The sequence below is a fragment of the Cuculus canorus genome, chromosome Z (genome assembly GCF_017976375.1).
Source record: "Cuculus canorus isolate bCucCan1 chromosome Z, bCucCan1.pri, whole genome shotgun sequence".
Lineage (NCBI taxonomy): Eukaryota > Metazoa > Chordata > Aves > Cuculiformes > Cuculidae > Cuculus > Cuculus canorus.
In genome coordinates this window covers 74,948,602-75,234,067 of record NC_071441.1, presented here as the reverse complement: position 1 = coordinate 75,234,067, position 285,466 = coordinate 74,948,602, and the positions used below count along the sequence as shown (strand labels likewise).

Here is a 285,466-nt window from a genome sequence, read left to right as displayed (position 1 = left end):
TAAGCTTGTCAAGTAACATATGAATAATATATGGACCTTTGGGTGGATATAATTGAGATTAATGCATATATATCAATCAATACATGACACTGTAATATAATACTTTAAAATAATATATTGCATTGATTTATATTCATGGCTTTCTGCACAAAATCTATTGTAGGTCCATGCAACACTTTTTTTTTTTTTTAATAAATGCTAAAATATTTTGTCTTACAGTAATGAATTGCTCTGCAGCTGTTCTTTCAAGAATTATTTCTACAGATTAGCAAAACCACTTTTCTTTTCTCTTTGTTAGAGGAACTCCAAAAGGTTTTGTTTGAACAGATCGACTTACGGAGGAGACTAGAACAGGAGTTCCAGGTGTTGAAAGGAAATGCGTCTTTCCCAGTTTTCAGTAAGACATGTACCTGTGGTTTTGGTCTTATTTGTGGGTGGGTGGTTGTCATTAAGTTGTTAAAATCGGAGACATGTGCTCTCAGTTGTGCTGCCAGGGTTGATGGCACTTTTGCTGTGGCTTCTCAGGCTGCTCAAGCAGGTCTTTGGTAGGGAAAATGAGAAGCTGGATGTCTAATTTGGGGTACAGCTTATTGGTTTTGAGAACATTGAATACAGTGAGTACACAGAAATACGTTTGGGGCTTCTCAGGGTGCAGCGATGTTCGTGATCTTAACGAGCTTCTTGGAGGCTTTTGAGGACAGAGTGCTTCATAGTCACCTTTAAGTGGTTCTGGCTGACGCAGGGGAGCTGATTTTAAGGAGCAGAAAGAGTTGTTTGACTTTTTGCTCTTGAGATGGGCTGTTTGAGACAGCCCTTTCACTGCAGCTCAGCAAGGTGCTGCTATCTAGGGGTGGTGCAATGTGCTAGGCACATGTTAAATGAAAGAAAACAAAGTCCACACTTAGGTTTTGTTGTGAAGCTGCCAGGAAGCTGAACTGCACGCAGAGGGATATGGAGAAGACCTATTGGTTGAGGCCTTTTGCATTCACTGGCAGCAACAGGGGAAAGCAGGCTTCCAGGATAAATCCCACGTTGACCAGGACAAGGTAGAAGACACACTAAGGGCTCTCTTACACGCAGTGAATGTAGTGTTACAGAGCTGGAGTGAGCAGGGCATCTCCATTGCTCTTTGCCTGTCTCTTACACAGCACAGAGATCCATGCCATTGTGCAGGTTTCCCTGTGCTTAGCTGGCACGGCTTGGCAGCTGCCTGCCCAGATAGTCCCCTAGTCCCATATTAAATACAACCTAAAGGAAAAAGCTTGTTTGCACCCATCTTTTACTTCCTCATGAACTCCAGAGGAGGTCTGACAGCATCTCCATTCAGTATTTTCCTAATGTTGATGATGTGAGGTTTTATTTTAACTCTGCTTTTTAAAACTCTCAATTTTTGTCTTTGTTTTCCTGTGAGGCTGTGAGTGGATGGGGCACTACAGAGTCACTTGGCTCGTAGTAAGCCGAGACAGACTCGTTAAAACCTTCCCAGACTGATTTTCAGGCTCTTCTGCCAGTTGCTGATTTCTCTTAACTCCTGCGTGACAGAAATGTTTGACCAGCACTTAATGCAAAATGCCATTGTGCTGTTTTACCATAGTTTCTTAAAGAGTTAGAAACTCTTTAGAAAACTCTAGTTTCGTTAGTCCTCTGCGTTCGTTTGTAAAAGCTCCAGGGACAAAAACCAGTGTTGCCAGTATCCATGAGCTAAACAAGCCAACCCACTGCCATAAGCTGCTGAGCGTGGCACCTCCCTGAGCTGCAGGAAAAGGTGGGAAAGCAGTCAGCATTTTCCTGTTATTTAAAGAAAATATGTTTGTTCCCTTTCTGTAGCATCAACTGTGGTGAGTTCAGGGAAACAAGGAAGTGTGAGGGCTCTGGGAATGACTCCATCTTTAGCCCAAATATCGAAAGATGCGGGCAGCTTCATAAATAAAGGAGAAGAGCTGCCTGAGGTGATACAGATATTAATGAAAGGAGGATAACCTCATCCTTCAGTTTAAATTCAGTCATTACTTGGCTTTGGGAGTGAGGTAATTTTCAAATAATTTGTGTAGATCCAAACTCCAATGTGTGGTATTGACGAAATGGCATCTTGGAGTCCTGCCATTCAGGTCACTCATTTATCCTTTTGTTCCTCTACAGTAAAATTAATGCTCTGTCATTGTCTTGTAAATAAACACTGCAATTAAACTGCATGAAATACAATTCAAATAAAAGAAAAGGACGTGTACGGCTGACCAAGGAAGTGGTGACTGTGTATGCCAGCTTGAAAAATATGTGGTTTCAACATACCACAAAGTAGTGGTCAATTTTCTTGAGGATTAAAATAGAAAACAGATAATGTGCTATAAACAATATATACGAGTGACCGTAAAACCTATTTACAGATTTAGATTTACCAAAAAATCCCCCCCTGCTCTGCATATAATAAAACAAGAAAAAAAAGGTCTTTGTAAACTAAGTAAGTGTAAAATTCTAAATAACTGTGGTTTGTCCTCTGGAGCAGTATGTGTTCCGGCAATAGAGATGGAGTCTGTGCCAGGCTCTCGCTGTCAGACGGGGCTGCTGCTTTAGGCTAGGAGTTAGAAATTATTTGCTTTGCCCTGCTTCCCATGTCACTACCTGCCTGTGGTGGAATTGGATAAGGAAAAGCTAGGGAGAGATCAAACTAAAGAAAAGGGGAGACAAAGTTAGAATTGTATTGATGGATTTGTTGTGGCTTGGAGACACCTGAGGCTGTAGGAGTGAGTGAAGAGCAGGCAAGTAACAGGCTTTATATCCCAGTTTGGGTCGTCGCAGCATCGGGCTGAGTGGCGGTAGGGACTGAATCTCTGTCCCATCCCCAAAGCTGCTGAGGGCAGGAACACGCAGCCAGGGTGATGCTCAGTCACACGAGAGGTGGTGGTTCTGCCTGTGCTCTGCACCGTCTGCAGATAAATAAGAAGCCTTTGAATTTTAAGTCCTCTCTGCCCTTTTTAAAAAGGAGAAAATTCATCCTCGTTTCAGCATGGAGCCAGTTATGTGAGATGTGAAGGTAATGCTGTGTCTCACTAGAAAATGCTCCTGTCAGATTAGCTGGAGTTAACTCCAAAGTTACCTTTTTTTTGGGTCTTGCATTTGGAACCGAGCACGTTTGGAGTGTTTGGAGATGCTGATAGCATCAAACCACCACTCACAGCAGTGCTACGCGGTCTCGTGTGTAAATGGCATTTGGTTTCCATGTTCTCCTCAAGGAGATCGCTGTTAAATGAGAGCTGATCTTATTTGCAAGCTCGTTGAGCACTACTACGCTGCACGCTTCTCTGTGGCTTTGGTACCTGCCTGAAATGCTACTGTGGTGTTTTTTAAATGGGCAGACCTTGTCCTCTGCTGTTTGCACCTTTATTTTTTATGTTGCTGTTGTACTTGAAAGCTGCAAAGGAGCTTTTCCTTTGCCTGTAAGATCTCTCAACTCGAAGATCTCTTGAAGAAAATAAAGTAAAGTCAGATCACTTAAAGAAAACAAAAGAATTTGCTGTCCTGATAGAAACACGAACACCTGTGTATGGTGACAGCGTGTGCTCCCAGAACCCTTTGCTGGTTTGTAGCTTTGGAGTCGGCTGGCACGCATTTTGTCCGGCTGCATTTAACAACGTGGTAATAAAATGGTGGAGATGTAGTCTGGGTAGTTAAAAGTATTTAATTTTGTGTTAAGAAAACTATTTAAATATTCATATCTTTTCTCTTGGGTCTTGCTCATGGCTTTGTCTGTAAGCATTCAGACTCGGATAAATGCTGCCGGAAAAAACACTATCCCTGCCATTAATATCCCATTTCCACTGTGAGCTTGGACATTTGCAGTGCAGGACTGAGGAAGATTTCTGAGCTATTTGTTCTGAGAGGTGATGAGCCTGTGAGGAGGCTGTCGACAGGAAAACATGGAGGAAAGAAGGAAAATTTCTCCATATAGCCTTCTGGGAGTGGAGCTGGAGGACCTCAGTAGTAGCTAGCACAGATCCTCAGTGACCGGGACAGGAGGTGGTCACATTTTTACACTGCATGGCTTTTTGGAGGTTAGGAAGAGCGTGATTGCAAACCTGCTTTATATCTCTTGGCTTCTTTTTCTGGTCAGGTTGGAGTAAATTGAAAAATTCTATAGGCATTTACTTGAAATCTGATGAAATTTGTTAAGATGGTGTCATCGTGTCCTTTTCTGCATGGCAGTGATGGACTCCGATGGTTTTAGCCTGACAGATTTTCTCACTCTTTCTTTGTTTCATTGGTGTTTTCTTGTTGTCCTAAAGTACTTCCCTGCCTTTTAAACAACAACTTGCTCTTTGTTCAGAGAGGGCAAAATTCTTGTGTGAAAGTGGGCAGAGGTTGTAAATAAACCATTTTAGCTGTCTTTGCCTTGCCCTTCTCCAGGCCCCATGTGTTGAAGCACTCCATGCTGTTTTCTGTTGGCATTCACCTTGCTTCTTCCATGGTCTGGGACAGGCTTGTTTATCAGGTCGAAATGGTATTGTTGGAATGGATTTTCTTTCCTCTTCCATTTAGTAGTCCATCATTGCACCCAGGTGTCTGTCATGCAACTCTCCAAGTTATTTGCTTCTTGTCAATAGTTTTGTTTATATTTTTCTTTCCCTCCCCTGCAACAGCAAAGTTCTTGGACAGAGACCAGCAGTTACTCTTTGACCAGGTGAAGTTTTGCCTGAAATGATTAGTGAGGAGGAAAATAAGGGAAGGAGGAGCTGACGGAGCAGGAAGCTACTGTGCTGTACTCCAGCTCTCTAGGATCTGTCTTTCAAAGGCTTTTTCCCTTCCGAGTTCCATGCCCAGTTCATGGAGCTTTAGTCTGCGTTTTGTTCAAAGCCGTCAACTCTGTGTTACAAACTACAAATCACACCCTACATCCTTGAACGCTTACTGTTCTTATATATTGGACATCCCTGTTGATGTCAACGGTTGTATTCCAAAGTGAAGAAGAACAGTTTTCGCTCTTCTCTTCAGTGTTGGTAGAAGTTTGACGAATGACTGCAGTATCTGGCCCATTGAGAAAATCACTATGAGAATGAATGCTGATGACAGAAACCTAGCAGCCTATGTTTGCTAATTGGGAAAGCAGATGAATCTGATTTTGAGGGACCTTTTACAAGGGCATGGAGTGATAGGATGAGGAGGAATGGCTTTGAATTGGAAGGGGAAGATTTAGATTAGACATTAGGGAGAAATTCTTCATGTTCTAACAGATCCACGTTCTTAGGGGCAATGGGTATAAACTGGAGAGGGGCAGATTTAGACTAGACATAAGGAAGAATTTCTTATTTCACTGTGAGAACGGTGAGACCCTGGCCCAGGTTGTCCAGGGAAGATGTGTCTGCCCCGTCCCTGGAGGTGTTCAAGGCCAGGTTGGGTGGGGCTTGGGCAGCCTGATCCAGTGGGAGGTGTCCCTGCCCATGACAGGTGTTCGAACTGGATGGGCTTGGAGGTCCCTTCCAACCCAAACCATTCTATGATTCTAGGATTCTATAATTTTTTCAAAGTTCTTCTGTGGTCTACAGTGTCTGCTATTAGAGAAGAAGTTTTCGTTAGGCATGCATTGTAATCGGGTGAGGGGGTTTGTGGTGCTTCACAATGCCTCAGTAGTTTGAGGGATTTGGTTTGATTTCAATTGATTTGTATGAATTCTGCTGTGTGATCTCTGTATTAAACTACTATTTCGCCCCCCCCCCCCCCTTACAGATAATTTTCAAGACCAGATGAAGCGGGAACTGGCATACAGAGAAGAAATGGTGCAGCAGCTACAAATTGTAAGTTTGCCTTCTCTGCTAAAAATGTTCCCAACTCTCACTTTTTTTTTTGTTTTTTAAACACACTCAAACTTCTTGGTGAGCAGTGCAGATGTACTGTTACTGAGCTTGTATTACCTTATACTTTGCAAGATGTAAGCATGCATTTCTCAGCTAGTTTAGAGTCTTAATTACCTGGAGATTTACTTTCATACAATAACCAGATGGGTCTTCATGTTTCAACTAAACAAAATGCATTGACTCAATACCAAGAGGTGCTTCTTCACAGAGACACATGAGGACTGAATCAGTAAACCTTAAGCAATTCAAGGTTTTTACCTAGTACGAGCTGTCATGGCGTGCGTTTCAGCCTTCCACAAATTTTAGCCACTAGAAGAAGTGCTTAACCCAACAGTAATGGATCCAGTTGCCAAAGTACAGTTCAGTGCAGGCGCACGTTGCTGTTTGGTCTTTTGTACTTTCTTCTAGCCTTTTCCTATGCCTACACTTATTGGGGACGCATCCCCTTTTCCTGCAAGGAAAGTACATCCTTCCTCTGCACTGCATCATGCCACAGCTCCTCACTACTTTCTTGCTCCTGCTTCTTGTTTTAAAATCAAGAGGGACTTGGTGTCTGTTAGTGCAGCTCTAGATCATTACATACAACTGAGCCATTTTGAACAACTGACATACTCCAACCGTCGCTTGTTCTGAATTAAATACATGAGGCTGTTGCTTACTCAGATCCTGCTTAGCATAGTTTTAAGAGCTGGGCATCGTAATGAACGGGAGGCTGTCAGCTAATGCTTGTTTTGTGTTAGTCTGACATAATTCAACAGGGATTTTTGGAAGCAGGCTTGGCAAATATTCCCACTTACCTGAATCAGCCCTGTGCTCAAGCATGTACATTTTCCTTGTGCTTGCCACAGACCCTGGTGCGGAGAAGGCATTGTCCAGCCTTCTGGTACTGTCATTTTCTGATGGATGGGTTAGGACATAAAAATAAAGCTGAAGGCCAGGATTGTCAGACTTGTGCACCGATGTTTAGAGGAATTCAGGAGTGGCCTTATTTTTAGAGCTGCCAAACATTCCTTCTCCCTGTTACTGCTGACTTTAGAAATTTCAATGAGAGATGGAGGGTGCTTGAAGGAGGTTGTTTACGGAGGAAGTTCAAGTCCAGAACGTCTTTGGAGATTTTTTGCTGCTGGTCTCCATTCTTTTCCTTTACTGCATCTGAACTCCTCTGTCTCTCAATGTCAGGGAGGGAGTTTGGCTTGATCAGTGCATCGTTTTGTCACAAAAAATAGTAATTAGGATGTCATCCTGAAAAGTACTTCCCCTGCTGCTTTGAGGCAGGTGACCTGTCTGATTCCTGCTGCAAAGCGTATTTGAGCACAAAGTTTGTGAGCCCACTTCAGCCTTGTGTCACCTGAACTTGAAGCTAATTTTCTCTCACAGGGATGAAGTGGATGAACTCTGCCATTTGCTTTCTGGCCCATTTGTGAGGTTCCTTCTGAAACTCACTATCCCAGGCCTCCAGCAGGCCAGCTGTGGTGTTTTTTCTTACTTAGAAGTGGAGAAATCACAGGGTTCAGCATAGTGCTTTTTCTTGGGCAGGAAAAGAACTATGATTGTGTAATTCACACCCTTTTCGCTTCCTGATGCATGCTGCAGGAAGACTAATAGTAATTTAATCACTGAACAGAGCTGCCTGAATGTACTTACAGAGAATACCCTCAACATTTAATGCACTGCACCAACAGTTCAGGAGGTCTTCAGCCCACTGTGGCTGCCTGAGTTCAAGTGTCATTAACAGAAATGTTGTCAAATCACCAGTGAGTCTTTCTGCTCACATCTGGGTGTCCATACTGACGTTGATGAGGCAGGTCTTTGAGACCCATAAAAGGATGTTTGCATCTGAAGAACAGAGAAACTGCTGCAGTGTGTACCTTTGAGCTGGGTGCAGAGATCTTCAGTGATGTTTGTGTTGGTGACTGAAATGGAGTCAGCGCTTCTGGTGTGTGATAATCCCTGCTGTAACTTTAATGCATCCATGTGGATATATCTTGTATGGTTATTTCTAGAATTAAGATTAATGTCCTAACGATAGAATTCCTTTGGCCTTCTTGAGTTACGACGCGGGTGAATTAAAGCTTTTGGTGCAGGATACACAAAAAACATAGTTACGTTTGATTTTTGTTTGTTCTTGTTTTAACAGGGATAAGTTGATTTGTTTTGTTTTGCATGTACCTGGGATGCTTTAACAGAGCTGCCAACACCTGATTTTCTTGTTAACACAGAAGTGCAAAGAGAAAAGCATGAGTGTTTAATGTACATGCATAGCTTAATTTTATTTACAGCTTTATAGGTATGTAACTTTGTAGTATTAAGCTCAAAATTTACTGCTGTAATAGCCACAGAACTTGGCTTAATTGCTTTTTTAGTTTTACAAACAATGTAAGTTCACAGAGTCAGTTTCTTCTGGCTTTTCTCACCACTGGAGGATTAAAGCAGTTTAAGTTTGTACATCCTGAAGTCTTGTGCATGACAATGCAGGCATCTCTTGTGAGTAACAGGGGCAGGTTTTGCCCTCACAATAGTTCTGCTTGCCCTGATCTGGAATGCTTCAGGCTGCATAACTACAATGAACTGCCTTGTAGGGTTCAATGTGTTGAACATGTCTGGAATAGGACAAGGTGAAGCTAAGCCTGAAATAATTCACCAAATATAATTCACCAATATAATATATATTCACCAAATATAATTCACCAATATTCAAACACTTTCTAGTGCAAACACCCACTGCAAGGGCTGCTGGGAGGTAGCACTTCTTGCCCAGCCAGTTCCGAATGCTGAGCCTTACGCTTTTCCCTGAATTCCAGGGTGACACTGTGAAACTGCTGTGATGAAGAATTGCCATGCGTGGAGCGGAGCTGCTGTGCGGGGGCTGATGCAGGCTCCGGCTGCCCTCTGCTGCTCCCACCGGCTGCTGCACCGCAGAGGCTGGGGCAGATGGGGTCTGATGCTGGCTGACAGCTGCAGTTAAAGCAGGCTTTCACCAGTGAGAATTTATTTTGATGCTCTGTCCTCTTTGGCATCTAAAAAATTATTTTATGGCCTCCTAAAAGTCAGTTACTGGGAAAGTGGGAGGTGAGTCCTCTTCTGTTACATCCCCTGCAATGGGTGTTGATTTCTGTGGACATAACCTGACTTGGCTGCTACCTGGAGCAGTAGGACACTGAGCAGCCACCAGCACTTTCTCTTAAGAAAGGAGCTGGTCAGTGTAGGAAGTATTGCAATCTGTTTGTGCCAAGATCTCAGGCAAGTTCCAGGAGCCAACCAATCCTCATATTTAAAAGGAAAATGGATCTTAAATCACTGAATATGTTTTTCTCTTCTTATTCTTTCAACGTGCTGTCTCCCAGACTGCCAAAGTACAATATGTGCACTTGGAGGTCATATGTAAAATGCGGATATTACATATGGATTCAGACATGTATCATCTGGCTGCTACTGTTAAGTTGTACAGAAAGGACGACTGAGAGGAAATTGCTGCCAAGCAGGTTGGGGTAGATTCTAGGTTACCCAGAGAGGTGGTGGGTGTCCCATCCCTGGAAACATCCCAGATCAGGTTAGATGGGGCTCTGAGCAACCTGATCCAGCAGAAGATGTCCCTGCTTATTGCAAGGGGTTTGGAACTGGATGGCCTTTAAGGGTCCCTTCCAACCCAAACCACTCTATGTTTCTAACATGCCATGTGTGGTACAGCCTCAGAGGAGCTCGCCTGCCTGTAGAGTTGTTAGTTTCTGTCTAGCGTGACCAGAATTCCTCCTTCAGGACAGTCCAGCCTAACAAAGCCCTGAGTCAGCCCCCTTCTTGAGACTCTGCATCTGCCTGATGTTGTCTTCTGAGCAACTGTTAGTGGATCAGGTTTGAAAAGTGTGAACTTTCTTCCTAGCTGCCTGGTCGGAGAAAATACCAGAAGCAGCATTCCCAGCCTTGACAATTCTTATCTTTAAATGTTTTTTGTGAACCCCTCTAGAGCATTGCCACAGAGAAGTAGAGCAGCGGGCAGTGAATTTAAGCCTCCTGCAAACAGGCTACCTGTTCTTAATTTCCTTCCAGGGGTCCCGTACAAGTAGTTCACAGGTTCCCAGGAGGCGCTGACCACAGTTGTATCCAATCAAGAAAAGCTAAGGTGGTGTTCATCACCCTGCCATTGTGGTTTAAATAATTAAGATGAGGAGGTGATCAATGCTACTGATTTATATAGGGGTAAAATGCAGCAGGTCTTTGAGACATGTTAGAAATGTGAATTACTCAGGCAGTTCCTTGTCTTTCCAGCTCACGTGGAAAGTGTTGATTTGGTTTCATTTAGGGCTTTTCAAGTTATTTATACTCCCTTGAACTGACATCCTCCTCACCAGACTCACTTGGGCTGATAATGATGTTCAGAGCTCAGAATTAGATCCAGTGGAAGTTCCTCTGGTGTTTGGTGGCCTTCTGCTCTCAGTGCTGCTTTGAACCTACTCTGTTCTTCAGAGGCAGAAAAAGATATCAATCAGGAGCTATCCACTTGCAAAGTTCATTTCTGTCTCTGCATCATCTTTCATCCTGATCTTTAAAGATTCACAAAAAGTGTTTAAAAGAAGAAAAAATCTACCATGGGGTAACGATGAATCTTCAGAGGTATGAGATCATGTTCCTCTGGGTCCTGCTGTAATTAAGAAAAGCACCAGTAGATGTAATTCCTATTTTAGGTTGTATGTGGAAAGTAGGTGCTTTTTACAACTAACTTATTCCTTCTGTAAACAAGGAATATCCACATTTTTGCGGAGACCTCGATTGCTGTCATTGCATGTCATTCCATATTCAAAAAGTGGAAATCGGATGTAGCACTGCTTTGTTGGGATTTCTGTTTTGGTCCTCTGCTTAAACTGGTCCATCCAGATTGATTGACCTTGACAAGAATGTTAGAGGCAAATATGAGTTCAGTAGAATGGGTCTTGGATTTCTTGAACTGCATCTCGTCTTGAAGTGACAATCAAATAAGAACAGGTGAAAGCATTCCCGGAAGCCTGTTTACTGTGTCTTGCAGAATTCAAGGCAGATTTCGTTACCTTGCCCCACACATCCCAAACAGAGAGATATTTATATTTTTTTTCTCATTAATTCCATCTTCTGGAAGGTGAGGGCTGAGCTCTTCTCCCAAGTAGCAAGCAATAGGACAAGAGGAAAAGGCCTGAAGTTGTGCAAAGGGAGGTTCAGCTTGGACATCAGGAAAGACTTCTTCACAAAAGTGGTTCTCAGGCCCTGGCAGAGGCTGCCCAGGGAGGTGGTGGAATCCCCATCCCTGGAGGGATTTAAAAGATGGGCAGGCGAGGTGCTCACGGATGGTTTAGTAGTGGACAGGGATGGTGGGACTAAATGATCTCAAAGGTCTTTTCCAACCAAACAATTCTTGATTCTGTGCTTTGGCAGTTGGGATCACGCTGCAGGTCTGTTTCCATGTGTTCTGTTACCTTCATGGGATTGTTGGTGGAGATCCCCTCCGGGTGTAATGGTACAAAGATGGGAAGATGTCCTTTTGTCCTTTATGTCCTTTTGGTGATGAATGTAGCACACGCATCGCTGACTGTGTGCAGAAAAGTGAGCTGACAAGTACTGTTTTCAGCAGAATTTTATTTGCCTCTGTCTCCTTTTTTAAGGCAGGTGAGCAAAACTTTTATCATGACAATGCGTCAGGTTATGCCTTGGGTTGACAGGGTGGAGCTGTGCCTCTTTCTCCAATAAATTCAAGTGTTAAGAAAAGGAATGCTTGCAGAATTAATGGTTATGAAACACAGAATTAAAAGCTATCTTTCCTTTACAAACTGCAGATGTTCTGATCCAAAATGAGTATGTATGTACCAGACAGCCACAAGCCAGCCTCTGATATTGCCTGGGAGCCAAATCCTTTTTCACAGAATCATAGAAGGCTTTGGATCAGAAGGGACATTAAAGCCCATCCAGTTCCAACCTCCTGCCATAGGCAGGGACACCTCCCACTGGATCAGACTGCTCCAAGCCCCGTCCAACCTGGCCTGGAACACCTCAGCCATGACTTCTCTGGACAACCTGTGCCAGGGCCTGACCACCCTCAGAGTGAAGCATTTCTTCCCAATATCTTACCTAAATCTCCTCTCTTTCAGCTTAAAACTGTTGCCCCTCATCCTCTCCCTGCGCTCCCTGATCAAGAGCCCCTTCCTAGCTTTCCTGGAGCCCCTCTCAGCACTGGAAGCTACTCTAAAGTCTCCCCGGAGCCTTCTCTTATCCAGGCTGAACAACCCCAACTCTTTCAGCCTGTCCTGTGAACAAGCCTAACTCTCTCAGCCTTTTCCTACGGAAAGTTCTTCAGCAATTGGATCATCTCCATGGCTTCCTCTGGACTCACTCCAACAGATCCATGTCATTCCTGTGCTGAGAACTCCAGAACTGTCCCAGTGTAGCAGAGATCAGACATGCAGTTTAGAAACAGATCCTCAGTCCTTTATGCTTATGTGCACTTTCATTCATGTTGTGGAGCAGATCCAGAGCTTTCTAGATTCCTTCTGGATGAAGCAAAAAAGGGATGTGTTTCAGGAATGGATACGGGACTGTGCTCTGGCTCCTAACTGGTGGTCAATACACAGGACCAGACCAGAACTAGCCTGAAGAAAGCAGCGAAAACAAATATAGCATGGAGGCTGGGATGCTAGCTTCTCCTGCATCTTGCAGATCTGCTCTCATTGGGATTGTATTTCCTATTAATGTGGTCTTGGTTATAGGAAACAGATTGCTTGCTACTTAAAACCCAATGATCTGTGTTTTTGTTATTGCTGGCAGGGATGATAAGGGCCATCTTCACGCCCATTTGAGTGTCCGCATCACAATATGGATGTGGAAAAGGGGCTGTAGTGTCATGAAGAGCCCTAAATTCTGTTCTGCTGCAGCACCGGAGTTACTAAATGCTCTTCCAATGACAAAAGTAGAAGATAATATTGTAGGTGATTTAACTCCTGAAGAAAGTAGTCTTTTCCCTATTGGACACCCACCTCTCCCAGTTTCATTTATTACCAGGAGGGTGGATAAACCAATGCACATTCAAAAGACGCTGATGTGCCAAATATAGCAGAGAGGTGGATTAAGAACAGTTAATTTCTGACAGAATGTACCCCGTTGTATTATCTAGGTCAGTACGGCTTGGGAGATGTCCTATATAACTGGCGGCCATGCAATCCGATGTTGCCTGTTGGCTGTTGTGATTGGGAGAGAGGAGGAAAGCGGTTGGTGAAGCATCATGAGTCTCGGCTGAAGCGTGCTTATCCAGGCAGTTTGTTTGTGGTTCCCTTTTTAATCTAAATCATGCAAACAGGTTATCAAGTAAACAGTTTCTTTGCATACTCTTCTCTGCGACACTTTGGAAAGGAGTTCTAAAGGCTTTGCAAACACCATGGCCCTGGAAGGCAGCTCTGGTGGAGCAGAGAGCTCTCTGCTTTTCAGGGGAGCTAGAAGTAAGCTTCCTGGTGGCTTTCAGCTTCTCTGAGGGGCAGGGGTTATAAGAGCAGTCAGAGAAAACACCTGGATCCTGGGTCTTTTCAGTCTGTCAGCAGTTCGATCCCCTCAGTTCATGCACACACATTTCCCCTTTGCCAGGGAAGCGGCGTGCCCCTGAGAAAGGCTTCTGCTTTCATCAATCCAAGGCTCGTCTTCACAGACACTGCTGCTTCCTTGTGCTGCTGCTTCCCATCAGAGTGACCTCTTTTTCTGAAAGATGAAAGTATGAGTTCCTGAGCTGCAGATGCCCCTTTCTTTCCTCTCATCCTGAGCCTTCTGTATTCTTTTCCATATTATGGAAGGCAGGGATGGACAGAGATGACAGAGTGGATACTGCACTTCACACCAGCCCAGAGACACTCTGAGCACAACTCACACAGATGTCCTTATAGCCTTCATAGTATATACTATATATATATGCGCACTACATATACTCATATACTTTATAGCACTGTGGCTATGAAGTATTTAAAGCCAAAACAGGAATGCACAGAAGTGATGTTAGGTATCTGGTCAGTGGATATGGGCTTCACTGCTTCCAGTAGATTATTGGGGGGGGGAGCAGGTCACCTGAACTCTGGATTTTGCTGTCTGTTCTTTTGCTGTTTGTGCAGCTTACACTTTGCTTCTGACTTCAGCCCTACCCATCTGTCAGCTTCCAGTAACATATTTGGTGTTATTTGGGGATATAACCCAGAGTGCCTGACAGCAGAAGCAGGTCACCTCAGTGCGCAGCAGTACCTGGGACCGTAGGGAGATAGATTTTCTGATCTCACCCTTAATTCCTCCAGCAATCCTTCCGAAAGGCGACAACATTGAATTTGCAGTCACTTGGATTCCCAGCTAAGGAGAAATCTCGGAGCAATTTAGTTTTGTTGCATTCTAAAGGCCCAGTGCTGGAAAAGAGCAGTCCTGTGCTGTATTCCCAGTAGCCGCGAGCACATCATCCCACTTCGCTTCTAAATATAACTGTGTTCCCTCATATCCCTATATTCTCTGTTTTTCTTTAATTATTTGTTCCACTTCATTGGCTTCCGTCAGATTGCAAGTCAGAGATAAGTATTATGAACTTCCTAATTATAGTGTTATAAATATAAGAAGTCCCGTACTCCCAACTCTGTATTTTGACTGTGCAGAGATGAGTGTTTGTAGCCTGCTCTGTCACAGGCAGCTGATGTTTGTCATCTCACAGGTAGCAGAATGGGTGGTGACTATATTTTTGACTGCAACTTATGTAAAAAGCATCAGGAAACATCTTTTACATTGGATTTTAGGATCTGTTCTTATTTTATTTTACTTCTGCTTTAACACTTCGCAGTTTTGTAAAGAGTTTAGTCCTTCAGTTTAAGACGCTGTTTCGTAAAATGACGCAGGAGAGCAAACAAAACCTTTCATTTGCAAGAATTCGAGCATGGATGTCTCATTAGCCAAACCTTGGCTTAAAGCAATGTCTTCGTTTCTGTGTCATTGCAGATTCCCTATGCAGCAAGCTTGATCAGGAAGGAAAAGCTCGGTGCGCACCTCAGCAAAAGCTAAAGGTGAGGTTGTAAAAGAAGAGATCTTATTCTACCTGCCCCAGCTGTCGTGTTTTTCTTTGTAGGTATTGAGAGAATTAAAATGGTCCTTTTGTTGCATGATGTTACTGATTCTAGCCTAAAAACCTCTGTTGTGGGGGTGTCGCACTCCCGTCTAAAGCTGGTAACTGACACAAATGCAGAGGCTTCACTGAGGTGGAGTAAAACATTGAGGGTTTCCAGTGGGTGAATCCAGACCTGATCGCCTGAGCATGTGCTTCTGCTCTCCAGCACTGAAAAGTGGCATCAGGGTCATAGAATCCTGGAATGGTTTAGGTAGGAAGGGACCTCAAAGCCCATCCAGTACCACCCCCTGCCATGGGCAGGGACACCTCCCACTGGATCAGGAGCTCCAAGCCCCATCCAACCTGGCCTGGAACACCTCCAGGGATGGGCCAGCCACCTGGTTGCTCTGGGCAACCTGCGCCAGGGCCTCCCTACCCTCACAGGAAAACATTTCTTTCTAAGATCTCATCTAAATCTCCCTCTTTCATCTTAAAGCCATTGCCCCTCATCCTACCCCTCCACTCCCTGATAAAGAGCCCCTTCCCAGCTTTCCTCTAGACCTCCTTGGGTCAGATCCCTTCAGTGAAAGGAGGAAATACGTTGACATTTGCAATGCAGTAGAATTTCACACACAGGCAGGTGGGGATGGGGTTTTCTGCCCTTTATGCAGCTCCTTCAGCTCCAGGAAGGAGCAGAATATTTTGAGAGCTTTACAGAACTGCACCAACACTGTCTTCTGTAGTTTAGTCTCTGGCAGATGGCAGCTACCCTGCTGCTCATGTGCAGGATCTCCCTAAACCAAACACTGCATTTCTCTGGGGTGTTTTATAGAATCATTCAGTTAGTAGAAATGCTGTCTCTGTCATCAGTGGGCTGAGAGATTCCAGTTTCTGGTGCTAAACCTTAACATTTAGAATCATAGAAGGGTTTGGGCTGGGAGGAACCCTATAGCCCATCCAGTTCCACCCCCTGCCATGGGCAGGGACACCTCCCACTGGATCAGGTTACCCAAGATCCATCCATCCTGGCCTTGAACACCTCCAGGGATGGGGCAGCCACCACTTCTCTGGGCAGCCTGGGCCACAGCCTTACCACCCTCACAGGAAAACACTTCTTCCTAATAGCTCACCTAAACCTCCTCTCTTTCAGCTTAAAACTGTTCCCCCTCATCCTGTCCCTGCACTCCCTGATCAAGAGCCCCTCTCCAGCTTTCCTGGAGCCCCTTTCAGCACTGGAAGCTGCTCTAAGGTCTCCCCGCAGCCTTCTCTTCTCCAGGCTGAACAACCCTGACTCTCTCAGCCTGTCAGGGCATTTAAAGGACATTCTCTTTTTATCTGGTGAAACAAGAAGATCAGGGCTTTGAGGCAGAGGCAAAAGGCTGGTTGCCCTGCTACCATGTTATGCCACAAAATCTGGCTTCTGGATTCACTGAAAAAAAATCCCTGAGGTGGAATACGTGTTTTATTAAAAAAACAAGCTGTTCATGCGTAGAGACTTTGGTAATGCACAAGGCAGAGGTATCCAAGAGAAGATTGAGGTATCCAAGTTTGATTGTATCAGTGGTGGAGGCTTGCCTAAGCTGTGGAAGAAGCAGATACTTAAAGACAAAAGCATGAGGAGTAAGTGTAGATTAACCAGATAAACAGTATCTGTGGCCTTGAGCTCTGCCCACTGAGATAAGGAGATTAATCTGAGCATTGAGTTGGTCTGTTTTGCCCTCTTGTGCATACTTTCTTACTGACTGCCAGCATTTTGCAGTTGAGCCTACATTAATCTGAGCACTGATTTAAAATCACTCCAGTGATATTAATACTCTGAATAAAACAAAACACCTACCCCGATGAGAAGCAGCGGGTCCTGCCCCGAGCGCCTTGTCCAAACACTGGTTTGCAGGAAAAATCTGCCTGAGGATGGCAGCACCGGGTGAACAGCATCGTTTGTTCCCAGCATCAGGTTTTCATCGGCTGACATCGGCATCCCAGCTACGAGCATTTTCTGTTTCTGTGCTGAGAGAGTGAAGGATGGATGCGTTTCTCATGCTGTTTTTGTTTCCAGTGGCACTCCATCCCTGCAGACAACAGAGATTTCTCTAAGTAGACCCTAGCGCTTTTGAAAGATTAGTTGTTACTTAACTGCTAAGCTAAATCAGTCAAGCGGAGAATCACAACTGCATTGTTGAGAAGCTGTTTCAGATTCTCAGTGTGCCAGGCAGAAGAGAAGAAGTGTGTGTGCACACACATACCCACACAGTGTGCCAGGGGTTGAGGGCCCTGCGTGTGACAGAGCAGCCGCTCAATTCATGCCTGGTCATTCTTGGCTGCTCCTGTTGGGCTTGGTGTTCCTTCTCACAGCAGGTCGTCTTGCGTTCAGACACACTTCAGTCAGGGACAATTTGCACCTCATCTTAGGATGGAAAAGAATCATAGAATCGCAGAATCATCGAGGTTGTAAAAGACCTCTAAGGTCATCCAGTCCAACTGTCAGCCCAACACCACTGTGGCTACTAAACCATGTCCTAAAGTGTCATGGCTACATATATTTTGAACCCCTCCTGGGATGGAGACTCCACCGCTTCCTTGGGCAGCCTCTGCCAGGGCTTCACCACTCCTCCAGTAAAGAAATTGTTCTTAATATCCCATCTGGACCTCCCCTGCCACAACTTGAGGCCATTTCTTCTCATCCTATCACTTGTTGCTTAGGAGAAGAGACCAACACCCACCTCACCACAACCTCCTTTCAGGGAGCTGCAGAGAGCGATGAGGTCTCCCGTCAGCCTCCTCTTCTCTAGTCTAAACTATTTCAGTTCCCTCAGCTGCTCCTTTTTACTGTATTTCCACATGACTCTACAGATAGGAACTAGCGAAGTCTCAGGATGCTTCTGGAGAAGACAACTCATCTGTATCCCCCTTTTCAAGCATTGCATATAAATGTTGTAATTCTTTGGGTAAACAAACCTCAAACTTGGTGTTGGTAACATTTTTCCTCTTCTCTTTTTGTTTCCTTTCCCTATTCCCAGCAGCCCAGGATCTTTTGCAGCTGTGACCTTGTGAGTTATAACCCACCACTCGCAAACCTAACTTGTATATAGACTGAAAAAACAGGAGAGCTTGGGGATTTAAAGAACAAAACAAATCAGGTTCCTCCGAACCCGAGGACAAGTGACCTCAAAGCATCATGGACAACCATGTAAAATAGAATGTAGCAGCCATTTATTAGTAAAAACAAAACCACACGAAAAAAAAACCACATGCCTGTCCTGGATCTTTTTTTGGTGGTACCAAAGTTGAAGTCTTTGTGTTTTTAGAAGGACAACTGAATTGGATAGAGAAAAAGCTGTTGATGAGTCCTACAGACAAGCCGTGAAAGAACTGCCAATCCTTTTAATGCCACAGACACTGACAACACCTGCCGGTTCATCTGTTGCTTTTGAATTGTGATTGTTTTATGGGAAGAAATGCGTGTCTTCACCGGATGGGCCAGAACCATATTTGGATGGATGGTTGGATGGATGGATGGATGGGTGGATGCATGGATGGGTGGGTGGGTGGGTGGAAGGATGGATGGATGGGTGGATGGATGGATAGAGCAGCGTTAGCCATACTACAGTGCTTTTTAAAAGCAGACTGGAAATTCTCACACCCCTTTCCCTCACCCCTTCTCTGGTATTTTGCCTGCTGTATGAATTAAGATTGTACTCCTCTGGAAATATTTTACAGTTTAATATTGAGTGTAATTAAGAATATAATCACTGTTATCAAAAAAAAGGTATTTAACTCTGTTGTAGTTTCTTTATCATCAATGTGGATAAAAAGTCTATAATAAAAAAAAAAAAAAGAAAACTATGAGATCATAGTTGAGCTTCCCTGTGATTTAATGCTATGCTTACTCCGCTAAGGAAAAGAACTGGGAAATTTACCATAGAATCATAGAAACAGAGTGGTTTGGGTTGGAAGAGACCTTAAAGATCATCCTGGAAGGGACCTTAAAGCCCATACAGTTCCAGCCCCCCGAGCCATGGGCAGGGTCACCTCCCACTGGATCAGGTTGCTCAAAGCCCCATCCAACCTGGCCTTGAATATTGATACTTATCTCCAAGAATATCCAGTGAAAATTGTTTTAATTCAAGAATGATGTGTCAAAGTATTTCATGGCAGCAATCCTCTGGTTACTTAGAAAACTTTGGGAGTAAATTTGGTGGAATTTCGGGAAGTCCCTTGTGGATTTAGTTTAACTCTGCTTCCAAAGAAATAAAGGGAGACTTACGCCAAAATCAGTCGACTTTTGAGGACCTGAAATAGTCTTAGCTCTTTTTCTGATGATGCGCAACACCTGGTTGCCAGGGCTTTCCCGAGTGGAATTCATCTCCGTGCAAAAGGTCTCAGTCCTAAGCAGTGTCATCCCTGAGCATCCAACCGTGTAGAACATCATCCACACCAGCACAGCACCACCAGCATATGAAAGCAGTTTCAGCCACCCCCAGCATTCGGATATGTTCCAGAGTTGCACTCTCAGTATTCCCTTCATTCCCAGCAACCCCCCCTGGAGATTAAATCAGCCGGCTTTACAGTTCCTTGGTGCAGCCTGACTATTCTGGAAGGCAGGGGAGGAAGCGCACAACCTGTTTAGGTGCCTTTTGTTGCACAGTTTCCTCCTGCAGGTGAGCTGGTGAGACTCATTGAATGGTTTGGTCCAGAAGGGACTTCAAATTCCACCCAGTTCTACCCCCCCCATCCATGGACAGGGACACCTCCGCTGGATCAGGTTGCTCAAAAGCGTTATGGATTTCGTAGCATGAAAAAAGAGCAACAGAAGCGCCAGGAAAGCTGGACCAGGTCAGACCAAAAGTCCATCTGTGCCAGCACCTGGCTCCCAACAACAGAAATCAGATACTTCAGAAAAGCATGCACACAGTTAGAGGTCTGTTCCCAGAATGGTGTTTTACCACCTAATGATTTACGGCTCATGGGTTTTCTGATCCAGACATGATGTCTTGTTTTTAATAACCCTCAATGGATTCCTTTCTTCCATGAACTCGTCCAGTGACCTTTTAAAAGGCAGGCATGCTGTTAGTAGCTTGCAGCATCCTATGGCAATAAGCTCTGCAGCTTAGAGATAGCTTGTGACGGATAAAACCCAGCTTCTCCTGTTTGGAGCTGCCACCTGCTCGCCTCATCTTATGCCCTGAGCTTCTTGTTCTGGTTGAGACCAGTTGCCAGTTGACAACTGGCAATCCCTGTCCACCTTCTCCATGCCAGCTGTGATTTCATAGGCATCTATGAGGACATCTATGAGGCTGAGAGAGTCAGGGTTGTTCAGCCTGGAGAAGAGAAGGCTCCAGGGAGACCTCAGAGCAGCTTCCAGTGCTGAAAGGGGCTCCAGGAAAGCTGGGGAGGGAGTTTTTACAAAGTCATGGAGTGATGGGATGAGAGGCAGTGGCTTTAAATTGGAAGGGGGAAGATTTAGATTAGACATTAGAGAGAAATTCTTCACACTGAGGGTGTGGAGGCCCTGGTCCAAGTTGCTCAGGGACGTGGTGGCTACCCCATCCCTGGAGGTGTTCAAGGCCAGGTTGGATGGGGCTTGGAGCCCCTGATCCAGTGGGAGGTGTCCCTGCCCATGGCAAGTGGGGGGACTGGATGGGCTTTGAGGTGCTTTTCAACCCAAAGCAGTTTATGATTCCATGATTCTATGACTCTTCAACTTGGAAAAAAAGCCACCCAAAAAGGTGTAATAGATCATTGTAAAAGAAAGTCATAGTCACCCCTCCAAGAGAAGCAGCCCTGTAGCCTTCACCTGCCTGTTCCTGATCAGCTGCACCCTTTTCAAGGCGGACAATGAACTGTGTGGCATATTTGAGATGCGGGACGCTGTATGGATTGTAGTGCAGGGTGACACGACGATATTTCCCGTGATGAATTAACTTGACTGTGTTGTGGTGGTAAAATGTCTTACCACTACAGATCAAAAATCTTGCCCAGACATAAAGTAATCCCGTTGCTCAATAAGAAATTATGGCTTTAATGGCTCTTGAGTGCCAGAGCTCCTGGATGTGGTCAGGCGTGCAGAGCAACCCATGGTCCCTTGCCATCGGAGAACCAGCCTCCTCAGGCCCGGAGCAGACACGAAGAATCTACAGCGGATTTATTTGTTTTCTGCTCCCTGCTCAGCAGCGTTGTATTCAGCAGTGGTTCCCCACAGCAAGTCAGTAGCACGTCCATGTGTAGTTGAAGTTCTGAAATGGTGTATTAACTGCAGAGTTCACACAAGCGACAGCACGGATACACAACAAGCATGTTCCGAATCGAACATCCGAACTTGGAATGTCTGATTTGACACAATACCCCACAACAGCCTTCTCTCTAAAATGGAGACATATGGATCTGATGGGTGGATAAAGAACAGGTCGGATGGTCGCATTCAGAGAGTAGTGGTCATTGGCTTGATGGAGATCCATGACAAGTGGTGTCCCCCAGGGGTCCATACTGGGACCAGCGCTGTTTAATTATCTTCATCAATGACATAGCAAGATCGAGTGCACCCTCAGCAAGTCCGCAGATGACACCAAGCTGAGTGGTGGGTTTGTCACACCAGAAGGACAGGATGTCATCCAGAGGGATCTGGACAAACTGGAGAAGTGGGGTCGTGCGAACCTCATGAGGTTCAACAATGGGCAAGAGCAAAGTCCTACACCTGGGTCGAGGCAATCCCCAGTTTCAATACAGGATGGGGGACAAAGGGATTGAGAGCAGCCCTGAGAGGAGGGACTTGGAGTGCTGGAGAACAAGAAGCTTGACAAGAGTTGGCAATGCACACTCGCAGCCCAGAAACCAATCTGGGCTGCATGAAAAGCAGCGTGGCCAGCAGGGCGAGGGAGGGGATTCTGCTCCTCTGCTCTTGTGAGACCCCACCTGAGGTCCTGTCTGGAATCTTCAACCTAAGAAGGCAATGGACCTGTTGGAATGGGTCCAGAGGAGGCCACAAAGATGATCCGAGGGCTGGAGAACCTCTGCTATGAGGACAGGCTGAGAGAGCTGGGGTGGTTCAGCCTGGAGAAGAGAAGGCTATGGGGAGACCATAGAGCAGCTTCCAGCACTGGAAGGGGCTCCAGGAAAGCTGGGGAGGGACTTTCAGCAGGGTCTGTTGTGACAGGACAAGGAGTAATGGTTTTAAACAAAGGGACGGCAGATTTAGACTGGATATAAGGAAGTATCTTTTTTACGCTGAGGGTGGTGAAACACTGCCCAGGTTGCCCAGAGAGCCGGTGGATGTCCCATCCCTGAGCAACCTGATCCAGCTGAAGATGTCCGTGCTTCTGCAGGGGGCTGGGCTGAATGGGATTTCAAAAGTCCCTTCCAACCCATAGTGTTCTGTGATTCTATGAACTGGTTTGACCTTTGTCCTTCAGATATGGTGGTGCTTCTCCAGGACTTACGACTAGTCTCATTTCCTTTTAAGATACCTTAACACAACTATTTATGTTGGGGAATACATGCACCGAGTAAAGTATGAAGGTATATCCTTTCCCTTACTTCGGAGCATACGAACAGGCCTTTTCTCAGGACAGGACTTTTAGGTGCCTTCAAACCATCTCTCTCAAAGACCTTTATTTACCTTGGCAGGTGAAATCCAGTAAATCATGAACGAGTTATCTGAAGCTGACGGCATATCTGAGCATTAACTGCTTTGGAGATCAATCATACTGACAAATAAATACCTTGATTGCTATAAAAAAAAATTATCTCTGCCTGAACAGGGCCAATTAAAGGCATTACAGTGAAGATTTGGAAGTTTCATCTGACCTGGGTATGGCAAGGAGGATAAGGCCCTGCTAATGAACCGTAAGTAAAATCTCTGTGCGGTTTTTGTACTACCAATCAAATCCTGACCGTTCCTGTGTGTTTTGCCTTCCGTGAGGGGTCAAAGTTCTGATTTCCTTAAAATTTATTCTTGCTTTTTCATAATCTTAATGTAAAACTTAAAGGCAATTGTGCCAAAAAGTTGGTATAAATTCCGTGGTGTACAAAAACCAGCACCTTCTCAGCAAACCTCTACTTTTCAGAGTAGAGCAACAAGGAACTAACAACAACAAAAAAACAAACCAGCATTTGCTCTGGATCCTCTTGGATCACCACTTCTACCATGTGGGCTTTTAAAGCAGAATCATTCTGCTCAGCAAAACTGTTGGGAGGGCCCTTGTAGGATGTCTCACTGCTTTCCTGTCATCTTCTGTAGCTTTTTATCCCTTCCTTCCTTGGTTTGCCCATGGAGTTTATGCCCTGATGAGAATGGCAGGGGGTTGGAACTGGATGCTCTTTAATGTCGCTTCCAACCCAAAACATTCTATGACTCTGTGATATGCATTTTGATACAGTTTTACTCAGCTGGCTTGGATTATTCAGTACATTTTTGAGAGGACTTTTATTCATTTTAGTAAGATTATCACAGAATCAAAGAATCATAGAATGGTTTGGGTTGGAAGGGACCTCAAAGCCCATCCAGTCTCACCTCCTGCCATAGGCAGGAACAAGTCCCACTGGATCAGGGGCTCCAAGCCCCATCCAACCTGGCCCTGAACACCTCCAGGGATGGGGCAACCACAGCTTCTCTGGACAACCTGGGCCAGGGCCTCCCTACCCTCACAGGAAAACATTTCTTCCTAAGATTATCTCAATCTGCCCTCTTTCAGCTTAAAACTGTTCCCCCGGTCCTATCCCTGCGCTCCCTGATCAAGGGCGCCTCCCCAGCTTTCCTGGAGCCCCTTTCAGCACTGGAAGCTGCTCTAAGATCTCTGCGGAAGCTGCTCTTCTCCCCAACTCTCTCAGGCTGTCCTTGTAGAGGAGGTTCTCCAGCCCTTGGATCTTGTCCGTGGCTTCCTCTGGACCTGCTCCAACAGATCCATGTCCTTCCTGTGTTGAGGATTCCAGAACTGGACACAGGACTCCAGGTGGGGTCTCCCCAGAGCGGAGCAGAGGGGCAGAATCCCCTCCCTTTCCCTGCTGGCCACACTGCTTTGGATGCAGCCCAGGACATTGGTGACCTTCTGGGCTGCAAGCACACGTTGCCGGCTCATGTCGAGCTTCTCATCAATCAGCACCCCAAGTCCTTCACTGCAGGGCTGCTCTCAAATCACATCATCCCCCATCGTGTACTGCAATCAGAGATTGCCCTGACCCAGGTGTAGCAAAGGTGTACCTTCCCTGTAGGAACACCTTATCTCACGCAGACTGGGTGCAGTCCACCACCGCAAACTGCCAGCACAGGTAAAACAAACCCCGTGAGACCAGGGCAACCAGCCAGATGCGGATGTGGCTGCGGACACACACGCCAAATGGTGCAAGGATCTGAGCCACATGCAGAGACTGAGCTGCTTAGTATGGCCGCAGGGAAAGGGAAAGGGGATTCTGCCCCTCTGCTCCGCTCTGGGGAGACCCCACCTGGAGTCCTGTGTCCAGTTCTGGAATCCTCAACACAGGAAGGACATGGATCTGTTGGAGCAGGTCCAGAGGAAGCCACGGACAAGATCCAAGGGCTGGAGAACCTCCCCTAAGAGGACAGCCTGAGAGAGTTGAGGTTGTTCAGCCTGGAGAAGAGAAGGCTCAGAGAGCTTCTAGCAACCTTCCAGTACCTGAAGGGGCTACAAAAAAGCTGAGGAGGGGGTGTTTACAAAGACTTGTGGTGATAGGACTGGGACAATGGGTGTAAGCTGGAGAGGGGCAGATTTAGGTTTGATATAGAGAAGAATTTCTTCACTCTGAGGATGGTGAGGCCCTGGCCCAGGTTGCCCAGAGCAGTGCTGGCTGCCCCATCCCTGGAGGTGTTCAAGGCCAGGTTGGATGGGTCTTGGGCAGCCTGATCCAGTAGGAGGTGTCCCTGCCCATGGCAGGGGGGTTTGAATTGATGATCTTTAACTTCCAACCCTAATGATTCTATGATTCTATGATTCCGTGATTCTATGAAAGAGCTGCCTCCTCCACCATAGTTCCCCATTCTGTGGTCTCGAGCTTCTCCACAAAACTGAGTTTGGAGTGAGGTAGATAATGGGATAAAAAAGAAAAACAAAGGATGTGACAGATGCCCTTCAGGAATATTCATAGCATCCCACTGCTTTTTCCTTAATGTCTCTGAAGGCTGAATGAAAGTGAATTTCCATTCACAAGAGAAGTTTGTGGAGAAGAACTTCCATCATGTCTTCACACTAAGCACGTACAAGGGATGGAGATCTACCATGTAGATGCATGGTGGTCTACAGGAGTGAGGTCTGCCATCTATTTAGCATCTTCTCCCCTCAGGGCATGGTCTGAATGCCTAAGAAGTCAGGAAAGAGAGTCCCGCTGACTTGAGTGAGTTTGGACCACACTCAAAATCACAAATGGACTTCACAAAGCAATTTAGGTTTTGATTTGAACTTTCTGGGTTTTTTTGGCAAGGAAGGAAAGCACTGGCATCTGCCTGAGTACAACGTCCTTCCTTCTCAGGAGGACTTTTGTGGTGTACATAACATGGAACAGCTTTTTAACATCACGCTTGCTCTGGTTCAAAGCCAAATAAAAGGCTTAGTGAGGCCCCGTAAGAGGGAGAGAAAGTACTTACATAGCAAGTGTCCTCCTCTATGGGTTGTACAGATAACAGATGTGTGGCTCAGCCAAGAGCACGCCTGTGTGTATCTGCTGTCCTGCTCTCCACTGCTTACCTCTCCATAAAATCTGTTTGATGCAGTTCAGACACTGTTTTCTTACACCATAGAGGAATATTCACAGCTATTATCTAAACATTGGTGATTTGGACTGTGGACATCTGAAACCCTACCAAGCAATCTCCAGGGAATTCGGAGGGGTGCTTTGGTCTTGTTTTGATGGTAGCAGCGAGGAAAGAGGAGCTGAAATTGCTCTGCAGCTCTTTATTGAGGCACAGCAGAAAAAAAATCTGTCAGTCTCTATTGTTAGTTTTTAAATACCTGCCAGCCTGGAGTGTATTAATGTGTTCTGTGTGAATGCAGGAGTGGAAAAGAAGTCTCCACCCTGGTGCACCACTCCTTCTCTGATCACAAAGCACAGAGAACTGCATTTTTTTCACAAGATAACTCAGTGCCGATGCCAACTCAGCTCCAGTCCAGCAGTAAGGACCGGGGGCTTCTGCAGGGTGAAACAAGGTCCAGATCTGTGGAGATGTGGCTGCTCTAGCAGAGGTGTGGCAAGAGGTGGGTGCTGCAGAGCAAGATTAATGAGATTCTTCTGTCCAAGGTGCAGTGAAGAAGAGCTAAGCCAGGCTGCAGGAGACGTAAAAATGAAGCATGTTTGAAATCCAGCCCTAAACTGGTCATCACCAATTAAACAGCTCCACAACAGCTCCTTAAATTCCGACCTCGTTCCTTTCAGTGAGAAGAAGCAGGCTGGTCTGTTCAACACCCAAAAAGCAAGGAGTGGGCTCAGACTTGCCTGTAGTCACTCCTCGCCCAGAAGCTCTCTCAGATGGAGAGTTCCCTTTGCCTGGAGAGCACACAAACCACGGGGCTGCCTGCCCTCCCCACCCAGGCTGATGGAGAAGACCCAAAGGCACCTCTCCCAGGACACGGCACATTTCTGCAGTCGCTCTGCGTGGAAGCTGCAGAGGGAGTTTTGCAATCCTGGCGTGCCAGAAGGGGTCCATGCCCAACAGAAGCCCTGGCAGGCTCCTAGGTGGAGTCCGGCTACGTCTCATGCTCCACCAACAAGATAGCGCAAGGAATTGCTTGGCAAAAGGATGGTGAGTAAAGCCTCTCCTTGATCCACCTCCACATTTTATTGATTGGCTATAAATGTAAGAGATTATTCTGCCCTAATAAAAACCACAGAGAGAAGAAAGCAAGCAACAGATGCAAATACAGTGAGCAATTAGTCTGAAACCCTTCAGAGCAGCTTTACTTTCACGCCAAGTCTTAGCAGCACGACGGTGATGGAAGGATCTCCAGCAGTCACAAGGTAATCCAGAAATCTATCATCTTATTCTGCTCTAGATTTAAGTTACCATGGCTTATTTTCTTTTTCAAGCTGAAAAGTGAGACTGAGGCGCCCCTTAGGACATCTTCCTGGTGTGAGAAAGATGTATCCCAAGGATTGGAGGACTCTGGAGCAAGTGGTCTTCCATTTTCAGCTCAGCTCACCTTGCACCAGGCAAAATTTCACACGAGACCCTGAAACAGCTTCTGGGCCAATATTCCAGTTCTTCACTGACATGTGCAAAGACAGAGGCAAAGGATAAGAAGCAAAGCCTGCACAGTCTACTCAGCTACAAAACTATGCTGCCTGGTTTTGGTGCCCAAGCTTTTTAAAAGCAGGAGTTGTTGCAGGTCCCTCTGATTTACGTTGACAGGGGGAGTAATGGTTTTAAACTAAAAGAGGGGAATTTCAGCCCAGATAAAAAGAAGAAATGTTTTTGCTGATGGCAGTGAAACGCTGGCCCAGGTTACCCAGAGAGGTGGTGGGTGCCCCATCCCTGGAAACATTCCAGGTCAGGTTGGATGGGCTCTGAGCAACCTGATGGAGTTGGAGATGTTTCTGCTCACTGCAGGGGGCTGGAGTTGAACTGGATGGCCTTTAAGGGTTCTTTCCAACCCAAACCATTCTGTGATTCTATGTGATATAAAGTATTTCAGTCTCAGCAGTATTTCAGAGCTGATATTGTTCTTTGTATAAAAGCGAGTATGGGTTTGGCTTGGATTTTTCCTATAGGGTTGTATTTTCCTCGGTCGCTCACTTTTTCTTCTACAACCTGTGGCTACACAGATTCTTCGCAATAATTCCATTTTAAGTTAAGCTTATTGATGCAAAGAGAGTAGAATTTAAAGTGCAACATCTAAGACATTAGATACAAGCTCTTTCATATGAGAACATACTGGCAGACAATTTGTTCTTGTGTTTGCCACCTGCATGTCATCAGAATCATGGAGTCATTGAACTGTTTAGGTTGGAAGGGACATTAAAGCTCATCCAGTGCCAAACTCCTGCCCTGGCCAGGGACATCCCCCACTGGATCAGGTTGCTCCAAGCCCCATCCAACCTGGCCTTGAACCCCTCCAGGGATGGGGCAGCCACAGTTTCCCTGGCCTCGCTGCCCTCAGCGTGAACAATTTCTTTCTTCGTAATATCGAGGTATGTACACGCATATGTTCATACATACATTGTGTGTTTCAAAATACCTAATGTGATTCCGCCTTTCATATATATCCCAGAAAAGGAGATAGAATAGAATAAAATAACAACCAGAGATCTGCACGGAACATGTGCAAGCTGGAAATATGTGCATATATGTGTGTTTTGTGGCAGTTTTAGTATAAGCTGACACCTGAGTCTGAATTGAGCACCTGCTTTTTATCCATTACACTTCCCAGTGACAAGACATGCCATAGTTTTAAGCTACTAAAAGAGGAGTATTCTCATGGTGAAGGCATAACCACCAGAGGCAGAAGATGTGCTTGAGACTCCCAGCCATGCCTGGGACTGTTGGACCAATGTAAGACAAAGGTTTAGCCTTGGTTTCCCTGTCCTAGCAGGAGGCTGAGGATCCATCCCTTGCTCCACGTGCCTGCTGTGAAGAAAGCTTCAGCCAGCACTCCGAAAAATTCCGTGCTTGAATGAGGGGTTTGGTAAAAGGCAATATTGCTGCGGTGAAGTAGTGTTGTTATTTACTACAAAGCAAGAAAAGATATTTTGGGACCGTATCATTTTCCATCTCATTGTTGGTCACTCCTAGTTACTTTCGCATGTGATGGCTGAGATCTTTTTACAGGAGTTCAGCACTCGCCTTCTGGAGGTGACGAAAGAAAAAGTATAACCGAGGCTCGAGAAACCTGGCTCAGTTACCTTTTCTGCTAATGTCTCCCTCTGTGTTTTGGGGCAAATTGTCTGGGATTAGAGAAAAGTGTGTCCTAGGCGTGCTGGAGTGCGATGACAATGTGCTTGTCCATGCCAAGATCTGATGCCACAGACAAACACGAAGTCCAACTCAAGGCACCAAGGAAAGTTCATTGCCTTAAGAGAAACATTCGGGTTTTTGACGTCAGATTAGGTTCTGCCTTTAGGATCTGCCTCTTCATGCATTTTTCTTTGATTCCCCGCCTGTAAAATGGCGATCACAGAATCTATCTCACAAGGAAGTTGTAAAGATAATTCACAGAATAGGTGATGAAATGCATCATAAATAGATCTAAAATAAATGTCGTGGGTTTGAACATTAAACTACAACCTGAACGTCTGCTGGCTTTCTTTTTCAGGATGGTCCATGCTGGTGAGGATGGTTTCCACAACACGGTGCTTTCCAAGGATGAAGGTGTTTCGCTTTCCTGTTCGTTGTTAGCATTTTAGCTCTGTTTTGCAGTGTTTACTTGCACGGTGACACTACTGAGAGGCGTCAGGCAATAGCGGTGTTATCAAGTGCGTAAGATTAACAGATACAGAGCGCTGTATGGGCTCAAAACCTATGAGCGCATTAGCCATGTGAGACCCATTTGTCTTCAGGTTTTAGAGAGGGTGGAAACAAAAGGAGATGCTAAAGCAGAAGAGAGGATTGGGAAACTTGGAGGCAGGGACAGATGGGGGGACATAAACCGAATCTGACTCCATTATGTCTGGAGTTAAACCCAAGAGGAAAAAAGGGTGGAAAGTGAAATTGATAAGGGTGGAAGTGGATGGAAAGAACTGGCTACAGAGGCAGTAAGATTCAGGATCCTGCTATGGCTTTGCTGCAAATAGGTGGATAATTTGTGAAATAACTTCACGGTCTGACAGTGCAGGGCAGGCTTTTTCACCTTGGAATCCATTTAGACAACCCAGTCCCACAAAGCAGTCTTGCTTTGCACTTTTGTAGGTAAAGATCTATGAGTTGATTAAATGAGCTATGAGATTTTGGAAGAAAAAGCAGCTTCCCAGGAACTCCCTCCAAACACAAAGCTGCTCATCCCCCTCCACCGTGGTTTGCAGCAGGACACTCACTATTTGCAGCCTGTAACAACCTGGGGTGATTTCACAAGCAGCTGTGTTTCTTACAGCTGTTCGTTGGCAAAGCTCATCTGTGATTTCCATACTCTCTTCAAGGTTCATCACAGTCTACTTACGAGATCATTATGGTGTCTCTCAGTGGAAGCCTCCTACTGTTGGTTGCCATCGGTGCAGCAATAAGCATTCTCCGGAGGTGAGTGTTAGGGCAATAGGAAGGGACCCAGGGTTGCCAAGGAAATGTGTGAGCAACGAATTACCCCAGGCGGCCCATGGGAAGAGCCTGCCAAACCCTAGTGCTTCCTGGAGTCCTCCTTTATGCAGGCTGTTTCTTCATCAGCCCGCAGCAGGGTTCATTAATGGTGGCAGGAGAATTGCTAGAGGGCAGTTCCAATTCGAACTCACAAAATCATTCAGGTTGGGAAAGAACTCTAAAATCACACAGTCCAGCTGTAAATCCACCACTAAACCATCTCCCAAAGCACTGTGCCTACATGTCTTTTAAACCCCTCCAGGGATGGGGACTCCATCACCTCCCTGGGCAGCCTCTACCAGGGCCTGAGAACCCTTTCGGTGAAGACCTTCTTCCTAATATCCAACCTAAACCTCCCTGGTGCACCTTGAGGACATTTCCTCTTGTCCTATCACCTATCATTTGGGAGAAGAAATCAACACCCACCTCATTGCAACCTCCTTTTAGGGAGGTGTAGACAGCGATGAGGTCTCCCCTCAGCCTCTTGTTCTCCAGACTAAACAATCCCAGGTCTCTCAACCCCTCCTTATAATCCCTATGCTCCAGACTCTTCCTCATCTCCATTTCTCTTTAGGACAATGATATTTGGGTTTTTGGTTTTTGGGTTTTTTTTAATTTGGACCATTCCCCAGATTTTATTGATTTATTTATATATACTTACACACATCGAACGTTTACTGAGGAAGATTAAAGAGACCCGAGATCCTCATTTCTCATCGCTGTCAGCATTTTCATTTCTTTCAAGAATAACCTGAAGTCACTAGAAGAGAGATTGGGATGTTCCTTGAGATGTTTATTTCTTTAAAAAGGAAGTGAACAACAAGTTTTGAGAAATCCTTTCAAACAAACATATCTCATGTGAATGCATGAAGCCAAAAAGAGGAGTCATAAGATATGTTTTATGCTAAAAAGGCAGAAGAGAGGAAAAGGTCACCTCCATAATTAATTAAAACAACTCTATCACAGAATCATAGAATGGTTTGAGTTGGAAGGGACCTTAAAGCCCATCCAGTCCCACCCCCTGCCATGGGCCGGGACACCTCCCACTGGATCAGGCTGCTCCAAGCCCCATCCAATCTGGTCTGGAACACCTCCAGGGATGGGGCAGCCACCACTTCTCCGAGCAACCTGTGCTGGTGTCTCACCTCACTCATTGTGAAGAATCTCTTCCTCATGTCTAATCTAAATATTCCCTCTTCCAATTTACAGCCCTTCCCCCTCGTCCTATCCCAGCTTTCAGTTCCATACTGCCATTAGTCATATCCTGTTATTAATTGTTTTGGGTTCAAAATATGAAGAGCTCTTCATGCTTATCCATCACCTAATGGCTTGTTTTGCTCCATTTCTGTTGCGCCAGGCACTGCACATTGAATTATTTCTCCAGAGATCTCAGTATACCTGTGGTGGTGGAAAATATTCCAGTGACAAACAACTGCTCTGATAAGATTTCTACTGCTTTGACCGGCCCCGTGTGTCTAAGCTACATTTCTGACAAGCAGGTTTGTTCCTCAGAGTCTGCCATCCCTAAAGAGACAACTTCCGTTTCTAAATCATCGTTCTCCTTTGCTGCCTCGATAACACCCCCGGCTTCAGCGCCAGAGCAGTGATGGCTTTCTTCAGGAAAGACAAGTGGATGGAGGACTTGAGGTGCGTACTGGCCAGCCAAGGGACTCACTTGCCCCACATCATTTTCTCCACTGTGGCTTTGGACAGTGAACTCGTACCACACCAGTATTAGAAAATGCAGGAAAATGGACTTCTTTTTTTTTATGGAAGTGGAGAGAAAGTGGATATAAATGTACCTTATTTCTGTGATGTGCTGTGTTAAAGTTTTACTGTAGAGATATCTTTACATATTATCTTGTTCTGAGGGGATGAGTCATGGGAAGAAAATACAAGGGGGGGTTTTCTGGTAATTGTTCCAAAGATTTCCCAATGACTCTGACTCACACATGAATCCCACGTGTTAGGCTAAGACCTCACCTTTTGGACATGGATTCCTAGTGGCTGTGTGACTCTGTGGCTGTGCTAACGTTCTTGGACAGGTTGCAGTTTCTTAAGTCGCCAGGTCTGTGATGTTTTGTTATCTGCCAGCTTTTACAGCCCAAAGGACGATAGCATCTATTAATCTTTAAACAGCGCTGCAGCTTTCCCAGCACCGCTGACCTCTGCCGCTGGCGGGACACCAGATGGCTAAGGAAGAAGCCTGGCTGTTCTCTCCACCCAGGTGACAGGGGACAGGTCAGTCTGAGATCTGGCATGGAGAGGGACGGCTGTTCTCCCTGAGCCTGGCCATCCCGGTCCAACTTTCTGCTGTTGGCATTCGGTTCTGGATTCCTCAGCAGAGGGAGGATGTTGATATGCTACAGCGAGTCCAGAGGAGGCCACGGAGATGATCCGAGGGCTGGAGCACCTCTGCTCTGAGGACAGGCTGAGAGAATTGGAGTTGTTCAGCCTGGAGACGAGAAGGCTCTGGGGAGACCTTAGAGCAGCTTCCAGTGCTGAAAGGGGCTCCAAGAAAGCTAAGGAGGGACTCTTGATCAGGGAGTGCAGGGACAGGATTAGGGGGAATGGTTTGAAGCTGAAAGAGGGGAGATTGAGATGAGATCTTGGGGAGAAATGTTTTGCTGTGAGGGTGGTGAGGCCCTGGCCCAGGTTGCCCAGAGCAGTGGTGGCTGCCCCATCCCTGGAGGGGTTCAAGGCCAGGTCGGATGGGGCTTGGAGCCCCTGATCCAATGGGAGGTGTCCCTGCCCATGGCAGGGGGTGGAACTGGATGGGCTTTGAGGCCCCTTCCAACCAAAACTATTCTATGATAACTTTTAGTGGTCTGGAACATATAAGCACAAAGTAGGAACGGACCATGCCAGATGCCTTTTTGAAGGAATACCCATTGGTCAACAGATTTTTCTCCTGCTTCCTTCTACCTTCCATCTAGTTGTATGGAAAACATGCATAAGGTAGGCCAAGAGAGTTGATAAGATACATGAAAAATTTTATATACTCTGGCAGGGTTCCTAGCAGCAGTTCATAGGATCATAGTTACTCGAAGCCCCATCCAACCTGGCCTTCAACACCTCCAGGGACGGGGCAGCCACCATTTCTTTTGGCAACGTGTGCCAGGGCCTCACCACCCTCACAGGAAAGAATTTCTTCCTGAAATGTCATCTCAATTTCCCCTCTTTCAGCTTAAAACCTCGTCCTATCCCTGCCCTCTCTGATCAAGATCCCACCCCCCAGCTTTCCTGGAGCCCCTTTCAGTACTGTTCTAAAGTCTCCCCGGAGCTTTCTGTTCTCCAGGCTGAACAACCCCAGCTCTCAGACTCTCCTTCTATGGGAGGTGCTCCAGCCCTCTGATCATCTTTGTGACCTGAAGTATCTGCAGCATCATCAACGCACTGAACAGTCCCCAACAGGCTGGAAGGGGTGTTGGTGTCAGTGACTGTGCTTTAGCTGGCTGTGCCTAACCTTGGTGGAATTCACGCCCTTGGGACTCATGTTTTCAAAACAGAGACCTAAGCTCCACCAAGTGTGTGAACAGGAATGCTACAGCCACAGCCTTAGAATTCTCTCCTCTTCCAGGCTTGGATGGCACCACTCGTTCACTGGAGAAGCTGTTGGTGGAAAGTCTGGCCTCAACAGTTTGTGTTGTGACACCAGCACACTCCTGTAAGCTCCTGTATGGGACGCTGATCAAAACAAAGGCTTGGGGCATTCACAGAAAGATGAGGCTGTCCCGCACAAATCCATGCAGGGATTAGGCATTTCATAGACCTGAGCGAAAATGCGTATGCTGTGCTGCAAAGGCGGTCAGACTTCAGTCACCATTACACCACCTCTGGTTTTGTCCCATAAAGGCAGTGTGAGTAATTTTTCTGTCAGCAGAGATGGAAACCAGACCTGATTCTGAAGCTGAGGGGACACCAGCCATCCACAGGGCAGGCTTAGCCATGGTGGGATCCTCTGACATTAGCCTTATTCCCATTCAAAATATTGCTACTGGCACCATTTTCCATGGTCAAATAGAGACACATGTTTGCATGTCCACAGTGGCAAATGCCATCTCCTTGCCGGTAAGAGTCTATGCCAAGTTGTCTCCTTCTTTCCATGCCTGTACTTAGTGAGCCGCTCCTGCCTGTCCACTGCCGGTGACACCAGACTCAGCCAACCCTTTGTTGTCCTTAATACCCCTGCTCTTTCTTCACAACACTCACCGCACAGAGACAAAATCCCTGCCTTGTCAAAATTCATGGAGCTGTTTCCTTATCCTCCTCTAAAACCCTCCTTAAGACCCACTGCTGCCTCAACGCCGGCAAATCCTGACCGTCCGCCAGCATCAAGGCAGGGCTAAGCAGAGACTTCCCATTCTCTGACAAAGTCTCTTTGTCTTCTTGCTGCCCCATTCCTCCTTGTTTGCCCGCTTTTGATATGTGCTGTCTTCCAGCTGGGATACGGGATGGAAAATCCCCATGCCTGTCATCTCTGAAAAATATTTATATGGCACTAAGCAGAACAGGCTGTGGTTCTGGAATGGTGCATTCCAGCAGGAACGCAACACAAACAGTAGCTGGTGTGAAGATGCCAGTGATCCCAGTACAATATAATGTGATGGAATGTGATACCGTATGATAGATCCTACCAAGGTGAATAGAAGCGGGTGTTGCACTAGGCAACAAATGACATTTCAAGGCTGTTGTGGTTATGGAGGCAAGTACAATAAACTTAGGAAATGTCATCGATACTTCAGGTATAATTTCAGAATTCTGCATTTGTTTTTCTTTAGCCTCCAGGCAGTCTTTTTGTGTAAGAACCTATACTAATGTCTTCTCAAGGTAAAAATCCTAGGAAAGCTGGCAGGCTGTGGTTTTGAAGAGGACGGCTGTTCACTTTCCAAATGGACATGGGCAGAGTCAATACCACACGGCACGGTCAGAGTCATAGAATCACAGAATCATGGAATGGTTTGGGTTTGAAGGGACCTTAAAGATCATCCAGTTCCAACCCCCGGCCATGGGCAGGGACACCTCCCACTGGATCAGGGGCTCCAAATCCCATCCGATCTGGCCTTGAACACCTCCAGGGATGGGGCAGCCACGACTTCTCTCGACAACCGTGGCCAGGGCCTCACCACCCTCACAGGGAAACATTTCTTCCTAAGATCTCATCTAAATTTTCCCTCTTTCAGCTTAAAACTGCTACCCCACATCCTATCCCCGCACTTCCTGATAAAGAGCCCCTCCCCAGATTTCCTATAGGCTCCCTTTAAGTACTGGAAAGGTGAGTCATGGATAAGACAATAATCCTTTCTGTACGCAGCTGCTGAAGGGTAAGAACCAGATACATGTTCTCTCAAATAGAAAAAGCTATTGCATCCCCAAATTTGGCAATTAAAACAAAAAAAATGGACATGAAATCAATTAAATACTTCATTTTTGCTTACAAGAGAAGCCTTACATTCTGTAGGATGCATCATTGCCCTTCGCAGCAACTTGACAGCACCATAGGTGTGATGGGTGAAGGGCAACAAAGGCTTTAGTTTAACTATGAGTTGTAGATAGGGATTTACTCCTGGCACCTTGCTGAGCCACAGAACCTACATTTTTCACAAACACATAATTTTTCAGTTATGGAGTTCCTCACAGTGGAGGTTGGAACACGGCAGGTTCCTTGATTCAGCACCCTATTCACACAATAATTTAGGTTGGGAAAGACCTGGAAGGTCATTGAATTCAATAGTAAATCCAACACTGCCCTGCTTCCACTGCTTGTGCGTTTCCTTCTCGCCTTTTAGTTTGTCCAGGAGGTCTTGACTCAGCCATGCCAGCCTCTTGCCTCCCTTTCCTGATGTCTTACACTTGGGGATCAAGAGCTCTTGTGCTCTGTAGAAGCCATCCTTAAAGATCTGCCAGCTCTGTTCTGCTTCTTTGTCTTTGAGGGCAGCTTCCCAGGGGTCCTGTTGACTCACTCCTTGAAGAGCAGGAAGCTTGCTTTCCTGAAATTCAAGGTCTTGACTTTACTCTTTGGCCATATCCCTCAGGACTGTGAACTCTACCTGTGTATATAAAAACTAAATAAATTAGGCATTCTTGATTTTGCATATTAGGTATTTAGAGGCATAGTGGACAAAAATGTCCACTTGGCACAACGGTTTGTGTCTGTTTGGAGCCCCATTAGGGTAAAACCAAAATGTGGCGAGTTTCCTTCTGGCCACTGAAGGTAAACATTTAATGTTCACTCACCTTCAGCTTGTGAGATGTGGCTGGGCAGCTGGCAAAGCCCGTCTGGACACATTCATTAGCGACCACCTGGCCTGGAGCACCAAAACCAGAGAAGGTGATGCCATTTTCCCTCTAAGGGTCTTCCGCTGGCAATTATGGAACTCACATCAGTGTAAAAGGGCTGCTACCACCAAAATACATCTCTTTGCTATCAACTTGGGATTCTGTGGGCCAGTTTTCAGCCCTTCCTGTGTCTCAAAGACATTCCTACTGCTTAAGGGTGTGCCTGGGTATGTGAAACACCTGAAGGAGGGAATTCTCAAAGCTAGATCAGAAAATAAACTCAGAAGATGGTGGCAGGTGAAGCAAAGGGTGCTGGGACTGAAGCCATGAGAAGCCTTCCTTTGAACCTCCTCTACTCCACTCTTGTGAGATGTCACCTGCATCCAGTTCAAGAGTCCTCAGCACAGGGAGGACACCGAGCTGTTAGGGTGAGTCCAGAAGAGGACAGAGAAGTGATCCAAGGGCTGGAGTACCTCCCATATGAAGACAGGCTGAGAGAGTTGAGGTTGTTCAACCTGGAGAAAAGAAAGCTCCAGGGAGACTTAAAGGGGGTGTACAAGAAAGCTGGGGACAGGGTCTTTATCAAGGAGAGCAGGGATAGAATGAGGGAGAACAATTCTAAGCTGAAAGAAGGGAGATTTAGAGGAGTTATTAGGAAGAAATGTTCTCCTGTGAGGGTGGGGAGTCACTGGCCCAGGTTGCCCAGAGAAGCTGCGGATGCCCCATCTCTGGAGGTGTTCAAGGCCAGGTTGGATGGGGCTTGGAGCAACCTGATCCAGTGGCAGGTGTCCATGGCAGAATGGTTGGAACGGGAAGATCTTTAAGGTTCCTTCCAACCCAAACCATTCTGTGTTTCTATGACCTGGTATTTGCCCTCCAGGAATAAACTAACATCACCCAAAAACTCGCAGGCAGCAAACTTGAGCCTTGTTAACTGTAAGGGATGGTCAGATCCAAGGCTCTATGCTCTGTCTGATGATACTGAACAATAAATGGAGAATAAAAAATACCCAGGTCCTCACAATACTTCACCAGCCTGAAGTTTAATCCTTTGACATCGTTAAGGTGGTTTAAAACTCTCCCTTATGGTGATGGACTGCACTCTGCAGGCGTTGTCATGGGAATTTACTGCCCTGAAATGTAACACCTTAATGAAAGAACAAAATACCTTCCTCCTAATGCAGGCAACTGTGTCTCATTTTCCCTCCAACCACGCAACACGATGATTCAGTGCTAAGACTCGTGTGGTTCTGAAGTTGCCATGATGGATTTGACAAAGGGGAAAAGCACGTCAAGTTTATGTAAACTCAATAGCAGCTGCTCCTTGGAAATACATCTTAATTATGGGTAAAAATACTAAGCCATAACTTGTATACTTATTTTAAAAACCTCATTTTTATCTCAGTGCCATAATTCTAAACATTAGCTCTTCTCTGAGGTTAGTGTTTATTTATAGGTTGGATACCGTAAGGAGGTAGCCCAGGAAATGCTACTTGATGATGGTGGTTATGAGACAAGCCCGTTAGTGACCCCTCGTATTTATCTGCATGTAATTATAGAATTACTGCCAAAATGCCCTAAGTTATGTCTGAGAACAAAAGGCAGCTCCATTTGTGAGACCATTATCTGCCAGCACTCACAACTCTGTCAAAAATAGTAATGACCTTTGGAATGTAATCTTCTCAGCCCGGTATTGACTTTCTCTGCGGGTGAGGGGCAAAAATCAAGATTGGACATTTTTATTATTTATAGACACACGGGAAAAGATTATTTGAATTATTAGAAAAAAAAACCTTTTGCAAACTTTGGGGGGGGGCCTGTGGGCAACTAGAGATGGCTCGGCTTTAAAATGTTAAGATGCTCCATGCTAGGAGGTTCGTAGTTATCCTTGATTTAAAGTCTGGATGAATATAAAAAAGAAAATAATGAAGCGATGTTGGCGTTTCTGGGCTTGCAAATATATGTTCACACATGTCAGCAGATTCAAGTAGCTGGTGACAGACACTAAACCAAGAACACACGTTTTTGTGGAATCTGAACCCAGGTTCAGAAACATTCTGAGCTTCCGCACAACAAAACACTTCAGTATGTGCTTGAATAACACCGATTTCACTGGAAGTGAAATGGCTGCTTTACTCGCTTCCCCAAAATTAGCCTGTACCCCTTTTTGAGACTGAAATGACAAATACTTATAGAATCACACTCATGGAATAGTTGGCTTTGGAGGGATGTTAAAGCCCATTCAGTTTCAGCTCCCTGGCCATAGGGAGGGACACCTCCCACTTGATCAGGCTGTTCCAAGTCTCATCCAACCTGGCCTTAAACACTTCCAGGGATGAAGCATCCACAACTTCCCTGGCCGACGTGGGCCAGGGCCTCACCACCCTGACAAGCAAACACTTCTTAACATCTCATCTCAATCTCCCCTCTTTCAGAGTAAACCGTTCCCCCTGACCCTACCCCCACACTCCCTGATCCAGAGTCCCTCCCCAGCTTTCCTTGAGCTCCATTCTGTACTGGAAGCTGCTCTAAGGTCTCCCCGCAGCCTTCTCTTCTCCAGGCTGAACAACCCCAACACCTGAACGACCCTGTCAAGGCATTTAAAGGACATTCTCTGTTTTTCTGGAAAAACAAGAAGATTAAGTCTTGGGGGCAGAGGCAAAACGCCAGCAGCCCCACTACTGTGTTATGCCATAAAATCTGGCTTCTGGATTCAGTGAAAAAAATCCCTGAGGTGGAGTAAGTGCATTAAAAAAAGGTGACGAAACTCTGATGAACGTGTTGATTTTTGTCTCTATTCTATCTCCCTTATTTAACAGTCATCATTTTGGGGGTAACAACAGCAAAACACACTGAGGTTCTGATGATGGAGTCCTTTCTCTTGATTCCAGTTGCAGCTTTTAAAACAAAATATAATTTAATAGTAATATTTATTTACAGGCAGAATACTACATCATCGACTACACTGAAGCAAGCATTTTAGAAAGAGAAGGTGAAGACAAGAAGACCCTGAGATATGGGTTTCTTAGAGGCTAATCGTCCCAAGAAGCAAGCGATAGGATGAGAAGAAATGACCTCTAGTTGCACCAGGGGAGGTTTATATTGGATATTAGGAAAAATGTCTTTATTGAATGAGTGGTGAAGCACTGGCAGAGGCCGCCCAGGGCAGTGGTGGAGTTTCCATCCCTGGAGGTGTTCCAAAAACATGTAGACGTGGCACTTTGGGACATGGTTTAGTAGGCACAGTGGTGTTGGGCTGAGTGGATGAGCTCAGAGATCTTTTCCAACCTTAACAATTCTATGATTCTAATTCACATGGTGTCTATTGACCATACAGTCCTGAAGCTTAATTAATTACTGAGGCATCAGATCGTCTTGCACTTGCTGGTGAGCAGATCCTAACCTGGAGAGCTGAAGCTCTACACTGATGAACGCAGTTTTGATGGACACAACATTGATGAAATGCATATGATTCTCACAGCCCATGTGAGGGCAGGGAGCTGGGATGGGGTCTTTCCAGGCCACTATGTCAAGCACAAAGTCACCATTCTATCATGGCGAATGTCTAATAGCCATCAAACCGTGGTGATAATTCAAGTTGTTGTACCCTAACTGAGTAATAAAAGCTATCAACCATCCGGAGTCGAAGGGCTTGCGTATCGTATGATTACTGAGAAATAAAACCAGAGTGATTATGCAAATCACCCCCTTCAGCCAATCAGACTGGGAGGTGCGAGGGAAAAAAAAATTTATATTTATGCATCGATGACAATACAGTATCCCTGAGCTCCACTTGTTATTATTTTTCTGATTTGACTGCCAAAGCACCTGGAGGCCCCGATCAATCCCGTAAGAAACGTAATTGTTTTCTTCTGGATTCTGCTACAAATCCTGACTTCTGCAGTCATTATGTTTTGAGTAAACAACAACCAGGATCTGGGCTGATTTCCTGCTAGTAGAAAAATGTAAATATTGGAAAAATAAAGGGGAAAAAACAAGTATTGTTCATAACATTAAACGCCTGTATTTTTGCAGATAGAGCGGTTTACGTCCCTGGCTGATCCTGCCAGTGTTAGATCATAGAATCATAAAATGGTTTGGTTGGAAAAGACCTTTGTGATCATTGAGTCCACTCATACCTGTCCACTACTAAACCATCCCTGAGCACCTCATCTGCCCACCTTCTAAACCACGGCAGGGATGGGGACCCCACCTCCTCCGCGGGCAGCCTCTGCCGCTGCCCAAGAACCATTTCTGTGTGAAGGAATTTTTCCTGATGTCCATTCCGAACCTGCCCTGGTGCAGCTTGAGGCCTTTCCCTCTTGTCCTATCGCCCGTCACTTAGAATCATAGAATCATAAAATCATAGAATCACAGAATAGCTTGGGTTGGAAGGGACCTCAAAGATCATCGAGTTCCATGTCCTTGGGCAGGGACATCCCGCTGGATCAGGCTGCCCAAGGCCCATCCAACCTGGCCTGGAACACCTCCAGGGATGGGGCAGCCACAGCCTCCCTGGGAAACCTCTGCCAGGGCCTCACCACCCTCATGGTGAAGAAAGTCCTCCTAATGTCCAGTCTCAATCTGGCCCTCTCCGGTTTATACCCGTTCCCCCTGGTCCCATCCCCACAAGCCTTTATGAATAGCCCCTCTCCAGCTTTCCTGTAGCCCCTTCAGGTACTGGAAGCTGCTCTAAGGTCTCCCCGGAGCCTTCTCCAGGCTGAACAACCCCAACTCTCTCAGCCTGTCCTGGTGGGGAAGGTGCTCCCCAAGCCACGCCCCTCTGCAACCCACACTCAGGCCACGCCCCTCCACAAACCACGCCCAACCCCCAAACCACGCCCCCTCCAGACTAAGCCACGCCCCCTTACCAAAGCCACGCCGCCCCCTCCACGATCCTCAGGTCCAAGCGACGTTCCTCCACAACCCCACATCCAAGCCACGCCCCCTCAGCAAACCTCACACCGAAGCCACGCCCCTTCACCAACCCGCGCATCCAAACAACGCCCCCCGCAACACCACCTCTCCTCAGCCTCTAACGGCAAGCCACGCCCCTCAGCAGATCAAACCGCGCCCCCTCAGCAGCTCCCACTGTCAATCAAACCTTGCCTCTCTCAAGCCGTGCCCTATGCGAAAGCCACGCCCACAGGAAACGATGCTCAGCCAATCAGACCACTTCTCTGTTAGCCACTCCCCCTCGCGGCACGACCAAGCCCCAGACAATCAAACCCCGCCCCAGCCAATATAACCCCGGCCCAGCCAATTAAACCCCGCCCCCAGCCAATCAACCCCCGCCCCCAGCCAATTAAACCCCGCCCCCAGCCTATCAAACCCGGCCCCCAGCCAATTAAAACCTGCCCCAGCCAATCAAACTCCGCCCTCAGCCAATCAAACCCCGCCCCCAGCTAATTAAACCGCGCCCCAGCCAATCAAACCCCGCCCCAGCCAATCAAAGCCCGTTCTCAGCCAATCAAACCCCGCCCCAGCCCATCAAACCCCGCCCTCAGCCAATCAAACCGCGCCCCAGCCAATCAAACTCAGCCCTCAGCCAATCAAACCCCGCCCCAGCCAATCAAACCCCGCCCCCAGCCAATTAAACACCGCCCCAGCCTATCAAACCCCGCCCGCAGCCAATCAAACCCGGCCCCAGCCAAGCAAGCCCCGCCCCTTCCCGGAAGCGGCGCCACATCCCGCGCGGTGGCTCTGTGGGGGGGCGCGCAATGGCGTTCACGCTGTACTCGCTGCTGCAGGCCGCGCTCCTCGTTGTTAACGCCGTCGCCGTCCTGCACGAGGAGCGCTTCCTCCGCCACGGTGAGGCCGCGGGGGCGGAGCGGGGAAGGCGGGGGGCCTGGGCGTTTGGGTCTGGGATTGGGTTTCCTCCCGCCCTGGTGACGTTGCTCGTGTCCTGGCTTCGGTCCTCCGTGGTTTTCCATCATTTCCTTTCTTCCCTCTGCGTTGCCACGACGTCGCCGCACGACCCAAGGCCGGGCGTCCTTGTCCTGTAGAGGAAAACAAAGCATAGGAGAGCCACAAGGAGCTGCAGAGCCCTCGTGGAAATTCACCTGTAATCCCGGACTCCCTTATTTTCCGATACTGAGGGCCCTGGCTTCTTCCAGTTGGGATTTTTGGCATGAGTGCAGTTATCCATTTCTCCCAGTTCCGTTTTTCCTGATCCATGAAGTCCTGATTTCCCTAAGCTGGGATACCTGGCAGGAGTAGAGTTATCCATTTCTCCCAGACCCCTTTTTCACGATCCAGAGAGTCCTGGCTTCTCCAAGCTGGGACAGTCGGCAAGAGTGCAGTAATCTATTTCTCCTGGTCCCTGGTTTCCTTATCCATAAAGTCCTAGCTTCTTCAGGCTGGTATAATTGGCAAGAATGCAGCTTTCCATTTCTCCCAATGCCCAGTTTCCTGATCCAGAGAACCCTGGCTTCTCCAGGCTTGGATAGTGGACAGGAGTGCAGTTATCCCATTTTCCTCATTCCCCGTTTCCTGATCCAGAGAGTTCTGGCTTTTCCAAGCTATGGTTTTTGCAGGAGTGCAAAGTTATCCTTTTCACCTGCTTACCGGTTTCCTTAAGTCACACTGAGCTGGGACTTTTGGCAGGAATGCAAATAGTTATTGCTTTCTCCCAGTCCCCTTTTTCCTGACCCAGAGAGTCCTCGCTTCTCCAAGCTGGGATAATTGGCAAGAGTGCAGTTATTTGTTTCTCCCAGTCTCTCTTTTCCTGATCCAGAGAGTTCTGGCTTTTCCAAGCTGTGGTTTTTGCAGGAGTGCAAAGTTATCCTTTTTACCTGGTTACTGGTTTCCTGATGCAGAGAGACCAGGCTTCTTCAAGTCAGGCCAGGAAGATGATTTTTGGCACAGGAGTGCAAACAGTTATCCCTTTCTGCCAGTCCCCAGTGGGATTGACTGCCAGGGATCTGCTGGGTTTTACTTTCTTGATGGACAGCTGCTCAAGGAAAAGGAAGATAGGACTAACAGGGTGGATCAAGCCATTTATTGGCCTCGGGAGACTTGGGGATAACCCCAAGATCATCGAAGTGGAAAGGCTGTGATGGAGAGAACTCACCTACTGCCCCCATCTTGCTGCCAGCAGAATCGGGGAGACCCAAAAGGGAAATATCCCTCAAAAATTGTCTCTGGAGAAGAGAAGCTGGCAGGCTGCAGAGTGTCACTGTGGATACTGATGCCTGCTTCCTTCTCCACTGCTCTCATCCCCAAACAGGCCAGGGTTGTGACCAACTGGATTGAAAAATCCCTGTCCCAATCCCTGCTGGGAGGAAGGGGCCAGACGCTCATTGTCCTCGCAGTGGGAGGGAAAGGTTTCTCTCTGAAGGGACCTGTAAACATTCCCTTCTGCTGCCCTCTGAACAGAGTTCCTAAGTCCTTATTTTTTATATCAGATGCAAAATGAACCCGTGCAGATCATTCGGTCGTGTAGCTTCTTTCTCCATGCTTAACTATCACATCGTAGCCGACAGTTATTTCCGACTTTTATCTGCTGCTAAAGGACCAGGAATGCTTGTGGTTTATCCGTTTTCATTAGGGTGGGAATAGTTTTTGAAGTCCAAATAAACTCATTTGTTTCAGTACTGTATGGAAAAGGCAGGAATTCCTTTACAGGAAGGCTGCCCTGTCATCACTGTTGCACTTGCTTAGAGGTCTAACAGTTCTCACTTGTTTTGAATCTGAGTCTGAAGGAAACAGAGTTGGCTGGTAGTTGATTTCCCTAACATTAGGGATGGCTGTCCTCGAGATGGATCACGCATTGATATTGCTGAGAGAGTTTGTTGGGTGGGGGGGTGTTTTTGGTAACGTGTCTGGCTGTTTCTGTGTGACACAGTTGGCTGGGGAAGTGATCAAGGGATTGGAGGATTTGGCGAGGAACCAGGAATTAAAGCACAGCTAACCAACCTTATTCGATCCATACGAACGGTTATGAGAGGTAAGGTGATGATCTTTTATTTGAACAACATTGTGCACTAAGTTGGGCTTCCCTCCTTTAATGAAGTAATCTTACTTAGCACTTTGGCTCTTTGTGTTTCCACTCATCATTCCCAACTTGCCCTTTCTTTGGGTCCTTTCCCTTCACTTGGTGTGTGAGGGTGAAGGTCTTGGCTAAGGTGCCCTAGGTTTGATAAAGTGTAACGCATTCCCTGGCTCTGGCTTGTGGTGCTGCGGATGCATCCTGTATTCCCTCAGAGTTTGGGAACGGGGGGGGGGGGGGGGGGAAGGAAAGTGTGGTGATGAGGCAGAGCATGTGTGTTTAGCTTCGCCTTGGCTACATCCAGCTTTGTGTGAGGCACCTGGCAAGAGAAACGAAATTCCTGGGATTCTTAAGGGTAAGCCAGGCTTATGTGCCTGGGGAAGGGCTCTTTATCAGGGACTGCAGGAATAGGATGAGGGAAAAGGGGTTGAAGATCAAAGAGGAGAGATTTAGTTTAGAGATTAGAAGTCCTTACTATCGAGATGGTGAGGCCCTGGCCCAGGTTCCCCAGGGAAGTTGTGGCTGCCCCATCCCTGGAGGGGTTCAAGGCCAGGTTGGATGGGGCTTGGAGCCCCTGATCCAGTGGGAGGTGTCCCTGCCCATGGCAGGGTGTTGGAACTGGATGGCCTTTAAGGTCCCTTCCAATCCAAACCATTCTGTGATTCTATGAAAAACAAGTTCATGTGAAAGTTACTGATTTTTCACTATAAAGCACTAAAAAATTCCTTCTGTAGATGATGATAAGCAGGAATTATCAAATCTTGCTCATGACAGAGTTAAAATGGATCCATTTTTTTCTGAATGACAGTAAAGCCAAGGGCAGAAACTGACTTTGAGACAGCTTAGTTTCATTTGGAGAAAGGGTTGTTTGGGTCAAAGTTCTAACATGATGGGTGCAGAGAAATGCTTATGCTGCTGATTCCTACTCAGTATCCTCAGCTTTGATCCTGGCTCCTTCCACCAGGAAGGAATAAGAAAATCAAGTGTATTTTTAAAATTCTGAGTGATTTTGCCCTTCAAAAGACAGTTTTCCAAGGTAATCATAGAATCACTGAATGGTTTGGGTTGGAAGGGACCTTAAAGCCCATTTAGTTCCAGACCCCTGCCATGGGCAGGGACACCTTCCACTGGATCAGGTTGCTCCAAGCCCCATCCAACCTGGCCTTGAACACCTCCAGGGATGGGGCAGCCACCACTGCTCTGGGCAACCTGGGCCAGGGCCTCACCACCCTCATTGAGAAGAATTTCTTCTTAATGTCTAATCTGAAGCTCCCGTCTTCCAATTTAAAGCTGTTCCCCCTCACTCCAGGCCCCTGTAAAAACTTCCTCCGCAGCTTTCCTGGAGCCCCTCCAGGTACTGGAAGCTGCTCTAAGGTCTCCCCAGAGCTTCTCTTCTCCAGGTTGAATAACCTCAACTCTCAGCCTGTCCTCAGAGCAGAGGTGCTCCAGCCCTTGAATCATCTCTGTGGCCTCCTCTGGAACCATTCCAACAGTTCCATATCCTCCTAACATTCGGGATTCCGGAACTGGATACAGGACTGCAATTGGGGTCTCAGGAGAGCAGAGTAGAGGGGTAACGGGAGGGTCTATGGCTTTGTGATGTGCAGAAGGACGTTCTCACGCTCCTCCTCTTCTTCCTCGCAGTGCCGTTGATAGCAGTGAACTCCCTTACAATCATTCTCCTCCTGTTGTTTGGCTGAAGAAACCTGGTGAAAACCTCTCGGACACCCAAAGAACCAAGTTGATGACCATCTCTGCTCTGAGTTTTCGGGGATCCAGCACTGTTTAGCTGCTGATTTGACATTCGACTTAAAATAATAAAAGACACTCTTTTTATTTATCCTATTTCCTAATGTTCATTAACCAAGATATGGGGATCAATGCAACAACGCTGCAGATATATTGGACTGTGACAAGTTCCGTTGCTGCCTGTCAATTGCTTTGACTGTTAGAGTGTGCATCATAACTGCAGTCATTTTCGATGGGATGCAGTTCTTAAATGTCTCCTTGCTCAGGGATGGATTTCCTTCAGTACACTTCCCAATTTATTTTTAAATTGAGAAAAACAACATTGGTTTTTATTTCAGTTACCACCTATTGAATTAGGCTCTGAAAATGTGTTGCAAATTGTTGAAGTACAGTTGTAAAACTGACTGGGTGAAGTCCTGGCTCAGTTCACTCTGGAAGTTTAATTTTCCCAGTTTGATGGAGAAAAGGATTATTCTTTCAGTGTTTGATAAATTTCTCACATCAATAATGTTTCACCTTGAAGTAGTTTGGAAATAGGTGGGATTGGAATGCAACATCTAAAAAAGTTACAGCTAAAACCGGGCAACTGCATATTAATTTAGAGTAGCAGGTGATAGTAGTAATTAGCATTTATTACTGTTCTGTCAAGGGTTACTGTGCTTTTTAAAACACCTGTTAAGCTTCTATGTGGTGATTAATGTATTGAAAGTGGGAAGCTACTTGCATCCTGAGCTGCTTTGGAAATCTGTGACGGGAACGCCATGCCCTTCCTAAACGCAATTGTTAAAAATGACAAATTTGCTGCCCCCTGTGTTACTGCCACTTCTTTTCCCACTGTCCATCTCCCTTTTTTAAATTGACAACTTGCTGAAATCGAAACTGCGGGTATGATACAGATCTTATGGCAACCTAAGTGGCTGGGCTGGGTTTGACGTTTTCATAGAATCACAGAATCACTAGGTTGTAAAGGACCCACTGGATCATCGAGTCCAACCATTCCTAACACTCCCTAAACCATGCCCCTCAGCCTCATCCACCTGTTCTTTAAAGACCTCCAGGGTAAGGGACTCAACCACCTCCCTGGGCAGCCTGTTCCTGTTTTAGAGCCCATCGGAACAGGAAAAAGTCCCTCTTTACAAAAGCTGGATGTCTTATAAGTCTATTTCCTCTGCTTAAGTGTTTTTACTTTTTTTAAGGAGTGAAGGCCAAAGGAAACCTGGCAGTTCTGTTTAGTTTCTTATATTCTCCTGGCATCTCGATGGCTAAAGCGTATGCTGTTGTATATCCAGAGAAGTCTGTAAGATGTGCAAATGAATTTCATGACCTTTGCTTGCAGTGTTCCGCAGAGCAGAGTATATCCAGGAGGAGAGTTTTGTGGTGTTTCCCCTTTTTTAGTGAAAACTTGTAAATAAATTATGAATTTCTAAGTTAAGCACTCTCTTTCGTACCTCGCTCTGTATCTGCTTACTGTGGGATAGCTCAAACTCAACTTCTTCCTTCTCCAGATAGCAGAGATACTGCTCTTATGTGAAATAAATTCCAGCCCCCCTGCCATAGGCAGGGACACCTCCCACTGGATCAGAGGCTCCAAGCCCCATCCAACCTGGCCTCAAACACCTCCAGGCACAGGGCAGCTGCTGCTTGCTTCCCTGGGCAACCTGGGCCAGGGCCTCCCCACCCTCACAGGAAAACATTTCTTTCTAATATCTCCTCTAAATCTCCCCTCTTTCAGCTTAAAACTGTTCCCCCTTATCCTACCGCAGAGGGGTCACCACTGCTCTAGAACTCTCCATCGCTCCAAGGTGGTCACCACACCACCAGTGTGGTCAGCAGAGCTCGGGCAGTTTCCACAGCACGAGAAGGGTCACCACAGCTGTAGAAGGGTTACCACAGCCCCAGAGTGGTCGCAAAAGCCCCAAAGTGGTTACCACTGCTCCACAGCAGTTGACAGAGCTTGACAGAGATCTAGAGCAGTTGGCACAGCTGTAAAGCAGTTTCCAGAGATCCAGACTGCTGGCCACGGCACCAGAAGCCTCACCACAGCTCCACAGCGGTGGTCACCGCTGCCCCACACCTTGAGAGCACTCTAGAGCAGTCTTCACAGCTGCAGAGCAGTTGCCACAGATGTAGAATGGTTGCCACTGCTCCAGGCATCGCCACAGCCCCAGTGGTTACCACAGGTCCAGGGCAGCCACCATAGCTCTAGAGTGGTTGCCACAGTACCAGAAGGGTCACCACAGCTCCAGAGAGCTCTAAGATTGTTCCACACAACTCCAGAGCCATTGCCACAGTTCTAGGGCAGCTGCAAGAGCTCCAGAGAGGTCACCACAGCTTCATGTGGGGCCAGCACTGCTCCAGAGTGGTCATCACAACTTGAGGGAGCTTGTGGTTGCTACTGCCCCAGACTGATCCCCACAGCTTTGAAGCAATTGCCACTGCTCTAGAGAGGTCACCAAAGCTCCAGAGTGGCCACCACAGCTTTAGAACTGGATAAGCTTTAAGGTCCCTTCCAACCCAAACCATTCTGTGAACTTTCTACTTTAGCATTTAAAGTCTAGCATAATTCCACTCTGCCTCTGGCCAACGTTACCACTCCCACCTGGAGTCCTGTGTCCAGTTCTGTAATCCCCAAGATAAGAAGGATACAGAATTGTTGCAATGGTTGCCACTTCTGGAGTGGCCTCCACGGCTTTAGAGAGGTTGCCACGGCTCTAGGGAGAAGGTTGCCAGAGCTCCAGAGTGGCCGTCACTGCTTTAGAGTGGTCACCACTGCTCTAGAGAGTTCGCAGGAGCTCCAGAGTGGCAGCCACAGCTTTAGAGCAGTCGCCACTCCTTTAAAGAGGCCACTACTGCTCGGGAGATCGCTAAAGCTGCACAGCTCAAGAGCAGTGGCCACAGATCGACAGTGGCTGCCACAGCTTTAGAGTGGCCGCCACAGCTCCAAATCAGCCAAGGAGCTCTACAGCAGCCACCGCAGCTCCAGCCTGGGCGCCACAGCCTGGGCGCTGCCGCTGTCCCAGCCAAGCCTCCGGCTCCCACCAGCACCCTGCGGGGCGCTGATCCCCGCAGACCTCAGGAGCACGGCTTGAGGCTGCGGCAGGCGGTCCTCAGGCGCCGCAGGACCCGGCGTGGATCGCTCTGAGCCCCCTGTGGCCCCGTTTATCCCCCTCTCCCCGTCCGTCCCCTCAGCTCAGGCCGCCGCGGGGTCCTCAGCGGCGCCCCGAGACTGCCTTTCGCGATGCCTGTCCCGGCAGTCCCCGCGCCCTCCGCGATGCCTGTGCCGGGGTCCTTAGTGCCGGGCTGCCCCGAGCGATGCCTGCCTCGACAGCCTCCCCGAAAGCCGCAATGCCTACGATGGGGTCTTCAGAGCAACGGTGCCTCCCCGGGGACCTCGCGCCGCTGAGGGCTGCCCGAATTGATGCCTGCTCATCAGAGGGCACAGGTGGATGGGGGTTTGCGGCCGCGCGGGGCAGGAGCGGGGCAGGGCAGCCCCGAAGGCGCAGGACCCGGCGGGGCGGTGGGAGGCAGGTCAGTGCCGGGGCCGAGGTTGAGCGGCAGCAGCGTTGAGGGGTCTCAGCGGGTGGGCGGGACCGTGGGATCTGGAATTACAGAGTGGTTTGGGGTGAAAGGGGCTTTAAACGCGCGCTGACTGCAAAGAGCAGCCAAAGGGGTGAAAAAAATCGGTTCTGGTGCTCTTCTCTGAGAGCCCGTGTCGGTGTCCGCCCTAAAGAGACGCTGAAATGTTTCCCTGTGCGTGTGGGGAGGCCCTGGCACAGGCTGCCCAGAGAAGTGGTGGCTGCCCCGTCCCTGGAGGTGTTCAAGGCCAGGTTGGCTGGACTTTTAGCAACTTGATCCAGTGGGAGGTGTCCCTACCCATGGCAGGGGGTGGGACTGGATGGGCTTTGAGGTTCCTTCAACCCAAACCATTCTGTGATTCTGTGAACTTTCTACTTTACCATTTAAAGCTTAGTACGATCCCACTCTGTCTCCGGCCAATGTTACCAATCCCACCTGGAGTCCTGTGTCCAGTTCTGGAATCCCAAACGTAAGAAGTATATGGAACTGTTGGAACGGGTCCAGAGGAGGCTACAAAGATGATCCAAGGGCTGGAGCACCTCTGCTCTGAGGACAGGCTGAGAGAGTTGGGCTTGTTCAGCCTGGAGAAGCTAAGTGGTACTTAGCTGCTCTAAGTACCTTAGAGCAGCTTCCGGTACTGAAAGAGGCGCCAGGAAAGCTGAGGAGGGGCTTTTTGCGAGGGCACGTAGTGACGGGACGAGGGGGAATGGCTCTGACTTGGAAAGGGGAAGATTTAGATTAGACATTAGGGAGAAATTCTTCATGATGAAGGCAGTGAGGCTCTGGCACAGATTGTCCAGAGAAGTCATTGCAGCCCCATCCCTGGAAGTGTTCAGATCCAGGCTGGATGGTGCCTGGAGCAGCCGTGTCCAGTGGGAGATGTTCTTCCCAAAGAGACACTGGACTTCTTGATATGCAGTTTGTTTAGGGAGCAGGATGCAATTGTTCAGTATTCAATTTTTATCTTTACCTCTCAGTATTGAGTAGAATCATAGAATCACTTGGTTGGAAAAGACCTTTGAGATCACCGAGTCCAACTGTACTGCCCAGTAGTAAACTGGATCCCTGAGCACATCATCTGCCTGTCTTTTAAATTCCTCCAGGGGACTCCACCATCTCCCTGGGCAGCCTCTGCCACTGTTTCACTGCTTTTTCAGTGAAGACATTTTTCCAAATGTCCAATCTGAACTTCCCCTAGCAGGGGATATGTGTATTATGTATATATGTATATATAAAATCTACAATATATAATTATATATAATAATATATTAATATATTCAGATATATTAATACATCAATATAAAATATAGAATATCTAGGATGAAGATTATATATATAATGTATAATGTATGTATATCTATAATGCTATCATATATAATATAAAGATAGCAATATATAGTGAGGGGACTTTTTCAGTAGTTCGTATTTAGAATCATAGAATCACCGAATGGTTTGAGTTAGAAGGGACCATGAAGGTCATTCAGGGTCATCACCCTGCGGTGAGCAGGAACATCTTCAGCTGGATCAGGTTGCTCAGAGCCCCGTCCAACCTGACCTGGAGTGTTTCTAGAGATGAGGCATCCACCACCTCTCTGGGCAACCTGGGCCAGTGTTTCACTACCCTCAGCAAAACTAATTCTTCCTAATATCTAGTCTAAACCTCTCATCTTTCAGCTTAAAACCATCACCCCTTGTCCTATCACTACAGGCCTTGCTAAAACGTTTTCCCCCATGTTTCTTATTAGCCCCCTTTAAGTATTGAAAGGCTGCAACAAAGTCTCCTTGGAGTCTTCTGCATGCTGATGCAGCCCAGAACACGGTTGGTTTCTGGGCTGTGAGCACACGTTGCCAGCTCATGTCCAGCTTCTCATCCACCATCACACCCGTCCTTCTCCTCAGGGCTGCTCTCAATCTCTTCATCTTCCAGCCCATATCCGTACTGAGGGTTGCCATGGCCCAGGTGCAGGACCTTGCACTTAACCTTGTTGAACCATTACTGTCTCTTTGGTGGGGAGAGAGGACTGTAATATCCTCACGCCCTTTCCAGTATGGCGAGGAGAGAGCATCTGTTAAAGGCTAGTGGGGCAGGAGGCTGGCCCCAGGGCGACACTCAGTGTCCCTGCTCTTTGGAGGGCAGTGGCAGGGAAAATCCTGACTTAGGTTGAATGTTGCGGATGGCTTCTTGGCCTCCAGTTTTGCTGCCAAGCTTTTGCCCAGGGAAAGGTGTGGCCTTCACCAGCAGCAGAGCAGAGGTCTAGATCAAGCTGCCCAAAGCCTGGTCCAACCTGGCCTTCAACACCTCCAGGGATGAGGCAGCTACAGCTTCCCCGGGGAAACCTGTGCAAGCGCTTCATCACTCTCATGGTTAATAAATTCTTCCTTATGTATAGTTTAAATCTGCCCCTCTCCAGTTTATACCCATTGCCCCTCATCCTGTCACTACAAACCTTTGTGAACAGTCCCTCCCCAGCTTTCTTGTAGCCTCTTTCACGTACTGGAAGGTCACTTTAAGATCTCGGAGCCTTCAGTTCTCCAGGCTGAACAAGCCCAACTCTCTCAGCGTGTCCTCGTATGGGAGGTGTTCCAGCCCTCGGCTCATCTTTGTAGCCTCTTCTGGACCCGTTCCAACATCTCTATATCCTTCTTATGCTGAGGATTCCAGAACTGGACACAACACTCCACATGAGATCTCACAAGAGAGGAATAGAGGGGCACTCAAAGAGTTGTTGTCAATGTTTCAGTGTCCAAGTGGAGACTAATGATGAGTAGCATTCCTTGGGGTTCAGTGTTGGGACTGGTGTTGTTTGACATTTTTGTTGTAGACATGGACAGTGGGATTGAGAGCACCTCATCAAGTTTGCCGATGACACCAAGCTTTGTGATGTGATTGACATTCTGGAGGGAAGGGAAGCCATCCCGAGGGACTGGGACGGGCTTGAGAGGTGGGCGTGTGTGAACCTCTTGAAGTTCAACAAGGGGAAGTGCAAGGTCCAACACCTGGATTGGAGCAATCCCAAGCTAAAACACAGGCTGAGCAGAAACTGAATTCAGAGCAGCCCTGAAGAGAAGAACTTGGGGTGCTGGAGGATGGGAAGCTCAATATGAGCTGGCAAAGTGTGTTTACAGATCAGAAAGCCAAACTGTGTCCTGGGCTGCGTCAAAAACTGCGTGGCCAGCAGGGCAAGGAAGGGGATTCTGCCCCTCTGTTCCACTCTGATGAGATGCCACCTGGAGTCCTGTGTCCAATCCTGGAGTCCTCAGCACAGGAAGGACATGGATCCACTAGAGTGAGTCCAGAGGAGGCCACGGAGATGATCTGAGAGCTGGAGCACCTCTGCTATGACAGGCCGAGAGAGTGGGGTTGTTCAGCCTGGAGAAGTAAAGGCTCTGGGGAGACCTTAGAGCAGCTTCTAGTATCTGAAAGGTCTGCAGGAAAGCTGGAGAGGGACTTTTTACATGGGCCTGGAGTGATAAGACAAGGGGGACCTTTAAGCCCATCCAGTTCCAATCCCTCTGCCATGGGCAGGAACACCTCCCACTGGATCAGGTTGCTCAAAGCCCCATCCAGCCTGGCCTTGAACACCTCCAGGGATGGGGCAGCCACCACTGCTCTGGGCAGCCTGAGCCAGTGCCTCTCCACCCTCATTGTGAAGGATTTCTTCCTAATGTCCAATGTAAGTCTTCCTCCTTCCAACTTAAAGCCATTCCCTGTTGTCATATCATTACATGCCCACATAAGAAGGCCCTTCCCAGGTTTCCTGAAGCCCCTTCAGGGACTGGAAGCTGCTCTAAGTCACCCCAGAACATTCTCTTCTCCAGGCTGAACAACCCCAACTCTCTCAGCCTGTCCTCTTACAGGAGGTGTGCCAGCCCTCACATCATCTTTGTAGCCTCCTCTGGACCCGTTCCAACAGCTCCATATGCTTCTTACGTTGTGGATTCCAGAACTGGACACAGGACTTCAGGTGGGGTCTCGTTAGAGGGAGGCAGAGGAGCAGAGTCCCCTCCTTCACCCTGCTGGTCATGCTTGTAGTCAGAGCACATATTATTGGTTAGTGGTGGTTTATTTATTTTTACTGGAATGGTGCCCTAGGAGTTGGTGGACTTGCCAAGATGTGCTTGCCGAGGCCTTGAACCTGCAATATCAGACCTCACGATCTTTGTCCTGACATTCTTAGTTGTTTAGAGAATTTCTTGATGCACACAAATGAAGGCACTTAAAAAACAAATAGCACCTGATTTCCATATATAGAGTCTTTGGGAAAATACCACCCCATCAATTATGTATTTTTTTAAACACTGCCTTTTATTTCTCTGTCTAAAGGGGCCCATTTAATACTGCGAGTAATGTTCTGAGTAATACCGGGCTTGGCACAAATGAGGCGCTTAACTGAGTTCCTTATTTTTATTATCCATTGTCTGCTAACCAGTTTTTTGTTGTTTCATTTATTTGCCTTCTCCCTAGGGAAGGAAGGATGGCAGCTCGGCGTGCGCTGAAAGCTGTCTTGGTGGATCTCAGCGGCACACTTCATGTTGAAGACTCGGCTGTGCCAGGCGCGCAAGAAGCTCTTAAAAGGCAAGCTACCTTTTTCGATTTACTTGGATAGGTTATCTCAGCCCTGTTTGCACAAAAGTGCTTCCATAAGTAGACAGACTTGAAGCTTCTGCTTTCATGGGTGAGCAAACATGCAGCCAAATTCCGTCTTTATTTACACCTGTATTAATACCAAGAGAAATCAGTAAAGGGTGTAGGTATTGCAGAGTGGCCACGCATCCCCTGAGCCTTGCAGCTTTCCTAAGTTGTTCGATAGGTGTTTTTGAGACAGAAGAAGACAATATTCAGAGTGTTTCTACTCATCCATAGTCATGAGATCTTACTGGGAGCGTTGTGTTTGGTTCTGGAGTCCTCAGCACAAGAAGGACATGGATCTATTGCAGTAAGTCCAGCGAAGGCCATGAAGATGATCCGAGGCCTGGAGCACCTCTGCTGTGAGGACAGGCTGAGAGTTGGAGTTGTTCAGCCTGGAGAAGAGAAGGCTCAAGGGAAAATTAGAGCAGCTTCCAGTACCTGAAGGAAAGCTGGGCAGGGACTCTTGATAAGGAAGTGCAGGGACAGGATGAAGGGGAATGGTTTAAAGCTGAAAGAGGGGAGATTTGGGTTAGATCTTGGGAAGAAATTCTTTACTGTGAGGCACTGGCACAGGTTGCCCAGAGCTGTCATGGCTGCCCCGTCCCTGGAGGTGTTGAAGGCCAGGTTGGATGGGGCTTGGAGCAACCTGATCCAGTGGGAGGTGTCCCTGCCTGTGGCAGGGGGATGGAGCTGGATGGGCTTAAAGGTCCCTTCCAAACCAAACTATTCTGTGATTTTTTGACTACAGCCTTAGGCAGAGTGGAAAGAAGTTAACCTGAATTGCCGCATGTTCACCAAGGTCACTTCAGCTGAGCTGTTCCTCGGCGCTTTGTTTAACTACAGGAACCTGATTGTTTGTCTGAGCCCTTGGGTCTGAGCTAAAATGGAATAACAATAACTTGGCCCTGTGAGCAGGTCCTCCTTGGCAGAATTCTCATTTCTTTCGGTCTTTCAGCCAACGCTTTGCTTTGACGTTTTTAAAGTTTCCTTCTGTGAGGTACTCAGCCTCAGTCATTTTCTTAGTTTTAGAGACATTTGACAATGCAGCCCATCTTCTCTAGGCGTTTCAACATGTTAACAAACAGGACAATTAAGTTCTTTCACTTCTGGTGTGAGGTTGCCTAAAGAAACGGAGGCATAAGGAAATGACTTAATCTGTCAGTGGAAAAGTAGGATACGCAACCCCAGGAATTTTTGTGTTGTGTTATCACAGAATCACAGAGTGGTTTCATTTGGAAAAGATGTTTAAGGTCATGGAGTCCAGCCATCGATCCTGCCCTGCCAAGTCCACTGCCAGACCAAATCCCCGAGTGCGACATCAGCTTGTCTTTTAAACGCTGTTGTGATGCTGTTTTCCTGGAGAAGATGTCTTGCAGTGGATGCAGAAAAGCACAAAGTGATAAATGCTATCACAGGGAGTGAGGGACGCCACCTGAAGGTGCTGGGATTGAAAGGATTAATCAGAGGAGAGGAATAGGGCTGATTTAGGGATGAGAGTTTTTCACTGAAGCTGTAGTGGCTGCTTAGATTTTTGTAAAGCTTGGCTGTTGCTTAGAGTCGCAGAGGGATTAGGAAACTCTGCATTTCTGTTCACAAAGAATTCCGTGGAAATAATTATCTCCTAAAGATGTAAAATTGCAAGGAAGTGGAAACAGCTGAGGTGTTGAGCCCTCATTCATTACCTGTCCGTGCGCTAAACTCTGTCTGCTAGTGTTTGATGCTGCTGGGGGAATTGGTGCCAGGTGAGAAAATTCATAAATACGTAAAATGTATAGAAGTTATGGTGGTGTTGAGCTCGGTATCTGTGCTATCTGCTGCTCAGCTCCAGACCCCCAGGAGAAGACGGGACAGAAGAAATGGTTTCTGTAGAATCAGAAGACAAAATGTTTTCTAAAGCCACTGATTCTCCTTCGTCTTCTGCTTCTGCTGGATTCCTACTGAGCTGTGCTCATGCACACCCTGCCCGGTCGATCTGCTTGAGAGTAGGGAGCTCTACATGCTCTACAGGATCTGAGCAGGTGGATCCGTGGTCTGTGACCAATGGGATGAGGTCCAGTAAGGCCAAGTGCCAGGCCCTGCACTTGGGCCACAACAACCCTGTGCAGCGCCAGGCTCGGGGAAGAGTGGCTGGAAAGCTGCCTGGAGGAGAAGGACCTGAGGATGTTGGTTGACAGTGGGTGAACATGAGCCAGCAGCGGCCCAGGTGGCCAAGCAGGCCAGTAGCATCTTGGCTTGGATCAGAAACAGCGTGGCCAGCAGGAGCAGGAAAGGGATTGTGCCCCTGAACTCGGCACTGGTGAGGCCGTACCTCGACTCCTGTGTTCAGTTTTGGGCCTCTCGCTACAAGAAGGACATTGAGGGGCTGGAGCGCATCCAGAGAAGGGGAGCGGAGCTGGTCTGCAGAAAGAACAAGGGTTATGAGAGGCAGCTGAGGGATCTGGTGTTGTTTAGCCTGGAGAAAAGGAGGCTGAAGGGAAACCTTATCAGTGTCTGCAACTGCCTGAAAGGAGGTTGGAGCGACATGAGTACTGGTCTCTTCTCTCGAGTGACAGGTGATAATGACTAGAGGAAATGGCCTCAAGTTCTACCAGGCTGGACATCAGGAAAGATATCTTCATGGAAGGGGTTCTTCATGGCAGGGGTGTCTTCATGGAAGAGGCTGTTGAGGGAGGTGGTGGAAGACCCATCCCTGGAGGGGTTTAAAAAATGGGAGGACAAGGTGCCCGGGGATCTGGTTTAACGGTGTGCAGGTATGGTTGGGCTTGATGATCTCAAAGCTCTTTTCCAACCTAGCGATTCTATGAAGGGAGAAGGTGTGGAGAGAGCCCAGTACTGTTTGTCAGCTTCAGCTTGCCTTCAAGCAATTTTACTGCCAAGAAGAGCCAGGTCATTTCACTTAGGGATTTGATAACAATATTTTCTCATGCTCTTTTCTGCCAATCCATGTCATTATCCTTTCTAAAGAGAAGCTGAAATGATTGGCATGTGGCTTGCTTAGAGAGCAAATGGGTAGATTCATTTTTTAGTGTTACCTCCCAGTACTTAGGCCCATAGGAAAATAAGTATATTAATTTTTGTTTCATTAGCAGCCAGGGGACTTTTTAACCTTTTTATACATGTGGAGGGTCAGCATGTCTGACAAATAAGAGGAACAAGAGGCAGGTGTGAGCAAGTCTGCAGCACTGACCAACTTTATTCTGATGTTCTCGATGCAGTCCTGATGCCAGTGTGTGTTTCTATAGCAACAAACAGAGAAAGTGATGGTGGGGGAATAATTACAGGGAATGCCATTGAAATTGTCACTTAAAATCATTTGATTGTTTGGTAGCAAGTACTATCGGTGCAGGGCAATAACGTGGTTTTATGTGACAGCGATGTTCCTCTGTAAAGGGAAAAATAGCTGCAAAATCTGACATAAAATCGCCACACATGTAACGTAGGCTCTGAGCACATCCTGCATTTCTGAACAAGCTGCAGCTGCTGTGAGATTCACACAGCATGCAGAGTTCAATGTATTGATTTAGCAACAAGTTTCTTTAGTTTCTCTATTTTCTTTCAGGATGCTGTCGATCCAAAATACATGGATCAAAATAAACCAAAATGGTTTGTTTATTATCTACTCTTTTCAAACCAGTTGTTCATCACAGATCAACATAGGGCTACAAAGATGATCCAAGGGTTGGAGCACCTCGCGTACAAGGACACGTTGGGAAAGTTAGAGTTGTTCAGCCTGGAGAAGAGAAGACTCTGGAGAGACCTCATAGCAGTCCTTGGGTACTGAAAGGGACTACAGGAAAGCTGGGGAGGAACTTTCTAGCAAGGCCTGTTGTGACAGGACAAGGAGTAGTGGTTTTAAACTAAAGAGGGCAGATTTAGACTGGATAATAAGAAGAAATTCTTTATGCTGAGGCTGATGAAACACTGGCACAGGTTGCCCAGGGAAGTAGTGGAGGCCCGGTCCCTAAAAACATTCCAGGTCAGGTTGGATTGGGCTCTGAGCAATGGGATCGAGTGGAAGATGTCCCTGCTCATTGCAGGGGGTTTGGACTGGATAAGACCTTTACAGGCGCCTTCCAACCTAAACCATTCTGTGATTCTATGATTCCATGATGTGTTTGCTACTGCTGTGAAGATGGAGGTTTGGAATCCCCATTTTCCTCCACACTTTTGCTGGTAGAAGCAAAGCAGAGGAAGCTTGGTTTTACTCCAGTAGCTGTAATTCTTGCCATCTGTTTCACGTTGCCCTGCAGCCCGCAGAAATTAACAGCCTCATGGTCCTTGTGTGGCACCAGCAGTCTAGAACGTATACAATCCTTTTTCATCTGCAGCCTTTAGACCAACAGTCCTTTTTCATTCCCAAAGAGACGTACAGGTGTGTAAATAGAAGGGTGCTGTGGCGACTTTGCCTTTACTCTTTGTCCATCAGGCTGCGCAACGCTCCGGTTACCATTCGATTTGTGACGAACACGACGAAGGAGTGCAAGAGAGACCTGCTGGAGAGGCTGACGAAGCTAGGATTTGAGATTGCGGAAAGTGAGATCTTCACATCTCTGACAGCAGCCAGAAATCTTGTGGAGCAGAAGCAGGTGCGGCCTCTCCTCCTACTGGACAACAGGGCCCTGCCTGATTTCACAGGTGAGTTGGTCAGGAAACAGCACGGGGGAAGTTACAGAACAACCAAGGAAACACAGCGCACTCTATTTTGTAGATTAGCAATCATAGGATCATGGAATGGTTTGGGTTGGAAAGGACCTTTAAAGTCCATTCAGTTCAACGCCCCTGTCATGGGCAGGGACACCTCCCACTGGATCTGGTTGCTCAAGTCCCCATTCAACCTGGCCTTGAACACCTCCAGGGGTGGGGCAGCCACAGCTGGGCAACCTGGACTAGTGCCTCACCACCCTCATCCTGAAGAATTTCTTCCTAATGAAGAAATTTTTCCTGATGTGTCGCCTGAACCTCCTTTGGCACAACTTCAGGCTGTTTCCACTTGTCCTTGTTGCTTGGGAGAAGAGACCAGCAGCCAGCTCACCACAGCCTCCTTTCAGGGAGTTGCAGATAGTGATAAGGTCTCCCTTCTCTCCTCCAGCCTAAACAACGCCAGGTCCCTCAGTCACCTCTCTTAAAACTTTTTCTCCAGACCCTTCCCAGCTCCGTTCCCCTTCTCGGGAGGTGCTACAACCCCTTAATGTCCTTGGATTGAGGTGCCCAAGACTGAGCACAGGATTTGAGGTGCAGCCTCACCAGCGGCAAGTCAAGGGGCACGATTCCTTCTCTGCTCCTTCTGGCCACGCTGTTTCTGATCCAGGCCAAGATGTTACTGGCCTTCATGCCCACCTGGGCCGCTGCTGGCTCATGTTCAGTCGCTGTTAACCAGCATCCTCGAGTCCTTCTCCCACAGGCAGCTCTCCAGCCACTCTTCCCTGAGCCTGGAGCTCTGCATGGGGTTGTTGTGGCCCAAGTGCAGGACTCACTTCTTGGCTTTGTTGAACTTCATCCTGTTGATTGCTGCCCATCGATCCGGCCTGTTCTGATCTAGCTGGATGTTTCCTGATAAGTTTTCGTGCCATAGGCTAGTCAGTAATCTTCAGAACGCTAGGTGTTTGGGAGAAGAGCCTCTGTGGGTTCTGAGAGCCATGAAACCTGATAATCACTTCTGCCCAACATCGTATCCAGAGAAACACGGCCCCAGCGATGTTCTGTATTTGTGCTTTCAGGAAGGCTTTCTTGGGTCGGAAACAGAAGAGACAGCAGCTATTTCACTGAATGTAGTTGAGTGAGTTTAGTCTCTGTGCGTTTGTCATCCAGAGGGACCTGGACAGGCTTGAGAAGTGGGCCTGTGTGAATCACATGAGATCAACAAGGCCAAGTGCAAGGTCCTGCACCCATTTCAGAGCAATCCCAAGCACAAATACAAGCTGGGTGGAGAATAGATTGAGAGCAGCCCTGAAGAGAAGGGCATGGGGGTATTGGTGGACAAGAAGCTCAACATCAGCCACCAAAGTGCCCTTGAAGTCCCGAAGGCCAACTGTGTCCTATTCTATTCACTTAGAATTGTGTTTTGATTTTCCAGGGATAGCCACTGACAACCCCAATGCCGTGGTGGTGGGACTGGCTCCTGAGAGCTTTCACTACGAGATGATGAACAGGGCATTTCGGTAAGTCACCCCCTGGTCTGGGCTTTTTGAGTGGTGGCTGTCTCGTGATGGGCTCTGCTCCTCCACACACGCAGGGATGTCCTCCTCCTGTGGGGAAATGAGGGTGACAGTCATATCACCGTTACAGGCTCGCGGAAGAGCGACTGGAAAGGTGCCTGACAGAAAAGGACCTGTAGGTGTTGGTTGACATGGCTGAGCAGGAGCCACCTGTGGGCCAGGTGGCCAAGAAGGCCAGTGCTACCTGACTTGGATCAGCCGTGGTGTGGCCAGGGAAGTGGTTCTGCCCCTGCACTCGACACTGGTGTGGCCACAGCGCAAATCCTGTGTTCAGTTTTGGCCCCGTCACTACGAGAAGGACATTGAGGAGCTGGAGTGTGTCTGGAGAAGGAGAACAGAGCTGGGGAAGGGTCTGGAGCACAGGGGTTGTGGGAGTGGCTGAGGGACCTGGGGTTGTTTAGTCTGGAGGAAAGGAGGCTAAGAAGAGACCTTATCACTGTCTACATCTCCCTGAAAGGAGGTTGTGATGAAGTCGGAGTTTGTCTCTTCTCCTAAGTAACAAGTGATGGGATGAGGAGAAATGGCCTGTTGAGGAGGTTTAGGTTGGATATTAGGAAAAATATGTTTACTGGAAGAGTGGTGAAGCCTTGGCAGAGACTGCCCAGGGAAGTGGTGGAGTCTTCGTCCCTGGAGGGGCTAAAAATACATGTAGATGTGGCACTTACGGGCATGGTTTAGTAGGTGCAGTGGTGTTGGGCTGATGGTTGGACTGGATGAGCTTAGAGGTCTTTTCCACCCTCAATGATTCTATGAAAGCCATCAGCTGTAAATATTGTTTTTTTAATGTAATTCTTGTGTTTTCTCCATTCATTCTTTAGATTGATTTTGGATGGTGCTCCTCTTATAGCTATACATAAAGCCAGATATTTCAAGAAAAAAGATGGCTTGGCTCTGGGACCTGGACCCTTTGTGGCTGGACTGGAATACGCGACAGACACCAAAGCAACCGTGGTGGGGAAGCCAGAGAAAACCTTCTTCCTCGAAGCTCTGCGGGGGACTGGCTGTGCCCCAGAGGAGGCCGTCATGATCGGGGATGTAAGTGAGGACCAAACACCTCATCACCTGCCTGTTAAACATGGTGCTTATCTCCCAGGTGCCACGAACCCATCTTTCTGAAAGCGCTGGGATTAAACAAGGGATGAAAACAGAACCATTGAAACTCGCAGGAGTTAATGTGCAGTCTGTGGGGTGGGTTCTATTGTTTCAGTGGGTTCTAGAGAAGCCCCAACCATTCCACAGAAGAACATGGGCAGCCCGTTGATAAGAAATGTGTTGCCATGTCTTTGAGGTCCTTTCTGAAATCATCTATTCCTCCATGACTGGATCTTGCTGTTTGATCAGGCAAAAATGACGTAGTAAAAGTATTCTTGTGGCAGTTTGTCAAAGAGGGAGCTACGGGATTTTGTTCAGTGTAGCTGCTTCCAAGTGTCTGGTTAGTGATGGGCAAAGTCTGCTTGTAATTGGATTTGAATTAACGTAATGAAAACATCTTGTTATCAAATAGTGCCCGTGACCACTCACCAGCTGATCTCCCATTCTGTCCCAGGACTGCAGGGATGATGTTGGTGGTGCCCAGAACGCGGGCATGCGTGGGATTTTGGTACGGACTGGTAAGTACTGGGTGGATTGGTCCTTCTGGGAGGCAGTGGTATGTTCAGTGATCCGGCCCTGGGGCTGGCAGCCCCTACCCAGAAGTAAGCTTGATCGGATCCTTCTGTGTGTCCCTGTTACCCTCTAGAGGCCCACTGTCCCTACAGATCATTACACCAAGGGGCTGCCGGGACACCCCGAGTTCCTCACCCCATTTGTTCTGGGGGGAACTCAGCAAATACATTTCCTCAGCAGCAGCGCAGCTGCCGGTCAGTCAGGACCAGCCCTTGTAGGTGATGTTTCAAAAGCAGGGCAGGAGGGGGAACCCTGCACTCAGCAGGACAATATAATGTCATAGATTTGGGCAGCTGGTCTTATAGGTGATTCTGCCCCTCTATTCTGCTCTCATGATACCTCACCTGGAGCCCTGCACCCAGCTTTGGAGCCTCCAGCACAGGAAGGACACAGATCAGTTCGAGCGAGTCCAGAGGAGGCCACAAAGATGATCCAAGGGCTGGAGCACGTCCCGTACAAGGACAGGCTGAGAGTTGGGGTTGTTCAGCCTGGAGAGGAGGAGACTCCAGGGAGACCTTAGAGCAGCTTTCCGTATTGAAAGGGGCTCCAGGAAAGCTGGGGAGGGGCTCTTGATCAGGGAGTGCAGGGATAGGACCAGGACAAGGGAGGACAGTTTTATGTTGAAAGAGGGGAGATTGAGATGAGATAGAAAGAAATGTTTTCCTGTGATGATGGTGAGGCCCTGGCCCAGGTTGCCCAGAGCAGTGGTGGCTGCCCCGTACCCGGAGGTGTTCCAGACCAGGTTGGATGGGGCTTTGGGCAACCTGATCCAGTGGGAGGTGTTCCTGCCCATGGCAGGGGGTGGAACTGGGTGGGCTTTAACAGAGGTAATCCACGGAGATAATCCGAGGGCTGGAGCACCTCCTGTACGTGGACAGGCTGAGAGAGTTGTGCAAATGCATCATTTTTTGATCTGTTACAGGTAAATATCGACCAGCAGATGAAGACAAAATCAATCCAGCTCCTTACTTGACCTGTGAGAGTTTTCCGGAGGCAGTAGAACACATCCTAGCGCATCTGCTCTGAGAAAGGGAACACTTAGTTTGAAGAAACGTCTGTGTCGCATCATCTCCTTCACTCTTGCTTCAGAAATTCCGGTCACAGGATCACTGCATGCACTGAGTCAGAAACCAGCCATGAGCTCCTTCCACTCGAGTTCTGAAAGGGCCGAGGAGCAGAGCGGGCTCCAGCACAGGCTCGGAAAAGCCCGTCTCCCACAGCAGTTTCACAAGGATGTGATGAGGGATCACAGACACCCAGCGGGTGAGACAGAAAGGCTGCAGCCAGCAGAGCAGTTTTCCCGAATGAGAAGGGGAGCATGGCAGAGAGTTCCATTTATTTTCAGTTCTCAGAAAGCAAGCCTGCCTGGAATGCGTCACCTTCTGCTACCGGATAAGCTAAACTGGAAAACACACTGGAAATACTCAAGTAGGTGGAACGTCTGTGAAGCTGCAGTCAACCGGCTGTGTTTCTGCTCTGCTCTAATTTATGGGTAGAGATTGTGCGTGTTTAGAAGTGGCTTTTAAATTAAAGTATCACCACTGTTTAATAATGACTACTGTTGGTATCTTCCGTTAGAACAGATCCTGGGTTTTGTTTTTCAAAATTTACATAAAATTAAAACTGTCAGCTTTTTTACAGATGTTTTAATTAGATGCTGTTATTAAAAAGAATGGTACCGAAACAAAAAACCTGGTATTAAATGCCTTAGAGTCTGCGAATCTTTGAAATTAGACATCAGCAGGGTCCTATTAATGCTACGGCTGCAAAATTTCACTACTGTTGTGGGTTGGTTTTTTGTTTGTTTCTTTTTAACGTTATGGGAAAAATCCTTCACGAGCCACAGGGACAAATTCCAGTTTTACACAGGTGGTTGGCAGAGCTGTAAAATGAAATTTAGTTGTGGCGCAGGCAGTGCTTTTTTCCTACGTGCTAAATCCCCCAATATGAACCCACTTTGTAATGATGTTAAATAGCTTTTCTGGTCCATTTGCGAACTGTAATAATCCAAGTCCTTTACAGTTGTTTTACAGTGCTCCTGAGTGTTAAATTATTAGATTGTAATTATGCATTGCTGGAGTATTAACCTTATCGAAAATATAGCTTTCTGTTAATGAGCCGTGCTCGTTCTTGTTGAGAAAACCCCTCGTGGTGAATGAATGGGAGGCTCTTCTTACAGGAAGGGCTGGCTGGCTGCGGTTTCGTGTGGTGTGTGTATGTTCAGTGATTCCATGTGTTCGGAGCTCTTCTCAGCCTGAGACAGGACGCGTGGATACAGCGGACTTAGCAGTGGGAATAAAAGAAATAATAAACCCCTCCCGCGAAAAAAAATCCATCTTCAGGTACTGCTTGTGTGCCCTTGTGAGCTGTAACGTGTAGTTCATAGAATCACAGAATGGTTTGGGTTGGAAGGGACCTTTAAGCCCATCCAGTTCCACCCCCTGCCATGGGCAGGGACACCTCCCACTGGATCAGGGGCTCCAAGCCCCATCCAACCTGGCCTTGAACACCTCCAGGGATGGGGCAGCTACAGCTTCCCTTGGCAACCTGGGCCAGGGCCTCACCAGCCCCACAGGAAAACATTTCACTATATCTCATCACAATCTCCCCTCTTTCAGCTTAAAACTGTTCCCCCTCATCCTATCCCTGCACTCCCTGATAAAACGCCCCTCTCCAGCTTTCCTGGAGCCCCTTTCAGTACTGGAAGCTGCTCTAAGGTCTCCCTGCAACCATCTCTCCAGGTTGAACTACCCCAACTCTCTCAGCCTGTCCTCGTATGAGAGGTGCTCCAGCCTTTAGATCATCTTTGTAGCCTCCTCTGGACTCGCTCCAACAGATCCACGTCCAGTGAATATATCGTGAATACGTTCACACATCTGCTGTTCACACCAGCAGTTTTGAGCCCGTGTTGGTTTCTACTTGGGAGTCTGTCAGGGAGGTCTTTGGCCCGCGGTCAGAGTTGACTTCAGGAGGCAAGAGATCTGTTGGGAAACCCCTGCGAAGGCACTGCCTGCAAAGGTTTGTGACAACCTGAGTGATGCTAGAACAAGGAAGCGGCTGCCGGCGCTCCAGAGGTCCTGGAGCGTGCCAGAAATCATGCAAGACATGGTACTTGGAAAAGCAGCCGCATCCAAGGGCACACAGGTAGAATACTGGGAGCACTGCAGAAAGGGTAACTCTTCTGGCTGAACAAGAGGGAAGGCAGCAATGGGACACAGGAGCCTGGATACGTGGCTGATTAGAACTTCTATATATTATTATGGAATTCATAGAATTTAAAGAACAAGACTGCAGGACCCATGGCAGTCCTGGCTGCTTCTCTGGCCACATTCATAGGTGGAAAAGTGTCCAGCTTGGCTTGTGTTTACCACTATGCCACAAAGGCTCCCTGTTTGCATTTTACAGCTGTCTGTGAACCACCAATTCAGTTTCTAGTTAGACTTGCCAAAATCTGCTGGGTTTCTGCAAATCTCCTCTCATTCCTTCTCCATGTTGGAAATGCCCCAGGCCAATGGGAAAGTGCTACATTTGGCACATCAGGCTTTGCCCTCCAGTGAAACCAGCAGCAAATGAATCAAATTCCAAAGCAATGCTAAGGTCCCGAATTTTAATTTGGTTTCATTAAAAATGGTGCAGATCTCTGCTGCTAAAGCTGCGCTGATCATGATGCTCCGGTGAGTCTTGGGAGGGGAGGCTTACACTGACCATCTGACTGTTCCCAACAAGCTTTCTGCTCCAGTTCTTCTACCCCAAACCTGCAAACAACTGTCATGAATAAAGACCAAGAAGCAAATCAGTCTTTTAAGTCTTTATACATAAAATTAAGGCTGGAGTCTTCATGACACAGCAACTGCCGTTACATTAATTCCATCAAGGACGTGTTCTGAGTGGTCACTGAAAATGGCTAATGAAAAATAACCATCACCCAACCCTTATAGTTTGAAAGTGCATTTCACAACGCATTCCCTTTCCTGGAAAAAAACAGCACTGCCTTCCCCTTCGATCCTTTGGAGATAGGGCGATGCCATGTTGAACAGCAAAAGTCTTGGAATTTTTTGGTTTTCAGGGTTTTCTCTTTTCAGACCGACTCGAATTCTCTCTGCCAAGCTGTGTACTTCTGGCTCAGGTTCTTTGCCGATGGCTTGGTGTGGGCGATCACATCCAGGAAATCTGCTGTTGTGATGGTGTCTAATCGGATCATGGGTAAGTTACTGTTACCTGAAGAGAAAAGGATTGATTAAATGCTGTTGTTATTACCAAAAACATTATTTTATGTCTCTGCCCAATGCAACACTTAACACACAAAACCAAAAGAATAAACCTAGTGAGATAAATCTGTGTTTGTGCACAGAGCACAGATGCAGCTTTCGATAAATGGCTTTAAATTGGAAGGGCGAAGATTTAGATTAGACGTTAGGAAGAAAGTCTTCACAGTGAAGGTGCTGGGGTCCTGGTCCAGGTTGCCCAGGGAAGTCATAGATGCCCCATCCCTGGAAATGAGGCTTTGACCACTCTGATCCAGTGGGAGGTGTCCCTGCCCACGGCAGAGGGGGTGGAACTGGGTGGGCCTTAAGGTCCACTCCAACCCAAACCATTCTCTGATTCTATGAAGGCCTAATTTAAAAAAAAAATCCAGTAGACATTTTAGTAACGTGTGGAGTTTAAAACTTTTCTACGCAGAGAACAGAGCTCCACCTGCTGGGGTTCACATTATAATTCCATCACGCACAGCAGCACATCAGTATTGATAGACCGGATTCGCTCCCTGGAGCTGTGTTACCTGGCTGATGATTTTCAAGTGCATCGAAGATTTTCCTCACTGGTCTCATGGCTGCTTCCTTGCACACGAGCTTTATGTCCGATCCAGAGTACCCCTCTGTTTCCTGCGATGGGATTGGAATGGCGTGTTAGAGCTGACAGGCTTACAAATCCGACAGGAACGGCATTTACAACCATGTGTATTTCATATATTTACATGTGTATTTCATATATTTACTCTCTACCTGAAAGGAGGTTGTGGAGAGGAGGGAGCTGGGCTCTTCTCCCAAGTGACAGGGGACAGGACAAGGGGGAATGGCCTGAAGCTCTGCCAGGGGAGGTTCAGGTTGGATATCAGAAAAAAATTCTTCACAGTAAGAGTCATTGGGCACTGGAACAGCTGCCCAGGGAGGGGGTGGAGTCGCCTTCCCTGGAGGTGTTTAAGGAATGGGTTGATGAAGTGCTTGGGGACATGGTTTAAGGGAGCGTTAGGAATGGTTGGACTCGATGATCCAGTGGGTCCTTTCCAACCTGGTGATTCTACGATTCTATTTTTATATAAAATATTTGTAAAGTCTATTCCTGACTAAAACAGACTTATATATGTGACTTATATCTCAAACCTTGGAGAACAAGCCTTAGGAGACGCAGCTGAGGGAGCTGGGGTTGTTCAGCCTGGAGAAAAGGAGACTGAGAGGAGACCTCATCACTGCCTGCAACTGCCTCAAAGGAGGTTGTGGTGAGGTGGGTGTTGGTCTCTTCTTCCAGGTAACAAGGATGAGAGGAAATGGCCTCAAGTTGCATCAGGGGAGGTTTAGATTGGATATTAGGAAAATACCCTTCACTGAAAGGGTTCTTGGGCAGTGGCAGAGGCTGCCCGGGGAGGTGGTGGAGTATCCATCCCTGGAGGGATTTATAGATGAGCAGGTGAGGTGCTCAGGGATCTGGCTTAGTAGTGGACGGGGACGGTTGGCCTTGATGATCTCAAAGGTCTTTTCCGACCAACTGATTCTATGATTCTACAATAATACAAACACACACACACATATTTTTATGTGTACCCTCCCCGTAATACTGTGTGGCTTGTTCTTGTCTTGAGCGCCCACAGCAGGAGCAAGGAAAACAACCCAGCATTTTCTATCTAAAGGACAATTTTCCACAGGTCAAATATAACTCATCTTTCTGTATCTACTCCCAGCTTCCTTGTTAATAAAATAACTCCCTTTCCTCATTAATGTCCTCGTTTTGTTTCCTGATGAAACAAAACCTGAGCAGTACTGTGTCTGTGAATGGACGTAAAAAGGGCCAAGTGGGTAAGATATTTCCAAGGATTTAGGATGTGACAAAAGAGTAAAAGAAGCAAGCCTGGTATCTAGTGAATCTTTGCACTGTCTAAAGGCTCTTTCCTCCTGCAGCAGTGGAGCTGTGACAAACCCTCCCCACACAATTAGCTGTTCATTACCCCGATGAATTGGAAGTGCTCCCAGCCTGGTAAGGAGAACGATAAAATACACTGCTGCTGAGAGTCTCCTGTATTTAAGGCTGATAAGTTGGCCCAGCAGAGAGGATCGGAACACAGCATTTTGCCAGCAGAGCTGTGTGACACCAGCGATTTCCACAGCCAGGCACATGCCTTTGAAATGCTTGGCCGTGTGCCTGACTGTTCTCCTTTGGTCTGGAGCCTCAAACTGAGCCGAGCTCTCTCCCCCAGCTCTGTGTGGTGCAATCGCTGTACACGGAGCTGCCACCTCAACGCTCTGGACCTCTTCTCCCATGGCATCAGGCCACGGCTGTGGGTGATACTGATGGTTCCCACCCTGAAAGACCCCAAGCATCGTGCGATCTCACCTGGCCCAGCAAGCTGTAGTCCAGATCGGTTCTCAGCTCCACTCCTCCACTGTTGCTCAGAGGAGGCAGCCAGTGCTGGATCATCACCTGCCGTGCCTCTTTACTTGGGAGGTCAACCAAAATCCTCTTCTCCAGGCGCCGCAGCATGGCAGAATCCAACTCCCTGTGAGCAAAGGAGGAGAGGAATCATCTCAGCGCGTCTTGTGGATGTGCAGTGTTGACAGCAACTTCTGTGCTGCAGGGACTGACATTTTCAGGGACTGACATTTTTCAGCCCCTCCTGTAATTGCATCAATCTTGTTTTGGAAAAAAAGTATTAATTATCCAGTGTATTCCTGTCCAGTATATTAGCGATACGGTGGCTGGTGACAATGGGGCTGAACATTAATGATCAGAAGTTGTCATCATTTTCCCTGGTCCTCATCTGCAGCATCTCTCATGGGTAACAGCCTCTCCCTGTTTGCCTTCGCTATTAGGGAGATACTGCAAATTGTCTGTCTGGGGCACTGTCATGACTAATTAATTGCTGCTCGGAAAGGGATGCTTGATAGGTATAAAACACAGATCGGAGGTCTTGGATGCGAGGGCCATGTTTATGACAGAGCAAGAGACTGATTCTGCAATACAAATTATAAATAATAGAGCCACGATGGAAAATATCCTTATAAAATGCATTGTGTGAAGGATGGACAGACTGCGTAAACGTGTCAGTGAGACAGGACCCATAATGCTGTCAACACCAACACTGATAAAGGTGTTCTGCCTAAGCAAAGAAGAGAAAAGAAAGGGGAAAGAAAGAGAGATGAAGAGGGAGAGGGACTCCAGGGAGACCTTAAAGCTGCCTTACAGTAACTGAAGAGTTTCCAGGAATGCTGAGGAGGGACCTTTTACAAGGGCCTGGAGTAACAGGATGAGGAGAAATGGCTTTCAATTGGAAAAGGGAAGACTTAGACTAGACATTAGGAAGAAATTCTTTGTGATGAGGGTGGGGAGACACATTGCCCAGAGAAGTTGTGGATGTCCTCTCCCAGGAAGATGAGGCTTTGAGCATCCTGATCCAGTGGGAGGTGTCCCTGCCCATGGCACGGGAGTGGAACTGCATGGGCTTTAAGGGCCCTTCCAACCCAAAACATTCTATGATTCTGTGTTTCTATGATCCTCAGGGCTGTAGAGGTGCCCATGCAGAAACGCTAAATTGCCCCTGCAGGCAAAGGACAGACACAGCCAGACTCTCTTCAAATACCCTACAAATCATCTAAATGCTGATGTTTTCCATCACTCCCTCTGCCTCAGAGCACTCTCGAGGTGTCGCCCGAGATCACAGTTTTATGAGCTGCCTAGACATGTCCTGTACATAAGTCCCCTGGTACAGGGGGGTGACTGTTTATCCAGAAAGGTTACAGTGGCCCTGCCTTTTGGATAAAGGGGACAATAAAGACATAACATTTTTGTTATCTTAAGTGTTTAGATTGTTTGCTAAATTGTTTGGGTTCTTTTTCATTGATCAAATGCAAGGTTAAGTGATATCAACCTGAATAGAACAATAAATGCTGAGCTAACCAAAATATTGTCTGAAATAACAGCCAGTAAAAGTATGAAGAAATGAAGAGATACCCAAAGCTGTACAGGACCTAGAAAAGAAGATGACTCTTCAGAGCTCCCCCCAGTTGACAACACAAGCATCGCACCATGTTGTGACTCAGATTCCATGAAGATAAACAAGACAACCCCTTTTTTTCACTCCCAGAGGAAGAAGGGCAAGCAAGGATGTTTAGGCAGAAACTAAGAAGCCTCAACAACTCCAGAGGTGAACCCAGAAACAGCAACAAGGGCTCACTGGACCATCATTAATCCCTGCCTAGTCTGATCACCACTGCAATGCTCTGGAGGAAAAAGCAAATAGAATGAGCGAGCTTCTCGTCCTCCCCAATCCCGCCCTCCTGGGCAGATGGCCTGGGCAGAGCCCCTCACAGGCTGAAGGCTCGTCCTCATTCTATGTCTTCTCCCACTTCTCTTAGAGCTTCCCCATACTATCTTCCTCCTCTCTCTTTCCTCTGTCTCTTCCACTGTGCACCACTGAGGGCGAAGTAAAGGGCTTACTACAGAGTAATCCCAGATCTGACTTGGAATTACACAGCCCACATCTCCTTGAACCCCTCTTGGCCAAGTGAAAGATTCCAGGTCAGGTTGGATGGGGCTTTGAACACCCTGATCGAGTGGAAGGTGCCCTTGCTCATTGCAGGGGGGTTGGAATAGACGACCTCTACAGGTCCCTTCCAACTCAAACAGAATCTAATTCTGCTACTCTATGCTTCACCCACCCTGAGGGTGGGGAGGGAGAAGAAAGCAGTTCTGCAATAGTCAAATTAAATGCACTAATACATTAGGCAATGTTACATGGATCACTTTGTTTCCCCACTAATGTGCCCTTTGTTTTATTTAATTACATTGAATCATTTCAACAAGTAATTTGTCAATAGAACACGCCTGGCCGATGAGTAGAGGGACCGACACTGGGCAGTGAGCTCTGGCTGAAGAGGAAGATCGATAGCTGCAGTGCAGCTTAGGACAGGGTAAAGAGCTTTGTTTAGGCTTCTTTTCATTCACCTAAAAGCAGCTTGGCACTAATTTTTTTTTTTTTTAATGATCGATAAATATGCAAGTTAAACAAATCTCTTGAAATCCAGCTTAATGCCAAATATTCGCAGGGGCACAGGGCTGTGCTGCGGAGCCACAGCCTGGGGCTGCAGAAGGAGGTGTTGTGAGAGTTCGTTATGAAATGCCCCTGCGCAGCTGAAGTCTGGGTCTTGATGCTGGATGAAATGTCACCTAATGCACATAAAAGTGTCTGTAAACACATACTTGAGATCTTAAAGTGGACTCAAATCCCACTGACCTCTGGAAGCAGATATTCCCAAATTCCTCAAGCATTTAAGATGCTCATGGCTTTCCCTAACTTTCTATCCCTCTGAAATATTTTTCTAAGTATATAGAATCATAGAGTCATAGAATCGCTTGGTTGAAAAAGACTTTTAGATCATCAAGTCCAATTGTACCTGTCCACTACTAAACCGGATCGCCGAGTGACTCATTTACCCATCGAGTGCCTCCATTTACCTGGATGGTGACTCCAGGGATGGTGACTCCACCACCTCCCTGGGCAACCTCTGCCAGGGCCTGAGAACCCTCCAAGTGAAGAAATATTCCCTGACGTCCAATCTGAACCCGGTGCAACTTGAGGCCATTTCCTCTCATCCTATCGCCTGTGACTTGGGAGAAGAGACCAGCAGGCAGCTCACCACAACCTTCTTTCAGGGAGTTGCAGATAGTGATAAGGTCTCCCCTCAGCCTTCTTTTCTCCAGGCTAAACAACCCCAGGTCCCTCAGCTGCTTCTCATAACCCTTGTTCTGCAGCCCCTTCCCAGCTCCATTCCCCTTCTCCGGATGCACACCAGGACCTTAACGTCCTTGGAGCGAGTGGCACAAAACAGAACACAGGATTTAAGGTGCAACCTCACTGGCACCGAGTTCAGGAGCACTATCCCGTCCCTGTTCCTGCTGGCCACACTGTTCCTGATCCAAGCCATGATGCCACTGGCCGCCTTGGCCACCTGGGCCACTGCTGGCTCGTGTTCAGCCGCTGTCAACCATCACCTCCAGGTCCTTCTCCTCCATGCAGCTTTCCAGCCACATGTCAAAGCACAATCTCTGTGTCAGGCACATTTCTGCCAGACAACCCAGTCATTACACTCACAAGTTGGTTTTGATTAAGAGAAGGCAAAATCCAACCTGCTCATGGACGATGTTGAGAGAATCCAAAAGGAATTTCTAAGCTCTCAGGCATAAATTGTTCAAAAGCAAAAGCTGGCTTCTCCCAGTGGCTCAGCTTTTCCCCTCGTCCCAACAGAGGCTGACGGCAGTTCCCCCAAAAGAGAGATCTTGTCATTTTGAATCTACCTAACAAAGCTCTGTCAACACAGTTGGACTTGATGATCATAGAGGTCTTTGCCAACCTTAATGATTCTATGATTTATTGATATTTCAAAGCAGCAATTTTGCAGTAGTTAGCACTTCAGAATTGCCAAATGATCAAAAAATCAGATGTGTAAAACACCTAAAACTGTATTCTGTAAAGAGTTCATCAGTTGCACCAGGCAGACACACGTTAACAAGACACATGCAGGAAGCATACAGAGGGAGGTCACCCCCACGCTTACGTTAAACACATCTCCAAGATCCCTAGGTCTAGCACCAGCCAAGCGGTGACCTTCAGGCCAGTTACTGCCTCTGACCTCTTCCTCAGTGGGTTTCAAACACCAAATTTCTCCTTCCAAACCACTGTGCAAGAGCAGAAAGACAGGGAGCTGCTAAGGCACCTAAACCTTTTAAATACTGCCATCCTGCAGCGTGATGCGTGAAGCTTAGCTACACACTGGATCATTTCAGAGGCCATGGAAAGGTGCAGTTCACTGCTCAGAGTTTCTCTTTCTACAAGGGCAATGATGCTACAGTAACATAAACATTTATAGTTATTACTGATGAACTGTTATGAACCTCGCACCTTGAATCCTGCGTTCAGTTTTGGGCCCCTCAGTACAAGACAGACATCGAGGGGCTGGAGCGTGTCCAAAGGAGAGGAATGAGGCCGGGGAAGGGTCTGGAGCACTGAGGTTATGAGGAGCAGCTGAGGGAACTGGGGCTCTTTAGCCTGGAGAAAAGAAGCTAATGGGGGACCTTATTGCTCTCTACAACTACCTTAGAAGAGGTTGTGGTGAGGTGGGTGCTGGGCTCTTCAACCATGTAACAAATGCCAGGATGAGAAGAAATGACCTCTCATGATGTTTAGATTGGATATTAGGAAATATTTCTTCACTTGAAAGAGTGGTGAAGCACTGGGAGAGGTTGCCCAGGGAGGTGGTAGTGTCACCACCCTTGGAAGGATTTGAAAGACGTGTAGATGTGGTGCTTACGGACATGGTTTACTGGTAGAGTTGGCAGTTGTAGGCTTGTGGTTGGATTCAATCTTAAAGATCTTTTCCAACATAAAAGATTCTCTGATTCTGGGATTCTGTGAAATGAGCGGGTTATTAGTGTACCAATTACCTTTCAAATGTAACTGTTTACAACTGTTTATGCGCACAGAGCAGCCGTTTCTTTTTCAGCATTTCCTTACAGAACGGGAATGGAATTAAATCAAATCCTGCTCAGATCCTTTTCTGTACATACTGTAACACAAAATGGAGTGGATTTTACACTGATTTAAATTCATGAGTTTGTCCGAGGCATAAATTTCCCAACAACACACACAGACAGACACACAGACACACACTGCTATTATGGCTGTAAAAGCTAGGGATGGCTTTGTACTCACACTACTGGGCCAGGGTAGGAACCCGCCTAACTTCTACTTCTAATCTCTACACAGATTTTAGGTGCCCACACAGCTGTTTTCCTACTTAAGGAGTCTGAAAGCCCTCAGGCAGCTACAGAGAGCGGCAGATGAAAGCCTCTCAATACATGGCCATTTGGCACTTGGATTTCAGCAGGTAGGGTGTCTGCTTGGTTGTCCTCAGAAGCATCTGCCCTTGACTGTATGGGAAACACAAGGTTTTGCATTTGGAAAGAAACCACAGAGGGAAAGAATCATCATAGAACCACAGAACAGATGGGGTTGGAAGGGACCTTAAAGCCCATCCAGTTCCAACCCCCTGCTATGGGCAGGGACACCTCCCACTGGATCAGGTTCCTCCAAGCCCCATCCAACCTGGCCTTCAACACCTCCAGCGATGGGGCAGCCACCACTGCTCTGGGCAACCTGTGCCAGGGCCTCCCCACCCTCATAGGAAAACATTTCTTCCTAATATCTCAACCTCCCCTCTTTCAGCGTAAAACCATTCCCCTTCATCCCATCCACACACTCCTGACAAAGAGCCCCTCTCCATCTTTCCCGTAGGCCCCTTCAAGAACTGGAAGGCTGCTGTAAGGACGAGGATTGAGCCAGATCAACACACTGGTTCTGACGGGGTCCATGGGAGATGTTATTTAGGGAGAGCACGTTGGCCATTTCTGCTGCCTGTTGGACCCGCCCAGCACCCACAGGTGTTGCACCACAAACATCACCTCCCTACCTCACTCTCTGCTCTCTGTCATGTCCTCAGTACGTGTCCTGCCCATTTTGAGAACCAAGACAGTGAAGTGCCCCCAGTTCCAACCTCAAATGTTTTATTCTTCCATTTTAAATTATGTTGAAGACACTGAAGAATTTCGTCCCTCAACTTTGAAAAGTCACATTTGATACCAATAAAATCTAACATTCCTATTTATGGAGTATCCTAAGCACTAGATGTCTTAAGCACCTTACAGTTCAAGGCTGAAACCCTTCTTAGCTTAAACATAGTAAATAACTTGCCTGTGAAGTCAAATACTCCATTTTAAATATTAGCAGCTGGTGGCATCAGCATATGTTGACTTTATTATGGATTATTCTCATGTGGCACAAATAGCAAGAATCGTAGAGTTTAAAAGTAAAAGCTCCAAATTAATCTTTAAATGCTTTAACCAAATATCAAGGCTTTTCTACAAAAGTCTAAATAAAATCTTTATCTGTGCTTAGAAGCTCATGCAAATGTATTCAAAATGTACTCTCTGGATCTCTTACCATGGCAGATTGGAAGCTGCTAAAACAAATACAAGATCATCAGATCGGGCCAAGCCATCCATCTGCACCAGTAATTCTGTTTTCATCCGCCGACTTCCTTCATGTTCACCACTACCAAGATTCAGAGAAATATTATTTGCTCGGTGCATTAAAGTAATCATCTTTATTTATACAGTGTCATTCACAGCAACTGAGCCCTTGTCACAGTTTTGCCCCAGTTCAAAGCATGATTAAGCTCCATTAGCTAACATCTAAGCATTTAAATCAAGCTCTCTAATGATTACTTAAATGGACTCTTCTCAGTGCATTAAAGTGAGGAGAACTCGCTATTACTGAACCCAAAGAAAGTATTTATTTTTATTTTTTTTTTCTTCATAATAATCTCTACACAACGCTGGCATTTACTGGAGAACATCTAAGGCTTTGATCGATTGATCCATATAACAGAATTTTTATGATGTGATATTTGCCATTAAATAAATACAACACCTCCCTGTTCAGGGCAACTAATGACATTTTTGCTAGCATGAATGCTAAGCGTCTGCAAGAAGAAAAACCTGCCGCTGAATTCAATATTTTGCAAATTGTTCCATCAGAAGGAAACAGAAAAATATGCTGTGTTGAACTGGGTTTAAAAAATGTGGCAGAGATCACACAGAAAGGATCCTTCCTGAAAAAGAGAAGGGGAACTTAAGCAACGTGCTAAGAATTCTGACCCTGACCCAGGTGCCCAGTTTTGCAGGAAACAAATCTGAACTCTTGGTGTGGAGTTCTTGGAAACTCCTAGGTCGAACCCACTGGGGCCGTAGATGGTAGACGGTGAAAAATTTGGGTTTCATGGCTTATTTCTGCTCAGGCATCCACACATCGGTGCTGTGTCAATATTTAATAAGGATAAGCAAATAAACTACTTAATCTTAGGTTAAAATCCTTATTAAAACATAATCCAGTGATGTTAATGACAGCTTTTAAAAATATTAATATATATGAAGGCAAAATTTGGCCTATAATAGTTAATAAACAAATATCACAAGTTTTATCTTTTCAATATGGCATTTTCTATTTATCCACTTTGTGATAAAGCATGTAATTTATGATGTGATATTTGAGCATATAATTTACAGTACATAAAATCCACTGTAATGGGCTCCTACTGTTTATGATGATATTTCTCCTGCTTCTTCCTCGTCTCTAACCTTTTCAATCTGTTTTTAACTATAAACTGTTTACACCCTGGATGACAATAATAACATCCTCCAATTCCTGCATTTGGAAGTCCTGATTATGTCACCAAAACTTGTACCATTAATGAAAATGCCATTCCACCATGTACCTCCACCTTACCCTGCTACACCCCGGCCTCTCCAAAGCATCACAAATCAGCAGCTCCTGACTTGCCTCTAACAAGTTGCCTGTTGTTTGCCCTCACTGCCTTCCTTCGCAATTCAAATCCCTTATTTTAAAGTACGGCATCACTGGCTGCACACCCTTGCACATCCCACCATCTCACAGTCTTGCTGGACCCATAGTCCCTCGCTAATCATAGAATCATAGAATGGTTTGGGTTGGAAGGGACCTTAAAGATCATCTAGTTCCAACCCCTCTGCCATGGGCAGGGACATCCCACCGGATCAGGCTGCCCAAGGTCCATCCAACCTGGCCTTGAACACCTCCAGGGATGGGGCAGCCACAAACTCCCTGGAGAACCTGTTCCAGTGTCTCACCACTCTCATGGTGAAGAAATTCTTCCTAATGTCCAGTCTAAATCTGCCCTTCTCCAGTTTATTCCTGTTCCCCCTGTTCCTATCCCCACAAGCCTTGACAAATAGCCCCTCTCCAGCTTTCCTGTAGGGGCCCTTCAGGTACTGGAAGGTCACTATAAGATCTTGTCGAAGCCTTCTCTCCTCCAGGCTGAACAACCCCAACACTCTCAGCCTGTCCTCGTAGGGAAGGTACTCCAGCCCTCTGATCATCTTTGTAGCCCTCCTCTGGGCCCGTTCCAACAGCTCCATCTCCTTCTTAAGTTGAGGACTCCAGAATTGGACACATAAAGCCAGATGAGGTCTCACAAGAGAGGAACTGAGGGGCAGAATCCCCTCCCTTGCCCTGCTAGCCACGCTTCTTTTGATGCAGCCCAGGAAACAGTTTGGCCTTCTGGGCTGCGAGCACACGTTGCCAGCTCATGTCGAGCTTCTCATCTCCCAGCACCCCAAATCCTTCTCTGCAGGGCTGCTCTCAATCACATCATACCCCATCGTGTACCGAAAACGGGGATTGCCCCGACCCAGGTGCAGGACCTTACACTTTGCCTTGTTGAACCTCATGAGGTTCTCACAGCTCCACTTCTCCAGCCTGTCCAGGTCCCTCTGGATGACATCCCGTCCTTCTGGTGTGGCAACTACACCACTCAGCTTGATGTCATCTGCAAACTTTCTGAGGGTGCACTCAATCTCACTGTCTGTATCATTGATAAAGATATTAAAAAGCACCGGTGCCAGTATGGACCCCTGAGGGACACCACTTGTCATGGATCTCCATGTGGAATTTGAGCCATTGACCACTACTCTTTGAATATGACCATCCAACCAGTTTCTTATTCACCGTACTGTCCACCCATCAAATCCATCTCTCTCCAATTTAGAGAGAAGGATGTTGTGCAGGACTCTGTCAAAGGCTTTACAGAAGTTTAGATAGATCACATCCATCGGTTTACCCCTGTCCACTGCTGCGGTTACCCCACCATAGAAAGCTACTAAGACGGTCATACAGGACTTGCCCCTGGTGAAGCCATGCTGGCTGCTATTAATCACCTCCCTGCCCTCCCTGTGCTTTAGCACAGTTCTAGGAGGATCTGTCCCATGATCTTCCCAGGCACAGAGGTGAGGCTGACAGCTAATCTTCAGGGAATGTGTCTGTCACGCTCGTTTCTCTACTGATCTCATCTACTCTGAACAAAACAACCACTACACTTTGCTTTTTACCCCACAGCCTATGCAACACTTCCACAAAGTGTTGGGAGCCGAGAAGCTTTCTGACAACACCACACTGTGAGGCTCCTCAAACTAACAAAAGGGAAAAATACTTAATAAAAGGTCATGAAAATTAACATTACCACTTAAAGTAATTATCATGTGAAAAAAAATTGTGGAATCATGAACTGGTTTGCGTTGGAAGGGATGTTAAAGGCCATCCAGTTCCACCCCTGCCATGGGCAGGAACACCTCCCACTGGATCAGGTTGCTCCAAGCCCCATCCAACCTGGCTTTGAATAACTGCATAAAGCTTTGCCACAGCTTCCCTGGGCAACCTGGGCCAGGGACTCCTCACCCTCACGGGAAAACATTTCTTCCTAAGATCTCATCTAAATCTGGTTTTATTCAACTTAAAACCATTCCCCTTTGTCCTCTCCCTGCACTCCCTGTTCAAGAGTCCCTCCCCAGCTTTCCTGGAGCCCTTTCAGCACTGGAAGCTGCTCTAAGGTCTCCCTGGAGCCCTCTCTTCTCCAGGCTGAAAAACCCCAACTCTCTCAGCCTGTCTTTCTACGGGAAGTGCTCCAGCCCTCGGATCATCTCCGTGGTCTCTTCTGGGGCCTAATCATGCTCCTGTTGAAGTTTACAGCGTATCCTCAAGCTTTAGGTTAGTTATGATTTGTTTCTAAGAGGTGGCTGTATGATTAAAGGTTTGCCAGCACCTGAACATGCACACGCTACTGAAAAGATGCAGTAAAAGGGGGACAAATATTCTTCTAAAGCTATAGGAATCGGTCATATCAATTACCCAGAAACAGTGCCTCTCTGACTCATAACTGACTCCAGCTCATCCAAGAAAATTGTGGAAGGAGCATGGTACCGGGCAAGCTCAAATAGCACCTGTTTAGAGAGAAGAGTAAACATGGCAGAAAAGATTTACAAGAAAATTAACACAAAAAGGCATTAAGGGCCACTGGCACAAAGGATAAATACCAGCAGCCACACTCCAAGTTCCCAGAACAAAAAGAGAAATCTGCTGGGAAAAAGTTCTGGGTAGGCCGAGTGTCCCTGAACCCTCTCATGTTCTGAAAGGTTTGTAAAGGAGACATAAAGAACACAGGCTTGTAATCCTGTCTTTTCATGTAAATCTTTCTCGCTAAATCCTATCAGAGTACCCTGCGAATAATGGGATAGAAGAAAATGATCCATCAGAGAATTCTGGGAACCTCTAAGTTGTTATCAGAGATTAAACATCCGTCTTTCGTTGTTGCTCCATTTGTAGGCTTTTTTTAAATAAGTATTTGAGAAGATAAAAATTAAAAGTCAGCTGAACCACTGTGACAGAAAATGGAATGACTCTCTTGATAAGAAGTGGTTCTTTTTTTTTCCTGGTAAAACCAAACATAAACTGCTCAAACAATTAAAGATTAAAAAATGGAATATTAAGCTGACACAAAAAGTCGACATCTGCTCTTTGGAGAAAGAAGTTTCATCTGTTTTTCTATAAACATGGAGAGGCTTATATTAGAGTAAGACCATATCATCGGTTCTTCTCCAATGAAGTGTTCTTTAAGTATTTAGTTAAATAAGTATTACAACGTATGTTAATCCAGCACTTTTTAATCTGAACACTGAAAACAACAAATTTAAAATTATATATGTTATTTCCTACACTTTAGGTATAACGCCCAGGGTTTAAGTTATTTGCTCACACCCAAAAGTAGTCCATGACCAGTGTACAAAATCTAAATAATAAAGCCACACCAATACAGCTGAGATCTGAGGAAAACGTGAGGAGTGAGCATTCCTCTGATTGACCACAAAACCCACATATACTTCACACAATTTCAGAAAGCTCCTACACTAGTCTCATGTCATTTTAAGGCATAAATTTGCACAAATCTTTCCTTAGAGCTGCCCCAACCCACAGCCTTATTTTATTTCTGAGTTCTGCCAAAAACTCAACCAAGGGTGAAATGCCACAAATTCAATATCACCGCAAATGCTGTAGCGTGTTCACAAAATCACAAAATTTGGGTATTGGTGTCAAAAAACAGACTGTCCCATCCCCACTCCTGCCAGAAGGGGAACTTCTAGGAAGCTGCTGAGACAGACATCAAGAGGATCAATAGAACAAGAGGTGAATGTCATAAAATAAATGTGCTATTTTAAAGGACATAGGAAACATGAAGAATAATTACGTTGCAGACACTGCCTAAATTTCAAGAGCGATTAACAATGCTTGCAATGCCATTTGCTGAGTGCAATCTATTACTTATTATTAATTCACAAGAGCTCCATGTCTGTTTGGAGTGTAGCCTAAGAGATGAGTGTAAAAGAAAGCTAAGAGCTTGTGGCTATCTCACACTAAAACACTGGACATTATGGAAAGATTAGGATGGGCATCTTAGGGCAAGGATCACAGAATTATAGAATCTCCTGGTTGGAAAAGACGTCTGAGATCATTGAGTCTAACCATATCTGTCCACAACTAAACCAGATCCTTGAGCACCTCATCTCCCTGTCTTTTAAACCCCTTCAGTGAAGAAATTTTTCCTGATGTCTAATCTGAACCTGCCCTGGTGCAACTTGAGGCCATTTCCCCTCATTTTGTCATTTGTTACTTGAGAGAAGAGATCAACATCTGCCTCTCTATAACCTCCTTCCATGCAGTTGTAGAGTGATGAGGTCTCCCCTCAGTCTCTTCTTCAGGCTAAACAGCCCCAGTTCCCTCAGCTGCTCCTTGTAAGACTTGTTCTCCATCCCTTTCCCCAGCTCCATTCCCTTCTCTCGATGTGCTCCAGTCCCTCAATGTCCTTCTTGGCGTAAGGGGCCCAGAACTGAACCCAGGATTCGAGGTGTGGCCTCACCAGTGCTGACTCCAGGGGCACAATCCCCTCCCTGCTCCTCCTGGCTGCACTGTTTCTGATACCAATCAAGATGCCATTGGCCCTTTTGGCCACCTGGGCCACTGCTGGCTCATACTCAGCCCACTGTCAATCAACACCCCCAGGTCCTTCTCTGCCAGGCAGGATGCTGCACACGAACCCCTCATTTTTCTTTTTGGTACAACAGTTGAGCCATGCACGCTCCTTCCTAGGCTGTGTGCAAAAACACATTTGCCCATTTATCACCAAACTACCTCTGTTAAAACAACATTATATCTGGTTTTGACTTTAAGATCTTAGTGACAAGGGAATTCTTTGCCCTGAAGACTAAGAATAACAGAACTTGTGAATCTGAATAACATTTTGTAAGGAGCTTGTGGAATGGGTATGAAATGTTTTGAAGGGGTCACTCAGCATACCGCATTTTAGTTACGAACTCTGCTTGCCTGCCTTTTATTGAGTCAAAAATATTTGCTGCCTTCAGGACATCCGCTTCATCTCATATTAGAGAAGTAAAATTCCACATCAGGAATCCACTGTGAGACTTCTGCAGAAGGGTTGTTATTCCCATTTTAAGAAACAGATAGGAACAGAGTCACATGTTTTGTCCAAGACAGGAAAGATTAAGATTATCAGAGAGATACTCTCCAGTTCTGTGTTAAACACCACTCCTTTAAGTGGGAACCAGATGTTTGCTAAACTGTAATGAATAAGACAATATTTCTTACCCGGACAAGTTTTTCTGAATCGCCCCTCCATTTGCTGACAATGGTGGATGCTGAGATGTTGAAAAAGGTTGTTTTGCATTCTGTGGCAACAGCTTTTGCAAGCAAAGTTTTTCCTGTACCTACAAACAACAGTGTTGAAGAAATTCATTCTCTAAAGAAAAATACAATTCAAATGTTTGAATAATTCCCCTTGCCCTGCTATCAGTCAGATAAAAACAATAAAATAGAAACACAGAATGTTTTGGGTTGGAAGGGATCTGTAACAGCCCCATCTATTCCAATCTCTTTGATCAGGTTGCTCAGAGCCGCATTCAACCCGACCTGGGATGTCCGGGGATGGGGCATCCACCACCTATCTGGGCAACTTGGGCCAGTGTTTCACCACACTCAGTGTACAAAGCTTCTTCCTAATACCTAGTCTGAATCCACCATCTTTTAGTTTAAACTCGTTACTCCTTGTCCTGTCACTACTGGCCCTGCTACACAGTCTGTCTCCATCTTTCTTCTAATCTCCCTGCAGGTACTGAAAGCTTCAATAAAGTCTCCCTAAGCCTTCTCTTCTCCAAGCTGAACAACCCCAACTCTCATAGCCTGTCCTCATAGCAGAGGTGTTCCATTTTGATCATTCTGTGGCCCTTCCAGGATTGTCTGGAGAAACCCAGGTGATATAGCCCTGCAAATGCACTCCCCAAGTGCAGAAATGGTCAAGATGCCTTCCGTATCAAGTACACCTGAATATTCACAGGAAGAAACGGAGTTTACTGCAGCAACAGCCTTTGCAACCTGGTTCTGGTGATACCTGTGACCTCTGTCCTCTCCCAGCCACACTTGCGGTGGTAGTGTTTGTGTTAAGGTGGAGCAAAGGTAGCAGGGAAGCTGTGCCGACATGGAAAACACCCAGCCAGCACAGCAGAGGGCAAAGTTTCCACTTCATTTCCCACAAGTGCAGAAGGAAGAAAGGACAGTTTCCTTAAGAAGGTGAGTCCATGCCAGATGTGTTCACATTTTGTAAGACTATGCCAAGCCAAACTTGATTTATATGGCCCAAGGTGAGTAAAACCAGAGCTATAACAGGACCTCTCACTCCTGTACTTGGTGAAAGTGCTGGGTTTTGGAAGATTCACATGTAGAAATAGTCGAAGGTTGTGAGAAAGGCAAATTATCAGATTAGTATGTGAGAGACAGACATAATCATCCGCTCCTTTTATTTCACATTACCCAACATGATTTTTATTTACACATTTGATCTAATTGGCATCAATGATTTACCTGTTGGACAAAACTAGAAGTAGAGATAAACAAAAGGATATGGTATAAAGCTTTCATACCTGGTGGTCCATACAGCAATAATCCTTTCCAAGGAGACAGAATGCCTGTAAATAGCTGGGGGTACTGAGAAAACGAAGAAGTTATTCAGGGACTAAAAATGTATCATGTACAAGAAAATGCAAAGGATTATAACCCATACCTCCACTGCTCCCAAAGCATTCAGAACACCTAAGAAATTTGAAGACAAGGGGATTAAACCCCTCCAAAACAATGCAATATAAATAATTTGAGAAAAATAGCGTATTCACCATTTGCACTGTGTTTGAAGTGAATTCTTCAAATACAATTGGTTTGATATTCTCGCCTATAAGTTATGCCCCATTGAATTAATACAGGCCAAATCCAGCACCTCTTACATTGCCAAAGGTGCCAAAGAACAGGATCCAACAGTTAAAATTATAACATTGAAAAGCCATTTTCCTAAAGGAGAATGTGTCTGTCATTGTCAGCTGAAACAGGAACAGGAATAGCTCTAACATGAACTGCCTACAAAAACACAGAAACTGTAAGAACTGTAAAACTAATCACTGTAATTACAAGGAAGATGCTAACAAGCCCAGTACTGGTTTTGTAAAACTATTCAGTGCCTTACCCTTATGGGATAAACAACTGCTTCTTTGACCAGCCTTTTAGCTGCATCCAGTCCAATAATATCATCCCACTTCACATTTGGATTGTGGAGATAAATGTCCTGCAACACACATTGCATTCTGTTGGAAAAACTTAAGTTCTTCTGCAGTAGGATAACCACCTCTGGCAAAGTAAATCATAGAATCATAGAACAGTTTGGGATGAAGGGACCTTAAAGCCCATCCAGTTCCAACCCATTGCCATGGGCTGGGACATCCACCAGACAAGGCTGCTCCAAGCCCCATCCAACCTGGGCTTGAACATCTCCAGGGATGGTGCAGCCATGGCTTCTCTGGCAACCTGGGCCTGGGCGTTCCCACCCTCATCATGAAGAATTTCTTTGTAATGTTCAATCTAAATCTTCTCCCTTTCAATATAAAGCCATTCCCCCTTGTCCTATCACTCCATGCTCTTGTAAACAGTCCCTCCCCAGCTTTCCTGGAGCCCCTTCCGGTACCAGGAGGTCACTATAAGGTCTTCATGGAACCTTCTCCAGGCTGAACAAACCCTATCCTCGTATGGGAGGTGCTCCAGCCCTTTGATCATCTTTGTGGCCTCCTCTGTACTTGCTCCAACAGTTCCGTATCCTTCTTCTGTTGGGGATTCCAAAACTGGACACAGGACTCCAGGTGGGGTCTCCCCAGAGCGGAGCAGAGGGCAGAATCCCCTCCCTCACCGTGCTGGCCACGCTGCTTTGGATGCAGGACAGGATTGGGTTGACCTGGTCTGCAACCGCACATCAACTCAGTTAAACAGCAACGGTGCCATTAGGTGACACAAACCGTGCTTTTTAACCCTGCGTACTAGGCAGCTCCCAAGAGGAAAGCATACACACTTATCAGTTCTACAGAGCGGCTACACGGTGCCTTGACTGATCCCGTGGTGTCCCTGCCCATGGCCGGGTGGGCGGAACTGGATGATCTTTAAAGTATTCCATAATTGTATGAAGCACTGGATGTTTAAAAAGGTATAAGCAATAGGAGTGACACATTGGCTTATACTAACATCCACCTTCCAAAAATCTGCAACAGAAGGTCTTTGATAATTAAAATTATATCCTAGTCTTTGAGTCTGAACAGCCTTTGACATTCATTCTTCAGTAAATTTCTCTTACCTCTTTTTCGAACATGTTTATTCTGTAGTAATGAGTTTCATGGTTTAATCCTGTGCAATGTGAAAACTCTTTTTTTTTTGTTTTAAACTTGATGCTCAGTAACTTTATGGCTGCACCTATTACCTATGTTATAAGTAACAGTGAAAAATTGCTATTTACTCCACACTATGTAAGATTTTACATGCTCCAGGAAAAGGTATGAGAAGCTCTGTAACAGGAGGAAAATTTTCCTCAGAGCATCTGTCAAAAGTTACTCAGTAATTAGCCTGTGCCCTGAAGCACTCACTAAGTTAATTTCATTTAATTTATCAAACTTTCCAAATCTTCTATGAATCTTTCAATTTGTCTTAGTAATACTTCGTGGCTTTGAGTTCCAGAGACTAATTGTTCTGCAGAAAATACCATATCCTCTGTACAAATACTTGGGATAAATTCTGGTCTCTAATGAAAACAGGCAGTCCCCAAAGATTGGAGAAAAAATATGTGCTTATATCCAAGGGGAAAATGTGATTTAATACAATTAGAAAAAATATTTATATAAAGTATATTACACTTTCCCTTTCTATTAACAGTAGATTAAGATGAATCAGATTTATGATACTAAATAGACTTCCATAACTGTTTCCAAATTAAATTAGATTGTGTTGTGGAACAGATACCACATACTATTTATTTTTATTGATTTACACAGTGTTGATTACCATAGCAACTAGGAACGTACCAGTGCAATCTAAAAAACATAATATTACGAAGGGTAAAGCAACCCTCTTGCTTGTCACTAAAGTAGCAGCAAGAACAACACTATTTTGAAGGTTCACCATTAATTAAAAACCACATAGGAATTGAAATGAATGAGAAGTTTCTTACTTTAAGGTTGGAAATTTCTTAGGCATCAGTTCTACTAAGCTGCAAAGGTAGAACTGGCAGATCGAGAATAGGGGGCCATGTACAGCTACAAAAATCAGTCAGCAAAAGTCTCCTAAGGTGATTTTAAGTATGTGAAAACAATGATTTCTGATGGTTATATCAATAAGGAGTTACAACACCATCAAATACTGCAACACTGTGAAGCCTTTTGGACAAGTGCCTGGCAGGGTTTGGGAGGTGATGCATGCAAAGCATTTAACCGCTTTGCAGGCAGACTGATCCCCAGCAGCTCAGGGGTCACTTGCTGAACTGCACCTCCACCCATGAGTGAAATGAAATGGTGGTGGGAATGCTTTGCTCCAGGTGGCAAAGTGTTTTGGAAGAATCCCAATCTGCCTTAGGATACAGTGTGTTACTGATGCTGCTCATGTGGCTCCTGGGATGGGTTGAGGGAAGGGCACTGTGAATGTGTTTTTACTACCTATGGTAAAAGCAGTGTCTCAACTGCACCAAGACAGAAAAGGTAGAGAGTCTGGTGAAGGAGCTGGAGAACAAGTCTTACGAGGAGCCGCTGAGGGACTTGGGGTCGTTTAGCCTGGAGAAGAGGAGGCTGAGGGGAGAATTTATTGCTCTCCACAACTACCTGAAAGGAGGTTGTAAAGAGGCGGGTGTTAGTCTCTTCTCCCAATAGACAGGTGTCAGGACAAGGGGAAATGGCCTCAAGCTGCACCAGGGGAGATTCAGGTTGGATATGAGGAAAAAATTTTTCACTGGAAGGGTCATCAGGCACTGGCAGAGGCTGCCCAGGGAGGTGGCAGAGTCACCATCCCTGGAGGTGTTTAAAAGATGGATAGATGAGGTACTTAAAGATACGGTTTAGTGGCAGACCATAGAATCACAGAATCACCAGGTTGGAAAAGACCTCTTAGATCATCGAGTCCAACCATCCCTAGGTTCCACTAAACCATGTCCCTGAGCACCTCATCTACCTGTCTTCTGAATACTTCCAGGGATGGTGGCCCTGCCATCTCCCTGGGCAGCCTCTGCCAGTGCCTGATGACCCTTTCCGTGAAAATTTTTTTCCTGATCTCCAATCTGAACTTCCCCTGGCACTGCTTGACGCCATCCCTCCTTGTCCTGTCCTCCGTCACTTGGGAGAACAGCCCAGCTCCCTCCTCTCTACAACCTCCTTTCAGGTAGTTGTGGAGAGCAATAAGGTCTCCCCTCAGCCTCCTCTTCTCCAGGCTAAACAACCCCAGCTCTCTCAGACGCTCCTCATCAGACTTGTTCTCCAGCCCCCTCACCAGCTTCGTTGCTCTTCTCTGGACACGCTCCAGAGCCTCCACATCCTTCTTGTGGTGAGGGGCCCAGAACTGAACACAGTACTCAAGGTGTGGCCTCCCCAGTGCCGAGTTCAGGGGCACAATCCCCTCCCTGGCCCTGCTGGCCACGTCTTTTCTGATCCAAGCCAAGATGCCATTGGCCTTCTTGGCCACCTGGACCACTGATGGCTCATGTTCAGCTGTTGTCAATTGGCAACCCCAGGTCCTTCTCCTCCAGGCAGCTTTCCAGCCACTCTTCCCCCAGTCTGTAGCACTGCACAGGGTTGTTGTGGCCCAAGTGCAGGACCCGGCATTTGGCCTTGTTGAACCTCATGCCATTAGTCTCAGCCCAGCAGTCCAGCCTGTCCAGACCCCTCTGCAGAGCCTCCCTACCCTCCAGAGATCGACACTTTCTCCCAGCTCAGTGTCGTCTGCAAACTTGCTAAGGGCGCACTCAATGCCTTCATCCAGGTCATTGATAAAGACATTGAACAGGACTGGACCCAGTACTGAGCCCTGGGCGACACCACTTGTGACCGGCCTCCAGCTGGAGAACATGAAATAGGTGTGGCTGGACACGATGATCTCGGAGGTCTTTTCCAACCCGGTGATTCTATGATTCTATGATTCGATTCTATGAGTCCAGCTCGTGCAGGCAGTTGTGAGCCCCTTAGTACAAGAGAGATATTGAGCTGCTGGAGCGCATCCAAAGAAGAGCAGCGAGGCTGGTGAGGGGTCTGGAGCACAACTCTTATGAGGAGCGGCTGAGGAAAGTGGGATTGTTTAGCTTGGAGAAGAGGAGGCTTATTGCTCTCTACAACTCCCTGAAAGGAGGTTGTGGTGAGGTGGGTGCTGGACTCTTCAACCAAGTAACAAGTGACAGGACGAGGAAATGGCCTCAAGTTGCACCAGCAGAGGTTTAGATTGGATATTATGAAACTCTTCTTCACTAAAAGAGCGGTGAAGCATTAGAAGTGGCTGCCCAGGGAGGTGGTGGAGTCACCATTCCTGGAGGGGTTCAACGAACATGTAGACATAGTGCTTCAGCACATGGTTTATTAGGCATGATGGCATTGGACTTACAGTTGAACTTGATGGTCTTTTCCACCCTTAACAATTCTATGATTCTACAGTGCAAGGCACAGGACCAGTATTGAAAAGAATGTGGGAATATCTGTCTGTAATCAATGTGGTACATGGTGTCTTATAGATACACTCAGAATCGGGATATAGTCATCATGCTGGCACATCATACACACTGAACACAGCCCTTGAATGGAAACTGCACTTGCAGAGCTGAATCAAGGCTTTTCCCACCATTTGCTCACAGTTAGATAGCACATTAGATAATAGTTGGTATTAGCTAATATATTTAAGTCTCTCTTTCCAGTGAAGTATTGTACATTTTCTGTAGCAATAAAAACAAAGGGAAAAGCTGAAACAGTCCCATGGGCACAGCATGATTAGATTACATACTCTCCATTACAAAAGAATGGTCTTAATTACTTCCTCCCATTGTGTATCAGAAAAAAACATAGCTACACATAAAAAAATGTTAGGATTGCATGATAAGAAAAATAGCTTGCATATTCAAGAATAAGCACTATTGGTGACAGGAAAGAGAAAACAAACAGCATTCTCAGATGACAAAGATAACCAAGATCTCTATACAACAAAAACAGAGGTACAATCTTACTTTGCTTACAACTGTTGCAAGTTCTCTCATCTCGCCACTCATTCCGATAAAAGAACTAAGGGGTTTCAATAATCGTTCCTAAAAAAGAACAAATATACATTCTTGTCAGACTTCAACTATTTTTAAATAGATGAACTATGAAATAGTTTCAAAAGTGCTGATACATCATAACAATATCAACTTTCAAAGCCGCAAAAATATGGATAACAATAAAGATTTTTAAGTAAGCCACATTTACAGTAAATGTGTCTTTATCTGACACAGCCTAATCCTGAAATAAAATTGAACCGAGCAGCTCTCTTACTACACGTGTTCCTAAACACACCCTGCACAGATTAAGACAAGTGAAAAGTGCAACTACGGGTCACTGCATTGTCACATTCTCTGTTCGGAAAGTCTCTTCAAGTGTAGTAGTTGCCAGGCAGACTGGCACTGCTTAAACGATGGCTTCTGCCAAGCAGTGATCACCAAAACTTTCTCTTGACCATCTGAACGCTGTTCTTGCCTCAGGTGAATACTGAATTCAAAGGAACAAGAATTTCACTCTCAGAAGTTCTGTGGGTTTCAGCAAATATTTTACTTCCAACCCAAACCATTCTGTACTTCTGTGATTCTATCATTTGCAGCTGTTACCTGTTTTCATGTTCAAAGAGTAAACAACTCTTAATAATAAATTAGACCAGAATCAAGTAAGACTGTCCTTTCAAGATGGAAATACACCACTCAGAAACCTAAGCCCTTCTTTTAAGCGCTCAGGAATAAAGACAATATTGTTGCAGTTATTTTATTTTGGTCATGGTTACATAAAACTGATGTTCATATTCATTTCATGGAAAAACAAACAGAAACACTTACTGATGGATCTGGATCATAATTAAGGCTATTCAAGGCTATTCCATTTGATGATATTTTGACAGCATCCTGGATTGTCCCATGGAAGTCAACTATTTGGCTCTAAAGGAGAAAATAATGTTGTGACAGGTCTTACCACAATGTTAAAACTGCTATTAAAACTGCATTGTGACAGGTTTTGCTTGCCCTCACAGCAATGAGTTTCTTTACTGTACTTACAGTCCTAAATATTGCAAAAACTGACCACAGAATCTGTGGCAGCAATGGGAAAAGAACGCACATCTCAGTCAGTGCAACAATTTAACTGCAGAGACTCCCACCATCTCATTCAGGAATTTGAATTTTATCTTTCATTTTAACTATTATGACAAATTTTCAAAAATAGAAATATTTTTCCTCCTTAACAATGTCTGAAAAATTACTTAATGCAAGTAGAACCTCCAATGCAAACAACTATTGCCTGAATGATAAAACTGATGCTTCAGCTAATTATGCAGAAACATTTCACACAAAATTAGACACAAAAGGGTCACAACTTGGTATTTGTGAAAGACTTTCATGTGTTTTTTTCTACATACACATGTCTATCACAAATCACACACTAGGTTTCCACTAACCCTCCTTGGGTGAGCGCTGTCTCCTCCAGTTTTGTTGATTGCTGAGATGCTTAAGCCGAAGTCAGGCTTCTCCAGAGGAACTGCACCATCACTTTTCTAAAGAAAAATTAATATTAAAACAGATGTGATGCCAAGTAGATGAGCTGCAGATCTCATTCTATTCCAGGTACCATCCCACCTCTTCATACATGCCCAGATCAGCTGTATCATTACACAGAAGTGCAGCAGCAATCTTGTATTTGTCATTGCATGTTTAGACTTAGAATCATAGAATGCTCTGAAATGGAAGGGACCTACAATGATCATCAAGTCCAACTCCTGTCCCTGCATAGGACATACCAACATCCACACTGTGTGTCTGAAGGGGTTGGCCAAATGCATCTGGAATATTGTCAGGCTTGGTGCTGCTTCCTTGGGGAGCTGTTCCAGTGCTCCACCACCCTCTGATTGAAGAACCTTCTCCCAATACCCAACCTAACCCTCCCCTGGCACATCTTCTGCCTTTCTCTCAGGTCCTTCATTGGTCACCAGAGAGAAGAGCTCAGCACAGGCACTAAAGGATGAATCTACTGGTATTAATGGGAAAACACTGTTTGTTTTCAGTATAGGTTGGATTGTATGGCTCCTTTTCCTCTAATCTCCCTGTGATTTGCTCCCCTACTCACAGATAGAAAGCATATTCTCCTGAAGCCTTGTATCTATAAACCTTAAACTACATAATTAGTAAAATCCATCTGATACACGATTATTAATTGTGTCAATAGCCTCCTGCTATCAACAACCTCTCAAAATAAAACCACATTAATTTCAACTGTAATACTGCCAAGATAAAACTCCTTTAAACCTGTTTGGGGCTCTCCTTGGTGGATGATTTCAGTTCTGTTGTACTCCCGGGTGAAGTTTTTGACAATGGTCGTTGCACTGTCTGATGTTTGAGCTTTGGGAGAGTCTGCGAAAAGCTTGCTGTCCTGGAATTCAAAAACAAATAATATCTTGAAAGGCAGTCACAGCTTCTTTTCTCCTTCAAAATACTAAAAAGATTAAAAGGTATTGTTTTCAAGCAAAGCAGTTCAGAGCAAACTTTGCCTCCAGTGAAGTTAAGGCATCAGCTTCAATCGCAATGAAGTTCAATGCCTACAGCTTTCCAACACACCACCTTATCTTATCCACACTCTAGAAACTTTGTGAATTGTCTGTGTCTCCATTTGGGAAATAAGTCTTTAGTTTCCTCTAATAGATGGGGAGAAAAGCACCACACAGGCAGCAGTGTGATTCTAGACTTCACTATTCCTATGGTATCACAACATTATTTTAACCACACTACAAATTACAATTATAGGAAAATTTTCTGCCCAGAAAAATCCCCACACATTTCTCTTACCTTCTTGGTCTTACTCCTGTTCTCAGCTGTTGTTTATTTTCTGCTGTAGCGAAATTAATAATAAAATGGAAAATAATTAACGATCCATAAAAAAGGGCAATTTGATATTTTCATTCTCCTTCAAAAATGTTTTTCGAGCGCACATTAACAACCTTTGACACAAAAATGCATAATCAGGAAGAGCATGGTTACAATCAATAGAAGCTTGCAAAACTGCTTTGAAGACAAGCTGATATTGGAGAGAGCAGTTTGGCTTCAGGCTTGTTAAATTTTAGGGTCACTCTCAATCTTTGGTTTCTTAGCTTACGTTTTAAAAACACTGTCACCTCGAATCCTGTGTCCAGTTTTGGGCCCCTCACTGCAAGGAGGACATTGAGGGGCTGGAGCGCATCCAGAGAAGGGGAACGGAGCTGGGGAAGGGGCTGGAGAAGAAGGGTTACAAGGAGTGGCTGAGAGACCTGGGGTTGCTTTAGCCTGGAGAAAAGGAGGCTGAGGAGAGACCTTATCACCGTCTACAACTGCCTGAAAGGTGGCTGTGATGAGGTGGGTGTTGGTCTCTTCTCCCAAGTGACAGGTGATAGGATGAGAGGAAACGGCATCAAGTTGTACCAGGGTAGGCTCAAATTGGACATCAGGAAAAATTCCTTCACCAAAAGGGTTCTCAGGCCCTGGCAGAGGCTGCCCAGGACAGTGGTGGAGTCCCCATCCCTGGAGGGGTTTAAAGATGGGCAGATTAGGTGCTCAGAGATCTGGTTTAGTAGTGGACAGGTACGGTTGGACTCAACAATCTCAAAGGTCTTTTCCAACCAAGCAGTTCTATGATTCTATGAAATCCCTTTGGTTTTGTCCTGCAGGACTGCTCCTCTTTGCATTAACACAAATCAACAGGTTCTGGCTGTAAATCTCTTTTTCATGCAGATGCGGCTTGTGTCCAGCTAGTACTAATCTTCTACATCACTGGGAATGTAATGGTGACTAGTGGATTTAGTACCATTCAAAATACTTTTACCTATGCAGGTAGGTGAGATTACCTGTGATTTCAAAGTTGCTGCTCAGAGATATTCCCTGGCCCATCACCCCCTTCTCTGATGATTATATATTTCTTACAAGACAAACAGGTAGAAATTCTAGTGTCTTTTGTACCCTCCAAGCTCTTACTAACTGATTTTTACACAGTTGTTCTTATGGTGCCTCTAAGTTACATGCTGTCTTCAAGCACAAAAGCACTCAGGCTCCCAGGGTCACAATGAAATGCTCATATTCCAGTTTGCCTTATTCTGTATCAAACGTTTACCCTCAGAATTTAAGTTCTTTGGAGAAAATAAACCTATTATTTGTTTAGTATACGAAAATGTACAAAATGTTAATGAGACTAGCAGTGATGATAAAGTTCTAAGCACTAGCTTGGATGAGCTAAGCTATCGTATTTCATTTAAGTGGTTTATTTTAATTTAGAAATTAAATCCAAAAGAGAACAGACTTAGTGTTTTCCATTCTAAGAAGAAAGGGAATATATTTATGCTAAAATGCTTTGCACTCATGTGGCATTTTTAAATACCGAAGTAGTTTTTCGAAGACAGAAAAACATCACTTTTTTTGTTCATCTGCATGAAGAGAGAAGGAAGAGCAGAAGGGCTCAAAACCCTGTCTCAATTATTCTGTACTATGTGCTAGAACTACAGTTCTGTAACTGTCAGAGAGTTCAAAGATCAAACACTGATGTACATTAGAAGGAAAGTGATTATATCACATGATCATACAAATTTTAGGCTATGAGAAATGAAAAATGGCCACATACCAGTGTCCAGGAACTTTTTGGTAATTTTAGGATACTTTTGGAATTTTACAAAGTAATAGCTTTCATATTCCATCAAAATTGTCTCAAGATCAATGTTGTCACAAACTTCAAAGCCTCGTAAATTTAATTTCGTCTCTTGTTCCAAAGCATTTGCAGCATCCACATACCTGGTAATTAAAAAAAGACACAAAGAGCAAAAAAAGATCAAAAACCTGAGACTTATTATCTTATTCTGATTTTCCAGAGTAAAAGCACACAATGGCATCAGTAACTACATGGTATTTTTAACTTGCCCACAACTCTATTCATTATAAAAGCATAAACTCGATTCAAAAGCCCTTTGCTCATCCATGTAAAGTATTTGTAAATTCATAGAATCATAGAATGGTTTGGGTTAGAAGGGACCTTAAATATCATCCAGTTCCACACTCCCTGCCATGGGCACGGACTCCTCCCACTGGATCAGGGGCTCCAAGCCCCATCCAACCTGGCTTTGGACACCTCCAGGGATGGGGCAGCCACCGCTTCCCCAGACAACCTGTGCTGGTGCCTCACCACTCTCAGCCTGAAGAATTTCTTCCTAATGTTCAATCTAAATCTTCCACTTCCAATTTAAAGCCATTTCCTTTCTTTTCTTTCCTGTAGCCCCTTATGCTACAGAAAGCTGCTCTAAGGTCTCCCTGGAGCCTTTTCCTCTCCAAGTTAAACAGGCTCAACTCCCTCAGCCTGTCCTCCGATGGGAGGTGCTCCAGCCTTTGGATCATCTTTGTGACCTCCTCTGGACCTGTTCCAACAGCTCCATCTTATTCTTACGTTGAGGATTCCAGAACTGGACAGGGGACTCCAGATGAGGTCTCACAAGAGAGGAATAGAGAGGCAGAATAACCCCCCTCAATCTGCTGGCCACGCTTCTTTTGATGCAGCCCAGGACACGGTTGGCCTTCCAGGCTGCAAGCACACATTGCCAGCTCATGTTGAGCTTCTCAGCGATCAGCACGATTCTCTTCAGGGCTGCTCTCAATCACATCATCCCCCATTCTGTGTTGAGCCCTGACCCAGGTGTAGGACCTTACACTTGGTCTTGTTGAACCTCATGAGGTTCTCACAGCTTCACTTCCCCAGCCTGTTCAGGTCCCTCTGGATGACATCCCATCCTTCTGGTGTGGCAACTACACCACTCAGCTTGGTGTCATCTGCAAACTTGCTGAGGGTGCACTCAATCTCGCTGCCAATATCATTGATGAAGATATTAAACAGCACCGGTCCCAGTACGAACCCCTGACGGACACCACTTGTCATGGATCTCCATCTGGACTTTGAGCCATCGACCACTACTCTCTGAATACGACCATCCAACAATTCCTTATCCACCAAACAGCCCACCCATCAAATCCATATCTACAATTTAGAGTGAAATATGTTGTGTCAAAGGCTTTACAGAAGTTTAGATAGATCACATCCGTTGGTTTACCCCTGTCCACTGCTGTGGTTACCCCACCATAGAAAGCCATCAAGTTGGTCAGACAGGACTTGCCCCTGGTGAAGCCATGCTGACTGCCATTAATCACCTCCCTGCCCTCCATGTGCTTTAGCACAGCTTCTAGGAGGATCTGTTCCATGATCTTCCCGGGCACAGAGGTGAGGCTGACCAGTCGGTAGTTCTCAGGGCCGTCTTTTCTACCTTTTTTAAAGATGGGCACAACGTTACCCTTCTTCCAGTTATCAGGGACGACTTCTGATTGCCATGACTTTCCAAATATCATGGAGAGTGGCTTGGCAATCACATCTATCAGTTCCCCAGGAGACCTACTTAATTATATAAATTAAATAAGATATTTTGATTCCAGAAACTGAAACAATTTACTAAAGGAAACTGCCAAGATAGGTAACATAAGTTTAACTATTTCTTACATCAAACCAGAGTCATGCTGTCCATCCACCCAAAAAGAGACAAAAGGACACACTACAGAAGGTCAGACTCACAAAACCCACAAATTCAGAGCACTATTATTTTAAAAACATACCCTTCCTCCATTAAATAATGCAAAATTAGAATGAGGAGGTTTTTTCGACGAGCTTCTGTTCGCATCTCATCCTGTGAATTAAGACAGAACTCTAGATCAAATGTAATATTCTCTTTATTGCTGTAAACAGCATCTAAATGTAGCCTGTGGAAACAAACAAATTAAGACAGCAGCATGTAAGAACTGTAAAACAACTCACTGTTAATAAACAGAAGTAAAGTGGTTTTCAATGTGATTTTTCTTACACATTATCAGGGCTACTGCAGGGGTAGAAACCTTTTCCCAGAGAAGAGAAAATTACTTTGATGTTGAAAAAATAACTTACTATTCCCTTACGATCATTATGGATTGCCAACATGTTTTGGCTGCTGTGAATTTCAGGGTAGGACTCTTGCAGACCTCATGCACAGCACCTCCAAGGACTGTACAAAGAAATCTTGTGCTCCAGCATGTCTGTCGCCCTCTCTCTGTAAACTAGAAACCTATTTTCTGAGTGCTTGGAGAAGGGTGGAGGGAGGGTGTAGGAAAGGTGTGGGATATCTGCATAACCACACTACGAAGACCAGCGGTATATTGTTGGCTCCTCACAATTCATGGACCTTGGTACGTAAACACAAGTGAAATAGAGACTACCTCAAGAATTAGTAGTTCGTGAAAGCAACAGACTAGTCTAATTCTAACACAGGAGTGATCAAAGTCAGGTCCCAACATGCATATATTTCAATATGGAATCATCCCCATGGATTTCTTTACACACACTGGAGAACCCAAAGTCATTCACAAATGGTTCAGTGATAAAAAAAAGGCAGCAGAAAACATCTTTGCCATCACTCAGTGAAGCTGGAGGAGCACACAGTGCAATATTGAGTATAGCAAAAGGGGCGTTGGCAACAGAAATCTCATCAGATACTGGAACAAAGTCTTGTGATTAAACAAACAACACATGCTGAGTTCCAGCAGAGAAACTCCAAGATTTTAGGGTCACAACAGAAGTTGCGGCAAGGAAAGCTCTAGAAATCAGCATATCAACTCTGGTCTGCCTCATAGGGATTTGAAGCTTGAACCATGGGAAAAGCGGATACAGCTAAATACACATCTAGGCAAATAAAACTATTTCCTCTCTCTTTTAGCCAAAAAGGTCAACAGCATCCTGGCTTGGATCAGCCATGGTGTGGCCAGTGGGACCAGGGAAGAAATCGTGTCCCTGGACTCGGCACTGGTGAAGCCCCACCTCGAATCCTGGGCTCAGTTTTGGGCCCCTCAATACAAGAAAGACATTGAGGAGCTGGAGCATGTTTGCAGAAGGGAATGGAGCTGGGGAAGGGGCTGAAGTCCAGGGATTATGGGAGTGGCTGACGGATCTGGGGCTGTTTACCCTGGAGAAAAGGAGGCTAAAAGGCGACCTCATCGCTCTCTGCAGCTCCCTAAAACGAGGTTGTGGTGAGGTGAGTGCTGGTCTCTTCTCCCAATTAACAAGCCATAGGATGAGAGGAAATGGCCTCAACTTGTGCCAGGGGAGATTTAGAGTGCATATTAAGAAAAAAATTCCTTCACCGAAAGAGAGGTGAAGCATTGGAAGAAGCTGCACGGGAGAGTGGTGCAGTCTTCACCCCTGGAGGTGTACAAGAAGTGTGCAGCCCTGGCACTTTGGGACCTGGTTTAGTCAGCACAGTGGGGCTGGGCTGATAGTTGGACTGGATGATCCTAGAAGCCTTTTGCAACCTTACGGTTCTGTGAGAAACCGCAGATACTGAAGGTTCAGTTATTCCTACAAGCAAAGGAGCATTCCCTTTGCCAGGTGATGGCTCTCTGCTCCCTCTGCTCGGTACATCGCAGCGTGCATCACACAGCACCCTGCTGCTGATCTGCACCTTCAGACAGTACAATTCGCTACTGCTTTATTTTAAAACGAATACCCCTCCGTAAGTTTGCCAACCTGTAAAAAGAATGAGGTAGAACAGGCACAAGGTGTTTTCTGGGATGTCTGCTTCAGACATGGGGCCATCTAGTGACACAACTTGGAAAGGGATGGGATGTGCTTTTATTAACCTTTCTTGTGGGCAAAACTGTTATTTGTATTTCACAGATCGATGAAAAGATTGGTGAAATCTTTATTGCAGTTTTCTAGAGGAAAGCAGCAGGGCAGTTTCAGATTAGACATCAGGAAAAATTCCTTCATTGAAAGGGTTCTCAGGCACTGGCAGAGGCTGCCCCGAGAGGTGGTGGAGTCCCCATCCCTGGAGGGGTTTAAAAGCCAGGTAGGCGAGGTGCTCAGGGATCTGATTTAGTAGCGGGCAGGTACAGTTGGACTCAATAATGTCAAAGTCTTTTCCAATGAATCAGTTCTATTAATCAAAGTGGCCGGGGGAAAAGGAAGAACCCATGCCCTGCTTCCAGCCTTTACACTTTCCATTGTCTTGAAGAAGTTACACAGTCGTGTTTATAAGTTCGTCAGGAAGTTACACCACTGTTTGCCTTTCAGTGGTGGTACAAAGATGAGTTTTCTAGACCAGTTTAAGATGGAAGACGGCTGGGTAAATGCTTGGTAAATCTCTAATTCTCGAATGAAGCAGATCAGTTACTGAGAGGAGCTGCAAAAAGAAACAAACCAATTCTGAGAACTTAGGAGCAAAGAGAAAATACTGACGTCCCTGGGCTGAAAGCATCTTTTTCTTCTAATTGTTTTGAGATGCTGGTGTTTGGAAAATAGATTTTTAATTGTGGACCTTTTACCATTTCTCCTGGATTATCTGAAACTTCGGAAACAGGGTTGAGGTACAAGAGGAAGCTGGAGTCATTGCTGGCCGAGAGTCGCACACTCTTCTAAATGCAACAGCTCCTGCTATTCTATACTGAGAAGAATTAACTGTTATGTTTGCCCACAAATCAAAAGGCAAGATCACAGCTACCTCTGAATAATTAAATAAAGAAACATGACACAGTTGCCACAGAAGACAAACACATCAAGCATTTCATGTTTGAGTATTTGCAGCAACACCCTGATGAGAGTAGAACCCATCTGCCTGATAAACTGACAGGGCTTACAGCCCATGTCTGGGAAGGGTTTGTATTCTGGTGTGCTTTCTGCTGCTGTTAACCCCACCAAGTTACTTCTGTTACTCCTAGAGGCATTTTGAGTTCTAGTATAAAGAGCGATACAGTGATGGGCGGCATCTCCAGGCAGGGACTCACTTTGGGCAGTACAGGACAGCACTGTGTCTGCGTATGAGCAACCCACTTCAACCTTAACACAGAGATAGCCTTCTTCTTGTGCTGAACAAGCAGAACAGAAAGTGAAACTATACATTCACAAAGACCCCTAATTTAAAACCAGAAGACAGCTTAGACGGAGAAGTTAATTCTGTCTTTATCTTGTGTTAAAAAGAATGCAAATAGCAATGGTAAATTCTGAGACGTCAAGGCATCTGTCCAAAGAAACATAATTAAGCCATTAATCATCAACTCAAAAAGACATGCATTAGATTGGATTTGAAAACCAGAACAGAGGTATCAGTATCTTTGGTCCCAGTTCTGTGAACTTTCCATAAAAGAAAGAAAAGTTAAGGACCTTTCAACATGTCATAGAATCACAGAAACATACAATGTTTTGGGCTGGAAGGGACCTTAAATATCACCCAGTTCCAACCCCAGGCCACGGGCAGGGACACCTCCCACTGGATCAGGTTGCTCAAAGCCCCATCCAACCTGGCCTTGAACACCTCCAGAGATGGGGCATCCGCAGCTTCTCTGAGCAACCTGGGCCAGTGACTCCCCATCCTCAGTGTGAAGAATTTATTTTGTAATGTCTGATCTAAATCTTCCCTCTTCGGGTTTAATGCTATTCCCCCTCATCCTGCCCTTGTAAACAGTCCCTCCTCAGCTTTCCTGGAGCCCCTTCAGGTACTGGAAGCTGCTCTAAGGTCTCCCCAGAGCCTTCTCTTCTCCAGGCTGAACAACCCCAACTCTCTCAGCCTGTCTTTGTAGCGGAAGTGCTCCAGCCGTTGGATCACCTCTGTAGGTGATCCAGCTCCCCGGACCTGTTCCAGGACTTCTACATCCTTCTTACACTGGGGATTCTAGAACTGGACACAATCATCCAGGTGGGGTCTCACAAGAGAGGAATAGAGGGGCAGAATCTGCCCCCTCTGCCTTGCTGGCCAGGCTGCTTTCAATGCAGCCCAGGACACTGTTGGTTTCTGGGCTGTAAGCACTGTCTCATATCGAGCTTCTCACCTCCCAGTGCCCCACATCCTTCTCCGCAGGACTGCTCTCAACCAGGTTGTACCCCAACCTATTCTGAAAGCACGGATTGCCCTGATCCATGTGCAGGACCTTGCACCTGGCCTTGTTGAACCTCATGAGGCTCACACAGCTCCATCTCTCAGGCTTGTCAGTAGTGCATAGTAAAATCAGTTGTGCACAGACCACTGCTTTCCTGACCAGCCCCACAAAGCCATGACTCCCTCCCTTATACCAGTCCTATCCTACAATGAACCCTTTCCAAGAGGCAAATGAGTCTCTGTGCCTGAGTGCTGGCAATAGCTTTAACTCTCCACTTAAACAGCTCCTTGCCAACCCTGGTCTCCTTTCCTGAACTCCTGTTTATTCCCCAGGGTCTGACCCCTCTGCAAACAAGGTGTCTGCCACCGTACAGACACTAATGCTGCCCAGGGCTTCTGCTGTATTTAGAGAAGAAATGGTAAATCTTAGATGGCGTGAAAAAAATAGGAGCACTTACGAGGGCGAATTTACTTAAAATTCAGTTTAGCTTTACAGTGATTTAGCCTTCCTGTTTAATTAGTATTTAGAATTGCATGTTGTTTATAGCCACTGGTATTTCAATAGATGTTTAAGTGTTCAAAGTTTAATAAGCTTCCATTCTTAAAAGAACAAAAAAATGCATGTAATTAAATTTTCAATTACTATCGGGGATTTTGGTGTCCATGCAATTAATAAAAGCTTAAGGCATTTAAGCGTGATCTTGTTTTAAAAACTAAATAGTTGAGCACTTAACTAATTAGCTCCAGCACTTACAGAGTATTTTATTTATTTCTAGCTTAACAAAAGAGTGGTACACATTCCTTTCTTTGCAGCCATTTAAAATTAAACTCTGGTAGAGTTGTGCATCTTTAAATGCAATCTATCTTTTAGTCATTTCCATACCTTTTACTAAAATGCATTTACATAATAAAGCAACGGAGTCTCTCATGCATTACTATCAAATTAATGGGCCTACCAAAAGATTAATTCAGCTCTCGAATGTTTCATTATTGTTTGACCCTACATTTCAGCATTAAGCTATTTGGCAGAATGAAGAGAGAACGGTAAGTCATGGTCTGGGAGGCTTGGAAATAAAAACTCCGCTGTGATTTTGTACCCTTCTATCATACACCCAGCTGAGGCAGTCAACGAGTTCGGAGGAGTCTGTGATCAGGAATTCAGGCAAGAGGCATGCGGTTAGCTCTGCAATCACACGAAAGACCTTATCATGATACACGCAGCTGTCAAGCGTGGAGTTCCTCAAGATCAAACTGGCACCACGGGCCAGGGCAGAAAGAGTAGCTGAAGGATGATGGACTGGCCCAGTTTTCTCCCTCCACCACCCTCTACCTCCACACTTCTCCCTCTCCCCTAACCCTTTTCATGTTACTCTTGCTTGCCAGGCTTTTTAGAAGGCTGATGTTCCATTATTGTTTGGCTTAGTGTCAGTATGTTTTGAGAAACACAAGCAGGGAAGGGAAATAGTGAGTTTTAAACAACGTACAACTTGGCTGCCATTGAATAGAACTTTCCAGCACAAAGAAAAGGCGCTTCTTTACTCTCTTCCAAATTATACAAGCCTGCTGCAAACAATTGAGTTGGCAAAGTTTCTAAAGAAGGATTACAAACCGCTTTCATGATTAAAGACGTAAGTTTACCACAGAAGCTACAGCTGTCCCTGTGTTAAGACTAGGTTGCATTCGAGAGGCGTTACATTTAAAATCTAAACACAATTTACAAGTTGAGTTTGGTGCACTGAAACCAGAAACTTTTCAATTTCTACCCCCACTGAGATATAGCTACAGGCCTTCTTTCACTAATTCATGCTCTGATGTTACGGGCCACTCACAGACCTCTAGAACCCACAGAACCATGGAATGGTTTGTGCTGTAAGAGACCTCAAAAATCACCCCGTTCCAATCCCCTGCCATGGGCAGGGAAACCTCCCATGGGACCATGCTGCTCTAAGCCCCATCCAACCTGTCCTTGAACATTCTCAGGGATGGGGCTTCTCTGGGCAACCTGTGCCAGGGCCTTACCACCCTCACAGGAGAACATTTCTTCCTAAGATCTCATCTCAATCTTCCCTCTTTCAGCTTGAAACCATTCCCCCACATCCTATCCCTGCAATCCCTCATAAAAAGCCCCACTCCAGCTTTCCTGGAGCCTCTTCAGGTACTGGAAGCTGCTCTGTGGTCTCTCTGGAGCCTCTCCAATCTGAACAACCCTCTCAGCCTGCCCTTCCACAGGAGGTGCTCCAGTCCTTGGATCATCTTCATGGCCTCCTCTGGACTCGCTTTCCATGTCTTTCCTGTGCTGATGACTCCAAAACTGAACACAGTACTCCAGGTGAGGTCTCCCACTTTTAACAGGAACATTATTGAAGTAGAGGCATTACACTGCTAAGATGTCACTAATTTGAAGCGATATGTGTTACAAATACACCAAAATGAATGGACACAAAGTACGGTGAACTATTAAGCAATACAAATTAAGGATGATGAATTCACAAATTAATTAATAAGCATTAAGTCTCCCTCTCATTTGTATGAATCTGCAAAGTTCTACTTCAGTTTACAATAATATTACTTTTCAACAGAGGTTTACAGAACAAATAGGAAATATTTAACAATCAAAAACCAGTGAAATGCTTCACAAACCAAATTTCTTTGAATGTACGACTACACTGGGTAGCTGTGATCACCTCTAGAGTCGGAATGCAAAAAAAAATTTGTATTTAGCTAGGAATTTATTTTTTAAACACTTCTCCCTATATGGGTAGCAAATAATGATCTCCATTCTGTAGAAGGGATTAATGGAAAAAATGCAATGTAGGTTAGGACAGAGCCAGGGAACCAGGAATTCCAGTAATTATTTAGTGCTACAAATAAGAGATGTAGCAGCCTAACTTTTAGATCCTGCATTGGAACGCTAGAATTCAGGAAACAGAAATTAAATATCATGTCTTCCTCTGGAGAGGTCAGGAACCTTAGAACAAGAATAAAACAAAAACCTCGACCAGCTTAAACAAACTTCTGCCTCACTGCAGAACAGGAACACCTCCCTCTGCTCTGTACCTAAAATATAAACTCTAACCTTCACATTCAACCTGCAAAAGGCCATGGAGAACTCGGCTTACAAAGCAAACTGACCCCAAACCCTATGGTACAGCTCAAGGGGCAGGAGTCCTTGACCTCTCCATCGTGCTCCCACAAATCATAGAGTGGTTTGGGTTGGGAGGGACCTTAAAGCTCATTCAGTTCCACCTCCTTTGTTACAGGCAGGGACACTTTCCACTAGATCAGGCTGCTCAAATATTTTTGCATTTAGTAGTCAAAGCAATCTTTGGGACCAGGGCCACCCAAGTCCCCATCAGTGAGGTTCAAAACTAGACTCATTTAAGTTCTCCCGTCTTCCTTCTTCACATTAACACCACTACAATACCACACCTTAGGGAACCATTCTCAGTGGCTGGCATCTCAATCCACTTTAGGGCTCCAAACAGGACCAACCTAAAGGCTCCCATTATTAGGTACATATAAAATCTATTAATCTAAGAGGCTGACACAACCTAAAACTAAGTCTCAGACACCCTCCTCCCACAAAGGGGGAGCAATCCTGTCCTACTCAGGATTTGCACAGGGATTTCTGCATGCATACACATCATCCAACACCTCTGTGGGAAAGGCAGTCCTGCAGCGCAGCCCTCGTCTTACTCAAGTTGAATTTGACCAGCAGATGGAAGCAAAATAACAGAAATTCAGCAAAATCCTGCTGCTTGTGGGCTTCCTGGAGCTCGACCCACCCGTGGGATGGAGGCATACGGGGACTGTAAGCCCTGACTTAACTCGGGGTGCTGGTGGATGAGAAGCTGGACATGAGCCAGCAATGTGTGCTCACAGCCCAGAAACAAACCGTGTCCTGGGCTGCATCTAAAGAAGTGGGACCAGCTCGGTGAGGGAGGGGATTCTGCCCCCCTACTTCCCTCTGGTGAGACCCCACCTGGAGTCCTGTGTCCAGCTTCGGAGCTCTAAGCATGGGAAGGACACGGACCTTTTGGAGCAGGCCCAGAGGATGCCATCAAAATGATGAAAGGACTGTAACACCTTCCCTGCGAAGAGAGGCTGAGAGAGTTGGGGTTGTTCATCTTGGAGAAGGCTCTGAGACGACCTTATTGCAGCCTTTCCACACTTAAAGAAGGTTAAAAGAAAGACAGGGAAAAACTTTCTAGCAAGGCCTTCAATGATAGGACAGGGGATGATGGTTTTAAACAAAAAGAGGGGAGACTCAGACTAAATATGAAAAAGAAATTATTTACACTGAGGGCAGTGAAACACTGGCACAGGTTGCCCAGAGATACGGTGAATGACCAACATTCCAGGTCAGCTTCAATGGGGCTCTGACACATCTGACCGAATTGAAGATGTCTCCGCTCACTGCACAGGTTTGGAACAGGTGGAATCTTTAGAGCTACCTTCCAACCCAAACCATTCTGTGATTCTATGACCTTTTTTTCTATTTTAGCATTTTTACCTCATTAATAGTAGGGCAGGGGGAATTATCCAAACATTTGGATTGTATTTCTTCGGGGAATTAATTAATTTTTTCAACGCTGTTGTTTGTACGTACTGGAAAAATCTTTGCTTACAAAGGCTGTTGCCATAGAACGCAACTTTTTCAACATCTCAGCATCCACCACTGTCAGCAAATGGAGGGGCAATTCAGAAAAAACTGTCCTGGTAAGAAATATTGTATAATTTAGAATAGTTTAAGAAATAATCTGGTTCCCACTTGAAGAAATGGTGTCTAATACAGAACTGGAAAGTGAATATTCATAGAATCATAGAATGTTTGGGGTTGGAAGGGACCCTAAAGATCATCCAGTCGCACCCCCTGCCATGGGCAGGGACACCTCCCACTGGATCAGGTGCTCCAAGCCCCATCCAACCTGGCCTTGAACACCTCCAGGGATGGGACAGCCACTGCTTCCCTGGACAACCAGTTCTGGTCTTTCCTTTGGTGGACGAAACATGTGGCTCTGTTCAGATCTAGTTCTTCAAATGGGAACAGTATCCCTTCTGCAGAAGTATCACAGTGGATTCTTGCTGTGATGACCTTCGTGGTCCCTTCCAACCCACACCATTCTGTTATTCTAGGAAAACATAGCTGAGGAAGGGGAAAAAGAGGGGGAAGAGAGCCGGGGGAGAGAACGGGGTGGAGATGGGGGGGAGAAAAGAGAAAGAGGGTCTGTGATCGGCCGTCCCCTCGGGGAAAGCCAGGCCCGCCATCACCACCCCTCCAGCCCCCCCCTCCCGGCCATGACAGCGCCTGCGCCCCGGAGCCGTTTCCATGGCAACGCGGCCGCCGCCGCCGCCATGTCCCGCGCTGCCGCTCTTACCGCCTCCCGCGCGTGGTGGACGGCCCGCAGCGCCGAGTACGGCAGCTCCATGGCTGCAGCGGGATTGGGGGAGGCTGCCAGGGGGGATGCAGCTCGGGGGGATGCAGCCAAGGATGCTGCAGCTGCAGCCAGGGATGCTGCGGCTCGGGATGCTGCAGCTTTGCAGTTGCAGCTTTGCAGCTGCAGCACAGCAGCTGCGGCTCAGAATGCCGCAGCACAGCAGCCGCAACCCGGGGCAGCTGCACCGGTGAAGGTTTCAGCCGGGGCAGTTGCAGCGGAGAAGGTTGCAGCTCCGGAAGCTGCAGCGGGTGCAGCCCCTGAAGCCAATGAAGCGCCGGGGGGAGGAGGGTTGTCCGATGAACTGGCCAATCAGGGGAGGAGAGTTAATGAGTAGGTCAATGAGGGTGGGGAGGAGGGGCGCTTAATTAAAGCCGTGGTCATGGAGTCGTGGTATCGCAGAGTGGAATCGTAGATTAGAGTCGTTGAATCGTAGGACAGAAACATAGAAACACAGGATGGTAGATTAGAATCGTATAATCACAGAATGGTTTGTGTTGGAAAGGAACTTAACGCCCATTCAGCTCCAACCCCCCTGCCACGGGCAGGGACACCTCCCACTGGATTAGGGGCTCCAAGCCCCATCCAACCTGGCCTTGAACCCCTCCAGGGATGGGGCAGCCACCACTGCTCTGGGCAGCCTGGGCCAGGGCCTCCCACCCTCGTAGTGAAGAATTTCTTCCTAATATCTAATCTAAATCTCCCCTCTTTCAATTTAAAGCCCTTCCCTTCCTCCTGTCACTACATGCCATTGTAAAAAGCCCCTCCCCAGCTTTCCTGAAGACCCTTTCAGTACTGGAGGGCTACTTTAAGGTCTTCCCAGAGGCTTATCTTCTCCAGGGTGATCAACCCCAACTCTTCTTGAGCATGTCCTCATGTGAGAGGTCCAGAGGCACTTGTCTGGACCTGTTCCGACAGTTCCATGTCGTCCTTATGTTGAGGACTCCAGAACTGGATGCATGACTGCAGGTGGGGTGTCATGAGAGTGGAGTAGAGCGGGGAGGATCTCCTGTCTCCCTGCTTGCTACCCTTTTCTCCAAGCACACTCCCCCTGATGCAAGGGGCAGGCTGCCCTCCGCTTCTCCCCAGGTGCGGCTTGCGTGTTGGGGAGAGCAGGATGTGTTTCACAGTGGGCAGGGATGGTTTGTTTTGATTTAGTTTGTTTTTAGGTAGGCTGGGATGCCCCAAACCCTCAGCTCAGCATCCCTGTCCCAACCCAGCCAACTGCTCCACCTCACACTCAAAGCACTGAGGCTCACAGCCCCTCTAATTGCCCTGCTGCCCATTAAAATCTGATTGCAAGACAAGGTGTTCTGAGTTGGATGTTTACCCTATTTATTGGAAAGACATCATTCACGTGGGTGCTTTGTACCTGTCCTTTCTGTGCAGGTAATTGACAAAGCTGATCCTGGATGGGATGTGATCATCTGCCTACTATGTTGAGACATACAGTGAAGTAACATAAGTTATATCCAAATGCAGTGATGCCAGACTGAGTCAGTACAGTAATGCTTAGCAGAAAACATGCAAATTAGAAACCTAATTTATCCTTCTTTATTTCATATATTCAAATCAGATTTGATGATGAAATAGAAGTTAAGTTGTTTCAGATGCCTATCCTAACACACCAGGGTAATACACCTATATTTTTGTTTAAAAGCACAGCAGGGAACTAATTAAGGGTTTGCTATAAAGTTGTTTATCACAGCCTAGAAAGCTAAACCATATCCTGAGCTGCGTCCAAAGCAGCGTGGTCAGCATGGCAAGGGAGGAGATTCTGCCCCTCTGCTCCACTTTCATGACACCCCACCTGGAGTCCTGTGTTCGGTTCTAGAATCCCCAACAAAATGATACGGAGCTGTTGAGACGGGTCCAGAGGAGGCTACAAAGATGATCCGAGGGCTGGAGCACCTCTGCTATGAAGACAGGCTGAGAAAGTTGGGGTTGTTCAGCCCAGAGAAGAGAAAGCTCCAGAGTGACCTTAGAGCAGCTTCCAGTACCTGAAGGGGCTCCAGGAAACCCAGGGAGGGACTTTTTACAAGGGCATGGAGTGACAGGATGAGGGGGATTGTTTTTAAATTGGAAGGGGGAAGATTTAGGTTAGACATTAGGGAGAAATATGATTGGGGGGGTGGGGCTTAAGATGGAGAAGACGTTATTAAACTCAGCTGCCTGATTGCCTCAGTCTCCTGGGTTCATGGTGTGAACTACTGGTAAGGTTAGTTGTGCCTGTCAGATGGTGTTTGGCTTTACTGCAGCTGGAGGAGAACGTTAAAAAGAGACAGACTCTCTGAAAATACATGAAGGGGAAGTTACAGCATGCAAAAGCTTGCTTGGTGACTGCTGCAAGAGCACAAAAAGCAGGACAGAAGCAAGGAAAAAATCCTCTGGCAACATCCTGTCCTGTGGTACCTGAGTGCTTCCCAGGTGCAGGCTATGCCCAGGTCCTGCCCACTGAAAGCTTCTCAGTTCCACCAGCTGTTCCTGGACGGGGCAACTACCAGACTCTTCATATCCATGCCATGTTATGTTTGATTAGTATCTCATCCTCAGAACTGCGTTGTCCAGGCATCCAAACCATCCTCCAAATGCTGTCTCCTCAGCATAACCATCAATAGTCTAAAGGCCTTATCCTTTTGGACTAACCCTGTTCCAACTCAGGAATGTTTTCCCAGCCTCTTTCTTACACCTTCCCTACCCAGTCTATGCCAACACAGGCTTTCTGTTCCCTCAAGCTTCCTTTGCCAAGTACCTCAAAGGAATTCTTATTGGAAACTCTTATTGGAAACCTCTTCTTTCCCTGTGTCCCATCTCAACGATGTCCTAACCAAAAACATGACTCCAGCATGGGTTAACTGCTCAGGTATTCACTCTACAAACGTACCCTTGTCCTGTTAGGCATGTAATTTAATACATATAATTTCTATTAAATTTGTCCCATAAAACACGAATTTTTCAAAGTGGATGAGATTAATGTTCCTGCATCCAACTTAGGTCCTCAGCTCCTAGACTTCACGTTTAGTTTTGTGGCCTCCATGTGGTAGTACAGTAGGTAATGTGTTTAGTTTTCATTATCGGGCACTTCTGTTTTATGGCTGTGAAAGGGAAGTTCCTATAGTTGAAAACATGATTCAAGCCATCCCAATTAAGTTCCCAGGAGCATATCATTGCTGTTGAGGGAGTAGCCTGGCTTCTTGCCTTTGCTTAACTGTGAGACTTTTCTTAACACGTCTCTTAAAGGGGTAGTGGTATCTTAGTATGCGGTTTGCGGCTGCTTTGATGGATAAAGAGAGAGTCTTCAACCCTTAGAACACAAACTTGAAGGTTATTTTCACCATATGTTTGTGAACAAATCTTCCAAGCTGTCCTTGAAGGCAAACGCACGCTGGTAGTGTGGGAGACTCTGTTCAGGACTGTGAAATCCCATCTGAACAGTGCTGGCTGGCAGGATCATGGTGTTCTCAAGCACTTCAACAGCTGACAGAAAAGCCTTGTTAGGGCACTTGTTTTCATGGCCTTGCATTCTACAGATATCACTTAATAAAAACAATAATGGTCAGGTAAACAACTTTATAGCAAACACTGAAATATTTCCCTGCTGTGCCTGTAACCAAAATAAAAGCGTATCGCCCTGCTATGTTAGGATAGGCAAACAAAATAATTTTTCACCATCAAAACTGATAAGAACATGAAAAAAAAAGAAGGATAAATTAGGTTTCTAATTTGCATGTTTTCTGCTAAGTATTACTGTACCGAATCAGTCTGGCATCACTGCATTTGGATATAACTTAAGTTACTTCACTGTATGTCTCAACATAGTAGGCAGATGATCACATCCCATCCAGGATCAGCTTTGTCAATTACCTGCACAGAAAGGACAGGTACAAAGCACCCATGTGAATGATGTCTTTCCAATAAATAGGGTAAACATCCAACTCAGAACACTTTGTATTGCAATCAGATTTTAATGGGCAGCAGGGCAATTAAAGGGGCTGTGAGCCTCTGTGCTTTGACAGCTCTAGACCTGTCACAAGAGGAGTGTGGCCACTGAGCACCACTCCATTGCATTTCTGCCACTCACTTTGTCTAGTGCTAAATTAAAAAATAAATGGCTATGACATAGAAAAGAGATTGGAGAAGTCTCAGGCTGGCCTCATAAAGTCCTTTTCTTTAAATGCATCACACAGAGAAATCTACCTCTCAGCCCACTTACCCCTCTGTCCTATCACTGCCTGTAACTCACACTCCATTGCCTGTAAGCAGCACAGAAATTTGTTGAGGTATAATGCCAGGGAATATCACTGATGCAATGCTAGGGGCAGCTGTAGAATGGGTTGGGGTTTTGTTTTGTTTGGTTTCTTTACTGTCTTCATTGTGTTTGTGGCAAAGCAGGGACAGTTTACTTAGGTGGTCAAATGTCCCTATTTCAGTAGGCAACATAGCCTCGGGAAGAGTCGGGGCGTGCATAGACACAACTGTGCACAGACACTTTACCAGAGAAGGCTGAATCATGGAATCACAGAATAGTTTGGGTTGGAAGCGACTTTAAAGATCATCCACTTCCAAACCCCTGCCATGGGCAGGGACACCTCCCAATGAATCAGGTTGCTCCAAGCCCCATCCAGCCTGGCCTTGAACACTTCCAGGGAGGGGGGCATCTACAGCTGCCCTGGGAAACCTCTGGCAGTGCCTCACCACTCTCACAGGAAAATATTTTTTTTCTCATAGTTATCTAAATGTTCCCTCTTCCAGCTCAAAACCATTCCCACTTGTTCTATTCCTGCACTCCCTGATAAAAAAGTCCCTCCTCAGCTTTCCTGTAGCACCACACAGGTTCCTGAAAGCAAGCTGTATTTGGTTGTTTTCTGACGCAATTTAGGGGGTCAGATGCTAAGCACCTATGGGCTCCCTTCTTATGATAATTAGAGCCCTTTGGTGAATAAAACCCCACTGCTGCAGTGGTATCCCATCTGGTGAGAGTACCCTGTATTTGCTTTGACAAAGGGCAGGTTGCCTGCTTCTCCCTATGTCTAGCGCTGGGTCTGCCTTTAGATTTCCAAAATCTGAAAGAACTGAAGGGGAGAGCTCTGGAAATGCTTCTGGAGCCACAGCAGCAGGTGGTTTGCAGAGAAGGAGGAGGAGAAGGAAGTGGTATCAGACTCGGAGGTGTAAGAAGCAGCAGGTGCCGGAGGCATCTCTTACTCTCAAGGTAGGCTGCTTAAATGTTTGGTGGAAAGAGAAATGTTGGAAATGTTTAAACCTTGGGTAAGCTGCTCAGGCAGCCTTATACTGGGGGAAGGGAAGTCTGGAGCTGATGTGTGTGCAAGGAGTTCTGGAAAAACAGGGGGCTCTAAAAACCTAGAGTGAAAGGATGGACTGAAGTTACTGAGAAATGCAGGACAAGGAGACGAGAGAAACCTTGGTGTGGAGATAAGATAACGGAGCAGGAGAGGATAAGCCCTGTGTTTTTGTGGAGCAGGGATGTGAGGAAAACCTTGAAGAGGACCAGGACTAGGGAGCACTTGTTTTTCCCAAGGATATGGCCTCAGTGATGAATAGGAGGAAGGTTGGAAGGGAAAGCTGGGAAGGAACAATATATGATGAAAAGAAGAACGCTTAATGAGTTCTTTCCTTCAGCAAATTTTAGGAGAGGCTGATGTGTAAACTCTTACTATCTTACGCATGTGAGGCATTAGAGTGAATAGATTATAGCTTGTGGTTTTACCCCAGTGAGTCCTGGGGCTGAAAGATGTAGCTATTATGTGAGAGGTGAGTGTACACGAGAACAGAAATGCCCAGCTCTAGTGTGAGTCTAGACATTGATGTGTTTCCTGGTGTGTTTGAAGGATGAAACACATGAAGGTGAGCTGAATGGAGAGAGGCAGCTTTAGTCTGGCCTGTGCCAGGATGTTTTGATGATCATAGAATCATGGAATAGTTTGGGTTGGAAGGGACCTTAAAGATCATCCAGTTTCAAGCCCCCTGCCATAGGCAGGGACACTTCCCACTGGATCAGGCTGCCCATGGCCCATCCAACCTGGCCTTGAACACCTCCAGGGATGGGGCAGCCACAGCTTCCCTGGGAAACCTGTGCCAGCATCTCACCACTCTCATTGTTAAGAAATTCCTCATATCTAGTCTAAATCTGCCCCTCTCAAGTTTAAACCGATTCCCCCCAGTCCTATCCCCACAAGCCTTTCTGAACAGTCCCTCTCCAGCTTTCTTGTAGCCCCTTCAGGTACTGGGAGGTCGCTATGAGGTCTCCTCTGAAACTTCTCTACTCCAGGCAGAAAAACCCCAGCTGCCTCAGCCTCTCTCAGCACCTCAGGGTGCTCCAGCCCTCCGATCATTTTTGTAGCCTCCCCTGGACTTGTTCCAATAGTTCTATGTCCTTCTCTAGACTGAGTATTCCAGAACTGGACACGGGACTCCGGGTGGAGTTTCACAAGAGAGGAGCAGAGGGGCAGAATCCCCTTCCTCGCCCTGCTGGCCACACTGCTTTGGATGCAGCACAGGACACGGTTGGTTTCTGGGCTGTGAGTGCACATTGCTGGTTCATGTCAAGCTTCTTATCAATCAGCACCCCAAGTCCTTCTCTGCAGGGCTGCTCTCAATCACATCATCTCCCATCCTGTATTGAAACTGTGGATTGCCCCGACACAGGTGATCTGAGAGATCCCAACCTGTGCCTTGCTTCTTTCATCTGGTATTGAACTGCAGGGAAAAGGAAGCGTTTGATGGACTCGGGGGCTGAACTCGCACAGCACTGTGGCAGACAGCACACTTTATTCGGCTGTGGGTTCCTCGTTTGAGCTAACAAAAGAGGTCTGAAATTAATCAAATCCTTATGTTGAAATCTTAAACAGCAAGTTACCTCCCTCAATCTGCCCACTGGGCACAAACTGCTGTCTTTTGGTGAGTATGGGCAAATGTATTTTGCTTTTGGGACCTGTTTTTTGCCCTCCCCCCTATGTCTCTCTCCAACTCATAGTTTGAGTTGGTTTTGCACAGCCTTTGCCTTTTTTTTTTAATTTTTTTTTTTTTAATTTCAGTAAGTCATTTTTTTTGAGGTTTAAGGGCCCAGTTGCCACTGAAATGGAGCACGCTGTACATGTTGAAGCGGGTTCAGAGAAGGACAACAAAAATGATCAAAGGCCTGGAACACCTACAAAAAGAAGCTGAGAGAGTTGGAGTTTTTCAGCCTGGAGAATGCTCTGAGGAGACCTTATTGTGGCCTTTCAATACTTAAAAGGGACCGATAAAGATGGAGAAAAACTTTTTAGCAGGGCTTCTAGCCACAGGACAAAGGAGAATGGCTTTAAACCGAAAGAGGAGAGGTTTAGACTAGATATTAGGAAGAAATCTTTTATGTGGAGGGTGGTGAAACACCGGCACAGGTTGCCCAGAGTGATGATGGATGGGGCTCTGAGCAACCTGATTGAGCTGAAGATGTCCCTGTTCCTGCACTCGGGAACTGGATGGAGCCTTCATGGTCCCTTCTAACACAAACCATTCTGTGATTGTACCTGGGTAATTATTATGACTGGATAATGATCTCTGGCTGATTTAGAAAATTATATTCTCAGCTGAGCCTTGGAGTTTGTTTTTCTGTAAATGCCTCCGTGTCTGCCTTGCAGCAGGGAACCTATTATCTTGTTTTGACGCTTGTTGCTGGTGACATTTTCACTTCATTTTTTATTAATAAATCGTGCCACACCATTATTACCACACAAATTATGACAATGTTGTTGATTAGGTGGGTAAATTAAGAAAACTGTCGAGCTGCAGTGCGGTCCAGCCTTTCCCGTTCTGCTCTTTCCATCAAGAAACCCACCATTATTTGGTGTTTATCCCTTATTATTTGTGACTACAGTCATTCTGTTTGGTAGCATTAATGCTGGAGGGCAGAGAGCAGCAGCCCAGATTGCTCTTCTGCCCCACCATGATCCCTGAGGCGAAGGGGCTGGTACTGGTTGGTCTGTGTGTACTCAAAAAAACCACCAAATGATTTCCCCTGGGTCCCCCCTTCTCCCCCGTCTATTCTTCCCTTAGTACCCCCTTTTGCCCCCACCTCCCCCCATGTTTCTTTTCCCCCTTGGTTCCTCCTCTTTTTCCTCCATTTCTGCCCTCCCCTTCTTTTTTCCCCTGGGTCCCCCTTTTGTCCCCTGGGTCCCCCCCTTTTTTTTTCCCCTGGGTCCCCCCTTTCTCCGATCGTTTTATCCTCTGGGTCTCCCCCTTTCTCCCCTCCTCTTTTTTTTCCCCTGGGTGTCCCCCCCCCACCCCCTTCTCCCCCCATTTTTTTCCCTGGGTCCCCTCTTTTGCCCCTCTCCCCTTTTATCCCCTGGGTCCCCTCTTTTGGCCCCCTCTCTCTTTTTTCCCTTTCCACCGCTCTTTTTTTTTTGTCTTGGTCCCCGCCTTTTTCCCTTGATTCCCCCCCTTTTGCCCCCCTCTCTCTTTTCCCTGGGTCCCTCCTTTAGGCTTCATTTTCCCTCTTCTCCCTCCTTGTCCTCCCTCCCCACACTTTTTTCCCTGGGTTCCCCCCTTTTCCCCCCCTCTATTCCCTTGGTTCCCTCCCTCCCCGTTTTTTTTCCCCTGGGTCCCCCCTTTGCCCACCCCCATTTTCCCTTCTCTCCTCCCTTTAACCCCCACTTTTTCTCTTTGGACTCCCCTTTGCTTCCCCCTCTCCTTTTCCTCTTTTTTCACCCCGGTGGCCCCCTCTTTCCCTTATTCCCATTGCCTAGCTCCTCCCATTTGCCCCCCCTTCCTCCCCCCCATTTTCCCGCGCCACTGGGCCCGAGGTCACGCCCCCTCGCCTCTCCCCTCCCGCTGCGCCGAGGCCACGCCCCCTCACTTTCCCCTCCCGCCGCGCCAAGGCCACGCCCCCTCCTCTCCCCCTCCCTCTGAGCTGAGGCCACGCCCCCCGCTTTCCCCTCCCGCCGCGCCAAGGCAACGCCCCCGCCTCTCCCCCCTCCCTCCGCGCCGAGGCCACGCCCCCTCGCTTTCCCCTCCCTCCGCGCCAAGGCCACGCCCCCGACTCGCCCCCTCCCGCTGCGCCAAGGCCACGCCCCTGCCTCTCCCCCCTCCCTCCGCGCCAAGGCCACGCCCCTTCCCCCCTTCCCGTCACGCGCGGGGCGCACGATGGTGGCGGCGGCGCCCGGGGACGGCGGGGGCACCGCGTGAGAAAATGGCGGATTTCGAGGAGCTGCGGGTGAGCAGGAGGGCGAGGAGGAGGAGGGAGAGGCGGGGGTGGCGGGGGAGCCCCTTAACACCCCCTAAGCTCCCCCCTTCCTCCCCCATCCCTCCACCCACACCGTGTGTGTGGGGGTGATGATGATGCTGCAACCGGTACCGGGAAAAGGGTGAGGGAAAAAGGGAGGAAAATTATGGTTTCTCTCAGTCCCGGGTGGGTGGGGGCTCCGCGGCGCCTGGGAAAACGCTGAATGTAATCGCAGGATCGTGGAAATGGGGGGGAAAAAAGCAGGAAGGAACCGTGGAAACGAGGGGAAAAAAGCAGGAAGGAATCGTGGAAACGAGGGGGAAGAAGCAGGAAGGAATCGTGGAAACGAGGGGGGAAAGGCAGGAAGGAATCATGGAAACGGAAAAAAGCAGGAAGGAATCGTGGAAACCAGGGGGGAAAAAAGCAGGAAGGAATCGTGGAAATGGGAGGGAAAAAGCAGGAAGGAATCGTGGAAACGAAGGGGAAAAAAGCAGGAAGGAATTGTGGAAACGTGAAGAGGAAAAAAAAAAAGCAGTAATCAATGCAGGCAGATCCTTTGTGCATGCAGTTTAGGGTGGGAAAGGTCAGCTCCGCACCCAGAAATGTGACAATAAAGTCCCCAAGTGCAGTAAAAAAGGCGTCCAAGCCAGGGCAAAGCAGGTGTGAAAAGGGAATATCAGGGTTCACAACCGCACGGCGTGATTTGGGTGGTCAGGAAGGTGTTTTGGGCCGTGGTTTCGTTTGGAAGGAAGCTTGAAGCCCATCCAGTTCCACCCACCTTTCCAACAGAGATCATGGTTAGGAAAGCATTTTGCTTCATGGATTGGTTTGAGTTTGAAGGGTGCTTAAAGCCCATCCAGTTCCAGCCCCTGTGCCACAGAGGTCATGGTCAGGAAAGTATTTTGGCTGTTGGAATGGTTTGGATTGGAAAGGACCTTAAAACCCATCCATATCCACCCTGCCTGCCACAGAGATCACAGTCAGAAAGGCGTTTGGATCATGTCATGATTTGGATTGGAAGGGACCTCACAAAACCCATCCAGTTCCGCCCACCTTTGCCACAGGGATCATGGTTAGGAAAGCATTTTGCTTCACAGATTGGTTTGGGTTTGAAGGGTTCAAAGCTTATCCTGTCACAACCCCCCTGCCATGGAGGTTACGGTCAGAAAGGTATTTTGGATCATGGAATGGTTTGGATTGGAAAGGACCTTAAAGCCCATCCATATCCACACACTTTCTCCCCTCCCCCACCCCCATGTCTTGGGAATCATAGTTAGGAAAGCATTTTGGATCACAGAGTGGTTTGGGTTGGAAAGGAGCTTAAAACCCATCCAGTTCCACCCCACCTGCCATGGGCATCACAGTCAGAAAGGCATTTGGATCATGTCATGGTTTGGATTGGAGGGGACCTTAAAACCCATCCAGTTCCACCTCACCTACCACAGAGATCATGTTAATGAAGGCATTTGGATCATGGAATGATTTGGGTCATAAGGAAGCTTGAAGCCCATCCAGTTCCATCCCTTTGCCCTGGGGCTGATGGTTAGGAAAACATTTTGGATCATAGAATGGTTTGGGATGGAAGGGACCTTAAGAGCCTGTCCAGATCCAAGCCCCCTGCCATGGGCGGGGATACTTCCACTGGATCAGTTTTCTCAAAGCCCCATCCAACCTGGCCTTGAACACCTCCAGGGATGGGGCTTGATCGCTCTTGATAATTTTATCTAGTTTCTACCCCTGTTGGATACCTTGGGAAGGTGGAACTAATTTTAAAACAATACATTTTTAGTAAAACCAGGAGAATTAGATGTCGGGAATAATTTTAGCAAAGCACCTTAGAGAAAGCATTTGCATTATTAGCTGTGATATGTTGTAGACACAAGAATAAAAATTAAGAATAAAAGATACTCGTTCTCAGCATTCCATAGAACTGTTTTACTTTGAAGACAAATACAACTTATTCTGTGTGCCTCGGATCCTGACAGCTACCCAGTGGATGAGCTTTTAAGGTCCCTTCCAACCCAAACCATTCTGTGATCCAAAATGCTTTCCTAACCATAATCCCCGTCACAGGAGGGATGGAAATGGATGAGCTTCAAGCTTCTTTCTGACCCAGTCCATTCCATGATCCCAAATGCCTTCCTAATGGCACTAACTGTGCCGTGAGGTTTTGAATCCTGGTATTCCTTCAGGCCCTGAGTTAGATGCCTTTTCTGTTGCACTCAGGGACTTTGTTGTAACAGATTTTTTGGGTGCAGGGGTGACCTTTCTTATCTCAAGGTGTGTACACAAAGAGCTGGCTGCGTTGTTCATGCTTTTTCCTTATGTTTCTTGAGTATCTTTGGAAGGAGAACCTTCTGCAGCATCCACACCTGCAGAAGTGCTGCTGAGGGAATACTGCATGCACACCTACAGAAGGCATAAAAGGCTTCCCTACAGAAGGAATAAAAGCCATTTAAATAGGAAACGTGGTGAGTTAGGAACCACTGTGAGTTTGGCTTCAATGTGAAGGAAGGTCTCGTGGCTGAGCTGGCTGTGGGCTGAGCAACAGTAGGAAATACACTGCGATTGCCAGGGAATTTCCTACACCAAGGCTTCTTCCAGCACTAACACTGCTTGGTTTGAAGTGGCTGCAGTGTAGCTGAGGAGCTCGCTTATAAAAATGTCATGGAAAGAACTGAGTCTCTTTATTTGAGGACGACAGCACTCTGTTTCAGACTTAGATTTAAGAAGGGTTAGCTTGTTTTTTCCTAAGTTGTCTTAAATGGATGTCTTCTTGAAACTTGTTTGTATGACCGTGTTTTCTCGGTGTCCGACTCATTTTTAGCCCTCTTTGCGAAGTCTCTCACAGGGTGTAGCCATGCGTGTGGCTAAACCCACAATGTCAACTTCGTAGCAGAGAATTCTTCTTTGTGCACCTCCATGCCTCCAGGCTTGAGCCAGCAATGTGATCTGCATTTTCCAGTGCTGCTGTAATCACTTATCTATATATGCATAAGTATTGATTGACTCTGTCTGGGAATTGGGCATCTAAATACCTTTGAAATTATATATGCACCTGAATTGCTTGCCAAAAGTAACACAGGAAAGTGGGAGGTGGTGGGGAAGGGAACTGGGTTTCAGGCCAGCTATGGGACTACCCTTTCATTGTGAAAAATAATAGGTATCAGTAGTTAAAGAAACAAACTAGTCTCAATAAGAAGAAGACAGGCTGAGAGAGTTGGGGTTGTTCAGCCTGGAAAAGAGAAGGCTCCAGGGAGAATGTAGAGCAGCTTCCAGTGCTGAAAGGGGCTCCAGGAAAGCTGGGGAGGGGCTTTTTATCAGGGAGTGCAGGGAAAGGACCAGGGGCAACAGTTTTAAGGTGAAAGAGGGGAGAGTGAGATGAGATCTTAGGAAGAAATGCTTTCCTCTGAGGGTGGTAAGGCCCTGGCCCAGGTTGCCCAGAGAAGTTGTGGATGCTCCATCCCTGGAGGTGTTCAAGGCCTGGTTGGATGGGGCTCTGAGCAACCTGATCCAGTGGGAGGTGTCCCTGGCTGGGCTTCAAGGGCCCCTCCAGCCCAAACCACTCTATGGTTCTATGAAATGTTTTTTGAAGTTTCTATTAGGTTTATTTTTTGTAAACGGGAGCGCCTGCAAAATGTGTCTGTTAGCCTGGAGCTTCTCTGAATATCTGTTCATCATCCAGCTGACAATAACTCATAGTCCGTTTTGGAAAAGCTCTAGATAATTTTTGGAAGAGAATACCGTAGACTGCCTTTATGCCTCTATGAGGCCTCTCCTTTACCGCCTCTATGAGGATGCCTTTGCATGTGCCTGCTTGAACACCAGGTTCTTGGTTCGCAGCTTCAAGTTTTCTTTCAGACAACTGATTCTTCCTGCTTTTGGCCAAAGAAGGATACTTCGCTTCACCTTCAGTACGTTTATGAACTGACCCATGGAGTGATCTTAAACTGCTGTTTTATACATTAATGTACGAGATGGTTTTTATGGCAGGATCGTTTGCTGCTCTTGTTGATTGCAATTTCCTGTAGAAGGTGATCTGTGCTGGCCTTATGAAAGGCCACTGGGGCAGTTTGGAGAGTTTGAATTTATTTTAATAAGTCGTTAAGGAGTGATTAAAGGCAGGAGGTCAGAGGTTCCTCCTAAATCCTGTTTTTTAGAGGGAAGCATGCAGGGGCAGCGTTTCTCTATTCTCAGGGAAAGGATCATTTTAATATTCGTTAGTGCCATCCCTTCTGGATCTTCAGAGTGAGGGTTCTGGGGAGCTGTGACTGCAGGGTGATAACTGATAGGCTGTAGTGGAAGAGAACATGGGGATTCAACGGAACCTGCTGTCATGTTGTGTCTTTAGGAAATCTTCAGTGTTGTTAAAGGATTCAGAAGTAGCTGTAAGCACAGCTACTGCATTTCAGGGTATTGGTGGAAACATCCAGTGTAAGAGTTGCTGTTCCAGACCTTCAGATTAACCCTGAATTAGTAGTGTTTTTCCAATTCTGTAGTTTCCGAGGTTTTCTGGAGTATTAGGGAGTTGCTGAGGAGATGTGGTGAGAGCAACTCTTATGTCTTCTATTTTGAGATGAAACTCTCATGCCTGCTGTTCACAGATGTTTTTTAAACATGGCTTGTACCCTTATCAATAATCCTCGCTCACAAGCAGCCCAGTGAGTGTCGAAAGGATTACACAGGTGTAGATGGAGGTGGAACAGAAGTCTGTGGTCTGGTGTAGAGGCTAGAGATGGTATGTGGACACGTTATTGAACAGAATTGGCCCAGGAGTGGAGAACTACAGCTCCTTCTGAGAACCACCTGTGAGAAGGATTCCAGCTCCCAACAAATTCTGAACTCACTAAGATTTGGCTTGAAGCTTCAGTTTGCATCCCAGCAAAATACTGCAAACAAGGGTATTTGTTATATATTATTACTTACAGTGAGAGGATCCCTTGGGTCCCCTAAGTTTCTGCTGGCATCCTGACTCTAATTTGGAAGCAAATCATGCAAAGTGCAAGCTGTCCTTGAAACACTGCAGGTCCCTAGTTTAGAAGATAACAACTTCAGTCTCGTGATTTTGTATTTAATCGAGTTTTAGAGTAATGTGTCAGCTTGATTTTTATGGAAAACAAAGGCTCTTTATAGGCAAATGAATGTGCCTGTGCCAAAAATAATTTGTATGACGCTAAGTGATCAGTTTCGTGTCTGTTGATGAAAACTCTTCAGTGAGAAGAGAAGGAAGTATGCACATGTGTCCTATGCAGAGAGAGATGTGACACGAAATTTACTGGGGTGTCTGTGTTTGTGAATGCTAGAAGTTAAGTCCCACTCTTAGTTTTTGTTCTTGTGCATCCAGTACTGAAGCCATGCAATTCAAACATGAAGAGCAATGTGATTTGGGGACCATATTCAAATGCAGCGATTGAAGTCTTATTCTTTTATGTGTTGGATCTTTCATTTGTGATACTCTGTCTGTCCACTGTCCTTGCCTTGTTTCCAAACAAAGCTGGATGGACAGCATTTACCTCTTTGCCAGGTGAAGCAGCACTTTATGCTAAATCCTTAGTGAAGGACAAAACACTTGAGAGCTTTTTTCACATGTCCTTTTCAAGCTTAATGTCATACATTCTTTTGTACTCTGTTTTATTTCAGCTGTATTAATAATGTTATGTTGTATGTACCAGCCATTTAGGGTGTAGTGCTTTGGCCTAGAAATCAAGTTCTGCGTTGTGATCTTGGGTAAACTTAAAATGATGGACAGAATCCAGAGTCCAGAGGAGGCCACAAAGATGATACGAGGTCTGGAGCGCCTCTCATACAAGGACAGGCTGGGAGAGTTGGGGTTTTTCAGCCTGGAGAAGAGAAGGTTCCAGGGAGACCTTAGAGCAGCTTCCAGTAGTGCTGAAAGGGGCTCCAGGAAAGCTGGGGAAGGCCTCTTGGTCAGGGAGTGCAGGGAGAGGACAATGGGTAATGGTTTTAAGTTGAAAGAAGGGAGATTGAGATGAAATATTGGGAAGAAAAGTTTTTCTGTGAAGCACCCATCTCTGGAGGTGTTCAAGGTCAGGTTGGATTGGGGCTTCGGTCAGCCTGATCCAGTGGGAGATGTCTCTGCCCATAGCAGGGGGCTGGAACTGGATGATTTTTTGTGTCCCTTCCAACCCAAACCATTCTATGATTTTTATGGTGTTTGCAAGTTTCTTTTGGTGATGTAGGCATCTTTAGACTGCAGTTTACACTGTGTGTGTTAAATAAGAACCTCTGATAAAATGCTGTTATCTTGTATCGGTAAAAATTTCCCTATTCTTGTATGCAGTCACTTTTTCAGACCAGCGAGGCTGGTTGTGGCACCTTAAAAGTTTGTTGTGTCTAGAATAGTTAACAGTTCATAACGATGCTGACATACAGTGGTGATGGTGGTACTTAAAAAATGAGGCTGCAGTGAAACTGGTCAAGCTTTGTTTTGAGAGTCTTGTGTGAAAGGAGCTTAACAATTTGATTTAAGGTTTTCATTCAGACCTTATGTGCCTGCAGCTTTGAAGACTAAGGCCTAATTTAGGAATTAGAGTTAGTCCAAAGAGAAATCCCTGTGATACTGAGGACCTGATGGTCATGCTGTTTGTGCCAACTGTTGTGTTGTTCAGAGCAGCTCTTACTGTGCTACAGCTTATACAGATTTAGCTGGTGACATTGTCATTCTTTTCCCAGGACCTGCAGTTTTTTACCTGTAATTACATCAGTTTCCCGAATACACTTGGATTTAGGGTCAGCGTAGAGGTCTTCAGCCATCTCAAGACAACAGTTGTGCTTTCCTACCGATATTACATGCTTCCAGCCTGCTGTAAATCAGCATGCCTGTAGATTTATTGCAAAAGATGTCATGAATGTGCTTCTCTGAGTGTCCAGGAAAGGGCTGAAATTCAGGAGTGAGGATTTGTGGGTTTTGTCCCTTCCCTGTATAGTCTTCACACTCTTCAGAAGCCAATGGGAATGAAGCAGAACTCTCAGGTGGAGACTGACCAGAACTTTTGAGTCAACTTGGATTGCTGCTGTGCGTTTGAGTGAAGGGTTCGCTACTTGAGCAGCTGTGGACTAGAAGCTGCAGTTGTTGGTGCTTGTAGACACATGCCAAGAATTTAACAGGCCTTCTTGGTTACCTTTCATTCCTACATGTAAGTACAGTGGTTGTTAAAATTTCAGGTAGCTTTGGTATAGGGAGTGTGGAGGATTGCATACCTCTTGTTTGAGAGATAGGTTCGATCCCTGATTTTGCTCTGAAACATGCTTGCCCTTAATTTCAGCAGTGTGTCAGCATTTCCTGGACTCCCTAACATCATCATGCCTGTGAAATGAATGCCATTCCAAATACACCTACGACTTAACGCAGTGTTTCTGCTTATGAATCATGGTTGCTATAGTTTAATGATAAGAAACAAAAAAGCCCCGTGAAAGTTCTTATGACCTTCAAGTACAAATTTCAGGGGAAAAACTGTTTCTGGAATATAAAAGTACTTGAATTATCCACTCTGATTTCCCTCCTTAAAGTTCTGTCAAACTGCTCTTTGTGTTCATGGAGAAACATTAAAAATAAAATGGCTTTGGTCTTCTGTGTTAAAAAAGCTTTTTATTGGGCTGTGCAGCTGTAAAGAACTTCTCGTAAGAGAAAATTGATGGCATTTACATGACACAACTTGAATGTCTGATCTTAATTCAGTGATGTGAGAAGCATGTTAATAGCTAGGCTGCAGTCTTCTGCAATATTGCTGGAATCCGAAAAGAAAATAACTTGATAGGGTTTGTTAGAAGCAAAATCTGTCTTGCACCATGATTATAAATGCTCCTAAGCATATTTTATGCTTCCATAAAACCTCGCTGATTATAATGAGTGTCCACTTATTGATACATCTGTAAATGGACTAATAAGCTAAAATGTGTAGTTCAGACTAGGCCTGTTTCCATGCTTATGGCTGTTGTTGCCTTAAAGGGAATAAGGAGTCAGCTTTAGGGGAAAAATGTTGCAAAAGCCATTGTTTAATTATGGCCAGTAAAACTCACTTTTGCAAGGCTTCTTTCAAGTTGTATGTGAGATTTTTGTGTTGATGGATGGAACTTGGTGGTGTTTTATAGTCCTAAGCATTTTTAATGGAGGTGTCAATTTAAGGTCTTGCTGACTGTGGTATTGAAGCCAGCCTCTGTCTTTTAATAAATGAAATCCATCTTGTAATAGAACGCTGGTTTGTGGAATTTCCACATAAAACGTTAGCTGTTTCATGGCATGATTGGCTGCATATTTCACCTTGATTAACTTGCAGGAATGCAGAGAAGGCAGCGGGCAGGGTAAGAGACAGTGTTTTGCAATACATGCTGTTTCCTTAATCTCAGCATAGAGGATTATTTTACTCATTTGCATTCTGATGATGGAATCCAGAACCATCCTTACAGCCTGCATCTGAATAAAGGAGCTGACGTTGCTATCAAGCTTGTGCAGCTATTTATGGAAGCATGCAATGTGGAGTTCTCAGTAAATTCTTGAATATCCATATTATCTCTCACAATTAACACGATTTCTTTTATGTGGCTTGACTTTGAAGATGTTATAGTACTGCAAGCTATTTTTTATAAATGCTGAAACGCTTTTACACAGTTTGACTGTGAGACTAAGAAAACGTAGCAAGGGTAGGACAGGCAGAAACTTAACCTACTCCAGCAGCTTGTGAACTGGATGAGGTTCTGCCTCCATCTCCTCTTTTCTTGGATTGTTTTACTGTTGAAAGATGTTACTGGGATGAAAAAAGGGTGAGATCTGCAGCTGGTGCCTGCTTCAGGTGCCACTCAGCACCTGATGTAGCACTGCTTTCACTGGCAGTTGCATCCCTTCTGCATTTACGGATGGGGTGTTTGGGAAATACCAGTTTGAAGGCTACTAGGCTAGCTTCATAGAAGCATCGTCAGCCACATTGGCTGCCTGGAAATGTTGAAATTCAGCAGCTGAAATAGGATATCCGTGTCACCTTAACTACGAGGAAGGGGTATGCCTGCTGAGAGCCCTGCCACTGTATTTTGGGTGGTTGTTTTGATAGGCACAAATAATGTTGCTCTGGAAAAGGTAGGTCCTGGTTGCTTGCTCCTGCTGTCTTGTTCTGGTACAGGTCGTGTTTTCATCCGTATCAGTTCTCCAATCTGTCTTATCATAAGAATATTTCTCTCTGCCTCAAGGAAAGAATAGGGAGCAAGCAGCTGGGTGTCTCGGGGAGTTCACCCCTTTTTTTGGTGGCTGCTTGTGTGGTTGTAGCAGAGTTGTGTTAAAACTTCATCTGTGGTCAGATCCGTGTCAGCATGTGTGGGAACTGCTGTAACTGCTTAGTAGGGACTGAGGCAGGTAAGCACCCAGCATTGCCTTTTGGGCTGTATGCCTTCCAAAATCAAGCTTTAAATATGTAAATTGGATGACTGTTCAAAAGTCAACAATGTACCTTTGAAGTGTTCTTAAAAATACCTTCTGTTAGAGCCTTCATTTGCCCGTCCTTGAGTCCAGAATTGATATGGTATGGCAACACAGACTGAAGTCAGACGTTCTTTCGTGTTTAAAACTTAACCTCCTTTTTACACTGGAAGAATCCCCCAGAAATAGGAAGTAACTTACATAAAAGAATTTTGGACAACTATATACCTCTCTGAAAAGAGAGCTCGCTCAGGAAAACGTGAGATGATGTGCCTGTGCTAAATTACTCCCTTGTAGTAAAGGGTAATAGTATAGTAATGATCCTCACTATGTGTGGCAAACCTTTCTGTTTGTGCACTTTGTAGTTCAATCCTCAGCCTTCCACAGCTGACTGATAGCCAGATAAATAATATTATTTTCAGTGAGTAATGGTACCAGATTCCCATGTTACCAGAATGCCATAGGAAAAAGGATGGGAAGTTTTCTGTGATGCTCTGGAAGAATCGGTTATGTTTGTTAACAGTTTGCTAGTGTGATATAATGTGGCTTTTTAAGTGTCCACCTTGCTGTGCCATCCTTTGAAGAGTGAATCCTGGTGTGTCTCCCTGTTTGTGCCTGTGTTTAACATGCTACACAAAATAAAGGATATTTTAGAATAAAGTATGAAGAACTTCGTTGCTTATTTTATGGAAGAGAGGTGATAATACAGATTAATCTGACTTTTTTGTTTCAGGAAGTGAGACAGGTTTTGTGGTAAAGCTTGTGCTTCTACCTGTGAACTGAAGATATCGCCTGGCTTGCATTAAGATTTTGTTGTTTCAGTGTGAAAACAAGTCTTGGAAATCAATAACACAACCAAACATCCTTCATCTTGCACACCTTGTTTCTTTGCTTTAACCGAACCGCTCTTGCCTTGTGAAAGGGTATGGGTGGTACCTGATGTGACAGGTGTAAAAGGAAAATGATGGAAGCTCAGGTTCTTCACCGTACCCCTCAAAGGCCTGCTTGTATTATGTTGGTTAACCAGTGCTTATCTCTTTTTTCTTTCTAGAATATGGTATCAAGTTTTCGTGTTTCTGAACTACAAGTGTTGCTGGGGTTTGCTGGACGTAATAAAAGTGGGCGGAAACATGACCTTCTGATGAGGGCACTGCACTTACTGAAGAGTGGCTGCAGCCCAGCAGTTCAGATGAAGATCAGAGAGCTCTACAGGTGTCGGTACCCAAGGGTCATGGAAGGACTTTCAGACTTATCAGCTATAAAACCTGCGGTTTTCAATTTAGACAGTAGTCCTTCTTCTGTTGAGCCTGACTTGGCAGGTGCTAGCGTTCACCCGCACCCTTCCAGTTCAGTCACGCCTCAGTCTTCTTCCTCACCTGTCAGTTCTGTGCTCCTCCAAAACAGTAAGTCTCACTTTGAGATGCAGCAGCTGTCCCCTCCGATTCCACCAGTTCATCCTGATGTTCAGCTGAAAAGCCTACCTTTTTATGACGTGCTCGATGTGCTCATAAAACCTACAAGTCTAGGTAAGTTTATAATAGCTCTGCAGGTTGCTCACTTCATTAAATAAATGTTGCCTGTGACAGTACAAAGTTCAGACTTAAATTGCTTTTTGCAGCTGGGGAAGAGTGAAAAGTCCCTCTCCTTCTTATTAAAGATATAAAACCAGAATGGCTTGGGTTGGAAAGGACCTTTAAAGGCCATCTTGTCCAATCCCGGGTATCGAGTTGGATTAGGTTGCTCAGAGCCCATCCAGCCTGACCAGGAATGTTTCCAAGGATGGGGCATCCACTGCCCCTCTGCACAACGTGTGCCAGTGCCTCACCACTCTCAGTATAAAAAAATTTCTTCCTTCTATCTAGCCTGAATCGTCCCACTTTTAGTTTACAACTATCAGCCCTTGTTCTGTCCCAACAGGCCTTGCTAAAAAGTCTGTCCCCATCTTTCTGAAAAACCCATATTCTGTACTGAAAGGCCTGTGCTCTGCGCTACTGTCCTGCTGTGTAGCCACCTTTTGATTTCTGGTCAGTGATACCTAGAGGTGGCAATGATGTGCTAGAATATTCCCTAGCAGCTGTTTTCCTCAGTGATCCTGAGGAAAGTGATCCTTTTTTCTGTAAGGAGAATCCTTCCTTAGGGCTGTCACCATGCTAGAGGTGCAGGTAAATTTCTCTTTCTCTGGAAGATTGTAGGCTCTTTGGGTGTTGCCCAGTTTTCACAAGAGCAAGGTTCAGTCTAGTCCTGTAACATTTGAGTTCTCTCAGGACGTGGTTGAGGGGGTCAGGAATAGTTAAACAGAATACTTGCTTGCCCTCAAACTTTTTCCAGAGCACAGTGCCTGAAGGTGGCATCAGCCAAACTGGAACCTGGAAATGTGTGAGGAGTGAGGAAATGAGGTGTGAGGTGTGACTTGATATACAAATAATGGGCCCCTCTGATGTTAGAGGTACATGAGCACTGGCTAAAAATCACTCTAGCGCAGATCCATGAGGAAACTTGGAAATGTTATTTAGTATATCTAGATCAGTGTAGCTAGCTTATAGTCCCAGTTAGTAGGCTCAGGCAATTGGGACATGGAACAAACAATTTTTTTGTGTTTGAGAATTAAGGATTGGAGAAGAGAGAGGTTCGAGTGAGGAGTATGGTCAACTTCACTGTGACCCTTTTAAAGGGACGAGTGTAGATATTCCTTTGTGCTAATACGAGAACACAAGAGCGAGTGTAGGTGTGGGGTTTAGTTTTAACCCACACTCAATTCAGTAGCACAGTACTTCCATCATATTTTGAACACATGCCTAAGTATTATTTCAAAGTATAAAATGCTGTCTGTGGTGCATGTTCGTGCGTGCACACATGTACGCATAATGCAGTTTTGCATTGTTTAAGGAAATTGGTGTATGCGTGTCTGCTCCATCTTGGTTCTGTTTCAAGTTTGTCTCTGTGTGTGTGCATTCTAGGCACACAGATAGCCTTCTCTGGATGATGCAGTGTGCTCAATAGCCTAGCTCTTCCAGATTTACCTGGTGTAGTTGTGCAATTTTTGTATTTATCCTCCTTCCTGGTTACTCCAAACTGTCAGACAAGTCCAATCTACCTTCACTTCAGGTCAAGATTTCTAACTTATGAAGTATCAAGACAGCAGAGAAGGAACATGTACATACTATGAACTTTTAATACTAAAATACTACTGTTCCCCATCAGTCAGACAGCTAGGAATCTGGTATGAAAGTTATTTGGGGTGTTTTTTCATTTTTTTCCTGAATTTTAGTGAGGGATAATTTCCAGGTGTAAAGTCTGGCTGGCTTCTCTGGCGTTATGGGTTGTGCTCCCTCCCTCCCTTCCTTCCCAATGGCTTAGTTACCTTTAGCTGGTTTTGAATTGAGTGACTTCCCAGCTGTCCATTAATAACTTCTAGTGCACATTCTCTTCTTGTAGTACCTTAAAATAGTTGTAAACATCTTGTCTGTGGTGCTGTCTTTGTTGGGTATCCGGTGTTGTATTTTATTGTGTGTGTTTGAACCTTTCTCCCTTGGGAGGAGGGATTATAACACGCCTTGCCAAGCTTCTTTAGTACTCAAGTGTTAAATGATATTAAGCCATCTGAATATAGCTGAATGAATGATTTGTTCCGTTGCTTTCCTGTTGACAGTTACGTGCAGTTCAACAACAATTTGATTATATTAGCTGACTTGTGCCTTGTACCAGGAAACACTCAATTGCAGATCCTGTTTTGATCAGTGACTTCAAGCACTGTGGTTAAAACTCTTCTTTGTCTTTTTTTTTTCCTAGTACACAGCAGTATTCACAGGTTCCAAGAGAAGTTTTTTATCTTTGCTTTAACACCTCAGCAGGTCAGAGAAATCTGTATTTCCAGGTAAGACTAAGAGTCTGTCGTAATATATATACTTTTGCAGAATTTCAGGAGAAAATGTGATTTTTTTTTTTGTTCATTTTACACATCGTACAAGCCTTCAGATGCAGAGGAATAATACTCAGCAAAGCCCCGCTGGATTTATCTGTTCTGTTTTCTTCAGGAACACAGAAATAATGTGCAATTGGGGTAAATCCTGTGCCACCAAAAAGTTAACAATTACTCAGTTCCAAATAATCCTGACTATTTAGAGCTGTGGTAAGGTTTTCTTCCCTGCATGTTTCCTGGCTGCAGGAATGGAAGGCTGCTTTTATCTTTTGTCTCGGGGTTCGTGTTGTTGCAAGACTTGTGGTATAAGACAAGAGAATTCACAGGGCTTTTTCGTCTCTGGCAACATCATACTTTGTTGTTGCATCCTGTGTCAAGGGTTTATAGCTGATCCTAAACTCCTGCTTAACTTGCAGTAGATGAAAACAGAGTTGCTCTTAAGATGTGTTCATAGCTCAATAAAAGAAAAATAAGAGCAGAGTGTAGTGATGTTGGAGCAGTTCTTTCTACATGTGACTGGAATATGAGTCTGTCTGACTTCTCTCTTCCATCTCTTTGTCACAGGGACTTCTTGCCGGGGGGAAGGAGAGATTACACAGTCCAAGTGCAGCTAAGGTATCTGTTTCACAGTGTTCTCTTAACTGCTAAGTTGAGTAATGTAACATCAGTCTGAGTGTTTGTGGGGACATAATGAATATGGTGACACTTGAAAATGACACTCTCTTTTTTTGGGATATAGATTGTGCCTAGCAGAGACAAGCTGCCCTCAAGAAGATAATTACCCCAATAGTCTGTGCATTAAAGTAAATGGGAAGCTGTTTCCATTGCCGGTAAGCTTGTTTGTGTGTATTTATGGCTTCTCTGTGGCTTGTGCCATGTGGGGTTTTTCTGTAATGTTACCATGCTAAAATGATCAAACTGTTTATTATTATCACTTGGATTTCTCCAGCTACGAATGTGAGGCACATGGTTTGTATGCTTGCTGTGTGAGAGACCTGTTACTACTATTAATCATGTTTTAGCCAGTGCATGGATTAATTGTGATTTAGCCACCTATAGCAAACCTCATCTGTTGCAGGTAAAGCAATATGTCAAACCAAACCAGTATCTGTGGGGGATATCATCCTCGTAGATCCTCAGAGTGAGTTTATTTGACGTGATTGGTAGTAACCCTCACTGTTTGGGCTATCTGTATTTGTGATTGGCTTCAGTTCCTTCTTGTTACAAGGGAATGGTGTCACTTTTTTGTGTATGTGTTTGTGTGCTGCTCTGCATCTGTCTGAATTGCATTGCAGGGTGAAGAATGGCCATGTTTTAGGGTTCCTAGCATTAGCTGATACTGGAACGGAATAGTGTCGGCAGTCACAGACTTCAGTGGTATCTGGTGTTGCAAAAGTTAATCCATAGGCAGGGTCACCTCAAGGCTTGAATGTACACAGAAATTGGAAAGCACTCTAGTTCTGAAAAATCTCTGGAACAGGTGTCACCGTACAATAGAACAGGGATAAAATCCTGCTCAGCCTGTTCTCTAATAGTTCTGCAAGCTACAGAAGATGGAAAAAGTAGTACAGAGGGGTGTTTTTCAGCAGTGGATTTGGAAAAATGCTGTGTGAGGAGAGATGTGAAACCTCTTTTTCAGCATTTGTCACCTTCTTTGTGTCAGATGTGTTGTCCTGTGCCCTCTGTCCTGCCATATGTGACCATGACTGCTTTTCTGCCTGTGCTCCACTTAAACAAGACTCCCTCGCTGCTCTTCCCCCTACTTCTGTAACAACTGGGTCGTTGTTCCTTTACCTATCTTCAGTGTTTAAGAGGTTTCTCTCATAAGTTTTCTGACCAATATTTTCTGTGAATGCCAGATCTGTTCTGTGACGAACTTCCAGGATTTTCTCCTTTCTTCTGCAGGTTTTACTTTCTTCAAGCAGTCCAAGAAAATGTATCAGATCTGACCTTATCCTCATCTGTGTCTGCTGGTTCTCAGTCTTGTTAGTACAGTTTACATCCCACTAAGCTGTGCTACACTGTCCATTTTGTGTGCAACATCTGTCACAATCATAGCAAAAATGTTTTGTAATCTTGGACTCCAGCTTTGCTTTAGATCTAAACCCTGTAAGTTCTTCTCTGCGTCCTGAAATGATTCTTTAAAACTGTTCAGAAGAAACTTCAGGTGAGAAAGTGGTTAAATGACCACTGTCTGGGCAACTTCCTTTCCTCTACTCCTTCAGTATAAGTAGAATGATAGCCATAGTCTAAGTCGGAGTGCTCTCTGCAAACACTTTTTCTTCCTCTGGTCTGTGGGTTTGGTCACTGTCTGCATCCTGCTCGTAGTTCCTTCCTGTTGCAGGGAGCACAAGGTAACTTCTTTGCCTCAGAGACCACAGTTGTCCAGCTTGGCAGCATGGGTGTTAGGTAATTAATCAGTGATGCCAGTCTCTGTTGCCAACTTGTTCAACTCTTAAGTGAGCTCTGTTCTGTCTTTCTCTGGAATAGAAGTTCATGCCTCTGCAGATGTCCGTAAATTATTCTTGGTCATCGCCTTGGCTGCAGTCCTTAACAAAAACTTGAGACAAATGCTGCCAGTGTGCCAGGGCTGCTTGAGGGTGTGACGACTCATGTTAGCACAGTGTTTTCTTGTATTTCTACAGCTGCATGTGTCCACTTCTGATAATGTTGGTTCTGACTTAAAAGGAGTAAATGTAGAGCCTGCTGTGCTGGTGTCTTGGCAGGTAGCAAAGATTTTGTACAGCAGGTGCTTCACCTATTGGCTTCTCTTGTAGCCAGAACAAAATGTGGAAGTCTGAAACGTTAATTTGCTTTCCTTCTCAGGAGTCCTCTGCAGGTCTCTTTCAAAGGACAACATCAGATATGTCAGGGCAGGCTGGAAACAGCCATGCAGAAGAGCAGTCATACTTTCTGTTGATAGGTTTATCTGGCTCTAGCAGGATGCACTTGCTTTGACTAATATGCTGCTTGAAAGAAGCATGGAAAACTTAAGGGTCCAAATAATTTTGGCTCTTGTTAGCCGCTGGAATTGGCGGCCTAACAAAACAGTGGTAGACCATGCTGGTTGTGATAGGCAAGCAAAGTGCGCTTTACTGAATTCCTGGAAAGGTAGAAAGGGAAGGTTTTATAGTGTTCTAAGAATACATGATTGAATTTGATCTCAAGGTTGCTATTTTGTAGAAGAAAACATAAAAAAAACTGACTGAAATTAAGCATGTGAGCTGCAGAGCCTGTCTATGAGAAACAAGAAAACCTGGGTAATATAAGAACTTGCATCTTTTCTCTCTTGAAAGCAAGGCAACTTCATTTTAGGTTTGAGACCAGAAGCATTATTGTGGCTGGTACAGTGTGTTTGGGAGTAGTCCCCTAAATATTGCAGGGATAGTGTTTGTCTACATAAGCTCCCATAGTCATTGTAGTAGAGAATGGTCTACTATAGCTGTCACGGTTTAGCCCTACTTGGCCAAAGTTGTGCAGTTGAGCCTCAAATCCCCTGTTTCCCCCAATACCCTGCAGGGAAAGGAGAGAGGGAAGTGAGAGGGAGAAGACTTAAGGGTTGAAAACTAAAACTACAGCTTTAATGAAATGATAGCGAGAACAATGAAAATAATTAGGAAGTAGTAAAATATAAACCAATATGAGATCATGCCCCCACCCCTCAATAGCTGTATGTCACTGCAAATGCTGTAGAGCAGACACGATGGGATGGGTCCACAGCTGGGAGGGAGCTGAGCTCATGAACCGGATTCAGGAGCGCATGGTTCTGAGGTCAGGAGCAACCAGACAGACGAGGTCCTCGCTGGACACTGGCTGTCGCAGAAGAGAGACAGACCCTCGTCATCTCTCAAATTTGTACTGAGTGCGACGCATATGGGGTGGAATACTCTGGTCAGTTTAGGGTCACCTGTCCTGTTCACCACTCCTTGCAGGTGCAGTGCCTTTTCCACCAGCTTGAGGGTGGCCTTGATTAAGTACAAGCATTGGCCTTGTTGCATACCAGTGCCCTGTGTTACCACTTTAGCGAAAGTCACTGTCTCAAAAACATGCAATTAGTTTTCTGAGAAATGAAATTATTTGGATTGACTGAGAAAGCAGGATCAGCTTCTGACTCTCAACTCAAACCACAACGACAGCAAAGCAATTTGGACTGTACTCTGTAAATGGCTGCAGCTGTTGTGAGTGAATAAATGCAAAATAGTTCTTTCTCTTAGGTGTAAAATCCTAAGTATCCTTATACATCTGCTCCCTCTGTGTTCTGCGGTAAAGGACACATGGCAAGGTGCGTGATAGCTACTGGTTCACTCATCTGGGCTAAGAGCCATAGCGCAAATAGCTCTTCAAGTGCTGTCTGCTGCTCGGGCCCAGCAGAGCTGCCTGGAGAAGCTGAGTCCCTGTTCCGTCACTGAAAGCAGGAGTCCTGTTTGAAACTATAATAATAAAGGGCTGTTGTGAGGCATAGCCAGGGCTTGGTTGTCAGGTGGGAGGTGGACTATTGATAAAGCTGCTTTAGAAACCTAGAAAGTGATGTGGCAGCTCTTGAGGCCTCGATGGACTAAAGGCAGTGATTATCCTGTGGTATACATGGCAGAGTGGAAGAGGCTGTTTATTTGTGTTTTTTATTTTCAGGCTTTCACCTTTCAGAGTAACTCTTTTTCCAGGTATGAGGCTGCGAATGTGTGTGCTTCTCTGGGTAAAATGGTGTGTGTGTACAGGGTTTCAGTGTGTTTTTTCTTCTACAGAACAACGCTCTCTTGAACTAAACAAAACCTGGCATTCGGTTCTGTGTAGACACGGGGCTGCGATCTTTTATTGGCAACCTGCTGGTGCAGAATGAATTTTAGATAAGGGGACTACAGTCCGGTTGCGCCAGCTCAAACCAGAGATCACTGGAGTTCCTGTTACAGGTGGGATTGCTTTTGCAGCACCAGATGAATAAGCTGCAGTGAGGCCGTGTGCTCCTTCACACAGCACAAGTTTCTTTCTGTTCATGATATGCTGGACAGTGTGTGCTTACCTGGAAGCGAAAGGAAACTGTACGGCTCCTGATTCAATTCACAAATGTCACATAGGAAATAAAACCACAGAGAAAAGCTGCCCAGGTTAGGAAATTAATCATAAGATCATGGAATCGTTTGAGTTGGAAGAGATCTTAAAACTCATCCAGTTCCAACTCCTGCCATGGGCAGGGACACCTCCCACTGGATCAGGTTGCTCAAAGCCCCATCCAGCTTGGCCTTGAACACCTCCAGGGATGGGGCAGCCACAATTTCCCTGGGCAACCTGTGCCAGTGCCTCCCCACCCTCACAGTAAAGGATTTCTTCCCCATGTTTAAGCTAAATTCCCTCTCTTTCAGCTTAAAACTGTTCCCCCTTGTCCTGTCCTTGCATTCCCTGATCAAGAGCCCCTCCTCGGTTTTCTTGTTTCTTGTTTCAGTACTGAAAGCTGCTCTAAGTCTCCCCTTAGTCTTCTCTTCACTAGACTGAAAAACCCCACCTCTCTCAGCCTGTCCTTCTATGGAAGGTGCTCCAGCCCTCTGATTGATCTTTGTAGCCTCCTCCAGACCCGGTTCAACAGCTCTATCTCCTTCGTATATTGAGGATTCCAGACTGGACACGATACTGCAGATGAGGTCTCACAAGAGCAGAGTAGAGGGGCAGAATCACCTCCTTTGCCCTGCTGGTCACATTTCACAGCATTTAGTGTTTATTTCTGCAGACAACAGCAAGGAGTATTGGCTCTGATATACAGCTGATATTCCATGTACAGCCCTTCTTCACTTGTCCTGGGAGGGTGCAGGTGGCGACCTGCTGCTGATAGGTCTAGATGCAGTTGATGTGAGGCAAAGCAGACACCAAGAAGATGGGGAGCTCTTAGAACGAGACTTTATTGTTTCTTAAATAGGATCAGTGAAGCATTTTCTGGGTGTGAAACACTGAATTGACTGTTCATGACTTCCTGTATCTGTCACTAGGGCTGTGTCCTTGATGTTCCATTCTCTTTCAGGGAGGGAAAAAAAGGACAAGGCATCAACATTCTCTTCCATCTTTTCAGTGCTCTGTTAAACCACGTCAAAACAAAAAATGCTTTAAAAATGTGGTTAAATTGTGGTATTAGACTATCAGACTGATGTTTCTCTGAGTGGGTGTTGAATTTGGTCTCCAACTGAGAGACCCTCTAGGTTTTCCTGCTTCCCGGAAATCTGTTTAAAACCAACAAGTCCATTTTAGAGTACAGCAAGTAGACTTGGTAATGCTTTCCTTGTCCTTTCTTCCCACAGGGTTATGCACCACCACCGAAAAATGGAATTGAACAGAAGAGGCCTGGGCGCCCCTTGAATATAACATCTCTAGTTCGGTTGTCTTCAGCAGTGCCAAACCAGATATCCATTTCCTGGGCTTCTGAGATAGGAAAGGTAAGCTGTGTGTTCTGTAGAATGTGGAAAGCTGTCCAAGTATCCTCATTCCTTCTCCTCTGCTGCCTGATGTTGCTGGCAAGGCATACACTAACGAGTATGTAGTGTTAAGTGGCTGAACTTCTTGTCATCAATGCCAGGAAACAAAGTGCTCTAAAAGTATGGTAGTTTGTAGTAACATATATAAGATTGGCATGCAGATGGCAAAGACTTCCTCATAGAATTCACATTGGAAAACTATCTGTTAGGCTTTGCCTGAAATGTGTGCCAAAAATACCAAATATTTGTGGTGTAAATAACATGGAACAGTTCAGACTTGACAAAATAACAAAAAGAAATCCTGCTTCCTTCCTTGTAACCTGAAGGAGTGAAAGAAGGAATTATGTAGCCATAAGTTCTAAGCCATGTTTGTCATTATCCATTGTAAGTGTCTGTTGGAGGGGGCTCTAAACTGACCAAACGTGCCAAGGCCATGGGGGAGGAGACGTGCATTTGCTTTGGACGTTTTTATATTTTCTAACCAGGTAAATGCTAGATGATTTTACAGCAGCAATTTTTAGGTCATAGGAAGATCTGTTAATGGATATTTCTGTCATTATTCTTTTGAAATTCCTTTTTTTTTTTTTTTTAACATAAAAATGGCCTCTCTGAGTTGATTTAAAACTGCACTTGTAAGTAAATGAAAATAGAATGGAGTTTCCAGCTCAGAAAGCTATTTAATGGCAAGTTGCTGGGAAGGATTTGCTGGCGAGGTATGAGGCTGCTGGTGTCAGGTCTTTCTGGGTTTGATGGCTGGACCACACTTGTATGGGGTGTCTGCAGTTGAAATGCAGGATATCCCACCAGGTTGTTTTTTCTTACAAATGAAGAGTATTCCTGGAAGCTTGGGTGGCTTGAGGGAGAGCGGGCTTGATGTTAGGGTGGGGTAAGAAAGAGAAAATTGAAGCCTCTTCATGATGCAATTCTAAACTTTATGGAAAGTTGCAATGGGGAACAGCATGCCAGATTTCAGGTAGCAGGAGATAAAGAAGGGGGTAGTGAATGAAATGTGATACCTGTTGCTTTCTGCTGCCAACAGTCATTAATCCTACTTTAAAAGGAATTAACCTTTAAAGGGGCTGCGTGGCTGTTTGTAATTTCCCCTATGGATTTGCTAAGGAAAGAAAAGCAGGGTTTGAAGAGTTTCTGGATTCTTCCTAGGTTTGAATGGCTGTTGGTAAAGTCAGCTTCTTCTTTCGGTGGGCCAGAGGCACACTATGTTTCCAAGGTAGATTCCACTAAGCTTTTTAAAATAACTATAATTCTAAAAAGAAATTGGAGAGATAGCTACTGTCCAGAGAATAAATGAAAGGCAGTGCTGACGGCAAAGCTTCTGAAATGGGTGGGGAGTGGGAAATCCAGGCTGTTCACTTCCCAGTCATTAAGCACAAGATCTTGGAAGTGACTGTGGGTTGTGTGTGGTCTTGGTCCTTCCCATTGGCCCTGGCTTTCTTATCCCCTTATGTTTGCCAAAACATACTCTCATGGAAGCAGCTGAATCGGAGGTTGTCCCAGCATTCCCCCATGCCCTGAAAGATATATTGAGTTCTTTGGTTTTAATGCTGGTGCTCTGCTCTAAGCATGAGAAATAGCAGAGCAAGCTGTTGCTGTTCCTCCTCTAAATGAGGCCCTTGAGGACAGTGTGGAGTGTCGTATGAGGGCTTACTGATGTCTGCCTGACTGATTGTAGAGGCTTCAGAGTGCAGGAGGCATCGATCCCGCAGATCTGGTCAGACTTGAGCCTACAGAATTCATTCTGCAGGCAGTAACCTGTGCAAGGCATGGCCATTTGTTAAGGAAAAAAGAATCAATTTTTCTTAGTGATTTCCTATGCATTTAGATTACTTTTTCAGTTCATCTAGGTACGAGCTGTTTTTCCCTACAGGTGGTAGAGGAGGAGCAGGGCAGTAGGTGTTCTTGGTTAACATTCTTGTGCTGTGCCCAGGCAGTATAGGAGCCATAAGAAGGTGGCTGGCATGGAGTGGAAGTAAGAGATCGCGGGTTATGTTTGGTGTACAGATGAAACCATTATTGTTCTCCTGCAGTGGGGCTTGCAGAATTTTCTCCTCATTAGTGACCTTGAATAAAGTGAACACTGAACCAAAGAAACTGGCAAGTGGTGCAGATTAGGGAATAGTAACACATGCTGAGGAACAGCCTCAGAGGAGTAGATGCGGTGTAAAGAGGCTTGGCTTAGAAGTGCAGAACAAACTAAAGAGAAGGCAGAATGGAAATAGTGCAACCGCGTGCTGTTTCATAGAATCACTAGGTTGGAAAAGACATCAGAGATCATAAAGTCTAACCATACATGTCCACTACTAAACCAAATCCCTGAACACCTCATCCGCCTGTCTTTTAGACCCCTCCAAGAATGGGGACTCCACCATCTCCCTGGGCAGCTTCTGCCAGCGCCTGAGAATCCTTTCAATGAAGGAGACATTTTTCCTGATGTCTAATCTGAACCTGCCCTGACACAACTTGAAGCCATTCCCTCTTGTTCTATTGCCTGTCACTTGGGAGAAGATACCAACACCTCCCTTGCTACAACCTCCTTTCAGGCAATTGTAGACAGTGATAAGGTCTCCCCTCAGCCCTTCTCTTCTCCAGGCTAAACAACCCCAGGTCCCTCAGCCACCTCTCATAACCCTTGTTCTCCAGCCCCCCCTCCCAGGCTTCCTCTTCTCTGGATGCACTCCAGCCCCTTAATGTCTTTCTTGTAGTGAGGGGACCAAAACTGAACACAGGATTGAAGTTCTGGCCTCATGAGTGCTGAGTCCAGGGGCACAATCACTTCCCTGCTCCTGCTGGCCATCCTGTTTCTGATACAGGCCAGGATGCCATTGGCCTGGTTGGCCACTTGGGCACTCTGCTGGCGCAAAACACTTGAAGGTGGTGGTTCTGCACCCAAAAGAGCATTCATCTTTTCTTTTGTCATATGGTTGTTTTTGGGCTTCCCACTAACAGACTGACACCGAAAAAGGGAAGGATTTAGGAGACAAGTGTGATAATTTCTCAAAGAATGTGTGAGAAGTTGCATCACCAGCCTCAGTCATCTTTCTAAGAGAAGAGCCCAAGTTGTCTCTTGGTTGTGGAGAGTAAGACTTCGTAGTGAAGTCATAGCTGGAAGAAGGCAGTTGGACTTGACTGGTGGGAGAGCTGGCAGAGTGTTGGACTTGTTCACGGTAGTGAAGCTGTCTATTCTTTCCATAACTATTAAGCAAAAAAAACAGCATGTTTTTTGTTTTTCTCTATAACTGGTATAATTAGTAACCTGTTGTCATTGTGGAAGTACTGTATGAAACCAATGTCTTGCCTTTAATCACCCATAATTCATAGTTGCTTTAATCACTCTTTTTGTAGAACTACTCGATGTCTGTGTATCTCGTCCGTCAGCTCACTTCAGCTATGCTTTTGCAGAGGTTAAAGATGAAAGGTATCAGAAACCCCGATCATTCCAGAGCGCTGAGTAAGTCTTAATTAATTCTCCTGTCTGTACTTGTTGAGGGCGGTTGGTGGCTCTTTAAAACCAGTACTGGTTACACTTAGGGGGTTTGCAGCACTTTGAAAAGAAAGCTCATGCCCAGAGAATCAAAGGTTCTGTTTTGCTGTTGCTGAGGCATCGTGTGCTCTTTCAGTGAAGTTGCCTGAGCGGGTAGGGAGTGCACCTAGAGATCCCATCTGGAATGTTCTTATGGGAGTGCCATGAGCACCACTTATGGCCTGTGAGGTGCAGGTAGAGGTTGTAAGTTCTCTTCACTCGCATGTGATGCCAATTGTACCTCACCCACCAATGTTTATTTTATTTCTCTTTGCATGTTGGGTTGAGTTTGGTCCACTAACCATTGTGGCTGTTAGTACATCTGCTGCACTTCAAATAACCTTGTGAATCACAGTGTTTGCCAGTTGCTTAATTGTTGTTGGATATTGCTGTGAGAGTTTCCTGCAGGCTTAATTGTTTCAGACAGCTGGAAACAAAGTACAAGTACTGGTAAATCAAAACTAGCGTTTTAAATAATGATGCCTATGTATAACTTCTTAATTTGTTTTAATAGTTAAAGAAAAACTAACTGCAGATCCTGATAGTGAGATTGCCACAACCAGTCTGCGGGTCTCGCTGATGTGTCCTGTAAGTATGGCTGGAAATCACCATATACAGATTTGTATTTTCGCCTCTAGTGCAGAGTTGGGCTGTTTTTAAAACCATATCTGGCTTTTTAGTTCACACTGATTCATCAGTATAAAATGTGGGTACATCTACAGGTACCCGATTGTAGCAGCACTCAGCCAACTGTGATTTAGGGCTATGAATGCCTCAGTTGTAGTGGTCAGAATCGAGTTGCTACTCATGTGTATAGTGAGGCCTTTAGAGGGAGTAATCATACGTAGTTGAGACTAGTTGAGCAGGGTGATAGAATAATTAAAGGACACAGTGATAAATAAAACTTCAGATCTCCTTGTCTTCGTGGTATTGCTCATACTGCCACCTACCATAACAAACAACAAAAAAATCAATCACCATGTAACAAGGCAACACTGCCTTGGGGTTTCTTTTCCGGAATGGAAGCTGGCCTTGTGTTAGAGACTGGCCTGAGTTGACTGTCAGAACGGCTATTTTGACGTTCTGAGTCAATATAACTGGAGCTCACAAAACTCTTGAAATGTTTGGCCCAAAGATGATGATAATGCAAGTGTTTCAGCAGGGCTTTTAATAAAAATAAAATCCTAGGAATAACATTGATGTTTGTGACCGTTTCTAGTTCAGTCATGACTGAGGATGGCTTTATTTTCCTTTGTGTGCTGTACGTGCTTTAATAGTGTGGATTTGCTTGCAGTGGCCATAGCACTGGGCACCTCTGTAGTGAGAAGAGAGTCACTTCAGACACTGCTTCTGATTTCAGTGTTAGCCACCCAGGCCTTTTGCACTGTCTGCTGTTCTGATGCTCTTTAATTGCATCTCTTGCAGCTGGGAAAAATGAGACTGACAATCCCTTGCCGGGCTGTTACTTGCACACACCTGCAATGTTTTGATGCTGCTCTTTATCTTCAAATGAATGAGAAGAAGCCTACATGGATCTGCCCTGTCTGTGACAAAAAGGCAGCTTACGAGAGCCTAATACTAGATGGGTAGGAGACCACATTTGCTGCTGACAGTTACTTCCCATTATTCATCATGTACTCGGTAGCTACTTTTGTGACTTGAGGTTTAGTCATTTTATACTGTTTTCCGTGTCAAAATACTTTAAACTGGGAGGAACCATTACACTGTTAGTTTATGTTCCCATGTAACAAACTACATAAGTTTATCTCCTAAATGCCTTATCAGACTCTTGAGCCTCAGTGTATTTCTTCTGGAGAATCCAAATGTGATGTCTAAGAATAGGTCTCCCTTTTAAATGACCCTGTCTGTGAAGTTGTTAACTTTCAAATTTAACTCATGAACAAGTGTCAGACTTGATTCAGAGGATGATGCTTTCTGCTTCTGTAAGGAAAACTATGAATTACAGTAATGTTGGAGTGGAGTATGGGCAGGCTGGGATACTCTTAGGCTTTGGTGCCCACAAAGGCTGTAGCTACAGGCTTTCAGGTAACAACTAGGGAGAGAGTACGTGCATTGTAGATGATCATTGTTAGCTTTTCAACTGTGTCTCCTTTTCACTTACAATACAAGATTTCACTTGGAATCAAAATTGAAACCACTTTATTTTTCAGGCTCTTTATGGAAATTCTTAATGAATGCTCTGATGTGGATGAGATCAAATTCCAAGAAGATGGCTCCTGGTGCCCCATGAGGCCAAAGAAGGAATCTGTGAATGTCTCAAGTCCACAGTGCACCAAAATAGAAAGTACGTACGTCTGGGTCTCAGTTGCCAACCAACAAAGAGTCTTGAAGACCTGGTTGTAGTTGGAATGGCGTGTGTGGATGTTGGCGTGTGTTTTTATGGGGGTATTAATACTTCTCAACTTAATTTCATTTAAACTTTTTAAAGCAAAAGGGTTGTGTCCCTAAAAGTGCGCATTTGTGGATTTTGCCTTTGCTCTTTGTAATAGCAGTTCAGAAGATGAAAGCTTGATCGTGTTTTGGGTCCTTAAACTGGTAATTGAAAGTTAAAGTGTGTGCTTTAGTAACCTCAACCTGATGCAGAATACTAATGAAACAGTTCCTGAGCCATAACGTTCTTTGTAGTGGGCTGAAAGATGAGTTAAAGCAGGATTTAAGATCCTGGATCTGTTGCAAATAGAAATTGCCGATGTCGATAGCCTTTAAAAAAACCAAACAACAAAGCAGTGATATCACATTTTCTTGTTTAGGTTCTAGTGTTGTTAGCAAACCCTGTTCTGTGACGGTGGCCAGTGATGTGAACAAGAAGAAAATTGATGTTATTGACTTGACAACAGAAAGCTCTTCCGATGAAGACGAAGATCCTGCTGTCAAAAAGAAGTGCATATATATGTCTGAAACAAAAGGAAGTCCAACCAAAGGGTCTGTCAGTTTTGAAGTTAATTGTCATTCTGTGAGGCCAGAAATCGATACAGTGTTTGGATGAGTGGATTTGGTAATTTCCCTTTGGGATCTAGTTCCAGCTTGCAGGGAGTTTCTAGGCCCGTCCTTGAAGAAGGTTGTATTGATACACGACCTTTGTATAGGCAAAACACTATTAAATATTTTCACATGTCACAAAAGACTTGTGCTGACTGTTGCTGTGTTTGCAGGGATGTTTCTCCATAGAAAAGGAAGCTGATTAAGCTAATGGACAGGATTCTTCTGAGAAAGCAGATTATGCCAAGTGGAGGAGCTTTATGCACTCTTGCTAAGTTAGTGTCATCTTAAAAGGCTTTTCTCTCACTGTCTTGTTATGCCCTTTTATCTAATCTGCTCTGGTGCCCAGGAAAGAGGCTGTGTTGTGTGTTTCATCCATCTTGTCAGTTTTGGAAGGGAGGTGCTTTGCTGTTTTGAATTGAGACAAGTTTTTTCTCCATCTTTGTGAAGCTCTGGAATGTCTTGGACCCTGCTGTTGGCTTTGGTTAGCACAACCAACAACCTCCCCAGTCCTTTGTCAGCTGCTCCATCTTCATACCCGTGTCTGACTTCACCAGCAGGCTTAACCAGCTTCTTCTCTTTCCCCGTCTGTCCCAGTCTGTGCACCTTGGCTGCAGTTTCTGTTTGTGGCTTCCACAAAGTTCTTGCTCGTGGTCCACAGGGCGCGGGAGACCTGCAGGGAGAGAGGGACAGTGGTTAGGCTCTCCAGCAGTCACCACTCCACGAGGCAATTCCACACGCCAGCTTTTAGTAACGGCTAGTTAGTGTTGCTGCATGCATGAGGTGTGTGCCTCTGCGTCTCGGACCACCGGCTTATGTCTTGTACTAAAATAATAGTATCAAAACCAATCCCCTTCTGTTTTGCCAGCTCTTGCAGTCGTGACCAGGTGTGCTGTGTCTCTGATTCATGTGCGAATGAGAATGTCTGCTTTTCAGTGAGCAAATAGTTGGTTGTCTTTGAAACTTTCAGCAGTGATAGTAGAATGCTGTTGCATGTTTTGAGGACTGGAGGAGTCCTTCTACAAGAGACCTTGTTTCTTATTCTAAGAAAAAAAAATAGCTACAAGCACATCTCTTAATGAAGTTTCAGAAGGCACCAAGACTTCCTTAGTGCTTCTTTGTCTGTCAGAGGTGGATACCTGCAACCATAACCATAGAAGGACTGAATTTTCTTGTGTATCTCAGTTTTCCTTGTTTGGATATGAAAATAGCATGTTCTGATTCTTCAAATCCAAGTCAAAGCTAGGCTTTTGGAAATAGCTTATCTCCTGTATACAGTTCTGCCTGAATGCTAGTTTTGGTAAAGCTGTGGGGTGTTTTCCTACAAGGCAGAAGCAACACAGGCTGAAGTACAAGTGGTGCTTGAAAAGGGACGGTCTGAGACCCAGGCTCCTGCCATCAGAAATAGCACAAATGCCTCAGTGCAGGCGAGGCAAACACGAGTGGGTAACATCACAGCTCGTGGGTTGGAGGTGAGGAGGCAGAGCAGCTGCAGGACTCCTGATGTTCCCACCTGTCGTGGAGTTTATGGAAGATTTTATGCATGTGGTTGGTGCATGAATGCCTGTGGTGGAATCTTTAACAGTACAGTGCAGTAGTTGGGCAAAAGGGCTTTTAAATAGTTGCAGTCTCCCAGAGAGCTGATTTAGGTTGGGGTCAAGCTGTGAGTAAAGGGGGTTTGATATTTAACTCCTTTGCGAGTAATCTGTGCTCCAGGGACTGAATAATGGTCAGTGGTGCCCTTGGCTTGACAGGTTAGCACTGAGGAACAGTTGCGTGGAGAAACTGAAACAAGTGCTCCCCTGGATCTGCCTGTCAGCACATCTCTCTGGGGTGCCTGGCAGATACAGCTGACCATCCCTGTCCGTGGACATCAGACTCACAAATGACCCCAGCACTGTGTTGTGTTTTAATGGCAACTTGGTTCTATATTACAGCCTGTGTTGAGGGCCGAGATATGGTCAATTATTATGAGGAATTTAGAGCAGAGGACTGTGTAGTGGGTAGCCACGCTGCAGCTGTATTGTAACGTAATGACCTTGTGAATGAGAGTGCACAGTGGTGCATAGTTTCGGTAACTAATGGCCATGTTCTTTGTAACTTCCTGTGTGTTCAAAACAGGGTTCTCATGTATCAGCCATCTGCTGTCAGAGTGCCCAGCGTGACAACGGTTGATGCTGCTGCTATTCCTCCGTCATTAACAGACTACCCAGTACCATTCCATCATCCACCAATATCCAGTATTTCCTCAGACTTGGCAGGTACGTGGTGGCTTTTTTTAATGCGTATTCTGACAGTCTTATTAATTTGTGGGGTGGGTAAAAATCAGAGAACGGATCAACTCTGTTTTAATGGAACAAGACTATATGCAGAACTGCACCGATGTGTTGCCTAGACAAGTCTAGTACAGGCTGTCTTTCCAGTTACAGGTTGCGCTTGGCAACAGGGATGTGAAAAGCATGGATTCTGGGGTACGCCCTCAAACTGGCACTGCAGAACAGCAGCCAGAAGCCCCTCTCACTGTATTCTGTTAAACCTGTGTAATGTCTGCACACTGGTTGTGTCGAGTTGGAGGCGTGAGGGGGAGTAGCTGCCTGTCTAAGTTCCGGAAGTGTGAAGGCCCTGAGCCCTAGGCGTAGAGATGCTCTCTAGCTGATTCTAGTGGGGCTCTGTCTAAACTGTATGAAAAGGTTAAGGTGAGCTACAACGTGTAAGCTGACCTCTATTGACTTTCTTTACCTAGACATTCCCTAAATGCCTATGATGTATTCTTCAACACTGCTGCTAAATATCAGACAAAAGGTGGGGATACTGATTGTTTTCTATCCTGGCTCCTTGAAAAGAACATTGTATGTAGGGACTCTGGGGTTCTCTTTGCCGGCTGTAATGAACCCAGAGCCCAGGAAATGGTGACTTGTGGTGGCAGGTGTAACGTTGGCTTCCTGTACTTACCTTTCCCCCTCCATTGCCTGTCTCCATTTCTCCAACATCCCTGGGTTTTTTCCTCTTCTTTCAGCACCAGTTTGGCAATGGGATGGATATCATTCCCCTTATTTCTCTGTCCATTTTGGTTCCCTTACTGCTCCCTCCCTCCACTTCTCCCTTCTTAAGAAATCTGATCCCAAATTGGATAGGAGAGTAAGGAAAGAGAATACAAGACCAGAACTGTTGTCTGTATCCATCAACTGAAATTCTAGCGCATGCAAGAACAAAAGAAGCAGCCAGTTCTGTAAAAGCGTGTGAAGTAAAAATCTCCTTCAAAACATTTCTCTAATGGAGAAAAGGAGGAGAGGTGCCATGGCCAGAACAGATTTAGAGGTGAGGGGAGAGGGAGGGAGGAAGTCTGCCATTTCTTTCCGTTGACATAGCAAACACAAGGCCAATATTTAGAAACGAATCAAAAAGGCTGCAGTTTCTCATTGGTTTTGTAATTTAAACATCTTGCCCTAAATGCTTACGCACTACTGGTTTATAAGACAGATGATAGCTGTCACTGCTCTTAGAGAATATACATTGAACTACTTGTAGTCTCCTCTTCTTCGTTCCTTTTATTTGTCTAGACATAAAACGGGGATGATATTAGAAATGTTTCCTTATTGGCTGCCCGTGGGTGGAGGAAGAGACCTGCTGCTTGTTTTTGGACTTGTGCATGTTGTGACTTTACTTCATTCCAGCATCTTTAATGTGATGACAATCTTCATGTCCCAGTTTGGCCGAGTCAGGTACAATACGCAGTGAAACTTGCATTGTGAACAAACAGCTCCAAATGGCAACCTCCATCTAAGCAACCACATTGAACCACCCTGCAAAACCCAGTGAATAATACATCATTATGTCATCCTCATTCCTAAAAAGAGCCACTTGTACGAGATAACTCGTTTTGCCGCTGCCTGAAGTAGTCGTTGAGAGTGGTGTCACAGTGATATATTCCATCTAGAAACCGTGTAAAAATTGCAAAATCTGTTCTATGGCCACAAAAAAAAAAAATTCCTTAAATTTTGTTGTGTGTCAATCAAAGAAAGATTCCTCAATTTATTAATTCTTCTCTTCTTCCTAGGTTTGGACTTTCTTCCGCTAATCCCAGTTGATTCACAGGTATGTTTCCAACTGCTGTGGGGTTAACTATCAGCCTTTGTACCATGTTGGCAATCTGTTTGCTCAGACCTAATCCCAAAGCAGAAAAATGTGTTTTCCCAAAAAGGGATGGTGATGAAGATGTGTTAAGGGAGGATTCAGTTTAGCCTAACTTAGGATAACTCTAGGCTTGGAAACCTCATTTTTTATTGATACCCTGCCTTTCTAAAGGCGATTCTTGCAGAGCACTAACTTGGATACACCTGCCACGCTCTTAATTCATGTTGTGTATCTGTAGGTCAGGTCAACTCTGTAAATACACTTCACTGACTGCTCCTTCTGTTGGTTTTGATATTAGGAGATTAAGTCTCAAAGAAAACGTCTTCATTAATGTAGTTGGCACCTCTGTAATAAATCCCTTCATGTAGCACCAAAACACCATCGGCTTTGGATTATATGGAAAAGTCATAGGTCAAAGACAACTACGCAGTGCTTTTCCTTGCCTAGAAACTTGGACTTCACACAGTTAGACAGAATTGATTGTTACTGTAACTAGATTCTTACACAGACAACTACAGCCTTGAAATGTGGGGGAATGCTGGCTTCCTAAGACAGGCTCTGAAGCAGACCCTCTGTTTCATCTCCCTGTCACTAGAGACAGCAGTAACAGGACTCTGCAGTGGAATTGACTTTCTGGTGCCTGAGAAACAAAGGATGAACTTCTTCCTTTTCTTTTCACTTCTTGCAATACTCTGTGCCTGACCTTGAGGTCTGAACTGCCAAAGTAGCAATAGCAGAAGTCAGTTCACGTGGGAGACTGGAAGCGGATATGCTGCTGTGAAGCCTCCACTTTGGACAGTTCAGACAGTCAAGGCTTATTCCCGGGCTCATTTCCAGCCCAAGACTGGAATTCACTGGGGAGGAGAAAGTAAGATGTCTTGAACAAAATGCACAGAGTTGTCTTGTGTCATTGAGTTCTTTGACACCTGGCAACCTTGATCTATTTCAAAATGCTTAGAGTGTTCAGCTTTCCTTTGAGGAGGCTTTGTCTTCCACTTCAGGAAGCCAAAACCAACTGAGTAACTAGTTTTTAATCAGATGTGATCAGGGCTCATTTATCACTGCTGAAACATTTAGAGGCCTGCATGTGTCACTGCAGCTATATGGTAAAAACATTGAGTACAGTCACTGCCATCTGAGGGGATGAGATTACTCTAGCTCCCATCAAAGCAGCAAAAAGCATTCTGCTACCTTTTGTGATGCAAGAAGCCCAAAATACACAGTTGTGCCTGGTAGCTGTGGGCTGTTGACATTCTCCAAATGCTAAGGGTATTTTTGTGGTCATGAGTGTTTGTTAACATGCCACTAAGTGCTGAAGCTAACCAGTTAGCAAGGAAGAACAATGGGAGGGATGAGGGAGAAGGGCTGGTGGCTGCCATCTCTCTTTGCTCGCTTGGCTGGTGTGCAGAACTCTAGTTCTTGCTGTGCATGTGTTAATGAGGTTCCGCGCGTGAGGCGTTTTGTGCTTGTCGTAGGGAAGATGTATATCTTCAGAGCATACATTTCCCTTGTGCAGTTAGTCTCCTCATTCTCCATTGTTTGTTTCAAGCAGTACTGTCCTCCTATGTTTTTGGATAGTCTCACCTCAACCTTAACAAGCAACACACCTGGCAGCATCATCACATCAACCAGTCGCCACGAGAGCAGCACGCACGTTAGCTCCTCCAGCAGGAGTGAGACCGGAGTGATAACCAGCAGCGGCAACGCTCCTGACATCATCTCATTGGACTGAAACATGGGGTGGTAGGGGATTCTGAGAGAGCCACTCCTCTCTCTTGAACTTCAGCATCTTGGAAGTTACTCTGATATTTATTTCAAAGGATTTGCCTTCTGGAAAATGAATTAAGTTCATCTACTCTTGGAACTGAAGTGATAGAATTCTACGATTTTGGGGTTTTTCTTCTTGCTCATTAAGTAGCTGGTATAGAAAAGACCTCTTCAGAACATGCTTTTATGCTTTGTTCTGGGGAAACTGACTTCTTGTTGCTTGGGGATTCCACAGATGTGGCTGTTTGTTTTGTTTTTTTAATGTTTTTTTTTTTGTTGTAAAACACAGCAATAATGTAAAAACAAACTTTTGTAATTAAAAAGGCACTTAACCACTCTAGAACACCACCACCAACCTAGACAGAGGTGCAGAAGTGTACACTTTGGTGCATTTTTACTATGTTCACTGGGGTCTGTAATAAACTTCCCTTAAGATAAAGCAGCTTTGTGAAATACCCATGTTTTGTGTTTTGTGTCTTGCTCCCCGCTCTTCCCTTTACCTGGGGGTGGAGGAGAAGCCTTTGTAAATGGGATTGGTTTTCTATTTTACTCCGGATTTTACATTTTTCACAAATGCAACACAATCTGAAGCTATGACTTATAATCAAAGAATGGTTTGGGTTGGAAGGGACCTTCAAGCCCATCCAGCTCCACCCTTCTGCCATGGGCAGGGATACCTTCCGCTGGATCAGGCTGCTCAAAGCCTCCCCCAACCTGGCCTCGAACGCCTCCAGGGATGGGACAGCCACAGCTTCTCTGCAGCCTGGGCCAGTGCCTCCCCACCCTCAGATTAAAGAACTGCTTCTTAATGTCTAAGTCTTTCCCTTTCCAGTTGAAAGCCATTCCCCTTATTCCTATCACTATGCCCTTGTAAAATTAAAAAGGACTTATTCCTCTTAATGTTCTTGGGCTGGTGAGGGGACAAACTATCTATGCAAACCCTACACTGCATCACTGCTCTGCGCTGTGATGTCAGAGTTGGGATGCCTCCCTACCCCCAGGAACTCCAAACAATACACAGTCGAGCTATAGGTGAATTTTGGATTTGAAAACTTTTAAGAGGTGATGGGAGAAAAAAAAGCCTTTAAACTCAAATTTAGATAGTATTAAGTTCATCTTCAGATGACGGTGCAGTGCACGCTGATTGCGGCAGCTGCAAGGAGGCAAAATTGAGATTAATATTTCTCCAGTGCAGAATTACTTTCTAGGACCTCTCACCCCCAGCTTCTCTCTCTTCAGTAACCACTGTATTCCATTGAGAATGCAGCATGGAGACTCACCGTGGGGGAGGCCTGGCATTTTGGAAAATGAAAGCTGTAGCTGCATGGTGTTCCCACCTAACTGGAATTATGTTGTTTATGGCTTAATGATGATCTGTCCCACATTACATGGACCCCAAACCTTGGCTTTTCCGATTTGAAGGAAATGGCTTATTCCTGTTCTTCTCCTCTGATGAATGTGCTGCTCTGTGTGTACACGGCACCTCCCCACGCCCCCCGTGAGAACCTTGGCAGTTCTGTTCGTGGAGGAGGTTACAGACCAGGAAGCCTATGCCACTTCCGTTCAGCCAGAACAGTGGTATTGTCTATATATGTTGACATAGCAGCTTTCCGAAGTGTTGTGTTTCTGACTAGTAACTGTATTTGAGATTATGCCTCCCTTAATTACCAGCTTTCTGATTTTCCTAACCTTGTGTTCCTTTCTTTCCTGTTTCCTTGGTCTGATGTCTGATGCTTTTTGCCTTCTGTTACTGTTACAGTATTGGAACAAAGTTCTGGATAAGAAATATCAAAGCAGGATGTATTGTAACTCTGGTCTGCCCTGTACTCCCACCTTTGCACCACCTTGCTATTCCTCATCGCCTTTTTTGTATGATCTTTTGCAGCACTCTTCAGTTCACATGTAGGTCTTAATTCTGCATCTAAACTTCCTTCCCTTCCCTGTTGAATTTTTGTACCTGTTAAGGATCAGTTTTTGGCATGATTTATTTCCAGTAAAGCCATGCTGCTCATGGAATTATTTTTCCTGATCTTCCGCAGCAGATCAGTGCTTTCTGCACCGCAAATGGACAGTGACTTGAATTACAAATCAGGTGCAGAGAGAAAGGTTCCGGAGCCATTCTGAATAAAGTGTTTAAAACTGGTGTCTGTTTCTGAAGGTGCTGTTTGTGCTGCGAATGACAGATGAAGGCGTGACGTGGTCACTTGCTGACGGGATGTGAACGCCTCACACGCTCGTCAGAAAAGTTAAGTAAGGGCAAGCGCCGATTTTGGGGCATGTGCTCTAAACCATTCATGGTGTCAATTACTGCCAGTAATTGCTTATCAGGGCTGAGGTTTGGTTGTGTGTGTTGCCCGGCTGTTCTGGGCAGGAGTTTAGCAGCTGCATTTAGCTCTAAACCTTCTGGACCTGTGACCACAACATTGAATGCAAACTGAGGGCATTTGAGTCTTGCCCGATGGGAGACACCTGGATCGGTGTAGGTTGTGGGGTGAACCAAACAGTAGATAAGCAGCAGTTTCCCTGCATCACTGATGTCCAGACAGCGGGTAATGACTCGGCTTTTGCCAGTGTAAATCTTCCAGTTCACTGGAGTCCGTGGATAATGTGTACGAAGGGGGCAGATGTCTTCCCATTTGATATTCCTTACACAAGGCACAGTGCTCCAGCAGTGGTGGGTGGAGAGGTGACAAAGCTGCAGTTTAATCCAGGCTCTAAGCAAGCCTGACCGTTGCGGCCAGAGGAGGTTTTGGGTTATTATTCCTTCAAGTTCTAAATCCATCCAAATGTCTATCCAAAACCTCTGATGTGAGACAATCATAGAATCACAGAAAACCAGAATGGTTTGGGTGGGAAGGGACCCCAAAGCCCGCCCAATTCCAACTCCTCTACCACGGGCAGGGACACCACAATTGGATCAGGGTGCTCCAAGCCCCATCCAACTTGGACTTGAACACCTCCAGGGATGGGGCAGCCATGACTTCTCTGGGCAGCCTGGGCCAGGGCCTCCTCTCCCTCACAGGAAAACATTTCTTCCTAAGATCTCATCTAAATCTTGCCTCTTTTCAGCTTAAAACCCTCATCCTATCCCTGTGCTCCCTGATCAAGAGCCCCTCCCCAGCTTTCCCGGAGCCTCTTTCAGCATTGGAAGCTGCTCTAAGGTCTTCCTGGTACCTTCTCTTCTCCAGACTGAAAAACCCCAACTCTCTCAGCATGTCCTTGTACGGGAGCTGCTCCAGCCCTCGGATCATACGTATGTCCTTCTCTGGACTCATTCCAACAGATCCATGTCCTTTCTCTGCTGACAAATCTTGAAGAAAAGTTTAGATGACTTCTTAGCTTGCTCTTTCCACTGTGGAAGTGTTCAGCTACTGCTTTGAGTGAACTGTGTCAAATATACCTTCCACCCACTGCAGGAGAGCAAAGCTTTTGAGACTGATGCGAAGTCCCCCTCCTGCGCAGACAGCCAGAGCCCTTTTCCCATCTATCCACTGAACACCACGTGGAGTTCTGTACTCATTTCTGGAGCAACTGCTTGTACAATCGGTCTCAGAGAAGGGGAATGCAGACGACCAAAACCCTGTGCTGCCTTCTGCGCGAGGTAACACCCTTAGCAGGCTAGGATCCATCTGCATGGAAAGAGCAGCAATGTACTAGGAGGAGAGGGCTGGAAATAAAGCAATCTTGCACACTGGGTGACAATTAAAGAGAGCTCATGCTCAGTTTCTGACTCAAAGGCAGCCTCAGTCAAAGCCAGCAGGAGCCAGGATCAAAAGGCACAGAAGGAGACATCTTTTCACTCACTGAGGATGCAAAAGGAGGCAGCTTTTCACCTGTTGAGCTCATGAAAGGTCTTGAATGTCGTATGGATACTCATGTTTTACATTGAGTGGGAGGCTGAGCCACTCCATAAAGAAATCCATCAAGGGCTGTGAAGTTCATGGAGAAACCACTTCTGGCAAGAAATTCCAGAAGTGGCAAGAGGGTTCAACGCCATTTAAGCCACTCTGGTACTCAGTCCCCCTTTTACAGATCCAAATTGGTACCAGATTTTCTATCACTAATGATGAATTCTTTCCTCCAGGCTTGCTTGCACAGAAGCCTGATGAGTGGGCTGCCAGAAAAAAAGACCAGTGAAATATTGATTCCAGGAGTCCTGTGTCCAGTACTGGAATCCCCAACATACTAAGAATGTGGAACTGTTGGAGTGGGTCCAGAGGAGGCTGCAAAGACGATCCGAGGGCTGGAGTGCCTCTGCTATAAGGACAGGCTGAGACAGTTGGGGTTGCTCAGCCTGGAAAACACTCCAGGGAGACCTTAGAGCAGCTTCCAGTGCCTGAAGAGACTACAGGAAAGCTGGAAAGGGACTTGTTCCAAGGGCGTGGAGTGATAGGATGAGGGGAGATGGCTTTAAATTTGAAGGGGAAGATTTAGATGAGACATTAGGAAGAAATTCTTCACCCTGAGGGTGGTGAGGCCCTGGTCTAGGTTGCCCAGAGAAGTGGTGGCTGCCCCATCCCTGGAGGGGTTGGAGGCCAGGCTGGATGGGGCTTGGAGCAACCGGATCCGTTGGGAGGTGTCCCTGCCCATGGCAGCGGGTGGAACTGGGTATCTTTAAGGTCCCTTCCAACCAAACCATTCTATAATTCTGTGAACTGAAGGTACAAAGAGACAACAAGAAGTTTGGAGCTAATAGCATGGGAATTCAAGTCCCCTTTATCCTGCAGAGCTCTTTCTTTAATTTCATGTAGGTAACAAAAAAAGCATTGTCTTACCAAATAACTCATTTGCAGGTCGGTATGGTCTTGAGCACAAGCACTGGAGTTCTTTGCCACTTAGGAATCTTCAAAACCACATCCCCATTTCCTGTTCAGCTCAACACAGATCCCACCAGCCACGTGTTCACTGTAAAAAATATCAAGTTACAGAAGAGAAAGAGATCACCACTTACCACAACACAGCCAAGCAGCGTTGGACAATCCCTCGAGAAAGGTTCTATGATGTTTTTCCCAGGGTGGCTCCTCACTCAAAGAGAAATTCCTCTCCTGTAACAAGTGGCTTCGCTCAGTTCTGAGACGTATTTTGGAAGCTCTGCCACCTTCTCTGCCTAATGTGACGGTGAAGTTTCCATTAACTGTGTATCCTGACTGGGCTGGATTGCAGTGTCTGGGCACAAAGTGAGGCAAAAGGGCCTGTGCTTGGACCTTCAGCAATCTTTGTGCACAAGAAAGCAGAGTCCTCTAATGTTTGTAACAAATGCTCAGGCATGATTTAGCCCTGGCTGGGCCAATTTTGGTAGCTAAAACTGAGCCGCTGGGTCTCAATTCCCTTTCCCCTCCATTTCCAGGGAAAGGAAAATGAGAGAAAAAAAGATGTGCAGGTTTGAAAGTAATCTAAACCAGCTTTGATAAAATGGTAATAATAATAATGGAAATAATAAGAAAACAATAAAATATAGACAAATATATGATATTGCACCCCTACCCCGCCCTCAATTACTACACAGATGCTGCAGGGCAGACACTAGGGAAAGGGTCTGAGGCCAGAAGGGAGCTGGGCTCAGGAACTGGATTGAGGAATGCACAGGTGTGGGATCAGGGTCACTGGAATGGGCTGCCCAGGGAGGTGGTGGAGTCACCATCCCTGCAGGGATTTAAAAGACGAGTGGATGAAGTGCTCAGGGACATGGTTTAGTGGTGGACAGGTACGGCTGGACTCGATGTCAAAGCTCTTTTCCAAACAAATGATTCTATGGTTTCCTGCAAGAGAACGTGCAAACACAATTACACCTAGATCTGCTGGATCTCTGTTGTTGGCAGCATTAACAGCTGGACTTGATGATCTTAATGGTCTTTTCTAACCGAAATGATTTATGATCTCATGTTCAACATCCTGTTGCATACCTGCATTTCTGCCCCCTGTAGAGGCTCCAGAAGCCTGCGCTGCGCTGCAAGAGGAAGGGTGAGCAGAATCCTCCTCACAGCAGGAATGGTTTTCCCACCTCCATGGTGAACATCGTCCGTGTGCAGAGTGGATGTCAAAAGGAGCACCTCTCCTGTTCTCCGCACACAGGGCACCCTGCAGTATGAAAAGAGGAAAGACAGAGGTGTGGTGCTACTTGGGAGTGTCTGAGATCTGGACCCTCACTCAGCAGGGCTGTGGCCTCATTTAAGTCAGTCCTGTGGATGCTGAACATTCAGACCAATGCAGTGTGTAGCTCACACACAGCAAAGTCCTTCTAAGAAAAGGCTCCGATGCTCCTCTGGCATTTGACAACTCACCCAAAACAAACACCAAAATACCCACAGACAGCAACGTGTTCATTGCAGAGGCTGAGAGGTGACTGAGGGACCTGCGGTTGTTGACCCTGGAGAAAAGGAGGCTGAGGGGAGACCCCATCAAAACTGCCTGAAAGGAGGTTGTGGTGAGGTGGGTGTTTGTCTCCTCTCCCAAGTCAAAAGTGATAGGACAAGAGGCAATGGCCTCAAGTTGTGCCATGGCAGGTTCGGATTGGACATCAGGAAAAATGCCTCCACTGAAAGTGTTCTCAAGCAGTGGCAGAGGCTGCCCAGGGAGGTGGTGGAATCCCCATCCCTGCAGGGATTTAAGAGATGGGCAGACGAGGTGCTCAAGGATCTGAATCAGTAGTGGACAGGTATCGTTGGATTCGATGATCTCAAAGGTCTTTTCCAACCAAACAATTCCATGATTCCATGAAGTACATTCTTCACTAGGGACAAATTCCAACTCGCCCACCAGCCTGTTCTTATCTGCTAGCAGCAGTTTTTCAAGATTTCATAGGAATAGTGCTCAGATACGTTTCAGTAACGCAAGATGCAGGAACTACATCCAGAACTGCACTCACCTCTTCTGTAACCCACTGAAATCCTGAAACTGTCTTTATTTCACCTGGATACTGGACATCTTTCTTTACATCAAATAAGAGATCTTATGAGGAGTGACTGAGAGAAATGGGGTTGTTCAGTCTGGAGAAAGGAGGCTGAGGGGAGACCTTACCAAGACCACTCAGGAGCAGTTAATCCCTATTTGAATGTAGCAGTAACTGTCGGAGGTTTGGAGAGGCAAAGGACGGCTTTTTGTTTGTTTAGTGTATAGAGTTTTTGTACTACACATCAACATCCTGACTTCAACATGCATTTTTAGGCTTTTACAGGGAACTGGGCACTGCGAGAAAATCTCTTGCTAGAATTCTAATTCCATCCTGCTACCTACAAGTGCCATTCGAAGTCTTGCAAAATCATCTAAATGCTCTACAAAATAAATCTTGGGAGTACCGTGTGAGCTAAACAAGTAGGTTAATTTATTATAAGGCATCACAAGACAAATATTAAGCTTTCAGATGTGCATAAAGCATTCCGTTAACAGCAAGTTGTGTGCTCATCTAACTTTGAAATTAATTCCATTGTTAATGAGATACAAGTTAAGGTTTATTAAACTCACAGAAACACTCAAGGGACTGGATTTGGTCCATAATCTTGTGCTTTGTCTTAATTTTATCCATGCAGCTCAGTTAAAGCATTTCTCTTCTGAACTTCTAAGAACGCACCTTCTGCTCTTACGGAGCAGGTTATCGGAACTCGCCACAGAAGGCACATAGAGCAGAGCTGCATGACAGACCATTGCCTTTCTCCCATGCAGGAGTATTGTTGTAAACGTTACACACTTATGTCTCTAACTGGCTCTCAGAGCTGCCCATGAAAGCTCAGCTCTGTAGAAGCACAAACTCAACACACACGCCGTGCATCACTGATATCCTTAGAGTGTTGCTGTGGTATCCAAGCACGCATCTACATTCATTCCATGTGTATGGTGTTGAAAGAGACTGATTCTTTCTGACTGCCTTAAACCTCTTGTGTTCCTGCCTTAAACTCCTTGTTTTCCACTGCAGCAGAGACCGTGTCCTTCAACCTTGTCTCACTCTCGCAAGCAGCCCAGTTATGCTTGCTGCCCAGACAGCTCATGCTGTGATCTTCCTGGTAGGGAGAGCAGGGACAGAATGATACCTCGGTCCCACCTCGGAGCCCAGAGCCCCCCTCCGCACTCCAAACTCAGTTCCAGAACTTCCTTAGAAGAAGAACTGCACAAGCCTACCAAAAAAACCCCAAATAATACTCTGAAAGAGGGGCCATACGTGCCCTCACCATCCTGGGAGAGAGAAGATTACCGGAGCCTGGGTGGTGTACTTTTCTCCCTCTCCCTCCCTCTCCACCCTTTTCTCTCTTTCTTTCTTTGCCCTTAACACAGGTTTAGTAGCCAATGCCAATGTTTTCCCTAAGGATGCCTGTACAAATAAACTCCTCTTTCTAACAATCGTTTGGCACATTTTTGCTTTCTTTTAGCTCAGTCAGTACCAAACCCATAAATTTTAGGGGGTCTTACTCCGGGCGACCCCCGAACTGCCAGGGCTGGGTTTTGACAGGTGCTACTCACTTACCATCTCAGAGTTTTTTTCATCAGATCTTCCACTTTCCTTCAATGCTCAACTGGAAGGATTTGTGCTTCCTCCAACAGCACTGGTAATCGGATCAGCCTTTAAAAGGGGAAAAAAAGTGAATGTGTTTCACAAAATACTTACTTGAAACCTATCAATTGCTTCCAATGACAGTCAGCATCCGTGAAGATGTCAAATGGTTTCTGGAACCCAGAACAATCAAATATTTCCCCTCAAATGGATCCACCAGGTATTACTTTGAAGCAAGAACCTTACTTTGTCCCACACAGAGGAAATCTTTATAACAAAAGCTAAAAAGAAAACTTCAGAAATACATTTGTAAAGCACTAGGTGGGATTTGGAGGATTATGACTTTGTAAAGAGAATGAACCAAATTATTAGTGAGCTTTCTCTGGAAATTAAAATATAGGTGGCTCGTTCCTGCCATGCAGATAAAAGTGGTCTGACTTAAGAATGCCTGAGATTCATGGAATGTAAGAATCAGAATACAACCCTAGCTGAGAGTCCCTTGTTCCAGCAAGCGGATTAAGCTGCAGTCAATTTTAGCCTTAAAAAGAGCTTGTAAGGGATGATCACACTTAAACAAAGGGAAGCAAGACTGAAAACTCTGGTGAGATAGTCTGACTTGTGCCTTTTGGGTGGGAAAAATAGCATTTGAAGTGGCCTGATTCTGACAATTCCTTACTGCAATGGCTGGACCACCAGAGAAGACTCTCAGTTGACATTGGTTTCCTTATTCCCCAGCTCTGAGCTGCAATACAGAAAATACTATTTCTAGTTCTCATTTCAAATAATCCTTTCAGAGATACACACACATTACGATATATAATACTGGCAGAACGACAGAGACCTACATCTTCATAGTATCACAGAACAGTCTGAGTTGGAAGAGACACTAAAGCCCACCCAGTTCCATGCCCCTGCCATGGGCACGGACACCTCCCACTAGATCAAGGCCTCATCCAGCCTGGCCTTGAACACCTCCAGGGATGGGGCAGATGCAGCCTCCCTGGGCAACCTGAGTCAGTGCCTCACCACTCTCAGTGTGAAGAAATTCTTCCTTATATCAAGTCTAAATCTGCCCCTCTCCAGTTTATAACCATTGCCCCCAGTCCTGTCACCACAAGCCTTTGTGAACAGTCCCTTCCCAGCTTTCTTGTAGCCCCTTCAGGTCACTATAAAATCTCACCTGAGCCTTCTTTTCTCCAGGCTGAACAACCCCACTTCTCTCAGCTTGTCCTCGTTTGGGAGGTGCTCCAGCCCTTTGATCATCTTTGTGGCCTCCTCTGGACCCACTCCAACAGTTCCATTTCCTTCTAATGCTGGGGATTCCAGAACTGGACACAGGACTCCAGGCGATGTCTCACCAGAGCGGAGCAGAGGGGCAGAATGGCCACGCTGCTTTGGATGCAGCCCAGGACACGGTTGGTTTCTGGGCTGTGAGTGCATGTTGCTGGCTCATATTGAGAGCATCGACCAGCACCCCAAGTCCTTCTCTGCAGGGCTGCTCTCAAACACATCATCCCCACAGCTTATATTGAAATTGGGGATTGTCCCGACACAAGTGTAGAACCTTGCACTTAGCCTTGTTGAACCCCATGAGGTTCTCACAGCCCCACTTCTCAGCTTGTATAAGCTTCAGATGAGAAAAGAGCAAACTAAATGTCTTTTATCAGTCAGGACTAGCAGAAAGGCCTTGTTTCTTGTCACATAAGTGGCATAAGCAGCACAGTAAGGCACAGAAAGCTGATCTTCTGGCTTCTGGTCCTTTGCCTTGAATCTCAAGCCAGAGCTCCCCATCAGCAGTCTCCCCAAAGCAGATGTCTGACATTTGATGTCTGAATGACACTGAGCAAACAGCCTGAGATTACGTGTTTTGTTAGTGAGAAAGTATCACAAAAGGAGGATCTGCTTTGTGAATTCTCTCCTCTCTGCCAGTTACTTTCTCTCCCCAGTTGGTTGGTATGAATTAATACTCTCAAAGCGAAAGGCAGGAAAGGGTAGGGGTTGGAAGGGCACTGAAAGAGCAGCTCCTTCATGCTGGATGGGGGTCTGAACTGCCGTAAATATCTGCAACTTTCTCACATGAAGGCTGGTATTTCAAGTGCACCCTCAGGAAGTTTGCAGATGACACCAAGCTGAGTGGCACAGCTGCCACATCAGAAGGACGGGATGTCATCCAGAGGGACATGGACAAGCTGGAGAAGTGGGCTGGGGTGAACCCCATGAAGTTCAGCAAGGCCATGTGCAAGGTCATACACCTTGGCTGGGATTTCAATACAGCCTGGAGGATGACATGATTGAGAGCAGCCCTGAGCAGAAGGACGAGGGTGCTATTTGATGAGCAGCTCGACATAAGCTGGCAACGTATGCTCATGTAGAATCACAGAACAGCTTGGTTTGGAAGGGACCTTAAAGATCATCCAGTTCCAACCCTTCTGTGATGGGTGGGACATCTCACTAGATCAGGCTGCCCAAGGCCTCATCCAACCTGGCCTTGAACATCTCCAGAAATGGGGCAGCCACAACTTCTCTGGGCAGCCTGGGACAGTGCCTCAGTGCTCTCATTGTGAAGTAATTCCTCCATATGTCTAGTCTAAATCTGCCCCTCTCCAGTTTCTAGCTATTCCCCTAGTCCTATCACTACAAGCCCTTGTGAAAAGTCCCTTCCCAGCTTTCCTATAGGCCCCTCAGGTCGGTATGAGGTCTCCTTGGAGCTGAACAACCCCAACTCTCTCAGCCTGTCCCCAAAGCAGAGGTGCTCCAGCCCTCTGATCGTCCTTGTAGCCTCCTCTGGATCTGTTCCAAGAGTTCCATATCCTTCTTATGTTGAGGATTCCAGAACTGGACACAGGACTCCAAAGGAGGTCTCATAAAAGAGGAATAGAGGGCAGAATCCCCTCCCCCACCCTGCTGGCCATCCTTTTTTTGATGCAGCCCAGGATACACTTCGCCAGGGCTGCAAGTGCACATTTTAAGCTCATGTCGAGCTTTTAATCAATCAACACGCATCAGCAATCCTTCTCCTCAGGGCTGCTGTCAATCACATCCTCCCCCATCCTGTATTGAAACTGTGGATTGCCCTGACCCAGGTGTAGGACCTTGCACAGCCCAGAAGGCCAAACCGTGTCCTGGGCTGCATCCAAAGCAGTGTGGCCAGCAGGGCAAGGGAGGGGATTCTGCCCCTCAGTTCTGCTCTGGGGAGACCCCACCTGGAGTTCTCTGTCCAGCTCTGGAATCTCCAACATAAGAAGGATATGGAACTCTTGCTACAGCTCCAGAGGGGGCCATGAAGATGATTAGAGGGCTGGCACACTTTCCATAAAAGTATACTCATGCTCCAAACCACTTCACAACTTGTTAACTCTGCAGCTGCAGGCATCAAAGACAGAGGTAATAATAACATGACACAGCTCACCAAAGAGGTTTGGATGAACAGGGTGTTAGACTGTGAGGAATCCAATAAAAATAAAGGTTACTGTAATACTAAGAATCTTCCTGAAAGCATCATTCTCCATAGTGAGAAGCAGGTAAGAAAAGCCACTGTGTATCACTTAAAAGCTCTGCTCCATTATTGCCTGGATTGCACTCTGAAGGCTGTGAAATTCTGTTTCGTAACACACAGCTTGATTCACAGTTTGGCTTAAAAAAGACCCACAAGATTCAGGGCTTTGAGCAAATAATTTCACTGTCTTCAGATTAAAAAGAAAAACAAAGATGCAAACAAATTCTTGACTTGACTGTGATACCTCTTGCTTGCTCACCTTTCCGTGTGTCTGTGAATTGTTTTCCTCCAGCTCTGGCTGAAGTGATGATGCCTGCTTTAGACACCAAGAGGTCAGCGAAGGTAGGTTTGCTGTGATCCACAGGAGCAATCACAGACATATTCCTAATGCTGGACTTCTTGTCCATGACTGCTTGGATCTGGTCTGCTGTGAAATTCACCTGAATGGGAGGAACAAAAAATAGAAAACCATATATTGCTTCTTTTTAAAGTATGTGAATTTTTAAACTTTTACTGTTTGTTACTAAATACGTGATCTGAAGAAGAAATGAAGCCATTCATACTTTTAAGCTTAGTATTACAAATATCCTTCCACAGTTTTGGCATGCTTTCATAAGTTCGAAGGGTGGAGGCATGCCCTAAAATACGGCTCAGATTTCCTATCAGAACAATGAAGAACCCAACTGTGGAGCCCTTTTTTTGCTTCTTTCTTTGCCAACTCTTCCCCCCACACCTTCTTTCTGTCTCCCAGGGCTTTTCAAGTGAGCCAGTCTTCCCGGTTTCAAGAAAAGGATGGGTCTTGTTTTGTAGCCAACACACCAGCTCAGTAAAAAACCTCTTTAAAGACTTCACTATCAAAAAGCAACACTTTTAGAGCCTCTCTCACAAACAAAGTCCTAGAAAGACTCTTTTTTAAATTTCTATAATGTTTCTATCTCTTGCTAAGAATAATTCTACTTCTTCACTTTGCAGAAGAAAAAATCCTGACCCTCAGGAGCCCTGATCAGTTTGTATTAAACATGTGACAATTCTACAAAAGGAAGAGGAGATCTTGCTAATCTTGGGCTGTCTCGTTCTGTAATGAGTAGGTCACAGGAGTGCAGCTAATGTGGTTAGTCTTGAAAATCCCTTTGATGCATGAACTGTATCACAGGGACACGGAAAAAGGGTTGGGAGGGAAAAACAATGGGTAATATTAAACATACAAACACAAAAATCACATACCACATCAGCAGTTTATACTAGTTGCTCAAGTGAAAGAAAATATACCATAAGAAACACTTGAATACGCTCTTCATCTGTGTTTGAGTCACAAATGACAAAGAAAAGGTGAAACTTGTATTTCTACTGCTACATCAACAGAGGTTTCTAACTCAGCCTGGGTCTTAAAGAGTGTATCTGAACACAGGGAACACGTATTCTAGCAAGAATAAGATATTAATTAAAAAAAAATATCCCTCAGCTCAAAATATAATTACATATAGGAGACACACAGGATTTTTTTTACACAAACAAATACACTTTTGATATAAAACCTATTAATGCATATTCTCATGCTAATTTTGGATCTTCATTCAACTTTTCATTATACATTTTCTCAGGTAAATCGTTCTTACTAAAGAAAGGAATACTTCCAATTAAAACAGCCAAGTTCTTTTTAGAGATGAGAAATATCCAAACTAAGAAGCGGCCTGGCTTCTTCCCCTCAAAATGTATTAATTTCCTACTTGCCCCTACATTTACAGTTTCTTTCCTACCCTGAAGATTGCAATGGAGAGAATAACCAACCCATGCCCTTTTTTTTCTCCTATGGAAAATTATATACAAACAAGGAAATTTTAGAGTATGCTTAAGGTTTCACCTTTAATGCAGGAGTTTAATTTTAGAGTTTGGGTTATTCTCCAGTTTGATAAAACTCAATATTATTTCTTTTCTAGAATGTGATGGGGCGTCCTGGCATCCCAAGTTTCACTCAAGCAAATTTACACACTTCTTCTGAGGCCTTGAAATATTTCTTTCTTCTCTTTCTTTTCTATTTAGGGAAAAGAGCATCACTGTTTTTCTTCCCTACTTTTATAATTTTTCCCTGATTTTAAATCATGGTGTGCTAAAAAAACCCATCAGTAGTCTTAGTGAGAATGAAGAACAGTGCTAGAGCTGTGCTATAGATGCTTTTTTCATAACGTAAATAAACACTTATTAAGAAGTACGCCTACATGCTCTTTGCATTTGCTGACTACACGCTTCCTATTGGAAGAAGTGAAATTTACTTCTGATAATTATTTTAACTACATGGTATCACACTTTGAACTGAAATCTGTATTTTTTTCCCATTGTCTCTAAGTTTCCAATATGTTTGTATACACAGGCTAGATTGTAATTTTCTTTTGGGGCAAGAAGCTAAGATCTTAAAATCATAGAATGGTTTGGGCTGGAAGGAATCTGAATATCATCTAGTCCCATCAACACATCCATCAACACCTTTGGGTGCTGATGACTCTAACAGTTAATTTCTTCCTTATATTTTAGCATCCAGGCCTCCCACGCATGTCTGTTTATGTCAATTTCAAATGTAAACTTCATGGACATGTTCCTCCAACAGGACTAAATGTTCTCCTATGGACTGTTGAAGCTATGCAGATAACCTGAGAAAGGATGGTATTTGAGTTGTAAAAACCTTGATTTGTTCCTAAAATAAGGGAGCGTTAATCACTGGCTGCAATAATTACATCCCATTGTTACAGAAATAGAATGAAAACAGATACACGGAGTGACTGTAACACAAAACATGGATGTACAATGTTCGTTTTATGGGCTTAGCTGTGTGGTATTTCAAGAAGTCAGTAATATATTCCGGTTACTTTGTAGTGGAGGTGGAGCAACTTGGGTTTGAGGTGGAAAAGCATCATCAAGTCACGGCAAAGGAAAGGGAACCATGAAGCAGTATGAGAGAAGAGCAGGGCCAGACGGCAGTGGGTTATGAAGTGAGGGTGAGGCAAAAACAAGGAGAATTTACAGCCAAATTTAAGGGACTGGACAGACTTTAGGGCCGAAAACTCTACCTCACAGTAGAGGTGAGACACGGTAGACAGGAAAAGTCCTCACAGTCAAGGAAGTGAAGAGGCAGTGGTTTCGAAGATCCTGCTGATCAGTCTCACATCATGAAGATTTCAGCCTATAGGAAATCAATATGGAGAGCAAAGTTTAGGTGAGCGGTGCTTCTTTATTATGGTTTGCTTCATCCCTTGACCTAAATGAGTGTTTTTAAGAGCATAACACTGGTAGCTTACTTTTAATTCACCTTGTTATATCACAGCAGCTGTTCTTCTTCATGTAGCTGGAAAAATCATCCTTAAGTTTCTGCTAATTAGCTTGATAATAAAATGTAGTATAATAAAAAAGACAAAGAGCTCAATTCAAGCATTAATATTAATGTCTTACCAGGCCTTCTGGCAGGAATTTCAGGACTATGTCTTAATAGATGATACACCTTCCAAAACATTTTATTTACCACTTCATTTATACAAATATCAAAACAGAGTTTAGCATGTATGCAACTCTATAAGAGACAGAGGTGCACTAGCATCACAATTTTTTTTGTTATAAATACCACTGAAAATGCAATTAAAACTTAACAGCAATTTTGCATTTGATTTTTTTTTTTCATTAAAGAGCTGCTACATAATTTCTATTCTGCTGTGACAGCCAGCAACTAGATCAGAGTTATCTTGCTATGAAATTCTTACATCAGAGGGTTAAGGTCTTCCATGCTCAACTGCAAGCAAAAAAAGAAGGAGATGAAAGTAGTACTTGTAGAAGAGAGGAAAATCACTGCTTTATTACAAGCAGATCACTTTTGCCAAAACCCTCAAGCTTCAGGGCCACTACAGACAGACAAAGACCGTGCTCCTTCCAAGAAATGCATTACATTGCATGGGTAGCCCGTACTGTATTGTTGTTATCTCTGGCTATTGGTAATGCTTCCAGTGTAAACACCCTTCCACAGGGCGTCTCTTTCTCTTAAACATGTTCAAATTCTTACTGCAAAAAAACTATTACACAGCTCCAAGGCCAGGTTGGATGGGACTTTGAGCAACCTGAACTAGTGGGAGATGTCCCTGCCCATGGCAGAAGGGTGGAACTCGATGGGCTTTAAGGACCCTTCCAACCCAAAACATTCTACGATTCAATTCAGAAATATATATTCTAAAACCAAAGAAAAATGACAAGAGTTGTTGAAGCTGACAGAGGTAACTGGAATGTCCATTTCAGTAAATAATAGCACTTACATAACAAACGATTGCAAGAATTAAAAATAATAAAAAAGGAAAGGTTTCCAATAGAATCATAGAATAGTTTGGGTTTGAAGGGACTTTAAAATCCATCCAGTTCAAACGCCCTTCCATGGGCAGGGACACCTCCCACTGGACACGGAGCTCCAAGTCCCATCCAACCCGGCCTTGAACACCTCCAGGGATGGGGCAGATGTGACTTTCCTGGGCAACCTGTTCCAGGGTGTCCCCACCGTCAGCGTGAACAATTTCTTCCTTGTGTCTATTCTAAATCTGCCCCCCTCCAGTTTACAGCCATTAAGCATCAATAAAGGCAAAGACGTACAAGTGTCTGTTTATCACGGACACAGGCTGGTAAATTCTGATTCCCTAGAGCAGAGGATTAAAGCATCACCAGAACTGCAGTGATTTAAAATAACGGGACAGGCTTGCTAAGGGGGAAAAGAATTAAAACCAAACCAGCACAACACAACCCACATGCAGTGTTTCTCAGGGACTGAATTCCCTGAGAAATACGGGGTACCCTCAAGATATGTGACACACGCAGCACTACATAACACAGGGATTCACACACAGCCTTTTCCAAGCCTCATTGGAAACAATACTTTCACCTCCTGTCCTTATCAAAGCCAGTGATCAAGATTTAATTCCAAAGGTTAAGCCGGAATTCTATGGATTCACTTCATACTGGTGGGTGGAATGCACAGAAACGCCCAAATCCACGACAAAGCGCACTCCCCATTCCGGAAAAAGGGGAAAGAGAGAGGCGGCAGCACCCTCCGCACCCGTGCACCTGGCGTTCTTGCAATTAAAGAGCATTAAAAGACATTAATGAGCTCAGCCCCGTACCCCGGGGGAGGGAGGCGGCTGGGATGCTCTCGGCTACAGCATCCCCGGCTCCGTTCGGCTCCGGGAGGGTGGGAACAGCCTATTCCGGCTCCTCGGGAGACCCCAAGGCTGAGGGAGAAGGTGGAGATACTCCTGAAAGCGCGGTGCTCCGGTGAGGAGCCAGGTCTGCCAGGGGTGGTGGGAGGATGCTGCCCCCCCCCCTTCATCTCCACCCATCGCGGAGCAGCGCCGCGGGTCAGGGCTCCAGCCCAGCCTCCTTCCCCCTCGGGAATACTCACTGCGGTGGAGAACTGCTCCTCATCCCGCCTCCCGCCGCCTCGGCCCGGGTGAGGAAGGCGGGGACGAGCCGCGATGAGATGCTGCCGGGATGGAACATCATCCCCCTCTCCTCCCACGCCGAGCGCTCCTCCGGCTGGGGCTGGTGTCCCTTTCCCTTTCCCTCTTTCTCCTTTCCCTTTCCCTCTTTCTCCTTTCCCTTTCCCTTTCCCTTTCCCTTTCCCTTTCCCTTTCCTCTTCTTCCTCCTCCCCTTCTTCCCCTTCTTCCACTTCCCTCCTCCTTCTTCCCCTTCTTCCACTTCCCTCCTCCTTCTTCCCCTTCCCCTTTCCCCTTCCCTTTCACGTTCCCTTCCCCCTTCCCTTTTGCCTTCCCTTTCCCCCTCTCCTGTCCCCTTCTCTTTCCTTTCCCCTTCCATTTCGCCTTCCCTTTCCCTCTCCCCTTTCCCCTTTCCCTTTCCCTTTCCCCTTCCCTTTCCCCTTCCCTTTCCCTTTCCTTTCCCCTTCCTCTTCTTCCCCTTCCCTTCCCCGTCCCTCCCCCTTCTTCCCCTTCCCCTTCCCTTTCCCTTTCCCCTTCCCCCTCCCCCTCTCCTTTCCCCTTCCCTTTCCCCCTTCCTCTTCTTCCCCTTCCCCTTCCCTTCCTCTTCTTCCCCTTCCCCTTCCCTTCCCCTTCTTCCCCTTCCCCCCTTCCCCTTCCCCTTCCCCTTCCCCTTCCCCTTCCCTTCCCCTTCTTCCCTTTTCCCTTCCCCTTCCCTTCCCCTTCTTCCCCTTTCCCTTTCCCTTTCCCTTTCCCGAGGGGGCCACAAAGATGATCCAAGGGCTGGAGCACCTCTGCTCTGAGGACAGGCTGAGAGAGTTGGGGGTGTTTAGCCTGGAGACGAGAAGGCTCCAGAGAGACCTTAGAGCAGCTTCCGATATGGAAAGGGGCTCCAGGAAAGCTGGGGAGGGGCTTTTTCCAAGGGCCTGGAGTGACAGGATGAGGGGGAACGGCTTTAAATTGGAAGGGGGAAGATTTATATTAGACATTAGGCAGAAATTCTTCACGATGAGGGTGGTGAGGCCCTGGAACAGGTTGCCCAGGGAAGTTTTGGATGCCGCATTCCCAGAGGATGGGGCTTTGATGAACCTGATCCAGTGGGGGGTGTCCGTGCCCACGGCAGGGGGTGGCGCTGGGTGGGCTTTGAGGTCTCTGCTAAACCAAAACCATTCCTCGCTACTGTGATGGCGCTGTTCTCCCCTCTCTGTCAGGGCCCCTGGGGAGGGGGCAGCGGCTCCCGGGAGCGCCGGCGATGCTCCAGTGACACCGCAGACAGTCATCCCTGTGTCTCCACCGCCCGGGCACTGCCCCCGGGGGGAGGCGATTCTCGGGGCGACACACGGCCATTCCCGGTCGCTGCTGCTCCCGAGATCCGGCAGGAGGAGCCCCAGCGCCTCCCCCTCTGCCGGGCTGGCACGCGGGGCCCGGAGGAGCGGGAGAGGCGCCGTCCCTGGAGGTGTTCAAGGCCGGGTTGGATGGGGCTTGGAGCCCCTGATCCATGGGAGGTGTCCCTGCCCACGGCAGAGCTGGGACTGGATGGGCTTTAAGGTCCTTCCATCCCAAACTGTTCGGTGTGCGCTCACAGCCCAGGAACCACCTGTGTCCTGTGCTGCATCCAAAGCAGCGTGGCCAGCAGGGAGGGAGGGGATTCTGCCCCTCTGCTCCGCTCTGGGGAGACCCCACCTGGAATATTCTGCCCAGTTCTGGAATATTCAAGATAAGAAGGAGATGGAACCTTTGGAACGGGTCCAGAGGAGACTACACAGATGGTCCAAGGGCTGGAGCACCTTCCCTACTGGGACAGGCTGAGAGAGTTGGAGTTGTTCAGCCTGGAGAAGAGAAGGCTCAGAGGAGATCCTATAGTGACCTTTCAGTACCTGAAGGGGCTACAGGAAAGCTGGGAAGGGGCTATTCCTTAAGGTTTGTAGTGATAGGTTTTGGGGAAATGGGTATAAGCTGGAGAGGGGCAGATTTAGACTAGATGTAAGGAAGAATTTCTTCACACTGACAGTGGTGAGGCCCTGGCCCAGGTTGCCCATGGAAGTCATGGCTGCCCCATCCCTGGAGGTGTTCCAGGCCAGGTTGGATGGGGCCTTGGGCAGCCTGATCCAGTGGGACGTCCCTGCCTATGGCGGGGGGGTTGGAAATGGATGATCTTCAAGGTCCCTTCCAACCCGAACTATTCTATGATTCTCTGATTTTACGAGTCTATGATTTGATTCAGAAATATTTATTCTAAAAACAAAGAAAACCAACAACACTGATTGAAGATGACATAGGGAACTGGATCATCCCTCTCCTGCTGTCACTGCTCCCGTGTAGCCAGGACCATCCCACTCCCATGATCATCCCCAGCAGGTTTTCCCCACCGAGGATGCTCAGTGCTAGGTTTGCTGCTTGCTGTGAACAGGCTGGGTGCCATAACCCCTCATTAGTCACTTTAAAAATTAAGTTAAGTGACTGATCGGTTCCCTGTTGCAACGCGAAGCTGACATCGTGTCCCTTTAAAAGCAACTCGCTGTCATGAAAGATACCGAAGTAATAACAGCACTTCAGGTTTTTAATGCAGACTTTCATCCGAAGATGTCTTTTAGAAATATTAGGTAATTAAATTGTCAAGCACAGAGTGAGTGCATGAATGTCTTCACTAAAAGCTTCTGGGATCAAACTACGGGAACATTTATACAGTAGTACTCCCTAAGAATTGAGGATCGAAAAAGAGTACTAGCAAATCAAACTATTATGCAAGCATATTGTTATACATAAAGCACGATGGATGGGAGAAATGGCCCTGACAGCCACACAGAGTGAATAGTCCATGTCAGCAACCTCTTCCAGCCTCAGGCATGGAAAACTGTCTTACTTTCAACAGAGCTTCTACCTGAGGAGAACTTGCAGGATTTTACTCAAGTAAAGTTCAATACAATCAAATACATTTAAGGTGTCAAAATTGCAACAGCAAGCACTCAGGAAGGAGAAGCAAGTGGGAACGCGATCAGGAAATTCTGACCTGCAACTTTTTTTTAAAGGAAATAGCAATTCTGGTGGTCATAAATCATAGAATCACAGAATGGTTTGTCTCACAAAGAACCTTAAAGCCCATCCAGTTCCACACCCTGCCATGGGCAGGGACACCTCCCACTGGATCAGGGGCTCAAAGCCCCATCCAACCTGGCCTTGGACACCTCCAGGAATGGGGCAGACACAGCTTCTCTGGGCAGCCTGGGCCAGGGCCTCCCCACCCTCACAGGAAAACATTTCTTCCTAATGTCTAACCTAAATCTCTCCTCTTTCAGCTTAAAACCTTTCTCCCTTGTCCTGTCCCTGTACTCCCTGGCAAAGCGCCCCTCCCCAGCTTTTCTGTAGCCCCTTTCAGTACTGGAAGCTGCCCTGTGTTTTCCCTGGGGCCTTCTCTTCTCTAGTCTGAACAACTCCAACTCTCTCAGCTTCTCCTCAAATGGGAGCCAAATGGCCAGCAGGTATTCAGGATTGTACATTGTCTCAAAGGCATTACGTCTTTTATTAAAGAGCAGGTATTAGTTGCATGATACTCCTCAAAGCAGCACTGTAACAGAGGAAAAGGTCGATCAAAGAGGTCCAGGCATTCTTTGGCCACATACTTCACATGGAATAGGCTGTAAGCCAATGCATTTGCTACCTTGTCATCACCTGCATTTGAAACTAAATAATCTATTCAACCAAAATCCATTCCTTAGCCAAGAAAAGCAAAAGACAGAGCTTCTTGCCATTCAGCCCCTGTGGCTTTACATGTGCTGTTTTATTTATCTCTTTCCCCTGAAGAAGAGAGTACTTCACTGGCTGGCATTTTTCACCTAAAGGCTCATTTTTCTTTTAGTCTGTCTTCCAGAGGTTGCAAAGCAGACATCAAATAGCTTTGTTAAATCAGCCTGGTTGTGTCACGACAGGGGAGAAGCACTGCTGTCCTCTTCTGAACAGCGGGGAAGCCCTCGTAGGGTCTCCCTTATGCAGACTGAACCTCAGCTCTGTGCACAGATCTCTGCCAACACGGAGAGTTCCTTCTGAAGACCTGATGGCCAATTACAAAAACTTTTCTTTCTGCCTGCATGCATGCACAATTTTAGGAATATTTTGCACTCTTGGTTCTCAGTCATGATCCTATAAATATAATATGGAATTAACTTTATTTCCCTCTGTCTCTTCTTTTTCTTTCCAATTTATGCCAATCTGTGCAGGGGAAAAAAACCTTTATAGAAGTGTTGAATAGTTTCCAAGTTAACAGGCTCTCTGGAAAAAAAAAAAAACCCTTCAGTGTTTACTGATTTGCCATCTTTATGGGCATTTTATTCTTCACACAATTTCCTTTCCATTTAAAAATGACAGCTCTTACAAAAAGGACCTTTCACTCTGAATGCTACCTACAGAAATCTTATTACAGGTGCTAAACATTGTTCTTCACACAATTTTTTTTCACTGAGAGCCTTCTTTTGTATTTCTGGAGCAACTGCTGCCCTCATTCTCTCCTCCACGGCGTCACCTTCAGCCATAGATCACAGAATCATGTAGTGTTTTGGGTTGGAAGGGACCTTAAAGCCCAGCCAGTTCCAACCCCTGCCATGGCCAGGGACACCTCCCACTGGATCAGGATGCTGAAAGCCTCATCCAAGCTGGATATAGAGAGTGCTGCTGTAAAACCCTGCTGGCTGTGTTTAGTAAAACCAATCAATAGAGTCAACTAAATTGTGCTTGAAGAAAGAAAGTCGTACCTATAGAAATAGCTCAGCCCAAGGGCTGTGTGCCATTCAGCACACATTTTAGGGGCATAAGAGAAATTGCAGTGATGTTATTTTTGTGCCTGCCTTCTGCACTGACTTGATTTTTTTTCTTTTTTCCTATGCTGTGATATGGCCTAAGAGGATCTCAAACAATTTCATGTCAGTGATTAATTGTTTTGTTTGCAGCAGCATAAGACAAGTAGACATTTTGGCGGTTTGAAGAACTTTGAAGAGAGAAGTTTTTGAAGTGTGGCTGAGGCTTCAAGAAAAGAAGCTGGTCCAGGCTCCACCCAGAATTTCTTCACTGTTGTATTGAATGTGCAAAGACCTGGAGTCCTTATGGAGCAAGATGTGCTGGAACATGAAAAAAATTGTTTTCCTAGGTAATACCTGTGCAGCAGGAGAAGCCTTATACCAATGTGTATACCAATGCACACAGCTTGGGAAACAAACAGGAGGAACTGGAGCCCTGTGCCCAGTGAGAAAGTTATGATATCATAGGAATAACTGAAACATGGTGGGACAAGTCCCATGACTGGAGGGTTGCATTGGATGGCTATAGGCTGTTTTGTAAAGACAGGCGGGGAAGAAGAGGAGAAGGAGTCGTGCCCTGTGTTAAGGAGAACCTTGGAAATATAGAACTCAACCATGGCAATTGTGGAGGCCCTGTCGAATGCCTCTGGGTCAGAGGGGTTGTCTCCAAGGGGGCTTTTAAAATAGGCATCTGCTAGTGATCTTCAAATGAAGAAGGTAAGGCCAATGAGGCAACATCTGTGTCAATTAAGCAAGCTCTGGGTCAACAGAACCTGACTCTTATACATGACTTCAGCTGCCCTTTAGATACTGATAAATCTTTGATAAAGTCTCATCTCAGTCTTCTCTTTTCCAGGCTAATCAGATCCAGGGCTCTCTGACTCTCACAGAACCGCAGAATGGTTTGAGTTGGAAGGGACCTTAAAGATCATCTAATTCCAAACCCCCTGCCATGGGCCTACCACCCAGCACTGGATCAGCGTGCCCAAGGCCCATCCAACGTGGCCTTGAACACCTCCAGGGATGGGGCAGCCACAACTTCCCTGAGCAACATGTTCCAGTGCCTCATCACTCTGAGTGAAGAATTTCCTTCTTATGTCTAGCCTAACCTTCCCCTCTCCAATTTAAAGCCATTCTCCCTCATCCTATCAATCCATGCCTTTGTAAAAAGTTCCTCTCCAACTTTCTTGTAGCCCACTATAGGTACTGGAAGGTTGCTATAAGGTCTTCTTGTCTCCAGACTGAATAAGCCCAACTCTCTCAGCCTGTCCTTGTATGGGAGGTGATCCAACCCTTGCATCATCTTTGTGGCCTCCTCTGGATCTGTTCCAACAGTTCCATATCCTTCTTAGGGTGAGGATTCCAGAACTGGACACAGGAATCCAGGTGGAGTCTCCTCCTAAGGTAGATTCTTCAGCCTCCTCAGTATCTCTGTGGCCTCTGTTGGACTCTTGCCCAGTTGTTCCTTGTTGTTCTTGAGCGGAGGAGTCCGGAACTGGATAGAGGACTCCAGATGGGGCCTCCAGAGGGCAGAGCAGATGGGGAGGAGTGCCTCCCTCAATGTGCTGACCACACTCTTTTTGTGCACCCTAGTATACCATTGGCCTTCTTGGCCACAAGGGTGCATTGCTGGCTAATTGTCAACTTGTTGTCCTTCAGGACTCCAGGTCCTCTGCTGACCTGCTTTCCAGCTGGTCTACCCTTAACCTATACTGGTGCAGGGTGTTGTTCCTCCCAAAGAACCTTATACTTGCCTTTGTTGAACTTCATTAGGTTCCCCTCTGCCCAACTTTCCAACCTGTCCAGCATCTTATTTGTGTCTTGTTCAAACATATTGATGGAGATATTTTTTCATTTGCAGTATCAGTACTGCTAAGACACCACAGTTAACTGAGGTCAACCTGTAACCTATTTGTTCTGTTTACCAATTGCCCTTCTCTAAACCTAGGATTAACACCTCTGAGGGGATGCTCTGAAGACTGCAGGTTTATCCATGTTTTCCAGTAGACTACTTATTTGGATTCAATTTCTAGTAATGATGCATTAGGAGAAAAAAAAAACAAAACACCCAACTTTATTATAACCCACTCTACACAAAAACTGTCACTGTTGCAAGATGCCTGATGAGGCAACTGTTTATTTACAACTGATGATCCAGGTAATTTTTGGATCACTAACAGGAACTATCATGCAATTTTTTCATCAAGGAAGCAGAGGACCATTCACTGCAAAATCCTACCATGAATCTTCTGCTTTACAATATTTTTATATGAATAAAAGTCTATGACGGATGCGCTTATGGCAGTAAAAAGGTACCTGACCAAAACAGTGTTAGAAAATCTATGAAGCTGATGCCAGTAAATCTCATACAGAGCAGAAAAAGTCTAAAATTTTTGATTTTCAGAACTGAAATCCTGCCAGTTTTAGGTCGAAGCTGTATGGTATAATCATGTTTGAAAGGCAGTGAATAATTTCACCACCGGTTCTGGGCCTTTTCCAGGGTAGCACCACTTTTAAAGCTGAAAGTTTCCTTAATCCATACCATTTTTTAATTTTGTAGCCTCATATTTCAAGCAGCCTATGGGTTTGAAATCATGACTATCCTATTAAACTTAATTTCACCTTCAAATTCAGATAATCAAGGGAATATAGTTACATATCAAGTGTGACTTTCACCTTCCTTTCCCTCACAGGCTTTTTCCTAACAGCATGCAATTCCTTCAAAACTGTTAATCAGAAAGTTGATGAGTTATTTTGCCTTTTTTATATTTAATTACACATTGGCTATAGTCAACCAACCTCTTCATATTTTGCCTGCACTTCAGAAATGCCTGGGTTCACCTCAGACAAGATTAGGCATTCAGCAGAGATATCTACATTAGAGGCCTTACTTAGCAATGAAGAGAGACGGGCGCTTCAGGAAGGCATTCCAGCTTTTTGTTCGTCTGTGATTTATTGTGACTGAATGACTACTAGAATATGCCACATGACATTATTTCTGCTCCTTTGCTGGATGGCTTGCAAGAATATCCACTGTTGATACTAACACATAAAAGCAGTGCCTGTGATTTTCAGAACTACTGTCTCTGTGCTGCCTTTACTCCGTTCTCCTTAAATTGGTGAGATTGCCGTTTGAAAGAGCTTAGCCCAAAATTACTCTGTTTTTGAAAACCGAAGCTGTAAAAGTGGCCTTTTTGTTTATGTGTAATTTGGAAATGGATTGTGTGATCATTTGTGCTAGTGAAACACACTTTATTATCTACATGGACCGAATGAACAAGAGCGTAACTGAACCAAGTGTATTTACAGTTGAAGGTTGGTTTCATAAATACAGCACCTGAATTTGTGAAATAAATGAAGACGTTGGAAAATCACACCATCTCTTTGCCAGGCGGTCCATGCATGTGAATCACAGAATCATAGAATCACAGGATGGTTTGAGTTGAAGGAACCCGAAAGCCCATCCAGTTCCACCTCCCTGCCATGGGCAGGGACACCTCCCACTGGATCAGGCTGCTCCAAGCCCCATCCAGCCTGGCCTTGGACACCTCCACAGATGGGACAGCCACGACTTCCCTGGGCAAACTATGTCAGGGTCTCACAACCCTCACAGCACCAAAATTCTGCCCAATATCTTATCTAAATTTCCCCTCTTTCAGCTTAAACCCATTCTCTCTTGTCCTATCTCACACTCCCTGATGAAGAGCTCCTTCCAAGCTTTCCTGGAGCCCCTTTCAGTACTGGAAGCTGCTTTAAGGTCTCCCTGCAGCCTTCTCTTCTTCAGGCCGAACAACCCCAACTTTCTCAGTCTGTGCTTGTATGGGAGGTGCTCCAGTCCTCAGATCATCTTTGTGGCCTCTAGACTCACTCCAACAGACCTATGTCCTTCCTGTGCTGAGGACTCCAGAACCAGACACAGGACTCTTAAGTGGTGTCTCTACGAGAGCAGAACAGAGGGGCAGAGTTGCCACCCTCTCCCTGCTGGTCCCACTGCTTTTGATGAAGCCCAGTTGACCTTCTGGTCTGCAACTGCACATTGGTGGCTCTTGTTGAGCTTCTCATCCACCAACACATCCAAGTCCTTCTCCTCAGGGGTGCCCTCAATCCATTCTCCACCCAGCCTGTGAGTGGAATTAATAGTGCTTCTCACCTTTTCATTATTTATAGTTACAGCATTTCTTACAATTAAGTATGATTATTTTAAATTATGATATTAATTATGGTGATATGGATATAGTAGTAGTTGTGTTTTGTCAAAGATCCAGGAAAGTTTAGTTGCAATGTCCATTTAATTCTGGCTGTAAAACAGAATGAATAGGAAAGGAAAGCACAAGGAATGAAGTCTTTTTCTGCTTCATGAAGAAAACAGGCAGATTTTCTACAGTGAATTAAATAAAGGCTACCACTTCACTTTCTGGTAACATCACTACATTGAGAACATCTGCCAAACTGTACAGAAAAGGTCACATCTATTTATCTGGGAGCAGGATATGTTTTGTAATGGACTAAAAAGAATGGCATAGGCCAAGCGGCAGTGCAAGAAGGCTGCCCTGAGCAAAGCCAATGCGGAAATAAACACAATTTCAAGCAGCTCTATCAAGAATGACTAGTCTCGGTGAACCCATATGTACAGCATTTGAAGTCTCTAAGGAATCTCTGGAACTTTATTACTCAGGAAGTGAATGGATTAAGACTGAAAGCCCCCAGCTTGAGGGACTGGCTTTTTTTCTGGCTACAGAATGGGCAGATGTGCTCTTTAGGGGCAATGGATGTCACAGGGCTAAGTCAACTGGAGGAAGGGCACCTTCTCTAAAATGGAGTGGAACCAATGTCCACAATGACCATATTAGTCCAGCCTGGTGAAGAAAATACAGAGTTTCAATATCACCCTCTCAGACCATAACTATTTGAGGTTTGTGGGTTTTTTTTTTGTTTCTGTTGTTTTTTTGTTTTTTCTTTTCTTTTTTTTTTTTTTTTTTAGAAAATGTGGCTCAACGTAGCCCTTTTCCAAGAAATGATGTTCACCACGAGGACAGTGATGCACTGGCAGAGGTTGCCCAGAGAAGTCAGGGATGCCTCATCCCTGGCGGTGTTCAAGATCAGGTAGGACTGGACTTCGAGAGACTGATCCAGTGGGAGGTGTCCCTGCCCATGGCACGGGGTTGGAAGTGGATAACCTTTAAGGTCTCTTCCAACCCAACTATTACATGATTCCAAGATAGCTCTCTTGGAGCCACTGCAGTGACGTGAAAAGCCTTACTGCTGCAATAACACTGCTGTTAAATATTTCTGCTTATCTGAGCGATGATGAGATAGTTACAAGAGCTTCTTGTGTAGTCTGTCATTCTTCCAGGGACTCCAATGTTCTAACAGGATTTCTTCCCTCATCTAGCGATGGCCGTGAGTGATTTCTGTAATAATTAATGTTTTCACAGTGAAAAAATGGTGCTATATAAAATGACTGTAACCAGAAGTAAAAGCATCTGCTGTGGTACAAATCATTCGTTCATGACAAAGCAGGATTTTTCATTTTACAAGGAGAAGGATAATTTTTAAAATGTCTCTCTCCCACGGTGCTCCCCGAGAGCTGAAAAATAAAATCTGTACTCCTTAGCATCCCTGACGTAACTGTGAGGCAACAGGTTTCTGCAGCATAGACAATTTTGTCAGTGGTGCATGCGATAAAATAGCAACCGAGCAATCCTTTCAAGTTTTTATTTGGTCATAATGCCAGCGGGCCAATGAACTTGTTTTCATCCTGACTGGGAACAGATAGGAACATTTCTATCCTTGGCCTGAGTGTGTTTCATAATCAAATGTTCCTTTAAAGCTAGGAAATTACATCAACATCAGAAAAAAGAAAATGGAAAAAATTCTCTCTTAGGCACTGCCATATGTTTTTCCAGGTGGAAATACAACAGAATGCAGTAAGGCAGAGATTCTGGAGGGACCCTGTTGTGCTTGGCTGTTGGAAAGCATATGGTGCAATAATATTCCAGCTCTGACTGTGAATTTTCCTTCTCTCATCTTCTCTGGCAAATATGATCATCCTAATATATATATACACACACAACTCCTCTGCTTGTGCCTAGGAATGAGTGCTCCTCCGTCTTTAAAGCTACCTATTAGATCAGGTCCCACTTCAGAAAGAACCAGAGAAGGAACAGTGAAGAGTTATGAAAAATTTCCTTACTAATTATCTGAACAATCTTTCTAACATCTAAGAGGTTGTGGTGGCTTGGATTTCAAAAGCCTTATTAAAGACTTTGGGTTGCAGAAATTGCAGGAGGAGGAATCTCTCCCCATCTTAAAGCGGCAGCTTCGCCAAAGACAAACAGAGCTGGTCCTCAGGCAGTTTTTGTGCCCTGCAGTAATGCTGCAGCTGGCTTGGTCTTAAGACTCCCTTCCTAGCCTTGAGGGGGGACTACATGGAAAGTATTGCATTTAAGAATGTACTGTTCATTTCTTAACTTTCTCAGAGCACTCTTCAGGACATGATGTTGTAGAAGTGTTAGCAAAACCTGAGTTCCTGACATCTGGCTCTCCTGTGCTTGGCCAGGCACATCTAGGACTATGTGGACAGCATCACACCTCCAGGGCCTACATTTTTGTGAAATGCTTCAGATACAGGCATAATCACAGATTACAGCCAAAAAAGTAGTAGTAGTAGTTCTATGTGTTTCAGTATCAGGTCAGTGTACGACACAGTTTCTGAGTGAGGCTGTCGCTTGTGGCTTCTGAGGAAAAAGGCACAAATCTCTGGTGCCTGGGAGCTTTGAAATAAGAAGTCCGTGCAGGGAAGTTTGTTTGTAATCATAAGCAGTTTAATGACTGGATTCTATTCTGAAGCTGGAGGTGGGTTTGTATCTCCTAAAATATATTGTTATTATCTCTAGAGCTATTATCTCTAATGTAACTGTGGGTATTTGCATTGCCCAATCCTTTTTAAAAATCCTATTAGGTTTTCGACCTCTGCTTTTGACCTCTATGATTTCTATCTGCACAAAATCCCTTAGAGCAAAATTAACCCCTTGCAAAGTTCCCTGTGCTTGTAACACAGAGTGTATTTCTACACCACAGGCTTTCTGCGTTGCGGTGACCAAACAGTTAGCAACCTGAAGCTGTGCTTGCCAGCATGGCTAAAAGGAAGCTTTGGGCACGTATTTGGGCAAAGATGCAATCTGCTAGCTTTGCAGTGTGGCTGTAGTACAGCTGTAAGCACAGAGCTGCAATACTGAGTTGTTCACTACATTCCTAAAACTGGCAGTGCCTTTAACTCCTTTCTTTCCTTTCCTTGCTTTGCATTATCTTCTTGCTGGTCGTCCCCAGAAGGTGAAAATGCAAAGTAATGCAAACTAACTTGAACTCATGCACAGTAGATGCAAAATAAATATTGCCAACTCTGTTATAAAGTGGAGTCCGAATTGTGCTTCCAGACAGCGACTTGTGAGCATCACCTGATGTGATGTGGCAGTGGCACACAGATCATTTGTCAGATTGTTTGTTTTGCCCTGTTACAGTGCCATTGTTGACACCTGTAAGCACTGCCTGAAAGAACTGGACATCATCATAGAATCATATATTCATAGAATCACAGAACAGTTTGGGTTGGAAGGGACCTTAAAGCCCATTCAGTGCCAACCACCCTGCCATGGGCAGGGACACCTCCCACTGGATCAGGTTGCTGTGCTCTTATTCTGGATAAAATACTTTCTCTTGCTTTGCAAATGTTGAGCAGAGCAGAGTTAGCAAAATGCATGGGAATGTCATTTATGACTTTAATAACAAAATGGCAGCATGATCTTGCTTTTCCAGCAAGAGTGTGCTCTGTTAGCACACTTCATCTGCTAAGCGTAGAATTCTATTCTAGAGGTCCTACACCTGGGTCAGAGCACTCCCTGATTTCAGTACACAATGGGGGATGATTAGTTGAGAGCAGCCCTGCAGAGAAGGACTTGGGGTGCTGGTCGATGAGAAGCTCGACGTGAGCCAGTAACGTGCGCTCACAGCCCAGAAACCAACCATATCCTGGACTGCATCCAAAGTAGCGTGGCCAGCAGGGCAAGGGAAGTGGTTCTGCCCCTCTATTCCTCTCTTGTGAGATCTCGAGTATTGTGTCCAGTTCTGGAATCCTCAACATAAGAAGGATGTGGACCTGTTGGAGCAGGTCCAGAGGAGGCTACAAAGATGATCCGAGGGCTGGAGCACCTCCAATACGAGGACAGGCTGAGAGAGTTGGGGTTGTTCAGCCTGGAGAAGGCTCAGAGGAGATCTTATAGCGACCCTCCAGTACCTGAAGGGGCTACAAGAAAGCTGGAGAGGGACTGTTCACAAAGACTTGTGGTGACAGGATGAGAGGGAACAGGTATAAACTGGAGAGGGGCAGACTGAGGCTCGATATAAGGAAGAATTTCTTCACCATGAGAGTAGTGAGACACTGGCCCAGGTTGCCCAGGGAAGCTGTGGCTGCCCCATCCCTGGCAGTGTTCAAGGCCAAGTTGGATGGGGCCTTGGGCAGCCTGATTTAGTGGGATGTGTTCCGGCCCATGGCAGAGGGGTTGGAACTGGATGATCTTTAAGCTCCCTTCCAACCCAAACTATTCTATGATTCTATGATTCTATGATTCTATGATTCTATGATTCTATGATTCTATGATTCTATTATTCTATTATTCTATTATTCTATGATTCTATTGCATTGAGTATATTCTAATGTTTTTCTCTGTGGTCAGAGTCGTGCCTCAGAACCAGAGCAAACGAAGGTATCAAGGTTTTCAAATGGTAAGAGTGGGCACTGCTATGTTGATAACAATTTCCACTGGAAGCAGTAGGAGCTTATCTTGTCACTGCTCATAGGCACTGGATCTCGTCAGTAGCCTGCATGTGTACCTTTACAACATTTTTAATATTGATGTCTTTCAATTGTAGAATGGTTTGGGTTGGAAGGTACCTTAAAGATCACCCAGTTCTAATCCCCCTGCCACGGTCAGGGACATCTTCCGCATTTAATCTGCTTTGCTTCTTTGAGGGATATTTCTCTGTAAATAATCATGCCTGAGATACACACTCTGAATTTGCAATTTCTCCGTGATCTCAGGATCTGATAAAACAGTGTTCTCCCTTTCCTTTTTACTGCCTTTTCTGTGGGAAGAGACAGAACTCTGAAGCATTCAGAAATGTCACCTTAAGGAGTTTATAATCCCTTCTGTCTATCTTCTGCTGGCTCACTGATACCTAGTGGTGATGGTGGTGAATTAAGGATGGGATAAATGCATATAGCAAGGCTGCACAACTCTGATAAAACCCAACTCTATCATAAGAAATTATGAGAACCATTCCCAAAAGCTTTCAGTGAGTTTAGTATGGAGACCAGGTGCTGGTAGCTCCTCAAGACCACTGACTCTTCTCCGTCAACTGCATACTTGAGTGAAAACTGCATAATGAGTGAAACATTTTATATTTCCTATTCCCTTTTCTCCCAGGGAATCCTGCAAATGTATCTCGTTTCGGAGGTCTTGTCTATCAATGGGAAAGTCAGAGTACGGAATCGTCATTAGTTTCTCTGTATTACAGTCCAGATTTATTGGTGGTGTGTTTTAAACAGAAAGGGTTGCCTAGAGCCTGGGGAAAGCACATTCTAAGTGGGAATGTCAAGTAAACTGATAAGTTATGACAGAATTACAGAGATCACACGTTGCACCACAAACGGAGGAGTCCTGCAGTGCAACTTCTTGCCTATCATCTTATCTGTGTGAGTGTATCTAACCGAGCTTGCACATTCATCCAGCTTTAAAACCTCGAACCTGATTGGAGGTGTAAAACATGATGGAGAACTGATAAGGCAGGGACATTGCTCCAGATGTCACTGGCAATCACTGTTGTTATTATTCAGTCTTACTGGAGATCCACCTGGAGGCTTTTAGCAGGAGCAGAAAGCTGCTTTGTGCTGTGTGTCAAACAAACAGTAGCAGGCAGTCCTGTCCTCAATTAGCAACTAACCTAATAGCCCAGATCCTGCCAATTTTAACCTATTTTGTGTTACCACTGTACTGATGTGAGTGACCCCAAACAGCACAGTGTTTAAGTTACTCATAAGACAGTTTGCAAGATTAACCTTGCAAGATTCAGCTTTTAACTCGAAATTATGCAGGAAAGAAGTCTTCTGTCTTGGTTTTTCTGCTTTTCAAAAATCACGTTGACTTGGAGTTTTAGATTTAGACTCTTGTCCACCTTTTAGGAGAAGTAAACCTCTTCAAAGACAGTCTAAATAACTTAAATAACTCAGGGACATGCTTTAGTGGTGGACTTGGCAGTGTTAAGTTTACTGTTTGGCTCGGTGATCTTAGAGGTCTTTTCCAAGCTGAACAGTTCTGTGATTCTATGTTTGTAAGTGCTTCTTTTAGATGCAAAAATAAAGCTTGATAGTATTAATTCTCCTTAGAGAAGTTTAATTCACCCCAAGAGATCTCAGCACCACTAGAATAACTGAAAGAACTGATTCGAGCAAAGGCAAGGATTTATCTCAAGAAAGAGGCTTCCCCCAACACAAACAGCTGTTTTTCATTGCAAAAGAGAGAAGAAACGCTAAAAAAGAAATAGGACGTAAAATGCAGAGTGCATAAAACCACTGTTTCCCTACAAAGTCTGAAGCACAGGAGGGCTTTCCAGCTCATGATGCAGGATCCAAGGCAGGGGGTGGGTTTCGTGGGCTGGGCTGAAACTTGACATCAGGAGGAAACTGAAACCCAGCATTGGTGGAAGCTGTCTGTGATGCGGAGGTGAAGGCTGGGTCTGGCTTGATGCTTAAGGAAGGTGAAAGAGGAGGACAGCCCGCAATTGAAAGAGAGAAAGAAGCAGAAGTCCGTGAGTGTCAGTGGAGGAGAAACAGAGAAAGGGCTATACAGGAGGGCAGCCACAGCATGTGTACAAGGTAAATGGGTAACCACAGCAAAATATGGGGCAGTTTGATTGGGAAACATCTGTTTGCTGCTGCTGCTGTCCTGGTCTGGCTGGGTTTCTTGCAGCTGGGGTGTGCTGTTCTCTCTAAAACAGGTTTCTGATACATTTGTGCAAACCTTTGCAGAAAATCTAGATCTGTAGTGATCTGCATTAAAGTCTTTGTTAAAAATTGTGAATCAACTTCATACACAAAAGAATTCATTTTCAAATGGTGTTTTTTTAACAGAAAAAAAGTAAAATCCATTTTTGTGCGAGAAAATGAGAATTCAGGGGTAGACATGGTATGTCTGTAACATGCATGCATGGCTAGGAGAGAGAGGATTGCAAGCAGATCGCTTACAGTTAGCTGCTGAACTTATTTGTGCTTTAGATTGTCTCCTTTAGGCGTGCTAGCAAGCTGTTAACACCTGCACTGAACATAGTTGCAAAAAAATCTTGGAGTATTTAACTAACTCTATTAATAATTTCATATCTTAAGAGAATGGTGTGGAATTATAGAATTAGAAAATAAAGAGGGATCTTAATGGAAACTGACTGTGTGATGAAGTGTAAACAAACCAGAAGTGAAATTAAGTCCTATTAAATCTGACTCAGATATGATTTGCCTCAACTTGACTTCTCTGGGGTTGGAGGGTGTTTTTTCCTGTGCTACCTAAATAGTGTTTGAGCACTGTGCAGATGCTGCCGAGTTAATCAAATGAATAGTCATTTTAGCATGAGCATGAGCTTTAGGGATGAGTGATCAGGGCATTTGCTGAGGCTGCAGGTCATACGAGACCCCGATAAACTAAACAGCAGTGCAAATCATCCAGTATGTGAGTGGGAATGGGAGAAGAAAGTACTGTAGCATCTGACCCTGCAAAAGTGACATTGGCTCTGCCCTTGAAGGAAGAGAGTTAAGATCTTATTTCCTGTTTCCAAGTAAATCTCTTACCTAGGATCTAGTATCCACTATCCACCAGCATGTTGGGAGGCCGCAATAATGAATCTTTCCATCACATACAGGAGAGAACGCTATCAGCACTGCACCTCTCTTACATTACACGCTCTAGTTACATGCAAGGTTTTTAAAAGTGCTGAAACTCCACAGGAAAAACATAAAAGCTAAGATTTCAAAATATGACAAACCAGGACTTCCCAGATAAACTTCAGTAGAGAAAATGCAGCTTGTTTCATTTAGTGCTTTTTTATTCCATGAGCAGAAAGAATTCTTAGGTATTCCTGCAGGAATGCAGAAACCAGAAACACAGGCTGCAGTACCTGCAGTTAATGCATGATGCATCCTTTGTGTCCTACTACAGCTTTGCTTTGAAGAACTAAATGTCCAGCCCCTGTGCTCAGTGCTGTTTTGCACCCTCCCTCTGGGCTGAAGGCCAGGATGATTATGTCCATAACTACCTTCTCAAAAGCTTTTTTACAGTTATATCAGAATGATGTATTTGGTGGATTAATTAGGTGTAGTATTTTTAATTAACAGTAACCAAACAACTTGATTTTTGCTCAAAAATGATCCAAATTTTGTGATAGACAGGGCCAAAATATGCTTGGTTTTGGATCAGTGTACAGAAGTGTCTAAAGCTGTTTCTAGAGTAATTCTACGATTCCTAAAGCAGGGGAATACGTGAATACACTGTGGTTTTGAAAGACTACAACTATTTTTGACTAAGATATTTAAAAATGACAGTTTTTTTTCTTACTTGTGTTAGTTTCCTCTAGACCTCAATTCTTATAGGCTGTGCAAAGAAAATATCTGCTTTTGCAGAGCGATTTTATTGTTGGCTGCTACTCTGTTTACTGTAATATTAATTTATTTTTATAAATCCGTTTCATATTTTAGGCACAAGTGTGTCTTTCTAAAGTATTGAAAAACAGCGGTGTTTTCCTATCAGGGAAAGAGAGAAAACGAGAGCAGTCAGTATTTGCATTTATATAGCGTTGCCTTTCAAAGATATAGAAGCACTTTGAAAATACTGAGTTGCTCAGGATCCAGGGAATTTTCATTAAAAGGTCTTGTGATATTTGCAGGTTTCTCACTGACTGCACTGAATGTGATAAAGGAGATGCAGCTAGGAGTCTCTGACCTCCAGGATTTACATGGAAAAGGAAACTTGGAAAAATGGAAAACAGTCTGTCTCATGAAATAGGGTGGGCTTTTCATCCTCTGACCCACAGACATGAGATACTCTGGATGACACGCGGGGAGCCATGCGTGAATGAAGGGACAAACTTAGGCTGTAGTAAAGTTGCCAGATAGCTTTTAGAGCTCAAGTCTACCTGTCTAGAGGTTTGACAGCTGTACCAGTACAGCTTTGGTGCTATAGACAGTATTGGTATAGGATTTAGTTAGAATAACCCCTTTTAATCCCTTTTTATTGAATGCTGGGAATGCTAGCATCATAGTTTTACATCTAGCTCCTTTTCTGGTCAGCTTTCCCTTATAAGGTATTTTTTAAACAGGGATGTGGGAGGCTTATTCAGTCACTGAAAGTGACAGGACGGTGATGTAATCAAGAGTTCATTACTGGGAAAGAGGGTGCCAGAGGATGTGTTGCGGGTCAGGTGAACTGCTCAAATGGAATTCACAGTCACAGACCAAGAAAACTACTTTTTACTGCATTTGCTCATCATTCTCAGTTATAACCCTTAGGATTCATTTATCAACTTTACAATGATCCCCCACAGAATTAGGATGCCTTTGCCTTACAAGAGTGTGATTCTTACTGTTTGGCTATGAAGATGTCAAAAGGATTGTTGTAAAAAAGCCCTTGACTGCAAGGAGGGAGGGGAATTGGATGGACCATGGCACTTTGTTGATGAGTCCAAGTGAGGTAGACCGCAGCTCTGCTGGTACATGAAGCCACCCTAGGCCTTCACCTAGCTGGTGCAAGTGGCATGGCTCATGCAACTAGGCTTTCATTCCCCAAAACAGGATAGTGCCTGTTGTCTTGTGGGACCACACTGCCTACGGTCCCAGGGAGGTGGTTGAGTCCCCATCTGTGGAGGTATTTAAAAGATGGGTAGACAAGGTGCTCAGCGACATGGTTTAGGAAGGTAGGAATGGTTGGACTCAATGATCCAAGAGGTCTTTTCCAACCTGGTGATTCTATGAGTCTAAAATACTTCAATCTATTGTTTATAATTGTAATTACACTCTCTGTTAGGAAAACTATCTTTAATTAGTACAAGATAAATAGCTTACTAAAAATCCCATCAGGTCTAACCGGTGAGAATGTAGACTTACCAGGGGACTTTTAGTTCTGTTTTTCAAAAACTGAAGAAGTACAACCTCTAAAGCAAAATTTTATCCTATCATCTTTGACATTTAATGCTAAGTTAGAAGAGCATCTTTCTGTGTGACAAGTTTGAATACTGGCAGCATTTCTGCATTCTTAGCTACTCGTGTGGTTTTAGCAAAATGCCTCTTTTTGGACGTATAACACTGGGCAAATCAGCAATTCCAACTTGTGAACTTGGTTATATATATCCTGACTTGAGATCTGAGAAGGAAATAGCTGTTGGCCTGTTTTTCCTGGCAACGTGAGAACTATGTGCTCAGTTATCAGTTTTGTTCTGCTACTCCTTCTGTCAATATCCCATAAGTGATTTTACATGTAAAAATTACGCGTGATCATCTTTGTTGGAGGGACTGTGTGTTCCATGTGATCCTGGCAAGTCTTTGGTGTTTTGTAGTCTCTAAATTATTAACTCCTACCTCCTCTTTTAAAGCAATTTCTTATTTTTCAATTATATTTATTCTTTGACTAATTTAAAAATTCTGTTACTTTTAATATTTCAATTCTGATATGTTTTTCAGTAACCTAGTAAGGGGCTTTTGTCAACAGATAAAAGGGAGAGTAAGTATTGTGACCAGCGTTGGTTAACATCTTTGTTGCAGACATGGACAGTGGGATTGAGGGTACCTCAGCAGGTTTGCTGATGACACCAGGCTGTATGGCATGGTTAACATGCTGGAAGAAGGGGATGCCATCCACAGGGACCTGGACAGGCTTGATTGATGGGACTGGGTGAACCTCATGAAATTCAACAAGGTCAGGTGTGAAGTCCTGCACCTGAGTCAAGGCAATCCTAAGCGCAAATACTGGCTGGGTGGAGAATGGATTGAGAGCAGCCCTGAAGAGAAGAACTTAGGGGTCCTGGCAGATGAGAAGCTCAACATGAGCCGGCAATGAGCACTTGCAGACCAGAAACCAACTGTGTCCTGGGCTGCATCCAAAGCAGCGTGGCCAGCAGGGCGAGGGGTGGGACTCTGCCCTTCTACTCTGCTCTCATGAGACCTCACCTGGAGTCTTGGGTTCAGTTCTTAAGTCCTCAGCACAGGAAGGACATGAATATTTGGAGTGAGTCCAGAGGAGGCAACAAAGATGATCTGAGGGCTGGAGCACCTGCAGTAGAAGGACAGGCTGAGAGAGTTGTGGTAGTTCAGCCTGGAGAAGAGAAGGTTGGGGGGGGACTTTAGAGCAGCTTCCAGTACTGAAAGGGGCTCCAGGAAAGCTGGGGAGGGACTCTTGATCAGGGAGTGCAGGGATGGGCTGAGGAGAATGGTTTTAAGCTGAAAGAGGGGAGACTGAGATGAGATTTTAGGAAGTGCTTTCCTGTGAGGGTGGTGAGGCCCTGGCCCAGGTTGCCCAGAGAAGCTGTGGCTGCCTCATCCCTGGAGGTGTTCGAGGCCAGGTTGGATGGGGCTTGGAGCAACCTGCTCTAGTGAGAGATGTCCCTGCCCATCACAGCAGGGATGATCTTTAAGGTCCCTTCCAACGCAAACCATTCTGTGATTTTATGACTCTGCGAATATTCTTTCTTTGCTTGAGTTGTGTACTTTCTGACAATTCTGGAGCGCAACATTCTGTTCTGGAAAGAGAAACAAATATAATTCAGTTTTAGTGGATATCTGCATTTGTACTTATGATGTAAAAATAAGCATATATATGCTAAGAACCTCCATTTGAGTGCATATCCAATTTTTGGAAATAAGACTTCAAACCAGTGGAATTTTCTTAGCATGTTCACCTTCCTAGACCTGCAGCTGAAATTGATTTTCTATCCGGTTAGATAGCTAATAATAAAATCCTCAGTTTCAAAGTACTGTGGAGATCTACCCCCTTTGCATCTCAATAGATCTATTTTGCCAGAGTTGGCATTGTTTGTGATGAAACTTGGAATTGTTGCTATGTTAAATGTTGGTGTAACCCACTGCATTTTGTGGCCTATGCTCTGGAATTAAAATCACCATTAACTGTAGAGTATTGTTTCTTGCAAAACATTTTGAGCTCAGCAATGGCATGGCTCCTACTGCTTTTCATCTGAGCTTTTGACATCTGTTAAGGCTTAGAACAGACTGAGAGTTATTATTAGATAGGTAAATTAATCCCACCTGCAGTGCAGCTTTTTGTTATCTGACCGAAAGAAATGGTTTCAGCTAGGGGTAAAAGCAAATGGCTTGTGGTCCCAGACCTCAAAACTTGTTGGATTTTCTGATCCACGTAACAAATTATTTCTTATATTATTTTTTCAGTGTTTAATTATTTTTGGCAGCATTTCGTTGTTAGAAAGAGAGGAAAGAAGATCCTTCTGGAGACAAATTACAAAAGTTTTGTAGAATTTCAAGGCAAATTTACTAAGTGGAGTCCTGGGAGCATTCATTCAAATATTACAGGAGCCTGCTAGGAGAGACTGTGGAATTGCTGTCCTTGGAGGTACTCAGAAAATCACTGGAGAAGGCTTACAGCAAGCTGTCATGATTTCGGAGTAGGCCATGCTCTGAGTGGTGGGTTGGACTAGAGGAACTCCAGAAGTTCCTTCCATTATAAGGTAACCTGTAATTGTATGAGTTTTGGGCTCTCTGAATGAGATTTTAAATCAGTTTAGACAAGGAATCTCAAAGTTTGAGCTCAGTGGATGTGCCACCCTGATCTTAAACTAGGGGACCGGATATTGGGAAAATAATCGTTACTGAAAAGGTGGTGAAGCGTTGGAAGAGGCTGTCCGTGGAAGTGGTGGAGTGTCCATCTCTGGAAGGGTTCAAAAAGTGTGTAGACATGGCACTTCAGGACATGGTTTAGCAGGCATGGTGAAGTTGGGCTGATGGTTGGACTTGATCTTAGAGGTCTTTCCAACCTTAATAATTCCATAATTCAGGGAGTATTTGGCAGTATTGATGCCCTCAGTCTGTCCTTTCTTGTTCACCATTCCTTCCCTAAAGTTTCTCCAGCTTGATAACCATTTGTTATTGTTGGGGCAACCTGCAGTTTCAGTACAGGATGGGGTATGATGTGATTGAGAGCAGCCCTGAGGAGAAGGACTTGGGGTGCTGATTGATGAGAAGCTCAACATAAGGCAGCAACATGCGCTCATAACCCAGAAACCAACCGTGTCCTGGGCTGCATCCAAAGCAGCGTGGCCAGCAGGGAGGGAGGGGATTCTGCCCCTCTGCTCTGCTCTGGTGAGACCCCACCTGGAGTCTTGTGTCCAGTTCTGGAATCCTCAACATAAGAAGCATTAGGAGCCGTTGGAACGGGTCCAGAGGAGGCTACAAAGATGATGCAAGGGCTGGATCACCTCCCATACAAGGACAGGCTGAGAGAGTTGGGGTTGTTCAGCCTGGAGAAGAGAAGGCTCCAAGGAGATCTTATTGCAACCTTCCAGTACCTGAAGGGGCTACAAGAAAGCCGGGGAGGGACTTTTTACAAAGGCATAGAGTGACATGAGGAGGGGCAATGGCTTTAAATTGGAAGGGGGAAGACTGAGATAAGCCATTAGGAAGAACTTCTTCACGATGAAGATGGCCTAGGTTGCCCAGGGAAGTTGTGGCTGCCCCAGTCGTAGTGGTGTTCAAGGCCAGGCTGGATGGAACTTTGAGAAGCCTGATGCAGTGGGAGGTGTCCCTGCCCATGGCAGGGGAGTGGAACTGGATGGGCTTTAAGGTCCCTTCCAACAAAAAACATTCTGTGATTTTATGATTCTTTCTTCCTGGAGTTTTTAGGTGATGATGGAATTTTAAACAGTGACATTTAAATTAAGTGATGACTTTTAAGTGAATGCATCCAGTTTTCTTGGTTTCTTTCCCTACTAGTGAAAGCTAGAAATGCCTTTTAAAGAGGAAAGAAATTTTAAACAGAGATATAAGAAGGGAGGAAGGTGGCCTGGTAACAGTGTCATTTGTATATTGGGTTTAATCCACGTTAGATGTCGCAGTCTTGGCTCTGCCCCTTCCACCTGACAGGTCGTGAGCAAGTCACTGTAACTCTTGAGTGCTTTAAGCGGCCCTTGGCTTGGGGACAAATCTTTCTACAGATAGATCTGTGCTGTGGGCATCGAGCCACTTTGGAGACCACAGACATGGAAGTTCACTTCCCAAGGGATTGAGCTAAGCCCAGCCACCAGGCTACAAAGACAGAGGAAGGATGAAGTGAAACCTGGGACATGGCGACGGAGGAGGGTGCAATATATTTCCAATGGCCACATGTATTGTAGAATCAGAGAATAACAGAAACATAAAATGTTACACACCCTTCTGCACCATTGTGCAGACTCATGGTGCCTCAGTTTACATTTGAGTAGGAGTCAAAGTTGTTACAGAGGTGTCAAAAAGAAGTGAGTTAAGCCTTATTCACCTCTCAGTAATGTAAAGAACCAAAGCTCAAGAATAGTAATAGTAGTTTCTGCATAATCTTTGGTGAGATTTGAATCAAGGTGGGGTTAATCTCATTTAGTTTTAGTTGTAAAGTTAGTTCTCTAGTCTAAGCTAGTCATTTAAACACTTTCTGTAGTTGGTGGGGAGAGCGAAGCACACCCAATGGCTTATTCACCTGCCTGACTACCTTAAGAAGCAACGAAACCTTTCCGGAGATGCCTGTTTTCTTCTGCTGCCTGTAGCAGGAGCCTGCTGAAGAGCTCTTCTAGAGATCAATCACTCAGAGAGCTAACGTTCAATCAAATGAATTCTGAATCTTACACAGCACACATGTGTTCTGAGCAGGCCCATGGCAAGACCCAGCGCACGTTTCCTCCAGAAGGGAAATTGGACTTGTTTTATTTCAAATTTCAGTTCGGAAAAAAGCACAATAGATGGTCTTAACTAGAAGTAGATGGAATTACTGCTATCAAGATTGAGCGTTAACCTGACTTTTTATTCACTACTTTTAATAAACATGGGTTTTTTCTCTCTGTGCAATTTGGCACCCAGAAAATTTAATTTCCGTTATATGCATTAAACAACGTGAAGTCACACAGGTAAAGCAGTCTAGTGCCTGAACTCTGGAAGTCAGACATGTAGAAAGATGACGTTAGGATCATGAAATTTTGGAGCTGGGTATATTTTAATGCTTTTTTTATTGTCAGAAAGTAGTCTGATAATCTGGTATATTATTTACAATTAATATATTTGAGTGAATGGACATCGCGTTACGATTTTGTGTAAAGAATTATCCATGTACAGAAGAAATAGGTTTTGTAGTTCTCCTTAATCTACATGTGAGGAGTTCATTGTTTCCCAGGGAAACCATCAAGGTAGGATTTGAAGAGTACGAATGAGGAAATGTGATAAAGCAGAGTTGGAGGCAGGATCTCTTGTAGAAGCCTGTGAAAGTGAGTGAGTAACCCTAAACGCTAACTAGATTTCAGGTGGAGGTATTCATTAGTGAATGAGGACTTAAGAACTGACCCTAACGATACAAATCTAAGTAATTTTAGAGATGTGACATGTTGCTTTCAGCCTACATAATACTTTAATCCTCAGACCTGCTATTCTAAAACCATTAGCTGTGGTTAATCACACACACTTACAGCAGGGATCATCATAGTCAGTTCACTCCTTTTTTCCTATCAAATTTTGCACTCAACTACACTGCTGTCCTATGTTCTTATGAAGGTATGATTCAGTGCACCAACTGGAACCTCCTTTGACTGCAAGCCATATAAAAAATGGTATTTGACTTAAATAGTGAGACTCACCTGCTATATGAGGTAGTTCGTTTTCCCTCTGAACGTTCACTGGCCTGTAATAAAGTAATCTGATTTTTAAATGTTTAAAAATGTGTTTTAAAATGTGTTTGCAGTGTGCTTTTAAGAGATGTGGGAGACCTGAGTCATTGTTCCCAGTACTGGAGACGTTCTGTGGAACGGGGATTTTTTCTCTCTGTCTGGTTCATGCACTTTAGCTGCTGCCTCTGGTTTCCAGATACCCTCTTAGCTTCTCAGACATAGACTCATAGAATCATAGAATGTCCTGAGTTGGAAGGGACTCCCAAGGATCATGGTGTACAACTCCTGTCCCTGTGTAGGAGAACCCCAACATTCACACCATGTGTCTGAGTCCATTGTCCAAATGCTTCTGGAATATTTTCAGGCTTGGCGCTGTGGCTGCTTCCCTGGGAGCTGTTCCAGTGCTCAACCACCCTCTGGGTGAAGAACCTTTCCCTGACACCCAACCTAACCCTCCCCTGGCACATCTTCCTGCCATTCCCTCAGGTCCTATCGTAGGTCACTGGGGAGGAGAGATCAGTGCCTGCTCCTCCTCCTCTTTCCCATTAAACTTCGATGAAATCTCCCCTCAGTATCCTCTTCTCCAGGCTGAACAGACCAAATGACTTCATCAGCTCCTCATAGATACCTACTCTTCGAGAGTTTTAATTATGCAGGGCAGGAGGGATAATTCCAAGCTTTTTGCTTAACCCCTCCTGGGGACAAACAGGAAGGCAGGCAGTGGTAGGCATACCGAACAACACAATCTTACCATCACTGTCTTTATCTGCAGGGCAGCTACATCTCTGCAAACTAACCCATATGGTGATGTTCACCATCCTTTTTGAGTCAGATTAACCCTTTCTAGGACTATGAAAGGAGCTGCCAAAGGTCAAGAAAGGCAGAGTTCTGCCTCTCTTCCTTTAGCCAGGCTTTATTTTTGCTCTTTTTGCACGTGACAGTTGGCTCTTCTGACTCTGCGAGATAACTCCGTTTCCCTTTAACATTAAAGCCACACTGAAGCAAAAGTTGAAGTTAGTGGTTGTATGTTGCTGTGTGAGGTCTTTTGAAATCAGGCAATGAAGCTTCTGTCTGTTACTTTTGCTGAGAAGGAGAAAATCACAGTAATTCAGCCTAGCCAGTGCTGGCCATTGCATAACTGCACTGAAAGTCATCATGCAAACCCTAGACTGAAAGAGCCTTTAGCTTGATACCAGCTCCTGGTATGGAAAGTTTGACCAGCTGGATCTGGCAGGTCTGGTCCTCTCAGTGCTTGGGTGATGTGAAGCATACTGCTGGCTGCCCTTGTTCCTGTGCTGGTACATCCCTCTCTGACCCACAGTGAAAATCTTTGCTGTGCACTGGCACGTTGCAAACTCTTCAGTGAACGCTGTGCACTTCTCTGTGTGCATGATGCCAGGTGGACCCACAAAAGCTGCAGTGCAGTAGAGCTTTGTAGGTTCATAGTCAGGGGGTTTTAGTAATGCAAGTGTCGTGAATTAATTCTTCATCCACTTTGGTATTTTATTTCTCATCAGGGATTATTTCTTTTGAAGAGTTAATTCCTTTTCGGTTCATAGCCGGAGACTTAAAAAATAAAATTCATGTCTCGTTAGTTTATAGTAATTACGAGAACTCATTCTCTAAGACACGTGGTTATTATTTCCCCTGAATCTCACACTGTAAAACACAGAAGGGTTTGTGTCCTTCAGAGTGACCTTAAATAGCAGTAGCGCAAAGAAAGCGATCAGATACCATTAGCAGCCTTCTGCTGGATTAACGGCCAGCAAAATCTGGTGAAGATGCCCGGAGCTTTCTAGCATCGCTGTTGTGATTTTGTACGTAATTGCCCACGAGCAGCTACATAGCATTGGGCAAAGCCTAGTTCAGCCACAGCATCACGCTGTCAGGCGTGTGCACCCGCGTGTCCCTCCCCACCAGCACTCCAGCTGAGGCAAACTGAGGCCAAGCGCCTCTCCCAAGGTTACACAGTGAGGCAGTAGCTCTCTCGTGGTTCAGATCCCCCATCTCTACATGGCTCTTAGGCTTTTTGTCCTGGCCACTTGTGCGACATGCCTTCATCCTTCTGACTACTTGAACAGACTGGTTTTGTTGGAAAATCAGCTTGCCCTGTGCAAAAGTAGAAAGACGCGATGCAGTTTTATCCAAAGGTTTCAGCAGGGCTTGCTTGAAAATGCCACAAGTCACTTATTCAGGCCATCATTTCGCAAACACTTTCAGCTGACAAAAGTCAGCACTGCTGCTAAGACACCCCATTTTTCTCACCACTTCACCTCCAGCTTCCCTGCTCTTTCCTCCCATGTATCACCCCCTCTCCTGTTTTTCTGGGAGTGTGGTGAACCTGAAGCTGATCCACATGAAAATTCTTTTTCTGCTGGGTTTATTCTAAACGGGATTGCCTCTCCGATAGTCACGACGCATCCATGCAAACACTGCTCCTGTACAAGGGAAGGAGCAGTGCAACAACCAGACATGTAGCTGAGGGCAGGATAGCTTTACTTTTTCTGTTGGCAAGACCAGCTCAGGCCAGGTTGTACTACTTTTAATACTGCATGTTATCTTCAGTCATTATAAAACCATTCTCTCCTGGCATATCATGAACATTTCCATAAAATAATGTAGTCTCGAACAGCCAGTTGGAAATGCTCGAGAAATTGGGGTGTGTAAGTATATATATATATACACACATATATATTTTATGTATATATTTTAATTATAGTCTGTTAGACCAGATGATGCACTTTCATTAAGCAACTGTGCAGATGTAGGATAATCAAAGAATTATTGGTATAATTTTTGGTACCCAAAATGTTATTATTTAATCTCTTCCAGGGTCAGGAGCTGCTGTGTAGCCCCAGGGTAGCATGCAAACAGTAACACAGTGCGCAGACCAGGCTGCCGGTGCAGAAAGTGTGAGGGGAGGAGAAAAGGGCTTTGACAACTTCCCCAAGCTGGGAGGCAGAGGTCAGAGGCGGGGAGGGAGCTGTTGGATTTGGGATGTTTGACTTGTCAGAATTTGTTTAGTGAAAAAACAGAAATGTTTCCCAAAGCTCGTTTTCTGGGCATATCTGTTAGATATTCAGAAAAGGAGATAAAATAACACAGGGGGAGAAAAAGTTAACTCTTTAACTTCAGACTTGGAGAAGAAGCGATATCCAGTTCTGGCTATCAAATCCTAATGGTGAGAGGGGGAACTTTACCCTCGGGACTGCCCTGAAAGAGCTGGATGTGAGCAGGTTTGCAGCAGCACATTCAGGAGGTTGTGTTGTCACGGATGCTTGGGAGACCAGCATCTGCCCAGCTTCTGGGAATGCTTTATGCCCAGTTCAGTGTCTATTATACTGATTAGCTCATCTTTAACATCAGCATGATTATCAGGGAGAAATGTAGATTTTTATCAGCAATAGTGTGATTTGGACCAGTGAAGACCCTAATTATGTTAGCTTCTAGTTGTCACCAAGCATCAGAGGGTGGGGAGGCATCGGCACAGGTTGCCCACAGAAGTGGTTGCTGCACCATCCCTGGAGGTGTTCAAGGCCAGGTTGGATGGGGCTTGGAGCTGCCTGATCTAGTGGGATGGGGTTGGAACTGGATGGGTTTTAAGTTCCCCTCCAACCCAAACCATACTGTGATACTATGAATCTTTAGAAAACTGGAGCCCAAGCAAAATGAATCAGGACATGTGGGGTTTACAGAGCCTTTGGCAAGGTCTGAAAAAGGAATGGGAGCAGGGAAAGCATGGCAACGTCACTTGGAGCCAAGCAAAGACTCATCTGCACTAAAAAAAGTCTCCTAAAGAACACAGTCTCTCTTCAGTGCTTTCTGCAAATTGTACTTGATTAATCAGTTTTCTGTGGGGGTGTTTTCCTTCACTCCATTCCTAACAGCATATTTTTCCATAAGTGATTTTAACCTCGTTGCAGATAATTCATTGCCTGCAAGATCATCACTGCTCCAAAAGGCTGCAATAGTTTGGCTTCAGAAACTAACAACATCCTCTTTGGAAATCCACAAATAACTTTTCAGCCCCACAAAGTTACTTGTTCTTTTAAAAGCAATCATTGTGTATTTCCCCCCTACTCCTACAAAAAGGAGGGTGGGAGTTAGGCTGGTCCTGATCCCATGGAATTGATTGTAGTTTTCCTTCTGGAACTTATTAGATATTTTCAAACCAGGGAGCATTTATGTGCAGTACACCTGTTTCCAATAGTTCCCCACCTCCATAAAGACAGCTGTGAGAGAAAGTCCTCTTCACTCTGGGGAAAACACATTTTATAATAGCTTCGCATCTCCCAGCCAGATGGGATCAAGCTGATGCAGCTACAGCACAGCTCCCATGAGAAATACTACAAAAAGTGCAATTAAAATAATTAGTTATTGCCTTTTTTTTTTTTACCCAGTATGGTAACAAATAAGGAAAAAAGCTTGAAATAGCTGTTCTAGGTATCAGTCCCGTATGGTACTGGATGCTTCCTAGAATTGCTCTAAGCCTTCCCTAGGGCTTTAAAAGAGCTTGTGTGTGCTTGGCCAGTTGCTGGACTAAAGTTCTCTACTACCAGTGGTAACAGGGTAGGTTAAAGCCTAGTAGATTCTCCTGTGAGTACAACAAAATAAAGTGAGTCTGAATTGATAATACAGTGATTTAGATTCTGCTTCCTCCCTTGAAAATTAAGATTATCTCCCATTGATTTAAGCATGTACTAGCTTAGGTTCTGATTAAGCAGAATTTGCCTGATGATTCAAACTTATGGGGGATGTACAAATGAAAAATACATGGCCAAATATGTCCCTGGCACAACTCAGTAAAATCTGGCGTTTTCCCAGTCGTTAGCTGCTTGTTGTTTGAGGGTTTCTCTGCTAACCTTCAAATGGTGCAGCGAGTGAGGATTTCTTTTGTGGGCACGTTTCAGTTCCTTTTCCTGAAGTGTTCATAGTAAATAAAGCAGTGCACCGGGAACTGTGGCCCAAATAATCTAGATTTGTTATTGCCACAGTGGGTGGTATTTATTCTGCAGCCAAGTGAGATGACCAAAGGGTGAAATATAACCTAAAAAACAGGGCAGATTCTCTTAACAATCCTCAGCTTCCCTGAGTTCACTCTCAGATTTCATCCAAGGGCCAAATTATGTAAACATGAGTATTTTTTTTCATTTTATATTCCTGCCACCGTTCCCTGCCAGCCCTCTGGGGGAACCTGGAGGTCAGGCATCTTAGCAAAGGGCATGAAAATAAGGGAATGTTGAATAATAAATGCTTCGGGTCGTGCAAGCTGTTCCTATCTCCCACCTTCCTGACAGATGATTACAGAATAGCCTAACTGAGTAAGTTTTGAGTAGCTCACACAAGTGATTCTGTAAAGCTGTTGATGCTCTTCGCATGGGTGGTCAAACGAGTTTTTGAATCTCAGTAAGCTGTTTGCCGTGTGGCAGGGAGTTCCAAAAGCTACATGCCATGCAACCGGGCTCTTCCCTTTAATAGTTTTAAATTATATAATTTCTGTTCTTTTTAAAGTTCTTTCAGTTCTAGGAGATATGGAATTTTAAAGTACCTGATTTTCTTCTATTGTCTGGAAGTGTAACTCCCCCCCCCCCCCCCCCCCCATTTTTTCAGCTTGGATTGAATATTACTTGGGGGTGAAGAGATAACCATGAGTCCCAGATTTGCCTCATCTTCTTTTGACTGTGAGAGGAGGGTTAATAGTAGAAGTGGGAAGAAGGGTTAGTGAAGGGGAGTGCTAGTCATGTGGACAGAATGCCAGCAGCAAAGCTGGCACATGTTGTTTCGTTCGCCTGAATGTATGTTTTATTCATTTGCTGATGATCATCCACAGTAGCTATGAGAGAGAAAAAAGAGGGCGAGAATATTACTGGAAAACGAGGTGAAATTCCCTAGCTTTGTGCCCCTCCAGTGGTGTGTGGATGCAGGGAATGTGAGTTTCTGTGACAGTTTCACTACAATTAATGGAGGCACTTTCAGTGGTTTAACTATTGAGGGGAAAATAGCCGTTGCTTGCTTCCTTATGTTATTTACTTGGCATTAACTTCCGCTTGTTTTCATGGTCTTTTCACACCTGGCCCTCTCACCAACGTTTAGGCATTCACCATGCGGATACCTGCAAGTGACACAGTCTTCCTAAGCTCCTGTTATGGTCAAGAAAGGCATTTTGAGGGTGTGATTTATTTGACATAGCTTAGGAACTTTAGGATGAAGAGAATTGCTAGTCTCCGTGGAGTGTACTGGCTAAATCTCAGCTAACTTCACAGAGGGTTTTGGTAGGCTCTAGGCACCTACATTTCTAGTGGGAGTCAGGTACGTCTGTGTTTAGCGCTATTGACACCTAGACTTATGGGTTCCCATGGGCTGTATGCGATACTTAACCAGATGATCCTGGGACATGTCAAATACTTCAGGATGGCAGCGCTTCGGGAACCAAATCCTGTGCCCAGTCAGGTGGATTGTGCTCTCGCAGTCCTTAGACTGACAAGGCCATATGTTAAAAGGCAGAAGACATTTATTGCCTTATGGAATAAGTGGAAAGCTTTAGAATCATGGAATCATAGGATCATGGAATGGATTGGAGGAAACCTCAAAGATCACACAGTTCCAACCCCCTGCCATGGGCAGGGACACCTCCCGCTGGATCAGGTTGCTCACAGCCCCATCCAACGTGGTCTTGAACACCTCCAGGGTAGCCACGACTTCTCTGGGCAACCTGGGCTGGGGTCTCACCACACATGCAGCAAAACGCTTCTTTCTAAGGTCTCATCTAAATCTCCGATCTTTCAGCTTGAAACCATTCCTCCTCTTCCTACCCCTGCACTCCCTGATCAAGAGCCCCTCCCCAGCTTTTCTTTAGTCCCTTTTAGTACTGAAAGGCTGTTATAAAGTCTCCCTGGTGCCTTGCATTCTCTAGGCTGGACTTTGTTCATGTCCTTGTTGCTCCTGCAGTACACCTGCACAGCCAAGAAACGCTATGATTGCTCATTCAGAAATGAGGGGAGAGATGCTGAGGAGGGTAAAGATACTCATCTGCATGACATATGGAGCGTAAGGTGAGGTGACTAAGTGGTAGCTGACTCCACCGCACCATGCAGAAATCACAGTTCAAGTGCTGGAAGCAGCAGTGCTTTCACACAAGTGCTGTTTTGCCTTCCCAAGCCAGCTTGGAGAACTTAGCATGGCAGTGTAGCTCTGCCTGAAGTCAGGAAGGAAGCCTGGTGACACATGGAGCTGAGCCCGAACCTCCTCCTAATTAGCAAATGAAAGTTAGGACTGTTGTTCCTGTTGGGATGAGGATAGGGATGAACTCAGCTTTTGGCCTACTGGGAGGAAGTTTAGGGTTTTACATTAAAAAAGGACAGGATAATTCTGCAAAAATAGCAAACTAGGGAATAGTTAATGATTTTTTAATTGAACCTCTTTTAATATTAATAACATTTTAAAAACAGCGGGGTATGAAACACTTGGAGCTGATGTTTGAAGTTGACTTGAATGGATATTGTAGAACCATAACTCTTTCTAGCTCTGTAACTTTTCAGTAGCTGCTGGAAAGTTAGATGCTTGTAACAGGATCGTGTGAGTTCTGGAGCCACAGATGTGCCCTGGTGGGAGAGTGGGATGGCAAGAAAGGGCAACAGACATGAAATGCAGAGTAAATGGCTTTCCTGTGTATTTTAGGGAAGGGTGATGTGCTGGTTCCAGGAAGCAGCTGGTGAATTCAAGTATGTATTTAACATCCAGGCTCAAGCTCTGCTCTGTGTAGGGCTGATCAGAGCTTGCAGGGATTTATCAGGTGTGTGGCCCAGAACCAGATAAGCTTTCCTGTGAAGCTGGTTGCCTAAACTGAGATCATGTGCCACAGCGCAGTGTTTATCGTGAAAGCACTAATAGTTGCAGCACCAGCCAGTTCCTCTGCTTCACTACCTGGCAGGAGCAATGCTGAAGGAAAAGGCATGTCCTTCCTTTGCCCACAGCAGATGAATGCTGTAGGTATAGATGTGAACTACAACTTCCTTGGATTTCCAAGCTGAACGTGTAGTGGTCATAGATTTGTAGAGTCATAGAACAGTTTGGGTTGGAAGGAACCTTAAAGCCCATCCAGTTCCACCCCCCTGCCATGGGCAGGGACACCTCCCACTGGATCAGGCTGCCCAAGGCCCATCCAACCCGGCCTTGAACACCTCCAGGGATGGGGCAGCCACATCTTCCCTGGGCAACCTGTTTCAGTGCTTCTCATAATGAAGAAATTCCTCCTTATACCTAGTCTAAATCTGCCGCTCTCCAGTTTATAACTATTGCCCCTCAGCCTATCACTCCATGCCTTTGTGAACAGTCCCTCTCCAGCTTTCTTGTAGCCCCTTCAGGTACTGGAAGGTCGCTTTAAGTTCTCCTTGGAGCCTTCTCTTCTCCAGGCTGAACAAGTCCAACTCTCTCAGCCTGTCCTCGTATGGGAGGTGCTCCAGCCCTCGGATCATCTTTGTAGCCTCCATATCCTTATGTTGAGGACTCCAGAACTGTTCACAGGACTCCAGGTGGGGTCTCACCTGGAGTGAAAGGGAATAGAGAGGAATAGAGGGGCAGAATCCCCTCCCTTGCCCTGCTGGCTACGCTTCCTGTGATGCAGCCCAAGACACGGTTGGTTTCTGGGCTGTGAGCGTGCGTTGCCGGCTCATTTTGAGCTTCTCATCGACCAGCACCTCCAACTCCTTCTCTGCAGGGCCGCTCTCAATTGCAGGGCTGCTCTCAATATCCAGGGTATCCAAGGCAAGGAGATAGCACCTGAACATGAGCTGTCAGAGGGAATTGGTGACTGTTCCATAGTTTCCTGTTGCACTATAAGGCGTTAATCTCCCTATTGCTTTGTATTTGGTATGGTGCATTTTTCCACCTGGATAACATGAATGGAAAAGCCCTAACCAGGGCAGCATATGTGAGGGATGGGTACAGACCTGAAGGAGGAAAAGCAAGAGAAAGGAGGAACTCACAGACGGTGGAAGGCTAGTAAGTATTCTATTAAAAATAAGCAAGGAACTGTCTACCTACACCTTTTCAACCTTTCCTTTAATTTCCTTGTCTGTTAAACCTTCGAGAAAAAGAGAATCAGTTTATAGGGACAGTATGCAACAGTAAAGCAAATATCCTCTGTAATCTCTTTTTCTTTGCCATGGTGCAAAAAAAAACCAAACCCCATGGAGAATTTCACATTATTATTGCCCCTTTATTAAGCAATTATTTTGTCTCCGATTCCAGCATAGGAGAACAGAGGAGAACTCACAGCATCATTCTTTCTTTGCCTGCTACTCACATAGACTGCAAGGGCCCAGAAACAGTGCTAGTTAAGATTTTTGTTATCACACCAAGGAAGAGTTTTCCTCATTGTTTGGCCAGCTTTTGGACCTGTGAAACTTTCAGTGTGAATCTGGCACCGCAGTTCATTTTCTCAAGTGCTGCATGGGTTGAAGAAGAGGAATACTGGTTTATCTGTGTCATCCACATCTGTGAAATGGGAACCAAGATGACTTCACAAAACTAAGATAAAAAATGCAGATACAATACTTAATTTTAAACTGATCACAAAAAAGGGAATTATCTGATGCAGAATATCTTCAGTGGTGACGTTTTGCTGTTTAATGTCCCAACATGGTTAACCACAGTTGAAAGTTAGATGCATAGAAGAATGAATTTGTAAGACTCTGCACCCAAACAACTATGTTTTTAGCATGCAAGAGCCCTAGATTTATTGTCCCCCTTTACTCAGGTCCAAAGCCTTCCTCTTTCACTGCCACTACCTATTCTGTTGCTGCTGTTTGCTCATCTGGATCTTATTTGTTGCCATTTGACAGAAACTAAAAATGCAGTTCAGAAAATGCTCAACCAAGAGTAATTTGTTCCCAGCAAGACCCCTCTTGCTATATAGTAACGTGAAAGCATCACAATGCCAGGAGACATTTTTAAAAATAAAATGCCCTTTTGCTAAAATTAGCTTTAATTGATTGAAAATTGCACTGAGCCTGACAATCTGAACCATTTATTATTTTTCCTTTCAAGCTTCGGCTTCATGTGATTTAAAGTGCCTGAATTACAGTTCCCACATACATTCCTACCCACACCGCATGAAAAGAACCCCACGCACAAACTTCTTTGCTCCAGAGGAGCTGCTGGATACACCTGGAGGAAAATGAAAAAGCTGATTGAAAGTGAAGTTTAAATAAAGGTGGTGAGGATCGGAATGTTCTGCAAAAAACCCTATTCTGGCTAAGTGCCGTGCTGTGCTTCCTTCTCCTCAAAGGAGAGCTCTCCTGGGGATCTCTCCCTGTCAAAGGCATTTTGTTAATGCCTGCTTGTAAAGCAGTGGATCCCGTAGGCCAGATGCTGTTCCAAGTTGGAGATTAATAATAGGCTGTGGATAAACTACCACTTTGTCTTCCCCATTTTAGGTTTTTAAGGAAAAAACACAACCAAGTGGCTGCACCTGGCTATTTACATAAGGAACCCCTTGCAGGCTCTCTAGCAAGAGTTCAACACCACCTCCAAATAGGGCTGATAAATGTGCAAAGTGTTCTGACTGATGGAAAGCAGGCTGTACTGGTCATCTTGTGCCAGAGAGAAGAAAGGACTAGAAGAAGGTGGACTAGAAGTAGTGTCACCTGTTTGCAGATGGAAGTGTGGATCTGCTGGAGGGTAGGGAGGTTCTGCAAAGGGATCTGAACAGGCTGGACCGCTGGGCTGAGACCAATGGCATGAGGTTCAACAAGGCCAAATGCCGGGTCCTGCACTTGGGGCACAACAACCCTATGCAGCGCTACAGACTGGGGGAAGAGTGTCTGGAGAGCTGCATGGAGGAGAAGGACCTGGGGGTGCTGGTTGACAGCGACTGAACATGAGCCAGCAGTGGTCCAAGGTGGCCAAGAAGGCCAACGGCATCTTGGCTTGGATCAGAAATGGGGTCACCAGCAGGTCCAGGGAGGTTATTCTCCCTCTGTACTCGGCCCTGGTGAGACCGCACCTTGAATACTGTGTTCAGTTCTGGACCTCTCACCACAAGAAGGATGTTGAGGCTCTGGAGTGTGTCCAGAGAAGAGCAACGAAGCTGGTGAGGGGCTGGAGAACAAGTCTGACGAGGAGCGGCTGAGAGAGCTGGGGTTGTTCAGCCTGGAGAAGAGGAGGCTGAGGGGAGACCTTATTGCTCTCTACAACTACCTGAAAGGAGGTTGTGGAGAGGAGGGAGCTGGGCTCTTCTCCCAAGTGACAGGGGACAGGACAAGAGGGAATGGCCTGAAGCTCCACCAGGGGAGGTTCAGGTTGGATATCAGAAAAAAATTCTTCACAGAAAGGGTCATTGGGCACTGGAACAGCTGCCCAGGGAGGGGGTCGAGTCACCTTCCCTGGAGGTGTTTAAGGAAGGGGTGGATGAAGTGCTGAGGGACATGGTTTAGGGAGTGTTAGGAATAGTTTGACTCGATGATCCAGTGGGTCCTTTCCAACCTGGTGATTCTGTGATTCTGTGAAAATAGAAGGTAGAATTGTTCGGCCTGGAGAAGAGAAGGTTCCAAGCAGACCTTATACCTGTACTTGATGGGGCTACAAGAAAGCTGGAGAGGGACTGTTTGCAAAGGCTTGTAGTGACAGGACGAGGGGCAATGGGTATAAACTGGAGAGAGGCAGATTTAAACTAGATATATAGAGGAATTTCTTCACCATGAGGGTGATGAGGCGCTGGCACAGGTTGCCCAGGGAAGCTGTGGCTGCCCCATCCCTGGAGGTGTTCAAGGCCAGGTTGGATGGTTCTTGGGCAGCCTGATCCAGTGGATTGTGTCCCTGCCCATGGCAGGGGGGTCTGGGACTGGATGATCTTGAAGGTCCCTCCCAACCCACACTATTCTATGATTCTATCTATGATAGCAACTGTCAGTGGGTTCAGTTACACGCTTCTTGGAAGTATGTTGTGGAGGATGAACGTTCAGTCAGATGTTCATTCGTGATGACTAGCGGTACTCTTAAAACTGTCAGCTATGCTCGTGCCATGTTTGGGTGTGTTAGCAGGGAAAGCATGGACCACCAGCTTCAGCCTGGGGAGTCATTTAGACTCATGCAACTCTAATGAGGCTCAGGAGTTGCTGCAGTTTCCTGTGTTCAGGTCAGAACAACTCAAGAGCTACCCCCGAGTTTCACTTAAGATCTCACTGCAAGTCCCTACCTGAATCGCGGCCCTCCAAAATTCACTGCAGCCAAGAGCAAACCAAAAATTTTCTTTTAACCCTCAAAATTTCAGGAGGAGGAAGGTTTTAAAAGATTTAAGCTCTGGGGAGGCCTTAGAGCAGCTTCTGGTACTGTAAGGGGCTACAGGAAAGCTGGGGAGGGGCTTTTGATCAGGGAGTGTAGCGGTAGGATGAGGAGGAACGGTTTCAAGCTGAAAGAGCGGAGATTGAGATGAGATCTCAGGAAGAAATGCTTTGCTGTGAGGGTGGGGAGGCTGTGGCCCAGGTTGCCCAGAGCAGTGGTGGCTGCCCCATCCCTGGAGGGGTTCAAGGCCAGGTTGGATGGGGCTTGGAGCCCCTGATCCAGTGGGAGATGTCCCTGCTGATGGCACAGGGTGGAACTGTATGGGCTTTAAGGTCCTTTCTGACCCAAAACCATTCTCTGATTCTATGAACGTTATATGCCATATCATAGTGTTTTTAAAATATTTCAGATTAACATTTTTATTTTTACTTTAAAAATGTTTTGTTAAAATAGTGAAATATTTATTATTTAGGTTTTTCAGCATTAGATAATGTGTACTTTTTGTTTTGACCATGGGAAATATTTGTTCATTGTAGTGTTAATGCTAGAGTATTTTCAGGGAAAAGAAATGTTGAAAGTTTCAGTGGCCATTAAACGTGTAATTTCCACTGACTCCAGCACTGTCCAGGCTTTCATTGGTTCAGCTTTGATAAAGTAGTTGAGGGTTCTCTTTCTTGAGATAGAGGTAATATCATGTTCCTATGCTGAGGGCAAATGTTGAACTTGGAAACCTTTTGACCATTCCATCGTTCTGCCAATATCTCAGTCCTATTGATTTGGTGCTAAGTCCAGGGCTCCCTTGCAGCACTCTGAAATCAAACTAATGCTTTTAACAGGTGATTCCTGTAAAAGAAATGTGGTCCTGTTTCTTTTTCTCTGCAGAAAAAATGAGCTTTCATCACTCTTAATGATTTGCGTGGTTGTTGTGAGCCTGTACAGGATCATAACAATCCCGCTAAGCTCCCTATATTTCCCAGGAATCCAGAAACACCACTAGGGAAGCAAGGCTGTGCCTAACATTGAGCCCAGCTTGGTTTTGCACTTTGCTGTGTGCTTTACCAAGCCTTGCTGTAGGGAACTGTAAATGTGCAGCACTATAGCTACGGCAGCGTCTGCGTTAGCGCTCCCTACCAGCAAGAAGACCTCATACCTTTTCCAACAGAGAAAGCGTCAGCAGTGTAAAAAAGGGATTATTTTATGTACTGGGTCATTTCTCCCCCAGTGCTTATGTGACCTGTAATTGGAAGGAAACTGGTTGTGATTCAATAGATGATGTAGTGTATATGCACTGTACAGACCATATGTTCTCTTCAGAACACTTCTTCCCATCAGGCAGCTCCACAGGTAGAAGGCTTCGTGCCAGCGTGGCCATAGTCATCTCCTCATGGCTTAGCCCAGTTCAGAAGGAAACAAATGTTTACAGCTTAGCTGAATCCTTTCAGCTTCCCTCAGCATCCCAGTTTAAGACATATGGATTTCTGGCAGTGATGGGGGACTAGACATTGTGTTAAGTGCTAGATTATGCTAATAAATTCATGTTTTATATCTGCAAAAGAACCGATATTGATAAGCATATGTTTATGAGTTTCACATTCAGCAAAACCTTTCAGGCATATACCTACGTGCCAGTGTGTTGCAAAATCAGGGTTCTAGCAGTTGACACAAGCATCGTAGAAACTGTAAATAGACTTGATTTAATTTTTTTTAGGGTAAAAAAAAAGATAGTAGAGTGAGATATAAAAAGCATTCTGCTAAAACCTTCTAGAGCCCATAGTATTTAGCTGTGCTGTGTGTTCTTAAATCTGCATAGCACTCATGAGGAAGAGTGAAGAGTGACTGAGCAGGAAGGGAGAGAAAAAAAATCATAGAATTGGAGAAGGCTTGGAGTTTGAAGGGACCTTAAAGTCCGTCCAGTTCCAACCCCCCTACTATGGGCAGGGACACCTCCCACTGGATCACATTGCTCAAAGCCCCATCCAACCTGGCCTTAAACACCTCCAGGCATGGAGCAACTACCGCTTCTTTGGGCAACCTGGGCCAGTTCCTCACCACCACAGGAAAATACTTCTTCATAAGATCTCATCTCAATCTCCACTCTGTCAGCTTAAAACCATTCCCCCTCATCCTAGCCCCACGCTTTCTGATCAAGAGCTCCTCCCCAGCTTTCCTGGAGCTCCTTCCAGTACTGGAAGGCTGCTCAAAGGTCTTACCAGAGCCTTCTATCCTAGGCTGAATGACCTCAACTCTCTCAGGCTGCCATATGGGAGGTGCTCCAGCCCTTAGGTCATCTTTGTGGCCTCCTCCAGACTCTCTCCAACAGATCCATGTCCTTCCTGTGCTGAGAGCTCCAGAACTGAACAGATTAGTCCAAGGTGAGGTCCTGAAGGGGAACAGGAAACATGTTTTGCTTTACCCTGAACCTGTACGGTGCCGTAAGTTTAACATGTTCAGTTGTTTATACTGTGATTTAAACAACCAACAGATAGATCTTGCTATCTAAGACACTGAATGCCCTTGCTTTCAGCTGAAATTAGCATGCATAATCAGTCAAACACTGATTCAAATGACGGGTTCAGTAAAAGGTGCTTAAGGAATTTCCCAATCAGACCTGTTTTATTTGCATTAAAAATAAACTGCATCTTAGAATTAAGTGCTGCACACTGTCCTTCCAGCAGAGAGACAGATGTGCTTGTTCCCTGCACAGAGAGAAGTAGAGTCTGACTCCTAGCAGGTTTTGCCCTTTCGCTTATTCAGCTTTCCTTTTAGGAGCTTCAGAAATGTGGTCTTGGTGGTTAGCCAAGATTTCGTTGTCTTTGGGATCCTATGTCAACCTTTTTTTTTGGTGTTTAAATTCAGTTCTGCTTCATTTGGACTTAAGAGCAAACTATGAACTCCCATTGGAGGGTATCACTGTCTGGAACATGTTCATGTTTGTGTTAGAGAGCTGAGAGTCTCACTGCTCAGGCTGGAGGAGTTCTGTGCCATAGATTATCTCTGATGATACTTAGCAAGCAGCTCACATACAACAAATAGAGGCCAGTAAGGTGTAAGCCAGAGTGCTTCTGGCAGCTTCATGTTATGATACGCTATGAGCAGTTCCATTCTGCCACTGCTGCTTTAGCCTCCAAAGCCTGTCCTCCGAGAAACAATGCAGGAATATCCTTTCTTAGCTTGTACATGTCATGCAACTCATCCGTCCCTTTCTCTCAATCTCATAAGAAGTATTTTGAGGGCCTAATACTAGTTAAGTCATACTCGATCAAGTATCACCATCATGGTGATGAAAGAGATGCTATTTACTGGGTTCACGTGCTCTGGCATGAAGGTGAGTGGAGTACAGCGTGATGTGGCCCCGACTCCCTGCATGTCACCAGTGTCGCTGCAGCTGCCTTGCCCGTAGCAGGGCCAATGCCTATGTGACCAGCAGACACTGCTGTGTACAGCAGCTGAAGCTCGGTCATGCTCAGCGAATACGTTTCATACGATCGTAGAAGGCTGGATCAAGTCCAACTGTCAGCCCAACACCACCTTGCCTACTAAACCATGTCTCAGTATGCCACATCTACATGTTTTTTGAACACCTCCAGGTTGTAAAACAATGAAAAAAAAATATATCAAATTGTTATTTACAGGGGTGTGATGCTTGCAAGGAGGCCAGTAGCCGACAAGTCAGACTCTCAAAGAGCCCCTGGGAAGGATTGCTGACATTGCTCATTAACCCTTCTGCATGCATCACGTGAATATTTTCACTCACAACAAATGTTGCAGGCAACCTTCAGTAACCTTTGAAATCTGTCGATAGATGTCTTATTTCTTTATGCTTGCACAGAGCTGCTCTGCTCCCAGTTCTGCAGTGTTGTCATAGTACTGGGATGAAGGCAGCAAACAGATTTCTTTTACAAGTGACATCAAGAACGCTGCCTGCGCAAGATCTGGCACAAAAAAACCCCTCTGCTTGTAACACACATCTTTGTATTTTGCTTTTTTAGCCATGCAGCTCTCATGCACATAAGCCGCTCAGGTGCTGTATCTTCTGGCCAGCTCTGATATAACAGAGAAGAATGAGAGGACGCAGAAAATCAAAGACTGACTGAGAGCGCTTGGCACTTCTGGGCTGTTTACTGCAGCTCAGGCTGACCCATCAATCCAGGAGAAAGAATAGCTGCTAGGCTTATGAGTTTGGTACACAGCACAGAGATCTCAAGAAAAAGAAAAAGAACACTTTGAGTAGAGAGGATTAGAGGAAGAAAGACTGAAAATATTTTCGTCAAAACCTAGGTGATATGAACACATGCAGGACAGGCATCACACCTGCAGAAGGTCATAAAAAGCTAAATTCTACCCCCCATACTTCAGTGTTAGTGTAAAATAACTCCTGGAGCAACTGAGACAAACTTCTTGGAGAAGATTTTCAAAGCTATCAGTAAAAATCCAACATGTCAAAGAATTAAATACCTTTTTCCTTCACATTTGCCTTTTCCTCTCAGCTTCCCCATTCAAATCTGCCCGCGCAGTGTCTGTGGGGTCCCAGCCTGGGATTTACGATAGCCACACCGCTTTTCCTGTAACTGAGAAGAGTGTGCAGTTTGATCCATCTAAATGGTTCGGTTCCTATATGGAAACATTCTGAGAGTATATGGGCTTACATGATCTGATCGTTAAAAGATCTGATATATTGGGCCCTAGAGCTGATGACTGTGACAAGAGGGAATCAAACTGCTTTTCCTATTTAATTTGCAGTCCCCTGGTATGTGTATTATTCCCAGTACAGTACAAATCAGTGCATCCAACTCAGTCATTTTTCTAACTGAAATATTATCTTCCTGAAGCACACAATGGTAGGTTTCCAAGGAAGTGCTGGTACATCCCTGCCCTCCTGTTCTCCTTTTCCCTATGTATCCATCACTGGCCACTGTCAGGGTCAAGGCGCTGGGCTGGATGACTTTGATGTGAGCTGGGATTACCACTCTTTTTATATCACAGTTTTATATCTGAAGCATTTAGCAGGGTTCACGAGTGAGCATGTGGGAGCTTTGAAAGGGACTTAAGGAGGACACCTTAGAGCCTGGATCCCTAAACCTTCTCTGCAAAGTCAAGGGTATCAGAAGGGCTGGATGTCCTATGGGGATTCTGGCTTGCAGGAATTCAGGGCGACCAGGGTCCTTCCTCTAACACTTCTGTTACTTCTGTTGCTTAAAATTAGGTAAGGCAAAGCCTTCTTTAGCCCATAATTGTCTTGCCGAAATTGCCATAGGTCATGCTGAGGACTAACCCTGGCTTCAGGAAGTAGGTTGAAAGGGTTGTGCAAAGTTACGTTTGGCCCTTCTTCCCATGCAGCGCCAATTACAGCTGAGATGAAGTACAGAAACAGTCCCTGTTCACTGCTTCGCACAGCTGGGCTGCTGGCACGCTGGAACGTTTTGCATACGCTGATTTAACTGTTGGAAAATTTATTCATACAAAAATCTTCCAATTATTTTAGACAAAGGATTTTTTCCCCCACATTTTGTTGTAAAAATCCTTTTCCAATCTGTTGTTATTGGGGCAAGACAAGTTCCTAGCCAGGACATTTCATTCATGGATAAAGCTTTCACTGGAACTTATTTTAAGAAGATAAAGGTTGGGGGCAGATTTTACTCCCAGTGAAATCAGCAACAAAACTCCCTTTGATTTCCCTGTGAGCTGAATTGAGCTTCTCCTGACAATGGGGAGGATTTAAGAGGAGTTACGATGGCCGTAGACAAGGTCTTGTCGCCTTGCCCTCTCGAAAGAGAACTGTTTGTGGGAAGGAACAATCAGAATATTTGTCTCTTTAAATGAATGGTTCTTAGAGCCTGCACTGAGAGGCAGTCTCCCTCTCTGCGGCTGTTAGGCTACTCAGAGCCTCCAATAAATCAGCATGCAGGAACGGAGACTGCTGTCCTTGAAGAGATGCACAGTGACCTTGCTTGTGCTTACTCCAGAGGAATAACCAGGGGAAATTCAAGAGCCCAAATAGTGAGCGGTATATGACTAAAGGCACTGCATTCTGCCTGCAAACGCTACGATACCGAAGGCATGCTTGCTACACAAAATGCAGCTTTCCTGCTAGCCTGACCAGATTGCTGCTGTTGTTTTTTTTTTTTGCAGGGGACTGAATGAAATCCTCATGATCATTACATGCTTATTCACTAATAGCACACTCCAGTCACGTCTCCTCGCAAGCACAATTCGTTGTAATCACTGAGCAGAAGCAAAGAAGAGCTGATGATTATGTACTTCCAACGCGGGTTGCCGGAGCCCTGTGTTTGCCATTGGCTGCAGTTTTCTGGTTTATTTGCAGCTTCCCCCATCTGGAATATGAAAATGGGATTGAAATAGATAATTACTAGCAGCGGGTTTTTGAGAGAGGTTTGGAGGGAACAGAATGCCTCTCGCACAGTACAGGGTGCCTGCGCTGAAAGAGCTCTGAGAGATGATTTTAGATGTTACCCACGTCTGAATCTCCTGGAAACTTTACCATGGAAGCAAGCCACTGCGCACAATTCTGGAGCTGAAGGGGCAAGGAAGGGGCAGCAGGGCCAAACAATGGGATACCTTGTCCTTGGATTCCTCAGAGAAAAAACAGTAAGCACTCCCCTCCGCTTCCCAGCAGAAAGGGCATGAAGGTGACAATGAACTGAATTTTACCCAGTGGAGCTTCAGTGGCTTTAAAGAAGGATGGGGTACACTGACCCTTCTTCAAGCAGGGATTTACTGGGAAACAGAACTTTGTTCTTCATATTCATCTGCGCCTTTGCCGTGGTCACCTTGCTGCAGCAGATCCTCTATGGAAGAAACTATCTCAAAAGGTAAGGGGGGATTTTGAGGGTATGGGAAAAGTTGTCTGATCAGTCTGAATGAAGACAGAGATCCAGTTGTACCACTGTAACAGTTCAAACCACTTCTCAGTGTTGTGCTGGTAGTGTTAATGCCTTGTCAGTGTGGGAAGGTGCCTCCACTATCCGTAATGTCTGTTAGATTATTAATAAAGGAGAATGTTAGGCAGACTATAATTTGTATTTTTCTTAGATTGTGTTCTAGTCCTCAGCTGCTGTAAAAATCTAGGTCTTGCTTAAGTTAAGCGGGACTGACTTGTACCACCTGAGTATTTGCCCTCGATCAGACCCTGCTTTTCCCCCTATGTAAATTCAAGCTGAAATGGCTTGCGAGATTGAGTTAAGGTAGCACACTCATTGCCTAAACTTTATTGTCTTTAGTAAAAAGGATGCGAACACAATTCCTAAAATCTCAGTGACAATATTAGTGTTCCAAATAACAGAGGGAGCACTTTATTTTCTTTCGCTGCTGTGTTCTCATGAATAACTGCTGAGACTGCTTTGTTGTAAAGCACATCAGTCTTTGATCTGAGAATGCTAGTGCTTTTTTTTACAGCCAACACCAGTGGCGATCTTCAAGTGTTTAACCTTGACCGCTGCAGAGTTTATTTTAATTAAATCTGATTTGAGGTGCTATGATTGATACGGTTTTATAGAGGGGAATGTTTCTTTTACATACTTGGAGGTAAGTGGGTTTTGGTAGCCTAGGCAGCTGCTGTGGATTTTTTTAGTGGAATTTAGCTACATTTTTCTGGATGAGATCAATGGTTTGGTTCTTGCCTGATTTGCAACTTTTGTGGTTGTTTTCCTTGTGCCAAGAGCAAACAAAATGCTGACAAATCAGCAAATGTTTCTCACTCGTTGGAGAGAGCAAGCATGGCATTAATATATATAGACAGGAGTGTTGTAGTTTATCCACAGAGTGATTTGTGTGCCTTGCTTAGCAGTGGGGCCTTGGCTGGAAGACTCAGTCTGATTTTGGGGACCTCACTTCCAGAAGGGGGTGACTCAGTTGGAAGGAACCAAAGATAAACAGCAAGAATGAGCAGAGGTGTAGAAAAAATGTGCTTAGCTTGGAAAAAAATTGAGGAAGATAAAACAGCCTTGAAACAGCCAAGCAATATCTGCCCAAATGAAGGTAACAATCATATCCCTATGAAGTCTCATGAGATGACGAGAAGTCATGAGCTTAACTTGCAGCAGGACAAATTTGGCTTTAACCACAAAGGGAAACTTTTAAAGAATAAAGCTGCCTAAGGATGAGAAACTCAACACAAGCTGGCGATATGCACTTACAAGCCAGAAAACCAACTGTATCCTAGGCTGCATCCAAAGCAGTGGGACCAGCAGGGTGAGGGAGGGCATTCTGCACCTCTGCTCGGCTCTTGCGAGACCCTACCTGAAGCCCTGTGTTGAGTTCTGGAGCTCTGAGCAGAAGAAGGACATGGAGCTGTTGGAGCAGGTCCAGAGGAGGCCATGGATATGTCCGGGGGCTGGAGCACCTCCTATATGAGGACAGGCTGAGAGAGTTGGGGTTGTTCAGCCTGGAGAACAGAAGTCTTTGGGAGAACTTAGCCTACCAGTACTAAAAGGGAGCTCCAGGAAAGCTGGGGAGGTGCTCTTTATCAGGGAGTACAGGGATAGGACTAGGGGGAATGATTTTAAGCTGAAAGAGGGGAGATTGAGATGAGCTATTAGGCACAAATCATAGAATCATAGAATCATAGAATCACTAGGTTGGAAGGGACCCACTGGGTCATCGAGTCCAACCATTCCTAACACTCCCTAAACCATGTCCCTCAGCACTTCATCCACCCGTTCCTTAAACACCTCCAGGGAAGGTGACTCCACCCCTCCCTGGGCAGCCTCTGCCAGTGCACAATGATCCTTTCTGTGAAAAACTTCTTCCTGATGTCAAGCCTGAACCTCCCCTGGCACAGCTTGAGGCCATTCCCCCTTGTCCTGTCCTCTGTCACTTGGGAGAAGAGCCCAGCTCCCTCCTCTCCGCAACCTCCTTTCAGGTAGTTATAGAGCAATAAGGTCTCCCCTCAGCCTCCTCTTCTCCAGGCTAAACAACCCCAGCTCTCTCAGCTGCTCCTCGTCAGTCTTGTTCTCCAGCCCCTCACCAGCTTCGTTGCTCTTCTCTGGACACACTCCAGAGCCTCAACATCCTTCTTGTGGTGAGGGGCCCAGAACTGAACACAGTACTCAAGGTGTGGTCTCACCAGTGCTGAGTACAGAGGGAGAATAACCTCCCTGGTAATAAATGTTTTCCTGTGAGGGTGGTGACACCTTGTCCCAGGTTGCTCAGAGAAGCTGTGGATGCCCCATCCCTGGAGGTGTTCAAGGCCAGGTTGGATTGGGCTTTGAGCAACCTGTTCCTTTGGGATGTGTCCCTGCCCATGAACTGGATGATCTTTGAGGTCCCTTCCATCCTAAACCATTCTGTAATTCTAGGAGGTGATATAAAATCTCCATCTTTGGCTTTGAGAACTTGAAAAGTAGATAAGGGTAGTACCAAGCTGCCTTGGTTTTGAGAGACCTTCAGGTCTCGTATTGCCTTATTTTCTCAGTTATTCCCATTTGTCCTAGAGGCCTTGAAGCCCTACCAATAATTGGGGTTTTTTTTAAAGTTGAAATGACTGCAACAGGATTACAACAATGAAAATTAAATACAAAGTATAGATTGAAATGAAAAACAGCAAAGTAAATATAAAATGGTGAGAAGATGCAAATAAAACTCTCCCACTGAGTGGTCTCTGTGGCCAGCCTCTGTCCTGCTTTGTGCCCGGGAGCCTCTCCTGTCATCAGCGGACTGCAGGGAGTGCAACAAAAAGGGTGATGTCTGGTTCCCAGGCTTGCTAGGAGAAAATCTGGTTCTGAGTAGTCTGTCATCAAAGGGGCTTAAGCAGGGAGGTGCACATACATTTTGTCACTTCGACTGGAAAACACCGTTTATTTAATTTTTTTTCCAGCTTGTAGAGATTTGTTTCTTTCCCTGGTTTTTAATAAAATGAGAGCCTCAAAAAGGGTACCCCCGCCAGCGCAGGGAAAAAGCACTTTAGCTCCTTTCTGGTGGTAAGTGGTGCTTCCCATTTTCCGTGGAAATAAAAGTGCAGGATGAGGCAGTCTCAGGCTGTGGGTTATTAATCATAGAAAGGTGATTTACATAGCAGCCCACATCGTTAACATAATATTATCATAAAATAAAATAAAAAGCACTTCTTCACTTTTTCTTTCCCTCTCTTGTGCTTGTGTCCTGTGTTACGGTGACCGTTCCCGGGCAGTCTGATGACTAGTCTACTCCGTGAAGGGGTAGCTGTAACCTTTAATTAGTCTTTTCTTTCACAAACCTCCCCTGTTAAATCCCGTATTAGAAGCTGATGCTGGCTGTGGGGCTGCTTGGACATGTTATATCTTGCACCTACAGGGACCATGGTGGAGCTGGTGGTTTTGGAGAGCATCCTTGCAGGGAGGAAGTGCGATATTTATAGCTTTGGTGCCGCTTGCCAAGCTGGATGCTGCCTAAACCTAAAGCCATTTACTCGCTAGGATTCAACACGCTGCTTGTTTTGTGATAGCCTTTGCTTGCATGCCAACATCTGCAGCAATAAGAGGCCTCTGAACCTCTTCCTAAGGCAGAGAGAAGAAATTCCCTGATGTGTTTATTGAGACCTGAATATTGCCCTGAAGTACTATTCCAGTAAATGTAAAAGGCTTTTAAGCATAAATATAACACAGGGTTAGCTTCTTTCACACAAGAAGGTGGTGGAAATGGGTAAAGGCCAGTGAGGCAGGGGAAACTGGCCTAAAAAGAGCGGCTTGGGTGCGATGCAGAGGACAGCATAGATGAGACACTGGTCCCAACAAGCAGCGTGGACAAAGGCACTGTTTTCTGGGAGAAAGATGGAAGTTAGCTGTATGTCTGCAAGCTGTGCCATGCCACTTGCCCTCAGAAGCATGAGATGGGCTGGTTTTGCTGCCGTACAAACCCACTTGAAGCTCTCCATCGAAACTGCCGTGGAAGCTCATAGTCCTGCGTTTGCCTGCGGCCGCGCTCCCAAAGCCTGGCTGTGGAGATGGCAGAACTGCAGGCAGGAAAGGATTCTCCAGGAAAGAAACTCTGCTCAGTGAAATGTGTAAGGGACCCAGCCTCTGGTCAAGCCTCTTCCCCCTTTATGAGATATTGATGACCTCCCGGCATTGCTGGAAGACGGGGAGAATGTAGAGACTGAATTCCTAGGTATTCACACAATTTTCACCCACCATATAATGTTCTCTGCTACTTCCCCTCCTGTTCGGTACTGTGCCATTGGAAAGCAGAATTCTGCCCCCCCCCCCCTTTTTTTTCCTTTTTTTTTTTTTTTTCCCAATTTTCCTGCAAGTGGGGTGGATGTGGGTGCTCTCAGCAAGGCCAATGTCTCATCCCCATAGTAGCAGCTAAAGTCCTAACGAGAGAATCAAACTGCAAGCTGGAGGATGACATAGGGAAGCTCTGGTCTCTGTAGCTCCTGATCTTGAGTAAAAAAGATGATGAAATGAGATATAATTAAGGGACTTTAGTACAGATCTCTGGGGTAATTATTTTTGTTTTAGGATTAATATGACGATTAAACATCCTCTGCATTGATCTGCTAAAGTAGGTTAAATGCTGTGGATTTCTGCTTCAATCCAGAGCTGCTGCTTGTTCTTGTATTGACTCATCTTTCCTATGATCGGCTTTCAGCTGAATTTTCTTTTGAATCAGATGCTCAGCTGAGCGCTGGCCTTTTTTTTGTGAGTTCTTATTTGGCCAATGGGGAATAATCCTGGATTACATCAGTGAACTGCCACTACAATAAAAAAAAATGTTTTAATAGTCATTGCCTTCATCTCCCAGCCTGTTGCATATAAGAGATCAATGGGATGGTCTTTCCCTGCTTTGGCAATGGAAGAATATTGGATAAATACTTGTGCATGTGTGTATATTTATATATATTTATATACACATATTGTATACCTACATTCTATTGGCAGGAGATTCACGGAATACTGTTTTTGTAACAGCTTGACTTCTGCATCGGGTGAGAACTGAAAAAGGGTATCTTTCCTTTTAAAAATAAGGTTTTTCAGAGGAGAAATATATTTTCAAAGCTATTGAAGACTTTAAACAAAGACTACCCTGGCGTCTGTCAGAGAGGACACATACAATAAATCAAAGGACCACTCAGCAAGGAGCAGCAAACCTTCCCATGCAGGAAGCCTGCGTTATTTGAAAGCTTTATGTCTTTTAAGCAAAAATAAAACATCACTCTTATGTGTCTGCACCCTATAATTAGTATCAAACTCTCATAACTTGAGGTTATACCACCATTTTGGTATTTTGAAGCAGCTTTTATTCCACAGTTGCCAATCAGTCCCCAAACATCCTTAACTGCACAAGAAATATAGCTTATGATAATTTTTTTTTTTGCACAGCATAAAGCAAAATAAGGAATAAATCCACAGAAAATAAACCTGGGCTACACCTTGAGAGACCATTTAGTCTGTACTGTGCTGTAAGACAAGATCAGATCTTGCTTATACCAGGGAGAGCATGGTTGCAACACGGACACAAAGCCTTCATGTGGCTCGAGTTGTATTTTGTTCGGAGTTCGGCTCTTGAGGAACTACAGCCAATTCATGTGAGTTGAGAGCTCCTGCCCCACACCTGGCATGTGCTCCTCTTCACAGCGACCTATGGAGGTGTTAGCTGTAACCTAAGACATCTATTCCAGTGCTAGAAGTCTCTTTCCATTTAAATACTTTTTACTAGAGAAGAACAGAGCTGAAGGTCACTACTGAGTCATCTCTCCAACACGCAGCCCTGTGCCCCCTCTGTTTCTAACCAGAGTGAAACATTATCCCCATGAAATTACATGTGACCCATGAGTCACCTCATGAATCTCTGAAGAGACTGCAGAGTAGGTCTTGGTTTTGGTTGGTTTTCTTTAGAGGAGAAGAACACTGGAAACTTCAGGAGAGAGCAAAGTCTTGAAGCTGTGTAGACAAATATGTGCACGTATGAGGTGATACTGCCCCTCTATTCCACTCTTATGAGACCCCACCTGAAGGATTGTACCCAGCTCTGGAATGCCCAACATAAGAAGGATATGGAGATGTTGGAACAGGTCCAGAGAAGGGCTACAAAGATGATCCGAGGGCTGGAGCACCTTCCATACAAGGACCGGCTGAGAGAGTTGAGGTTGTTCAGCCTGGAGAAGAGAAGGCTCCAAGGGGATCTTATAGCAACCTTCCAGTACCTGATGGGGCTACAGGAGGCCTGGGGAGGGACTTTTTACAAAGGCCTGTAGTGATAGGATGAGGGGAAATGGCTATAAACTGGGGAGAGAAAGATTTAGTCTAGGCGAAATTCTTCACAATAAGGATGGTGAGGAATTGCAGCAGGTTGCCCAGAGAAGCTGTGGCTGCCCCATTCCTGGAGGTGTTCAAGGGTGGGTTGGATGGGCCTTGGAGCAACCTGATCCAGTGGGAGGTGTCCCTGCCCGTGGCAGGGAGTTGGAACTGGATGGGCTTTAAGGTCCCTTCCAACTCAAACCATTCTGTGATTCTATATGGTCACCACCTTAAAGTGAGTGGATCAAGTCTAGTGTAGCAGGAGAATATCAGGATCCAGCAATGCTGTTCTCACTACAGGGTATTCCCAAGAACATTTCAGAGGGATGGAGACCAGGATGCTGGCATCCCCATCATGCCTAACATTGCAAAGAAGAAGAACTGAATCAATTTTACAAGAGGACAGAAGAGCACTGGAGTCTGTGCTGGGGAGAGCTCAACATAGAGGTGGCAAAGGGATGGTGGGAGCAGAACAGAGAGCTGATAGATGAACACAGATGCCTACAAAGTCATTCCCTGCTGGTCATCCCATTGATTTTGGTTGCTTTACGTAATTCTCCTGACTCCCTATACGGAATAAAAGGAGAGAGTTCACAGGTACGTGTCATGTGAATTAAAGCTCTGCAAAAACTTGCAAACAATCACAGCTCTATCACAGGTTGAAACAGAAACTTTCATTTTAAAAAGAGTCCCGAAACCCAATATTGCCTTCTGCTACTTAGATTTTTTTTTCTGACTCATAATTTTCATTTGCTTTTAAAGAAAAGCATCAAGTGGCTGAAGTTTTAGTACCAGAGCGTGAAGATGTCTCTCTCTTGTGCTCCCTGGCGGTGCTGTCTATGGCTCTTATGCAGAAAACAGACAGAGTTTGAATCCCTGCTCCCCGTGGACTTGCTTTATTTCTAGCCTTGTGTTGCACCTCTGCTGTTAAGATGGTAACTGATCTAGTCTGTGAATTGCCAGCCCTCCTTCATTCTCTATATGACAAAAAATTAATGTAAAGGAAGTCAGTTATTTCAATATTTCAGATGTACAAATTATATTATCCCGAGTGTGTCATTCCCCGTTGTTTTACATTGTGGTCCTTCCTGAGCTCAAACCACAGGGGATGTGAGTCACTACAGAGTGACCTGCTGATGCTTACCACGTTGGCTGTTCCTGTGACTACCTGGCAGTCCCTAATCCAGTTCCCACCAGCCCACCCTGCACAGGAGTGGTTGGTTTGCCTACGATTTGAACCATGTTGGGCTGTAGGACTCTTTAGAAGCTTCTTGCCCCGGAGTGGTGAATTACAGGTGCCCCATTTACCAGCCCGAAGGTGGCCATTATCCTCACTGATTAATACAGAGACAATTAAGTGCTAATTGTATTTCACATAATACCCAGCAGCAGCTTGTTTGGGTCTCTGTCTTTGTTGTGTGGGGATTTAGGCCTACTTTGGCCCATGCAAACAGCTCTTTTTCAATATTTGGCTGAACATCCAGGCTAACTCTGCTTTCTGCACTTTATACAGATCTTTTGCCTCAGTATGACAAAGTAAGGGTTGAGTTTTGCCAATGCCCAGCATTCAGCCTCCGTGAGTCAGAGCCCCTTCTTCCAAAGTGGTAAACCCCCCCGCAGTTTTATTAGAAACTCTATTATGACTTGCTATCAATGTGTTTTATGCTACTTAGAAAAAATCAGCTGCTTGTCCTTGATGTGTACGGGCAGGTACAAAGTTCAATTTTACCTACTTTTCTAGAAAGCCAAACCCCAAACTCACTCTTCTTGGTTTGAGCTGTGCTGTACCTGAGTCCCCCTCAGCCGCAGCTGTGAGTGATCACATCCTCGACCACTCACCTCCATGGCAAATTGCAGACCTCCTAGTAATTCCATCTTTTATTTTTGACCTGACTGGAGTTTCCTGATCATTCTCACACTTGCTGAATTCGTTTCAGACATAATCTCTGTGCAAAGCTTTGTGTTTTCTTACTTCTGCTGTGTCGCGTTCTTACCCTTGATTGCTTTTTCATTTCATTTCTCATTTTTTAATTCGAGTGTATTCATTGCTCAGCAGGCCATGCCTCCCTCAGGCGAACTGTGGACTTAACCTCTCATTTCTTTGAGGCATCCGTACCCTCTGTTGCTTGCATCCATTTTGCTTTTTCATCAGCCCCACAGACAGTCTCTGTCCTTCCACGTCCTCTTTATTTAGCTAGTTTTGTGCTTCAGTTCTCATGATGAAAACCTTAAAAGCAATCTCTCTCACTGGCACTTTCCGTCAGAACAAACACAGCCAAAGCTAGGCTTTTCACAGTCCCATCTGGAAATATTGGGCAGCCAACAGTTTGGAGGAGTTGCACAATTGATAGAAAGAGATTGCGCCTTTCATTTCTGTGCACGGAGAGAGGGAATATTGCCTACTCCTGTGGCTGATACTGGGTATGGACGCATTGACTCTAAACGGCGTTCTGTTTGGTATCTTCAGCATAAATCCTCAGTACAACTTGGGTTTTGTGGATATGTTTACAATGAAGAATATAGTGCAGTTTAGGGACACTTGACCTGGTGCTAAATATATGACCTTTGGAAACACGAGATGCAAAGCAATTAACTCAGACAGATCTCTAATGCTATGGTGAGATTGCTCATGGTACCCATGCTGCGTCAGGTATCTCTGCACTGACCTGCCATCTCAAATGTCAGAATTTCCTAGTATCTTAAAATATATTGGGATTTCTTGTGAGTGTGCTTGGGGCTTGATTGGCCTTTGTTCTCGAAAAGCAAACAGCTTGTCTCACTGTAATAGAATCACAGAATTATAGAATAATTTGTGTCACAAGGGACCTTAAAGCCCACCCAGTTCCAACCCCCTGCCATGGGCAGGGACACCTCCTACTGGATCAGGCTGCTCCAAGCTCCATCCAACCTGACCTCGAACACCTGCAGGGATGGGGCAGATACAACTGCTCTGGGCAACTTGAGCCAGGGCCTCACCACCCTCATAGAGAAGAATTTCTTCATAATGTCTAAACTAAATCTTCCCTCTTCCAATTTAAAGCCATCCTCCCTCATCCTATCACTCCATGCCCTTGTAAAAAGTCCCTCCCCAGCTTTCTTCTAGTCCCTCCAGTACTGGAAGGTCTCTATAAGGTCTTCCTAGAGCCTTCTCTGCTCCAGGCAGAACAAGCCAAACTCTCAGCCTGTGCTCGTATGGGAGGTTCACCAGCCCTCTGATAGTCTTTGTAGTCCTCCTCAGGACCTGTTCCAATAGCTCCATGTCCTTCTTATGTTGAGGATTCCAAAACTGAACACAGGACTCCAACTATGCTGTTGTGGGTCTTGTGATTTCACCAATTATTAATGATAATAATATTTAATTATGAATAATAATTACAAGATTAATTGATACTGATTATCTATTACTCCTTAGATGTTTATCTTCAGTCACAAATGAGAAAAGGGAAGACTGTGTTGTTTGGAGAGGTATCCTTTGGTGTCCTTTATGTCCTCATCAGCACTTCATCCTGATTAAGTAGACTGGTTGAATGTTGGTATTGGTTCTATTTTATCTTTCTTGGGAAGTGATTCTAGATCAGGTTTTTCAGACACTGCATGTGAATATCTGATGCAAGGCTTAACCCAAATGTGAAATGTGCTGTATGAAAGAAAACCTTTTTTTTTTTTTCCCCTATAGAATAGTGGTTATAATCCAGAAGCTTCCCACCTGTGTTTCCAATTTTGCTCTTTGTGCTAGTCAAAATATACTCCTCCACAACTTTATTACTACCGTTTCCCTTTAACACACGGAGCCAGGCTTGTCCCTGGTGCAGTGCTGTATGTCCAAGCGTGCTGCCTAACCAGACGTGTCCATTTCTCACATCTTCCACCTGTATTTTGCTTTTCATGGCACCCGTATGATTTTTTCCCTTTTGTTGTGACTATACCATTCCTATGCTCCCACATTGTTTCATACATTTTAAGAACCTTTTCTAAAGATTTTCTCCCAGTAAGATAGCGAACAATCATCTCAGCAATTACCCATATTAGTCAACTTAGAAAGCTATAGGTCATTGGGAAAAAGATTGGTCCCTATTAATGCAGCAAGCAGAATTGTGTATGTGTATGTATCCAGACTACCGCGGATTTTACTGGAAAAATAAGTATTTAAAACTGGACTACTCAGATTCAACTCTGTTTCCATTGAATGCAAACATGAGTTTTCTGATGGACTCACATAAGAATGGGAACATCCTACTCAAGTACATGAGCTGGCCCCAGAAATGTTTTATTTCTTTGTACTGTACCTGTTAGGGTTATGCCCATGGGTTCTCCATGGCCAATGCATGCACGGTATTTTTATGGTATTACAGCACATGCAAATTGGGTCAGGGCTGCTACAGACACGTTTACGTTCTGTTCCCTCAGTTGTGCTGTGTCTTTCTAGGTGGCTGCACCTTGAATATTTGTTTCAAAATAAACTGGGGTCTTTGAAGTGATATTAGACTATTCAAATCAGCATTTGCCTTTCTCCTGTCATCTAACTTCATTGTCTTCGGGGATGGAGTCTGGCCCTTTTGTCAGGAAAGGGGAGGTTTTGGACACAGAGGCTACTCTGCCTTGACTCTGCTGGGCTGAGTTTGATCTCAGTGTCTCAGTCTTACCTGGTGGATGCTTTTACTGCTTTGATGTCTTTTCGAGTGCAGTGTAAGTAAACTCACTGTACCTTACCTGCGTGAAAGAAAAAGGATCCTTGTTTTATTTTTTTTTCTCTGAGACTCCTCTTATTGTTATCTCTGTGGCTCCTAAGCTTGTCGTCTCTTGTGCCGCAGCCTGTCACATTGGAGAGTGCCAATATCCCCCTTCCTTACCCAACCTCCGCTTACTCTCTGATCCATTTTAGTGAGTGTTTTCAGTCACTCTCATCTGCAGGTCATTCATGCATACCACTGTTTTCCTTTTATTTCCCATACACCCTGTGGATACAGTGAGTCATATTTGCCTTATTTTGCAGAAGGAAGGAACTGGATCTGTAGCGAGATTAACCATCTGACTTTCCTGTACCTATGTGACATCCCTGTTAAGTCGACTGAGGGCATCGCTTTTCATTTTCAAAGAAAGCAGTGTGGTATTTAGCACTAAAGTCTTCAGTTCCTCCACTCAAGGGCACAAGAATTATGAAAGGGAGAAACTGAGGTACGGTGAAAGTGATTTTCCGCTGACCTTAGGAAGCATATACGTAGCCTGGACTGCCTGTTTATGAGGGCAGGGACTGTATATGGCTTTGTGCTTGGGTACTGTAGTGCAGCACTGTGACCAGGCTTGTAGAAATATGAATATAGAATTATTAATGAAGTATATGTAATTAATGTTTATACTATCAGCTTGTAACCTGAACAGCGGTCAGAATCACAAAGATTTGGCTTGCTGTCACTTCCTAATGGCCTCTTCACTAGTGAGAATGGATATAGAGAAGGAATATGAGGACTGATAGGAAGAAAGAGCAGGACAAGTGAAGACAAATAATAGAGGGAGCTCGGAAAGAAAATGAAGGAATTTGCCTTGTTCTTGGGAGCATTTCTGTCTTCCTTTGGAGATGAAATTTATGGACTCCTCTGCTTCCCCTGGCTTGACCATCTGTGGTAGGCCAGCAAGCTGAGTCAGGTTTTGGCTTAGCTTACAGATACAAAATGATATTGTTTTCTCTCTGGTTTTACTTGCTTTTGGGTTTAGCCTGCCTATGGTACATGCAAGATGGGGACAGTGGCAGCTGTCACTTTGGAAGATGATTGGAAATAGCCTGCTGGCAGGGATTAATGAGATGAGCTGGTGGGTTTTGGGGGATGAGTTGGCATTGGAGTGGCAGATGTTTTACCACACCCTCTCTTTGCACCAAACATGTGATGCCCCCATCGCCACTCTGTCCTTGTTACCCTTAGGTGTCAATCTGCTTGAGGGCTGGAATGCTCTGCAGAGGGATCTGGACAGGCTGGATTGATGGGCTGAGGCCAGCAGGGTGAGGTTCAGCAAGGCCAAGCGCCGGGTGGTGTACCTGGGCCACAACCCTCTTTAGCTCCAGGCTTGGTGAAGAGTGGCTGGAAAGCTGCCTGGAGGAGAAAGATCTGGGGGTGTTGGTTGACAGTGGCTGAACATGAGCCAGCAGTGGCCCAGGTGGCCAAGAAAGCCAACAGCACCCTGGCTTGGATCAGCCGTGGTGTGTCAGCAGGAGTAGGCAAGGCATCGTGCCCCTGTACTCAGCGCTGGTGAGGCCACACCTCAAATCCTGGGTTCAGTTTTGGGCCCCTCACTACAAGAAAGAAATTGAGCTGCTGAAGAGTGTCCAGAGAAGGGGAATGGAGCTGGTGAAGGGTCTGGAGCACAGGGAGGTGTTAAAAAAACTTGTAGAACTGGCACTTTGGAACATGGTTTAGTAGGCACAGTTATATTGGTCTAACTCTTGGATTGGATGATCATAGAGGTCTTTTTCAACCTTAATGATCCTACAGTCACTGTGTTACTCAGACACTGGAACCAAACTGCCTTGAAAGCATGTGGGTCTCTCCTGAACAGGTGCTGCCACATACATGGTCACGGTCTACTGTCTGGTTAGGGCCCAGACAGGACCACCAGCTGTGCTTAAAGTCTTTTGGGTCTTCTCAATTTATTTAGTCTAGAATTGCTCCCTTTTAAAAGCCTTGTCTTTTGCCTAAGCTGAATTTTCACCTTGCCTTCATGCTTCAGAAAGGCAATGAGACACCCCTGAGGTGGAAACTCAGTGTGAAGGCAGAATAGATACGAACATTCTGGCTGCAATCTATCCACTTGTTCATTCTCACCTTATAAGTCAAAAGCCTTGTAATTTTTTTGACATCTTCAGCTGTTAAAATCCCCACTTATACAGGACTTGTTTCTTGCCTGGATTGCAGCAACAGGCTTTTTGCTTTGCTTCCTTCTGCTTCTTAACAGCTGGTTTTGACAAACCCTTCAGAATTACTGCTGCTTTGATAATTTTATGTCTTTTCTTTTTTTTTTTTTCACTCCCTCATGCTATTCCTACATTACACCAGTGTTTATTTGGTGTACATACTACATACTGATTCAACATTTACAGTTGCCAATTAGGATCAAGATATTACTTTGACATTTACCTGAAACTCAAGGTCTTTATTGCCAAGACATCCAACTTAGTGTGGTTTCTTTAATACAAGGCAAAACATTGCTCATGCTCATTTGTTAGGGATAAATCCCGAGATTAATGTTCCATATGCTTTGACAAGGAATTTGCTTACAGTGAATAGGCAAAACATAGCATCTCTGCACTAGGAGTGTTTCTGGTTATTACATCTTCCATAAAATCTTCTCTTGTCATCATCAGCATCATGCGTTAGAGAAACGTACTAATTTTAGAAGGAAATAACATTAAGGCAAATTGAGCAAATGGCAAAGTTCCACCGTTGCTGATCATTGGTAACAATCCCAGGCTTAAAATTAACTTTATTTTTTTTTTTAAAAAAAATTCTTTGACATAAACTGTTCAAATTACATAGGAGACGTCTGGGTTTAAGTAATTTCCTCTGCTTTCCTTCTCTTCCTTTAATCTTCCCTTGCCTTTTTTTTTTGTCCTGATTCTTTTTCTCTTCCTTTTCTGTGTTTCCATCCTTTTCTATTGTAATTCTGATCTGCAGAATTTAATTTACCGCTTCTTTGTTAAAGTGTAGTTAGTGCTGTGAGGGAACGTGTTAGGATTTAACTACCATAATATGCCGAAGAAATATGCTGAGGGAGCAGTTCATGTCTCTGCTCCGTTTCCTCAGGCTGCTGGCAAATTTGGCCAGGCAGCTTACGACTCACAACTGAGAAGATCAGAAAATTTTGTATTTTTAAAATTGCAATCTCCTAACTCAGGTCTGATTGAAATAAATGGTAAAATAAGTAATCTTGTTAGGAACAGATTTAATTCAGGTCGGTGTTTTTAAATATCTCATCCTAGATTAATACGCAGTCCTAATACTACAAACCATTAATCATGTGAGTTGTTCTTGCTAGGAGGAAGATATTCATTGTACCATCATCCCAGAAAGTGCGGTGCAACAGCTTGGTCTCAGTCTTGCAGACTCACAGTGACACACGGTCCTGTGTAATGCTTCTTCAGGGGTGTGTTTTGTGTATGAGTCTATGTGTTGTTAACTTCTTGAGTCCCTGTTTGTTGGAAGAGAAGCACTGTGTGGTCCCCTTTTCCAGTTTGGTTCAGGGCCGGACACTTAGCTTGCTCCTGACCCTAAGCTCAGCTCAACATGTACTTGATCCTTAACATGTAGAAGTGTCACACTCAGGTGCTTGCTTGCCTTCGTTAGATATTTTTGTACCTCAATTAGATCCCCCAATCTGCCATTTCAAAGCGAAGTATTTTAAGCGGTTCATCATAAGACATACCTACCATTCCTCAGTCTTAGTCTTCCCGATCTCCTCTTGGATTGTACCCAAAATGTTCGTGTCCTCCTTTAAACTTGGAGCCTCAGCTGCAGTACACACTGTTCCCAAAGAAGAGTTGAGAGGAGGACATTAAAGAGTGGTTTTATCACTTCTTTTGCTTTATAGACAGATTAACCCCCTTCATCTTTGAGCATTTATTTAGCTGTCCTTCCAGCTGGTACATGTGGAGGGAAGACAAACAAAGGGAAAAACGATGATTTTAATTCTTCTTTTCACCTGCATGAATATTGGCTGCGCTTTAGGAGAGTTCACCTCTGAAGGACATACTAATGCCAGGTATTTATTTAGATTAATGCTCTCTATTTTGGCTAGCAAGTAAATATCTAAGCCCCAAACATCTAATTTAAATTCAATTACAAAGTATAATTCCAACTTGGTTTTCCCACACTTCCAGTCTCTCCCCATGTATCATTCAGTGCTGCCCTTAGCAATTAAAAGATGTATTTAAGGTCGTATATTTAGATACCTTTTACAAAGATATGTTCAAAAGAATTTTGTTTCCATACCAATTACAGCATGGCAAAAAAATGTGTTAGACTGCAGTACATGGGGGAGAATCACAAGTGTTTGTTTCAACAAGCCTAAAAGTGAAAGTGTCTTAGTAAAAGTGACAATTTTCTCATATTTTTTTTCACACTGATATTCTACTCAGAAGTCATACCTTGGGCAGCCTCAGCTGATAAAAAATGTAGCTGATTACGAAATGTAGAAGCTATGGAGCTCCCTGATAAGACGTAACGTTACTCTATTGTCTTTGTAGCACAACCTACTCACCCTTTGATGTGATTCTCCCAAATGATCACTGAAGTAGCTCTCTCCAAGCTGAATGCGAGATGTAAATGTGCAATATTGGCTCATTTTACTTATGGCAATCAGAACAATCTTTTTGATTTGTTCCACTCCTACAGGAAAGCTGGGGAGGGGCTCTTTATCAGCAAGTGCAGGGTTAGGGTGAGAGAAACGATTTTAAGCTAAAAGAGGGGAGATAGAGATTAGGTTTTAGGAAGAAATATTTTCCTGTGAGAGTCGGGAGGCTCTGGCTCAGGCTGCCCTGGGGGAGCTGTGGCTGCCCCATCCCTGGAGGTGTTCCAGGCCAGGTTGGATGGGGCTTTGAGCAACCTGATCCAGTGGGAGATGTCCCTGCCCATGGCAGGGGGTTGGAAATGGTTGGGTTTTCATATCTTTCCAACCCAAACCTTTCTATAATTCTATGACTCTGTTATTTTGATAAACAGGAGAATTGCATCCCATGTCTTGAACTAAGTGCCATTCAGAATGGGTCTCCTATGAGCGAAAATCTGACTTCCACATTTGAAACGTTCCCCTTTTTAATCTTAAAAAAGTTTTTCTTTGCAAAACCAAAATATGACCACTGGGGAACATGCAAGAAATGCAAATGTGTTTTGAAGATTCAGAGGGAGATTTTCCAGTATTTTCATAGTGCTTTATCCCCTCTTTTGTGGTGGGAGGCAGCTTGGGAGGAGAGGGGGTAGTTTAGGAGGGCAGCTCTTTTCTGAATTTGAAGTGTTGAAATGGCTTTTATTTTCTTTAGAATTACTTCTCCCTCAAAATGCCTTTACAAAAGATCAAATAAAAAAAAGGCACAAAACAGACAAGAATAAACTTAAAGTCTTTCAAAATACCTTGGGTTTAGATTAGAAAAGTCGTTTGTAGTGGTGACATACACTGCACATCGCTTGGGTGGTGGGATCCTTGTGTCATGTGTGCCCACACTACAAGCAGCCCCAGGCCCCCTGTGTGCTGATGGAGAAAGTTTTGGGGATGGATCAGTTCACTGCAGGGTGAAGGCCAGCCTTTGATCAGCTGAATCTTTCCCTAAACGAATGTTACGGAGCCATTCTTTGCTGGTTTTTAAGAATGAAGAGAAGTAGCTCATGTGGAAATGGCTGCACTGCAGATACTTGAAGTCAGACAAGGTTGTCTTAAAACAGCTATGACAACAAGAAGTCATGTGCACACATTTCCTCAACACAGAACAAGTAAACCCCTACTCTATGTTTTTGGATCTGTTTAGAGCTACTCTCCGTTTCTGCTGCAGGAAGCAAAGAGGCCTTATTTTAATGCCTCGTGTCTTTCCTTCTTAATTTCCTATGCTTGTGTCTGCTGCCAATTAGAGGATGAATGTGGTCTGAAAGATTCTCCAGTCTTTGTAATAAGGCTGTTGACCATGAAAACTAGCAAGATCCTGGATGCCCTTTTTTTGGGCAAAGTGGGCTGGCACGTTGCTTCCTGGCTGTCCCCACACAGCCCAGTTGGGAAGTTAACTTTCACTATTGGCAGCACCAAATGTTCACAACTCAGCTGCCAGGCTTCTGAAATCATGAAATTAGGTTAAAGTGGAGGACATTAAAAATACCAACCTGTGAGTTTCTTTTTTGTTGACTTCTGAGGTATAGGAGGGATTTGACTTTTGTTGTCAAATGTTTCTTCAGGCCCATCTTTTTAAAATACGTGTGAGGTTTCTACCCGATTATAGGTGGTTGCAGAAGACTGCAAGCATCCTGGGTCTTGGAATGGTTTTGTGGAAGTTTGGAAAACAGAGAGTTATGATGACTGTGGTACACATTGACTTAAGGAATATCATCTTCTCAAACGGGGAAAAGAAGATACATAGTGTGACCTAGATAAGTCATCAAATGGCTTGGACAACAAATCAGAGGAAGGCTCACCGTATTTAACAGCTGCTGTAGGTGTAAGATTGAAGTTTAGAAAGTTTATGTCTTTGGCTCTGCAGTTTTCCCTGTCTCCAGCTTTTTACAGTTGCATCTCTGGGAGTGAAATTTCTGCCTTGTTCCACACTTACGTATGTTGTTTGTGAGCACAGATGATTACTGGTCTTGGAATTTGTTTGGAGGGTCTGATGGCTTCTCAGCCAAGGGCTTGCTGAGTCTGTGGGAACTGAAAATTAATTGCTTCCACTAGTAACGTGATATCTTGTGGCTCTTGGTGTCTTTTTATTGTTTATGATGAATGTGTCATAGTCACAATTCTGTGTTAAGAAAAAGGACATGCGAACTCATGCTGATAGTCATAACTTAATGGATAATATAAAATATCAACTGCCTCATTTTCTTGCTAGAGGGCTGCAGTTTAGCTGGCAGAATGGAGAGGAATTGGCAAATTGGACCAGCACCTTTAATTTCACGGATGACGGAGCAGTGAAGAGTGGCAGTGACACAGGCACCAGGTACCAACACTCGAGGGGATGACTACAGAGATCTCTCTCTCTTTGTATGAACCACAAATGTGAGCACAGACTGTATGAAAAATGAGATTTGTGGTGTGCTTTGACTGCTCGATACTTCTCCCCATAGCACAGAAGAAGTGCTGTGCGGTTTTCCCCCTTCAAGGCTTTGGGACCATTCTGGAATATGCCACAACCCATGGGTTACACAGCAGGGTGACTTCTGTGTAACGGCCTATCCTATTTCCATGCTACATGTCAGTATGTGGCAGCGTGGGAGAGTGGGACTTGGGTGGGCAATGTCCCCACATGGCAGTATTGATGCATGCAGAGCACACTGAAGAAACTGGCCCAAAGCTTTCTTTATCATAGAATATGTATTCTAAGAAAACATAATTTTACTTGAAATCTTTCCAGGGCATAGCAGGGGAAAGCAGGGATAGAAGTCTTTTATTCAGATAAGAATAGAATTTTTCTTTGCTTATTATTTGTTATTTATATTCAGGGCCAGGTTGGATGAGGCTTTCAGCAACCTGATCCAGTGGGAGGTGTCCGTGCCCATGACAGTGGGGTTGGAACTGGATGGGCTTTAAGGTCCTTGCCAATCTAAACTATTCTGTGATTCTGTAATTTACACTGTTCTGAAAATATAGAAGCACTGATGTGGCATTGCACTTTTTGTACTTATTAATTTGTAGTAGGATGCTTTTAGCTGACAGATATCTGAAGTATCGTGAAGAGCCATGTGCGTAGTCAGGAAATTGGCTGCCGTTGTGCCTGGATTGCTCCATGGGTACTGCAGATCATCTGCATAAATCCTGGGTACAGGCACAGGGCGAATATTTGGGATATCTTCCCAGAACCTCAGCTGTAGAGGTTAAAAATCCTGAGTCATGTCTAGTGTCCAGTTGAATAAGTAGCAGGGTAATCTTAGAAAGTCTACAGGTTAAATTAAAATAATTAAAAGAAGCTTACATTTAGTACCTGTGTATAAATAAACCTATCTTTGGATAGATTACGTGTTTTGTTTAAAATATCATTGCGGTATATTTCGGTAAACGTATACCACTACCGCTTTAGACCTGGTAGCATTTCAAAGGCGAGCGGAACTACCGAGTCTGACCTGCCAGAAAGCATCCAGTCTCACTGAACCGCAGGAATGCTGCAATTCCTGTAATGACTCCTTGCTGTAATGTGATCCTGTATGAGGATCTATCTTGTGCTACCCACTCAGCTGGTTTAACTAGTTAAGGTTCTTTATAAAAAGAACTGGCTTCAGCTGCAGGTTTTCATTCCGAGCAAGGGAAAAATGATTCATTCTATGTACATATGCATCTATCTGTCTGTCTGTCTGTCTGTCTATTTATTTATCTCTACTTCTGTTGTCTTTTTTGTGTATACCTCCATAGTCTGTATATGCCAAGTCTTCAGTTAAGGCACGTGGCATATGAAAGAACTGAATGTGGCATGAAGACAGGTATCTTCTTGAAGACATGAGAGAATTAATAAATATAGATTTTCCCCTCTAGGCACCCTTGACAGAGATGATTGAATCATCATTGATTGCAGAACAAGGAACTAAACCACTTCACTGCAAGATACATACTAGCTGTGAGGCACTGAACAACATACTGTCCTCAGTCTGTTTAGCCCCTTCAAAGACAAAAAGGTTCAGGTTGCAAGTGGTTTTTTATACAATCATGCTCAAACTGCACAAGTTAGGTGTAAATTTCACACCAATAAAAGGTACACATTTCAATGTCTGTGCCATGCTAATGACTGTGGCTCTGAAAGATAGGTGGTTGAGTTGGGGATAGGTCTGACTGTGACATAGATTGTATTTAAGTTTTTTATAGATATTACTTATCCATTTGTCTGGTATCTGAAAGCTGAGAATACGGTAAAATAAACTGTATAAATGTGGAGAGAAGACTGGAGGTGAGACTGTGGTGAATAACGGCAGAGCTATGTCATGAAGTGTTTACCTTTGATCACCTTTATTACTGTGTTATCACTAGACATCTCCTGAGAGCCTTAATCTGACACCCAACTTCAGGCTGTTAATATCAATTGAAAACATGGCTTCCTCTAATGAATAATTCTTTCCACTAAATGGAAGACTTGCAGACTATATTTTACTGACCTGATTTTGCTTGTATATATTTACAGGTCTCCGGAGAGATGTCTAAAGTGCACAAAACTAATTATATGTCAGCATATGCACAGTAAATACCTTCCGTTGCATGGCTCTGCAATTTATTGTGTGTTATCATCACCTTGTGAAAGGTTTAGTGTTTAAAGATGGTAATTGAAATGGATATTAATATGCTTTTAATTAGGTTGTATCATTTATATATCTCTATATAGATAGATGCATGTTTATACATGTGTGGTATCAACTTATGTGCATTCTATAACTATTCTTTATCTTTCAACCTTGGAACTTAAGATGTGGCATTGAGACATTGACAGTTCATCCTGTTGGGATGATTTATTAGATGAAAATGAAGGACTTGCGAAGCAAAGGCACACAGAGGGAGTAAATGCATTAGAATTGCATGAGAGTTGTGGACATATCAAAACAAATTAACAGTGATGATTGAACATTCCATGAAAAAGATTGCACTAAAAGAGTAGGACAGAAACAAAGAATGTCATGTTGTTTGATTTCAATAGAAACTGATTCAGATTTTAACTAATCTACAAGGTTTTTCAGATTTTAACTAATGTACAAAGCTGAAGAGTGGCTTACAATTGGAATGTTTTTTACTGTCCAGGGGATTTCATTATAGAGCTTCAGAAAATAAGCCATATTCTGACTGCAGACATCTCCACTGTGCCGGAGTAACCAAGCTAACCAAGGCTTTTCACCCCAGTGAAAAATCTTCAGATTGCATAGAACCAGTCCATGGAGATAAAAGCTAAAATAATGAGCTCAGCCCAGTACATGGTATGACTCAGTGTGGATCCTGTTTGTGGCTCTGATATTGCTGTGAGTAGATGCCTGACAGAGAACTCTATTTGCTGAGGATTTTTGGCTACCAAAAGCTTCCTTTTGATGCATATTGCACTACAGGAGGTCTTCTAGGTAGCAAAGAAGTTCAGGGTACTTGCATGGAGTAAAAGTGAAACACTCCACAAGTCCCCAGATCCACGGGGATGTATACTTTCAACTAAAGGAGGAGTAGACGGGCTACATCCCCTTTGAAATGCTCGCTCAGATGCAGTGCCAACCAGTTGTCAAATACTGGCTTATTTTTGGTTCTTACATGTCAGCCGTTGCCCAGATTTTTACCTTTTGCTTTTTATCTTGTACTAAGTAGTATAAATCTCACAAAATCCTTGTGGGGAATCAGGGAAAGGGTTCTATCTGGTGCTTGTTCAGAGAAGTCATGCGTCAAACTACTTCCTAGAGCCCTTATTCCTCTGTTCCCTTTCTAATGACTTTTGCAACTTACTGTCATTGTTGCCCATCATGCTTCAAGCATTTTTAATTGCTAAGAAGCTGCTTCAATGATCTGATGCTTTACCTGCTGTATTACCTGGGTCATGGTGTTCTCTGGCACCTCCAGTCCACCTGAGTTGAAAATAAGATTCAGTGATGTGGAACTTGGGCAGTGAGACCAGAGTGGCCTTCGATGAGCAAGAGGAGATGTGATCTTTATGCTTTTGGGCCCGTCAGTTTGCACACTTGAATTATCCAATATGACAAATTCGGAGATTTGTACCCAGTGGCTACAAACCAAAAAGTGTAATCAATTGGATTCATCAAATACATATTTTTGAAGAACGAATGTAAGGGCTTGAGACATCTGACGCCATCGGCAAGGGCAGTAACTGTGGCTGTTCTTGAAGTCATAGTACTTTAGAAAAACAGTAAAATCTTGAGAACCACAAGGAAAAAAAAAAGACATTACTTGCGATGTAATGCGTTTTTTGGAATGTTATTGATGTGTAAGTATTGTCATGTGTTTTGTTATGCCTCCCAGGTGGTGATAAGGATAACAATATCAGCAGCTTATTTCAATCAGAGTGATGGGAATCTGCTTGATTAAAACAGCCAAATAGGAGTTTATTAAAAATTGGAAGAGTTCTGAAATGACATTGGTAAAATAGGACTGCCTGCAGCATACACCACTGCTTGTCGGGAGCGGATGTTGTTTTGATATAGTGACTGTGAAAGAAAATAAATATCGAAGTGTCCCTAAAACTAGAACTCTCCAATAAATCATTCTAGGATTGGCACACTGTACAGTGGGAAAACCTCTAAGGTGAGATTCATGGCAGGCTGTGTGAGAGGAGACCTAGGAAGCACAGCGAGTTTTGGTGTTGATTCACAAGTGTGGTCTGCAAGGTAGGCTTATCCCAGGTTGCTAGACAAACTGCAGGAGCTAGCCTGGACTCTGCCACATCGTTTAGGGCTGTTTCTGCTTTAGCTCCTGCTGTTACAACCACAGCTCCTGCAGCAGAGCTGTGTTGGGTAGTATATTAGACAGAAATTCTGGAGAAACTTGGCTCCCAGAGACGTGGGCAGATGAGAAGGGGACAACCTGACATTGGCTAGAGTGGGTATTTGGTCAATTCATGCTGCTGATGTGGCATTGGACAGCAGAGCCAAGCTATCCCAAGTAATCTGTGTGTTGAGATGTGAAGACTGGGGATCAAAATCAGAATGTCAGTGAGCAGCCAGTGCCAATTTGCCAGGGGCTTTCATAGTCATGATGAAAAGCTTATCCTCAGGGTATCACAGCTCTCATCATAACTGTACTGGTCTGTAAACTGTCTGTGAAGTGATGGGACTAGATGAAATAAGGAACACAGGATAGGAGCATCTCTGAGGTATGATATGGATGAGATGAAAGTGTGAGCCTCTCTGAGGTTACTTGGGAGGAATATAGAGCTATCAATGAACAGCTCTTAAATGACAGAAATGTAAAAGCCACTTCTGTACTGTGGAAGACCAAACTTTTGAATTTAGGCCTGATTCGTGGAAGCACTTTTGTGTTTTATTTTTTAAAACAAGAATCTTTAATTTGGAAGGTGGGCTCCATATCTTTGGAAATTGCCCTTGTCGTGGTGAACAGATTTCTATTATCAGAAGCCAGTAAAACTTGTGACACTGTAAGGAGACAAATCGAGCCTAACATTTCAAACTATTCTTGGTGGACAGTCAGGAGGTTCATTAATTAATAGCATTTAACCTCAGCTACAAGGACGTCCTGGGAAGCTTGAATCCAGGTACAGTAATTCCTGCTGAATTTTGTTTGATTACTCTGGTCCTCCTAGAAAGAAAACCAGCCGTGAACCGAAGATGCCATTTCTATCTTTAGCTTCCAGACATTGGATACTGTTTTTCCTTACTGTGTTGTATTGGAAAGCTTCCTGCCACCAGTAATTTCTTCCTGGTGTAGTGTTCCCCTGCTCAGTTACCATGAGTTCAAGATTAAGCTTCCAACGTCTCTCATGCTTTTTAGAACTCTAACGACTTCTGCAAGTCCTTTTGTAACTCTCACCATTGTCTCATACCCTCAAAGATGAACTATCAGAACTGGATGCAGTAATTCAGAAGAGCTGCTACCACATAATGTGTATAAAGATGCACAACCAGTTTCCCTTGCTTATATTTTCATTTTCTTTTACATAGAATCATGGAATAGTTAGAGTTGGAAGGGACCTTAGAATTCATCTAGTTCCAACCCCCCTGTGATGGGAAGGGACACCTCCCCCTACATGACAAAGTTTTGTTCGTAGGTGCAGCCACATATTGAAAGTTCAAGATCAGTTAGACAGCTACTACATCTAGTACCACTAGAGATGAAGATGGTAAAAGATTTAAACCAGTACATACCAGTGACATTGGCATCAGCAGGTAGTGGCCAGGAGGAACGTGAACCATTTTTTTTAATATTTGTTTTCCCCAAGGAGGAGGTAGTCATATAATTTCATCAGCCTGTATCAGAGAAGACTCTTGCTTCTCTGTCTGCCTCCTTTGTGCCTACAGCACCTTCTCTCTCATTTCAGTCTTTCAAGCACTATCCTGGTGTGAACAAGTCAAAACAGGCTCTCAAACAGCAGGAAAAACACTTGCAGCAATGTGACTTTTTTTGTAGGGCGATCCTAGTGAAGTGCAAATTAGTTTAAGGGCATCAAAGATTTCTGCTTCACTCACCAGTTCTCAGAGCAGGAGGATCTCATTTAACATCAATATGTCCACAGGTGCTTTCTTTTGCAAGGTGTAACGTGAAAGGTCATGATGATTCCATCAACTTCAGAGCCTATTCTTGTTCTTGATGGTAATCTTTTACTCTAGGCAGCATCTGTGAGAGCAGAGCCCAGGGTCCTCGTTCCTGCCTGCCACGGACTTACCTGTCAATCAGCCTCTACATCAACTTCATTCTTTGCCCAAGGAGGATTGTGCCTTCCAAAAGGGGTCAAAGTAATCTTGGGAGAAAATGTCACGTGAAGTGGTAGGATGCACTCTTTGAGGAAAAAAAAAATGCTGTATTGATGTCAGGCCCTTAAATCTTTTGACTAAATCTTCATACAATCATAAAATCATGGAATGGTTTGGGTTCAGAAGGGACCTTAAAGCCTATCCAGTTCCAACCCCCTGCCAGGGTCAGAGACACCTTCCACTGGGTCTGATTGCTCCAAGCCCCATCCAGCCTGGCCTTGGACACCTCCAGGGACGGGGCAGTCACGACTTCCCTGCGCAGCCTGGGCCAGGGTCTCAGCATCTTCACAGGGGAACATTTCTTCCTAATATTTCATCTTCATCTCCCATCTTCAGATGAAAACTGTTACCCCTCATCCTGTCCCTGCACTCCCTGATAAAGAGCTCCTCCCCAGCTTTCCTGGAGCCCCTTTCAGAACTGGAAGCTGCTCCAAGGTCTCCCCAGAGCCTTCTCTTCTCCAGGCTGAACAACCCCAACTCTCTCAGTCTGTCCTTGAGGGGAGGTGCTCCAGCCCTCAAATCGTCCTCGTGGCCTCCTCTGCATTCTAACACATCCATGAGAGCTCCAGATTGGAGTGCAAGACTTCAAGTGAGGTCTCACGAGAGCAGGGTAGGGAGGCAGTCTTATAGGCTTTCATATTGTCACGCACATCTATTAATAGAAGGAAAGACTGGTGGGATATAGTCACTCCCTCACAAGGGACTCTCTGATGAAGTGAAAACCTAGTTTGTTCTGCTCTAGATGAGTGTTCTGGAGACCCTTTAGCCATGATATGCTCCACCTCAGCAGTATTTTTGCAACAACGGTCTGAAGACCCCATGTTGACCTTGCCAGATGAACCTGAGTCCCCGTGTACGTTGGGCACTGTGCTGTGGCACGGTTGCAGGGTTCCTGAGTAGGGAAGGTGAATCTAGACCCAAGGCGGGTCATGGATTTGCCCGTACTGATAAGTGCAGGCACTGCTAATTGGACAGTTCTCTTACTAAGTATTTTGTAGAAGCCTGCAGGGTTTCATTCATTTATCCTCATTCCTTAATCTCTGGGTAATGTATATTTTTGGAAAGATCTTTGTTTTTCCTGCAGGGTAGGTGGCATCCTGCCTGTCATACCCTGCTCTCTTGCAGTGTAAGTGCTGCAGCCTCACTGCAAACAGTGCAGAACTGGCACTGCAGGAACGAAGGAAATGAGAAGATGGCTTGTGCAGGAGAAAATGATCTTGTTTAAAAGGTGCCTGACAATTACACTCAATTATATTTTAAAGCCTTTGTTCAATATATCAGATAAATCAGTGCCTCAACCCAAGTGTCACTTGAAAGCAGAACTGTAGTCTCAGACATTTTAATTTGTATAGTATGATGAAGGAAATCTTACTTTTGATGAAAATAGGAGCAGCCCAACCACAGATGATCAAAGGCCTAAGAGTTAGCTGGCACACTTGGGAAACCAAACTTGTCTCTGACTAGTGAGCTCAGAAAGCTGCTCAGCTGGAAGTGGGGTTGTGATGGGAGACATTAAGGTTAGAAGAGTCTCAGTTAGTCAAAAGTGGAGAACTGCAGAGTGAATAGCATCTCATTTCTGGGCATTCAGTGCTGGAAGCCATAAAAAATGAATCCTCTCCAAGCATTTGCAGTTTGTGTGGTGTTCATATCCTGGGAAAAATGTAGATTTGCAAGCTACAGTTGTCCTGAATGGACATAGAGCAGCAGGTCGTGTGCAGTGCCCAGTACTCTGGGAAAATGCAATACTAGATTCAACTGTGCTGTTCATTGTGATTCAGATGTATTAGTGTTCCCTGTTGTAAAGAATAATGAATTCTTATGTTGGTTTTCCTGTAGACCTGTGACCTTTGAGGGATAAAAGTTATTTGGATTTCAGCAGTGGAAGCAAAGGCCACGCAGGGAGAGGACATTCTGACAGTGACATATCAACTCTGTTTTATGGATATTAAACATGACTGTCATTCTGGTAAAGCTGAAACACAGTGTTGTCAGGTTTGTCACTCGTCACTAATCAATTGCATAAATCAAAATAAACCACGCTGCACTCTTGCTTCTTAGCTGGATATCAGACTGAGGAAGATGATGGGGAGGACAGTTTCCATTTGTGCTAATTAAGCTTTCTGACAGGCAAATGTATCTTCATTCACAGGGAACTACATGGTTTAGAGTGGGAGTTAATAGGCAGAAGCTGCACTCAGAGCCCAGGGAGTGGGTGAGACTGATGCTTCCTCTGGGAGAACGTGGGGGCTGGTCTCCAAACACTCCCAACAGGACCAGACCCTGCCAAGCGGAGGAGCTGGGTTTAAAGGATATCCGTGGGGGCTGAGGGAACCCATGTCCCTTGTGCTAGAGCCTGGTCTTGAGCAAAAGCTGTATTCTGGGAAAGTACAACGTCAATCACTTCTGCAGGAATAGGTTGCCTGGTGCTCCAGGGAGCTGCCTCTACTAATTTCCCTTGGTGTTTATAGCAGGAAGGGGATGGCTGTGGAGCAAATAAATAGGATGAATGCTGTTGAGATGAAGAGAGGAAACACTTTGGGTTTTAGTGCATTGACCACTGATTTGCGAATTCCTTAGTGCTATTGTAGCATCATTAATGCTTGCAACCTAAGTGCTGCAGCACCAGCAGCATTAACCCTAAGGAGGCTTAGTGTCTGGCTGTCTGTTTCAGGTGTGGTTCAGGGCTTATAAATAGATGATAATTGTCCGGTGGCTCAGGTATACTGAGTTAATTTCAATTGCTCAATGAGCTCGCCCCTTGGCCAGTAACATCTTTTCCCCACTTGGTCTGAAGTGACATCACCGTTGATGTTTCCTGCCTTTACGAAAGGAGATGTGTCCCACTGGCGGTGGGTCATCCAGAATTTCATGGGCCCTCCCCTGCCCTTCCACAAGATGCTAAATGGTGAATTCAACACTCCCAGTGACCCTGCTGGAAGAGTTGGGGAGGGACTTTTATAAAGGCATTTAGTGATAGGACGAGGGGCAATGCTATAAATTGGAGAGGGGCAGATTTAGACTAGACATAAGGTGGAATTTCTTCACCATGAGGGTGGTGAGGCACTGGCCCAGGTTTCCCGGGGGACTTGTGGCTGCCCCATCCCTGGAGGTGTTCAGGGCCAGATTGGATGGGGCTTTGAGCAACCTGATCCAGTGAGAGGTGTTTTGCACATGGCAGGGGGGTGGAATTAGATGACCTTTAAAGTTCCTTCCAACTCAAACCATTCTATAATTGTATGATTCTATGATTCTGTTGTGAGAGTTAGAGACTTGTAGGACAGTTCTGTGCTTTTGTACAAATGCAGTGCATTCCTTTCAGATATAGAAGTGGTTTATTTTCTGCATAATCCTTCACTCCTTGCTCTTCTGCCTCTTTGGTAAGACATCCTTTTTCATTTTTGTTTTTGGTTTGTGGGTTGTGTAAACAGGCAATGATCAAAGGGAATGGCTGGAATTCAGGAAATTTCATCTCTGTTTCATAAAATGCTATCTTCATCTCTAGGGTCATGGGCTGAAGCCAGCTTTCCCCTGCTACAGCATTTCCGTGTGATAGTATGTGCTGTTTAACTTTTGAGCTGCAGTTATTTAACGCAGCAGCAGAGCCAGAAGCCCACAGGAAATATAGAAATGCATGTTAATCTAGAATTTTGTGATTCTTACCTGCCCTGAGGCATATGCAAGGTGCTGAAATCCAGTGTTAGGTATAAAGCGAGGATGATGCTGATAGCCATTGCTATCCCCTTTGTGCCTAAAGAGGTAGGAGTGGTGTGTAACGTGCTGTGTTGTGTGAGGATGTATACCTGCCTCTAGCTATTGTGTAAACATGCACATTCAGGGTCTCAATCTTGTCTGACTCAAAGAACCAAAGTAAAGAATGAATACCAGAAAATACAGTAAGAATACATTACAGAAGACAATGTTGTCTGGACTGGTAGCCAGAGGGGACTTCTTCACCCCTGTAAAATTCTGTGACTAGTGAGAAGTCCTATGGTGGTGGCTGCACAGAGAGAGATTTTAGTTTAGTTTGTGAAATACACCTGGAGTACATCCACACAAGGGCTTTGGTTTGGTGTGACCAGGTGAGCTCTTAATCCAACTTCAGTTGCCGCATCTTTCTAAATACAGGTTGCTGAGCTTCGCCTCCACAAGACGAACACACAAGAGATGTGCCAGTGCGATGGATTTCAGTTCCTCTTTAGTAAAGGATGAATGTCCAGGGGGACGATTGAGTTGGAGGGAGAACCCAAACCTTTTGGTGAGAGGCCAGGTGAAGATTCATGTTAGGCGAACTTTATGTCCCTTCAGGAGGCTGAGGAAGTCTTCTTCTAGATTTGTCACTGATTATGGAGTGCTTTAATTCCTCTACAAAACTCATGATAATCTATTTGCTTACTTGAAGACGATGCAAACACTTTTCCAAATAGTGGCATTGTTTAAAGATTGCTGAACTATGATTGGTTTTTTTTCTGACAGTAATGAGTTTACTGTAGGAATTTATGGTGTTCCTGACACCTTCTAGGCATGGCCGTCTTCCTCTCAGTTTCAAGGTTTTTGCTTCTCACTGGATCACAGAAATGATTAGGTTGAGATTTGGCAAAGCTGAGGTGGTGAAAACCTCAGGGAGAGATGAAGGGGACACATCCTAAAGCAGCATTTGATAGGATAGAGATGTTTCCTGTTGGTAGCAGATTGCTTTCGGAAGCTCTTGGGGTTTTTCCAGTTGCATACTACGGTCCCTTCCTCCCTTCTATAGATTTCTTTCCTCCCTGCTTTATCAGATTGATTTCTGGATGTAATTAAAAGGCAAAGTTCAGAGGCTGTTTGGTTTTAGACGCTTTTTGCCTTTGGAGGTGCTGTTGGAGATACCTGGAAATGTTATTTTCTGGACACTCTTCCTACAGTTCCGCTGAAGGGTGTGATTTCTTAGCACTTCTCCAGAACAGAGCTCTTTTGGATCCCCCAAAACTTTGATATTAACTATGAACATGAAATACAAAGGAAACTAACAAGGGTTTTCCTTCTTAAGAATTATATATTCAGACTTGAACAGACATTCAGGTCAAACATGAATTTTGATATTATTTTAAAGTGACATAAGTACAGAATATTACATCTCCAATGATAGTTTAAATAAAGCTCTTGCACGTATTTTGTATTTTTCTTTCTTACTGAAAATTCAAATGATAGTTTGGAGTTACAGCCCCATGAATTCTGAGATTTTAAAGGATCCATCAAAACAACTTGCTGTAGCCCTGGCTGTAATATCTATTCCTCCAGGTTATCTCCTTGTATTTCAGTTGGACTGGATGGTCTCATAGGTCTTTTCCAGCTTTTATAGTTCTATGCTTCTATGATTCTTCCTTATGCTCATAAACATTGTAGGGGTTTTTAGGTATTAGGTTTTAATCCAGACTACATGTGATAAGTGGTGAAATTGAAAAAAAGGTTTGGTTTAAAGCCTTAATATTTTTTTTTGCCATTTCCATACAGTCTCATTTGGTTCACTGGACAGCCTGATTAAATCCCAGCTCAGTTTAAAAGCTCAGTTGTGTAGAGGTATGCAACAGCCTCCACAAACAAGGTACAACCTCCAGCACTTTGTTTTCCACCTAAGAACAAAATTTAAGGAACTGATTTTTAAAATCTCAGCACATTCAGATACCCAAAAGATGGGAGCAGCGTTTCTTAATTCATGAGTGCTTTTCTCCTGAGGTTTCTGGTCGTTGCTGGTGCCTTCAAGATAGATGAACTGGTGCAGAGATGGAAAACCTGGACATGGGTAACTGTTTTACAATCAACAACAACATCTGTGTTTTCTTGTAAAGTAATAACCTGCCTGCGGGCCAGAGAGTTTAGTCTTATGTTAGGTAGAAATCGTAAGTGACAACTTGAAGCAAATTTCCATTTATTTGTAGGGCAAGTATTCACGTCTAAGGCTTATTTATAATCTCTTTTCTTGTTTTTCGTCAGGTATTTTGAGTTTTATGAAGGGCCTTTGGAATATAACTCTACCAAATGCCTGGAATTACGGCAAGACATCATTGAGGTGAAGGTTTTGTCTATGTAAGTATGAATTAATGTTTGCTAAAAGGTTACTTTTCAGGCAGGATGGAAATAAAAACTCACAAAAGATTGTAGAAGGTGCAAGTCTTAAGAAAACCTGTCAATAAAGATCTCATGAGAGATTCCTGAAGTTCTCTTATATGCGCAAGTAGTCACATTTGAATTTGATCTGAGGTCCATTTGAAAAAAACTCGAGGCATTTCACATACACTGAGGCATTTTTTTTGGGCCCAGTATCGCTGTTTAGAATGAAATACAGTGTAATATTGTTTGTAGTATTACATTCCAAGTCCCTGTTGAGGGTAACTAAGGAATAAGAACAGCCAGACTGACTCATAGCAAATGTCCACCTAGTTTAATAACACTCACTAAAGAGTGGGAAAATGCAATTCTAGGAAGTAATAAAATATCTGTGTTTTGTCTTTTGTGGTCCTATATATACATCATGAAATTAATGAGTGGAATGAGATGTATACATGAAGCCAGAAAGATGGAATCAGGCAAAAAAAAAGTGAGGTTGCCAATGGAGCTCATTGGATGGAGCAAAGCAGACTATTTTTGACTTGCCCTTCTGCAATTTCAGCATTGCAGTAGATTTAAGTGCTTAGTTTATGCCTAATTCCTTACCATATCTGAAAACAGTGGCCTGTTGTTCCAGGGTAGGTTTAGGCTAGGTATTAGGAAATACTACTTCCTAGAAAGGGTTCTCAAGACCTGGAACAGGCTGCCCAGGGAAGTTGTGGAGTCGTTATCCCTGGGTATACTTAAAGGATGTGTAAACATGGCACTTAGGCACATGACTTAGTTGTGAACTTGGCAGTGCTGGGATCATGATTAGACTTTGTGATCTTAAAGGTCTTTGCTACCTAAACAATACTGTGATTCTGTAATGTCTGTGAAGAGCCCTGAAGATCTCAACTGAAAATGCAGCTATAGAAGTGCATAGCATCAAGCAACCAAGGGTACAGCAAATACGATTTCTTGCTCCAGGTCTGCATGAATTTTAAGCATGTGTTCGTCACTGACTGTGCACAGAAAAATGTAGGTCATGTCCTTGTCTTCTGCATTTGGTACTGGGTGAAGGATACATGCGTAACAACTCTGCACTGCTTGCTGACTTGCAGTGCTTAAAAATAAAAAGAAGGGATGAGAATGCGACACTTCTGCCAGTGTTCTGCTGAAGGTGGGGAGTTCTGAATTGCTTTTCTGCATACTTATCAGAATTACTTATTTTTCTTCATCTTATCCAATGATACGTAGAAGGCAGTGGACTCCTGCTCAGTGGGATAGAGTTAGCCTTACTTTTACGACAGATGCCATTTGACATTAAGCTCTTTTACTATGCTGGGTTCTTCTGATGTACTTGCTTCTGATGTGCTACATTTCCTAAGTCAGCCCTCATGGTAATGGAAAATTTCCAAGTTAATGTGCTCCGGTGGGCTACAGAAAGTACAATATGACCTAATTCTTTCCTGTAACTTCCACAGCCTGGGAAATCCTAAGTTCTACTTGCTTTAAATATATAATTATCTTAAAAGTCTTTGCTTTATTCAAACATTCAAAGCCCCCAAGCCTGAAGAGAACTCATTAAGATGTATCAAACTTGAATCTCAGTCTTCAAAGTTTCCCAGCCAGATTATGACTTTTCTGCCTAGCTCTAGCTATTTGCACAGCCTTTGTTATCTCTGTTATCCAAATACGGAACAATATGTATGAACTCGAAGGTAGAAATGGTTGCAAAGACGCTACTGAAAATGTGTCAACCTCTATCAGCTCAGTAGAAGTAGGAATATCAATTTTTGATATAACTACGAGTATAGTTATTAACAGAGAGAGAGGGAGATGTCCTTCTGTAAAGAGCTTTTTGTGCCCTCTTACCATCACAGATGCATATCCCTACACTTGCGCTGCTGCGGTTTATATAATGGATTTACCAACAATGCTGTTCTGTAGGTCGTGGAGTTCGGAACTCATGAGTTCTAAACTCACGGCTTAGAATAACCTCACCTGAATATAATGATAATTGGCCAAATTACCTGAAGTATCCTCTTTTCCAATACCCTCTTTGCTGGGCCCCTCTGCTGGGTGCAGCCTACCCCTCATGCGCCCCAGCCGCTGTAGTTACCAGGTACTTATTAGCATCCCAGGAGACTGTGGATAGACTTGATACCGCATTTTTTTATCCTGTAGAAATGGAAAATGCCTATCGAGGAACGGAAATCGGTCCCAAAGATCTTAAGAGCTCCATCAGTATCTGTGTCTATATGAATTAGGGTTGCTATGTCTGACCAGAAAAACAAATAAAAACTATAAAAGAAGTAAAACCAATAAATTTTGCACTGGACAGACTGACTGATTTGGCTTATTGAAAGCCAACTGCATGGTACCCTGGATGCAGCTGTTTTGGGAAATGAAGGCCTTGTAATATAGTGAATTTTTATTTTCTTTCTTTTTGTCTTTTAGGGTGAAACAAACCGAGTTGTTTGACAGATGGAAGAGCCTACAGATGTGCAAATGGGAAATGAATGTTACAGAGGCCAATTTATTCAAGTAAGAATGGTCCACATTAATGAGCCTGTATAAGATTCTCTTCAGTTTGTGTTTAGGTTCCTGTAGAGAGATCAAACTTTCAAATGGATAGGAAGTGTAAGCATTAGAACACTGTTACTATCGGGGTACCATCCTTTCGAATAAGTATGGACTTTGTTGTACTTCAGAAAATCAACAAGAATGAAAGAGCGTTCTTCTGGCTTGTGGAACAGTCTTCCCAGGAAAGGCAGGGAATTTGGTATGGCAGAGACTTTTCCAGGTATGATTCAGGCAGACATGAAGATGGAGCCAAGACTTAATGGCTGCACCTGACTCATCAACACAAATCTCTGGAGGTGTAAAATGGTAATATCATCTGTGCCACTGCAAATTTGGCCTGCAAAATACTCAAACTGGATTTTTTCTGTAGTGTATTAGGTACTGTCAGACCTTGTTTTTCACTACCTTTTTTAATTGGCTTCTCAGCCATTATTCATTGACTATCTAATTATTTTTTTCTGGTCTTCAGAGACCTCTGCAGCTTGTTTCTGTAGTACTCTGTCTTTCTTCATGTGATTTCCTCTTGACTGAAGGTCTTCCATGGTCATTTCAAGACACAAAGCAACAAAGACAAAGGCAACAGTAGAATGAAGCCGAACCAGAATTTGAATGTTGTATATTGTTATTTTCAAGGGCCATATGTAGGTAGGTCTAGAGAAACCACACTGTTTTAGAGTAAATGGAATATAGACTATTTAAGTCTATAAGTCACTGGCACGATTCTGAGCTGTTGCTTAGAATAGGGCCCCACAATTTTCTCCCAAATTCTCTTGCATGATTTCAGGAAATAGCTGTCACTAGTTAATGAGAGAATGTGAGAATGCATGTGCTGTGTTACTCATTAACATCTTTAAAAAGAACTTAATTGTTAGTCCGAAGCTCACAGCAGTTTTTCCAACATGAACTCCACAAACAAGATTTTTTTAGGGTTATTTTTAGTATATTTGTTTTATGGAAATTAATTGATGGGCAATTATCAGAGCCCATTTTGTAGACAAGAGTCATTCAGGATCAGAGCTCGCTATTTTACAGACTGCTTGAAGTTGGGGAACTAAAGAATATGTGCAGAGTGCATGGAGAAAACAGAAGTATGGTGGCCAGCCCGGAGGTAGGAACAGCGAGAAATGATGATCTAAGGAGCATCAGGAAGATAACGACACTCTGTAAGGCCACCAACACCAGCATATCAAGCAGAGACCCATCTCCATCCTAGGCAGTGCGTTGAGAGAAAGAGGAGATGAAAGGCGTTGATTTCTGGCTATACTCACCTCACTGCTTAAGAAACTGCTACTGGCCTCTGCTTGTAACCTAACCTTTACTAGCTGGTTCCAGGCACAATAATCCTGCTAGTCATGGAGAGAAAAATAAAGATGTTTGAAGTCTGTTTCATTTTTGTCTTAAAGGACAGAGGCTTCAGTGTGTGAATGTGTGGGGAAACTATAGCTCTGAGTTTGGAGATAGACTACTAGGAGGCTTAAAAGGTGGTTGTCTAATAACACTGAGTTGTAGGCTTTGAACCTTGTCAGTTCTGGACCGTCAGGTGAGATGGGAAGAATGCAGCAAAAGTTAAATGGCAGACACTAAAACAGCAGGGAGGGAGGAAGCACAAAAGACACATTAGCTTTGGTATCTCTCCATCAGTTATGGGGCTTTACATTAAGGAACGTGCCTCTGGAGAACCAGGTGGACATCAGATTAAAGAACTACATCTCTTTCAATTCCTTAATGCAGAACTAATCATGAGGGTTTTTTTTTTTTCATATCTCAAATATCACGATTCAGTCCCGCTACCTACTCGTAATTATTTAATGATTTTGTTATTAGAAATTATTCACTGACTTCTTTAGTCTCAGTACCTTGATCTGATCATCATATTGTGTCATTCTGCATGAGTCAGGTATACAATAGTCATTGGACATTACTGAAATGTTTGCATAATTCTGCATTTGCTTTCTGGTGCTTGTAATTAAGCCCACAAAGAAGACTTGCTTATTCTTCCAACTCATAATGAGGCCACATACCCGAGGCATTTAATCTAGGTTATTTGAGAGCCTTTTGGCCTTAGCTTCATGTCTGTGCATTTGCCATGACATATATTTTTCATTAAAGCTGTAAGATGCATTGACTGAGAAACAAAATAGCTCTGGAGTAAGGCAATATGAAGTCAGGGCTTTCAGTTCCACCAGTAAAAGGAGAAAAGCGTCCACGGAAAGGTGGGAGCTAAGAGGTGGACCCCTATTTGGAAAGCTGCTTTTCCTGTTTGAGCAACTTGATCCAGTGGGAGGTGTCCCTGCCCATGGCAGGGGATTTGCAAGTGAGTGGAACAGGCTTCAACACCAATTTCGGCCCAAACCACTCTATGTTCCTATGATTCTATAAATTTCTTATAAAACTTATGTTGAGGAGGTCATAGCTGAATGTTTTTTCTCTCGTGCCATGAATCCCATTTCTGAGATTTCAAAAATGTTCTTGTCCGCATTGGAACACCACCAGTTTGTCCCAGTGATGAAGGAAATTTGGGGCATTTGCTTGAGGTTTTGGAGTTGTAGCTATGACATATCTGTTTGGCACCCATCTGCTGGGGTTACTTGGTCTTCCTGGTGCACATATACAAGGTCAAAGACAAAATAAAGACCTTTAAAAGTTCTTTTGTAATCGTGCGCTGTAGCAGTCTGGTAAAGGGGGTGGTGTCTTTAGGTAATGCTGTGTTTAAGTCCCTGCCCTGCCAAGCTTCCACATCCCCAGGTGAATACTTCAGCCCCTGGGTTTCCTGCCAAGTAATGAGTAAATGGTTTATACAAAGTGGAACACCTCTAAAGCAGACAGGGACTAATTTACTGGTATGGTTTCCCCAGGATATATGGGGCAGAGGCTCAGCTTTGGGGTCTGGAGCAGGGCAGAATTTGTGCCTGTATTTCCTGCAGCCTAGAAGAGACAGGTATAGCGTTCTCATTCTTTTTCTTTCTTTTTAATCATAAGTTCCTCTACCAATTTCACTGGATCTAAAATTTTCTAAAGGAAAATCCATCACACCACAATTTTACCCCTCCTAAAGGTAAAAGTTTCTTTATGCTGAAAAATGCCTTGTTACTGTAATTGCAAATCCTAAGGTATGATATCATCTGCTTGACCTTATTTCTGTATTTTTCATTTTACAGGTCTACTTTGTCAAGGTGTTGCAATGCCCCTGCCTTTCTGTTCACCACTCAGAAAAATACTCCCTTGGGAACTAAACTGAAGTATGAAGTGGACACCAGTGGAATCTTCCATATCAACCAAGAAATCTTCAAAATGTTTCCAAAGGTACCTCACGCTATGTCCATTTGTAGAATCAACTTCACTCTGCTGCTGCATTAGACACCAACCTATAGCCAAGCATTTAGCAGTTGGCTGTTTGACATTTCTACAACTTCATTGCTTATACTTTGAAAATGTTTATTTTTGATGTTGTATTTTAGCCAATTATCCCATTTTCTGATGGTGATCAGAGGCGAGGGACACAGAGATGATCAGAGGGTTGGAGCACCTCTCATACAAGGGCAGGCTGAGAGAGTTGGGGTTCTTCAGCCTGGAGAAGAGAAGGCTCCAAGGGGGCTTTAGAGCAGCTTCCAGTACCTGAAAGGGGCTACAGGAAAGCTGGGGAGGGGCTCTGATCAGCGAGTGAAGGGATAGGATGAGGGGGATGGTTCTAAGCTGAAAGGGAGGAGATTTAGGTGACACATGAAGAAGAAATTCTTCACAATGAGGGTGGTGAGGCCCTGGCCCAGGTTGCCCAGAGCAGTGGTGGCTGCCCCATCCCTGGAGGTGTTCAAGGCCAGGTTGGATGGGGCTTGGAGCAACCAGATCCAGTAGTAGGTGTCCCTGACCATGGCAGGGAGGGTTGGAACTGAATGGGCTTTAAGGTCCCTTCCAACCCTAACCATTCTGTGATTCTCTGACCTGCCCTAGTATGCAATATACGTGTATTTTTCTGTAGAATCTTACTGAATTACCAGCAAAGTGGCTAATGAACTAACTTAAGAGAACTGAATAAAAGAGCCACTTACTCATCAGAACTTCTTTAAAGTACAATATCCACATGCAATAAATCCAGCATGTGGGGTAGATCTACTGTTTTAGGGGCATGATTATTTTATAATTCATATTCACAAAGACTAACAATTTTTATACTTATTTGTGCTTGCAGCTAACCTGTGAACAGTCTGCACAATTCTGAATATATTCATCATAATGATTATTCAAAACCTTTGCAGCAAATAATCTTTGACCTGAGGGCCATTCAGAGTTATAAGCAGTAGGCAATTCCAATTGCACATAGGGAGAGAAGTGGGCTTATGTGACTACTTATTTGTCATGGGGCAGAGCTCATGAATTTAGAACAGTATATTTCAGTATATAACTGAAATTTATCCCTTTCAGAAAGACAGAAAAATATACAAGTTAAATAGCTAGGTTTGTGTCATTAAAGTTGTCCTTCAGCATCTGACTACTTTTAATCTGTTTGCTTTCTGAGCATTGCTAAGAGATAGGATAGTGCTGTTATCTAAACATGGGGCAGAGCTGGGGAAAGGCTCAGATCCAGGAAAGCACTTTGGTGTCTGCAGACGTGCAAAGACTGGGTACATCTAAGTCCAGGAGCATTATCCTCAAAATCCTGCGTGATTGCGCAGATGAGTGCATGAAAGACAAGAACGCCTACGCTTTTCCTAGGAGTGTCCTATAGCTGCTGTTTTGTTTAGCCAGGTATGCCTTGAGGAGGCTTTACAGGCTCAGTCTCATCCATTTGGAATTCACTGGGAAGCAGCTATGTGCCAAAGCCTCCCGCTGCCTCGAGTGGGGCTGCAGCGTGGGAAATGTGGGAGATGAAGGGCTGAAACCGCAGGAGCAAAAGTGAAAGGGCAAAAGCCCTGTGCTGAGTGCAGAGATCTGATCTCCCTGAAAGGGACTGCTGAGGCAGTTTGTTGAGAAATTACTGGGTGAAGAAGAGACAACCCTATAATGCCTCTTTGTTAGACAGCTGCTGCTTTTCTGAGACAAGTGTAACTGTATGCCCTTTGCCTCATGTCTTATGAATACAATGGGAAGATCCTGGGAACAGTCACATAGAAATGTCATTCCACCGTTGCATCTCTCTGTAGTTTGCGGTATGAAATTATTGATAAAATATGTATGTGCCCAAACGAGCACTCTCATGCTTATATAAGCACATCTCTACATATTTATAAGGTCTAGCACAGCTCAGTTCTGCATCGCAACCCTCTCACCCCGACAGCCCAGTTCTGTTCTCTGAGATGTGCCTTTCACTCTCTCTCTGGCTTTTGCAACAGCTGCATGTCTGCCTATGAAGATGGAATTTTTCCCAAAGATTACAAAAAGATGTGTCCTACATAAGTCCAAAAAACAGGGCCTGAGCGCAGGCTCTGGGAACTGCTGGTGGTACAACTGCTAAGTAATAATCACTACTACTATTAGTACAACTAGTGGTAGCATGCACTAAAATTTGGGCTAGGGTCTGATAAATAGCTGTAATGTGCTGTCTGGCTTAGAGAGACTTCTTGGGCTTTACTAGCTGCTCCGGAACTACGTGTGCAGACTTCTCAGGACATCAGAGCCTGAGGAGAGAGCAGTTTATAGGCAGCTTAGAAGAAGATGCCTGGAGTATGCTAATTTTATGGTTCATGTAGAAATCAGAAGGGAAAGTAAATTTCTAAGATGACTTCTTCCGTTATTAAGTCTGGACAAAACCAGCTATTGCTCCCCCCCCCCCAAGGTTACTTGTCCATTCAATCTCTAATTGCTCAGAAAACAATCTCATTCATTTATGTACACCACAGGAATATTGCAGGCTGGAATCAGTGTCAACTTCCTATGATTATTGCATCTGCAGAAAGAGGCAGCTGCACAAAAAAAACCCCAAAAAAACAAGAAACAAACAAACAAGTAAAAAAGAGACTTGTCGCCTCCATGATTCAGGATATTTAACTGTTTCCTTGCTGTGATGTTGCAGGATATGCCATACCACCGCTCCCAGTTTAAGAAATGTGCAGTGGTTGGGAATGGAGGAATTCTGAAGAACAGCAGATGTGGCCGGGAGATTGACAGCGCAGACTTCGTGTTTCGGTAATCATCACAACAGCATTTTTCCCTTTGCCTATTTCAGTGACGAATAAAGGATTGTGAAGCCATTCTCATATAGAAAAGTGGGATTTTGCTGGTCATGTCAAGCTTGTATCTGGCACAAAAAGCAGTGTTTTGGAAAAAAACACCTTACTGTATAATATTTATTTAAAAATCACGCTTTGAGGATTTATTTCTCCTTAACTCTGTGTGGTTAATCATTGATTTATTGACAAAGTCTGAAGTCCTCCTTCAGGACATGCCCTCTTATTGAGGTTGCTGATTTATCCTTCCACGGACATTAGCCCAGGAGCAGTGTCCTGTGAATGAGGCCATGATTTTCTGGGGCAGTTCTAAACCAGAGGTACAACCTCTCTTACATGACAAGCAGCTTGACCAGATGTCAATAGCTCTGCGCTGTGCAGCTCAGATGCCTCAGAGGTGTGTTTCTGATGTTTTGCAGAGCTCAAGCGGTGGATAATGAGAGTTACGGTAATCAGTAGACTCCAGGGTGTGCAGAGTCTCCCAAATGACTTTGAAGATGGGGTGACTTCATATTGTTCTCCCCACCGTGTGTGGAGTTATCCAGGTTTTCCATAGACTAGGATGTCCCATGACTTACATCCCTGGATAATGGACTTTAGCAGCACTTTTATCACCCTTAATATACCTGGGAAAGATATTTTTGTTATTCATATGCATGGCTAATCCCTCTCTAAATCCTGTTAAGCTCTTTTCCCAGGTCATGGCATATGACAGCTAGCTCAGAGATTCATGACCTGTTCTGTGGAAAAGAAATATCTTTTTTTTTTTACCTCTGTTGGCCTATTTTCTGATCTTGGGTACATTGCTGTCAGGTTAGAATAAATGTGCATAAATCAATGAATTTCTGATTTCATACTAGCAAAAATTAGGTCAGATTCTGTCTCATTGCATTCTTATTTTAATTTGGCATCAAATGTGAAATAAAATTTTACAAGTCCTGTGCTCACTATTCATTATTTTCAGACCCCTTTGACTACCTCTTGTGCCCACTTTATAGACAACTACCACCTTATATTAATTTGTGAAACTGTCCGGGCTCCGTGTAATTTGCTTCTTAAAAGCCTGTTACCCTATATGCTTCAGGCAGTCATTGTATATTCTCTTCTATTGTACTGGATCGCAGCCGTCAGTATGGTTGAAATGAAGGGTATATGTTACACATGGAGGTGACAAGCTGTTGAGTGGGAGTGGAAATATGGGCAGCAAATGTCATCATTCATGTATAAGAACTTTCAGTGGAGGTCTGTTTTTGCCAGTGTTACTCTTGCTTGAACTGTACCAGAACTGATGGAAAAAAAGCAGATCCTATCAGTACAGAACTTAGAAACTGTGTTGCGTTTGGTACCAGTAATTAATGAAACAGAGATGGAGAAGGGATTGAGAATAGCCTTGAAGAGAAGGACTTCGGGGTGGCAGTGGAAAAGAAGCTCAGCATGAGCCCGCAATGTGCACTCGCAGCCCAGAAAGCCAACACTATCTGGGCTCCTTCAGAAGTGTGACCAGCCGGGCAAGAGAGGGGGTTCTGCCCCTCTGCGCCACTCTTGTGAGACCTCACCTGGAATCCTGTGTCCAGTTCTGGAGTCCCCAGCAGAGGAAGGACATGGATCTGTTAGAGCGAGCCCAGAGGAGGCCATGAAGATGATGCGAGGGCTGGAGCACCCCTGCTCTGAGGACAGGCTGAGAGAGTTGGGATTGTTCAGTCTGGAGAAGAGAAGGCTCCAAGGAGACCTTATAGTGACCTTCCAGAACCCAAAGGGGCTCCAGGAAAGCTGGGGAGGGGCTTTTAATCAGGGAGTGCAGAGGTAGGACAAAGGGGAACAGTTTTAAGCTGAAAGGGGGAGATTTAGTTGAGATCTTAGGAAGTAACATTTTCCTGTGAAGGTGGGATCCCTAGCCCAGGTTGCCCAGGAGACTTGTGGCTGCCCCATCCCTGGAGGTGTTCAAGGCCAGGTTGGATGGGGCTTTGAGCAATCTGATCCAGTGGGAGGTTTGGAACTGGATAATTTTTAAGATCCCTTCCAACTAAACCATTCTATAATTCTATGTTTAAGTAGAGATGAAATATGAATAAATATATCAGTACTTAGGCAAAAGAAACCTCTGGTTCCTCATCTCCAAAACATTACATACAGTTTAAGAGCTTATGGTCAAATGACATAAATTTTAAAGTAAAGCTTGTGTTTAGGGACAGGTCTGATCACATCCACTTCCCAGTCTGACACCAGCTCACCAAACTGTCAGGAGTCACCAGCAAAGTGGTTCTTTAAAATACTTCAAAAATTGCCTACAGAGAACTGCTAACAGTCAGTGATACCTTCAGGACACCCAGGGAAATCTTTTATTTTCAGGAAGCTTGTAGTCAGTAGATGCAACCAAGATTTTTCTATGAATTGATTTCTCTTAGCAATTAATTGTATTACAGTAGGTTGTATAAAATTCATATGTACGAATGGCATTTACTGGTTGCTGTCGTCTATCTCCATCTACTGGCCAGCGTGGAGATCTGTGATGAAACATTTGGTGGATTTAGACATGGGACCACTCACTTTGCAGGGATGATTTTTTTGGAGTCCTATGACAAAACTAGAGTTTATGCAGATTGTATGATTATTATAAGGAATTACCACTTTCAACAAATTCAGCCTTTTTTAATCCTTAATGTTTGAAAATATTGAAGCTGAATATTTGAAACCCCTTTTTCAAATGTAATTGCATGAGTACAGTGCCCAATGCTAGGTGGAGCTGAGGATGCTAGAGGACTTCAGAAGGACGATGCATGACCTAGCAGAGAAAAATGCTGGAAAAAAACATTGCCTGTGTGAAAAATGAGGTGGCTAAAAAAAATTCTCTGACCTGATAAAGTAGGACTCCAGGAGGTAGACGTGAACCTTCTGAGTCGGAGAAGGACTTTGAAGGATTTTTGTCCATATTTTTCTCCTGTCCCTGTGCCTGAGAAGTTATGCTGACAGCTGAACTATAGTTTTGTGAAACACTGAGCATTGCATGCCCTAAATACCGACACAGTTTTCCTTTATTCAGCCCTGATCTTCAGAAATATGGAGATGTTTGGGAACTGAGCACAGCAGTATTTTTGAGATATTGGGATCTTAACAGTGATGGCTTTTATTGAGGCATGTAGATCACTTTAAAAAGACTTCAAAAATGTCAGCAAGTACCTAATGCTGGCTTAAAGTGAGAGTAAAAGTAGCTGCAAGGACACTTATATGTGATAGCCTGTACTGAGCCTTCTTTTTTTAGCTGGTTTTCCTATGGAAGTGAAGCTTCCATGGTAGCTTGTGTGTGCGCGTGTGCTTCGGTAACTTCAGCATCTCTTGAGGGTTGCTCTGAATTTTTTAGGATGATGAATCTAGGTCAAGGCCAAGGTGAGTAGAGGCTGGGTAAGGTTTGCAAATCCTCAGAAGTTTGCTCCTAATAGCTTGGACATCCTCTAGTGATTCTACAGAGTCAGAACTGCTGCTTTTACCCTGCGCTGGGAGACAGGTATAAAGGAAGCAGATAGTTCTGGATTGATTAGGACTGGACTGATTTCTTTCTCGTGGAGCATTTCTCCTAAATCCTCTTGGGAACAAAACAAAGCATGTTAAAGGCAATGTTATAGACATAGTTTATCTATTAATTATTGAACACAGCTCAGGTGTTGCTGAGGAAGTAATTGATTTTATAGGCTGATTGTCCTTGGGGTTTAATGCCTTTCCTTGTCCTAAGCTGCCAAGGTAGATAGTTGATCGGCTGTTAGGGAAGCTGAATGATTGAACATTGGCTACATCTGCAAAAAGGCTCAGGGAAGAAGAGAGATCTTCATTCTGCCCCTAAGTACTTGTTACTTTAATGCATAGTTTGAACATCAGCACGTTTCATAGAATTTTAATTTGTCAGTCTTTTTTTCAACCGTTGCTTGGAAGAAATGTTTAAATCAATTCTACTTTCTAGTCCTCAAAAAAAGATTTATTTAACTTTCTTACCAATTTCTGTCTTTTATAGATGCAATTTGCCTCCGATATCAGAGAAATACTTAACGGACGTTGGGGTAAAAACGGATGTCGTGACTGTGAATCCCAGTATAATTACTGAGAGGTCATTTCTGTTTTATTGTATTTTCAACCCTATTGCTTTTCAAAATCTACTTTTCACTGATTTCTAACTGTTACAAAGTTCTTTGCCCCTTCCTACCCCCAGTATTACTTTAAACTGACAATACGAATCATACATCTCATTCTGAATTGAAGTTATTCAGTATCTGGAATCTGTAACAACTAATGGAAATGTGTTAAACATGTGGGCTTGCACGTTGATAACAGAAAGTAGGAAGCTGATGATCTGAAATTGTTAACAGCAGAGCCATCCTCACCCTGTGTTCCTGTACCATACCGGCAAGCCCCAGACAAACATGTTGAACACATCAGGATGGAAGCAACTGGTTCACACTCTAAATGTTTAAATAAAAGTAGCACATATTGTCATATCTTTTTCAGAAAAAATGCCGGTTATACTTTGTAGCCAAGATTGAATGAGTAATTTTAATTTTAAATTTGTTAATTCCTGAATGCCACCTTGTGGACAGATTTGGGACCATGTGGTTAATTCCTGCTTTGCATTCTTGCTGGGGGAGTGGGTTTCTTTTCTTGACCAATTCAAAATCATTTACTTGGATTGTGAATTTCTTTTAAATGTTGCAGCTAGGTATTTTAGAAATGTTTTTTTGCTCTGCTTTGGTGTTTGCCACTTTCTGCACAGTTCTGCACTGCGTAGTGCATTATACAGCTAACCAACCTTGGAAAAACTACATAATTCTCATATTAAAATAGACTTGGGATGTGATCAGAAATGTCTGCAAAGTTCACTCACTGCTTAATGAATGTATCATTAAAAGAGAGAGAAAATGTATTTTTTATCCCCTACACTTTGGCCGTACATCTCGTAGTGACACTTTAGCTACAAATCTATATATATTCCCCTTTCATTTATGTCCATATCAGAAATGTTTCAGTAAAAGCCCACTGGAGGTGTCTTGGCTGCTGGGTCCAGGCTGAGTCTGTGCTGGTCTGACTGTTGCTTGCATCCTTTTCCCTTTAGATTCCATAAGCTGGAAAAATGGAGGAAACCCTTCTACGATGTGCTCCAGGTCTACGAGAACGCTTCTGTGCTGCTGCCAGCTTTCTACAACACTCGCAACACGGACGTCTCCATCCGGGTCAAATATGTCCTGGATGATTTTGAATCTCAGCAAGCTGTTTATTACTTCCACCCCCAGTATCTCATCAATGTCTCGCGCTACTGGCTCGGTCAAGGGGTGCGGGCGAAGCGGATTAGCACCGGACTGATCCTGGTGACTGCTGCCCTGGAGCTCTGCGAGGAGGTCCACCTCTTTGGCTTTTGGGCCTTCCCCATGAACCCCTCAGGGATTTTTATAACTCACCACTACTATGACAATGTGAAACCTCGCCCTGGTTTTCATGCTATGCCCTCAGAAATCTTTAACTTCCTCCACATGCACAGCAAGGGGATCCTGCGGGTTCATACTGGGACCTGCAGCTGCTGTTGATGGGGATAATTCTTTTTCTGGCACAACAGTGCAAACAGGAACTCAATGCCTGTGTATGGCACATGAGGTTTTACTACACCCTGAGATTATGCAATAATTGTTTGATATAAATTTCCTCAAGGCATTGCATCCCATAAGATCTAGGATACCAGCATCTTTCCTGCTAGCAGAGTGGGGTCTGTAACAGTGTGGGAGAAGCAAAACTCCTCTGTTCCAGGGTATACACTACCCGGGAAAGCAAGTCAGATCAGAAGCAGATTTCCAATAGGTTTAGGGATAAACAGAGCACATTAATATAGTTATCATTTCACTATGAAAAAAAGCACCAAACCTTTGAGGAGAATCAGTGGTGGAGAATTTTAGCATAGACTGTATGACTTCACCTAAGTTTCTGAATTGAGTATATTGGGGCCTTGCCAGATTTTATTGAAAGCACTGTTCTCTGTCATTTGTGCTTTTGAAAATACTCTTTAGAATTGTAGTTTTAAGGGGAAGTGTATAACTTGAGGTCTTTGTTCTGTAATGTCCCAAAGTATTGGTGAAAAACAGCAGATAGATGTGATAGGAATAAATAAGATCACTTCATGGAATTTTTCAGCCAGGATAGAAGAGAATGTGAAACTCTCATTCACAGCAACAGGTGATGATGGTGTGCGATTGTTTTAGGAGTTTCTTTCCTCTTCCTTCTCATGTCTTATGTTTTTGGTCTCCTCTGCTGATCATGTTTTCTTTCTCGTTGTCTCTAATGCTTCCTTCTAACTAACACATAAGCAATGCATTCACTTCATCCCACAGTGACCATCTCATCTTCAGATCGGAGTCCTTATTGAAGAAATATACTCCTTCACACTTCTGCAAGATTTTCTTGAGCTGAATAGCAAGGAGATTATGTAGTTCTTTTTTGGCAGTTGGTATTTTTGTTCATATATTGCAGTGTAAGACAGAGGCGTTACCTCCTTGATTTTTATTATAGACTTTGTAGGGTTATTCGAATGTTGATTCACTGTTTTGCAGGTCGAGTTGAAACTGTCAGGCATCTGTGATATGTACTGGCAGGAAATGAAGTTAAAATACAGTGAAGATACTTTGTGGCTTTGATTATGATGTGTATTTTAAGATTACGCATCCCAAGATGTCAGATGTCTTAATGTGGCAATTTTGTATGTCGAGAATGTTATTAGGATAGTAAAAGGGCTGGTGTTTCTTTAAAAATTTACCACTGTAACTCTGTCATTGATGCCAACCTTAATTTTTTTACCTGATACAGTTAATCTGGCAAAATCCTGAAGCAGAAAAGATGCCGCGTGTTGCTGGAGATTGTTTTGGCTGCTGAACCGTGGTGTGGAAGGCTGCTGATATATGACCTTTCATACCAGCATGTCTGCATAACCAGGAGGGCGAGGTTTGCTGTTTCAGCTGTGCTGGCATAGTTAAATGAACAGAGTTTCCTTGTGTAAGTCTTTAGTCTGAAGCACTTGGGCTGTTGTCCAGTGCCTTGTCTTGTCTTGCTTAGATTGCAAGGTCTTTGATCAAGGATTTGGAGTTCAAAGTGCTGGTTCTGTGTGAGAGGTGCTTTTTTTTCCGGGGGAGGTGGGAGCGAGAGTCTAAATCCAAATCTAGATTTTGATTTTGTAATGCATGAATGCAGAGAGCTTCCTTTAAAGTCCTCCGTGCTATGCTGAGAGCTGTGCAAGTTGCTCACGCTACAGATTAAATTATTAAAAAGTGAAGTGAAGCACAATAGTTACCGTTTCAAAAGTCCCTGCTGACCAGCCGTGACCCAGATGGTGTGCAAGAGTGTGTTTCCTTGGCATTATGCTAGACTCCAGAGGTCTGATTACTTTAAAAGCAGCCCATATCCTTGATAAAAGTGTCAGAACTCACTCGGCAAACACCAGCCAGGGATAGGGGAAGGACCTGTGCTTAAGCTTTATATATTTGTGTTGTGCTTTTGGTCTTAGAGTTACAGCGTGTGTTAGCGAGCACCACCTTTTATGGGCTAGCTGTGCCCTATGCAGCATCTGAAGAATGAACTTGTACATGAAATGGTTTCCTTGATTTAATATGCAAAAGAGATCTTTGTCTTTGCTGTGTTTCTGTAAATTTATGTGCAAAGGGCTTTGATGATGATGTGCTGTAATGGAAGTGCTATTTAGAGAGCAATGTGACCCTGTGGGTTGGACATCTTGCTGTGCATTAAGCTTTATGATAACAGTAATGATGCTGAAGCTGGTACCTAGAGCCCTTGCTCCTTATTTTGCCTGAGTATGGGACTAGCGGTGACTTCAGTATTGCTTTGCTGCTGCTGCTTTGCTAAGGTTACCCTCTTTAGTAGGGGTTTTTTCTTTACTGTGTTGATTGAAGTGAACAAAACCACCCGAAAGGAGTCTGATACGTTGCAAAAGATACTTCAAAAAAAGATGGGAAAGCACTCAAGGAGCATCCGTGAGTTGGAAAGAAGTGGTGCAAATCCCTCTTTTTAGTTGCAAAAATCCTTTTGGACTTTATGGACAGACAAAAGGATAAGCAAAACTGTAATTATAGTTAAACTATAATTACTGGGTCACAGACATTTCCTTTCCTTTGTTTGCTTCATGTAAAAGAGCCATGTAAATTCACCTAGGCTATACTGTAATAAGTGCAGTCTTACTGTGTTTAGATTTTGATCAGTTATAGATCTATAGCTACTATATTTTTTTAATTATTTTAAAATGTGTGTGCAGGATACTCGCACATATGCACCAAAGGCCCAATCTTGCCACATTTATCTGAAAAGAGCTCCCATTCAAGTGGATGGGTATTTTATTTGCAGGAACAGGCCCAGATGTGTCTGTGAAGGTGTACATAGGTGTACAGTTAGATATAAGGCGTGATTTGCGAGCCAGAAAGATACTTAAAGAGATATATATAAAATAGTCCTTGAGTCAAAATGCAAGTTGCAATGTTTTCACTTTCTGATTAATTTTTCAGGTGTTGTTCAAAAAATGATTGAAGAACTGTGGCATTTGTCGGAAATGCCACATGCAGAAGCTTTCAGATATTTTTTGGCTTTCTTACCTTGCACTGGGTAGTGGAAAACTGGATTCCTGCTGCTGTACTGCAGCATCTGTGGGACTGAGTGGAAAAGGCGTGGTGGCATCTTGCAGGAGCAGGGTCTAAGGATGGGCCCTACATGCTGCTCTGTTCTCCGTGGGTAGCAAATAAATAGTGCCCAGGAGATTTTGGCCATGTGGAGGTCACTGCCTGTGCAATGTTGCTTTGGCATGGGTGAGCCACCGCTGACCAACCTGAGCTTCTGCCCATCCTGACTGAGTGGATGGAAAGAAGGGCTGTTGCAGGAAGAAGGACCCTCCCTGTTTTCTGCCGTGATTCTTTTGAATATCAAGCATAAGAAATACTCTTTTGACATCGAGAATTTGTCTTGAGTTTGAGGCTATTTTGTTTTCCCTTCTCCCATGCGGTCAGAGCTTTGATAATGTCCAGTCTTAAGCTTCTTTGAACAGTGGGATACCTGAGCGATGAGAAACAGCTGTCTGGAAGCCAGATGTGTGTGCTGCCCATTGTTATGGCAAGTAAAGGGCGTGCGTAGAGTGTCGTGCTTTCCCACAGGGAAGACTGCAGGTTCCAGAGAAATCCCTCAATAGAAAAGTCTGATCTGTCTGAGAAGGAGCCCTGTCAGCTGTCTGGTACCACATCCTGAGCTCAGGCTGTAATCCCAGCTCTATTGCTGAGGATATGAAATCTGAGATAGGGAGAGAGAAAATTATAATATTACGGTTTAGTCACTGACTCTGCATATTATTTATGACAATCTCTTAAGAAGTTCTGAAATCTGCATACACTGGCAATGCAAATTCAGTCAGAAAAACATAGCTTGGACATTCAGCTGCTTGCTTTTGATTTCTGAAATCCAACTTTGCTGTTGGATAGAATGGATTAAATGGTGATAGGGCCATTATAATATTTTAGCATATTTTCTGTGATTGCAATGGAGTAGTCAAAGCCAGCTCATGAATTGCAAAGGAAGAGAGACGTGCCATGGCATCTCCTCCTGCTATGGTCTGGGGGGGAAGAAGCACAGCAAGAAGGTCCATGATAAACTGGAAAAGTGATGTGATGTGAATATGGGAGACTGCAGCCACAACTCCCATCCAGAACATTTAGTGACGTGGAGTAAGAAGAACAGCGATGATAGATGAAGCTTCACAGCTTGCGATGGCTGGGAGTAGCTCCCCTGGACCCCGAAATAAAGCTGTCCCCATTCAGCCAAGGCTGACGATAAATTAAAGGTAATGTTCACTCGAGATGGTCAGATGTAGTAGCCAGCAGAAAATCAACTCTAAGAATGGTCCATTCTGCGGGGGTTTGGTGAATCAGTGGAAATGTTGCACAGACCTCGAAGGCAAAAACACTGGTGGTGACGCAGCCAGGTGGGTGGACTGCCTTTGCTCGGCTTTACGTGGCAGGAAGGAGCAATCTCTGTTTTGTGTGTGAGGGAAACTGGTGTGGGTGAAACACCGAGATGTGGAGCGAGAGGGAATCTGGCCTTTTAAATCTTCAGAAAACCTCTGACTGTAGAGAGCATAACCTTTGGTAGTGAAAATGGTCTTTTCTCCATCTTGCTGGCATCTTAGCATGCAGAAAACTTTGGAGCTTTGACACTTATACGAATGAAGAAACAACAAAATCCAGCAATCTCTGGAGTCAGAATTCCCTCTCAAATTCTGGAGTGAGTGAAGGTTTTAGGAATTCAGGAGTCAGTATTTATGCTTAGGGCCTTTTCCAAAACCCAGTGAAATCTGTGGAAATGTTGGTGTACTTCAGAGCAAGCCTCCAGAAATGGGCCCTGGTCTTGGGCAGGAAGAGTAGCCTCTTCTTTCTTATTTGATTTCAGATGTGTTTTTTAATATATTGTATATACGGTGCAGTAGCAATACTGTGTTTTTAATGGGGTGTGTATAGAACAAACTTATCTGGAAGCAGAAATGTTGTGACTGTCACTCTCCCTTCCAGATTTCAGCACTTTTCATCTTTTCAAACTCATCTATGCAAAACATTTCATCGTGATAGTTATAAATTGCCGTATCAAATCACAAATGAGCCCTCTGTACCTATCTGCATGCGTGTGAATCACATGCCTCGAGAAATGAGGTGTTTTTCTGCTTGCTTTCAAATACAAGCGTGGAATTCATCAGTGTTATGAGTATGTTCAAGGCAGCATTCAGCCCATACCCTTTGAAACCTGCACAGCATTCACATTTGGCTTCAACTGAAAAAAAAGCATTGGGTCCAGTGCTTGTAAGTCAAGCCAATAACCTGCATTTCCCACCCCCCCTCCCAGACTATGGTCATTTAATGTCTTATTATCATTTTGTCTAATGTGGGTGAGGCTGTTGAGCACCCCTGTGTTGTCTGCATGGTATTCAAAATCAACAAGCAATTGTACTTAAGTGCTTTTTTAAATAAACTTAAGGGAAATCCAAGTTTATGCTGGGCATTAGAGTGAGAGATCTTGAGTCTCAGGCTGTCACCACCTCCAATGCTCCCTTGAAGCCCTGAGCATCTGAGAAACACCAGAAGTGTGGGACTGGGTCACAATGGGAATCTTAAAGAGTGAAAAATCTGCCTCAGTGCTTGAAGGATTGAAAGCTGTATATTTGCTGATGTGTCTGACTTTCCCTTTAGAAGCCATAAATGTTCTCGGTGTTTGATCTTTGGGTAAGTTGGTGTTTGTTTTTTATGTACTAATCAATGTAAAATGTGTTAGCATGTAACATGGTGACAAATTAAGCCAGCAAAATCAGACACTGTGTTGGCTAGTTCTTGAATTGTCTGTTGTACCTGAAACTGCCTGATGGGCCAAGGCACCAAAGTATCTCCAGTGCTCCATATGGCTTGTGAAGACTCTGGTTATTATTTGGCTTAGACGTGGGGAGCAATCAGAGTTGAATTAATGCCTATCTGTTAACCTTGTGTTGGTCAAGCGATATACACTTGCGTGTGACACTAGAGCCTGTCCCCTAAGAGATGAAGAAAATTGCCTGTACCTGCTTCAGCCGGGACAGGACATTGTGAATTTTTCTTCCCTTCTTGGTCCTCCGTTTTGTGAACCTGATCAAACTTCTGCATTCAGCCCACGCCAATTGCAGCGAACAGGTGCTGCTACATGAATGCTTTCGCCTGGTGGAAAATGAATGCTTAGTTTAGAAACACCGGAGCAAAACTGGGCATCTTCCTGCTGGGAGAGCTTGGGCTATTGCAAAAAACAGAGCTGGTTTCATATTTGTTATTTCTGTAAGGCAGTGATGGTGGGGGTGGAGAAATCCAAGTGGAGTCGTGGTAGTTTCATGCTGATTTTAATCCCTTGTGTTCATTTACTCACCTTTCTTTTTCAACCTTCCACCTTGTAATATTTGCTTATTGTTTCTGTAGTTGTAATACAGTTGTAATAGAAAGCCTATCAATTGATGTAAGCCATAACTAAAACAGCAATCAGGGTATTTATTTTTTTGTTTTTGGTCTGGTTCACTGTGTTTGAAAGATGATTTAATTCTATTGAATAAACCACTTTAACAGTTTTATGGGAAAGGCAGTCTTTGGGACACTTTTTGTGCCTTCAAACTAATTTTGTATTTTCTGCTGCTCTGCTTCTCAAAACAGAGAGAGATGGAAGCTCACCTGGTAGAAATTGCTTCGTATGACTAGAGAAAACTGCTGTGGAATTGTGTAAAGATATGATAAATGTATACAGATGTGTAAAAGCACATATAGGGGTATGAGACTATATAAATTAAGAACTTATCACTGGACGTTCAATGTTAACATTCTGGATTGTAACCTACCGTACATATAAGCACAGTAAGGGAACTATTACCTGAAGTAGCAATCTGTATGCAGACAAGATTTAATAGCCTCTACAATCCGTAGGTTTTGCCTTCTTACACCTTCCTAACAGTTCTGTCTCTTACTGTTGTCACCCTTTAGATAAACATCTTCTTCAGGTCTGGTGTATCTTAACAATTCCATCAACATTCTCAGCGTCAGAAAAATGAAAACATAAATGCAAAAATATTTGTAAGATTACAGAATAGCAGGTGAAACAACCACATATTCTTTGAATTTGAGTGTTTTCCTGTAGAATTCTATAGTTCCTAGATTGTAAACTGGAATAGCAGTAGGTAATAAAAGTAAGATCTTGATATCAGCACTGGTATAAGGAAAATGTAAATGAGTTTGAAGATGCAGAGCTGTGGCGAATGCTGGAGGAATCAGTTCTCATTCTTGCTGGCATTAAAACTGATGGATGTACTTCCTTCCCCCAGCTGCTTGTGATTATTGTTAGTGATTATTCAATCAAGAAGAGGAAACATGTGGAGAGGGAAAAATGAATAGACAAATTGACACTGGATGATATAATTGCTGTCTATCATGTTGCAAATTGCTCAGCTAAGCAAGCAATCACAGAATGGTTCATTTCCTAAAGACTGCAGCATCCGTCATTTTCCTTAGCGGCATTTGCAGCCTTTCCTCTCAGAAAGTCTCAATAAAAAGCTGTAGTGAATTACAGAGATGTTTTACCACAGTCTCTCTCTGACAGTGCCCAGGAGTGGGTACTTAGGGAAAGAGCAGAAGAAACAGGGAAAGTAATAAATGGCCCTTCTGCTGGTATTCCCTCAAACTGGTATTGCTAGTTTGTATTTTTGGCCTCAGCAATGCTGTGCGGTACCGTGTGTCAGATTTTCTCTCTGCGCTTATGTGATGAAGGGCTCCCTTTTGTTTCTGTGTTTTGCTGCTTTCTCCTGACAGCACCCAGCAAGGTGCTTTTGGGTTGTGGATCTGCTTGGCGGTGCCAGGGCAGACGCTGACCTCCCTTCTTCCACCCTAGGCGTTGCAGGTATCATCTCTTGGAGTAAGAGCTTGATGAATCTCTATTCATCTCCACCCCTCAGTCTCCTTTAACCCGTACCAGAGCAGCGATGAACACTGCTAGCCAGAATCTGCTCCTAGGCAGTGAAATGCTAGCAGTCAGGTAATATTTATAACTTGTTTTCTTGTCCACGTGTTTCAATCATCTCTAAGTCCTCCTAGTGAGTCTGGATAGAAGAACAAAGCACTTAATTCCTTAAAGAAGCTTTTGTCCATCACAAAGAGAGAAGATATTCCATCAAGTGCCTATAACTGCTGCCACCGGCACATCTCCGATTGGAGTAAACACCTTGGTTACAAGGATGTCAATGCCAAAGCTTCCTGTCTGTAGGAACTCAGACTCCACTATTTTTTTTTCCCCTAGCATTGCAAACTATTGAGTTAGAAGGTAGAGGTCTTAACCAAGAGTAGGGAGCATGAGTAGGACATGGGTGGGACATAGAAAAGCGGTGGCTATGTGGGCCCCAGAGACAACAATACAAACCTCAAATCCTACACAGAATCAAGATGAATGTCTCACAAGGTGTCTGCTGGTAATTGTGATAGCCCTAAGTCGACACCTGTAGGCAGGAAGGCAGAGATGCAAAACAGAACTCTGAAATAATTAACAAAATAATCCTTCTCTTGCTCTGCTTTTGAATGAGCAATATACACATTCCCCAACGCGCTCAGGTTATTTTTATCACCAAAGCCCGCAGGCAGTGCCTTTTTTTCTCTTGGATGTGTCAGTAATCATTTCACAAAGCTGAAAAACCAACGGGCAAGCATTTCAGCTTACCATCACCAGCTTCATTTTTCATTTCATTACAACTTTTGAACGTGAAATTGGAATTTCAATACACCTCACCTGCCCAGCGTTATAGAAAACTGTCATGGTACTGATGTCCTCCCTCCTTGCTGACAATATCCCTCTGATATTGCCACCTTTGGGGCTCATGGAGACATCTTTGCCCATCCACCCCTTGCCTCCAACCCCTCTTCCTCCGTCTGCATGAGGCAGGGATTTATCAGAAAGATAATGAGGCTTTGGCACTGGAAAAGGGGAGACCGAATTCTCTGCCACCAGTGGGTTAGAAATCAGGTTTTATGGACATCCTTGGTGTTGGGGTAGCCGGTCCTGTAGGGGAAGGACAAAGAGCTCTTGCACTCCTGTCCATCCTGGTTCCTGGGACTCGGTGCTGCCTTTTGAGACACACTGATATATGAACAGAGAATCACAGAATATTTTGGGCTGGAAGGGACCTTAAAGATCATCCAGTTCCAATCCCCCTGCCATGGGCAGGGACCCCTCCCACTGGATCAGTTTTAGCGGCCTTTCTACCTTGCTGGACTTACTTAAAATCAATTTTTGGAGTATGGAGCTCATCCTTCTCCCAGATGAGGTGAATGAAATGCTGTCAAGGCATCTGAGCTGATGCCTGGGGCTTCACAGGCGTTTGGGTTTTTTATTTTGTCCCACTGCCTGTTTGCTTAATGGCATTTGATAAAATTGAGGGCTATAGTCAGGTCAAGCAGGCAAATGCCTTTCAGGCAGTAGAACTTAATCTTGGCAATATCCATATTTCTAAGCATGTTACATCCCTCGAGAAGTACTGAGACACTGAGGAAGCCTGATAATTTTGCAAATAATTTGCCATCTTTGCTGTTCAATGCAAATGCCATCAAATGATAAAATAAAATACTTGAGTCCCTAATGCTGGGCTCTTCTGATGTTTCCGTGAACGTGTGGCACAGGATGATGAATATGGAATATGCATCCCTTTCACTTGAAAATATTACTGGTATTTTTTACTTCCCAAGTTGTTTCATGAAGTACTGCATGAGACCAACACCCACCTCACTACAACCTCCTTTCAGGCATTTATAGACAGTGATAAGGTCTCACTTCAGCCTCTCCTTCTCTAGGCTAAACAACCCCAGTTCCTGTGGCTACTCCTTGTAAGATTTGTTCTTCAGCCCTTTCAGCAACTTCATTGATCTTGTCTGGATGCACTTCAGCTCCTCAATGTCTGTTTTGTAGTGAGGCGCCCAAAACTAAAGCCAGGCTTCAAGGTGCAGCCTCACCAGTGCTGAGTCCAGGGACACAATCACTTCCCTGGTCCTGCAGGAGAAGCGGCTTTGTCCACCACCTCCCTTCCCTTGCTGAAGTGAGATATCTTGTTTGATATCTTGTTTGTGAATCTTGTTTGCTTACTCTGTGGGGAAATATGGAAGTGGCAAGGAGTTCTTCATTGTTCACCCAGACCACATAAATGTAGAAAAACTTTGGTCTACAGCAATCTTCAGGCTGCTCTTAGTGGCTTGGGGGATCTCTCTGCTTTTTTCTCAGCAGCTGAAAGGAGGCAGGAGGATGCTGCAGAACCTCTGCACATCATCTGTGCCAGATTGGGACCAGCCCCAGAAGCAGAGCTTGTCTTACCTTCTGCCTTGCTGCCTGCCTCTGAGAAAAATTAAAAGCCAGTCTCACCTGGTACCTTTGCAATCTACTCCAGGAGGCTTCTGGTCTTGCTCAAGCCAACTTCTTTTCTAATGAAGATGCATTTTTCTAGTGCATTTATTTTTCTCCTTAACGTTCATATCTTTAAGGCTCTACGGTCTCTCTTGCCTTGCAATCATATACAATGACTTGCATGTAGCAATGCAGAAGTTGGGACTAGATGGATTTCCCTTGGTTTTCCGTGCTCAGACATAGATGTGGTGTTTAGGGACATGGTTTACTGCTGAACTTGGCAGGTTTAGTTTTACGGTTGGACTTTATGATCTTAAAACTCTTTTCCAACCTAAACGATTCTATGATTCAATGATTTACGCAAGCAGAGACGCCCTGCTGTCCTCTTGTTGCTTTGGGATCAGCTGCAGGAGCGGTACATAAGCCAGTACTGTACGTGTTGGTGAATATAAGGGTTGAGCATCGTTCCCCTGCATGCTGGAGACACGAAGGCTGCTGAGGTACAACTCACACTCCAGGTGTCTCCCCAGCGCACCCAGGTACAAACACTCTTTATTTCCCCAAACCACTTCTCCTACAACTGTGTACTCATTTGTCATTCTTATAAACTCTTAGTGATAAAGAAGGATAACCGTAATGTCTAGCTCATATCTAGCTTTAAATTAAAGGTTTGGAGTTGTTTCATCTGAAGTCACAGACCTGTTAACACTGGAGGAAAAACACCTTTTGCCTTTCATTATTTCTTTATTCACCATTACAGACAGATTATCTGTTTCCGTTTATATGGTTATATCTAATCCATGGGTTACCTCACTCATCTGAATAATCATAGAATCATAGCATCACCAGGTCGGAAAAGACCTCTTGGATCATCGAGTTCAACCATTCCTATCTGCCACTAAACCCTAAGTAAATATCAATATATACAATATTTTACAGAGGGCAGGTCTTGACTCTGTGTCTGTACGCACCTCTTATTCTTTAAAATAAGCTTACTGGCATCAATTAATTTAGCCTGATAGCAGAATTAAATGTTTACACATCACTGCAGGAGGCACCGTGTGTGTCCACAAGATGAAAACATCTAAACCACATCCAGAATGGTTCTTTGAGCAGTGGAGCTCAGAAAATTATCTTCTTCTGGATTTACGGATCATGATAGGGATATATTTTTTTTTTTTAAATAAATACAGCAGTAGGTTTATCCATATTAGACCTTGTAGGACTGAATCAGTAGAGAGATATTACAAATGCTTCACAAACAGAAGCGATTAAATCCAATTTTCTGCCATATTACACACCAGAGGAATGCCTTCTCTGTTGGGATTTCTCCCCTTTGCAATTTCTTCGGTAAAATGAAAGCACAAGTAAACATGCACTATCATGATAGCTCCTTATTTCCCTAAAATGTTCCATAAACTGCCCAGGAAGTGGCTGTGGGAGCCCTGACTGGCTCAGCCTGGACAGAACTTTGGCCCAGGAGCTGCAGGGCAGGAGGCTGGGGCTGGCAGGCAAGCACAGGCACAGGGGTTACACAACCCTTTCTACAAGAAACCACGTCAAGAGGTGCTACTGAACAAGAGATGACCCCTGCCCAGCTCTGTCCTGGGCCGCATCAAAACAAGCGTGACCACCATGGCGAGGGAGAGGATTCTGCTCCTCGTGAGACCTCATGTGGAGCCCTGAGCTCAGATCTGGAGTCCTCAGCACAGGAAGGACATGGAGCTGTTGGAACCAGTCCAAAGGAGGCCATGGAGATGATCTAAGAACCTCCTGTATGAAGACAGGCTGAGAGAGTCGGGGTTGTTCAGCCTGGAGAAGAGAAAGCTCTGGGGAGACCTTAGAGAAGCCTCCAGTACGGAAAAGAGCTCCAGGAAAGCTGAGGAGGGGCTCTTGATCAGGGAATGCAAGGATAGGACAAGGGGGAATGGATTTTGATCTGGAAGAGGGGTGGTTGAAATGAGATTGAAATGAGGCACCTGGACAGGCTGGAGAAGTGGGGCTGTGAGCACAGCATGAGGTTCACCAGGGCCAAGTGCAGGGTGGGGCCATCCCCGATTTCAATACAGGATGGGGGGTGGTGCAATTGAGGCCCTGGGGAGGAGTACTTGGGGTGCTGGGGATGAGAAGCTGAGCGTGAGTCAGCAAGATTATTACAGAGATTATTGGAGGGCTGGAGCACCTCCCATATGAGGACAGGCTGAGTCGTGGTTGTTCAGCCTGGAGAGGAGAAGGCTCTGAGATCTTACAGCGACCCGGCAGTACCTGAAGGGGCTCCAGAAAAGCTGGGGAGGGGCTGTTCACAAAGGCTGTACTGATGGGACGAGGAGGTATGGGTATAAACTGGAGAGGGTCATCTTTAGACTAGATAAGAGGAATTTCTTCACTCTGAGGGTGGCAAGGCCCTGTCCCAGGTTGCCCAGAGAAGCTACGGCTGCCCCGTCATCCCTGGAGGTGTTCAAGGCCAGATTGGATGAGGCTCTGAGCAGCCTGATCCAGTGGGAGGTGTCCCTGCCCATGGCAGGGAGGGTGGAACTGTCTGGTCTTTAAGGTTCCTTCCAACCCAAACTATTCTCTGAGTCTGTGAGATATTACGAAGAAATTCTTCACAATGATGGTGATGAGCCCCTGGCCCAGGTTGCCCAGAGAAGTCAGGGAAGCCCCATCCCTGGAGATATTCAGGGCCGGGAGGGATGAGGCTTTGAGGAACCTGATCAGCCTGATCATAGGAGGTGTCCCTGCCCATGGCAGGGGATTGGAACTGGGTGATCTTTAAGGTCCCTTCCAACCCAAACCATTCCATGATTCTATTACATATGAAGTACCGTTTCTCAAAAAACACTCTGCTATCTTAATATTTTTCTTTCCCCCAGTGAATTTGCAGACGCTTTTCCAGGCTGATGCTAAAGTGTCTGTCTCAGAGAAGAGGCTGATCAGATGCGTACAAATATAACTCTGTGATCCTCTTGAAAAAGTAGCAAGCATTTGCATCTTTATAAGCTCTTATTGTTAAGGTTTTTGGGTGAATTTTCAACCAGCTCACCAGATGCTGACTGTCCTCAGCGGGATCTTTAGTGCACCGAGCTGTCATCAGCTGTGGGCTTTTGTGGCACAGCTCATTTACATCTTCTGTGCTGAGTATTTTTGACCACCCCTAGTGCAAATTTTTAGTAAGTATTGCTAGGGTTCCGCTTGAAAATGTATTTTTATGATTAGCAAACTTTGTAGCTGCATGAGTAAGAGATTTCATTTCTGGAGATTAATTAACCTATACCTTAATGACTTTTTAATCTATAAGCGTGTTGATTGTTAATTTTGGACAAATAGCCAGCAGGAAAAGCAAATAGCACACGTTCACTGAGAGTCAAATATGTTTTCCACTTGGTGCTTCAGAAGATATTAAAATAGTTTGGCCCTGCTCTCTTCTCCTAGCCAATATTAATTTGATTTGAAAAATCAAGATTAATAAAATACTCTGCTTATCGCTATTTAAAGGGACTTGCTATGAGGGCAGTTATTTGTTAAAGTCTACTAGTAATCAAACCATAAATCACATACAGATTTAGATGGGTCTGGTTGGGTCATTACTCTTTACCATTTGTTTTTAAGTCCAGTCATAACCTCTGCAGAGGGACAACTGAATTTGACACAACTTGTAGTGTCAGGTTTTATAATTTTTGAGATCTCTGCTGGGTACTGAAAATTTTTGTCCCAATCCGAGTTCAAGGTCTTGCTTGTTGACTGAGAATCAACCACAATTGGTAAAGCCATGACAAATGAAGAGGAGAGAACTTGTTTCATCTCTTTGCTCCCCAACAGCCTGAGTAGCATTAATGATCTTAACTTTATATTATTCAGATTCTTAGTTTGTAGGTGGAAAACCAGAGATAGAGAAAAGTTGAGTCTGCATCGTCTGCAAATACAAAGCAACAATTATAATCACAGAACAGTTTGGGTTGGAAGGAACATTAAAGCCCATCCAGTTCTACCCCCTTGCCATGGGTAGGGACACCTCCCACTGGATCAGGTTTCTCCAAGACCCATCCAACCTGGCCTTGAACACCTCCAGGGATGGGGCAGCCACAGCTTCTCTGGGCAACCTGGGCCAGGGCCTCACTGCCATAGCAGTAAAATATTCCTTCCTAAGATCTCATCTCAGTCTTTCAGCTTAAAATTATTCCCCCCTCATCCTATCCCTGCACTCCCTGATCCAGAGCCCCTCCCCAGCTTTCCTGGAGCCCCTTTCAGGCACTGGGAGCTGCTCTATGGTCTCCTGGGAGCCTTCTCTTCTCCAGGCTGAACAACCCCAACTCTCTCAGCCTATGCTCGTATGGGAGGTGCTCCAGAGCTGCCTCATAATCTCTTTGTCCCTCCTCTGCACTGTCTCTAACAGACCTATATCTCCTTAGTGTCAAATTAGTCTCTTCTAATTTTAGTTATCTCCAACGCGAAGCCCATAGGTGAGCTCCTTGCCAAGGCTATGTTTGCAGAAACACCCCCCAGATTTATCAGATTGGGCCAGGTGTTGGTTTTGTTCATCCAAAATGGCATCAGAATGATCCGTTTCCTCATCCTAGCTTTCCTCTCCCTCTTTTGCATCACCTAGGAGTGACTCGAACTAAATGAAGACCTCCTCCTGCACACGTCTGAGGCCAAGGTTAGGTTTTGTTTTCTCTTAAAGGTGAACTCATATCCTTAAAGAGATCTGCTTTTAAAAAAATGTAATACCAGGCTGACCTTAAACTTGGAGAAGTCTCCTCCTCTGCATTAATGCAGAAACAGAGTGAAGACTTACCTGTAAGGCTGTAATTTAGAAGGGGCATTCATCCCCATAGAGCCAGCTAGTGTTGCAGAGCTCTCTGTGATCATGATATGCGCTCTGATATTGGGACGTAATTGCTTTTCTAATATCCATGTATTATTTACGTTACTTTTGCAACCAGTGGCAAACTCCTTTTGACTCCAGATCTGTTGTTACTGTAATGTATTTATTGGAGCGATGTGAGGTCAGGGTAACCTCAGTTATTCATCTGTAAACAACCCAACTGAAACCAATAGTTTTAGTGCTGGAGCACCGATGTAAGTGAGATCCAAATCAGGACTTCAGAGTATTAATTTACTTTATTGTCATATCCTGATAGATTGTGATTAAGTACTTTAAGTATTAATGCTTCTGCTTTATTTATAACACAGAGAGATGTCTTATATGTTTCCTAGCCACTTCTTCAGGAGAAAAAGGAAAGGGAAGGGGAAACAGAGCAAGGCACAGACAGGAAGGATGATTGGATCAACAATGACAGACGCAACATCAGTCTTCAAACTCTTACTAGTCGCTTAATACCTTTGCAATCCACAGTCCAGAAACTGTATATATGAAAATATCACCTTGCAGACAACTCTTGGTGTGGGATTTCAGAGTATACTGATTTTCTTCAAAGTGAAATTGCAGACTGGAATGAGATAGGGGGAGCATGGGAGCTTTATTGCTTTAAAAATCTAACTCAAAATATCAATGTAGGCAGCTCTCCATTACCTCTGGCAAAAGGAGGCAAGGTCAACCTGGGCAAAGAAAGCTTGGGAAAGGAAAGCAGCAGAGTACCGTGCAGAGGTGTGTCTGGCCATTTCTGTTTGTAACTTGCCCTGTGCCTGTTTGAGGCTGATAGATCCTCTGCTCCCTCCCCCTGTGCATTGTCTTCCTTGCTCTAAGCACGTCTTTCCTGCCTTCGTCTTTTCAAGGATCCTTCACCATTCTATATCTCCACCTGTGCTAATTACAGACCCTGAGGTACAGAGGGTCAATCACCATTTCAGGTGTTTGATGATGACTTGAGTTAACTGATGCTTGTGTTGGATGGAGGCTACTCGAAAAAGCCCAATTCTGGCTGCATGCAAGACACTTTGGGACATTGGCACCAGAACATCAGTACCCTCTCCTGGCACTTGTGAGTGTAACTTGTAACTCCAGCTGGAGGCCAGTTACAAGTGGGGTTCCTCAGGGCTCAGTAATGGGTCCAGCCCTGTTCAATGTCTTTATCAATGACCTGGATGAAGGCATTGAGTGCATCCTCAGCAAATTTGCAGATGACACTTAGCTGGGAGGAAGTGTCGATCTGCTGGAGGGTAGGGAGGCTCTGCAAAGGGATCTGAACAGGCTGGACCGCTGGGCTGAGGCCAATGGCATTAGGTTTAACAAGGCCAAATACCGGGTCCTGCACTTGGGGCACAACAACCCTGTGCAGCTACAGACTGGGGGAAGAGTGGCTGGAGAGCTGCACGGAAGAGAAGGACCTGGGGGTGCTGGTTGACAGCTGACTGAACATGAGCCAGCAGTGTGTCCAGGTGGCCAAGAAGGCCAACGGCATCTTGGCTTGTATCAGAAATGGGGTCACCAGCAGGTCCAGGGAGGTGATTCTCCCTCTGTACTCAGCACTGGTGAGACCGCACCTTGAGTCCTGTGTTCAGTTCTGGACCCCTCACCACAAGAAGGATGTTGAGGCTCTGGAGCGTGTCCAGAGAAGAGCAACGAAGCTGGTGAGGGGGCTGGAGAACAAGTCTTATGAGGAGCGGCTGAGAGAGCTGGGGTTGTTCAGCCTGGAGAAGAGGAGGCTGAGGGGAGACCTTATTACTCTCTACAACTACCTAAAAGGAGGTTGTGGAGAGGAGGGAGCTGGGCTTTTCTCCCAAGTGACAGGGGACAGGACAAGGGGGAATGGCCTGAAGCTCTGCCAGGGGAGGTTCAGGTTGGATATCAGAAAAAAATTCTTCATAGTAAGAGTCATCGGGCACTGGCAGAGGCTGCCCAGGGAGGTGGTCGAGTCGCCTTCCCTGGAGGTGTTTAAGGAACGGGTGGATGAAGTGCTGAGAGACATGGTTTAGGGAGTGTTAGGAATGGTTGGACTCAATGATCCAGTGGGTCCTTTCCAACCTGGGGATTCTGTGATTCTGTGATCAGTGAGATGCTGTGCCAGCCATCCTGGCTGTGACAGCAAAGAACTTGGCTTGCCGTGGCCATTAACTCAAAACCATGAAGGAAACCCAGCTTTAATGACAAAATATCTAAAGCATTGTCCCTAAGCCAGGTAGCTGTGCTGTGCTCTGTGTAAATGAGGGTGGTGCAGCACAGTTTCTCGGCTCTTTGCTGAATTCGACAGCTCGAAATTGCGGTGGCTTTGCCGCTCATGTTATGAACCAGCATCTTCTTCCCACTCTTACCCAGCTCTCTGGTTTGAGCAAGGGTAGTCTGCACCTTTTTTCTTTCTTTTTGGGGAGTTTTCTCTGGTGATGTGTGTGTATCTAAGAGCTTTAACTGTTGGCAGATCAAAGGGACTCAAAGTGAATCACATTTAAAAATCAAAAAGTTTCTGAAGCATAAATTTTATTATTCAATAAGGGTATTAATGCAGAACTCGAGCAGCATTTTCCTTGTCATTATCGCGTTCAGTGAACTGAAATTTTAAGCACCCAGAAAAGCAGAAGAACCCAACGCAGCCCAGTGGTCAGCTGCCAAATGGGAAGCCCAAGGTGAGAAGGATGAGGTGGGGAGGCTGGAATTGGTCCCATGTATTTGGAGCTTCTCCATATGCTTGGAGCAGACTGTCTTCCAAAGGAATGAAAAGACTTATTGCTTCATATTGATTATTACTGTAATTATTTGTTTTTTTAGTAAAGTCCCTGCCTTTCATTCACACCCACCCACTCCCTGGGTTTCCATTTAATAAACCCTGGCTCATTTATTCTCCTTTCAGCAAAACACCTTGTCTCTTCTTCACTGCCCGGTGATGCTTGAATAGGTCCACATCTTCTGTAGCCGAATTAAATTATTTTCCACTTCACAACTTCTTGTGTAACAAACTAACTTGCAAATACAAGAGAGCTACCACATTTTCATTTCTTAAAAAAGAGTCAATAATTAGAGAGAGGATTCAGATTAGTCATGCACCCTCTCTCTTTAGAAAAAAACATGTTGTAATATATCTTATTCTTTATTAACCTCCCAAGTCTAACAAAGGTTGACTTTTTGAATGTCTCCCTTAACATATGTTTTATATCTGAAACAGTAGGCTCTGAATTTCTGACTCAAAAAAATTCCAAAACTTTGGTCGCTTAGCTCTTTGAAGCAGTTGATTTCACTAACTGGCTCCATTATTTGTTTCAAGGTTTGTCTTCTTGAGTTTACAAAAGGCAATAAAGCAAAGATTACTTCAGAATGTACTTACGTATACACAAGCTCAAAAAAACTGGACCATGTTCCCAAACAATTATTTGTGGAAACGTGCCTTGCCATCAAGGTATGTAACAAGAAACAAGGTCTAATATCCATATTTTCTCTCTGAGTTATGGTCTACTGTAGGGTGAGCGTGCCTGGCTGGGACCCGCTGATCCATGCTGCATCACAGGCTGGCATTTCCAGCGCAGCTAGTGCTTGATCAGAAACTCCCCCAACGCCCTCCATGGTTCCTGTGACAGGGTTGATATGTTTAATGTCATTGAAGTTCAATATTAAGTCTTAACGGTTGCTCTTCCAAAGCGTCTTTGTGAGACATCACTTGGCCAGCAGCGACAGCCAAGTCTTCATGAAATTAGTGCTGTAATTCTTTATGTAATATTTTAATTGCAGTCAGAACTTTTCCTTTTCCAAAAGAAAGTGCGTTTAGTGACTTGTGATCTGAGGAAAAACTGTGGATCGTGTCTTCAATGCGTGGTGTCTGGTTCAGATTTTCCTAAGAATTTGCACTGATCTAATTTTGTTTCTATTGAAAAGCAGTAGTGGCCTAGTCTTTGGTCAAGTGCACATCAAGCTGGCCGAAACACACAGCTCTCCCCGTTCATCCTTTGTTCCTGTGCCCAAATAGAAAATGCCTGAGAAAGATGAAGGAAATCTATGCTCAAGTCTGAATAATCAAATGGAAAAAAAATACTTTAACTTCAGGACTGAAGATATTCTTAGTTATATGGGGTAGAAACATAGAATGGTTTGGGTTGGAAGGAACCTTAAAGATCAGACAGTTCCACCCCCTGCCATGGGCAGGGACACTTCCCACTGGATCAGGTTGCTCAGAGCCTCATCCAACCTGGCCTTGGACACCTCCAGGGATGACGGGGCAGCCGTAGCTTCTCTGTGCCAGGGCCTCACTGCCATAGCAGTAAAATATTCCTTCCTAAGATCTCACCTCAATCTCTCCTCTTTCAGCTTAAATCCCATTCCCCCTCATCCTGTCCCTGCGCTCCCTGATCAAGCGCCCCTCTCCAGGTTTCCTGGAGCCCCTTTCAGTGTTGGAAGCTGCTCTAAGGTCTCCCCGGAGCCCTCTCTTCTACTCACTAAACAATCCCAACTTTCTCAGTCTCTTATTCCATTAAGCAAAATGGTCTATGCCTACAGAAGGGGATTTTATTATTCTTTGTATTGACATTAAGAGGCAGAAACTGGAGGTTTTTTCCCTCCTTTGTATGAAAGATAAAAAGAATCTACTGTGTAGAATGCAAAGTCAAAGTGAGTTAAATCAGAGAAATTAAATTATGGGTGAAGCCTGCAGTAAGATAATATCTTTTTAATGAGCTATCAGTTATATCTCTTTTTTCCATGCCCCCTCCTTCATATTATCATCTCACCACCATCTCTCAAAGGTTGATAGGTCTTTGCTGGCTTCATATTTTTTTAAAGCCCTCTTTAGCTCTGACAAGGCTCTCAGCCAACTGCCTTTGGCACGTAAAGACTCTGATTCCCCTCCTGTCTGCCTCGGCTGAGGACACCTGGGAGCTGGGGAAGAAAGTATTCTCTCCCAGGTGGCTGCATTCAACAATCTGCAAACAGCAGCTGGAGAACCGATTGATCGCCACTGGAGTAAGAGCAGTCACCATGTGGTGGGTGAAGGAGCCCTGGTCTGCTGGTAGGTGTGCTGGTTGGGTAATGATTTTCACCCTTCTGTCTTCTATAACCCAAACTCCAGATCCATACAGACCCACAAATGTCGATTTGAAGTATATCCAAAAGTTGTAATAGAAATTTTTTTTCTGCTATGATTGTAGCATCAACAAAAATATTCTAGGAATCTTTTATCTCCGTAAGGAGAAAATACTTAAAAATATGCAGATATAAAGTCTTAGGGTGTAGACAGGTAAAGGAATGTCATAACAGCTTCTGTTATCTTGAGCCTGATGCCAATATTTTGCAGTCAGTTGAAAAACTAAACAGTCTCCATTTGTTTTAAGTCTTACCACATTGTCCTGTACAGAAGAAGACAGATGACATTAAGTATTGCTCTTTAGCACAGGTGGAAGATGTCTGCAAGCATAAGTTGGGGTAAAGAGCAGTAGAGTGCCCTGTTCACTCCCCTGCCGCAACCTGATCCTCAGTGGAGCCAATTTTACAGAAGCTGATAGTAGGGAGCTAAAAACTTGATTTGATCATTAAGTTTAAATTGAGCTAAAGTGTTTTAATAGCTTGTGATTATATCAAGCGTCCCCAGACCTACGTGATTGGAGGGCTGCATAGGCTAAAGTCGTGCAGTATGAAGCAAGAGGTTTATTGTTTAATATGTTAAACGGAGTAATGCAGATTGATACAGCCTTGAAAATCTAGGAGGAGCTGGACTTGATGATCTTTAAAGGTTCATTCCAACACAAACCATTCTATGATCTGTTGCTGGCAGTGAGGGTTGAACTGTGTTGAAAATCGTGATGGTAAAGGGTGAAGAGCCTGGTGTGCTTTCCATTCTTTATTTCTCTTTATTTGCACGTAAAATGATGTGCTATATATAAAAAGACCAAGAAGAGTTATACTTTCACAAATGCTTTATTAACTGTATATTTAAATTATTGTGCTCTGTGGCTTCTTGTGAGATGATCTGTGTTTTTCAAACAGAAGCATGTTCTTTTATGTGTTGGATACAACCTACTGTTGAATTTGAGAGCAATGGCCTGTTCTTCGAACAGCTCTAATGTCACCACTGATATCCCTAATTTGGCTACTGGAGTTTGAGGCTTTATTTTAAGAAAAATTCAAGCATTCTTCTGGCCTGAAACCCAAGCAGAGAGTGGAGGAGGCACAGCGTTGCATGGTCCTAATCGCTAACCATCCTAAAGGTGGGTTGCCGTAGTCTAGGTTATCTAAAGTTGTACTTTGATGATAGTCCTTGGTTAGGTGTGCTGCATAATGCAAGCTGAATAATGCAAGTATGGGGTTTTTTTTGATAAGAATCCATAAAATCATAGAATGGTTTGGGCTGGAATGGACCTTAAATATCATCCAGTTCCACCTCCTGCCATGGGCAGGGACACCTCCCACTGGATCAGGTGGATCAAAGCCCCATCCAACCTGGCCTTGGACACCTGCAGGGATGGAGCAGCCACCACTGCTCTGGGCAATCTGGGCCAGGGCCTCATCACTCTCACAGGAAAAAATTTTTCCTAAGATCTGAGTAAATTTCCCCTTTCAGCTTAGGACTGTTACCTCTAATCCTACCATATAAGATCACATGTCATCCTATAAAATTGTATATTTTACTTGTAATTTCCAAGGCAGGGATTTTTTTTACGTGTTTTGAGTGTCCTGGGGACTATTCCATGTTGTGGTAAGGGATAATGGGGGTGGGGTATATCCTTAGCTCTGCCCAGAGCCGTTCAGGAGTGCATAGGCTGCTCTTCTAGCCAGCAGGCACTGGTGGCCTTTGTCTAAAGAAAACGTCAGCTATGTCTCAGGGAATTTTTCCAGAAAACCTTCTGACTTGAACAATTTACTGAAAGGGAAAGAAATTGTTTATCTTCTGGTTGAACAGCTGAATGCATCAAGTGACTCTGTATGCAACACGATGAAGTATTGCAAAGAGCATCATGCTCACTACGAAGGAGGCAGCAGTGAACTTCATCCACCGTAACATTTAATGGGCTGTTTAGTTTGGCGTGTTCTAGCTCCAACGAGACAAATTTGCAGCGAAGCAGAAAATTATTTTGATGTGTTGATGAAATTAAGTCTCAAGTCAAGTCACCCCTGAGACGCTGTAGCTGGGAACCACACCTGGCTGCACGATGCTGGCTTACGGCAGGATGGGTCTGAAAGGGTGGGAGCTGCAGTTGCCCACTCTATGTGAAAACATTGCAAAACATACCTCAGCTTAGGACAACCACATCTGGAAATTTTGGCCTTGTGTACTTTCTTTGTGAAGGGAATAGAAAGACGTTCCACATATGCTTTTTCTGCAAAGAGCTGAAGTTCCAGCCTGGATTCAGGGAAGGTTCCAAGTGCTCACAAAGTCCAACAGGCAAAATCCTATGTCGTTCTCGTTGAGTAAAAGCTCACCTCTAAGGCCAGGATTTTACCTAGCAGGCCTCAATACATGCTTAGAGTTGATCAGCCGCAAAAGTGCTTTCTGAACTGAGCTTTTGCCCCCTTGAAAATGCTGAGGATTAGATTGCTTTCAGTTGGCTTTTCAGTTCAATTACTTGGCAAAGCCAATCTCAGCATGGATTATGACTTACTTATGACTCTCAGACCGAGGATATGTAGTAATACAATTTCCCTCTTCATCTCTCATTTCTCTGGGGTTTTTTTTCTGTACCAGTTTCACCTGTTTGATACTGTACATCTGCCTTGCTCTTGAGTGCCTGACTTTTTGTGTGCAAAGACAGTTCTGTCTGGACTGGGTTACTTTTCTCTCTCCTTTCTGTTTGTGTACATGCTTCAGGTGCTCTTGGTCCTTGTATACTCCATGTATGTCTCTGTGTGTGTATATACATACATCTATATATGTATACATATACATATATACATACATAAACATATATACACACATGCACGTATACAAGCTCTCGTAGCTCCTGCCACGCTGTCCTTTTCTGTCAGCAGACAACAAATACAAGTAGGGATCTGAACAGGCTGCACCGCTGGGCCGAGACCAATGGGATGAGGTTTAACAAGGCCAAATGCCGGGTCCTGCGCTTGGGGCACAACAACCCTATGCAGCGCTACAGACTGGGGGAAGAGTGGCTGGAGAGCTGTACAGAGGAGAAGGACCTGAGGGTAATGGTTAACAGCCGACTGAACATGAGCCAGCAGTGTGCCCAGGAGGCCAAGAAGGCCAATGGCATCTTGGCTTGTATCAGAAATGGGGTCACCAGCAGGTCCAGGGAGGTTATTCTCCCTCTGTACTCGGCCCTGGTGAGACCACACCTTGAGTCCTGTGTTCACTTCTGGACCCCTCACCACAAGAAGGATGTTGAGGCTCTGGAGTGTGTCCAGAGAAGAGCAACAAAGCTGCTGAGGGGCTGGAGAACAAGTCTTATGAGGAGCGGCTGAGAGAGCTGGGGTTGTTTAGCCTGGAGAAGAGGAGGCTGAGGGGAAACCTTATTACTCTCTACAACTGCCTGAAAGGAGGTTGTGGAGAGGAGGGAGCTGGGCTCTTCTCCCAAGTGACAGGGGACAGGACAAGGGGGAATGGCCTGAAGCTCCGTCAGGGGAGGTTCAGGTTGGATATCAGAAAAAAATTCTTCACAGAAGAGTCATTGGGCACTGGCAGAGGCTGCCCAGGGAGATGGTCGAGTCGCCTTCCCTGGAGGTGTTTAAGGAAAGGGTGGATGAAGTGCTGAGGGACATGGTTTAGGGAGTGTTAGGAATGGTTGGACTCGATGATCCAGTGGGTCCTTTCCAACCTGGTGATTCTGTGATTCTGTGAAGTAGCTGTCATACTCCTCTTGTTTCTGGAGTTTAGCTGTTTAGTAATGCAAGACTTATTTTTGATCTTCTAGGTCAGTATTGGCGGTTTAGCTTAAAACACCGTTTGCAGGAATCTAATTTCAATGCTACTAGCAGAAATAAATTACATTAGTTTTTTAGCTTTTGTAGTTGGTGGTAAAACTAAGAGCAGTGGGGATTTCTGCTGAGGTACTTCTGCATGTAAGTTATGCCAGGATTGGTGCAAAACCTTCTCAGGAGGCTCAGTCGGTTGGGTTATGTGTTAGACTCAGGTACTTTTGGATCTTAATCTACATTTTACATTTTAATCTCTCTGCTAATCTTCAGTACATGCAGTAAAATGGAACAAGTCCACAGGTATGAAAGTAGATTTACCATGAACTCCTACTGTGGTGGGAAGTGTTCCTGTGGAAAAAGGGGTCCCTGCGTGGGAGTACCCGTCTGTATGGCTTTAACAAAACTATAATCTCATTTTCAAGCATGAAAAATGTTAGAGACTTCAAATAAGAATAGTGAAAAAGCTTGGAAATATGCTTGAAAACTGGAAAGTTGAGCACTTTGGTTTATCAGAGCTTGGTCTCTGTGTGCCAGTGCCTTTCTCGTCACCCAAAGTCAGTCTTTCTTCCGTCCAGCAGGAATCAATACAAAAGATGATGTTGGAAGCTAAGGTCAGACATAGGAGAGATTCTCCAGGGGAGATGATGAGCCATTACTGTTACTGTGATAAATTCTCCAGTATCAGAAACTTTCTTTTTCTTTAAAAAAAATAATTAACTGCAGGTATAAATATTGCCATCGAACTTAGCCAGTCCCCATGCTGTATGAGCAGTAGGACCTGGAATCTACAGACTAAAATCCAGGTGTTTACCATGAGAGGCAGGAGCCTCAGTGCCAGTGGATGTTAAACTTGGATTGCTGTTCAGCTTTGCTGTAATACACTTCATTAGTCGTTCTGCTGGCAGGAGGTAGCCAAGCATGTTTTGTCTTGAAGCAGAGCTTTATCTCCGGATAGCCCATTAGATTTTTAATGGTTGAGAACAGTTTGATTTCAGTGAGGGCAGGAAATCAATCAGGGTAAGAAGTGAAGTTCAGGGCAGGCTGGTTGTTTTGCCTCCTAACGGAGCCGAGAGCTTGCATCCCGTTCACAATCACGGGATGGAGACCACTCGTGCAGCTGTGATGGAGTTACTAATGCACAAATATTACAGAGGATGACTGCAGAGAGAATCAGTGTAGTGCATTTTGGGAAGCTTATTTGCATGCTCACAGCTCCTTACAGCTGTATTCAGATAAGGTATAGCAAGCAGCAAGTCCTGCAGGAAGTAACTGGATCAGCTCCGGCAGCCTGAGAGTAAATCCACGGCACAGACAGATAAGGGATATTAATATTTCTTGGGTTAGGTCTGGATTCCTGTAACTCTGAGAGCTTTTCTATTTTTATGCAGGCTTAACAAGAAGTTTTGTATTTATATGTTATCTGGGCAAGATCAGCTGTATTTTTTTTTACTTTTATCCGTTCTCAGACACACACACATGTATACTTGCACTCTTGTTTCTTGGCAGCTTGTAATAATGTCTCTAATCCTCTTTGGCAGAAATCTTCTAAACTAATTTGTTTAACAAAAAAAAAATAAATAAATTTGGTGATAATTTTACTGCTGATGCAAAAACTCAGGCAAAAAGATACCCAAGTGAAGAAACTTTTGCTAAAAGATGACTTCCTTTTAGTGCCTTTCTAGAGTAGCTTGTGTGCTGAAAAGCCTCAGGTCTTCAAGATAGGATCTTTGGGAGGAGGATGAAAATGGCATTGTGAGAGGTAGAAAATGCTACCAGGGTGACTCATAGTTTTGATGTGAATAAAAAGAGATAAATAAATAAACCTATTCAGCCCATGAGCAGACTCACAAATACCACTTCAAATCCTGTGCTATAGTTTGGATGGGATTTGTGGGAATGATAGTATTTCCAGTCTGCAGAAGCACTGGCAAAATGCATTCCTTGGTTCCATCCTCAAAACAGGTCTTGAAAATTCAGCCCTTACCTGTGCCATAAACTTTCTGTGGATGACGAGCGCTTGAAAGGGTGGAAAGATGAAGAGAATACATGTGTTCGTATAGGACTGCAAAAACAAAGCTTTGATTTTCTTTTTAAGTTTTAAAAAGAAATAAAAACTGAGCAGCTCTTCAGCTGTTGTCAGCTCTCCGTCCTCTCTGATCTCTCCTAGAGCAGAGTTAATGCACAAGCCTTTCAGCAGTGGTCTATCAGTGGCTGATGCATTGTGCCAACGCACAAAGCTGAAAGAAAAGACGCCGAATGCTCGGTGTGCTTCACTTCCAAGGTGCTGTGCAGAGAAATGATTGCTTTTAACAGCTGAGAGTATGTCATGCACTGAAAAAGCACTTCATCTTTACCCCAGACTTTTGGCAAGATATTTGACCTTTCGTTTTTGAGGCCCTGTCTGCAAAGAGCTGTTAATTATATTTTCTTGGATGTAGAGATTAAAGTAGCTGTTTGACTCCAGGTCCTCCAGCAGGTGCTATGAGATGTGTGTGAAATATTTGTAGGACTTTTTATTTTCTTCATAGGATATGTTTGATGGCTGTGTCTGGCTGTGATTAGAGCCGTTGCTGCAAGCTCCCTGCCTCAAATCTGTGAAAGGATATTAGCCTGTCCACAAGAAAAAGGAAGAATGGATCCAATCTGTATAGGCTTCTTGTAGACTGGAGAAGAGTGTGAAGTTCTGTGATGGACAGAAAGCAATATCTTCAGTCAGTGATCACACTATGACAATTTCTTCATTAGCACTTCTATATCTCCTGGTGGATGAAAAGCTGGACAGGAGCTGGCAACATGCATTTGCAGCCCAGAAAGCCAAATATTTCCTGGGCTGCATCCAAAGAAGTGTGACCAGCAGGGAGAGGGAGGGGATTCTGCCCCTCTACTCTGTTCTCGTGAAACCCACCTGAAGTCCTGAGTTCAGTTCTGGAGTTCTCAGCACGAGAAGGACATGGATCCATTAGAGGGAGTCCAGAGGAGGCCACAAAGATGATCTAGGGGCTGGAGCACCTCTGCTATGAGGCTGGGCTGAGAGAGTTGGGGTTGTTCAGCTTGGAGAAGAGAAGAGAAGAGAAGAGAAGAGAAGAGAAGAGAAGAGAAGAGAAGAGAAGAGAAGAGAAGAGAAGAGAAGAGAAGAGAAGAGAAGAGAAGAGAAGAGAAGAGAAGAGAAGAGAAGAGAAGAGAAGAGAAGAGTCCATGGAGACCTCAGAGCAGCTTCCAGCACTGAAAGGGACTCCAGGAAAGCTGGGGAGGGGCTCTTGATTAGGGAGTGCAGGGGCAGGAGGATGAGGGGGAATGGCTTTAATCTGAAAGAGGGAAGATGAGATGATGTCTTAAGAAGCAATGTTTTCCTGTAAGGGTGCAAGGCACTGGCACCGGTTGCTCAAAGTCGTCATGGATGTCCTGTTGCTGGAGGTGTTCAAGGCCAGGCTGGATAAGCCTTTGAGCAACCTGATCCAGTGGCAGAAGGGGTGGAATCAGATGATGTTCAATGTCCTTTATGATCCAAACATTTCTGTGATTCTATGTTTCCTGGATTTGGAGAAGCCAGGGCCAACCTTGGATTTTCTTGGGTGGGAATCATCACTGCGTATGGAGACGTCTCAACTTAACAGTCATCCACCGACCCTGGCAGAGGTGCGGGGTGAGTTGCTGGGACGTGCACACCTATAGCACATGTTGAGTTCAGGTGAGTCCTGTCTGGGCAACCCTCCCAGGTGTACAGATTTGTGTGTCACGGGGCAACAGCAACATCTAGGGGGGCAGGAAGAGCAGGACATAGAGCTTGGCGGCAGAGCTACTGATGTGAAGGACCTGCCTTTGCACCAGAGTATTCATCTGCAAGGCTTAGTCTGACAGCAGGTGAGCTGGGGCCGGTGATCTTTCATCTGAGTGCCTGACTGTCAGGAAACATTCCGGTTGGATGGGGCTCTGAGCAACGTGACCTATAACAGTTGAAGATCTCTGTGCTCATTGCAGTGGGGATAGGACTGGATGACCTTTTGGTCCTTTCCAACCCAAACCATTCTGTGATTCTGTGGCGGTGACCACGGTGGGGACAAGCCCACTGGTGAGGCAAGTGCTGCTCTATTGTATAAACAATCGCTGGATCAGGCCTTGGGGATGGTGAAGTGACATCAAGACAGACAATACTGATAAGTCACTGCCAGGATCATGAACCTTGGGCCATCTATAAAGTATTTATTCTGTGACACGCCACTGCAATGTCACTTGCTCACAACTTGATTTTTTTGGAGAATACAGGATTGCAAGGGGTCACATACCTCACCAGGTCTAGTTTCAGCTTAATCCATGTAGCACTTAATCCATGGAGGTCCCGAGACCCTGCTGAATCTAGCTGTGGGTTTGGGCCACAGATACTATTTTTTCGGGGAGGATATTTGAGAACCTCCCTGCTCTGATGCTGAAAACCTTAAACATGCTCAGGAGACACCACTGCTTCACCGTTTGTGAACAGCATCTATTACCGTCCCTGAGCCCAATTCACTACATGCAGGTGATTGTGTGCGGTAAAGAAGGTGTGAAGATGCTAAACTTTGGTGGTTTTGGTGTCTGTTATTGCTGGTAGCTCAGTGATTACTGGAGCAGGGCAGGTGATGGTGATGTGCTCATTGGTTGTGGCTATGCCGCTGCCCTTTTCCCATTAGCTCTGTGTCTCTCCTGTTTATATTGAGCCTCTGGTGGTAAGGATTCTCTCTTTTGATGTGGTTATTGCAGTGTTCAGCACAGCAGGGACCCAGTCTCAGTTGGGAACTCTAATGTCCCTGCAGAGCAAATAGAAAATAACAAATAAAACCAATTTTTTCCCCATTATCTGGTTCTGATTACATTAGAAACAACTGCCTTAAAAGGTAAAGCAATATTTGCAGCACAGAAAAATATATAAAGTATCAATCATGGATATGCCTGGACATTGCTGCCAGGATATTTCTACCCATGTATGTACACGGGTGCCGTTGGGCCATACAACTTCTCTGTCTCCCAGGACAGAAGAGTCAGAGGCAGCACAGGGATGCTGAGCAATATTTTGGCAGCTCTGCTGCAGGCTCTGAGGAGACTGTGCGTGTGTGGGAGAGGAAATCAATGACCATGGCAGAGTCAATTTGGCAGCATCTGAGGATCTGAGTGTTTGAGCCCTTCTGGATTTATTGAATTAGACCCTTATCTTTAAACGAGGGAGGCGAAGCTATCTTCCAGAATTGGCAAATTTGCTGCTAATGTCCCCACGTTCAACAAAAAGCTGCGTACTACAGGCCTTGATCATTGCTGTTCTTCTGGCTTCTGATACATGGATCTGATACAGAAATCCTGGCTTGTCTCTCACAAGCTTAACTCTGTTGGAGCTTGAGGAGATGCATCGTCTCCGTATTTACTGTCATTACTTCTGGCGTGAATTCTGCAAACACTTATTCCTTCTGTCTAATGTCAACAGTGGTTCTGGCTTCACAAGCAGCTTTAAATTCTCTTAGGGATCATACTGTTTGCATTAAATATTAAATGTGCTTAGATTCGGTAGCCTGAGCATAGGTTTAAATTAAAAAAAACCCTAAAAATGGCGTGCTTTAGTTGTGTAACTTTTAAGTAAACAGAACTGTTGAAACATCTGTTAGCTTTGATTTTAATTTACTGTGTACCAGCTTACATCATAATAAATGATGTTGTGTGATTTGGATTTAATTTTGAATTTGTCAGGAAGCTTGCAGCCAAATCATTGAAACTAATGGTGGTTCTGCAATCAGCTTCTCGATGTGTCAAATCAGAGGAACCATTATTGAATTTTAAAAGGCTGAATTACTGCGTTGTTTGTATTAAATCTTAATGCCGTTTTGGATAACAGTAATGTTTTCCCTTGGAGGTATGTACTGGGTAAGGTTTCTGTTCCTGAATATAAAAACCAAACAGGGTTTCAGTGAAATTGCTTGAATTTCCAAAAGCAATTTCAAACCTGTCCTAAATGAAAGAATATATTTCCCCTGCTGGATATAGCATTATAGTGCAGTCATTTTTATGAGTTAGGATAATTTTATGGTGAATGGTAATGATGTTAATTAAAAAAATAATGTCCTGGCATGGCTAATCTTTAAGGGGATGCTATGAAAAGGACTGAGATCTGCCCCGTATCTCCTTGTTTTGAGGCAGTGTTACTTCCACTGACAGATGTGCTGTGAGCACCATGATAGCATCATCCTGAAATCCTTAGGGTGGGCTGGGAACTTGTAGGTTGGTATATACACGCTGTTCTTCTACCTTCCAAAACTGGGGTGGGGGTGATTTTTTTTTCTTCTCCCTCAGACCCTCAAGATTCGTGGTGTCCTGGACTGATTGTGCTGTATAAAGCCAGACTTTGCTTCTTCCTTTGCTTTAAACATTCCGTCTGAATTTCATCTGGCCATTTGTGACCTTATTTTGTGGTGCCGGCAATGAACAGCGAGGTGGTACAGCAGCAGGTGTTCCCCAAAGACTGATTGTAGGATATCGCTTGAGGGACTGGTCTGTGGGGCAAGTTTCAGAGGAGGGGAGTTGTGGGATTGAGCAACACACCCCTCGCCTGGCCGAGCTCACGGTCCTGAGCCGGCTGCTATGGAGGAAGGAGATACAGCTCCTCACACCTGCCTGACTGAGCTTCTGCACACACGTGGCAACAACAACTCCCGCACGTGCTGGTGGTGCAGGGACTGGCCTTAAAAAAGACCTCGCAAGGAGCCACGCGGTGCGCTCTCGCCCGTCACATCAATGGGACCAGCCTGGACCACGCAGCCTGGAAGAAGCTGCTGCAGCAACCATGTGTTCCTGAGAACTCCTGCTGTCCATCGATGTGGGGATTCCTTCTTTTTCCCCTTATCTCTGTTTCTCTCTCTCTCTCTCTCTCTCCCACTACCTTACTGTATTCCTGATCTGGTATCAGTGTGTGTGTCGGAGCAGACCCGAGTGACCTTGGCTATGTTCAGGGATCAGATTGTGATCTGAAGAGGTTGGGATCTGTTTCCCGTAACTTTGGGAAGTTGCACCCCCATATCTCGGCTGTGCACCCGAGTCTTTTGCTCTGTTTATTTTGATTGAAGACAGAATAAATTTTGCTCCTGATTTTCACCCTGAGACTGATCTTGTTGGCCTCGGGATCACCGCACAGATAAACCAACCCCCATCTTTGGACTGTGCAGGTTGAAAGAAGCCCAGGCACAAGTGTGGAGCTTGTGGATCCGGGGTGTGACATGCTGGTAGTCTCCTGACATTTCTAAGATTGTATTTTAAAATAAAGAAATTTAATTTAAAAAGGTCTTCCCGTAAAGCAGTTTTGGAGCTGAGACCACCTCTTGCTAAGGTGCAAGAACAGGTTGCCCAGAAAACTTGTGGCTGCACCACCCCTGGAGGTGTTCAAGGCCATGATGGATGGGGCTTTGAGCAACCTGATTTAGTGGGGTGTCCCTGCCCATGGCAGGGTGTTGGAACTGGATGATCGCTAAGGTCCCTTCCAAGCCAAAGCATTCCATGATTCTAAAAAAAATGAGCCTCCTAGCTCTGGCCAGATGACTTCCTCTTGTTGAATATGGTGCTTCAGAGTTAACGGCTTGATCCCTGGAAAAGGAGGGCTAGGTCAGCATGCAGTGCAAAAGCTCAGGTCTTGTGCTGAGGAAGGGAGACTGGGATCCATTGCTCATGTGTCTAGCCCTGATTTACTAAATTAAACTGGGCAAGTGCTGTAATAAATCCATTATCTCCCCAAACCCCACAATATCTGTTCAGAGGGCAGCAGAGCCTGCTGGCTTGAGTACTTGCTGTAAGGATTAATTTACGTTTTCTGATATGTTTGGAAGAAAACAAGAGACGCACAGCAAAATGACTAAATTTGATTGTTTCCATCACGTTTTATGTAGATGATGGCAAGAAAGTCACCTAGCCTAATTTCTCCATTGTTTCTCCAAACAGAGAAAGCCCACACAGAGCATCTCTTGGAACAGATAACAACTGACCCAGCCTCACTCTGCATTTAATGCTGCAAAACAGCCTGGGGATTTAAAACCGGTTTTGTAGCTCCTGTTGTTGCCCACGAAATGTTAATTTAAACATCTTTAGAGGAATGTTATTTCAATTTCTATTTGCTCATGATTTCCCATAGCAAACTGCTGTCTTGTAAGTTTTGTTTCCACTTCTCCCTGAAGTTATTGACTCACCTGCACCCAGAAAAGCCGCTCACCTGCAGAAGAGCACTGGCCCATGTCATCACTGGTGAAC

At 44.8% G+C, this 285,466-nt stretch overlaps 6 protein-coding genes and 2 long non-coding RNA genes across 27 annotated transcripts in view; 5 read left to right on the top strand and 3 right to left on the bottom strand.

Annotated features, from left to right (window-relative positions):
* The window catches only part of SKOR2 (SKI family transcriptional corepressor 2), a 37,784-nt gene extending 19,351 nt beyond the window's left edge, over positions 1-18,433 (top strand). Inside the window, exons 7-10 of the mRNA XM_054054554.1 lie at positions 299-397; positions 5,719-5,786; positions 14,814-14,878; positions 17,940-18,433. Of these exons, the coding sequence (XP_053910529.1) occupies positions 299-397; positions 5,719-5,786; positions 14,814-14,876 (230 nt within the window). The 3' untranslated portion in view covers positions 14,877-14,878; positions 17,940-18,433. The remainder of the gene's footprint in view (positions 1-298; positions 398-5,718; positions 5,787-14,813; positions 14,879-17,939) is intronic.
* A 23,640-nt stretch (positions 18,434-42,073) lies between these two features.
* IER3IP1 (immediate early response 3 interacting protein 1) lies at positions 42,074-46,599 on the top strand. The gene is made up of 3 exons (XM_054053544.1): positions 42,074-42,232; positions 44,268-44,369; positions 46,056-46,599. Exons 1-3 carry the CDS (start codon positions 42,142-42,144, stop codon positions 46,109-46,111), a joined length of 249 nt encoding a protein of 82 aa, XP_053909519.1. The 5' UTR covers positions 42,074-42,141; the 3' UTR covers positions 46,112-46,599.
* Positions 46,600-49,465: 2,866 nt separating this feature from the next.
* HDHD2 (haloacid dehalogenase like hydrolase domain containing 2) lies at positions 49,466-64,270 on the top strand. 4 transcript variants are annotated; one of them, XM_009569177.2, is made up of 7 exons: positions 53,596-53,701; positions 54,202-54,312; positions 58,793-59,001; positions 60,440-60,524; positions 61,400-61,616; positions 62,128-62,191; positions 63,169-64,270. In XM_009569177.2, exons 2-7 carry the CDS (start codon positions 54,212-54,214, stop codon positions 63,270-63,272), a joined length of 780 nt encoding a protein of 259 aa, XP_009567472.2. In that variant the 5' UTR covers positions 53,596-53,701; positions 54,202-54,211; the 3' UTR covers positions 63,273-64,270. The 4 variants fall into 4 exon arrangements, with proteins under 4 accessions (XP_053909518.1, XP_053909516.1, XP_053909517.1 ...); XM_054053543.1 differs by lacking the exons at positions 53,596-53,701; positions 63,169-64,270 and adding an exon at positions 49,466-49,602 and having other exon boundaries at positions 62,128-62,730; XM_054053541.1 differs by lacking the exons at positions 53,596-53,701; positions 63,169-64,270 and adding an exon at positions 49,554-49,688 and having other exon boundaries at positions 62,128-62,730.
* A 407-nt stretch (positions 64,271-64,677) lies between these two features.
* On the bottom strand, positions 64,678-105,705 carry KATNAL2 (katanin catalytic subunit A1 like 2). Of its 6 annotated transcripts, none has more exons than XM_054053535.1 (17): positions 105,543-105,673; positions 105,384-105,491; positions 95,726-95,796; positions 93,702-93,868; positions 91,904-91,946; positions 91,367-91,490; positions 90,523-90,618; positions 89,909-90,007; positions 89,054-89,131; positions 84,017-84,115; positions 83,424-83,487; positions 82,096-82,214; positions 79,288-79,379; positions 75,511-75,621; positions 68,853-69,015; positions 67,027-67,129; positions 64,678-66,464 (listed from the first exon to the last, which is right to left on the bottom strand). In XM_054053535.1, the coding sequence occupies exons 2-17, from the start codon at positions 105,432-105,434 to the stop codon at positions 66,325-66,327; spliced, it is 1,620 nt and encodes a 539-aa protein (XP_053909510.1). In that variant the 5' UTR covers positions 105,435-105,491; positions 105,543-105,673; the 3' UTR covers positions 64,678-66,324. The 6 variants fall into 6 exon arrangements, with proteins under 6 accessions (XP_053909510.1, XP_053909511.1, XP_053909515.1 ...); XM_054053536.1 differs by having other exon boundaries at positions 91,904-91,943; XM_054053540.1 differs by lacking the exon at positions 95,726-95,796 and having other exon boundaries at positions 105,543-105,705.
* Positions 105,706-110,451: 4,746 nt separating this feature from the next.
* Positions 110,452-147,352, top strand: PIAS2 (protein inhibitor of activated STAT 2). Of its 10 annotated transcripts, none has more exons than XR_008447752.1 (15): positions 110,452-110,649; positions 125,136-125,610; positions 127,874-127,958; positions 128,568-128,618; positions 128,743-128,833; positions 134,285-134,419; positions 137,819-137,924; positions 138,511-138,584; positions 139,422-139,582; positions 140,168-140,301; positions 140,768-140,939; positions 143,118-143,257; positions 144,557-144,718; positions 145,054-145,091; positions 146,683-146,783. XR_008447752.1 is itself a non-coding variant. In XM_054054209.1 (14 exons), exons 1-14 carry the CDS (start codon positions 110,467-110,469, stop codon positions 146,787-146,789), a joined length of 1,926 nt encoding a protein of 641 aa, XP_053910184.1. In that variant the 5' UTR covers positions 110,452-110,466; the 3' UTR covers positions 146,790-147,352. The 10 variants fall into 10 exon arrangements, 4 of the variants coding, with proteins under 4 accessions (XP_053910184.1, XP_053910183.1, XP_053910182.1 ...); XR_008447754.1 differs by lacking the exon at positions 144,557-144,718 and adding an exon at positions 143,740-143,798 and having other exon boundaries at positions 146,683-146,782; XR_008447751.1 differs by having other exon boundaries at positions 144,557-145,091; positions 146,709-146,816.
* LOC128850386 (uncharacterized) lies at positions 141,278-152,969 on the bottom strand. Its single transcript, XR_008447755.1, has 3 exons — positions 152,801-152,969; positions 151,673-151,802; positions 141,278-141,669 (listed from the first exon to the last, which is right to left on the bottom strand). It is a non-coding gene; the product is annotated as an uncharacterized LOC128850386 (long non-coding RNA).
* Positions 152,970-155,347: 2,378 nt separating this feature from the next.
* Positions 155,348-164,454, bottom strand: LOC128850539 (uncharacterized). The gene is made up of 4 exons (XR_008447967.1): positions 164,295-164,454; positions 161,938-162,050; positions 159,135-159,315; positions 155,348-155,448 (listed from the first exon to the last, which is right to left on the bottom strand). It is a non-coding gene; the product is annotated as an uncharacterized LOC128850539 (long non-coding RNA).
* Positions 164,455-179,907: 15,453 nt separating this feature from the next.
* On the top strand, positions 179,908-262,614 carry ST8SIA5 (ST8 alpha-N-acetyl-neuraminide alpha-2,8-sialyltransferase 5). 3 transcript variants are annotated; one of them, XM_054055192.1, is made up of 9 exons: positions 179,908-180,043; positions 207,484-208,184; positions 226,159-226,266; positions 238,688-238,780; positions 241,244-241,330; positions 244,528-244,672; positions 247,377-247,489; positions 251,534-251,626; positions 252,626-262,614. In XM_054055192.1, exons 2-9 carry the CDS (start codon positions 208,054-208,056, stop codon positions 253,092-253,094), a joined length of 1,239 nt encoding a protein of 412 aa, XP_053911167.1. In that variant the 5' UTR covers positions 179,908-180,043; positions 207,484-208,053; the 3' UTR covers positions 253,095-262,614. The 3 variants fall into 3 exon arrangements, with proteins under 3 accessions (XP_053911167.1, XP_009567429.1, XP_053911168.1); XM_054055193.1 differs by lacking the exons at positions 179,908-180,043; positions 207,484-208,184 and adding an exon at positions 223,208-223,334; XM_009569134.2 differs by lacking the exons at positions 179,908-180,043; positions 226,159-226,266 and having other exon boundaries at positions 207,238-208,184.
* The last annotated feature ends 22,852 nt before the right edge of the window (positions 262,615-285,466 follow it).

What these genes read in the sequence shown, in the direction of transcription:
- IER3IP1 (XM_054053544.1), top strand. Translation starts at nt 42,142, where the DNA reads ATGGCGTTCACGCTGTACTCGCTGCTGCAGGCCGCGCTCCTCGTTGTT. An exon ending in GGAGCGCTTCCTCCGCCACG is followed by an intron (nt 42,233 to 44,267) that starts GTGAGGCCGCGG and finishes TGTGTGACACAG; the next exon opens with TTGGCTGGGGAAGTGATCAA. An exon ending in CATACGAACGGTTATGAGAG is followed by an intron (nt 44,370 to 46,055) that starts GTAAGGTGATGA and finishes TCTTCCTCGCAG; the next exon opens with TGCCGTTGATAGCAGTGAAC.
- HDHD2 (XM_054053541.1), top strand. Translation starts at nt 49,579, where the DNA reads ATGCCTGCTCATCAGAGGGCACAGGTGGATGGGGGTTTGCGGCCGCGC. An exon ending in GCGCAAGAAGCTCTTAAAAG is followed by an intron (nt 54,313 to 58,792) that starts GCAAGCTACCTT and finishes TTTGTCCATCAG; the next exon opens with GCTGCGCAACGCTCCGGTTA. An exon ending in ATGATGAACAGGGCATTTCG is followed by an intron (nt 60,525 to 61,399) that starts GTAAGTCACCCC and finishes TTCATTCTTTAG; the next exon opens with ATTGATTTTGGATGGTGCTC.
- KATNAL2 (XM_054053535.1), bottom strand. Translation starts at nt 105,434, where the DNA reads ATGGAGCTGCCGTACTCGGCGCTGCGGGCCGTCCACCACGCGCGGGAG. An exon ending in CATTATTTAATGGAGGAAGG is followed by an intron (nt 93,869 to 95,725) that starts GTATGTTTTTAA and finishes TTTAATTACCAG; the next exon opens with GTATGTGGATGCTGCAAATG. An exon ending in ACTTGAAAATCATCAGCCAG is followed by an intron (nt 66,465 to 67,026) that starts GTAACACAGCTC and finishes TTTTCTCTTCAG; the next exon opens with GTAACAGTAACTTACCCATG.
- PIAS2 (XM_054054207.1), top strand. Translation starts at nt 110,467, where the DNA reads ATGTCTAGCGCTGGGTCTGCCTTTAGATTTCCAAAATCTGAAAGAACT. An exon ending in AGAGAAATCTGTATTTCCAG is followed by an intron (nt 127,959 to 128,567) that starts GTAAGACTAAGA and finishes TCTTTGTCACAG; the next exon opens with GGACTTCTTGCCGGGGGGAA. An exon ending in GGGTCTCGCTGATGTGTCCT is followed by an intron (nt 138,585 to 139,421) that starts GTAAGTATGGCT and finishes CATCTCTTGCAG; the next exon opens with CTGGGAAAAATGAGACTGAC.
- ST8SIA5 (XM_054055192.1), top strand. Translation starts at nt 208,054, where the DNA reads ATGGGGTACACTGACCCTTCTTCAAGCAGGGATTTACTGGGAAACAGA. An exon ending in GGCAGTGACACAGGCACCAG is followed by an intron (nt 226,267 to 238,687) that starts GTACCAACACTC and finishes GTTTTTCGTCAG; the next exon opens with GTATTTTGAGTTTTATGAAG. An exon ending in AGCGCAGACTTCGTGTTTCG is followed by an intron (nt 247,490 to 251,533) that starts GTAATCATCACA and finishes TGTCTTTTATAG; the next exon opens with ATGCAATTTGCCTCCGATAT.